The sequence below is a fragment of the Scomber japonicus genome, chromosome 17 (genome assembly GCF_027409825.1).
Source record: "Scomber japonicus isolate fScoJap1 chromosome 17, fScoJap1.pri, whole genome shotgun sequence".
NCBI lineage: Eukaryota > Metazoa > Chordata > Actinopteri > Scombriformes > Scombridae > Scomber > Scomber japonicus.
The window spans coordinates 8,806,528-9,094,885 of record NC_070594.1 but is presented as its reverse complement, the minus strand read 5'-3'; the positions used below and the strand labels follow the sequence as shown (position 1 = coordinate 9,094,885).

At 40.2% G+C, this 288,358-nt stretch overlaps 4 protein-coding genes across 4 annotated transcripts; 3 read left to right on the top strand and 1 right to left on the bottom strand.

Moving 5' to 3' along the window:
• Nucleotides 1–57,297: 57,297 nt before the first annotated feature.
• On the bottom strand, nt 57,298–58,449 carry LOC128376706 (5-hydroxytryptamine receptor 1B-like). The gene has a single exon (XM_053336498.1). The coding sequence runs from the start codon at nt 58,447–58,449 to the stop codon at nt 57,298–57,300; it is 1,152 nt and encodes a 383-aa protein (XP_053192473.1).
• A 20,899-nt stretch (nt 58,450–79,348) lies between these two features.
• Nucleotides 79,349–81,882, top strand: LOC128377528 (E3 SUMO-protein ligase ZBED1-like). The gene is made up of 2 exons (XM_053337481.1): nt 79,349–79,841; nt 80,861–81,882. Exons 1-2 carry the CDS (start codon nt 79,349–79,351, stop codon nt 81,880–81,882), a joined length of 1,515 nt encoding a protein of 504 aa, XP_053193456.1.
• A 2,040-nt stretch (nt 81,883–83,922) lies between these two features.
• Nucleotides 83,923–213,179, top strand: mei4 (meiosis-specific, MEI4 homolog (S. cerevisiae)). The gene is made up of 3 exons (XM_053337480.1): nt 83,923–84,432; nt 179,806–179,937; nt 212,934–213,179. The coding sequence occupies exons 1-3, from the start codon at nt 83,923–83,925 to the stop codon at nt 213,177–213,179; spliced, it is 888 nt and encodes a 295-aa protein (XP_053193455.1).
• A 56,852-nt stretch (nt 213,180–270,031) lies between these two features.
• On the top strand, nt 270,032–287,629 carry nt5e (5'-nucleotidase, ecto (CD73)). Its single transcript, XM_053337202.1, has 9 exons — nt 270,032–270,542; nt 274,221–274,443; nt 275,807–275,995; nt 282,675–282,872; nt 284,165–284,319; nt 285,210–285,318; nt 285,469–285,618; nt 286,770–286,970; nt 287,070–287,629. The coding sequence occupies exons 1-9, from the start codon at nt 270,228–270,230 to the stop codon at nt 287,243–287,245; spliced, it is 1,716 nt and encodes a 571-aa protein (XP_053193177.1). The 5' UTR covers nt 270,032–270,227; the 3' UTR covers nt 287,246–287,629.
• Nucleotides 287,630–288,358: the final 729 nt, after the last annotated feature.

Below are 288,358 nucleotides of genomic sequence, written 5' to 3'. Positions count from 1 at the left end.
ATGTGGAGCATCTACTTTTCTCCATTATTGGATCACGGGTAAAAATTTAATTCTCTTGCTAAATCTTTTACGGCCCAGCAGACACTCTGCTCTCAGTTGAATACAATATTAGAAAGAAATACTATTTTGTAATTTCTTGTATTTTAAATCCATGAACGCTCAGCCGAGCTGCTCAGCAGAGCTGCTGGATGCTTCATTTGTGGGTTCAAACCTCAGAGATTTCACAAACAAAAAAGCCAGATTATCACCCTCCATGATCGTCGTTCAGAGCAACATTTAATTTCTCAGCACAAGAAAAAAGATTAATGGGTGCTAGTTTTTACACATCCTATTTCACCTTATTGCAAGATCATTCACTAACGTTCTGTTCTCAATTTCAGCTTGACACAAGTTTTTAGCTTCTCTGCAGTCACCATCTCATTATTATTAATTACTAATTTGAAAGTAATACAACAGAATACAAATGGTAGTGTTGAGATAATTTAATGAGGCCGGCGCAGGGAAGAACAAAAGTGCAGCAGTGAAACATCAGTACAAAACACTCAAGGTTACAAACACAACAGTCAGTTTGTTTTTCTCCTGCCAGAAGTGTGTGACCTCCTGGTTGAGGATTTCTAAATGATTAGAAGCATATTTCCATCACAAAAATGGAAAATACTGACCATATGAGCAATTTAGAGGGAAAAATCATTATTTGATGGAGCTGTTAACAACTCAGACATTTGAAATGCGACTCAACTACACACTGCATTTTGTAAGACATTAAAAGCCAAAAAGTTTGGAAACCACTGATTTCATCATTGTATTTTAAAAGCTTGTTATATTATCCATTGTGTCGAATCTTCATCTGAAAACCAGTAATAGCCTTCTGTAGGTAAATTTATATAGTACATTTCGGCAGTTCAGCATTTCAGTCTAATTCCAGTAATAGTTACTGAAATTGAAGCATGTCAAAAGTCAGAGGGAAAGATCGCTGCTTGACAGAGCCCTTGAACACTGAACATTAACAGTGTGCATAAATCATGTTTTGTGAAATCAATAAACTTTGATCCAGAGTATTCAGAGTATTCATGGTCAGTCTGACCTCACTGTTGCAACCATCCATTTCAAATTTCCCCACCATCACTTTAGACCGAACATTTTTGTCCATAACAAGAATCACAGAATGTAAAGCCAGATTTACATTAACTTTAATGATCAGATTCCTTCTCCCCTGAGGATGAATCCTTTTAATTTTAATGACTCCACAACCTTTTCTCCAACATCACCCTCAGGACTTTACACTTCAGCTCATCAGTATGTTGTTTGTTCCCTCCAACACTTCTGCAGTGGGCGATGTAATGAACACTGCAACCTCTGCAGACTGTTAATTGTGATTCACATATTATATTTTTTCCTACATTTTACATTACAATAACAGTAACAGTTCCTGCTGCTTACTGGATGTCTACTCTCTGAGTTGGAGAATATATCCAGCTCAGTGAGCGGACTCCTGCAACCACATCTAATCAGCCTTCCCAGCCACCAGGGTAGTCATAATTCAAAGGCCAAAGAATTACTGCGCAGGGGACGATCAATGTCCCAGTTAGACTCTGTTCTGTTCAAAAGGGGGCTGAAATTTAGGTCAATGTATGCCCACAGTAATAACTCAAGCTGTGAGAAGGAAATGTAATAAGACATTATCGGCAAAAAGACGAAGAGCTTTAACAGAAGGCCTGAACAAGTAGAACAAACACCACAGCAGCCAGCCAAGGGTGGACAAGAAGAGGGTTTGTCAGATTAGCTGTTGAGGAAAAGCATCATTATGGTGATTTAGACCAAACAAACAAAACACTTAGAGTCTGAAGTGAAAAGAAATATTTAAACAGATAAATAGCAAATGATAAATGAACACCAGATTTGCAAAAAAGGACTTTTCCATTGTCAGGAGTGACGTGGCAATTTGGCGAAAGTGTGTGTGCTGCCTGCATTAACATTCAGTGTCACATTCATTATCAGTATTGCAGAGTTTCATATTAATTCATGTAGTGCTACTTGAGTTAAAAGGAAACTTATAATAACTTATAATAATTCTGTTTTTTATTTAGAAACAGCAAACGTTTGAATTTTTCCCTACATTCAATTAATTGATTGGATTTATTGAGAATAATACCAAGATATATTAGTATCTTGGTAATGATAGTCAACTCTGAAACTTTTTTAATAAAAGGGATTCCAATTTTTTTGTCCAATTCTGACACTTTTACAGACCGGGGAAAGGGCAAAGATATTTTCCAGAGCTGCGTAGGAGTCCTCTGCACTTAATGTGATGTTATCTTGTGCAGTCGGTCACCCACTTATAAGTGCAGTCAGTATACAAGAAGGACAGATCGGGAGCAATCCTCTATCTTTAGGATGGGAGGAATGGAGTCATCCTTATCACCTTGTCCCCCTTCGAAACTTATTTTCTTTAACCTTTAAAAACCCAGGGAGGGTTGTGTCTGAACATACATGCAGCTATTCGTGGCTTCATTCAAGGGCAACTTACTCTTTCACCATCTGCATGTCAGGTTTTATGTATGTTACTTTTATTCTTTGTTGTGGTGACATCAGGTCGAGAAAAGGTGCTTCGAAGCAGTTTCTTTTTCTTAAATTCCTGGAACCTTAATTAACCATGCAACTCCCATTGAGGTCAGAAATCTCTGCTGCAGCATAAAAAGTTGCAGACATGACAAAACAACATCAGGCATATAAATAAAGCAATACTAAAGAAACAGGTAAAGATAAGAAAGGCCTTAAAAAAGACCTAAAAATAGAGATAATCTATAAAGGAGTCATTTACCATTACCTTAAATCCAAACAAAGTTTCGTCCTGCAGATTATTTCAAGTGTCTGGAACAAATAACACAAAGACCTTCTTTCCTATCTCCGTCCATACATCAGAGACAGACAGCAGATATTTGTCTTGTCATCTGGGATAATGATTAAATGATGTACTACTTAAATAAATGTACAATTTATATGATGGATGTTTTCCTTTAGTGGCTTTAAAAATAAAAATATACCAATCATTCAGTAGATGCATGGATAGAGATTTACCAGTCGGCTCTGAAAGCCAGCATATGAGGACAGGTTGATGCATTCATGTACAATAAGTTATCAAGAACTGGTTAAGATGCATGCCACGTAACCAGTAACCACAATGTCTGCAGTTTGATTCCAGCAGTGGACCACTGTTGCATGTTGCCCCCTTTTATCTCTGCCTCTCTGTTTCCATTCATCTCTCCTCTATTGCTATGATAAAAAGGCATAAAATAAATTTAAAAAGAAGGTGGATGCCAACGGTCTTTTCTCTAACAGCATTGATTTGTGTCTGAAAAAAAACCCTCTGCAATGCACCAATATGATCATTTGAGTGATGTCAGCGCCAATTTTGACCCTATTAAGAGGATAAAGAACTTGCCAGATGTGACTGAACCATGTTTGATACTTTGCATTTCAGCAAGCGCCTCATTATAAAAGCATTTTAATGGTAAGATGATGCCCCCTGTGGTCAGCTAACATGACTGAACACTGCTTTTCTAAAAGTAAGTTTCAACTTTTTCAAGTTATTTTGAAACTTTGTGGACAAAATAGATTTAACTACATGTAGCTCAGTAAAGGACAGCAGCTAAGGAAACAGGGACAGCGACTAACGATGATTACTTTTGATTACTTTTCCAATTAGTTGATCATATGTCTGACTATAAAATATCACAAGGCAGTGAAAAACTTCACCAAAGCCCAAAATAATGTCTTCACATTCACACTAGTTTAGTCAGTCCAACAGTCCAAAACCTCAAGATATTCAATTTGTAATTAAATAAACAAAGAAAAGCAGAAACTCACAATCACAATTAATCAAAAATTAAAATGAATTCGATCAACTAATCAACTCATCATTTCAGCTCTAGTTAAAACTTCATAAAGACAAACATTTAGCAGTTGGACAAGTTTGTTAATCCGCAGGTTGGTTTTGGTGTCTGAGATAAAAAAACAAAATGATGACAAGATGAAGCCATTTATAGATGAAGTGGTTTGGAGAAGCTTGTTAAATGATGCTGTTTGAAGCTTTTTTGTCTCTCTTTACCTGCTGTGTGGACACACACAGAGGACAGAGAGTGCAGCATCGCTGGTCATCATTTATCACAGCGGCTCAGTGCTGTTTATCCAGTCTGTATCCGTACACAACCCCTGTAATCCTGCAGCGCCAACTGTGTGTGTTACACGACAAGGCATTAAACAAGTTGAAAATGATGCATTGTAATGGCCGAATTGCATAAACCTCCTTGAATATAATTAAAATTGGCAAAAGCTTAAAAAAGATGTTGGTATATGAACTAATAGTTAAGAATTGATGGGTAGTTACATCCTCACATTATGTCAAAGATAACTGATGAATATCTCTTAGTTTGAGCATCATATAGATGGAGAAAATGTGCATCTCTCTTTAAATATTGCCTACTACACTTTTTGCATCTAATCCTGAGGGGTGTCATATAAAACTACAATCCATCAAAATATTTTTAATTAATATGTGCATTTGTCCACCTACACCATATGCACATTTTGCTGCAGTTTGAACTTCAATACCAGAGGGATCATACAGAATGGGAAAGTTATAGTCCAACTTTAATGCTGAGAATTAGGACACTAAGCAAATAAATTTAAAGGAGACAAATGTAATTTAGGTAAGGTGCCTTTGACAAATTGGATTTACAAAAGAACAGCCTGCACTGCAACTTTTATTTAATGGTGTTTTAATTTATAATAAAGCAGATAGGCTTGGGCTCATCCTCTGAAGAGCATGAATCAAATCAGTTAACTTTCATGGTTAAATGTTGATGTTTTCTGTGCACAAGTGAACATTTTGGCTTAGTGGTGGCAACAACCGTCATCAAAATCATTAAGATGTTGAAGAAGTATGACAATCCATTTCTAATACAACTGTAAAATATTTATCAGTTATTTTGCATCTTGCAAGTTCATAATTAGTCTGGAGGGTGACAGTAGAAAAAATAAAAGCTGTCATCCTCTGGGGAGCATGAGTGATAATACCTTAGTTAATAATCAAACCTCTATATTTTGATATTACCTTGATAGTGTATGAGAGAAAAGAATGGCCATTAGGATTCAACCTCTGGGCCCAATGAAAGTCTGAAGCTATTATCATTGATATCATGTCAATAGGTTTGCCAAAAATCACAAAGAATCAACCACTGGGGAACATGAATATACCTCATACTAAAGTTCATGAAGATCTGGGCAGCGTTTGTTTTAAACACTAACCAACAGTGCAATCCTAAGGCACCACTGCCAAAGGGCAACAACAGGTTTTTAATTAGAAGTAAATCAAATGGCAAATGAGTGTTAACTGAGTGGGGAAGCCACTAACTTTGCTTGATAGAGTTGGCAAATTAGACTTTGACTGAATGACCTGCAGGTCAAGCTCTCATTAGCAGTCCAACTCAAGCTTTGTTGTCTACTACAGCAATACAGAGGCTCTGTAAATCAACTGTCATGTGTCCAACTTTAAAAACAAAATGAAACCAAAAGGGAAATTTTAATATTTTAGAATGAGGATACGTTGATTATTATATCATTATTTCAATTTCAAATTTTATCTTACCTACAAACATTTACACACATCTTTTCCTGCTCAGCTGCAGCACATAAACAGCATGTAAACATATCTACAAATGTCTCTTTGGACCTGTTAGATGCTGGTTCGGTGCTTGCTCTTCTAAATCCCTGTTAGAGACACACTGGAAGCCTGCCAACTGCGGTCTTTCAAACACACACACCGACACGTCCCTCCAGTCATTTTTTCTTCATTACTTATATAATACAAAAATATTAAAAACACATTTGGCAAACATGGTGACAAAAAGGGATGATTAAATGTGATTTCAGTTGGACTTTAATAAGTTGTCAAATCCACAAATAAAACAGATATTTTTGAACACATACATCTTTATTCTTATTTCTAAGCAGGAATCAGCAGGTAGAGAGCCATTATGTTGTCTTGAATTATGTATTTTTTAGGTTTATCATTTAATTTCATGCAAGATGTCATGTTCTTTCACCCAATGACCAGTATGTTCCAGCCTGTGTAGGAGAGGGAAAGTAATATGGAGATGTAGGTGAGTTTAATGCATCTCGTGGGTCCACTGAATTGATATTAAAACTTTCCTGCTGAAGCGTAGATCCTGTGGAAGCTCCTCCACCAGGGATAAAGGGCTCCAAGTCTGAACCCCAACAGCTCTGGCTTTATTGGATTTTCTCTGGGTGTCTCCAGCAGCCATAACAGCTGCTTAAACTTGCAAAAGAACAATGCTGCATAATTTAGAATATAGATACAAAGACAAGTATGTGACATGATATTGCAAGTGCTGCCTGATACACTGATGGAGCAATTTTGTTGTACTGAAACGCTGTGACCGCTCCAGAGGCGTTTGTTCACAGCCTGTCAGCATTATAAATATGGTCATTTTTATTCAGGTGCAGCCGTGCTGTTATATTATGTATCAGCTCTTATATAACGCAGAGAGGAGCCTGTTAAACGCAGTCTGCAGTGCTGGACTCACAGCGTTCCAGCCAGATAATCATAAGCTGATTCACACCTGGGACAACAGGTGACTGCTGTTAGCTGAAATTAACTGGATAGACTAACAGAAAAACTGGCTGCATCCAGCTTCATTGAAATATTTGTATTTGGATGCTGTCTTTGTGGGCTATTCCCAACATGTCTGGATAAAAAGATGGTTGCCAAACAAAGTGAAATTATGTTCCAATCTATGTGAAGCAAATAGAATAATAGCCCCCGTTTTTCTCCCTTCCAATAAACATTTAAAAAACATGCTTCCAGCATTCCTAATTGTTCATTTGGCTTTATTTGTACTTTATGTTAGCTTCCACACAACAACAGAAACAATAAAACAGGGTGGATACTGTAGTTAGATACTTTTGCATATATTATCAGTATTGTTTATTTCGTAAAATGTCGTCACTGTAGGGTATTTAAAGCATTGTAGAGGTCAACAAAAAGTACAGTACAGTGCTGTTTCTCATCCAGAGTGAATGAATGGACGAAGAAGCATCCATTGTTCTGAAGACCAGCAGTTCAATCCCTGGTTCCTCCAGTCTGAAGGCTGTGCTGTGCCATCAGTTTATGAATGTGTGTCTGAATAGGTGAATGTTGGCATAGTGTGGAGGGCTTTCAGTGGTTGGAAGACTAGAAAGGTACTATAGAAATGCAGCTCATTTAACCTCACTTATGGATTTAATCAACTAAACCACTTTATAGGTGCTGAATTTTTCATTTGTTGTTTAAGTAAGGCTCTCCTAATTATTCCTCCAAAAGTCATATTCAAATGTAAATATGCATTAGACCAGGCAGAGAATGAAAAGAAAACATGGATTTCTAAGCCATTATTATCATTGAATAGTAATGACTTCTTTGACAGCGGGTCTGTTTATTATGAGGATATAGCTAATGAGGGTTGCCATTAGGTCTTTTTTATTGTGTGCCCTTTTTAGAAAGCCTCAAGGCTGGTATGCAGCAGCAGTTTGTGACATCCTCCCTTTCAACAAAACACAACAAAAAAAATCTAAAATACTCCAGAGACCTCTTCATGCTGCATTTGTGAGGTGGTTATGAAGTCAGGCTTTGTAAGGAAAAGAAAGAAAAAGCCATTGAACTGGTGCTGTGAAGTGTAGAACCAGAGTTTCTTGTACATATTATCCCTCCAGAGAGCTGCTCATTGCAGCCTCACCATCCTGCTGCTGGTCACTGATCTGATCCAGGAGTTCACAACTCTGCTCGAGGGCAAATTAGTATGGTTCTCAGAGGAAAGTAAGAGGATTGTGCATTTATTCAGGGCTTTTACTATTTTGCGTTCACGGCTAGCAGCAGGATAAAATAAGGGAAGCAAGATTTTCTGCTCCTGTAACGTAGCTTCTTGAACAATTTACAGACTGATTCAGATTTTTAATGACAAGAAACAATGATTAAATGGTATAAAGTTAAAATAACACACACAGTATACAGTATAATGACACAACAGTGACCTCCAGCAGGAACAAAGCCAACAATTCATTTCTTTAACAAAGGTATAGCATTCACAAGTTCTGCCTTTTCCAGCTGTTCTAATAATATAAACTTTAAGCTGCTACAATCGATATATTTAAATGAACAGTTGAATCAAATGAGAATGTGAAATGTGAAAGGTGTTAAATATCCGTACCAAATCTAATGCCAATCCATCCAACAAGACATTTCACTCAAAAGCATAAATGTCAACTTCATTGTGCTGCTAGAGGAAAAGTCAGAAGATCACCAAAGTCAATAGTATTCAGCCTTTCAGGAACACGAGCGTTTCATAGAAATCTATCCAATAGATTTGAGATATTTCAGTCTGGACCAAAATAGTAGGCCGACAGAGAGATTATCTACTATCCACAGAGCCGTGTCACTACTGTCCTGCTGTCAGATTTATCGAGGAAGCTGTATCAAGATATACATTTTTGGTGATAATGTTCTGCTCGCTTTCCTCGCAGGAATTTGCAGCCAATTTAACGGCAGTGAGCCCACATCAGATTAAACGCAACCAGGGAGCAGTCGGGCAGGATTTGGATTGTTAGGAATTATGTGAAGCAGATATTCATGACTCTCCGCAGGCTCACTGAAGTACAGAGAGAAAAGACATTTCTCACACTTTGTATCGCTCTGCAGTTAATTCCCCCAGTAAATGAGAGAATACTGACATGAAACCTCTCCGAATTATACAGCGGACCCCACAGAAACCTATCAAGGACACCGGGTAGGCCCCCAGACGCCACTTTAGGAATCACTTCTTCTTCTTCAAGCCACTGCCTCCATAAAAAGAGATAAAAAGAAACTTCTGAAGCTTCGTCAATCCTTGGAATAAAGTCTGTTTTTTAAGTCAGTGGAGTTTTGAACTGGGTCGTACTGTCATTGGCAGCTCTGTCTGTGGGTTTGGTCCTCTGTGTGGCTGAAAGCCCTCATCTGTCCACTAATGACCGATGCCATTGAAAACTGGGTTAACCTTCTATATAGTACACTAACTGGATATCTTTAGAGTGTAAGTGACGTTTCCAGAGCTAACAGCTGAGTCCATTCTTTGGAAAGTCTTTTAGGAGTCTTTGCCAGAGCTGTTCTTATCGTGTGTTTCTGTATTTCAGAAGTTTACTCACATGCATTAACTAAGATACAGTTTACAGGTTTTGATATTTTATTTTTATACTTTTTCTCCGCTACATTTATCTGACAGCATATTTTAAAGTCCCCCTCCAGTCAAAAATATTTTTTTCTTCCTGTTACTTCAGTTGGATGTTTGAGCTTCATTGCGCAGAGTTTGACACTTGAAGGCTTTTTTTCACATTCATGTGCTGAGACTGGAAAGTTTCTCTATGCACACATCAAATTTAAGATTAAAGGATAAGTACAATTTTTCAAGCGTGTCTTAAAACAACAGCTAATCACATTATCATTGAAACTGATTTTATTCACTGCAATCAATCCTCCTGTCCATTCTGGCTATTATTAAAAATCCACTTCAAGGCCAAATTTCAGTCATTTGGTGAAAAAATAAATTTAAATGTAGATGTGAAGCTTATATGAGGCTTCATCAGTGTGAGTTAATCATATCAAGTGGATATCTGACACATTTACAGTCTGTTTAGTATCAAATTCCCTCTTTGTGTTTGCCTATTGAGCTGTGGTTGAAGTATAGTAACAAAAAAATGGAATTTGGCTTTAAAGTGACTGTAACTTTGAAATACAGAAGACATTTGGACGACTGAACCTTCATATTAGCTTCATAGTGTGTCTATTTTTTGTGCTTTAAGGTTTTAAATCCATGTTTTAACGTGTCTCCTCCTCCGGATCTTTGGAGATAAGCTGAGCTCTCTGTGATCCATCTCTTACACTTTGGACCTGTCAAAGAGACAAATTGCAGCGCCTCAGGGTGAGAAACAGAAGGTAAATGTAGAGGTAACCTCCAGCCCACTTTCCTATTGCTTTAGTAACTTTGTCCTGTAGCATCAGGGAAGCCGACTGTGTGAACACCTGGAGGAGGGAATCCAGAGAGAGGTTTACCCCCCAGAAACTACCCTCCTCACATCAAGTCGCTGAATGAGCTATTTCAGTGTCCATATGGAGGTGTGACCTGAAGAAAAAAGGGTAATGACTAGAAGTTAGTTCGTCCTAAAGCAGCCAGGAAACTATATTTCCCTCTGTCACCAAAATAAACTTAATAGATCTTTAGAAGCAGAGGAAAAAAACTAATATAATGCATGTCTTCTACTGTTTCTACTGTTCTCCATCTTTTTTGGTGACGAGAGATCCCAAAACTAAATTTGGGCTATCCTAAATAATGATTGGTGCATAATTTGGGCTTTATAGTGAAGCCATGAATCAAATAATACGTATTAAGCTTTTGGTTCAGATCTTGATCCAGGAGCAGATTGAGGACATTGCAGGATACACCGATAGACTGACTGTCTTTGAAGCAGATTTTAAGCATTAGTTTTCTTTAATGGTACACAAAGCTCCTAAAGTTTCAACATAAGAAATATGTCATTTTGTATTTTATTTTTTCTGCTTTGTTTTGTCCACTTTTAAAATATTTCTTCTGTTTGATTTTCTACATTATTGTATGAGACTGTCCTTCTGCCAAAATGGACAAATAAGTTGTAACATTGACCACCTGAAAATTACCTATAGTTACATTTAAGAGACAGATGCCATCTAGCAGCCATAGTACTACTGACCTCCTGCAGCGGTGCAGTTCAGATGATGATGAGTATATTTGTGAACAGATTTTCCCATGCTGAGGTGGTGAATTGGCTAGATGGTGTGACCCTGCAGTGGCCACAGGAGACCCCTAGTTCATTTCCTGTTTCCAGCTGCGAGTCAGAACAGTTCTTTGAAAACCATAAATACAATCTTTCCCTAACCCTTAACCCTGTGGTCATTTTCAAAACCATGACGACGAAGGTGGCCTAACTTTAAGGAAGTAGTAACCTTAATGGTTTCTCTAACAAAGTGATAATTTGAACCCAAATCATAAACAGTCAAATTTATACTGTGACATAGGATCAGATATTATCAGTGAAAATATCTAAATAATAATAAAAACCTTATTGTTTCCAGGAGCCTTACACAGCTATATTTAATGTCTTACCTTCACATGCTGCTCCTGACCTTTGTTTCCTGTCCTCTCCTGTAATTTCCTGTCTCTCTTCACCGCCTGACCTCATATCCAATGAACTGCTATAAAGCTATGAAAGCACATTTGGGAAACATCTCCCAGAGCTTTCGGATAAACCGTCCCTCACCTCCACTCTGTATTTATAATTGAATTATTAAACTGAATAGCGTTTGAGACTCAATAAATGCAGCCCGAACATTTTGCCCCAACAATCACTGGATAATTTGAATAAATCTTGTTACGAGATAACTGAGGTACTTTTTTGTATCTTCATCGCTAAGCAGCAGCTGTAGTGCCCATTATCAGCTCTACTCTGCAGCCAATCAAACACACTTGTTCACCCACACATACTCGTATAAATCCATCCAAAATCCCAGATACTTGTAGACAAACACACACACACACACACAAAACTTCAGTCAGCTGCCAATGACTCACAATCACTCAGAAAACACACATTCTGCCAGACAGCCACACTGCGGTCCAAAATCTCCACAGTGTAACCCGTCCCCCTTCACTAGCCACTAGCTTTACAGAAGCCTGTAAAGATTTAAATTTATTTAACTGTTAAATGCTGCAGAATATTTTTATTATATTGTTTTATAGATTATGGATGTTGACGCTCTTTATTTAATTGATTTAAAATAAAAGAAGAGGGACGTGCAGTGCAAATTGACCCCGTCTGTTTTAACTGTTCCTCCCTTTCTTCCGTCTGTCCTTTCTCCCTCCCTCCTTCCTTCTTCCCTCTGTCCTTCCTTCCTCCTTCCATTCTTTATTTCCTTTCTTCCTTCCTCCTTTACTTCCTTCCTTTCTTCCTTCCTTCCTTCCTCCCTTCCTTCTTTCCTTCCCTCCTTTCCTTCTTTCTTCCTTCCTTCCTCCTTTGTTTAATTCCTTCTTCCTTCCTTCCTTCTTCCTCCCTTCCTTCCTCCTTTCCTTCGTTCCTTCCTCCCTTCCTCCATCCCTTCCTCCCTTCCTTCATCCCTTCCTTCCTTCCTTCTTCCTCCCGTCCTTCATTGACTCGAGGACAACAGGAGGGTTAAAGGTGCAGTGTGTTGGATTTAGTGCCATCTAGCAGTGAGGTTACAGAAGTGTGAGTGGGAGAGAAGCTCAGACCAGGATGCACACATTATTTTTCTGGACTTTGTAGAAATCTGATGGTTTCATATCACATATGATTAAAAAAAAGAATTGAAATATGAGTCGTGACATGAAGGCTGGTAGTTAAGTGTGGGGGCTGCTACTGTAAATGTTAGAGTCAGAGAACGTAAATATAATATTTGTCATAATCTCAAGGTAACTTGTACTGAACATAAAACATCAGTAATAAATTGAGCTATAGTATTGAGCATATGACAAAATAAATACATAACTCATCCTTGCTTGTCACCTTGTTTGTGGCAGTTTATCAATCTCCATTTTTCACAAATGCACTGTAAATTGGATGTGAGCTAGCTATGCAGCAAGATTGTTAGTCCCACCCACAAAGCTCTGATTTGTTTGGTTGTCTAGCAGAAAACTAGCAGAAACCATCAATGAGCATGAAACTGGATTTACAGTACTTTAACGGATGAACCACATAGAAACATAAGTGGAAAAACAGTCTTTTCTGAGTCTGTTAGTACATAACTTTTGCATCTAAAACTCTAAACCTCCAGAACAACTAATCCCACTGCACTGAAAGTGAACAGGAAACAACTTTCCAGAGGACATGACCTCAGTGTCCTCAGTGGCAGCTCCAGCCTTGCACAGTGGTGAAATGTTTGTGTGATAAATTGTAAAAAAAATATGCTGTTTCAAAATGATTGCTTTGTCCCCCTCCCCACCAGTCCTCCTCTCTGTTTTCAAGGTTTTTATACTCTGGGAGAAAAATCTTTCAGTGACAAAGACGCAGCTCAGACATCCATCTGATGAATTCCATCATTTCAGCCTTTATTCTCCCAGTGACAGTGACAGTGTATCTGCTTACAACAGGCTGCAGGATGTGACTTGGAGTCAGAGCGCTGGTTGGCTGCATGGGATGCATAGGTGTTTCATCTGCAAGTGAATAATGCATCAGAGGAAATCATAAGAAGTTGTGCATTACATGGATCACTGCAGTTTGTCGTAGAGCGCGGTGGAGCCTGCAGCGGTCCGGAGGAAACACTTTAAAAATGCACAGAGATCAATTATGTTCATATGAAAAGATGGAAATGTTTTAACGAGTGGATTCTGGCTCACATAGATTGTAAAAGCTGAGATGAAAGGCAGGCCGCGGATGAGGAAAAATAGGCTTTTCTTTGATTTATATATGCAGTATATCCCCTAGGCAACGGGTGGTCAGGAGAGCAACGTGTTGCATGACAATGACGCTTTGGAAATTTGAGAAGGCGAACCAGAGTTCTGTTTGCACGTTTAGTTTTTAATCTAGTTTACACCAAATATTTAATATGATTGAGCTGATTATGTTTTGTGTTGAAGACAGATATCTTTTGATTTTATTACTGGTTATAAGAGAAGATTTTATCACCTTGATTTGAAGAATTGTGCTTTCAATTTAAATTAGTGACTTTGGAGCATAGATATGTTGATATTATCCACCGATGATTCAAATTAAACACTTGGACATGGGTTAGTCTGAACCGTTGAGTGCTTACATGATGAAATGTTTAAGTGTGAAGGCTGGAAATGGCCTCACTTTGATGTGAAGTCTCTTGAATCACACATACAGCAGTCAGTCACTATTGCTCTCAGTCCTCTCTTCATGCCCGTTTCCATTTCAAAGTTATCAATTGGTGCCATTTTACAGTCTGCTGACAAAGGCGACAGGCAATTATGTAAAAGTTAGCGTGACAAACGTCATGACAGACTAATAGGAATGTGAAATAAATGCTTCGGTTTGGTTCGACAAATGTTTAAAAGGCTGCGAAACTGAATCTGTGAATGAGATTCTATAAGCGAAACTGTGTCCTTCCCTCCTTTATTTTGCCTTCGCTCTGCTACTGTGTGGATAAATATGTGCAATAAATATCTTATAGTATTCTCACACCAAGTATGTTCTGAGCTGCTTATCTGAATTTTGCAGCATTTCCTCCTTTGGTTTGAGTTTTTGGGTGCCAAGAAAAAAGAAAAGTTGATGAGGGTCACTATGGCCAGTTAGCACTTCTTTCTGTGCTCATTTTAAAACATGAAATGCTGCAGGTGGTTCAGCAAAATAATCTCAACTCAAGATCCACCAACTTTCCTTTTGATGCTTTTCAACTGCATTTCATGATGTGTGATGTTAACCTTCCTGTTGTCCTCAGAAAGGAGTAAGGAAGGAATAAAGGAAGGAAGGAAGGAAGGATGGAAGGATGGAAGGAGGAGGGAGCAAAGAATGAGGGGAGGAGGGGAAGAAGGAAGGAAAAATTTAAGAAAGAGGGAAGAAGGAAGGAAAGAAAGAACAGTCAAAAGAGACGGGGTCAATTTGGCCCGGGAGGACGACACAAGGAAAAAAGTCAGAAAGATTTAGGATTTGAATATAAAGATGTTCTAACATGAGGCCCATATTTTTGCTGTGTTCATGCAACCTGCACTACCTGCATTACTGAAAACATGGAAAAGATGACTTATAACCACTCAGCAGTGCAGAAACATCTATGAAGAGGTGATGGACTCCATAATCCTGCCAAACAAAATGAGGCTAAACCATTATCATCCATTGACAGACTTTATACTCGTTTTGTTATATAAACTGGAGTGCGTCATGTGATTCATGTGTCCCTCATCATTTCCTGTACTGACGAGCTTCGCAGAGCTGCCGTCCAACAATTAGCACAGACATATTATCGATTTACATATTAATTATTCTTACTGCCGTTTTCACAGTCGATCTTCTAACAGACAGAAGGCTAATGTGCAATTACCGAATGGATAGCTAATGAAGCCATAAAATTCAGTTAAATACTGTAATATGTTTTATCAAGATGCCTGCAGTACATTTCAGTACATATGGGACAATTTATAAGTCACACAATTTAAATAATCTAAAGCAAAGAATTATTTTCATGTCTTGTTTATGTTATTTCTATTTGCCACACATGCAATATTTTTTTCCATTTCATAATAAATGAGTTCTCTGATTTATCGATCTTTTTCATTCTTTATCACCTCACTTTTTATTATTTCATGTCCTACATTTAAGGTGTAATGGACTCCTGATACAACTTGACCTCATGACTAACCATTTTCATGAAACTGATGAGTATCAATTTGTTACCAATGATGAAAAACTGGAAATTTATTCTGGTTCTAAATTATTTGTATCTTCAGCAGATGCTTTTACCCATCCAAACAAAAAAATAGCAGACCAATTACAAAGGTTTGTTATTGCATTTAATAACCACATAGCTACAAGTTCACTTTTTTCATAATTGATGAATCATTTTGAGACATATTTTTAGAATAGTTCTCTGGTTCCAGCCTCTTAAATGTGAATATTTCTGTAATGTGTAGTCCTCTATGAAAGTAAACTGAATATCTTTGGGTTGTGAATTGTCAGTTGGGACAAAACAAAACATTTTATGTCATCACCTTCAACTTTGGGAGACAGTGATCAACATTTTTCACCGTTTTGTGACATTTCATAGACTAAACTACCAATGAAACAGTTGAGAAAATAATCAACATATTAATCAATAATACTAATAATCATGACTTCCAGCACTAATTGAATGTCTGACGATCTTTGTCAATGTTATCAAACCAGTATTATAGTATTTAGTATTTCAAGATTTTATCTATTAGTTTTATGCCAAGTGTCTCTCGATACTTCTTTGTCTTTTTTTTTTAAGGATTTTGTTGGCATAGACGCCTTTATTTAACAGCAGACTGACAGGAAACATGGGAGTGAGAGGGGGGGTGTGACATGCAGCAAAGGACCTCAGATCGGGATTCGAACCAGGGTCGGCTGCGTATATGGCATGCGCTCTAACCACTTGACCACCTGCGTGCCAGTTCTTTGTCTTTTAACTTCTTGCAGTTAAGTGCTTCTACTTTTAATATCCTTTGAATTTTCTTTGGTGTCTCCAATTCATAAATAAATCATATTATTTGATATCTCCAGCTAATCCTAATGTTGATTTCTCAGTGGAAACGTTACGACATTCATATATAAATATTGATTCTACACACACTGCATATCTCCTCTGTAAAGAGGATTTAAAAGACAAAACACCCAGTAGGTTCTGATTGTACCAATAAAAATCTCATTTTAATATCTCTGTGTGATCGCCTTCAGCTTTGTTGTTGTACTTTGGATCATTGTTGACCGAGGTGAGATTGAATGCAGCCTGGTTACAGACAGACAAACAGACAGACGGAGGCACGGACGGACAGACAGACATAAAAGCCACAGCAGAGACAACTCAGGCTACTGCTGATTGAGAAAACCTCAGATTACCTCCTTTCTTAATGCTTGACAGCTCCGCCATAACCATATAATGGCTTTTAAAAGGATTGTATTGTATTTTGCTTTTGTTGGATGGAAACCAGCTACTTATAAAATGCCTTCTACTAGGATGGAAGAATGTGACTATTTCCACCTAGATACTTAAATGCCTTTTCTGTCAGCAGCTGTAAAATGTACTCAGCATTGTGAAACTCCACATGCATTTTTTACAGACCTCACTTTCTTGACTGGATTTGTAGCTTTTAGTCGGAGTTTAAAAAGTGTTTCCTGAATGCAACTTCTCTTTGCCATTTCACAGTAGACTAAGTACTGATGTTATGTGTTTCCGCACTAAACCATCTGTGTTATGTAGTTTTCCAAATGTATCCATGTCGTTACCTTGTGTTTCTGAACATATTCTGGTCACAGAGTATATTATAGCCTCGTAAATGTATCCAATCTGCAAAGGAGAATCAGCAAGTATGAGCTTTTATTGTAGATTGTAGATTTTTCATATTGTTGTTTTTGATAATTATACATACTGTGAATTAATCAATCAATCAGTAAATCTTTATTTATATAGCACCAAATCACAACAAATTCATGTCAAGGCACTTTTCACATAGAGCAGGTCAAGATTACACTTTAATTTAATTTACAGACATCCAACATTCCCACACTTGACGACAGAGGTGTGAAAATCTCCCATCTGCCTTGACCGGTTGGGGTTGAGGGAGAGACAGGGAGAAGAGAAGGAGAAGAGGGAAAGAGGAGGAATAGAGAGGAGAGGGAGAAAGGAAGAAGTACTGTTATTTCATCTTATTTCAATCATTTCTGCTGAATCATTGACAGCTTTTATGCACGTAAAGTTGTGTTCATCCTGCATTATAGAAAGGAAGGCGAGGTTATCTAATGTTAGTTATCTTCATGATTCAAATTGTGGTAGTTGGAAATTACAAGGCTGCTAAAACTCACAGCAACAGTAATAGTCTCTGTGGCCTCAGCACTCTATATATTACACTGCAATCTCTCATAGTATGATTAGGTTTAGGTTTAGGTTTGCTGCTGTCAAACAGAACAGAAACATTGACACTGATGGTGTATTCAGGAGGACTTATGGGCCTCCAAAAAAGAGAAGGCCAAACAACAACCCTGCAAAGTCAAGAGATTAGACCAGAGGTGACTCACAGGAAAATGCTGCACAGAGAGAAAGAGGAGAGACAGAACAGGACCGTTACAATAAAGGATTGAGTGAAAGAATGGGTAAAAAATATGGAAAGAGAGAGAGAGAGCTGGGAAGATGGGGACTAGTCCTGGTCACTGACTACCTGACCTGCATGTCCCTAACATGACAGAATGGGTTCAGTAATCAGTCTGCCCCAGAAATATAGTTTCAATCTTTAAAAAAATAGGCTTAGATTATGAAACCAGAGGAAATAGAGCGTTTGTTGGGGACTCAGTGGTGGATGAATCTACATTTGGTTGCACGTGTTCATAATATTGAAGAAACACGTCATCCAGTGCAGCGATATGGCTCATTGGCATGTTTTTAATAGTTTTTGGACAACAACAGAAGAATAAAACAAACATGGCTTTGGATAAACACGTACAAATATGTGTAAGTAGATGGGCTGCATTCATATAGCACCTTTCTAGTCCATGAATCACTCAAAGCGTTTTACAACACTTGCCAGCATTCACCCAATCATACACACATTCATGCACTGATGGCAGATGCTGCCATGCAAGGTGCCAACCTGCTCATCAAGATCTACTCCAATGCACAATCACCCATACACTCCCACACCGCTGGCATGCGATGTGATGGGAAAATATGAAAATGTGAGTCAGAATCATGAGGAGAATGTAGACCAGAGGAGCCAGGGATATTGGGCATCGTGCTCTACCTCCTGATCCACAGCCGCCCAATGAAGTGTGCATTGTTGGATTTGGTCTCATGGGATTTATTGACAAAAGAGAAAAAACATTTTTAATACACGTACAAAAATCCCCTTGTATCCGTCTCTGTACACTTTTATTCACAGTTTCAAGTCGACATGTCTCCCTCTGTGGAAATCATTCAGTTACGTGATGTGAAGCTCAGATTTTGTTGAAAGTCTGTCACACCCCCCCTCCCCCACCCTCGTTATAAATTCCTGCTGTCTCTGAGAACCTTGAACAGCTGGAAACAACCAAACACATCTGATGGCAAAATAAATACTTGATGCCAGTCAGATTTAGAGATTTGAAGGCTTGTGTTCTTGTTATTCAAACTGTGAGGAGATTCAATCCCTCACTCTCACGCATCGCAAACATCCCAGAGACTTAACAAGACACGCCAAGTATGTCAAACTTTGGATATTCGTAAATCTGGTGTGTATGGGCCAATACTGAGACTTATATTTGGTAACTCAAAGGGTTTGGAGAAAAACAAAAAGCATAAGAGAAAAAGTTACAGCATGTCTCAAATCACATACTCACGTTACACTTTCATGTAGTACACTGTATGTACAACTATAACAAGGTGTAGTGGAGAATGTATGAAAACACTAATATGAAATAATATACAAAACACTGCTAGGTTCAGCTCATCTCAACAAGCAAAGAACAAACCTAATCTATTTCAGTCTCTGAAGGAACAAAGAAATTGTGACCTTACATTAAAATGATAAACTCAACCCTTGTTGCTTCTTTACGTTTACAAAGCAATTATAGTTTTAGTCAGTGAAGTTTTAAACTAATAATCTCAAAGATCTCCGTCTCCTACTCTTTGGCGACACCTATGGCGATAAATTGTAATTGCAGGTGTGTTCTTTGCACCTCACTTACCAGAGATCACAACAGTGTCGCCTGTGTAACTTCAGTAACCATTTACTCGCAATGCTAGCAGAGAGCGGTAAAAATAGTCCAGCTGATTTACACACAGTGTTGAAGAGCAAGTATGTTGCATTTAGGCTTTACACCGATCTGATCGGCTATATCGGCCGATATTTTGCATTTTATGCATTTGTGTGATCGGCTGTAATGTCTTAATTCACAGATCCGATCAATGTCGTCATGTTGAAACTTTTTGCAGATGCTCACGTTGCATAGATTGCAGATGGCACGAGCAGAGTTTTTTGAATCTTGAATCATTAGCTGTCAGATTCAAACAAACATGTGGGTGTTGTGGGCAGACAGATAAAACACAAGCTATTTAACAATCTGTGCAACACTAAAGAACCTCGTGGGGAAGCATCTGCAAAATGTTTCAACACCACAAATGTACCTGGATAGGGAACACGAGGAGGAGCATGCCGAGTTTAAGAAACGGAGTGTGGACAAAGAAGACGTTGTCGGATCGGTGATCGGTTTATTTAAACTCACTGATCGGTGATCGGCCCCAACAATCCTGATCGTGTAAAGCCTAGTTGCATTAGCTCCGGCTGCCCTCTCTACCAATCACTGCCAGGTGATGGAAGACACGTTAATAACTATGTCGCCACCAACACCCAGTGGGTAAAACTCTAATAATACTTAAAGTGCAAGCGCTTCCATCAGTGGTCTTTAGGCTCAATCAACATTATGTTACTTCAGCGATAGATAGTTAATTAACAGATACTTGTTTAAATGACAATCTTCAAGATTATGACTTTAAATTAATCTCTTAATTTCTCTGTAAAACTGAATCGCTTGAGAATACAAGACAGCTGTGGCCGTGAATTCAAATGAGGTGATGGATAATAAAATCATACTGAATAAGAAATGAGCTCCAGGTTTATCAGAGAGTCACTGGAGGATTTTAAATAACCTCGTGTGGTTCTCTCTCTCTCTCTCTCTCTCTCTCTCTCTCTCTCTCTCTCTCTCTCTCTCTCTTTCTCTCTCTCTCTCTCTCTCTCGCTCTCTCTCTCTCTCTCTCTCGCTCTCTGTGCTTCAGGATTCCTTCACTATGTGATAATGAGGTCTCTGAAGTACTAGTACATTTTACAAGAGTAATGTTGTTTAGTAACTCTGATACATTCCCAGTGGTGAAATAAGTACATACAATGTTGAGGTATTATATGAATAAAGTTTGATTGATGGGAAATATTGTACATTTATTTAGTAGTTGCTGTTATTAGTTTGCAAGCATTTGTAAAATTCTTTGTGATGCTTCTGTCCTTCTTTCTTTCTTTCCTTCCTTCCTTTCCTTAATCCCTTCCTTTTGTCCTTCTTTCCTTCCTTCCTTCCTTCCTTCCTTCCTTCCCTTCCTCCCTTCCTTCTGTCCTTCTTTCTTCCCTTCTTCCTTCCTTTCCTTAATCCCTTCCTTCTGTCCTTCTTTCCTCCCTCCCTCTTTCTTCCCTTCCTTCCCTCCTTCTTTCCTTCCTTCCTTCTTTCCGTCCTTTCTTCCTTCCTTCCTCCTTCCATCCTTCCTTCCTTCCTTCAAAATCTTCAACTTAATGCAAAAAATGTTCCCAGTCTTTTGCTGAGTTTAGTGCAAATTTTAACTAAATGATGAGCTTTTTAGTTTTCAGCACTGCTACAGATAATCAATACTTATTTAACTGGAAACAACTATTCCTATCAATTACTTAAATAGTTCTTCCAGATTTAATTAGGGCTCTGCAAAGTGAAGTAATAGCACCAGATCAGACCTGCTGATCCTCAGAGATAAATCACCTTGATAAAAAGCTGCTCTCAGATTAGTAACATCAGGTGATACGTGGATATATCTCGACATCGCAGATACGTAATGTGGATATCGGAAGCCAGTCAGGTGGACAGTTGTCAAACAGGAATGTAAATCGAGTTTCAGTCAAAGAAATGCAAAGACAGGTTCGCTGAGGACACGATGAAGATGCAATTTACAGGAATCATTTCGTTCTGCCATGACTGACAGATGCACAAGAAGAGGATCTCACACTGATAGCAACACAGACTTATACAGACATGTGGACAGACAGATAGGCATTTTATGAATAGCTCTCTTGTGCTATTTGGATGAAATTGCTCGGCACAGAAAATCCCTCCGGGGCACTGCGAGGCGGCGAGCTTTAGAAACGTAATAAGGTGCCAAACTGGTGAAGACCAAACACAACGCGGGCCAATTTAAAAAAATGATTCAAATAATGATTAACATGTGCATCAGAGGAGGCTTATAAAGACCATTAGCCATTGGAGATAAATAGCTGCTACTGTACTGGTGACACATATTGAGCATATCAGTGGCCTAGTGTTGATTCACTGAGCTGCTGGTGGAAGACAAAATATGAGTTTTAACTTCTTATTTTGACAGAAAATTTATATATTTTTATCAGGGAGTTAATAGTGAGGAGAGGGGAGTGTGATTTGGTTGATTTTCAACCTGGTGATTTGGTTTAAACGGATATATTTTAGGATTATTAATAGTAATAAATAATAGTTTTTAAAGCTTAACTAGTTTTTATATGTTCATTGATATCACTGTTTTCACTTATTTCTTGCAAAACAAATCTTGACCTCAGTGAGATTTCCTGAATAAATTCAAAGTGAGCTTAACTAACAGCGGGACAATCAGACCTTCTCCTGCTGCTCTGTCCAAAATATTTTAAGACGGCACAATAAAAAGTCTTTATAAAAAATATAAAAAATATTTGGCTTTTAATGCAGGTGACGGAAAATTGAAAATACATCTAAATTATGCAATGTAATTGAAATTGAAATGAATTGAATTGAAAAATGTGGTTATTAATTTCATTTAACCCTCCTGTTGTCCTCAAGTCAAGGAAGGAAGGGAGGAAGAAGGAAGGAAGGAAGGAAGGAAAGGAGGAGGAAGGAAGGAAAGAAAGAAGGAAGGAAAGGAGGAAGGAAGGGAGGAAGAAGGAATGAAAGGGGGGAGGAAGAAGGAAGGATGGAAGAAAGGGAGGAAGGAAAGAAGAAAGAGAGGAAGAAGGAAGGATGGAAGGGAGGAAGAAGGAAGGAAAGGAGGAAGGAAGGGAGGAAGATGGAATTAAAGGAAGGAAGGATGGAGGAAAGAAGGAAGGAAGAAAGGAAGGAAGGGAGGAAGATGGAATTAAAGGAAGGAAGGATGGAGGAAAGAAGGAAGGAAGAAAGGTAGGAGGGAGGGATGACAGAGATAAGGAGGAAGGGAGGAAAGACACACGGAAAGAAATAAGGAAGGGAGGGGGGGAGGAAAGAAGGAACAGTCAAAACAAACGGGGTCAATTTGACCAGAGAGGACGACACGAAGGTTAATTGCTTGGTAAAGATTTATAAATACTAAAAAAGTTACTGCAATGACTCAAGTCTCCATATGAGTTTAGGAAACCTTCAGACCAGTTTAACTATAGATATAAATGTTGGTGTTGTAACGCATATCGATCAGAGGCCTTTATTAAGCTCCAGAGGAAATTGCATCATATAATACTACTCTCTACACTTGCAGAAGCATTCTATTGAAATGATTTGTTTAGCAGCAATATAAGCTTTTATTAGATGTATGTAATGAACGAGTGAACTAATGGAGGCAGGAGAAAATGCAAAAGATCTGGATGAAACAGCTTCTTTTTTTTCCTTTTTTTTTTACCTCATTACGTGCCAGATGGATTGAGTTAATGAAAGATGTAAGAAAGTGAGAATCCTGAAAGTAATTTGGCAAAACTGAACACTTTTTGATATCATCATCATTTGAGGAAAGTCCAGCAGCCTGGAGTGGCCGCAGTAGCTAATATATTATTTTATGCCTCTCTTCTTAAGATCAGGACCTAATTATCTTGTTACCTCCAGTTAAGAAAGTCTTCTTTTGCTCTTAGGACTTTTTTATGCAATATCCTTAAATTGTAACGGACAAAAAGCCTGAGATTAGATGTTTTTGGGTGATCAGGTAAGAACATAGAGATGAAAAATATATGTGAATGAAATAATATTATAATTAAGTGCTTTGACCAAGATAATGGACTTAAAATGATAAATCAGAGTTAATTAAGAAGTGATCCAAAGATAAGATTTATACATCGAGATGGTGAAATAATTAAAGAAGAGCTTCACTGACAGTACAGAGGTTTTCCTCGCTGTACTTATTCCTCGTGTACATACTGACTATTAAAAGATCTCCTTCAAAGTGATTAAGGCAAAAATCCACAGTGTGCCCACACAGTCATTTAAAAGTTGATGTGAAGCTTATATGAAGTTTCAGCAGTCTGAGTTAGTTGTATGAAGTGATATCTGACACATTTACAGTCTTTCTAGCATTAAATTCCCTCTTTATGTTTCAAAAAGAAGGACTATGGCACTAAAAAGACTGTAATGTTGAAAGATATCTACTTGATTTGACTCATTTGGACAGCTTTTAAATACATTTGGACTGTGGACTTTTGTCCCCATTACTTACATTGTAAGTGCATTAGTGCATTAGGAAGAGATATTCTAATGGTCAGTATGAAACAGGAGGAATGTTACTTTATTTTACTTAATTTGGTCTGTGAAATTTTAATTGAAATACATTAACAACAATTTTGCACCATCTGCCACTTATTGTAATAATGACATATGTACATAGTATAACTTTATGTTCCTTGTATATATAATTTATCCTTTTTTAATTTATTCTCCCTTATTCATTCTTTGTATATATTCTATATATGTATATATATATAAAGAAGTTTAATATTTATGTTTGTTGTGTGAAGGAGGTTATTAATGAAAGAGGAGATTAAACAAAACTGGATGGTGACAATAATCCACATTAGTGTCCTCTTTTTGGACTCTCCAGCTCTTTGTTTCTTCAAAGCAGCACTGTCAAGACAGTTTGTGAATGATCAATGGCGCAGATTTGCACTTCAAAGTTTGCCAAATGGTAACTGTCACTGTGTGTTCGTGTGTGTGTGCGTGTGCATATGTGTGTGTGTATGTTTAATTCATTTTTGTGTTTCTTGTTCTTATTCAACCTGTAAAGTGTGCAGAAGTCCCTTGGGTGATGTACTATTAACATAAGTTGGAGAGCAAATTTCACACACTCAATTAAAAGTTACAATGTCAAAGTATTTTCTGATCTAATGACAGGGTTGGAAGAAGTACTCAGATCTTTTACTTGTAAAAGTGGACAGCTGTGGCCTAAAGGTTAGAGAAGTGAGGTTATAACTGTAAGGTTGTTGGTTCAGGCCTCGGACCGGCAGGATAATAAATCCTGGCCAAGGCCCTTAACCCCCACTGAAACTTCCCTGAATGAATTAATATAGGCTAAAAAAAAATCCTTAACCCTCCTGTTGTCCTCGAGTCAAGGAAGGAAGGGAGGGAGGGAGGGAGGAAGGAGGGAAAGAAGGAAGGGAGGAAGGAAGGAATGAAGGGAGGGAGGAAGACGGAAGGAAAGGAGGGAAGGAAGGAAGGAACAGTCAAGTTGACAGGGTCAATTTGACCCAGGAGGACGACACAAAGGTTAATAAGTAGAAGTCCTACATGAAAAATCCTACCTAAGTTTTTCATAATTGTTTACACTATTTTTCTGAATCATTTTCCAAACACAAAACCACAACCACTGCAATGTTATGTTATGTTAGTTTATGGCTATTGTTTGTGTGTATGGAAATGTGCATCATTATGAGAACCCTTTTCGTTTCCCTCCCTCAGCTCTCATGGTGTGTTAATGAATACGCTACTGTGTGTATTGAGAGTTGGCCATCGCTTTAGCTGGTGACGCTACACTCTCTGCTCGGCTGCACTGAGGATGCCATGTAGTCCGTCCAGGAATGTGATGAGACACGCAATGTTGTAGGGATCGAGGTTGGCATGGCGATGGATGACGCATTGCTGGCTAACAGCTGCACACATGGTGATATTTCCTCCACGCTGTCCAGGGACATTCACAATAGCACAGTGGCCATTAATCCAAGACTCTCAAACAGACAACGAGACAATATGAGAAATAGACCTTGAGCAGTCAATATGGTGAAGCATAATGCACTGAATACACTGCTCTAATCTGGTGTATTGTGTACAGTATTGGCTGAAAAATGTAGTTAAAGTATTGCAGTAAAAGTATTGGTGTGGTCCCTCTTAAGGCCTATTTATGCTCAACATTAAATACGGATACAGATACGGACGGAGCCTTCTGTCCGTGCTCTGCCTTCATTTTGTCTGTATTTCTGCACGTTTCCATAAAGCTTACGGATACGGACCAAACGGAGCAGTACCACTGGAAACCGTGGGGGGGGCAGTGTTGCTGTCACTACCATAGACTGTATAAAAGAAATGGATGTAACATCTCTGACGTCACCCATTGGTGACGTTAGTTTCGAATCTGGGCAGTGCCATCTTGAAAATTTCAGGTTCATGCTGGGAAAGGGTTAGCACGTTAGTTAACACAGATTCTACTTATATGGGCATGAGGCGGGGCCATGGGCGGAGCGGGGAGGTTGCTATGGTTGTGAGGGCTGGATCTCGAGGACATTGGGCAATCAACCTGTCAATCAGGACGTAGCCACGCCCTAATGCATACCCTGCTTTATCGTCAAATATAAAATCAGGGAGGCCAAAATTTCACAAATGAACATCATACTGCATTGAAGAAGGCTTTAAACTAGCGATTGAGACCATAAACACATTTTGAAAACGTTTACTGAGGTTAGAAATCAAGTGAGAAGTTGGTGAATTCTCCATTGACTTGTATTGAGACGGAAGTACTTTTGAGATCAAAGCGGTCGCCCCCTGGAGGTGTTTTACTAGAATGCAGTTCTAAGTTATTTCCGCATTGGCCTCATTTCAGTATTTATATTACCAATATTCACTATTTGGTTTGAGCTGTACTGCTTTTTGTAAGATGTCAAAAGCCAAAAAGGTTGGAAATTTGAGTGTAAATTTACCTGACACAATTTGTGTTAAAATGGCTCACACATTGATTGTGTTCAATTTAAAACAACGTGTAGTCGATGAGCACACTCGTCGCCACGTGTTAAAATTCTACATGTCATTTTTAACACATCTCTTTTTGCAGTGCACACATTAAAGTCTTCCAAGAGAAGAGGAAGAGACTTAAATGAATAGCCAATACATTACAGATGTCACTACCCTTGTGCAATAGAAAGTAGTCAAGGATACAAGTGTGACATTTTCTCGTATTTCTAATTTTACTTTTGCATGCAATGAATTAAAAGGCCATTTTATCAGCTAAGCACGATGCCATATTGTTCCCCTGGCGTTGACTCGTTTTAAAATACACTCCATGAATTCAAAATGGGTTATCTGTAATCCTCAAAAGCTCAATCCTGACAACTCTCTCGCTCCAGGTGGAAATTAATGCTGGAGGGTGTCCAAATTGAAATACTTGAACCTTCTGAAATAATCCTGCTGTTGATGTGGGTAAAATAAGAATAAGGAATATTATTATTTGCCAAATGTCTTTACGGAGATATTTGTTTCTTTTGTGGTGACAGTGGAGACATTATTCACAGCTGATGTCAGAGCTCTGAATGAAGTTGGTGCATGTGAGTTTGGAGGTGGATGATATTACACAAAATTAATCTTTCCTTGTGAGTCATGAGCAGATGGAGCAGCTTAGCACATTATGAGAATCTCTTTCATATTTCACAGTTTGAATGATTTAACCTTTGTGCTGTCCTCCCGGGTCAAACTGACCCCATCTGTTTTGACTGTTCCTTCCTTTCTTCCTTCTTTCTTTCTTTCCTTCCTTCCTTCCTTCCTTCCTTCCTTCTTTCCTTTCCTTCTTCCCTTCCTTCTGTCCTTCTTTCCTTCCCTTCTTCCATCCTTTCTTTCCTCCCTTCCTTCTGTCCTTCTTTCCTCCTTCCTTTCCTTTCCTTCCTCCCTTCCTTCTGTCCTTCTTTCCTTCTGTCATTCTTCCTTCCTTTCCTTCCTACCTTCCTTCTGTCCTTCTTTCCTCCTTCCTTCCTTCCTCCCTCCCTCCTTCTCTCTTTGCTACCTTCCCTCCCTCCGTCCCTCCAACCCTCCTTCTCTCTTTCCTTCCTTCCCTCCCTCCCTCCTTCCTCCCTACCGTCCCTCTATCCTTCCTTCCTTCCTTTCTTGCCTTCTTCCTCCCTTCCTCCCTTCCTTCCTCCTTTCCTTCCTTTTTCCTTCCTTCCTAACTTCCTTTCTTGGCATTATATTTTTGGCAGAACTGTTCAAAATGTTCAACTTAATGCTAAAAAATGTTCCCAGCGTCTTGCTGAGTTTTCATCAAAGTTTAGTGCAAATTTTAACCAAATTTAAAGAATATAAGAGTAGATATTGAACAATGAATATTCTCACACATAGATTCAGTTTAATCCTGCGTTTTACAGAAAAACAAAAGTCAAAGCAGGCACCACATCTAATAATACCAACGCAAAATTTACATTTTCTGTCTCTGTCCTACGGCCACTGTCAAAACCTTTTCTCTTTTCTGTCAGTAACTGCAGCATCTTCATCTTGTCCTCTGGCCCATTTATGAAAAACTGAATATGTCCACCTCAAAGGTATTATGATGTTCAGGCTTTGAGATACAGACATATATTAGGATTTTTTTTTAAAGCTCCATACTCATTTGAAATACACTGTGATATCTGCTGTGAATGAGTTCATTCATTTGTTGCTCTCAGGTTTCCCATTTCATTTTATTTACACGTTGCAACCTCTAGTGATATAAACTGTAAACTGTATTTTTCTACAAAAGTCCTCCAGTGCGTCGTTTTAATTGAACTTCTGACACTGCGGCCCTCACACAGGCCTCTGCAGCACCCAGAAGAATTGTTAATACGTTTTTTTTGTATTGCTCCTTCTTCAAAAAGATGAACCTCTTAAGCTCCGAACCCTCCCCCTCTATCTTCTTTTATAGGAGTTTTATCCGACTAATCTTTGGCTCTTGAGGTCTTTCTTGGACAAAAAAATAAAAAATAAAAAAAATCACTCACTCTTCAACAAGATGTAACACGACCACAATCCCAAAGGAGGTCCTTTAAACTGTCAATCACAAATTCCATCTATTCTCTGAGACTTGTTGATTTGAAGTTGGAGTTTTTTTTCTTTTCAGGATCAAAGATTGAGCAGTTTATGTCATTTATTTCATTCTGCTAACATTTCTGTCTGCAGGTACTACATCCTGATCTCCACCGCATGCCAATAGCATTTAAAGGGGACATATTCTGCACATTTCCAGGTCTATATTTATATAATTGGGCTTTACTGGGGAAACCCCCCAAAAAAGGAAGCATTCAGATGCTGACTTTTGACTTGCATTTCCAGTTAACATCAAGTTTTGGACTTTGTTTGAAATAGCAGAGAGGCAGTTATGAGCAAATATATATATATATATATAAATATTTGCTCATAACTGCCTCTCTGCTATTTCAATTCCCTCATTTGAAATAATCAAAGGATTATTTCAAATGAGGGAAGTTAAATATGATCTCCATATATATCCATATTCAAAAAAACTATTCAAAACTTCATTGTATAACAACAGAAGGAGTTGTGAGCTGTGATCTGTGGAACGACTGGAGTGAAGAAATGAAAACCTGCAGAGCATTAAATAATTTTAAAGAAATCTATAAAAAATAACATATTGGACAGATATAGAAAGGATCAACTAAGAGGTGGGCTGAAATAAACTGTCTTTTTGACTTGTTATTGTTTCTTTGTTGTAGTCATCTTTATTCTCTTGTGTAGTTTTAAATGTTTTTTTGGTTTTGTATTGATTTTTAGAGTAAACAAAAGGAGGGTATACCCTTTTCAAACATTGAATGGTTATTATTTTTGTTGTTTATCTACAGTTTGCTGTCATTTCTATTTTGTTTTATTTCGCTGCCTATATATATATATATATATATTTAACTTTGCTATTTTAACATGTTCGAAGTAAATAAATGAAATAAAGTCCATGTTTGGTGTATGCTGTATTTGAGAAGCTCCTCATGTCTGTGTTAGCACATGAACATACTTACATTAAGCATGTTAACACACTTAACTATTAGCATTAAATATTAAGCATGTCAGTATAACACGCTACCAATTAGCATGTCAGCATGTTAGGTATGTTACGTTAACATGTTTTATACACCAGATACTGAATTAGAGTGCTGGAGTAGCTAAAAGTATAAACATCAATGAGCTAATTAACTAACAATATTAATCCTGTTTTTACTCAGTCAGCACAAGCAAAGTCTTCCCCTCTCATTACCAGAGCTATGTGGAGTGAGTGGAAAGTCACTACTGCCGCTTTAACCGCAGTGATTGACTATTGACTACACAGTGTTACATGGCCCATGAAATTTCTCAGTGGAACAATTACTGCTTGTCTTTTCTCACCTTGACAACACAATTACTTGTTCTGAATATATGTGAAGACAGAATAAGTCAACATTTATTTGCACAAAAAAAAAAAAAAAAAAAGCTGAAAAGTCTGAAGTCATAAAGGCTGTGACAGCACAGTGCTGCGTGTCATCAGTCAAGTCCATAAATGTCTACATAAAGGCATGATAATAATGCTGCTGTCAGTCAGTGTGTTATACAAGCATAAAATACTCTTCCTTTGGCATCAGTACCTGTAACTCTGTGTGTGTTTGGTTCAAGTAACTGAATGTTTTCATTATAACATCATGTTTTTTTAATGAGTTCCTCTCTGTGTGATTGTGATGTGTTCGCCCATGTTAATATATGTGATGTGGGTAAGTGTTTTGAGTTGAATGTATTTTCCCTTTTGGCAGTGGTAAAAATTACATTTACTCAACTTACAATTTCGAGGTCCTTCCATTTGATCCATGAATCTACTTTCTACTTCCACTCCTCTACATTTAAGAGGGAAATATTGTACTTTCTACTCCACTACATTTATTTGACAGCTTTATTTACTTTTCAGATGAATATTTGACACAATGAATAATATGACAAGCTTTTAACCGTCCTGTTGTCCTCCTGAGTGATGAGGGAAGGAGGAAGGAAGTAAGGAGAGAAGGTAGGAAAAAGGAGGAAGGAGGAAGGAAGGGAGAAAGAAGGAAGGAAGGGAGGAAGGATGGAAAGAAGGAAGGAAGAAAGGAAGGAAGGAAGGAAGGAAGGAAGGAAGGAAGGAAGGAAGGAAGGAAGGAAGGATGGATGGATGGAATGATTCTATTCTACTCTATTCTATTTTCACTTATTCTATTCTATTCTATTCTATTCTATTCTATTCTATTCTATCCCATTCCATTCTATTCAATTCTATCTTATTCTATTCTATTCTGTTCTATTCTATCTTATTCTATCCCATTCCATTCTATTCTATTCTATCTTATTCTATTCTATTCCATTCCATTCCATTCCATTCCATTCCATTCCATTCTATTCTATTCTATTCTATTCTATTCTATTCTATCTTATTCTATCCCATTCCATTCTATTCTATTCTATCTTATTCTATTCTATTCTATTCTATTCTATCTTATTCTATTCTATTCTATTCTATTCTATTCTATTCTATTCTATCTTATTCTATCCCATTCCATTCTATTCTATTCTATCTTATTCTATTCTATTCTATTCTATTCTATTCTATTCTATCTTATTCTATTCTATTCTATTCTATTCTATTCTATTCTATTCTATACACATATACTTTTACTTCAGTAGGCTTATGCAGGCCATGTAATAGAGTATTTTTTACATTGCTGTATTAGTACTTTTACTGAATTAAAGGATCTAAATACTTTTTCCATCACTGCCTGGTGGTTATAAAGAGAAGTTAAAATATTTCAGGAGTTTGAGTTTGAAATTGTATGCTCTGTTTTCTCCAAGGTAGATAAACACATAAATAAAGTGAACACTTGAAAAACAACTTGGTGATCTAAGCTAATGAAAAACTCGAGTGTTCACCTTGCTGCCATGTTTTCTTTCTCCCTCATTCCTTTATCTGTTTCTGCTCAGCCACAAACTCAAGCACCCATTTAGCACATCTAATAGCGCCGCTCCCCGCAGATAAAAGTTACTCGATCAAGGCGTGTTCTCAGACGGAGGCACCCTGCAATATCTTGACATTTACTGTGCAGAATCTCAGGCACGCCGCAATCACACGGCAGCCCTGCTCCTGAGTGGAGTCGGACAGATAAGCCGGTGGAGACACATCAGCTGTGCGGGTCTTTATCCCCGGCCCGAGAGCTGTGAAGGACTAGGCTGCTGCCATTGTGGAGCCATGCTGAATCGCCCAGGAGATATCTATACCTCAAACAGCTGAGGAAATTGCTCTCTGAAGCTTTAAAAAAATTCATGATTTCAATAGTGATGGTTGGAAAAAACTCAATATGCAATTGATTTTCTTTTTTTTTTTTCCCCTTCTTTTTTCCCCCCTTCTGCCCTTCCCTCCTTGGTGCGGTGACAGAAATGGAGTTGCAGGGTAGATGTGAGGCTGAAATGCTCAGACACAATCATGGATTTGTGGCACCGCTGAGGACTCATCTGACATGTAATGTTGTTGTGCCGCAAGTCACACAGCCACAGCCAAAGTTATTCTCATCCCAGAAACAGCACTGAGTTAACACTGTCGCTGGATATTACAGTGAGAAACACACAGAGGGTTTGATAAAAACTTCCAATCAGATGCTGAGATTAGAGGTTTTTGCATTCAGACAGTTTAAACTGACTGTTGGTCATGTGATGAAGCTGTTTGAGTACAATTGCTAAAATCATATATCACTGTATATGTAATTCCTCATTCTGATGGAAATCAAATATCTGACAACTCATGGTGCTTCATTATCAAAAATCGTTTAAATTCAATATTATACAACTGTCTGATTTATTGATTTGCAACATATGATGGTTTAATACCAGGCGGACAGAAGGAAAGGAAGGAAAAGAAGGACAGAGGAAAAGAAGGAAGGGAGGAAGGACAGAAGGAAGGAAGGAAAGGGGTGGAGGAAGGAAAGAAGGAAGGGAGGAAAGAGAAGAAGAAAAGAAAAAAAGAGAGGAAGGGAGGAAGAACAGACCAAAGGAAGGAAGGAAGGAAGGAAGGAAGGAAGGAAGGAACAGTCAAAACAGACGGGGTCAATTTGACCTGGGTGGACGACACAGAGGCTAAAAGCTGATGTTGTGTTCTGCTCAAAACTAATGGCCAAAAGGGGAACTTAGCTAACTAAAATACCTTTATTTATTTTTTTACAGTTTCTTCTCATTTGGTGATGCTGGTTTGGTTGGAAGAGGAGAACTGTATTTATATGTGTTTGCACAGTCAATATATTTACATACAGCTTAGATTATGATGTAGAATCTGTGTATATTAGTATACAGGGTGTTATTTTCACTGCTCTCTCTCTCTACATCTCACCTCACTGGACAAATAAAGATTAAAGAGGAGCCCAAACACAGTAATGAACTCTGTAGGAGATGAAAATAAAACAAGCTATGGGACTTGACCATTTATTTTCACTGAGCAAGTGTACCGAAGGCCCGCTGAAGTGAAATGTCAGAACCAATTTAATGATTTTTATCTTAAACACGATCGCAATTTCACTGCCGTAGCTGTAGTTTCATCCCCTTGGCCCACAGCTCGTTTTGTGATGATGGGCCAGTTTCATTGTATAATTTAGCATTCAAGGACAGCAATATTTAAGTTATTTAAGTGGTGTTTTGTGAGGGAAGTTCACTTTAAAGTTTACAGCTGAAGGTTAATGTGCCTGCAGAAGTTCTTCCCACAGTACACGGAGGTGAAGGCAGGCTGGGGAATAACTGTGGACCAGTACATAACTAGATCAATAACAGGGACAATCGGTAAAAAAAAATAAGAGGAGACAGGAAATCAATAGCTCAGCAGAGTGTTAAGTTGCTCATCATTTGCAAATCAGAAGAATTGTGTGGAGGCGTGTTGCTTCATTTTAAGAGGAAATTCAATTATGTAAAAGTAATTGCATTGCAGATTGTAGTTTTGACTTAAAAGAATGAAAACATTTTTGAGGACATTTTGCACAATTTTATTAGGAGACAAAAACACACAAAAACCTCTTGACATAATTAACTCTTACCCTACAGTAACATATTTCATTTGTATTACTATTTTCTTTATTTAATCTTTATTTTGCTTTTTGTAATTTTTTTCTGTTATTTATATACTGTTATAACGCCAGTAATCAGAAATCTCTACCCACTGAAGTCTGGAGATCTCTACATGTACGATAGTTACTTGAATGGCAGTGATTTCTGTCCAATAACAAACCTACACCCTTCACCCTTTTGTCAAGCATACTGTATGCCTCACTGGAAATAATGCTCTGACTAAGATTGTTCCTTAGTCTCTACGAGTGAAGCCTTAAGAGATTGATCTGTGTGGTCGGATGTTAACCATGTTCAAAGTTCCAAAACATGAGTTGAACCTATGTAAAAAATATCTCTGCAAGTCAAAAGCTTGAGCTTCAACCAGGTCTGAATGCTTTGTTTGTGATGTTTTTTTTTAAATATTGCCATTCATTTTTCTTGCTCAGGCTGTTGCTAAGGTTTATCCATGTGTTGTTTGCATTGTCAACTCTCATATTTCGGATCAGACTTTAGCTTGAACAAGTACAGACGGATTTAAGAGGTTGACATGAGAAAATAACTAGAAAAAGTAGTGAAATCGTGCAGCTGTAGTTTGTTTAAGTAGCCTCTAGAGCTGGAGGGACCAATCAGAGCAGAGTGAGCTCATCAGGAGGCGGGCCACAAAGATACAGGAGCTAAAACGGCCTGTTTCTGACAGAGGCTGAACTGAGGTGCTGCACATAAGTTAAATAAGGAGTTTTTAAAATATTCCAGTAGAGCCCCAGAATAAAAATATAGACCTAGAAATGTGCAGAATACGTCTCCTTTAAGAGTTTCTTCACCAAATAGACAGCAACAATAATGAGTACAAATAAAAAGCATATAAAAGCCCACAAAAAAAATCACATCTCTCAAGAATACATCACAACATCAGAGTGAAAACACTGTTTAGTCACATAAAATATTACATCCTTTAAGGAAAATGTAAGAGTCCTTAAAACAACCCAATAACAGTCTAGATAAAACAGTGAAATGAGGTCTGTCTGAAACAATGCACATAAGTTATAAAACAGCCCTGAAAACATCAACAGACAGATGAGAGGGCAGACAGATTATGCAGCAATGATTTAAATGACCAAAGAGGAACCAAATTTCGCCTTTTTATATCAAGTTACAGAAGGCTCCAGGCAGAAGGTGCAGCATACATAAAACGCTCTTTTACATAATTCATTGCAGACTTTGGGAACGGTTGATAAATATGAGTCATGGGAACAAAGAGCAGCTATTTACACACTTTTGTAGTGTGAATTTACATAAATAAGGTGGTTTAAACCCCAGAAAGGCTTTGCAGATAAATATAATCCAGCGCTTCAGTCTGTGGGAGCTTGAAGAGAAGAAGGAGTTTATAAAGAATAACGATGTGATTGAACATGATGAATTTAAAGACCATATAAAAAGCTGTGCATGGTGTGGCAAATATTTGACATAATAGTGGCCACAGTCACAATGCAGGTCACGTGACGCTCTCTGGCCGCCACATACACAATCATTTAAAAGAAATGGCTGTCAAACAACTAATATGTTTCTCAGAGTTATCACAAATTGATCCATTAGGTCTTTTGTCGCTCTGACCAACTCGTTCATTCTCCTAGATGAATATAATCATTTTGTGAGAAGAGGGTCACACTCTGAAATCTGTCTTTTAAGCAATTTAATTGTTCATCTGTCACAGAACATTACAGCCAGCCGGCCCTCATCAGTGTGTGACAGATCAACAATTCAATCAAATGAAAGATGCATCTCTGAGTGTGACCCTCTTTTCAAAAAATGGTTATATTCATTAGAAGTCTTTTCATAAGATTTGTTGACAATATCTCCAGATCCTTGCACACAACTCTAATAACCTTAATATTTCCAGAGTGGATTTAGTTCTTCACCAGACATGATGTGTATTTTGATGCAGATGTGGATCCAGATTCAGGTTAAACATTCATATCAAAACATATTTATATATCAGTAGAAAATAATGGTTGCAAAGATTAGCAATTCAAAAATATCTTTAAATAAAAATATTAAAAGCAGCATCAGGTTTGTTACTTTTTATTTTATTGTCATTTGAAATGACATTGCACCATTATTTTTAACTAAAAGTAAGACTGAATGCTCCTGAAAACGTCAAATGGTGTAACCACAAAAGAATGATAAATATTACATATTTTATCCACCTACAGTGTATTTATTAGTACTTATACAAATAATAATTTCCTTTAAAACAATTGAATTAGTTCCTTATTTAAATGATTCCTCAGATTTTATTTAATATTTTGAACAATTGCATTGATATGGTGTTTTATTGAGAATTTAGCATTTTTAAGTAACTTTAATTAATTGGTACAACGTTTTTATGGTTACACCACTTAGACATTTTTACCATAACCCGGTAATATATTCTCTCAAAATGGATTAAAAGCAGAAATGTTATGCTTGGTCTACAGAAAAAATAATGTGTGCAAGATATTCATACGTTTATTTTCAAATTTTAAGCCCTTTAAATTTGACTAAACCACATGGACACAACCCCCCCCCCCCCCCCCCCCCCTCTCCCTCATCATTGACCCCTATAGGACTGTGGTGTAGTTGTGTGTTTCTCATGTTTCTTTACCCAGTTGACTTCCTGACTCACACCAGTAGGCTAACCTCACTGGCTTTGACTCCACAGTCTGCATATTGATTGAAGCTCAAGGTACAAAAGCAACGCTGCAATCTGAAATCCTTCAACATATTCAAAGACACATTGATTAAAGACAATCTTTTTAATGTCAGAGAGGTTCATTTTTAGACTGCACCTGTTTTCTGCCTCACAAAAGCAAAGCAGCTGCAAACAACAACATCTCACACAGCTGTATAATTATTTTTATCAATAAATTCTTGCTTTTTTTATCGATTTGAAAAAAGCTTTTTTATCTGTGGTGGATTGTTGTATAGACAACAGAGACAACATAAGTGCCCAGTAAATATCTATATTTAAGTATAGATTAGGAACCCTGTCTCACAAACAAAACTCTTCAAAATCAGACTCAGTTTCTTATTTACTGCAGACTGAGCTGTCATTAAGGCTGCAGAGTGTATTAGTAGCTGAAATAATGACGTAATGGGACAATTGTTGAGTCTCCTTTTCTTTCAGGAGATTTAAAACCTGCAGGAATAATATCAGAGGAGGTCCAAACTGTAACTAAAAACTTGAGTACAGTTTTCACTACTTTTTGTTAACTGACAACTTTAGTTCATTTTCAGATTTTTAAAGAAAAGTACATAAAACACACAATCAGAAATTTAAATACTAAAATAAGTAGATAAATAACATGTTTTCGTCTTTAGGGTTATTTAACACCCATAGTTCCTTTGCTTTGGTCTGAATCAGTGGATGAATTTCTGCTTTGGTATTTGGTTTCACAAAATATCAAGCAAACCAAAATGTATCAACACCGGCCATGTCGGAGCTGTCAGTCCATTCATTGGTCAGAAATCTTGTGGAGTTGACAGAAAGAGTCAGGAGAGTTTATTTTTCTGAAGGATAGCTAAAATGGACCATCAGCAGAATTGGCATTTCTTCATAACTGCAGTCATCATTTGAGCCACAAATCAATCCAAAACATGCAAGCAGAATGTCACATTTGAACACCTTTCAAAGCAATGTGTTGGATTTTCCCATTAAAATATTAATCTGTCAGCATCCAGACAGTCGCTCAGTCCTCAGGTGTTCTCTGATGCACCAAATGGACTGTACTTATATATCGCTTTTCTAGTCTTTTTAACTACTCAAAGCGTTTTTACATTACATGTCACATTCACCCATTCACAAACATTCATACACTGACATACTGCCATGCAGGGTGCCAACCTGCTCATCAGGAGGGAACTAACATTCACATACTGTTGGTGCAGCCATTGGGGGCAATTTGGGGTCACTGCGGCAATGCAGGTATGTTGCCACAGACGCCACATTTTAAACACTCCTGTGTACAAAATACAGAGACATTTACCTGGCGGATAGGCTTAATTAGCATTGTGTTACGTCATTTTGCAAATGCTTGAATGTAATAGGTGTTCATCTATATATTAAAGTCCCGCACTCCAGAACATAGATATTATGGAGCTTTTCCTCTACACAGTTCCAGCACTACTCAGCTCAACTCGGCTCGACACAGTTCTAGGAACGACCTTTTCCATTACAAAAAGGTACCTACTCAACGTGGGCGGGGTTGTCATAGCACGGCTCCACGATACTGCCGTGACTTCGTTTTATTGTGTGGGACGGCTCATGACTCTTCCAGCGACAACTCTTCTGACCAATCAGTGGCCGGCAGACTGTTGACTTCACATTTAGTATTGGCTCGGCTCGCTTGGAACCTCAGCAGAGCAGGTACTAAAAAAGTACCAGGTACCAGGTACTATCCCTAGTGGAAACGCAAAAAAAACGAGCCGAGTCTAGTCGAGCCGAGTCGAGTCGTGCTGGAACCGTGTAGTGGAAAAGCGCCATTAGTTTCATGTCCAGGTGTCGACTTGAGAGTTCACCTCAGGCACCAAAACATCCAGGACTTTGTTTTTATAGCATCTGTGGTGCAGCCTCTACTTGTTATAGTTCGTGTCTGCAATGTGATTTTAAAAAAGCAGCAACTCCTGCTGGTTAAAACAGGTAATTGATTGAAAAACATCAGTGGCTTTAAATAATCTAAAACTAGTACAACTGTGAATAAAAAACAAAGTGATCCGTCGGGCAAATGAACAGTAAAAGAAATTGAACCGTCTCCTTTGTAATGGCTTGGTTTTTGTGTTTTCTCGCTCTTTTGTCAATACTGCACTGGCAAACACGTTTGATTAAGTCTTTTACACTTGGGGAAAGTCTCTTCTATGGCTCTGTAGCAGACGTTCACATCAATACAGGGCTTTAACCCAGCAGCGAAGGCTAATTGTGAGGAATGAGGTGAATTTGCACCGATGGGCTGAGTCCATTTAAAATGGCAGCTGATGACTTTTCCTCAACCAGAGACTGAGCACACACAAAGGCCTTGATATTAAGCAGTGTTGACGCTACATACACCAACACAGCATCTCAGTTAAATTGAAAATACATGAGTTGCAACATAATTTTCACCCAAACAAGCCAACAAGCCGTCCTCCTAACTTGACTAAATATCATTGGTCTCTACGTAAAGCCAGCTGTGAGACAAGAATGCAAGGACTGTCTGACAAGTCCAACACTGAAAATGAGATACAATAAAAATAAAAATAGTTATTTCACTTACACATCATACTTATGCTCTGTAGTTTACCCCCAAAACAATCACAGCACACATTAACGGTCTCCTGTTGGTTGAACGACCATTTTGGGAAATTTAAATATTCAATAACTTCACTCTTGCACTGTGATAATAAGGGAATTTCTTTCTTTCTTTGGTTTATTTTAATAACGATGATTACACTTTCAAATACTGGTGTCTTTTAGTTTATATTTTTGTAAAGTTTTGGGACTTTTCTTCTGTTATGTGTCACTAATTGTACAGTTCAGTTGTTCTTATTTGTATCAATTTATATTTATTGATTTTTTTTAACATAAATTGAGAAAACAGCTACAAAGCAGCAGTTCGAGTCCTTTTGAAACATTTTACAGACAAACTGTTTTTCGTCATGTAGGACAAGAATTCCATAATGTGGTAACCCTTAAATCTTCTTCTTCATTTTCCTTCAATTTGATGTATCTTATAAATTAAAACACATATTTGGAAAGTACTACCGTTATGAATAGTAACACGTTTTTGAAATATAACAACAGATGAGATGTGTGACTCTAAACAGCTTGTGGTAGTACAGAAAAAAGGAAGTTTATGTTATGAATGGATTGGGTCTCTATTATTCCCTGTGTTCTCCTTTCCCTTGTGTGTTGGTTTGTTCCCAGTCTGTTCTGTCGGTCCGTGTGACTTCTTAATTTCCGTCCCCAACTGTTGAACCGGTGCACCTGCAGCTGATCATCTAATCAACTAAAGAAGCCATTGCAGCATAAAAACCCAGCTCATCCATCAAGACTTCCACATCGTTCAGTCTACCACACTTTACAAACATCAAGGCCAGTTCCACGTTGTTTTTTCACATCAGTTGCTCTGTTCCACCTGCCACCCTCTGCCCCACTTCGGACCCTGACGATATTAAACCAAGCCAAACATTTTGGGTCCTAAATTGAGCTGATTCAGTTGGAGTGCTTTTGTTTGTTTACTCCTCACACAAACACACATTTAAAAGCGATAATTTGGTGTTTTAGGGTCAGTTACTCGCTGATCCAACATCATCAAATGAGTAAAGCTTGTCAGGAAAACATAAACATGCATTTTTCAAAATTAGGATGATCTATATACCACTTCTAACCAGAGTCCTCCCATTCCTCTGTGTGCCCGGATCTTTCCCCAGCTGGTCCTAAATTTGATCTGGCAATCCCTCCATCAGTCACAGGCTCTCTCCGAGAAGCTCCAGGCTGCTGCTGACAACAACAACTTCAGCTTTGCTTGCCAAGAGGACGTGTTTAGCTGAGATGAGGGTATCATTACACCCACTCAGCAGCCTTGTTACGAAAGAAAGAGCGATCCAGCCGCTGCCCCGCCAGGCCAGCGGTCCGTCTCGCACATTGCCTCCTCTCACTCATCAGTATACCACTCCTCTGCTTCTTACCTCGGTCATGCTGCCACAAAGCAGTACAACAGAGACTGTTACGCAAACAGGTTTGGTGGTTGTTTGTCTGAGTCATCTACATCTGAGGCCCACCAGTCACTATTCTTCCAAAATAAATATGACATTACCTATCACTGATAAATTATAATAAGCTGCAAAAAACAAGAGCAGCAGTTTAAACCTGCACACAACACTTGCATATCATCAGCTTTTAAGTTGATATGTTGAACTTGTTAGCAAATGCACTCACAGAGCAACATTATCATTCACCTGAAGTCATGTTTCTGTCCACCTGCTGAATGTAAGTACAATATTCACTCTCTTGTAGCTCTGTTTTTTGCTTTACCGACTCCTTCAAGCTATAATGTGAAGTTTTGGTGTCACATTATAATATGAAACTCATTCGAATGAGGAAGAATGTGTGCAGCGAACAGATAGGAATATGAGTCATTTACACAGTTTTATTAAGTTCTGCTTCATGCTTGGGTTGAGACATGGTGAGTTTCTGCTGTTATTGAACACAGTGTGCTTACACTAAAAAGGATTTTAAAATGCATGGGGCTGTATACAGAGGGTCTGACACATTCATCCTCTGGAGGTAGCGTCATTCATTGATCTGATGTTGGAGAAGTCACTGGAGTCCACAAGCAGCAACACATGCCAAAGGGTACACAGGTTTTGATCTTTGGACTCCTTTTAAGAAGCACATAACCAAACGGTGTACAAAGACAGATCTCTCTCTGTAGCCTTCATGGTAGGACAAAATAGCCTCAGCTTGTTTAACCATAAATAAAGCCTCACTTTTATCTTATAACAGCTGGAGGGAAGTAAACACATCAGACAAAGGGCATGATGTGTGCCCCACTCCACACACCAGCACTGAAAAGCGGACCATTTTGTAATGCTGTAGTAGATAGTAGATGTAGAAAGTGTAGGAGTGCATCACGAGGAGTCCACCTCTGCCTAAACCATAAACTATGAGTATCACGTCTTAAAGTAATAAGTTATCGCATTTAAACATGGAACTGTTTTTATTTTTCTGGTGTGATCATGAAAATTATTTTCTTCTTTCCTCTCCCATTAATCATCTCACCACCCCTCACATTTATCTGCTGACCCTTTGGAGGGGCCCCACCCCTAGGTTGGGAACCACTGAACTAAATTAGCTAACTGTATATAAAGTAGTGTAAACTAGCTAACTGTGTATAAAGTAGTGTAAACTAGCTAACTGTATATAAAGTAGTGTAAACTAGCTAACTGTATATAAAGTAGTGTAAACTAGCTAACTGTATATAAAGTAATGTAAACTAGCTAACTGTATATAAAGTAGTGTAAACTAGCTAACTGTATATAAAGTAATGTAAACTAGCTAACTGTATATAAAGTAGGGTAAACTAGCTCCACCTCCAGCAGCTACAACAGTAACATGCTGCTCTAACACTGATGCTTCACTATTAATAATCTAATGATGTCATATATAATAATATATCACTACTTCTACTGTAATACTGCATACTACATCACTCATAATACTGCAGTACTTTTACTGTAATACTTTAACTACATGCAACTTTAATTTTCATGCAGGACTTTTACTTGAAATGAAGTATTTTTACATTGACATATTGGTACTTAAACCACAGTACCTCTTCCACCACTGCTCCTGATGGATTAGAAAGATTAAAAAAATGTAAAAAATGAATAAAATAAAATCCCATAGATTAAAAACAGAACATGTTTCTCACTGTAATTTTCCACGTAGTCTGAGATTTCAAACCTTAACGACACAAACACCTTTTACATGCTGTTGTAGCACACTGGTTTGCTTCTACTGACCTTTATTTGGAGCGTTGTTCATCATTATGTTTCAGCCCGGCTGCCGGAACAACAGGTGCAGCTAAACAGTAAAGTATTCATCACCGTAATGCATTTCTCATGTTCTCTCACTTCTGTTCAGGGTTAGGAGACAAAACTCATATTAAATATGGATGTACAGTATTTCCTCTAAGTTATCACAGTCTGCTTTTTCCTCTCTCTGAAGGTTTTAGTTCTTATTCATGCTGCAAACATCTGTCAAATGTCTAAGATGTTTTCCTGAATATTTCATCTTTATAAAAGAACAGGTAAGTGTTGTGGACTATATTCCATTACCTTAATCTTTTTTTGTAGCTTTTTTTGCTCACTTTCATTTATCAAGAAGTGACAGTTTGATGATTTGGTAAAAAAAAAAAAACACACAAAGCACAAATAAAACTGTCAGCTGATCCCAGTAAAGCCCGGACCTCACAGGGACATCCAGTTTCCTGCCTCGTCCTGAATCTGAATTATTATTTTAATCCTTGCTGCATTCGCCTGCTGTCACCTTAAAGTAATGTCCTACAATGAGAGGAACTATTAAAGCCATCTATTATGTTGGCACAGCTGCTCATTTGTTCTTTTTTTTTTCTTTTACTTCTCTTCACATGCGTGACATAGATTAAATTAGATTAGATTACACCTGTGACATATCTGCAATCGTCAGATAAATATTCAAGAACATGAGGAGGAGTGCAGGTTTAAGGTCACTGTGCCCTTTATGGAGGTTTTTATCATTTTTTCTCAAAACGATGTCACCATTTCATGTAGGCTTGTTGGAGATAGAGTTAAATAAATTTATAATCCCTCTAATCTGTATATCTAACCCTTACATACTGTTCAGGGTCAAATTCAACCCATTTGTACATCTGGGAGCCTGAAATTGGAAGACTTCCCCTAATATGAGCCAGAGTCCAACTGAACTGTGCTCGGGAACGGTACAGAGTGATCACCCTAGTCAAAATGAACTGGACTTTAGGGTCAAACGTGCTTGGACAGGGTACAGATTGCTTAGTGTGAGTACACCCTAAGTCTTGGTTTTGATGTTCTCTGTTGAATTCTATATTAAGTCTCATTTCGATTTGTCAGTCTTGTCAGCCTTCATCAGTTTTTTTCAGCTCTGTACTTTTGGTTTTTGTCTTACGTCAGTTCTGGAAATAAAGACATTTTTCCTGCAGCTCTGCTTTCGCTTAAGGTCTCTGGATTTGGGTCACCCTGCTCCGCTTTACGTGACAAGGACATTTGGGATATCTCGATGGGAGTGATACATTAAGGTCAGGGCTAAGATATGAGAAGTTGAAAGGATTGAGTTGTGCAGGAGGCAGAGTCAGGAAGGCTGTACACTCTGCCTCCTACTTCTTTCAAAAAGGGGGAAGAGAAGAGGTGAGAAGGGAGAAAGGACAAAAAAGGTTTTCTACGGATCAGTAACATAGACTGTATAAAAGAACGTAACATCCGTGATGTCACCCATTGGTTTGTGGACTGCTGCTCGGAAGCCAATAGTTTCAAATCTTGAAAATTTCAGGTGCATGCTGGGAAAAATAAAAACACAGATTCTACTTATATGGGCATGAGGCGGGGCCATGGGCGGAGCAAAGGAGGTTGCAATAGATTGAGAGGGCTGGATCTCGAGGACATTGGGCAATCGACCTGTCAATCACGACATAGCCACGCCCTAATGCATACCCTGCTTTATCATCAAATATAAAATCAGGGAGGCCAAGATTTCACAAATGAACATCATACTGCATTGAAGAAGGCTTTAAACTAGCGATTGAGACCATAAACACATTTTGAAAACGTTTACTGAGGTTAGAAATCTAGTGAGAAGTTGGTGAATTCTCCAATGCGACAGAAATCCTTTTGACACCAAAACGGTCGCCCCCTGGTGGCCTTTTGCTGAATTGCAGGTCTAAGTTACTTTCGCATTGGCCTTATTTCAGAGGACCGGAACCCCCGCCTTGTCAGTACTAAATGATAACTGCACTTTATTGTATCAAATCAGCATGACTTACAGAACAAACTCCATAATACAAATTATTTCCTTCCTTTTCTTTCCTTGTCTTAAAGAATGAAAATATAACTTAAACTTGCTTTTACTCAAGTGAAATGTGAACACTTTTAATGGATGATGTTTCCATTCTGGTACCAATGCTTCTTCTCCCCCCCCCCAGTAAAAGATTTAGATCCTCTTCCCCCTCAGCCAGTGTTCATTACTGACACGTTTGAATCTTCAGCCATGCAGAAATGATTTCACACTCGCAGCAGCTCATCAGGATTCTTGTGTAAATAGGAGTAAAGCTCGGCACACTGTCGAAGGAAGATACTGTACATTCAAGGTAAATTATTTATCATGATAGTGTTTTCATCACCAGTGCATCGCATAACAAAACTCATGCAAAATTCAGGAAGGAGGGCATATGTTAGCGGTGATGAGGGAGAGCTGAAGGATGCAGGCGGTTTGGAGGAATTGATGGTTTCTGACTGCACACACCCACTCAGGAGTAGGGCTGAGAAGGTTACCGTGGAAATGTAAAAGGTTACAGATTACTAGTTACTCTATTTAAAATGTAATAAGTAATGTAACTATTTCAATTACTTAATCAAAGTAATATTCAATTACTTTTTGATTACTTTGGGTAAGTGTTTCCATTAAGCACCAAAATCTAAGTTCAGCTGTTTTTCATGGACACTGACATGATTTATGAGGGAGATCATTTCTTATAAAGCAATATTTATCTTTCATTGGAAAATGTATTCATTAGTTCATGTAGATTTTTGAATATAAAATAAAGATATTTTATTTAAAAAAAGGTCAAAAGTCTGACATGGGCTTATTTTGTACTTATTTGACACCATATAAGTCCATGTGTGCTCCAAATAAGTGTGATTTATTTACAAAATATATAAAAAAATATTGATTTCAAAGAATCATCATATCATTATATGTGTTAAGCAACATATTAAATGTTAAAAAATGAGGCAAAAATCCTCCTTAGCAAAATCTTAAAGGTCTGACCTCAGATGCAACCCTCTTTGTAATCATCAGCGTTTTCATAAATATCTGTAATTTAACATTTAACTATATATTTTAACGGATTACATTTATTTTGTAATTAAATTACATAACGCTCTTAAATGTTACTAGTTACTTCCCAACACTGCTCACGAACACACACTCCTCTCCATCCAGGTCGTCTGTGGGTGAAATTCATTTTAATTTCTTTGTTGCTTCTTTGTTGTTTTGTAATTTATACTTCAGCGTCGTGTTGAAAACATTCTGCTCAGATTCTTCGTGTGTGTTTTTGTTTGTTTGGGATGTGGGATGTTTCACAGAGACTTTGGGAGCTTTACCTCGCCTACACATATCATCACATATTTATTTTTCTTCTCTTCTTCCTGTGTTATTGTCATTCAAATTTTATACTATATCCATTAAATATAATCTCTATGACCATTAAATATGTATTTTTAAACTCTGTTGTTGTTTTTATTTACATATTCTGGTTTTCTGTTTTGGAGGGCAGGTGAAGTCGATGAAGTTCAAACATTAGAAACTCAGACTTCCTTCATCATCACTCGAAGTCTCTACTTTTTAGTTTCAGTTTTTTTCCTTATGGCAACAGGATAATGCTATAAAGTTGTATACTTGCTGTGTGAGAGTTTGCTTGACGTACATTTTGGAGACTTTCCACCCAAGAAGAACAACAGGTTCAGTCGCTTCAGCCAGTTCCTCTTTAATGTTGTTTTATCAGTGTAATTAATACATACATACATATAAATGTAACTGTAATCTGTTACAGTTTCTGGCTTTTTCTGTGCAGCTACTACTAAAGCTGTAAACAACATCGGAATATCGCGTGATCACTGAAATACCGCGTGATCTTGCGAGATCCCACACAGCACATCTAGAGATGTGTATGTGTGAATAGTAACATTATAAATAGGCTATCCAGTAATCTGTAACCTATTATACTTCCAAAGTAACCATCCCAACCCTGTGTTTTATGATGTGACGTTACGGTTAAGTTTAGGCACAAAAACACATTTATTCTTCATCAGTGATTCACAACAGTTTCTAAAAGCCCAGAAGTGGAGTTTATGAACAAAAAACATATTGCTCGTGTCCACAAACATCTGTGCGGACAACCTTGTCGGCTTGAAATTACACTGGCAGATGGCAAAGAGTCAAAAAAGGGCAAGTGCTCTAATTAGTGAGTTTTGGCAGATATAGAGCGACCTGCAGGAGGAATGGTGTGGTGGAGCGAGACAGGTGCACGCCTCAATTCATGCAGGCATGCAGGGAGGACGAGAGTTCAGGAGCAACCGGTAGGCCTAAGGCTGTTTTCTGTGTATTATGTTTTATACTGTCAGGTTTGAATGTGTTTGAGACTTTTAATGTTTTTATGTATTTCAGAGCTGCTTCCCTGCTGGGTTGAAGGCAGATGGTAGTCTGCAGGAAAGGAAATTGATGTATTTTAAAGTTTTCATCATGTAATTTTGATATATGTGTGATAGAGATTTTTTTTTAACCCTTACATACTGTTCACTATGTTCACATACTGTTTTTACATTTGAGAGCTGTAAAAAAAAATATCCTATTCACATTTCTGTAAGGTGGACTTTGTCTAATGTGACCCTGAATGTAGAAAAATTGAAATAAAATGCATCATATTTGTATTTTTGTGCAGCTAAAACACATATTTGTAAAGGTCATCACCATTCAAACATGTTATTGTATTCTTCATAATCTATAAAATGTTCTCCTGAACCATGAAATAGTGATTGTAAATGTCTTTTTTTCCATTAATAAATAGAATACACTCTTTATTAAGGACTAATCAACCATTCATGAATTATGAGACTAATTATGAGGGTTAAGATTGTTAATATTTGTCTCTCATCAGTGCATCACTTTATCAACCTCATCAGTTATCAGTCACCAGTGTATGAACTCCATGGGGGTGGGGTTGTCATCATGCCGCTATTCAGGAGTGAAATCCCTTGATTCGAAATCTCCCTGTAGACTCTACATGCCAGATGTTTGACAAGACTCAATCATCAATATCATCTGTGAAAGAAACACTTCCTTTTGCTTCAGCCACTAATCTCTCCTGATTGAAATAACTATTGACCATGCTACTATAGTGAAGACAAATTAAAAACAATTAGGTGACTGTAAACATTTACATTTTTGCAGTGACTAGACTAAATAACTCTCTAACTATAACTCTCAGGAATAAAAAGACAATCATTTCAATTCAAAACGAACAAGCCATCATCCTCCCACACCTGCATTCCCTTGACATTAAATGGTTAGTCCACAATTGCTGTAATTAACACCAAGCTAGTCTAAGAGCTGCTTCATGCAATGAGTTTTTTAAAAAAAAAAGAAAAAAGGCTTTTCATCTTTCCATAGAGAGTGTGAAAGAGAGAGGAGAGACGTGGACTCGCAAATTTATCTGCAATTTGCAAAACGATAATCAATTACAGACATGAAGCTGCCCACATTCCCAATCTGCATGTAAGCGCTGCTCGCAAAATCACTTCTGTAAACAAGCCCCATTGTTGTATGTAATGCAGGCATGGCCTCGTTTCCTCTCTGTTCTCTACTGTCTCGTGGGTAAACAGGCCCCCGAAATACTGAAATATATCCCTTCCACACGTTTTAAGATGTATACAAATAATCTGCTTTCACTAATAATTAGTTTTTGACACCTTATTATTCCCCATAAAAAATGCAATCATCTCATTAAAATCCTGATAATTACATTTTCTCCTTCTCTCGCCTTGAAAAATACAGTATATCTGAAAATTGAAAGAGGTGGGGGGGGGGAGACCCTAAAAATGCTTCAACACCTGCAGCTCCATGAATGCTGAGCCAACTTTAGCGGAAAAAACAGTAAGTTTCATTCAGTGTTTGACTGTTCTGACACTCACTTTCAAAGCTGAAAAATAAAACATGCAATCCCATCGAGGTCAAAATTTGTTGCAGCTTTGCAGACAAAAAGGTAAAGCAGGGAGAGAGAGGAAAGATGTTTTTTGGGGTGGATAAGAAGAGATTTTCTGCTATTTCTGCCTTGAAATGAAGCTGATTTGCATGTAGAAGTTTCTTATTTGTTCTCAACGGAGCAAACATAGGAAGTGGATAGATTTCTGTCTCCTTCCTTTAAAATGAACAGGTTCAGTGAAGTGACGCCACCTCGCTGCCTTCATCTATTTTCCAGTTGATTTCATTTGGCTTCTGCACATCACACTATTGACCGATAGTTAAATTGACACTATTGACTCCAGAAAGACCCACAGGACCGTAATATGCTGCTTTCCAAAACAGTTACTATGCAAATCAGTTAAAAAATAATGATGTTTAATGATGTGACAACACTGTGGTTAAAGTCTGATTAGGGAGAATAGAGAATTAAAAAAAACCTTTGATGTCTTTTTGACCCAGAATATAAAAAAATATACAGAAATGTTTCAACTTTCTAAAAATGTTTTTGTGCAACTGATACACATTTTTGTTGAGTGTTTGACTCTCATCTATTAAAAACACACCATTCAAAAATAGAGTGATTGTAAATATTTTTCTCTCCATCTACAGAAAGCATAAACACTAAAGAATACACTATCTGTGCTCTCTGAAAGCTTCATTAAGGATTAATCATCAATTTATTAATGGCCGATGAGGTATTCATGTCCAAAATTATGTATAGAGACTAAATATAAGGGGATACTCTGAAATGACTGAATAAGTACAGTATGTAAGGGTTAAAGTTATGCAACCTTCGTTGTCATGGCAACGGTAAACACCACCATTTTTATGTTTTTAAAGAAATGTCCCACACTTGCAGTTGGAAACAGAAAGTCTTAAGAAGGTAAAATAATTTTATCAAGTCACCTTATATTGATATAAGAACTGCGTCACTTCCCTGGGTCAGAATTACTACGGACGTTTAAGCCCCTAAGAAGAGTGCCAGGAATGCCAATTCGACATAGTGGCCAAACCATGCAATTACATCATCTGATGCTATTTGCCCCAATAGCATCACAGTCCCGTAGACTTACACTGTTAAAGAGACATCTGTAAATACATTTTTTGAGTGCCACAAGTCCTGCAAAATGACAGAATGACAGAATTGAATCCATTACATCTGATCACACTTCAGAAGTCTAAAAATCATTTTATCCCCGTTCAAGTTAGCCGGAGGTCTAAACCAGAAGTTAGTTATCTCGGTCAGTGGAAGTCTCTACTGAGCATGCTCCATGGACACATTGGATCGATGGGGCATCCTCAGTATTTCATCCAGGTAATTTCTTTATAGCAAGAAGTGACTTTTCTGGCTTCTTGTGCCACTGAGTAACTTCCATAGAAAAACAAGGTCACGACTTCAGCTCTCTTTATAAATCCTTGCAGCCACTAGATGGCATAAATGTAAGTATAGGTCGTCTTTTCAAAGCCTGAATTTGAGACTGATACCGTTCTTTTTTTTCTTGTGAGGACAGACCGCTTCTGTAGCATTACACATTACTTGCAGAGTCCTGCGTTGCCATGGTTTAGCAGAGCATCAAACCATGGAAACAGTAATCAGGGCGCCACAGCTTGATCGATTTCAAAGAGAGACAACAACATTATTTTTTATGAAAAAAGGGGAAGAATGACACCGCAGCAGCATTTCCTGTTGAGTGTCTTAAGAGGAGGGTTTTTCAGTATGATCCTTTTAATCCTTCGCAACCAAGAAGACAGTCAGTTTAGAGTTTAGACGGACTTTGGGTGCATATTAAGATATCCACTGTTTGTAAAAAATGAACAGCAGCATGATGTTTTGGTCCAAGAAATGTGCTTCCGTGTCACATTCTTGATTGCCTCGGCCTTGACATGTTTAGTTATTTAATTAGTTCAGACACCTTATTGCTGTTCAGGACATAATTGGTTACTTTACCTCTAAACCCTTCTTTGTATTGAAAGGATGTGTTATGCAATCCTGATTATGGTCTGTGAATGAAGTGAGATTAATTAACTTCCTTTCAACCCTTTGAGCTTGCCTGATCTGATCAATATTGCCAGGCTTTAACTCCAGCTGTCTATCTGCTACCTTTCTTGTATCTAAACCTGAGAGGAGTTTGGAGCCTCTTTCCCCTTCCTGCATATCCTAATTATCACTAATAAAAGATATGTTTGTTTAATCAGGTGGTAAAGTACTGTAGCTGTGTCTCACCAGTTATTAATTAACAACAAAGAAAACAACATAATGAAGCATTTTTCATGAACGTATTTGCAAACAGCTGGAGCAACTACAGCAAGATTTATTACTGTTATGGTTCAGTTTTGGCCCTCACGGTGTTTTAAGTCTAACTAATCTGATTTAAAGTGTTAATTTGGCTGAATTATACATCTACTTTGTTAGGATGGAATAAAAGATTGTCTGAGAAGATTTTACAGATGCTGACACAGTAAGTCAACTTTTACATCCCAGCCTGACAAATTCACAGATATTATTCAGTATTTTTTCTTAACTCATACCGCTGTATACACATTTTATTTTGCCATGTAACATGTTTCGGAGGGGGGCGGGGGTTGTTCCTTTTTTTGTGCTTCTGTCTTATTTTATTTCCTGTTCTGTTTTGTTTCCTGTTCTGTTTTATAATGGCTTAAATTCTGAATTGAAGATTGATATCCTTCTTGATATTGTATTCTAGTAATTATCTGTTATTTGTTTTCAAACTCTATAAAGTGTTTTTTCCCCCCAATATGAATACACGACACACTTAAAGGGGATAATATTCTGAGGCTCTACTGGAATATATTTGCATGATTTACAGTTAAAAACACCTTATTTATCTTACACCGGTCAAGCCCTTCAGTTCAGCCTCTGTCTGAAACAGGCTGTTTTAGCTCCTGTCTCTTTAAGACACCCCCCCCCCCCCCCCCACCTCCCCCGAGCCCACTCTATGCTTTGTGTTTGTTCCTCCAGCTCCATGGCCTCTGTAAGCAAGCCATAGTAGTAAGATTTCTTTGTCACTGTCAGACTCTGTATTTTATGTTGTGTTGTACACTTCCTGTTTTATTTTGAAAGTCTAGTCTTCCCCTGTGCTATCAGTTTTACTCCCCCTCTTCTCTTTCGTTCTTTTTCCCGCCTTAGTTGATTACCTATTTGTTTCACCTGTGTCTTGCCTCCCTTTGTGTATATAACCCCGCCCCACCATGTCTTCCTTGCCAGATTGTCTTTGTTACCCTGTGTACTTGCTTTCGTGTGTTATTCCTGGTTGTTTCTTTGTGTAATACTGGTTTGTTTTTTGACCACAGATTTTCTGCCTGCTCCTTGCCTGTTTTGATTGCCTGATTCCTGCTAGCCTTTTTGTGTATGACCACCTGCCTCCTCTTGGATTAAAGAATTTGTCTTACTGGACTTTGTACCTCTGCCTCGCTTCCCCTTCTTGCGACTGGGTCCACACTCACTAGCCGTTACAGTCTCATTCTTTACTTAACACGGAAACTTTTCAGACATATCTGTACATGTTGGAGCTGAATCATATCTGAAATATAACCGTGGGAAATGTCATCAACCTAAGTGGCAAAAGTTACAAAACGGACGGCTGTTTCCGACAATCTGATGCAATCAAGAGGAGGAAGTAGAGGTAAGTTTGCAAACAAAGCTTTTAAAGGAAGTTGAAGCCTTGGCCTTCGACTTGCAGGAAGCATTTCTACATTCTACACTGACCATGTTTCATAACATAAAGCAGAATATGTCTCCTGTTAAAGCTGGTTTGATTATTTTTAACATTCATATTTAGTACTGTATTTGTGTTCAATTTTAACACACTCCTCAACAAATAGTGTCATTAAGAGGAGGATGTATAGGTAACTTTACAAATGAAGCTTTTAGGCCTGGTTAGTGCTGGACTTTGACTTGCAGTGAGCATTTCTACAAAAGTTCACCTCACATTTTGGATCATTGACCATGTTTGGCATAACAGTCTAAAAATAACAGAAAATCACAAGAAGCAAGATATGTCTCCTTTTAAAACCAGCTTAGAATTAGTTTGGGATTGGGACACAGGATAATTTGATCAGATATGGTCCTAAAGGCAAAAAACCAACCCTGTGCAACACAATTGTCAATCACTGCAGAATGAATACACTCATTATGCTGTACGTATGCTGATCTTTGCACATTAATATATAATATAATCCCCCTGATGGAGAGAGATACACAGCTTCACGCATGTCTTTCATTAGGAATTCATAACTGACATTTTCGTCACCCTTTTTGGATTTCTTTTCTTCTTTTGTTATCCCCCAGCTGATTTAATTAAGTTACAAAGCGTTAATGGCGTCACACCGAATATCCATCAGCTTACATCTGTGAAAATGTTTTATCATGGCGAGGCAGACCAAATACCAAGGCAGATTCTGACAAGGATAAAAGAAATGTCAACTCTCCCTTGTGTTATGAATCTTTACAGTACAGCACTTGTACCTCTCTCTGAATCACATTAACGCAGATGTTCAATTAGAAGAATGAGAACATGTGGGGAAACTATCATAACCTCATGATGCCATAGACCTTTTTTATTGATATCATTTTTTTTTTTCAGTTTTCACAACAGCAGCAGTGTTTTTTTTTTTTATGTGCTCCAAATGTTTGTTTGGATTTCATCCTCCAGAGCAGAGCAATTACAGTGCATCGCCTTTATGTGTGCAGAAGCGTTGTACAGCAGAAGCTAAACCCAGATGAAATGCAACTTCCATTGGACTGACAGAGCGACCGGATGAGTTTCACACTGAGCTGATCAATACTGTACACAAAGAGGCTTTTCATCACAGAGCTGGAGCGGAGCGTGATGGTTACGTCCACACCGTAATCTCAAGCTCAAGCGTCCAAGACGGCTGCCGAAAAAAGACATTTACATGACATTTACGCTTCCGGCAGTAATCTTTGATGCAGTGAGAGAAATTACCATCAAACACCAGGGATTTCCTGTCATGTATGACTCTGTTTTCTTTCTTTTTATCTTTTTTTTTTTTTTTTTTTAAACAAAGACTCCGGTGCCACAAACCATCTGCAGCCAATCTGTGGCAGCTTGATGCATTTTAAGAGAATTTGCTGACTCACGGCCATTTTTCCCATTAAATGTTGTGAACAGATGAATGTTTTCAATTATTCTTTTACAGAGATCTCTCTTGAAGATATACTTTTTGGAAAGTAAGCTCTTTTGTGTTCTTGCTGTGAGGTTTTAAGAAGATCAATACCACTGAATCCTTTACCTCTAGGTTCTGAGCTTAAAAAAATTGTAGATACTTTCCTGTTTCTTCTTTATTTCATTCAGATAAAGTGCAGCGTTTTGAGCAGATTTAGCTCTTTGTCAAGGAACAGATCAATAAATGCAATCTTGGCTCAAAACATTGCACTTTTTCCTAATGTAATAAAGAAGAATATGTGATCTTACAGTGTTGCAAGTCTTTGAGAAACAGCAAAATCAATAACATTGTCATGCATGCATGCTTAATATGAAGCTAGAGTCAGGAGGCGATTAGCTTAGCTTAGCATAAAGACTGGTAACAAGTGGAAACAGCTAGCTTGGCTCTGTCGAAAGATTTTTAAAAAAGTACACCAACCAACACCTCTAAAGCTAATTTATTAACTGGTTGTATCTTGTTTGTTTGATTTATACACAAACAGAAATGTAAAAATTTGATGTTTTTGGTGTAAATATTAGCAGCACATATAAGGTTGGGCTCAAAAATTAGTAGTTATCAGATTTGCTGCTTGGGTCAATATCACTCAAGACAAGGTTAGCATTATTTTTATTGGACTATTGGGTTATTTACCCAAACTAAAGCTTGTTATAATCTACTCTACTCCCTTTAAACTTGCATGTCACAGTTTGTTAATAATTGTTTATGACTCGTGTATCTTTTGAAGGTCGTATTCACATTGTTTTAGGCAAGGAATAACACATTTTGTGACAGTTTTTAGCTAAAGCTTGTTGTGTGTAACACTGGGTCAAAAGAATAGATAAAGAGCGAACAGGTAAAGTCAATCAAATTATATGTTGGTGCTATATTGAATGATTTTTTAAATTGTCTAGCATGTTCCTGCAGAGGGTAAACCTAAAATTGGGACTGAATTGCAGGAGGCTGTGGAGCCGGCGACTACAGAATGAGTAGTTTATCACATCTAAAGGCGATAAAATATAGAGAGATAAGAAAGGTGCTACTGAAAGATTTATAATGACAGCTTTTTTTTAAACAATTCAGTGAATTTATGGGTCCCTCTTTGTAACTTCTTTTCAGTTGTTCATGGATTAAATATGTTTTTAAAAAGAGTTGTCTTTGCACTCCTCAAGATAAACAGATGCATAAAGGATAAAATGACTGCTCCCATGTTTCAAGGTAAAGACAGAAAAGGAGTGCTGGTAGTGTGCTTTGTGTCCAGATTAAAACATCAGGATTTAACATGTTAATTAGGTCAGTTTAGAAGATCTGGGTGGTGTATTTAGAGCTGTTTTTCCAACAGAGCCAGGCTTTTCTTAATCTTAATGCTAAACTAAGCTAATTGCTTCACCTCTGTACTTGATCAATGATATTGATAGCCATCTTCTCACTCCCAGCAAGAAAGCAAAAATTCCTCCAAAGTTTACCTCTGAATTCACAGGACAGGGTTCCTACACACGTTTGAGATCACATTATTGAGATTTCCTAAATTATTGCATAACATGTTACATGCTGCAGTCAGAGTTGTATTCCTTCAAAACATCCTCGTCCTCCCCAAGAAACCTTTATTAGCTACCAATGAAAGTCTGTCTCCTATTTTATACTTTAAAAAATGAATGTATATTTCTGTAAATGCTTTCTCTTTTTTTTGATGGTCAGTGTGTAGAAATGAGTGGCCTCTAGCTGAACAGACTTATCAGAAATATAATATAATATTGATAATTGTGTTTTTATTAGTGTATAATCACCTGAAAATAAGCACTGAGTTTTCTTTAGCTTAGAATGAGCCCTTTATATCTACATAAGTCTTCCATGGAGGCCACCACGTTGCACTTCCATGTTTCTACAGTAGCCCAGAACAGACAAAACAAACACTGGCTTTAGATAGGACCTTTCACAAGTGTTGCGGCCACATTAGGTTAACTTTAACACTTAAGAGGGGAGGTTTATTCAGTTTGTTGTAATCAGCAACATCACCACTAGATGTCACTAAATCCTACACACTGGTCCTTTAATTAAAGAGCTGATAATTGAATATTGTTTTGAGTTCTTTTGTTCCAGCTTCTTAAATGTGAATATTTACTGGTTTCTTTTGTCTTCTATGATAATTAACCAAATTTGTGTGGATAGTGGACACACAAATGCCAGGAATATTGGGAGAAAGCAAGATATTTTAGGTTGCATCTTTTGTTTTAGGAAACACTGATTGACCCAATGACCAATCAATTAATCAAGACATTGGACAGATTAACTGATAATGGAAAATAAAGGTTAGGTGCAGCCCTAGTTTTAATTTTTCACTATCATTTTTCAATATCAAGAGTATAATTCTGATAGAAAAGCCACATTTAAGAGTTTGACTCTTAAAAAAGCTGAATATACCTTAAAGAGTCACCATGTATAGTTTGTCCACTGTAACTATAAATGTAAAACTCTCATCAGATTGTAAAACATAGAAATTCCTCAGAAGCAAAACTGAAGACGTGTCCTCAGATGATCTTAATGGTAGCTATGACTCTGCACATTTATAACACAATCTGCATCAGTAATACTTTGTTTTTCCATCTTTTTTTCTCAGTCAAGCTGCAAGCAAACAGATTAGGTTTTTTAGTTGGATCTTTTTTTTCTCCAGGTGTTTTCTTTTAAGGGATCAGCAGCAGTGCAGCTTGACATTTAACATATTAAGTTTGTTGAGGGGGGAAAAGGATGATTTTGATCAGAATACCGTGACATTTTCCAGCATTTAAAAAAAAAAAGTATCATCTTCCACAACTTTTTGCAGGTGTGGCAGACATAAATGCCAAATAACACCAGTTTTCAAGTTTATAGAGACTGTAGGAACCCTTGAATATCAACCCTGTGTGACTAGATTGGGTGTAGATCTTTAGCCTGATATGAAATGGTACATCAAAGCTAATATTAACAATTAAAGAATGCATCATCAACAAGAGGTCTGGTAGATAGAATTGGTTTTACAATACTGGCTCTTCATTCTGTCGCTTATTTTACAGTACGATACTCATTCAGCTGAGCAAAAAATAAATAAAATCCCTTTTTTTTGCAAATGAAGGTAAAAATCACATTGATGCATACAGATTCATACATTTACACTCAGTTTTGGAGCCTTGTTTAAAGTGAAGATCAGTCACAGCAAGAAAAGAAAACAAAAAAAACAAACACTGGCCACAAGAATGAACCAAATTTGTATCTTTTTCTGCAAAATTAAAATCATGCTTTTATCTCTATCTGGGCCAGGCACATCTGAGAAATGAAACGAAACTTGTAGGCACCAGTATTTCCCCTTATTGAGTCAGGAAAATGAAACACAAATGTAATTTTTTGCCCTTGGGGCTCATGGTAGCTTAGTCCTAAGCTGTTTGTGCTTTCAAGCCAACCAAACGTTGACTGTCAAACTCATATGGCAAAGTGAGTCTGTAGGCTACAGTCCAGTGCAGCACATACAGGCGGGGCCCCTGCATCTGGGGCTATGGGCTTTCTCCAAGTCATTATTATAAGACTATTGACTGAAACCCAGGCACAACACCCTTCATTTTATCACCATCATCATCATAACCATCATCATCAACCTCTGAGATTACTCTTCGGCACAGACACCAGCAGGCGATTTTTTTTTTCTAGAAAAAATTCCAGCAGTTCAGAAATGGCTGCCATTCATTACGCAGAGCCAGGAGATAACACAATGCAGCCTAGAGTGGCAGGTCAATACATTGCCACAGTCCACTGCATCATCTATCAGGTAAAAAGCTCATTCTGAACGCCACATCATCATACACAATCTAGATATTGGCGTTGTAGCCCTCAGGGGTGGTAAACATGGGGAGTGAAATTTTTGTGGTGGATTTGATTTAATTCTGGCATTATACAGACGATTAGAGATGGGATTTTGAAGAGTGAGGGGGGAGAGAGGGGGGATAATTATGGCTGGTAATACTCGTTCATGCCCTGCAACATTTAAACCTTATCAGTTTGTGGAAAGCCTGTTTGAAGTCCTCATTGGACATGGTGTAAATGATGGGGTTGATTAAGGAGTTGAGGTAACCCAGCCAGGTGAAAATGTCAAATAACTCCGGGTAGAAGCAGGACTCGCAGAGAGGCACTAGAAGAGTGTAAATGAAAAACGGGAGCCAGCATATGATGTAAGCTCCGAGGATTATTCCTAAAGTTTTGGTCGCCTTCCTCTCCCTGGCTGCGGAGATCCTCTTCTTCTCCAGCAGCGCGTCGGACACAGTGACTTTGACTTGGCTCAAGTTCGGGGACGAGGTAGTGTCACAAGAGGAAGTATCGTTCGTCCCGTAGTTCAGGGAGGTTGTGGATGCCACCGATCCAGGGGAATTGGTGACCAGGTGAGCCGAGGTGAGTCTTTTCCCCGTCTTGTTGTGAGACTGCTTCAGGATGCGCTTTCTGGCTTCCACGTAAATCCTCCCGTACAGTGCGATGAGCAGCAGCGTGGGGATGTAGAAAGCGCCGAAGGTGGAGTAGATGGTGTAGAAAATGTGATCCGTGTTCACATTACAAGCCGTCACCTCCTCTGCCTTCACCTGGCGCCAGAAGAAAGGCGGCAGGGAGATGGAGATGGCGATGACCCAAGCGGTGGCGACCATCCCAGCTGCGCGCCCCGGCGTGCGCTTTTTGGAGTACTCTACTGCGTCCGTGATTGCCCAGTACCGGTCCAGCGCAATTACGCACAGGTGGAGGATGGAAGCAGTGCAACACGTTATATCCGAGCTCAGCCAGATATCACACACCACCTGCCCTAATGTCCATGTTTGGCTCACCGTGTACAGCGCGCTGATGGGCATCACCAAAATGGACACCAGCAGGTCCGTGACAGCCAAGGAGGCGATCAGAAAGTTTGCAGGGGTGTGTAATTTTCTGGACTGGTAAATAGTGGCGATGACAAACGCGTTTGAAAGCGTCGTGGCGAAAGTTATGAGGGATAAGGTCACAGCTAGACCCGCCCGGAAAGCCAAGTTAGTGTCATTCGCCTCCGCTTTCGACGTGAAATTGACATGGGTGTCGTTGGTGGAGATGTTCAACAGCTCTCCGTAGATGACAGGCGTTGGTTTGAGCTGACTGGCATTCTCCATCCCTCCACCTTCCCTCGTTAGATCCCCCTGTCATTGAGCTCAAAGGAAAAGCTTGGAGATCACCCTGAAATCACTCAAATAATCATCCACGATGCGCTTTTCTCTTCTTCTCCTTCTTTTTCTTCTTCTTCTTCTTCTTTTTTTAAACCCAAAATAAACGCAGCTCCATCTCCAACAGCAGTTATCCAACAATCAGACGACAGGTGTTTCCATGAAGACACATTTTTTGCCTCCTCTTCTTCATGTTATTTGACTTCATCCGTGGCATTAAAAGAACTATTTAATCAACTTAAATATCCATTCATGAGAAATAAAAAGGGCGCACAAAACGGCCTCTCCATTATCCAACAAAGATTTGCTGTGACACGCTCATCATGTTCCAAATCATTTCATAATCCAGTTTTACAGTAAAAGGTTTAATGCGTAAATTGTCAGTTTTTAATCCGCTCTCAGTATGTGTGTGTGTGCGCGTGTCCTCTCACAAGTTCAGAGCTGCTGAAGTCTGGCTCCTGGTTTTATACTGCTCTCTCTCTCTCTCTCTCTCTCTCTCTCTCTCTCTCTCTCTCTCTCTCTCTCTCTCCTCCCTCCCATACTCTCTCTCTCTCTATCTCACTCTCTCTCCTCCCTCCCATACTCTCTCTCTCTCTATCTCACTCTCTCTCCTCCCTCCCATACTCTCCCTCTCTCTATCTCACTCTCTCTCCTCCCTCCCATACTCTCTCTCTCTCTCTCTCTCTCTCTCTCTCTCTCTCTCTCTCTCTCTCTCTCTCTCTCTCTCTCTCTCTCTCTCTCTCACTCTCTCTCCTCCCTCCCATACTCTCCCTCTCTCTCTCTCACTCTCTCCTCCCTCCCATACTCTTCTCTCTCTCTCTCTCTCTCTCTCTCTCTCTCTCTCTCTCTCTCTCTCTCTCTCTCTCTCTCTCTCTCTCTCTGTCACAGATGGTAAAGGGACTCTTTTTTATAAATTTAAAAGCAATTTTCCACCTGCTCCATGCTGCTCTCTCTGGTAAAGCCCAACAAATAGGCTACTGGATTTCTCTTATACATTTTATAAAGCTTTAAATCCAAGATATAAAACAGCTTTTAGGATCCTTTAAATTATTATTTTTATTTATTTTTGATGAATTTTGGGCCACATATATGTTGATGTTTTACAGTGTAATAAACGTGTCAGTGCTCTCTGGTGGACAAACTGTGGGGGGAAAAAAAATAAGCTTTTAAAATCATTCTTGGACCATAAGTTGGGAAACCAGCTCACTATTAGGTCTGTTTCAGTAGCTATTCCCGAGCTTTCAATCAGATATCATGATCTTCATAGCAAATGGAGTTTGTACAAATGTTATGGAAGTGATTCATGTTCTTTCTAAGCACTTAAAGCACTTTGCATCCTTGTTGATTTGCAGCTCAAAGTCCAATCCTGATAACTAAGCATGCATGCTGATGAAAATCATGTGATAGGATTGAAAGCTACAGAATGAACCTTTTAGTAGGACTGTTATCTGAAGTGTCATATCTAAAGCATCTAAATCTATTTTTTTATTTCCATCAAAATGCATATAGCTATACTTGTATGATTTAAGAAAGAGAGAGAGAGAATTTGCTGGTTGGATCTTGTCGGTTGTAAAGATTTGATGATTTATTGTCATACATGATGGATTTGGTCAGATAAAACAATGTCAATTTGGTCTTTGAGAAAATCTAACGAGAAAATAATCTGCATACTAATCAATAAAGACATTAATTAGTTACAATTTCTTTCCATTCCTGTCCCAACACTGACATTTCTACTCTACTAAATCCTGCTTCCACTTTACCAGCAATTCAATTCCAATGGAGAAATACAGAATCCTTAATCAATTGATTTTTTGACAGTAATCTGAGCTTTCAAATGCATCTCATACAGTAGTCAGTAGTCTCCTTCAGTAAATAGACTTTTGCTCAGCTGTCAGCTCAACCCAAAACAGAGAGAATATGACACAGATATATTTGACACCTTTAGACAGTTCAAGGTTTCAGGTTTTAGAGTTTGGTTTGTTGCATAAAGCTGCAGGCTCACATCCGATTTGATTTTGTTCAAATGAAATTAGACAAAACAACAGTCTCTCCGTCTGCGTCTGTACATTTCATATGTTACAGTTAGAGACAAAATGTCCAGTGAAACGAGCCAGAGAGACAGTGATGAGCTAATGTGATGTAATAAAGCAAAAAGTGTAGCTTCAGGTCTTGGGTCAGGTACCAGTCGGGTTCATACGGTTCAGGTTTTTAAAGCTGTGGACATGACTCAGGTCCTGGTCTCAGTTAAAGACTCATTCATAACTCTATTGACCATGTATTAGCTGGGTTTTACTGTAGATGCTGTTCTTTCTGGGCGGTCCAGTAAAGCTTCTTTAAAATGAAATCACTTTTTCCCTCTGTTGTCCTAATAAAAAGCTCCTTTTCTTTCACTGTCAACAACTCTACAGCAGCGATTAATGATTATTTTTTATCATTTGCCAACTCTAAAACAATTTCATTTCTTGTTTTGCCCGATCAGCAATTCAAAAACTAAAAATGTCATTATCTTTGACAACTTCTTCTAGGACGTGAAAAGCTAGAATCAGAGATTTTTGGGAATCTGTGCTTTTGTTTTGGTATGCATTTTTAATTTCTCCTAGATATTTTTGATTAGCAGGGGCTGGGTTTATTTTACTGTATAACACAATTATTTTATCAGTGTGTAAGATTATTTATTTCCTTACATTTACATCTTCTCTTTGCACGATTGATAATAAGGTCCTAACATCCTCAAACGAGTAGCAGTGTCGTAGCTTCTTGTTGTTGCTAAAATTAGTCAAATTTGTATCAAACTACAAACATTATTAAACATAAATTAACAAGTTTCAACCTTATAGTTTGATAAGGTTTTGAACCTGGTCCATTTTTGTCTGGAGATCGACTGTTGATTGACTTGGCCAAGATGCCTGCCATCTGGTTATTACACTTTGCGACCACTAGGAGGAACAAAAAAGTGTGTACGAACGAGGACAGATCAAAGTTTAGCAGAATGAAGTATGAGGTCCAGTAAACCCAAAATGTAATGTTATGTCCACATATGAGGACGCAGGGTTGCAGAAGCATAAACAAAAATTGATACTGTTATCAAAATAGTTCTGTCCAGCGATATTCATTTAATAATAAGAGTTTATTGAAACAACTTACTATGTCTATATACAGGTGGAACAGTTTTTGGAAATTGTAAACTGGATACAAAAAGTAGAAAAGGTGTGTAAGAGTGAAAAGAGTGCTTAAATAAAGAATGATAAAATAATATGTTACTTTACTATTATGTTACTTTTTATAAATACAGTAGGTGATTATACACAATACATAAAACCTGCTGGATATTTTAATTTTAAGTGTCATTTTCTATTTCTGTATCATACCAAACATTTAGCCTCACTGGGGATTACAAAACATCTTCCATATGTAAAGCATGTGGATAAAGGAAAAGAAAAGAAACATGAACACAATGAAAACTAAACAAAAGCTAAATGAACCGTTTCCATAATGAGCTCTTATACAGTATATCTACAGATTGACACAATACAGAGGTTTTTCTTCTTCTCCCAGGCTTTCCACAGATAACTGGCTAATTTATGTTACATGTGTGAACAGCCGACTCAGCCGTCTTTGTGCATCACTGACATTTACACAACCAATATCTATTTTTATCTTATTAAACAAAGAACTGCGTATGCACTATGAAAAGGACAGTAGAACAACAGAAAGGAGCTCTTTTTTTTATATCATCATTCAGACAGCTCACTACACAGATCCGCTTTTCTTCTTCTAAATTAACATTTCTTCCAGTTTCAACAGTCAGAGCTAAAATGCCAGATCTCAGCTGGGCACTTAGAGATCTTTTGCTTTTTAGACAAATTATATACAGTACAGCATACTTCTCAGTCACAGTATTCAGTTTTTATCATTGTAAAGATACACAGTTTTGAATTTGGTCTATATATCTATATATCAGCATCAAACGTCTCCACCCAGGTAAAGAAAGCTGAGAAACAAGTGTTCATTTTGAGTTCTTGTTAACTTCTAGAGAGGAGCAATAGAAAGCATCCTGACTGGTAAACATCACAAATTAAGATGGGATTGTGCACGGCCCGAAGACAGGAAGGCTCTTCAGCAGATCATTAAAACCACCCAGAAGAACATCATTGGTATCCATCTATCAGTGTTGTGAGGAGCCTGCACTCAGCCCAAAGGATACTTAAAAACATCCACCGACGGCAGCCACAGCCTGCTCACACTGCTGCCGTCTGGCTAGAGATACAGAAGTATCAGCTGCCGTGCCACCAGACTACAAAGCAGCTTCTTTCCTCCGGCTGTGAGACGCCTCAGTTCATCTTGTGCACTCCAATATTAAAAAAAGAGGCTTATTTTTATGACTTATTACTTATTAATCCATTTATATAATTTCTGGGGTTTTTTTGTGAGTAGCATAAAGGGAGTACAAACTACATTTTTTTTATATGACCTTGTCTTTTAAAAACTTTAATAATAAATGAATCTAGAGTATCATCAGCTCACTGACCTTCACTCTGAGCAAACACAGATTCTCTAAACAAACAAATGTTGAGCTTTTCTTTATTAAATAAAACAAAAAGCTTCACCAAAAGCTGAGTTGAAGAACAATGTGCTCACATCTTTAGGTAACCAATTCCATTTATTTTATAACTGAGGTGTAAATATCTTCCACATAGCCTCACTTGTGCCCAACTTTGGTGAATATTTGCAGCCATTAAGAACATATGTTTTGCACTGATTCACAAATATATATATTTTGAAGGCTCCTAACCCAAACAGTACAATCAAGCTCAAGACATGATTGTACTGTATATATGATTTAAAGTATATTTGAATACTTATATCCTTTAATTATTTACTTTAGACAATAATTCCTCCTGAATCTTAACACCGTCTATGAGATTCATATGTTCATCAATATAAAAAACTGATATATTTATATGAGTCTGCATAATTCAGCTTATGTATACCAGCTTTAATCTAATAAATACTGCAGAATTAATTTGGTTTTAATTCAGTCAATAAATAGTCTCCATATATCATTCATCCTTAGATGGCGTTAATAAAACTATGTCGTCTGCATAGAGACGAATACTTATCATTTTCTTTCCACACATTGACCACAATTTAAAGATTTAATTTCTCTGACCAAATAATTTATTTGAGCACTATGGCCTCACTCTAGATAGCTGTTAAAGTCCTGTAAAATTTTCCATTCACCTCATACACAATAAACCTATAAGACAAAAAGATCACTATTAATCATATCAAAAGCCTTCTGAAAGTGCATAAAGCATGCATACTGTATGATGACTGGTTTTCAATAATTCAATATGTTATAATTGTAAACACAAAGATACGATCAAGACATGACTTTGACTCAAGAAACCCATTTTGCTCTTTTCTCAAGGAGCCGTTATATACAACATACAACAGCCTCTCATTAAGTATAGTGGCATATACTGTAGATTGCATACTGTGCTCATTAGGCGGATCCCTGTGGAACTTCATGGCAGCTTCTGGTCCTCAATAAGGGATTTTGGTATTGGATTTATAATAGATTTATTGCACAACATATCAAATTACTTTATTGATAGCCATTTGATTATTTCATTATGTGTAAGATCCTTATGAAGGTCCTCCTCATTTACACAATGTTCCTCTTTTCATATTTGGCTCTCTCTTACATTTCTCCTCATCTTCATAATGCTGGTCATCAAAATCTAAATTTAGAAAGTCCCACTGGAGAAGTGACCTTTAAAGTATCTCTCCCACCTATTAATTATCTAACAGTCAGGATTGCCCTCATGTCCCAGCAGCTCCATGAGTATTTTACACACCTGCCTTGGACTCAATTTATTAATGGTGGACCAAAATCTGTTGGGATTTGATTGAACCCTAACCCTAACCTTTCAAATGTAAGACCTGTCCTATTTGAAAACATTTTTTATAGAATCTATAGCTTTTATCAAACTTGCGCTGACTTTTCTTGAAGACTTCCAAGAATTTAACCACAGAAAAAAAAACAATAAAAAATTATCTGGGAGGTGGTGTTTAGCTCAGTGGGTAGAGCACCCACCCCATGTGTTGAGGCTACAGTCCTCACTGCAGGCGACCCCGGTTCAAATCCCGTGCCGAGCAGTCCTATCCTGCATGTCATTCCCCCGTCTCTGCCTCCCATTTCCTGTCTCTCTCTCTACTATCTACATTAAAGGCAAAAAAGCCCCAAAAAATATATACTTAAAAAAAAAGATCTGGAATTCTGAAAAGTAAAGACATTTTGCAGATTGAATCAATTGATTTGGGGTTTTTATTTCAAAGGAGTCACAAGTTTGTAAGCAGTGATTTGGTAGTATAAAGTATAAAGTATAAAGTATAACGTCGACCACAGCTTTACTTTGCTCAAATACAGATTTATAATTATCATTCAAAAAGCATACCCTTCACATAACTTTGATTCTTTTGAAAAAATTCAATCATGGATTCCTCACACTTGTTTACAGAATCATCTAAAGAGGCTCCGTGGTGCGTCTCATCCACTTCTTTTAAACAGTCATCAAAAGCACCAGACCTGCTGTTGAAACCTCCAAAGACAAAAGTTACCTCACATAAATACATTTGACTCAAAACATGATTAAAGAAAAAAGGAAGTATCTTATGTTTCAGGTAGCAAGTGAACAAGACTTCAAACATGGAATACCATCAACCTGTTTGTTTCTAACATCAGCTCTTTATCTTTATAGTCACAAAAGATCCTTCAATAAACAAACATGTATAACTTTAAAGGTCAATTACTATCACCTGGCAGATGTGTCTCATTATCATCTGTTTCAAAGTTAACATCTCAGTGTGCTATAGAGTAACAGACTCCTGAACGTGACGCTGGGCCAGAGGAACAGTTCATCTCCTGTAATCTGAAGCTCGGCACAGATGACAGATGATTCCCTGTTATTTTCAAAATAAGATCGACTTTAAGATGGTGCCAAAAGTTAAAAAGAAATAGTCTCTCAGTGTGAGATTTTGCAGAGAGAATACACACCTTGTTGTATTGATCATTGTCCTTTAGTCTCTGCTTCCTTCTCAATAATGCAACTTAATGTCGGATTGAAGCCAGCTGGATCCTGACTGGGTCCGGTCTCCGGTCAAGGGCATGTGTGTGTGTGTGTGTGTGTGTGTCTGTGTGTGTGTGTGTGTGAGGAAGCAAATGATTGCCATAATAATTGGAAATATATCAGTAATTGAAAAGCAAAATCTGACATTTAATCACTGCTGAATACTTCATGTTGAAATCTAAATACCACAGAATTTATTTCACTGAAATGTCTGAATTTTAAGTTTTTGCAATACCAAAAAACTTTTGGAATTGCAAAAACTTTATTTCCATTACATATTTATTTTAGGCTTCTCCAATTCAGACACTTCAACAAGGATGTTTGAGCGACCAGTTTCAGGGTTTTTGACTTAATTTGAATTTTTCAATCTGATTTTAAGAAAACCTAAAATATATACTGAAAATAAAGTATATTCATAAATTCAGAAAGGTGGTTTTCAATGTCAAACTTTTCTGTGAATAAATTAAGTGTTTTTTAACAACAATAAGGCGTTCAATAGTGATACAATTTCAAAATATAGTCTTCCATTGCTGATCTCATTCAAATTATTATTTCAAACATGTTCTTCCATAGTTGTGCATTAGCAGCACTTGATAAGATGATGTTGGGGTAATAATTGAAATAGCCTGTGGTGGTATCAATGGGTGGTATATCAACATTTGTACATGCAGACTGTGAAGCTCTCAGAGTTCCCACACTGCCTGCTTTCTCATGAAATGACTGTGACAGTATGATTTATTCTTGATAGATAAAGTGTATATATTCTCAAAATTGTATTGCTCAATCTCTTTGCGCCTGGTCAAAGGTGATTAGTGATGTGTGTAAATAGAAAATAAGAAGAGGAATGTGTCTGAAAACAAAATTATTCCAACTTTATGGGCAACAGTGTATATCTACTGATTGCTTAATCAATCAGAGGTATACACATAATATATTGGACTGGTATTCATCATCTATTTCAGTTTTGTAATTAAGATGAGTATCATATACAGAGAATGAAAAGAATCAGTTCAAATTAACAGATAGCATGCCTATAACTGGAAGGATATTATGTCCCTTATTGCTAAAGCTCTGTGAAACTGAAATCATCCTAAACAATGCTGACAGTTTGTGGAGCTCACTTTTCTTTTAGGCTGTTTCATAAAGAAAAGCTTCATATCTGCCCCTTCCTTTTCCCAGAAGACTCACTCATAGTTGCTGAGTTGTTCTGACTGCAAGGCAAACCAATATAGAGGAGCCAATTGTTTATGTAGTGACAAACAAGAACCACACATTACACTGTTAGGGATAAAAACAGTTGACTAATACATAAATACACACACATATATATTTATATATTATAAACACTGGAGCACTGAGAGTAGAAGACCTCAGGATAACAGTTGGTATCATGGAGGTCAGCTGCTAGTAAAGTTTTACAAACTTGTGTGTCTCGACAGACTCTGACATAATTAACTTTAATCAACAGGCGATATGCTGCCAATAATGTTGTTGTGTGAGCGTTGTTTGAGTCGTACTGGTCAATCGATGCTGCCTCCACCCGACCGAGTGTAATTAAACACAGTAAAGTAACTGACAGTAGTGTTTCATGACTTTGAAGCTGTATCGATGGATGACTTGAAGGGGATAGATGGGTCAGATTTCAAAATTTGGCACATTATAAGAAGGGAGGTAGGGAGTTGGGCTTGGGTCCCCTGTGGTAGCCCCTGTACCTGTACTAAGGACAGGCTGGGTATGGTCTCATTGCTCCCCTTCCTCAAAAGAGGATTGTTATGCTGGTTTCTGGATTGACATCTGCTGTAGCCAAGGCTGGATTAGCACCCACAGGAGCCCCTAGGCAATGAAGCCCCCCCCCCCCCCCCCCCCATAATGAACTTATGTTCCATTTATGGGATTTTGGTCACTGCCTGCCTGTGCTGTCCATTTTCTACTAGATGATCATTTTTCCCACACACTCCTTGATACAGGCTACCCACAGTGCATTGTGGCTTGCTAACCAATCATCACTCACCCAGCCTTCATACTGACAAAACAGTCAATCTTAAGATTTAACTTTCTTGGAAACAACATTTATTTTATTCTGATTGGATAATGCTGCTGTCGGGTGGAAACCTTAACATCATATTTTGTTTTGGACATACTAGGTTTCAGAAAGTGACTATAATTATCAACATCCACAAAAAAAGCACATGCATTTTTTTTTCACTCATCACTGAGGCGCCATTTCTGCCTGAAGGCCCCTGGGTGTTTGCCCAGATCGGCCATATGGTAGATCCAGCCTTGGCTGTAGCTGTAATCCTGATGTTTTGTTCCATCTTCTCAATATTTCCATTTCAATGTTCAAACTTTACTGCATTTCCTTGTTTTTTTTTTTTCTCAGTTTCCCTACTAAGAGCATCTTGATTCTCTTCTGCACAGAAATGTCAAATTTACGAAGTTCTTGTCCAAGGATGAATGTAAACTTTTTGCTTTTCATCAAGCATCTTCTCCTGATTATCGTTCATTAGTTTCATACTCTTCATTCTTCTCAGTCATTTTTGAGTTGTAGTTGCAGATTCTTCAACAAATGAATCATGCAAAGTAAAATTGTCCCTCTTGAATATAACACATCTCAATGTTAATTCTTTATCAGGCATTTTATGTGTCTAAACACACAACTCCACGTGTGACATGTGACCTAACTGTGAGTCTGTGTATATAGAGTATTTAAAAGTAATGAGTATACATGTACATTTCAAACTAACAAAAATATTGTAGATTTTGTCGAATTTGTAGGTACAGTGGGTATTATAGCATTACAGGGTTATTGCCTATTATCAATCATAATGAATCAATATCAATATAACTATAATATGTCCATATATCTACTCATTAACAATATATCAACAGCTCTAAAAATGTCTAAATATCTACTTAAACTAACTAGAAATATCTCAATCCCTCTGTCTCTCACCCTTAAACTTTCCTTCCTCCATCTTTCATTTTATCTTTCTCTTTTCTATCAGAAAGCTTCTTAATCTCTCTCTCTCTCTCTCTTTCTCTTGTCTGAAGTACTTTCATAAAGGCCCACTGCAGGGTCATAACGCTGAGGGATTTGTCCACAGAGAGGCTAACTGGCTAAATGGATCCATTATTTTGGACAGAGATTAATGAATGAAGTGCGGTGAGTGGAGCTGCTTCAGCACCACGGACAGCTCCCTGAGCTGCAGAGCGGAGGAGCCTGCAGCTCTGAAACTCCAGCTTTTAATGTTTTTAATATCTGACCACAGAGAGATAAAGTGGAACCAGAACTCCTGAGTTATGTTCAAAGTCACACCAACATGTGCAAGAATGGAAAACTATGAAAAATCCAGCCCTTACTGAACAATATGTCTATTATGTCAATATTTCTTAATATTTCCTGAAGTCCAAGACCTTAACCCACTCAGTAGACTTCCCTTTTAGGGTCACAGGGGCTGGAAACCTTTCCCAGCATCCCTTTTGTTTCTCAAACAATGCAAATTAACAGTCTACACAGTCAATATTTGTCACTTTGGATGCTGTGATGCGTGAAGCAGATGAGTCTGTTTTGAAGCAATTGAACCAGAAAGCTGCAGAGCATTGTGTTGTGTTAGTGAACTCAATAAATACCTTTGCTGCTTTAAGTCATGGTGTATTTAATTGACGTAAATTAAGATATACAAAATCTCCTCAAGTCATTCGAGCGTGCTAACATCAGAGCAGAGTAAAGAGATGCATTTTATTACCTACAATGTGAGCTGCTATGATTGGCGCAGTGAATGATGTGTAGGTTGCTCCAGGCATCCCTGTTTTCTCACCAGGTGAAATGAAGTCAAGTCACATTTATATAACCCAAATCACAAAAATTGGCTTAAGGGGCTTTACAAATCAGTACAGCATACAATATCCTCTGCTCTCTATTTCTATATAGAAATATACCAAGATAGCAAAATTACAGTATGGAAAAACTGGATGACAAACTAATAGGTAATGTAATGTAAAGTGGAGAGAGGGTAAACCCAAATGCAGAGACCTTAGGCGAAAGCAGGGCTACAGGGAAAATGTCTTCATTTCCAGAACTGATGAATAGAAAAACCAAAAGCACAGCGCTGACAAAACTGACGAGAACTAGACAAGACTTAACACAGGATCCAATAAAGACTGAACAGAAAACCAAGATTTAAATAAACAAGGGGTAATTCAAACTGGGACACAGGTGAAACACATGAGGAAGTCAACTAAGGTGTGAAGCCACAGGAAGTAATAAAAGATAAGTGACATTGGCTGTGTTCGAAAATGCATACTACATACAGCATATTTCTATACTACATACTTCCATCCTACACACTACACATTAAATGACCATATAGTAAGCAGACTGTTTACACTGTAGTAAACTACACGATAACCCACAATGCATTTCGTCCCTACCCGAGCTGAAATCATCAGGCTGAAGCGGATTTCATTTTAGCTCTAACTCTGTAAATATACCACTTTATCCACATTTCTAACCTTTTTAGGAAGAAAGTAAAGTAGCCCTTTAGACCCACAATGTGACGCTAATTTGTCCAAATAACACCTGTTTAAAGTTTTGTTCCTGCGAATTCTGAGCTAGCCGTAGCGAGTAACGCACTTCCTGTCATTTTCATAAAATAAAACACTTTACCTTTTATTATTAAGAAAAGCATAACGATAGAATTGGTGCTTTTATTTTGAAAAAAGGAAGCAAACATACCCTCGCTGTAGCTAAGTTGAAACCACCGAGGTGGTGATCTGTGACGTTTGTATTTTAGGTTTTTTTCTGAAGTTACATTGCATCTTGGGTAATTTGAGTGTGAGTAGTCAGCTCTTGATGCATACTCTGCATTTCTGGAGAATCTAGTAAGCCATCCAGGAACTTCTCACATACTCTAAATCACATACTACGCAGTTGAAACACACTACATACTTCAAATGACGTCAGAGTTAGTACGAGTAGTAGGAAAGCATGCGGTTTCTAACAGACCCAGGAACCAAAACACAAACAGGAAGTTCAGGCAGGATGTGACAGATAAACTGATAACATATATATGAAGAATAACTTGTGATTAACCGATGTATTGAGATAAGGAACAGAAGGGAATGGGAAATAGCACTTTGCATGAGATTGGTGTTATCTGAATTCAAACTACAAATTGCTTTTGACACAAAGCTACGAAGCAAAACCATTTTAATTCCAGAGTCTGTACTCTCTTCAAGAACATTCACACGTCATACATAAATCATTTGTCACCTTCACACTTTCCCACATTGCACATTACGTCCATGCTGTGCAGCTCAAGCGGACACTGTATCGATCATAATGCTGAGCGCAGATCCGAGTCACAAAGTTCCTGTTTTTTTTCCAGCTGAGTTTGTGTTGACCTTCAGCTGTTTGCCTGCAGGCTCTGAAGTGACTGAGGGAATCACATCATGGACACTCTGCGGAAATGAGGTCCTGCGTGAGAGGGTCGGTGATCCAGCAGGACCTCTGTGCCCCCCCCGCTGCTCCTCCTCCAAATGAAGAGGAGCTGCTCATTCGGCTTGTTCAGACACCTTGAGATGTGTTTTTTCTTGGAAGATATTTCTCCTAGCAGAAGCTATGTCAAGGTTATGATGTTTTTGAGGTCTCACTCTCACAGTACTTGGGATGTATATAGAACTACAAAATCAGATGTGTAGGTGTGTTTAAAAACATATGATTAATGTCAGTCTTTAAAGTGGCTCCCTCTAATACCAGCAGCAGAGTATTCAGACCATTAGAAGTAAAAGTATACAGGTTATAAATATATTCCTTTACAAGTAGAAGCCCTGCATTCAATATTTTATTTTTATTCTATTTTATATCTTCTTGATTTTTAACTTATTTTCAAAAAGTAGGTTTTAAGTAGAGCTGCAAAGATTAAATGGATTGTACTTATATAGCCCCTTTCTAGTCATTACATGTCATTCACCCATTCACACACATTCATACACTGATGGCAAGAGCTACCACGCAGGGTGCCAACCTGCTCATCAGGAGGAATTTAACCATTCATTCTCATTCATACATCGTTGGCACAGCAACAGGAGCAATTTGGGGTTAAGTGTCTTGCCCAAGGACACATCGGCATGAGGACTGGAGGAGCCGGGAATCAAACCGCTAATCTTCCAATTGGAGGACGACCTCTACCTCCTGAGCCACAGCTGCCCATTAATAGCTTAACTGACAATTTAATTAACTATTTTGACAATTGATAAAAATATATATTTTAAATCATCTTTAAATAAATAATGTCTAAATTCTCTGATTCCAGCTTCTTAGATGTGAATTTATTCTAGTGTTTTAGTCTTTTATGAGGGTAAACTGAATGTATTTAAGGATGTTATCTTCAGCTTTTGGTAACAGTGATCTACATTTTTCTGACATAAAGACAAATGACAAAGCCAGGTTCTTTCATAATGATAATATTCTTTTTTTTTGTATGAAAAATAAATGTGGTGGAGTATAAGGAATAATAAGACTGAAGAGAAGTAAAAAAAAGTATAGCATAAAGTGGAAATACAAATACCTCTATGATGTGCTTATATATAAAACTTGAGTGAGTGTTTTCACCACAGTCTGAAAGCACAGTAACTGACATTTGAAGTACCTCCAAACACACAATGGGGCCAACTTGGATTTACATTTGAGATTTTAATTCAGGAAAATAACATGACACTTTGGCCTGCAGTTCTAATAAGCAATAAATAACCAAAAATAAATAAAACATAAGCGAGTTGAGATCCAGAGCAGGGCAGCCTGTTGCTGCAGATAATGAGCCGGTGATTTTGACAGGCTTGTTGAAACAGTCTGACGTGTTTTAACAACAACACTCTTTAAATATTGAGGACACTTGAAAATGTCATTCAGGAAACTTTGGAAAAGGTTAACAATCGCTGTATGTAAATAACATTTTCCAGTGAATTACACTACCATTAACTTAACTCAGAGGGGTAAATAAACAGACTTTTTTCTCCTAACCAAAAATGTCTAATATTCTGATGATGTTTTGTGGTAATGTGTTTATTTTCTCTGATATCATGCTGATTAAAATCTGTTTTCTGTTAATTGTGAGCTGCTGTTTATTCTTCCCAGTCACATACAGCTTGTGTATCTCTTGATACTTTCATTGTGTATAATATATGAGAGTTTTACACTAATTATATTCAAATCACAGCTCTGTTTTTCAATAGAAATGTATGGATGTAACCATTAGGATTCAAAAGTGTCAAAGGTTTTATTTTCACATACACAAAGAAAACGTGTACAAATAAAGACCTGCATGAAAAATCCTACTTAAGTAAAAGTACTGCAGTATTATGAGTGATGTAGTAGCCTATGCAGTATTACAGTAAAAGTACTGCAGTATTATGAGTGATGTAGTATGCAGTATTACAGTAAAAGTAGTGCAGTATTATGAGTGATGTAGTATGCAGTATTACAGTAAAAGTACTGCAGTATTATGAGTGATGTAGTATGCAGTATTACAGTAAAAGTACTGCAGTATTATGAGTGATGTAGTGTGGTGTAATTTAAATTTTAATTAAATAAAACGTCTAACCTGTATATTTTAAAGGTTTTAATACAAAAGAGAACAGTGTCAAAACATCCAAATCTTGACTTAACGCACGCTGTTCCGTCTACGGGACGGGACGGATGTTAGGAGCTAGCCACAAGTTCTTCTGAATGTTTTAAACACCAACCCTTAAACATATATATTCATGCCGTACATCGTTGGAAAGCTTAGATTGTCCTGATTCATTCAAGACCACTCACGACTTATATGGTTGCTCACAGCCGTAATAGTATTAGCGATTAGCTCGGCTAGCCCCTGAGCTAAGTAAGAAAAGCTATAATGCTACATACCTTCAAAGTCTTCCCTTTATCCACAACGATCATCTTATGACTCAGGATTTTCTGTACAGCTCGCCAAATATCCATTCTTGTGAAATATGAAATCCGTTTCCATAAAACCGGAATATTTTCCTCAATATGTCCATGTATTTAGTCCAACACGTAACCTAATAACACAAATAACAAACCATATACGGTCTGTTTACGTCATTTCCTGACCTGCACGTCCATCTCAGAGTACACGTGACTAGATGTTTACGACCGTGAGCCTCTTCTGTTTCTGACGACACCACACACAAGCCAATCGGTGTTTAGGATTAGGCAGTACATGTCTCCAAAGCCAATGAGGACATGTGACCGACAACAATGACGACATGGCTTTGATTGACTGCTGTTCTAGCCTATGGAAATATTCGGTGAAATGAAGTTGATAACCTTTTAGCCAATAGTCAGAGGTTTCCAACGGTGTATGACACTAAGCTATTAGTTTGGCTGTCCATAAACAAACTCCAAGCGTAACCGGCGTGCGCCCTGTGCGTAAAAGAGTTGAACCATATATCATTACGCACTCGGCATTTTGGTACACGGTTGGTTCTTCTTCGACTTAACATATGACTTATACCAAAATAAACAGATAGATAGATATGGCCAAACAAAAAAATATGGTTATATGTAATAATAATAATAATAATAATATGGCGTCAGCTTTCATTAGAGACCAAGATTTTGATTGTAGGCAAAGGGGATGTGAAGTTATAGGTGTTTGATTGCGGTTATACAGCTTTGGTAACCAAGTGTCCATTTGGAGTCTCCAAAAAGGACCTGAGGAAAACGCATGGACATACCTGTTGAGTGTTAAGTGGCTAAACTAAATATATATAGTTCCCTGTCTCTAAAAGCTCCACCTTCTGAACAAATGGTCAGTAAAGAAACACAGCCCTGACCTTCCATTTATGACTAGGTTTTAACAAATGGTCAGTCTTTAATTAACTTTAATCTTTAACCTAAGTAAACAACCTCTGTTCCATGACCCATGACTTTTAACCTTTAACCTTTAACCTAAGTAAACATCTGCTTTTGGAAGATATACAAGACAAAGACAGGACGTCTCATGTTATCACAGGATAAGGGCAATCCAGACACTACAGTAGTGTGCAGTATTACAGTAAAAGTAGTGCTTTAGTCCCTCTGACTGATATATTATGACATCATTATTATTAATAGTAATCAGTGTTAGAGCAGCATGTTACTGTTGTAGCTGCTGGAGGTGGAGCTAGAGTACACACTATTATATTTACAGTTAGCTAGTTTAGTCCAGTGGTTACCAAAGCATGTATGTATGTAAGTTATAAATAGACTCAACACTTGGCGATACGCTAAAGCTGAATCAGCATCATTGACTGATAGCATAAACCGGAAGCTGAGCAGGTGTGGAGCAATGGAGAGCGATGAAAACCAATTAAAAGGTAATTAAATGAGCTCAGAGATAATATTAACAGTGTCAAACTGGCAGTATGATGTTACCTTTTAGATTAACAGTCAATGAATGTACGGTAAGTGTCAAATATGGTGCAGTTTGGTAAAGTTTTAAGCTAAATTACTCACGTAGCAGTGTATCTTTAGCTAGCTGCAGTTTGCTATTGTTTGATAATTGAAGCAGGATATTATTGTTTTTACTTAAGTACTGTTTATAAAACTATTGTTTTTGGACAGACATTGATTCAGACTGCCATATTATACTGGTTATACAAAACGAAACAAAACAAAACCTCAAGTTAACTTTAGCTAGCTAACTTTAGTGCTAGTTTAGCTATTCGCACCTGTATTGGGTCAATTCGCACCTGCATTGGGTCAATTTGCACCCGTTTTAGGCAATCAAAGAACAAAACATGAATTAAATATGTGTATAAATACAGAATTAAGCATCACAGCTAATTAAAACGATAAACATTTTCACAATTTTCTACATTTTATGGACCAAAAACGAATCAGTTAATCCAGAGAATAATTGACAGATTAATAGTTAATGAAAATGATAATTAGTTGCAGCCCTAGATATCAATGTGCTTAGTCACTTAGCTCTGTGTTAATCTACTAATGGTTAAATCAGATTTAATCTCCATTTGTGAGACTTTACATAGTGATTCATATTAATTAGCTTCAGATTAATAAAGTGTTTAAAATTAATAAAAAATAATATATGAACCTTCCACAAACTGCATATAACTTGAAAAAAGATCAAAGTGAAAGTTAAAAGAACAGATTGGTTATTATACAGTTCACAGACGCCCACACACTCATATAAAATAATGAATAATAATATAATTAGTTACTAATGGTTAAATCAGATTTCTTCCCCACTTGTGAGGGTTTATGGTAAACTGAGTAATTCATGCTAATTATCTTTAGATTAATTAAATGTAATAAAGAAAATGTAATAAAAAAGATAAATTGCAAAATTGCTAATAATTTACCAAAATGGGACTCATGAATCATTAAATGATGGGAGTACAAGTTAGAATAACAGATTGGTTAATATACAACTCTCTCTCTCTCTCACACACACACACACACACACACACACACACACACACACACACACACACACACACACTCATACATGTGCTTCTTCACTGACACTGCAAAATTATTGTTGGTTAACTTCTTAAAATGCGCCCTCCTCCTCCTCTCCCTCTTCTCTCTGCTTTTAGGAGCGGGACCATCAGAGTGGTTTTTTATGAAAGCCAAATTTGCTCTGGCGGTGGCCGTAATAAAGAGCAAGCCCCCGGGTATGAGCGGCAGAGAGTACGCCGAGGCTTTAGCTCGCAAGCTGCAGAGCCAGAATGAAGGATGGAAGAATAAAGCCGAGGGGCTGCAGCAGGAGGTGTTGAAGCTGCGACAGGAAATGCTGATCACCAGGGTGAAGTCGAGCACAAAGAGCACCACGGAGGCAGCAGGTAGGCCTTTCTGCATTTAGGTAGTAGCAAGTGGAGTGGCAGTTTTATTAAGTACACATGTACAATCAAGTGCAATCTAAAAGAGCAACTCTGCCTCTAAATTCAGACAAATTGTTAGAAACACCTTGGCTCAACTCAACAGACCTCACAAATAAACATATGTGATAAAATATTGTGAACTCAAGGTTAACTTACTCTTTTGAGAGCTTTTGGAATTTCTTCTGGATGAAAAAACTTGTATTTCAACCTTGAATTTACAATATTTTATCACACATATACTCTCAAACTTAAAACTGAATATCCAGCCCAGTGCCTCCCAGTCTAACCACAGTATTTCTCTAACTTTAACCAAGTGTTTGTCTAGTGCTAGTTTATTTTCCATAACCACAACCTTTCTCTAACCTTCGCCAGACTGTAATTTAAGGCTGCAACTAAAGATTACTTTAATTCTTGATTTATCTGTTTGATTAGTCTGTCTGTTATTTTACTGATTATTTAATTAGTGGTTTGATCTGTGAAATGTCTGTCACTGATTCCCAGAACTCAATTTGATGTTATCTAGTGTCTTGTTTTGTCCACAGACTGAATAAATTCAGTTTACCGTTATAAAGGATTAAAGAAACCAGAAGGTATTTATATTGAAGAGGCTGGAGTCAGAAAATGTTGACATTTTCTTTTCCATAAAGTGACTCAAAACTATTTATTATCAATTACTTGATTAATTGAATAGTTGGTTATTACTTCAGCTCCATAAAAGACTGAAGAAACCAGAAAATATTCACATTTAAGAAGCTGGATGAAAAGAAGTTCTGACTCAAAATTATGGATTAATTATCAAAATGGTTAGTGATTAATTTCAATGTCAATTAGCTAATTGATGTAGCTCTGCTGTAACTATCATGTGGAGATGTTGGAGAAAGCAAGACACAACTAGACACCTATGATCAACATTTCATGCAATGAGATACACTGAATAAGATCAAAATCAAGTTATGATATTCTACTGGGATATTTGTGTATTTAAACTCACTCATTGAACATTTAATATCAACCCTCTTGTCTACTGTTAAGTTTGAATGAAGCTGAATGAACTCCTCTGTGACAGTTTAAACAACAACTGAGCATTTTGGTGGTGTTTAGCTCAGTGGGTAGAGCACCCGCCCCATGTGTTGAGGCTACAGTCTTCACTGCAGGCGACCCCGGTTCAAATCCCGCACCGAGTGGTCCTATCCTGCGTTTCATTGCCCCCCTCTCTGCCTCCCATTTCCTCTCTCTCTCTACTAACCTGTACAATAAAGGCAACAAACTGAACATTAAAATCTTAGTAAAGGTGCAGATTAAGGTGGAGCTGTTGAACTTGTTTGCATTTAATTGTACAGGTGTTTACAGTTAAATGGTCACTGAGTGTAGAGTCTTGTTTAGTGACGTGTTAGTACTGTGTTTTTAAAAAAAGTTTAACTCTTGAAAAGTCAAAGTTTGAGAATAATTCATTCAGTGAGCTGCAGAGGAGCAGACGGGAGCATCCTCTAAAAACTGAGCTTGTGTCAAGAAAATGTTCAGACACAGAGAGTCTTTCGCTGTGAAGCCTTCAGTCTGAAGAGAGAGGATATCTCAAGGACATTTTGACACGAGTCCTCGGCAGGAGCTCAGAGACGTAACATATGGTTCCTGAGGTTATCACACACGGCTGCTAGTGATACATTTATAATGCTCATGAATGTTGATTTGTCATTTTTTTTATAGCTGAATACGCTTGCCTCTTCCTTTTTTACCTGATTGAGGTGAGATGGGGGAGCATGGAGGGAGAAATATAGGTATGTGGGTGCGGGGGTATAGAGGTGCAACATATTATTAAAGTCATAGTTCAGATCGTATCATGATTTGAGTCACGGATTGGATGCAAAACTGGTGGATTTACATTTTTTTCTGTAAAACACTTAAAGCAGGGAACGTGCGCCGATGGTCTTAAATGAACACACCATTCAAGATGCCTCATGATTAAATATAACTTGTAATTAGAAGACTTAAAGTACTGTAAAAGTGCTTAATTACCATAATTTGTGTCAAAATTATTATCTCTAATGTCCCTCATGAATAAACATCCATAATACTGCTTAGAAATTGGAGGAAAAAAGATGGATTTGACAACGTTTTTTTTAGTATCAAAGTAATTTAATGATAGTTAGATGTACGTCTACAGCTACACCGCAAACAGGAAGTGCTGATAGATCATTCAGCAGACATTTAATGGAGACAATTTGACAAAAATATGAACAAATGAAGGCTAAAAACCTTCAAAGTAGGGCTGGGCGATAAACCGATTTTATCGATTAACTCGAGTGTGTAGTTCACGTCGACTTGTTTGAATGAAAATCGTTTTTTCTCTTTAACATCCGCTAACGCTTCCCTTTGGCCTCCCGTAGAATGAGCTCGCCCCTCCCTCCCCCCGCACGGAGCGCGCATTTACCAAATAGTGAGTGATAGAGATAGTAGTGAGTGACAACATGGCAGCAAGCAGGGAAGAACTCGTTCCGAAGAAAGGCACTGTGTCATCCGTTATTTGGAATTGGTTCGCGTTCGCGAGGTCAGATTTAGACCAGACAACACCCCGCTGCAAAGTATGTATGAAGTCTGTTGCTAGCAAAGGCAGCAGTACGACAAATTTACTGCAGCACCTCAAACAAAGGCATCCTGTCGAATGGGTGAAATGTTGCGCGCAGCGAAATGAAAAAGACAGCAGCACCCCAAGCACCACACGCACAGCCGCCAAAATACAGTCCACCGTACCACAAACATTTTCAAACTGCATCCCATATGACAAGAGTTCGGCCCGCTGGAAAGCCATAACAGATGCAGTCGCTATGTATATAGCAAAGGATATGGTGCCAATATATACGGTGGAAAAGCCGGGGTTCATTAACATGATCAAAGTTTTGGACCCCAGGTATGTGCTACCTAGCCGAAAGTTCTTCTCCGACGTTGCCTTGCCCAATTTATACAATAGCACAAGACAACGGGTCGCAAAAGAGTTACAAGAAGAAGTGTCCTTTTACTCCGCCACCACCGATTTGTGGTCAAGTCGGACGATGCAACCCTATATGAGTCTCACAGTGCACTTTGTCAACAACGACTGGACTCTGCGGAGCGTCTGCCTTCAAACAGCATACTTCCCAGAGGATCACACGGGTGAAATTGTAGCCCAGGGGCTAAGAGATGCCCTCAACTCATGGAACCTTGCCGAAGACCGACTCATTTGTATGACTACTGACAGCGGCAGCAACATGATTAAAGCTCTGAAGGACAATGCGTGGCCTAACCTGCAGTGCTTTGGACACAGATTGCACAATGCTATCGGTAAGTCTAATGGCTATCCATCAAGTGACATTTTTTTACATTAGCAACACAATCTAAGTAATGCATCATGTAATTAATGCATCAAGACAATATTATGACAAAATGTATGAATTAATACATTTTGAAATGTCCCCAGAATCTATATCTAATCATAATGGTATACAATGTGTGTGTGTGTGTGTGTGTGTGTGTGTCCCTCCCCCCGCGTCTTTGTTGTCACTTTGTAGCCGCTCCACAGAGGGCACATGGCTAATTAATATGCACGTGCTGACCATATATGGTTGTGTCCCGGTGTTCCGGGGCGCAGTATGAGGTGTGTTTGGCACCTGGCTAAGTAAACTCGTGAGAAGGGGTAAATTCACTAATAGATGAACCCTTTGGCTTTGTTAAGCTAATATATTGAAGCCATGGGGGTCTTCTATTATCAGATTTACCTCTCCCTCTAGGTTAACTAACCCAAGTTTGTCACTTAACCACTTTTATGTAATACCTCTCTGGACTATTGTTTTTGTTGTTGTTTGTGACAACCAGTCTTAAAATAACACCTCCAGGAGGTTACAGTTCCATCTCTCTACCACTAGGTACTTATACTATATTGACAGGGTTAGATAGAATAACATTACTGAAAAGAGATTAATACAGTTTTCTTTGACTAAAACTAGACTAAGATAGTCAGGGACAATTCTGACTAAAACTAGACTAAAATAGTCAGGGACAATTCTGACTAAAACTAAAATGCTCAGACTTTTCGTCGACTAAAACTTGACTAGACTAAAAGGAGTATGAACATGACTAAAACTAATAAAAACTAAAACGACCGCTTGACACAAAGACTAGACTAAAACTAAAAGTAAAATAGGCCGCCAAAAAACAACACTGTGTGTGTGAATGAGTGTGTGCCCTTTGTGCATGTGCATTCATATTGTACAGAAATTGAAGCAAGACAAGTTTGTGAATGTAGTGGTATGTTCCCCTAAAATGTGTTTTGATTAGGCCTATGTATTTTTCATTTACTACAGAGAATGGTGTGAAGGAGGACCCACGGATCAATCGTGCTATTGGGGTATGTAAAAAGGCTGTGTCTGCCTTTTCTTACAGCTGGAAAAGAAGAAAAGACATGAGCGAAGTACAGGCAGAGCTTGGTCTACCCACTCATCAGCTGATAACCGAGTCCCCGACCAGATGGGGTTCACGCCAAAGAATGATAGAGAGATTTCTCGAACAGGAGAAGGCTCTAGTCCGTGTCCTGGGTTCGGACAAGAGAAGTCGCCATCTTGTGCCCACTTGGCAAGATTTGGATGTGTTGGAGTCGATAAATAAAGCTGTGAAACCACTCCAAGAATTCACTGATGCACTCTCTGGGGAGTCCTATGTCAGTGTTTCATACATTAAACCAGTGCTCCATCTTTTCAAAACCAGTCTCCTAGAGCCAGGGGAGGAAGACACAGAGCTCACCAAAACAATAAAAGGGAACATAATGCGGTACCTTGACGACAAATACAGTGACCCTGTAAAAGATGAGCTCTTGGACATGGCCTCACTGGTTGACCCAAGATTCCGCACAACCTACATTGACCCAGACAAGGTGGAAGAAGTCAAAAAAAGAGTTGTTGCTGAGCTGATGGCTCTACCTGCTCCTGCCAACAACAGTACACCACAGCAGCCTGGCACAGCTGTGCAGGTGCGCCAAGAAGATGCACAGCCTCCACCCAAGAAAAAGATGACTTTAGCGGCCTTCTTCAAACAGAATGCAGTGTCATCTCCCAACCAGTCAGAGGCAGAAAAGATAGAGACTGAGCTGAAATCTTACCTATTGACCCCTGAAGTGGACCCAGACACCAATCCTCTTGAGTGGTGGAAGCGCCACCAACCAAATTTTCCTAGGCTAAGTGTCCTGGCAAAAAGATACCTCTCAATCCCAGCAACAAGTGCACCCTCAGAGAGGGTTTTCAGTGTGGGGGGGGGCATTGTTACATGCCACCGGGCATGTCTAAAGCCAGAGGTGGTAGATAGGCTTGTCTTCCTGGCTAAGAATGTTTAGAAATGTTTAGAAAAAAGCACCCTATGCTGTCATGTACAGATAACTGATGCTGTTGAATGTTATGTACGGTTACATATCATGTTACATTTTCACAGTTTACAATGGCAGGGCCTGCCATATTGCCTTTTTGGCTAGTTGTTGTTGATTGCACTTTAACTCCAAGGGAGAAATAAAAATAAACAAGTATTTTTTGGAACTATTTCTTTGTCATCTGCATCTGAATTTGGGGGCTGTTGAGAAAATCGATTTAAATCGTAAATCGGATTTTTTGTGAAAAAATCGGGGATTTTTTTTTTAGGCCATATCGCCCAGCCCTACTTCAAAGTTCAAATTTAAAGCTCACACATAAATCAACATTGTCTCAGTTTTGTCTGAGGGGGAGCAGGCACAGTGTCAGACCTGAAACCTGTTACCCAGACTGATAAAGAATAATGTAGAAGATATTTAATGGATTTTTAATTACACAAAACACAACAATATTAGCAATATAAATCAAAGTAATAGATTGGTGTGTTCATCTTTCTCAATATCAGTGAGTTACTTCCTGGTTCTTGCCAAGTGCTATAACTAACTTTAATCATGTTTTCAGTTATCAGTGAGGAATAGGTGGCAATATTTATCATTTTGACAAAATACTCTGTATAAAAACACACACACACTCATAGAGTTGTAAATATTGTTGCCTTTATGACAGCGTTTTGTTCCCAAGAAAACACTCGTCATTAAATCTAGAAGCTCATGGCTGCGGAGCGACATTTGGGAGTACAGACGGTGTAAATGATAAACCGAGGTCTGCCTGTTCTTAGAGTTATGAGTTGGTACTCCTATAATTTCTATTTTAGAAGAAAGAAAATACATCTTTACCCACACGTGCTCGCCTGAAAAGCTTTGGTTCTGTCTTTTGCGTCTTTTGTGTGAAAATACAGGAAGTAGGTATTTGTCTTATAAACCTTATTGGTGCAACTGTACTCTGGATCTGACCTTATTGTTTTTTAGGGCTGCAACTAATTATTATTGTATATGTTTATTGTTATGTACATTTTGTTTTAGCTTCAAATATGTGAATATTTATCTGTTTCTTTGGTTGTTTATAATGACAAACTGAGTATTTTTGGGTTGTTGACAAAAAACAAGACATTTGAGCAAACCGTGATCGACATTTTTTACTGTTTTCTGAAACAAGTAAAGCAAGAAAATAATCAACATATTAATGAATAATGAAAAAAAAATGTTAGTTTAAAGCCATGTGGTCCAAATGTTGGCATGTTAAGGATTTTGTGTGTAAAGAAAAACATAATTTTTAATTGTAAAACCAGACATGGCATCTCACAAAGGTTGGTTGTTAATTGGTTTCATCACCGTGTGGAAATAATGAACTGTAATGATGTACTTTTAATAGTCACAGTAACATATATGGAGCTTTTCCACTACACAGTTCCAGCACGACTCGACTTGTTTTTTTTGCTTCTCCACTAGGGATAGTAGCTGGTACCTGCTACTTTTTTAGTACCTGCTCTGCTGAGGTTCCAAGCGAGCCGAGCCGATACTAAATGTGATGTCAACAGACTGCCAGCCGCTGATTGGTCAGAAGAGTTGTCGCTGGAAGAGTCATGAGCCGTCCCACACAAGAATCAAACCCGCCATTTTTAAATACTTGCAACAGTGTTACAGCCATACGGCTCAATTTTCTTGCTTTGTGTGTGACGGAAAGCCACATACAGCAGCAAGTATACCATCGCCTCCATGTCCTCCATTGTTTATGTGTTTGTGTCGCTTATAAAACGAAGTCACGGCAGTATCGCGGAGCCGTGCTATGACGACCCCGCCCACGTTGAGTAGGTACCGTTTTGTAATGGGAAAAGGTCGTTCCTGGAACCATGTCGAGTCGAGCCGAGTAGTGCTGGAACTGTGTAGTGGAAAAGCGCCAAATGTGATTATGACAAGTTATTTTTATGATAATCTGATTCAGTGTGTAAATAATATGACTTCTTTTTTTTCTCCACTGTTTCTGGGTAAAATCTTCCAGGTCATGAAGACCCGATGGAGGACGTTTCACAGGATCTGTTTGGTCCACTAACTGAGACGTACAGTGCAGACCTTCAACAAGGCTCAGAAACTCCAGATCTCATGCAGCAGGACTTCCAGCCTGACATCAGTTTACCTCCGCCGATGCTCCCCTCCTGTCACCACGCAGACCCTCAGGGAAGCACCATGCTTCCTCACATGCAGTTCCTCCAGTCGCTGTGCGCCCTGCACCGCGTGGGAGGAAGTGACAAAAGCCTTCAGTCGCTGTGGCTCGGCCCCGACGGGGACGCAGGGTCGGTGTTGGCGGACACCGTGTGCCAGCTTCTCGACTCAGTGGTGGCGGCGAGCAGGGATCCCCCCCCGCTGGGACCTTGCGACCTCGTCCTGAAGGCCTGCCAAGTCGCGGCTCGAGCAATGGACCTCTTCTGCTCTCAGAGGCTGCCATCTGCGGAGTTCAGGACACATGTGGAGGAGTCACTGAGGGAGCTGACTGGGATGCTGCTGCACAGTAATCAGCCCAGCAGGGTGAGTAATGGGATCCGTGGGGAGGCGGTGTCTGCATGCACACAGTGTTTACTTATTAATTTGGCAGTGGTGAACACCCACAGCTGGAAATATAGACAAACAAAAACAGCTGCATCATTATCAAGCTTGTTTTTGACACGTCCACAAAACTAGAGAAATTAGATTTTACATCACGTCAGATAGCTGGCACATGTTATTTTTCCCATCTTCCATCATTCAGGTGAGAATAGATTAAACAAAACCCCAACAGATCCCAGCACTGCTACTGTTTACTGTTTGGATTGTAATACCTGCTCCTTTGAAGAATAAAGATTTTACGCATCATACGCACTCGATAGGGAATCAGCCGTAACAGCACGATTCTGTCTGTTGAGGTGAAATCTTGCAACAACAAAAACGCATCAAACACTCGATGCTGTTGTAGCATCCGTGACAGGAACACTGAAAGGCCGTGGTCTGATAATATGTATTTTTTTAAACAAACCCAAAAAACAACTCATTATCATTTTCAACAGCATATTTTCTGCCTTCATAATACATCAGCTTAATACTAGAGTTTCAACCAATGGTTACTTTCATTATCGATTAATCTGCTGATTATATTCTTGATGAATTGGTCAAGTTAATTTTTATTTGTATAGCTCTATATCACAAATCACAAATATCCCTCAGGGAACTTTATAAAAGGTACAGCCATGTAATACCCTCTGTCCTTACACCCTCCATTTGAAAAAAGTGAAAAAAACTCCCAGAAAATGGAAAAAGCCTCAAGCAGAGCAACAGAGAAGGGATCGATCTTCCAGGACAGTTAACTAACTAGCTAGCTAACTAACTAGCTAGCTAACTAACTAACTAACTAACTAGCTAACTAGCTAACTAGCTAACTAACTAACTAGCTAAGTAACCTTCAGATATTCAATTACGCAATTTTCACAACAGTTAATTCATTTTCTGATGAACAATTAATCATTGCAGCTCTGTTTAATACCTAAACACCCTTGAAATGACATTGAGAATACTTCCAGTACAGTAAAGACAGGTTGCAGTAATCCTGTATCAGGTTGAACCTTTTATTCAAAGCTCAGCAATTTCATAAAGGCTAAAAATGCCCTCACAGCTGCTGATAAAAGTCACTGCCTCGCACACATGTTACTGTCATGACAGGGGCTCAGCAGCTGGGAAATGGAGATGAAAGTGAGCCTGAGCTGAGAAGGATGAAGTTATCCCATCTGGCTCTATGACTAAATTGTTCAGAGAATGGCTCACCCAAACTCAGATGTCTGCAGGCAATTTCCCCCCTTTACAGCAAACTTCCTGTCTCTGTTCGTCACCAGTAATAGTGACAAAATTGGGAGTATGCTTCCTTAACAGCACCGCAATGTTTAGCATATGTCAGTAAAAATGATGGTAGTGGTTAACAGGGTGTAAAATAATTTAACTTTAATGAGTACATCCATTAACGCAGCATCAATCTGTCTATGAGGAGCTGTAATGCCCCAACAGAGGCAGCTTGTCTTTTAATGCCTTTTATAGAAGGGGTTACCTAGACAACCAGTCACAATAATATGGAGTGAATAAAAAAAAAAACAGGAAATGCCATTAGTTAGACTCAGTATGTCAGTATTGTGGAAGGACAGTGCTTAATTATGATGATGGAATCAGCTCTGTATCATTTTAAAGGGATTTAATAAACATTTGACTTTAATGTTTCACAGCTAAACCTTTTTTGTCAGTCAAGGGTTTCTTCAGAGATTTTGTGAGCTGCTGAAATATTTGGTTATGTTTGAGTATAAAAGTGGAAAAAATATATATTTAGAGAAGAGTTAAGATATTCAAACATTAATTTTTGCCCATCGAGGTGGAAAATTGTCTTTACCCAGTCAGGAAATTGGCAGGAAAGTGTACAACTCGTAAAAGAAGAGATAATATTTATAGAGCACTATCAGACAAAATGGGCACCATAAAATAACTAATAATGGCTTAAAGGAAAAGACAAAACTTAAGACATAAAATCCAATACCGGTGTACTCTTTCTCAGACTTAAAGATCCCCTGTGGACATTATCTACTGAAATAATATTCATGCATAATTATAATAATAATGGCTCAGGAGAGAGAGCCATTATTATTCCACCAATTGGAAGATTGGCAGTTTGATTCCTGGCTCGTTCAGTCCAGATGTTGAAATGTCTTTTGGCAAAGATACTGAAGCCTAAAGTCCTCCTGATTGTTGTGCCGGCACGTACAAGGTAACGTGCAGCTGTGTGTGTGTGCGTGTGTGCGTGTGTGCGTGTGTGCGTGTGTGCGTGTGTGCGTGTGTGCGTGTGTGCGTGTGTGCGTGTGTGCGTGTGTGCGTGTGTGTGTGAGTGAGAATGGGGCGGCTTATAGTGTAAACGCACTTTGAGTGGCAGACTAGAAATGTGCTATATAAGTACAGTAATAATGTTTTTTTTTCTCCACAAAAAATACTTCCTCTTTCCCCTTATTGAAAAATCCATCCTCTATGAAAATACAAATATTTTTCTTTGTAAAGAAAATTTGAAAATGTGTTAATTGATAAATGTTTTTTAAAAGAAAAAGAAGGAATGAAAGAAAAAAAAAACCCTCTGTTTCCAGCTTCTCAGGTGTAAATGTTTTCTGTTTTTTTTGTCTTCTTTGATAATAAACTGAACATTTTTTGGGGTGTGGATGAAAGAAGACATTTGAAGACATCATCTTTGGCTTTGGGAAACTGTGGTCCGACATTTTCACCATTTTCCGTCATTTTAGAGAAAATAATCAACAGATGAATCAACAGATATACTGATAATGAAAATCATCGTCATCTGCTGAACATAAGATATCTCCTTTGTCACTGAAACATTTATCATGAGACTGCCGTGAAATACAAACCCAACTTAACGGTTCTTTCTGGATTTTGACTTTGAAAATACTGTCAACATCCAAGTTGTAATTGTAACTATGAAGCTCCTATCTTTTTGAAAATCAATATATTTGGCTTGGCACTAAATATTATCGAGGTGCCTGAACATGCTTCACATCAGCTGAAGCTTTCTTGCATTTCCACAGTTGATTTTTTTTTTTTTTTTTAAAAATCCCCACCAGTCATCTTGGCTTGGAAGACTTTTTAAATTTGAAAAGCTTTTTTAAAAATCCTCAAAATAACATTCCCCTCCCCTCATTAAAAATCCTGAATCCTGAATGTATACAGTTTATTCTCAGTGCCTGTTGCTTACTGAAGCTCTGTTGGCTCCAAACTGGCTGTGGCTACATGTGTTAAACTGAGATTTAAGGTGAGGAGAGAAACTTTCATTCTGTACACAGAAGCTCAAACATCCAACTGAAGGAAGAAGAAGAAGAAGAAGAAGAAGAAGAAGAAAAGCCTTTAAGAAAGAATAAAAGAACACCTGGACCTCCGTGACTAATCGAGCCAACTACATCTGCAGAAGAAAACTGTGTGATACAGTCAAAGGTGGACCTTGTGTTGAGAAAATAGTGCTTTAGGCTTCAATAGTAGACAGAAATGTTTTTTAGACTTTGGAGCATGCACTGAAAAACAGAATAGAGCTGTTTTTAACATTCCCTACACTTCAGTTCAGTTCAGTGTGGGACTTTTCCTTCACAGTTGTTCTCAAGGCCAAAACACCAGAGAGCAAAAAGAAAAGTTCAAATCTGTTGCAGCTGTGGAGACAGTGGGAGGTGAAAAAGGTAAAGCAGAGAGAGTGGGTGAAGGTGTTTGAGGCATAGGAAGACATTTTCTCTGCTTCAGGGTTGATATTTCTGCTGTGAGATGAAGCTGATTTACAGCATTAAATTAGCATGAAATTAGCATTCAAATCAGTTCCTTACTCGTTCTGCAGAGCACACTTGAAAAGCCATCATGCTTTTTAAATATAATCTTTTTTCTGGTTTCTTTAGTCTTAAAGGCGTGGTCAGGACAACATGAAACATACTAAGTTGCATGGTGATTGATATCTTTCACCCTTTTCTGACATTTCATTGATGAAACGACTAGTCTATTAGTCTACTCGAGGAAATAATCAACATATTAAACAAATAATGAGAAATAAAACTTAACAATTTGTGTGTGTATGCAACTGACAATACACGTAATGACCGAAAAAGGCTTATTTTACCTGTACCATATAATCTATAAGAGAGCCCAGAATATCAGTAGTACAAAAAGAAAAGAAAGAAAGAAAAATTGACTGTAAATTATAATCCTAATTGTTTTAAATTTTAATCATTTTACGTCATAATCCTTAATTATTTTTACATTTTAAGGCTTTTTCTGAGACTCAGCAGAGAATTACTCCATTTCAACTTCCATAGTTTGACCCCTAAAACTAATACACATCTATATTTTACATAAATATCATTAATAACATTATTGCACGTCCAGGCTTCCTGATTTATATGATTTATATGTTGTTGTTTTCTTTAAATGCTATTCAATAACAGATAAGTTACATTTTAAGGCTTTTTTTGAAACTCAACAGAGAATTACTCCATTTCAACTTCCATAGTTTGACCCCTAAAATGAATACACATCTATATTTTACATGAATATCATTTTAATGCTATTCAGTAATAGATAAGTTGCACCTCTGATCATCTCATAATGGTTTGGAGGTTTATGAGACAAATTAAATTTATGCAGACTCTCTCCCCTTTTCATCATAGCACCTTATAGACTGAGCTCTGTGTTTGGAGAGAGAGATAACACTGTTTAAAGTAAAACTCGTCCCTTTGATACCGCTCCTGTTTTGATATCCCCAATCTGTGATTCTCAATGCATGCGTAATTAATGTTTCTGATGTGCTGACTCTCCTTCAGCCTGCCTCCAGTTTTTATTTTATTTTTTCCAGATTGTGATTTGACGAGGTGTTTTGGTGATGAGTCAAATGAGTGTGTGTGTATACGAGCAGAGAAACAGCTTTTTAAAATGTGATCATTCAGCTGTGGGTGATATGGGTCGCTGATCTCCGCTTTGCCCCGTTGCTCAAAATACAACACCTTGTAGCTGCATTGCATTGTGGTGTATTGATGGTATCGCTCCTGGAGAAATTGGTTTTCTTTGCCTTTTCTATTATAGATGGCTCCTTGTGTGTGTGATGGGTGAGTTATTGTCCAAAATAGCAGCTTTGGAAAGAAGCACTTTTGATTTTGAGGTGAAACTTCCAAAACTGATATGTTTTAAACATCTAAGACATTTTTGAACCCAAATGATGTCACTTTCTCTGTGTTTGACATCAGTTATCTGAAAAGTACTGTGCAAAAGTTTGAGGCACTTAAGGTGTTTAGATACTTATCCATAATGCAATAACATCTTTGAGGTGTCTTCAAATTTATTCTGCAGCCTGACAGTGACCCCAAACTTCCAACCCAGAGTAATATTCAGCAACAAGAAGGACAAGGAGTCCTCCAACAGATGTTATGGCGCCCACAGAGCCCTGATCTCAACATCATGGAGTCGGTGTGTAATTATGTAAAGAGACAGAAGCAGCGGAGATGCTGAAATCCACTTAAAATGTTCCAATTTCTCCAAGATGCAGGAACAACCAACCTCCCAAATGCCTGAAAAACACTGTAGGTGTACTGAGAAGAACTGCTGCTGTTTGTAGGGCAAAGCTGCTCTTAGCTAATATTGAGGCTTTTTCGGTTAATGTCAAGAGCCTAAACCTTTTGCATGGTACTTTACATCGACCAAACAATACCATAGGCCAAATAACTTGAAGGGCAGGTCCACAATTTTTCCAGTGTGTCTTTCCAAGTCTGTCCAAATGAATAGTGAAAGTGATTTTTCTGGTAATCATTACCTCTGCTCATACTGGCTTCAAAATGCAGTTGTTTGGTCCAGAAAATGGAGAAAAATGCCGATCACTGTTTCCCAAAACCTAAGATGACGTCTGGGTTTGTCCCGCCAAACAGTCCAAAACCCAAAGACATCAGTTTACTGTCATATAGGACTAAAGAAAGATGAAAATATTCACAACTGAGAAGCTGGAATCTCTTTTTTCCTCAAAAATGACTCAAAACATTTACCAAAATACGTGGTGATTAATTTAATAATCTAATAATCTACTAATTGTTGCAGCTCCACTGAAATTACCTCTAAATTAGATTAAAGCCCTTCTTAACCTCATCTAAATGTCATGTAATATTCAGTAATATGATGTATTTTCAGTGTAATATTTGACCTTACACGTGTATTTAAAAGCCTGCATGGTCACTCAGTGCATTGACTTTGACCGCAGACCTTTTACAGTATGTTCCCCGCCTCATGACGCATTAGATAACCTTATTACCATTTCTCTCACAAATTAACATTCTGTTTAACTTTCTCAATAAGGACGCTGCAAACGACATTGAAGACACCCATAAATGAACTATTTAACATTTCTGACGTCCAGCGAGCGCTCCATCGCTCTGCCAGTCAAACTGATTGTTGCAGACAGTTCAGATATGGAGGGGAGGTCAGAGATGAAGGGCGGGGGTAATTGTAATACTGGAAAGGAGCCTGACAAGATCAAGAAGCACCAGAGGGAGAAAAAAAAGGCTCATGAGACACTATTCTAAAACATTTTGACACCAGACTAATCTATTAAACACGCTGCTCAAAAACAATTTTATATTTTTAGCAGGAGAAGATGGTTGAGAATACGCTGTCTTCATAAAGCTCTGGATAGATTTCCAGTTTAATTCCAGTAACTGACAATATGAAGGGATGAGTAAGCACATTTATAATGTATAATTATGAAAATGTATGAGATGGATGGACTAAAAACTGAGAAGGAGACTGCTCACTGATCTGAGCTCAGAGGAGTTCAGCGACCATTGCGTTTATGGCTGATTATTTTTATTATCAATTAATCAGCAGATTATTGTCTTGATTAATCTATGAAGTTGTAAAAAAATGCCAGTTTTGATTTTATAGAAATCACAGTGTCATATTTGAATGACTTGTTTTATTGGATCAATGTCCAAAATCCAAAAATAACAAAAGTAGGGAGGAAGGAAGGATGGAGGAAAGACGGAAGGATGGAGGGAGAGAGAAAGGAAAAGAGGAAGGAAGGGAGGCAGGTAGGGGGAAGAAAGAGGGAAGGAAAGAAGGAGGGAGGTTGGAAGGAAGGACATAAGGAAGGAAGAAAGAGGGATGGAGGAAGGAAAGAAGGAAGGGAGGAAAGAGAGAGGAAGGAAAGAAAGCGAGAAAGAGGGAGGGAGGAAGGACAGACGGAAGGAAAGAAGGAACAGTCAAAACAGATGGGGTCAATTTGACCCGTGAGGACGACACAAAGGTTAATCAAGTAATTGACTAATCATTTGAGCTCTAATTGTGTGATTTCAGTTTTGTACAGTATATCTCTCTCTAGCCTCTCCACCATCTCTCTCTCTCTCTCTCTCTCTCTCTCTCTCTCTCTCTCTCTCTCTCTCTCTCTCTCTCTCTCTCTCTCTCTCTCTCTCTCTCTCTCTCGGGGTAGCTAATACGAGCTAGCCTGGTGGTTCCCTGCTGGACCCCCTGCATACTCCCCCTGTCCCAAAAAATATAGATATGACAGACGACTTGTGTCTGGTGCTGGATGCCGCTGTAGGTTGGCATGTTTCATTCTGTGGTCTGACAGTATCTCTCCACACAGGAAACGGAGATGTTAGTTGTGGTGGATCAGCATTAGTTGTAAAGTAAATCTGAACATGATGTAATCCTCTTTTTCTTTTTTTTCCGTCTTGGTTTCCTTCTCCTGTGGACCAGAGTCTGTTGGACCAGTGTCTGAAACTAATACTTTTAGCCATTTCTCCGTATTGCTAAATACTCCGGTGCTATACTATCCGACACTAACCTTATCTAAACCGAGTGGCTTCTTGTGTTTTTATCCTCCTTGTCTTGGGTGTCAGTCAGAGGTGTAACTCAGCTACATTTAGAGTGAAATGTTGTGTTATAGAAACCATGACTGTGCTGATCAGAAGGTAGTGTGTTCACATAATGACACTGTAACTCTCTTTTTTACGTGACATGCCATTTTTTCCCTGTAAAGGAAAAGAAAAGCCACTCAGTCTTTGATGGCCTGTGTACGAGTCACAACGACAGCACATTAAGTTGTGGAGACAGAAGGGCGACTTGTCCACAGTTTATGATCCCATATATGGCGTTTTAAGCTCATGGTCTTTTATTAGCTTTTAGTTTGTGATTTAATATTGTTTTCTCTTTCTTTCATATCAACCTTGGGTGTCTGGTTGATTCCAGTCCTGCATTCATTTACCAGCACAGAGATAAAGTTATATTAAATTGAATTGAATCTGCAAAATACCTGGATTGGTTAGACTTTAGTGCTAATGAATTGCCTTTTGTCTGACCCTCTCCTCATCCTTTTTTTATTGTCAAAGAGCAATAGAAAAGGCATTCTGTAGGTAGCAGCTTGTTAAAATGTAACGGAAAGAAGATTTGATACAGGATTGGAAAAGGATTCAATTAGTGGATTCAACACTGGGTTCAAATTCAATAAAATCCATCCATAGTCTGTCCCAGGTGCTCATCATCTTCTCACACCTCGTCCACTGAAACGTGTCCTCTGTGAGCTATTATAGCCCAGCCCAATAACGTACCACTCATAAACACGGCTGTTTACAATACCTGTCCAGTTTTATACAATAATGTGCAGTGTGAAGGAGTAGAGGAATAGAGCTCAGAGAGACACAACACTTTCTTCATGACTTTCTTCTTTTAGAGTCAAATATTGAGAGGCACTAAGTAGATCATTTCTAGGATCAGCTTATCATTTTACTTTTATAGTAATCACAGTGACAGGTCACAACATATTGGTATTTGTATTTTCATAATTTATGTGTTTATAACAATATTATATCATAATTTGGATGTGGCTGTTGAAAATGTGCTCCAAAAGTCAGTGGAGATCAGATTTTTAATCCAATATCTTTGGTGGATGTCGTTTTGTGGGGGCATTTGAACCCCTCAAATATGTGGACATGTGTTCCCAACTTTTTGATCAGGACCACGACTTCTTTTTTTTTTTAAAGATTTTTTCGGCGTACACGCCATTATTCAACAGTAGACAGACAGGAAACATGGGAGAGAGAGGGGAGTGTGACATGCAGCAAAGGACCTCTGGCTGGGATTCGAACCGGGGTCGGCTGTGTATATGGCATGCGCTCTAACCACTCGACCACCTGCGCACCAGGACCACGACTTTTTACTGGTATTTACTAAAGTCCGCATTAGCAACCAGAAGAGACAAACCCAGAAATGGAAGGAATGAAAAAATGAACAGGATATAAGAAGTCAGTTGCAGAAAACATTACTCATAGTATGCATGGTGGGAAACTACCTTTCAAAGGCCTAGATGGGAAGTTTATCTGCTAGTCTGCTCTACTACACATTTTGGTTTGAGGAAGGGACTATCATGTTTCAGCCCTTTTCCAAAACTCCAGCGAGGTATTCAAACAATGAAAATGGCGGAATAAGAGTCCACCGGGAGTGTCCACCAAGTGCTTACAGTCTAAGTGCGTTTCATCTCGAGGAGTAATGCCTGGAGCAGCTGCAATTTTCCCAATGGCAGATCCTGCCTGCAGAGCTGCTGCACTTTCCGGGAGGAGAGCTCTCATATTTCTAGCTCCCGTTTTTCAGACACACCTGGAGGCGTTGTTACGGTCTAGGTAGAAGGACATTGGACAAGATGAAGAGCCCAGACGGTGAAATTGCACATCCTGAATCCCAAGTGGCGTCATTCAAATGTCATTCTCCCACTGTGTTCAACTGCAGACATATTTCATGTAATAACCTTTCAAAGAGGAGAACAGTTTAGTGTCTGACTGGCCTCATACAGATTCACCCCCGCCTCATCTTACCATGTCATCCTTTTGTCTACTGGAAGAACTTTTATTACCTTCTTGTATATTGGATCCTGCTCGCCTTATGACTTTCAACTCCAAAACAGTATACCTTTTATCGCTCTATTAATTCTTCTTACTGCAGCCTGTCAATTTGTTATTGAAACTACATGTGCCATACACATCATGGAGAATGAGACTGTAAGGTATTTAAACTAGAGCAGATTCCTTTTTTTAATTTTTATTTTATGACATTATAGCACTAAAGAAGGGAAGATATAGGGCTGGGCAATTAATCGAAAAATAATCGAAACCAACATTTAGAAACTCTAATCGACTTAATCTTGCTCATGTCAATTAATCGTGGTGTTCACTGTTGCCATGACAGCAAAGGTTGCATATCTTTAAGGAATTTTTAAAACTTGTCTCCAGTGATCATTTTAACCCAAATCTTTACATACTTATAATCAAGTAAACTAGACATTAACCACAGCGTCACAAGTCTCGAGTCAAGGGAGGAAGGGAGGAAGGGAGGGAGGAAGGAAGGAAGGAAGGAAGGAAGGAAGGAAGGAAGGAAGGAAGGAAGGGAGGGAGGAACAGTCAAAACACATGAGGTCATTCATTAATCGTAATCGAGGATAAAAGTTTAATTAATCGTGATTTAGATTTTTGCCATAATCGCCCAGCTCTAGCAGGATACCTATCAGTTTTGCCTACACTGCCCCAGATGTTACACCTAGAGTACCCCGACTAAAAAATGAACTATCGAAGTCAACTAGTAGTCAGTAGTTCAAGCCATTAGTTGACTAGTTGTGGCACGTTTTATAATATTGATTTAATTATTTAAGTATATATTTTTTGGGACTCCAGCAGCTGCTCTCATGTCTTCTCAGGTCTCGGCGCTCGATAGCCGCAGAAACCCTCCGTTCTCTGATAGCCTGCTCTCGTTGCGTCTCTTTGCGGCAGCAGGCGATACTCCGGTTCTCGTTTGAAGTGGCAGTCATCCTCTGGGCTCGACCCTGCGTCTGTTTACGCTGCAGCCAGGCTTAACTAACTAACAGACTCTAACAACATAGTGCTAATGAGCATAAGATCCACTTTCCTGAATAATTAGGTATAGCCTATACTGTGGCTATGCTCTTGCTGCATGGATTTTACATTAATTCAATTAATTCAAACATTTCTCTCTGAGTCTGAATACAAGTAATCACAGAAACTAGCTGTGTGGAACGGATATTGTTGCTGTTACTGTATTGCCTGGCAACTTTTTATGGCATGTCTTATATCCAAAACGAGGATGTTGGTTTGTTGATCAAGAAGTAAACTTAAGTAAAGTTCGATCCAACAGTTGTGGGAGGAACCAATCAACTATTGCAATCTCCTGCTAGGGGTGTGCAATACACTAAAACATGCAATATATTTATTTATTATTATTCATTTGTCTGTTTATTTATTCATTTATTCTACATTCTAGTCATAAGATAGGATATTCCTTTATTAGTCCCAGAGTGGGGATATTTACATTATTGCAGCAGCTAGTGGATAGTAAAAATAGAAGAGCATCAACCAGTCATTTTATATGCCACTAAAAAGAGAAGCGCTGAAATGTAATTGTACTGTTGCTGTTCAGTGACAATAAAAATATCCTATTCTATCTGTCAGGGCTCGTACAGCTCTCTTCGCAGGGCAGAACTGGAGTGACATGGTGCTGATTCAATTCCCGGCTTCTCCAGTCTGCATGTCGATGTGTCCTTGGGCAAGATACTTAACCAACGAATTGCTTCCAATGGTGTATGAATGTGTGTGTGGATGCTAGTTTCCCTCTAATGAGCAGGTTGGCACCCTGCGTGGTAGCCCCTGCAATCAGTGTATGAACGTGTGTGAGGATGGGTGAATGTGACGTGTAGTGTAGAAGCACTTTAAGTGGCCAAAAGACGAGAAAAGTGCTGTATAAGTAGAGTCCATTTACCATTTCCATCAGTTATTATAACACAGCAATATAAAGGTAACAGCACAGTTGATTTATCATTAAACAATAGTCAAGGACTGTTCAACTAATATGTAGAGCAGGACAAAGAAAACGCTGCTACATGGATTATAAAGAAAGTGTTGAGATGAGCCAACACTCTAAAGACGTGCTTTTTTTCTTCTTCTTTTCCACCCTTTCTATCTGTCTCCAAGTAAACAACCAAACCTGCAGGTCTGATCAGGCTTGTTCATCAATCTGAAGGCAACAGGTCAGAGTGGAGAAGCTGGAAGGTTTTCGTCAATCTGCAGCCTGAGAAAAAAAAAAAACGTGGTTAACTGAAAACTGAAAAAACAATCTGCTCCCTTCAATAGTTTCCAATTATAAATTAATCTCTTGATAGGATAATCATTCCACACAAATTCACATGATGTCCTTGTATCGTTCTGCACTCGGGGGGGGGGTGGAATCAGCGGCGGAGGCGACACAAAGCAAATTGAATTTCTTTTTTTCATCGCTAACAGCTCGTCTGAAGAACACAACCAAACACCAATACGCCTATCTGATCAGCTTTGAGCATCAAGAAGTCGTAACGCTGCGGTTTTAAAGAGCTGCGTGTGTGTGCAAGGTTACTAGTTAAACTTCCCTGACCAGATTGAAAAGCAACAATAGTCATGACACCCTTGAGCCAAACAATTTTATCCCCAGCTGTTGCCGTGGAGCTGGCACAACAACAAAGGACAGTTTGGATGCGTCGGGCCGCTCCAGTTTTTAACAGTATGAAAAATGGAGTGAATATGAATTAGGCTGTTGTTGAATATGAGCCTGCATGCAGAGCCAAATCCCCCTCCAGGATCTGGAAAATTAAAACCTGTAGCAGCAGCTGTACTGTTGGCTACGTGCGTTTGGCACAGGGATTCACATGAAGGATACGACGGGAGATGTATATATTTATTTTTTTTATACTATGAGCAAATCTGATGAAAAGACCAAAACCAACAATAAATTGGTTCTCTAACAAATATTGTGTGTGTAAAGAAAGACTCATGAATCTTATAAATCTGTGCTGTACATCTCCGTTGTTGTCCAAAAATTATCAAAAATGCATCAATGAGCCGCAACGCAAAAATACACACTCTACACACTCTACACACTCTACACACTCTACACACTAGTCTATTTGGACTCAATCCCACACACACATCCTACTGCCAGAAATATTCACTAAAGCACCAAATGTAGATTAACCTTTGTGTCGTCCTCCCGGGTCAAATTGATACCGTCTGTTTTGACTGTGCCTTCTTTCCTTCTTTCCTCCCTTCCTTCCTTCCCTCCTCTCTCCTTCTCTCTTTCCTCCCTTCCTTCTGTCCTCCCTTCCTCCCTCCCTCCTTCCTTCCTTCCTTCCTTCCTTCCTTCCTCTGTCCTTCTTTCCTCCCTTCCTCTTTTTCTTTCTGCCTTCCTCCTTCCTTGTTTCCTCCCTCCCTCTGTCCTTCTTTCCTTCCTTCCTCCCTTCCTCTTTTCCTTTCTCCTTCCCTCCTCCCTTGTTTCCTGCCTCCCTCCTACCTTCCTTCTTCCTTCCTCATTTCCTTCTTTCTTCCTCCCTTCCTTCCTCCTTTCCTTCCTTCCTTCTTTCTTCCTCCCTCCCTTCCTCCTTTCCTTCTTTCTTCCTCCCTTCCTTCCTCATTTCCTTCCTTCTTCACCCCTTCCTTCTTCCTTTTCTTCCTTCTTCCTCCCTCCTACCTTCCTTCTTCCTCCCTTCCATCCTCCCTTCCTTCCTTGACTTGAGGACAACAGGAGGGTTAATGTGAAAGAAAAACAAAAGTATTTATTTAAATACTTTTGTTTTTCAAAGCAGAGCAGTAATGACTTTCTTTACAGAGCACTTTTTAAAACAGCTTAACAAAATGATTTCCATAAAATAAAATAAAACATAGAAACAGAGAGTAACGGTTACAATAAAATCCCGACAAAGAAAACACCCACCATATCCTTTAATTGCTTGGACAATCCACCTCCGCATGTTTTGTCGGCTTTGTTGGGTCACTTTTAGTTTAACATTTCACTTTACTTTAATACATTCAGCTTGACATCATCCTCATGTTAGCTGTATTTCATTTAGGATGGGGTTTATTTTCTTCCCTTGTTTTGTGTGGCCCTAACTATTCAGTCAGTAACAAGTGACTTTTCTGCCAAAGTCATTTTCAGTCAACAATGAAACTGCAATTATTATTTCAGGGAGTGGAAGAAATCTGCTGATTCAAGAGTTGTAATTTCTCAAAGTCGACTTGCACCGAGAGTTTATATCGCCATTTTTGGTGGCTGTTGAATTTAATTTCCCTGTTATGAGGCTATTGCTACAAGCCATCCAGTTTGTTTGTAAAACCAGAGTTTGTGGGGATTCAGACTGAAAGCAGCCTTGTTGTGCATGAGGCTGCATTTATGGGGGAGTGTTGCAAGACATGAGATCTTATTGCATTTTGAGTACCAGATCTATGAATTTTAAAGCTTTTTAGATGCCAAAATGACGACCGTGACTTGAACAGTATAAAATACTCCATTCACGTAACAAAATAATCCTCCAGTAATGTGCACCTCCTTATAATGATTGGCCAACATACTCTGATGTCACGTTGTGTTGCCGTCGACCCCGCTGTTGCTAACCTGCTTTATCGACTGACTTTAATGAACCTACAGAGCTGTTGTTGGTCTGAAAGCGGCCTAAGAGTTGTCTTTACATTCTTGGAAGTAAGTTGAGTGAATTCTTGACGGATGATGGACTCCGTCAAGGCTGTCCCTTTGTTGTCTCCTCTGTTTGTGACGTCTTTCAGAAAACCTTTATTTCACACAACACTGCACGATTGTTGTTGTTTGTTGTTGCACTAGATACGAACATTTCCACAGTGTCAGTTATTTTAACCCTTGTATATACTGGTCAGGTTCAGATTTTCCCATTTGTACATTTGAGAGCTGTAAACACTCCATACATTTCTTTTAGACAGGGGTGTCAAACATGTGGCCTGTGGGCCAGAACCGGCCCGGCGAGGGGTGCAATTTCCTTCCTGTGTTCTTTTCCTTCCTTCCATCTGTCCTTCCTACCTTCCTATTTTCCTTTCTTCATTCCTTCCTTCCTTCCAACTGTCCTTCCTCCCTTTCTTCCTTCTGTCCTTCCTCCCTTCCTTCCTTCCATCTGTCCTTCCTCCCTTTCTTCCTTCTGTCCTTCCTTCCTTCCTTCCTTCCATCTGTCCTTCCTCCCTTCCTTCCTTCCTTCCTTCCTTCCTTCCTTCCATCTGTCCTTCCTACCTTTCTTCCCTCCTTCCTTTTGCCTGTCTTTCCTTCCTTCTCTTCTTATTTCCTTCTTTTCTTCCTTCTTTCCCTCCACCTTTTTAATAATCCGGCCCACATGAGATGAATGAAAATGAGTTTGACACCTCTGTTTTAGACGATATAAAAAAAACGGAAATAGCATAATTTGCTATACAGCTGATTTTTGAATATGCAAATGTACGAATTTGACTGGTGATTTTTTTTTGTATAAACACCAATCAAACATGTTTTATTCTTCAGATTCTATAAAATGTGGAAAATGGAGCATAAAAATACTGAATGTGGATCTAATTTTTTTCCATTAATAAATAAAACACACTCTGTTCATTCTCTGACAGCTTCATTTAGGATTAATCAAACATTTATTAATAACTGGTGGGGAATTTATGAATGTGAAATGATGTAGAGACTAATTATGAGTCAGAATATGAACAGTATGTAAAGGGTTAAGAAGCCAGAACCAGGAGGCAAGAATCCATTAAATCAACTAAGTGCTGCAGCTTGGTACCTTTTTTAAATGATGGTTGTTACTATTATTGCTTGTGTCCCTTTTTTGTGTTAGTTGTAGTGATGTACATATTATTACAACTGAAAAATCAATTTCAGAGGCTCCTAATTATGAGCTTCTCTCTACTTGTGGTGAACAGAGAGAGGGTTTGTTTGTGTGTGGAGGAGTTTCTTTGTGGCTGAAATTAGAATAGCAGCAAACATGGAAAAGTCTTGTGTATGTTGGCATGTCTTGCACTGTTTCATTGATTGAATGTTTCAAATAGAAAACACACACAAAAAAAATCAATGATCATTAAGGTGAATCCCAGCCTCCGAGGTTGAAGAACAGATTTTCACTAACATTCAAAATGCATTGTTAAAATCAATTGTGAGAGAATCGAGAGTATATTTTCATTTTAAACCCAACATGACCAACATGGCTTAATGAATTTAAAATGTCTTCGTAAATAAAACAGCAGTTGAAAATCTGCCACTGCTTCATCTGATTCTGATTTTTCCACTAACAGCAATCATTGATTAATTACCTGCATCACAAGTCTGCTTTTTAAAGTGGAAGAAATGAAATGCAACTGCCCTTTAAATGTACTTGAGTATGTTGTCTCAAAAAAACAACTTTATGATAACCAATACTTTATGGATTCAAAGATTTAAGAACCTTTTACTGCAGTCACATTCATACTTTTTGGTTTGAAATGCTACATAGTGGAAAGTAGTGGAAATGCACTAGGTAATTTATACTTTAGAATACTTTAAAATGAAGGTATAAACAATATAAAGAATATAGTGTGCGAGGTTATAGTACGAAATATTAGCATTTATCAGAATCAAGAATCAAATAAAATATCATTGAAATGAACCTATTATAGATTCGATCAAAATCAGCTGATCAGTGCTAATCCAGAGAAAAAAATGACAGGGCCGGTAGTGTCGAAAAAGTCAAAAATGGGAAGGGTGGGGGATTGTCCCAAAACTTGCTACAAGGGGCCAGAGGGGCGGGCTGAATGAAAAATGTGTAAAATGAAGCACCGTGAAGGCATTGTGTGAAAATTGTGAAGGATTTTCCAAAGTGGGCAAAAATTGAAAAAAATGACAGGGTCGATAGTGTCGAAAAAGTCAAAAAATAGGGAAGGGTGGGGGATTGTCCCTAAACTTGCTCCAAGGGGCCAGAGGGGCGGGCTGAATGAAAAATGTGTAAAATCAAGCACCGTGAAGGCATTGTGTGAAAATTGTGAAGGATTTTCCAAAGCGGGCAAAAATTGAAAAAAATGACAGGGCCGGTAGTGTCGAAAAAGTCAAAAATGGGAAGGGTGGGGGATTGTCCCCAGACTTGCTACAAGGGGCCAGAGGGGCGGGCTGAATGAAAAATGTGTAAAATCAAGCACCGTGAAGGCATTGTGTGAAAATTGTGAAGGATTTTCCAAAGCGGGCAAAAATTTAAAAAAATGACAGGGTCGGTAGTGTCGAAAAAGTCAAAAATGGGAAGGGTGGGGGATTGTCCCAAAACTTGCTACAAGGGGCCAGAGGGGCGGGCTGAATGAAAAATGTGTAAAATCAAGCACCGTGAAGGCATTGTGTGAAAATTGTGAAGGATTTTCCAAAGTGGGCAAAAATTGAAAAAAATGACAGGGTCGATAGTGTCGAAAAAGTCAAAAATAGGGAAGGGTGGGGGATTGTCCCTAAACGTGCTCCAAGGGGCCAGAGGGGCGGGCTGAATGAAAAATGTGTAAAATCAAGCACCGTGAAGGCATTGTGTGAAAATTGTGAAGGATTTTCCAAAGCGGGCAAAAATTGAAAAAAATGACAGGGTCGATAGTGTCGAAAAAGTCAAAAATAGGGAAGGGTGGGGGATTGTCCCTAAACTTGCTCCAAGGGGCCAGAGGGGCGGGCTGAATGAAAAATGTGTAAAATCAAGCACCGTGAAGGCATTGTGTGAAAATTGTGAAGGATTTTCCAAAGCGGGTAAAAACTTTAAAAAAATGACAGGGCCGGTAGTGTCGAAAAAGTCAAAAATAGGGAAGGGTGGGGGATTGTCCCAAAACTTGCTACAAGGGGCCAGAGGGGCGGGCTGAATGAAAAATGTGTAAAATCAAGCACCGTGAAGGCATTGTGTGAAAATTGTGAAGGATTTTCCAAAGCGGGCAAAAATTGAAAAAAAAAGACAGGGTCGATAGTGTCGAAAAAGTCAAAAAATAGGGAAGGGTGGGGGATTGTCCCTAAACTTGCTCCAAGGGGCCAGAGGGGCGGGCTGAATGAAAAATGTGTAAAATCAAGCACCGTGAAGGCATTGTGTGAAAATTGTGAAGGATTTTCCAAAGCGGGCAAAAATTGAAAAAAAGACAGGGCCGGTAGTGTCGAAAAAGTCAAAAATGGGAAGGGTGAGGGATTGTCCCAAAACTTGCTACAAGGGGCCAGAGGGGCGGGCTGAATGAAAAATGTGTAAAATCAAGCACCGTGAAGGCATTGTGTGAAAATTGTGAAGGATTTTCCAAAGCGGGCAAAAATTGAAAAAAATGACAGGGCCGGTAGTGTCGAAAAAGTCAAAAATAGGGAAGGGTTGGGGATTGTCCCCAGACTTGCTACAAGGGGCCAGAGGGGCGGGCTGAATGAAAAATGTGTAAAATGAAGCACCGTGAAGGCATTGTGTGAAAATTGTGAAGGATTTTCCAAAGCGGGCAAAAATTTAAAAAAATGACAGGGTCGGTAGTGTCGAAAAAGTCAAAAATGGGAAGGGTGGGGGATTGTCCCAAAACTTGCTACAAGGGGCCAGAGGGGCGGGCTGAATGAAAAATGTGTAAAATCAAGCACCGTTAAGGCATTGTGTGAAAATTGTGAAGGATTTTCCAAAGAGGGCAAAAATTGAAAAAAATGACAGGGCCGGTAGTGTCGAAAAAGTCAAAAATGGGAAGGGTGAGGGATTGTCCCAAAACTTGCTACAAGGGGCCAGAGGGGCGGGCTGAATGAAAAATGTGTAAAATCAAGCACCGTGAAGGCATTGTGTGAAAATTGTGAAGGATTTTCCAAAGCGGGCAAAAATTGAAAAAAATGACAGGGCCGGTAGTGTCGAAAAAGTCAAAAATGGGAAGGGTGAGTGATTGTCCCTAAACTTGCTACAAGGGGCCAGAGGGGCGGGCTGAATGAAAAATGTGTAAAATCAAGCACCGTGAAGGCATTGTGTGAAAATTGTGAAGGATTTTCCAAAGCGGGCAAAAATTGAAAAAAATGACAGGGCCGGTAGTGTCGAAAAAGTCAAAAATGGGAAGGGTGGGGGATTGTCCCTAAACTTGCTACAAGGGGCCAGAGGGGCGGGCTGAATGAAAAATGTGTAAAATCAAGCACCGTGAAGGCATTGTGTGAAAATTGTGAAGGATTTTCCAAAGCGGGCAAAAATTGAAAAAAATGACAGGGCCGGTAGTGTCGAAAAAGTCAAAAATGGGAAGGGTGGGGGATTGTCCCAAAACTTGCTACAAGGGGCCAGAGGGGCGGGCTGAATGAAAAATGTGTAAAATGAAGCACCGTGAAGGCATTGTGTGAAAATTGTGAAGGATTTTCCAAAGTGGGCAAAAATTGAAAAAAATGACAGGGTCGATAGTGTCGAAAAAGTCAAAAAATAGGGAAGGGTGGGGGATTGTCCCTAAACTTGCTCCAAGGGGCCAGAGGGGCGGGCTGAATGAAAAATGTGTAAAATCAAGCACCGTGAAGGCATTGTGTGAAAATTGTGAAGGATTTTCCAAAGCGGGCAAAAATTGAAAAAAATGACAGGGCCGGTAGTGTCGAAAAAGTCAAAAATGGGAAGGGTGGGGGATTGTCCCAAAACTTGCTACAAGGGGCCAGAGGGGCGGGCTGAATGAAAAATGTGTAAAATCAAGCACCGTGAAGGCATTGTGTGAAAATTGTGAAGGATTTTCCAAAGCGGGTAAAAACTTTAAAAAATGACAGGGCCGGTAGTGTCGAAAAAGTCAAAAATAGGGAAGGGTTGGGGATTGTCCCCAGACTTGCTACAAGGGGCCAGAGGGGCGGGCTGAATGAAAAATGTGTAAAATCAAGCACCGTGAAGGCATTGTGTGAAAATTGTGAAGGATTTTCCAAAGCGGGCAAAAATTGAAAAAAATGACGGTCGGTAGTGTCGAAAAAGTCAAAAATGGGAAGGGTGGGGGATTGTCCCCAGACTTGCTACAAGGGGCCAGAGGGGCGGGCTGAATGAAAAATGTGTAAAATCAAGCACCGTTAAGGCATTGTGTGAAAATTGTGAAGGATTTTCCAAAGAGGGCAAAAATTGAAAAAAATGACAGGGCCGGTAGTGTCGAAAAAGTCAAAAATGGGAAGGGTGAGTGATTGTCCCTAAACTTGCTACAAGGGGCCAGAGGGGCGGGCTGAATGAAAAATGTGTAAAATCAAGCACCGTGAAGGCATTGTGTGAAAATTGTGAAGGATTTTCCAAAGCGGGCAAAAATTGAAAAAAATGACAGGGCCGGTAGTGTCGAAAAAGTCAAAAATGGGAAGGGTGGGGGATTGTCCCAAAACTTGCTACAAGGGGCCAGAGGGGCGGGCTGAATGAAAAATGTGTAAAATCAAGCACCGTGAAGGCATTGTGTGAAAATTGTGAAGGATTTTCCAAAGCGGGTAAAAACTTTAAAAAAATGACAGGGCCGGTAGTGTCGAAAAAGTCAAAAATAGGGAAGGGTTGGGGATTGTCCCCAGACTTGCTACAAGGGGCCAGAGGGGCGGGCTGAATGAAAAATGTGTAAAATCAAGCACCGTGAAGGCATTGTGTGAAAATTGTGAAGGATTTTCCAAAGCGGGCAAAAATTGAAAAAAATGACAGGGTCGGTAGTGTCGAAAAAGTTAAAAATGGGAAGGGTGGGGGATTGTCCCCAGACTTGCTACAAGGGGCCAGAGGGGCGGGCTGAATGAAAAATGTGTAAAATCAAGCACCGTTAAGGCATTGTGTGAAAATTGTGAAGGATTTTCCAAAGAGGGCAAAAATTGAAAAAAATGACAGGGCCGGTAGTGTCGAAAAAGTCAAAAATGGGAAGGGTGAGGGATTGTCCCAAAACTTGCTACAAGGGACCAGAGGGGCGGGCTGAATGAAAAATGTGTAAAATCAAGCACCGTGAAGGCATTGTGTGAAAATTGTGAAGGATTTTCCAAAGCGGGCAAAAATTGAAAAAAATGACAGGGTCGATAGTGTCGAAAAAGTCAAAAATAGGGAAGGGTGGGGGATTGTCCCTAAACTTGCTCCAAGGGGCCAGAGGGGCGGGCTGAATGAAAAATGTGTAAAATCAAGCACCGTGAAGGCATTGTGTGAAAATTGTGAAGGATTTTCCAAAGCGGGCAAAAATTGAAAAAAATGACAGGGCCGGTAGTGTCGAAAAAGTCAAAAATGGGAAGGGTGGGGGATTGTCCCAAAACTTGCTACAAGGGGCCAGAGGGGCGGGCTGAATGAAAAATGTGTAAAATCAAGCACCGTGAAGGCATTGTGTGAAAATTGTGAAGGATTTTCCAAAGCGGGCAAAAATTGAAAAAAATGACAGGGCCGGTAGTGTCGAAAAAGTCAAAAATGGGAAGGGTGGGGGATTGTCCCAAAACTTGCTACAAGGGGCCAGAGGGGCGGGCTGAATGAAAAATGTGTAAAATGAAGCACCGTGAAGGCATTGTGTGAAAATTGTGAAGGATTTTCCAAAGTGGGCAAAAATTGAAAAAAATGACAGGGTCGATAGTGTCGAAAAAGTCAAAAAATAGGGAAGGGTGGGGGATTGTCCCTAAACTTGCTCCAAGGGGCCAGAGGGGCGGGCTGAATGAAAAATGTGTAAAATCAAGCACCGTGAAGGCATTGTGTGAAAATTGTGAAGGATTTTCCAAAGCGGGCAAAAATTGAAAAAAATGACAGGGCCGGTAGTGTCGAAAAAGTCAAAAATGGGAAGGGTGGGGGATTGTCCCCAGACTTGCTACAAGGGGCCAGAGGGGCGGGCTGAATGAAAAATGTGTAAAATCAAGCACCGAGAAGGCATTGTGTGAAAATTGTGAAGGATTTTCCAAAGCGGGCAAAAATTTAAAAAAATGACAGGGTCGGTAGTGTCGAAAAAGTCAAAAATGGGAAGGGTGGGGGATTGTCCCAAAACTTGCTACAAGGGGCCAGAGGGGCGGGCTGAATGAAAAATGTGTAAAATCAAGCACCGTGAAGGCATTGTGTGAAAATTGTGAAGGATTTTCCAAAGTGGGCAAAAATTGAAAAAAATGACAGGGTCGATAGTGTCGAAAAAGTCAAAAATAGGGAAGGGTGGGGGATTGTCCCTAAACGTGCTCCAAGGGGCCAGAGGGGCGGGCTGAATGAAAAATGTGTAAAATCAAGCACCGTGAAGGCATTGTGTGAAAATTGTGAAGGATTTTCCAAAGCGGGCAAAAATTGAAAAAAATGACAGGGTCGATAGTGTCGAAAAAGTCAAAAATAGGGAAGGGTGGGGGATTGTCCCTAAACTTGCTCCAAGGGGCCAGAGGGGCGGGCTGAATGAAAAATGTGTAAAATCAAGCACCGTGAAGGCATTGTGTGAAAATTGTGAAGGATTTTCCAAAGCGGGTAAAAACTTTAAAAAAATGACAGGGCCGGTAGTGTCGAAAAAGTCAAAAATAGGGAAGGGTGGGGGATTGTCCCAAAACTTGCTACAAGGGGCCAGAGGGGCGGGCTGAATGAAAAATGTGTAAAATCAAGCACCGTGAAGGCATTGTGTGAAAATTGTGAAGGATTTTCCAAAGCGGGCAAAAATTGAAAAAAAAAGACAGGGTCGATAGTGTCGAAAAAGTCAAAAAATAGGGAAGGGTGGGGGATTGTCCCTAAACTTGCTCCAAGGGGCCAGAGGGGCGGGCTGAATGAAAAATGTGTAAAATCAAGCACCGTGAAGGCATTGTGTGAAAATTGTGAAGGATTTTCCAAAGCGGGCAAAAATTGAAAAAAAGACAGGGCCGGTAGTGTCGAAAAAGTCAAAAATGGGAAGGGTGAGGGATTGTCCCAAAACTTGCTACAAGGGGCCAGAGGGGCGGGCTGAATGAAAAATGTGTAAAATCAAGCACCGTGAAGGCATTGTGTGAAAATTGTGAAGGATTTTCCAAAGCGGGCAAAAATTGAAAAAAATGACAGGGCCGGTAGTGTCGAAAAAGTCAAAAATAGGGAAGGGTTGGGGATTGTCCCCAGACTTGCTACAAGGGGCCAGAGGGGCGGGCTGAATGAAAAATGTGTAAAATGAAGCACCGTGAAGGCATTGTGTGAAAATTGTGAAGGATTTTCCAAAGCGGGCAAAAATTTAAAAAAATGACAGGGTCGGTAGTGTCGAAAAAGTCAAAAATGGGAAGGGTGGGGGATTGTCCCAAAACTTGCTACAAGGGGCCAGAGGGGCGGGCTGAATGAAAAATGTGTAAAATCAAGCACCGTTAAGGCATTGTGTGAAAATTGTGAAGGATTTTCCAAAGAGGGCAAAAATTGAAAAAAATGACAGGGCCGGTAGTGTCGAAAAAGTCAAAAATGGGAAGGGTGAGGGATTGTCCCAAAACTTGCTACAAGGGGCCAGAGGGGCGGGCTGAATGAAAAATGTGTAAAATCAAGCACCGTGAAGGCATTGTGTGAAAATTGTGAAGGATTTTCCAAAGCGGGCAAAAATTGAAAAAAATGACAGGGCCGGTAGTGTCGAAAAAGTCAAAAATGGGAAGGGTGAGTGATTGTCCCTAAACTTGCTACAAGGGGCCAGAGGGGCGGGCTGAATGAAAAATGTGTAAAATCAAGCACCGTGAAGGCATTGTGTGAAAATTGTGAAGGATTTTCCAAAGCGGGCAAAAATTGAAAAAAATGACAGGGCCGGTAGTGTCGAAAAAGTCAAAAATGGGAAGGGTGGGGGATTGTCCCAAAACTTGCTACAAGGGGCCAGAGGGGCGGGCTGAATGAAAAATGTGTAAAATGAAGCACCGTGAAGGCATTGTGTGAAAATTGTGAAGGATTTTCCAAAGTGGGCAAAAATTGAAAAAAATGACAGGGTCGATAGTGTCGAAAAAGTCAAAAAATAGGGAAGGGTGGGGGATTGTCCCTAAACTTGCTCCAAGGGGCCAGAGGGGCGGGCTGAATGAAAAATGTGTAAAATCAAGCACCGTGAAGGCATTGTGTGAAAATTGTGAAGGATTTTCCAAAGAGGGCAAAAATTGAAAAAAATGACAGGGCCGGTAGTGTCGAAAAAGTCAAAAATGGGAAGGGTGGGGGATTGTCCCAAAACTTGCTACAAGGGGCCAGAGGGGCGGGCTGAATGAAAAATGTGTAAAATCAAGCACCGTGAAGGCATTGTGTGAAAATTGTGAAGGATTTTCCAAAGCGGGTAAAAACTTTAAAAAATGACAGGGCCGGTAGTGTCGAAAAAGTCAAAAATAGGGAAGGGTTGGGGATTGTCCCCAGACTTGCTACAAGGGGCCAGAGGGGCGGGCTGAATGAAAAATGTGTAAAATCAAGCACCGTGAAGGCATTGTGTGAAAATTGTGAAGGATTTTCCAAAGCGGGCAAAAATTGAAAAAAATGACGGTCGGTAGTGTCGAAAAAGTCAAAAATGGGAAGGGTGGGGGATTGTCCCCAGACTTGCTACAAGGGGCCAGAGGGGCGGGCTGAATGAAAAATGTGTAAAATCAAGCACCGTTAAGGCATTGTGTGAAAATTGTGAAGGATTTTCCAAAGAGGGCAAAAATTGAAAAAAATGACAGGGCCGGTAGTGTCGAAAAAGTCAAAAATGGGAAGGGTGAGTGATTGTCCCTAAACTTGCTACAAGGGGCCAGAGGGGCGGGCTGAATGAAAAATGTGTAAAATCAAGCACCGTGAAGGCATTGTGTGAAAATTGTGAAGGATTTTCCAAAGCGGGCAAAAATTGAAAAAAATGACAGGGCCGGTAGTGTCGAAAAAGTCAAAAATGGGAAGGGTGGGGGATTGTCCCAAAACTTGCTACAAGGGGCCAGAGGGGCGGGCTGAATGAAAAATGTGTAAAATCAAGCACCGTGAAGGCATTGTGTGAAAATTGTGAAGGATTTTCCAAAGCGGGTAAAAACTTTAAAAAAATGACAGGGCCGGTAGTGTCGAAAAAGTCAAAAATAGGGAAGGGTTGGGGATTGTCCCCAGACTTGCTACAAGGGGCCAGAGGGGCGGGCTGAATGAAAAATGTGTAAAATCAAGCACCGTGAAGGCATTGTGTGAAAATTGTGAAGGATTTTCCAAAGCGGGCAAAAATTGAAAAAAATGACAGGGTCGGTAGTGTCGAAAAAGTTAAAAATGGGAAGGGTGGGGGATTGTCCCCAGACTTGCTACAAGGGGCCAGAGGGGCGGGCTGAATGAAAAATGTGTAAAATCAAGCACCGTTAAGGCATTGTGTGAAAATTGTGAAGGATTTTCCAAAGAGGGCAAAAATTGAAAAAAATGACAGGGCCGGTAGTGTCGAAAAAGTCAAAAATGGGAAGGGTGAGGGATTGTCCCAAAACTTGCTACAAGGGACCAGAGGGGCGGGCTGAATGAAAAATGTGTAAAATCAAGCACCGTGAAGGCATTGTGTGAAAATTGTGAAGGATTTTCCAAAGCGGGCAAAAATTGAAAAAAATGACAGGGTCGATAGTGTCGAAAAAGTCAAAAATAGGGAAGGGTGGGGGATTGTCCCTAAACTTGCTCCAAGGGGCCAGAGGGGCGGGCTGAATGAAAAATGTGTAAAATCAAGCACCGTGAAGGCATTGTGTGAAAATTGTGAAGGATTTTCCAAAGCGGGTAAAAACTTTAAAAAAATGACAGGGCCGGTAGTGTCGAAAAAGTCAAAAATAGGGAAGGGTGGGGGATTGTCCCAAAACTTGCTACAAGGGGCCAGAGGGGCGGGCTGAATGAAAAATGTGTAAAATCAAGCACCGTGAAGGCATTGTGTGAAAATTGTGAAGGATTTTCCAAAGCGGGCAAAAATTGAAAAAAAAAGACAGGGTCGATAGTGTCGAAAAAGTCAAAAAATAGGGAAGGGTGGGGGATTGTCCCTAAACTTGCTCCAAGGGGCCAGAGGGGCGGGCTGAATGAAAAATGTGTAAAATCAAGCACCGTGAAGGCATTGTGTGAAAATTGTGAAGGATTTTCCAAAGCGGGCAAAAATTGAAAAAAATGACAGGGCCGGTAGTGTCGAAAAAGTCAAAAATGGGAAGGGTGAGGGATTGTCCCAAAACTTGCTACAAGGGGCCAGAGGGGCGGGCTGAATGAAAAATGTGTAAAATGAAGCACCGTGAAGGCATTGTGTGAAAATTGTGAAGGATTTTCCAAAGCGGGCAAAAATTGAAAAAAATGACGGTCGGTAGTGTCGAAAAAGTCAAAAATGGGAAGGGTGGGGGATTGTCCCCAGACTTGCTACAAGGGGCCAGAGGGGCGGGCTGAATGAAAAATGTGTAAAATCAAGCACCGTTAAGGCATTGTGTGAAAATTGTGAAGGATTTTCCAAAGAGGGCAAAAATTGAAAAAAATGACAGGGCCGGTAGTGTCGAAAAAGTCAAAAATGGGAAGGGTGAGTGATTGTCCCTAAACTTGCTACAAGGGGCCAGAGGGGCGGGCTGAATGAAAAATGTGTAAAATCAAGCACCGTGAAGGCATTGTGTGAAAATTGTGAAGGATTTTCCAAAGCGGGCAAAAATTGAAAAAAATGACGGTCGGTAGTGTCGAAAAAGTCAAAAATGGGAAGGGTGGGGGATTGTCCCCAGACTTGCTACAAGGGGCCAGAGGGGCGGGCTGAATGAAAAATGTGTAAAATCAAGCACCGTTAAGGCATTGTGTGAAAATTGTGAAGGATTTTCCAAAGAGGGCAAAAATTGAAAAAAATGACAGGGCCGGTAGTGTCGAAAAAGTCAAAAATGGGAAGGGTGAGTGATTGTCCCTAAACTTGCTACAAGGGGCCAGAGGGGCGGGCTGAATGAAAAATGTGTAAAATCAAGCACCGTGAAGGCATTGTGTGAAAATTGTGAAGGATTTTCCAAAGCGGGCAAAAATTGAAAAAAATGACAGGGCCGGTAGTGTCGAAAAAGTCAAAAATGGGAAGGGTGGGGGATTGTCCCAAAACTTGCTACAAGGGGCCAGAGGGGCGGGCTGAATGAAAAATGTGTAAAATCAAGCACCGTGAAGGCATTGTGTGAAAATTGTGAAGGATTTTCCAAAGCGGGTAAAAACTTTAAAAAAATGACAGGGCCGGTAGTGTCGAAAAAGTCAAAAATAGGGAAGGGTTGGGGATTGTCCCCAGACTTGCTACAAGGGGCCAGAGGGGCGGGCTGAATGAAAAATGTGTAAAATCAAGCACCGTGAAGGCATTGTGTGAAAATTGTGAAGGATTTTCCAAAGCGGGCAAAAATTGAAAAAAATGACAGGGTCGGTAGTGTCGAAAAAGTTAAAAATGGGAAGGGTGGGGGATTGTCCCCAGACTTGCTACAAGGGGCCAGAGGGGCGGGCTGAATGAAAAATGTGTAAAATCAAGCACCGTTAAGGCATTGTGTGAAAATTGTGAAGGATTTTCCAAAGAGGGCAAAAATTGAAAAAAATGACAGGGCCGGTAGTGTCGAAAAAGTCAAAAATGGGAAGGGTGAGGGATTGTCCCAAAACTTGCTACAAGGGACCAGAGGGGCGGGCTGAATGAAAAATGTGTAAAATCAAGCACCGTGAAGGCATTGTGTGAAAATTGTGAAGGATTTTCCAAAGCGGGCAAAAATTGAAAAAAATGACAGGGTCGATAGTGTCGAAAAAGTCAAAAATAGGGAAGGGTGGGGGATTGTCCCTAAACTTGCTCCAAGGGGCCAGAGGGGCGGGCTGAATGAAAAATGTGTAAAATCAAGCACCGTGAAGGCATTGTGTGAAAATTGTGAAGGATTTTCCAAAGCGGGTAAAAACTTTAAAAAAATGACAGGGCCGGTAGTGTCGAAAAAGTCAAAAATAGGGAAGGGTGGGGGATTGTCCCAAAACTTGCTACAAGGGGCCAGAGGGGCGGGCTGAATGAAAAATGTGTAAAATCAAGCACCGTGAAGGCATTGTGTGAAAATTGTGAAGGATTTTCCAAAGCGGGCAAAAATTGAAAAAAAAAGACAGGGTCGATAGTGTCGAAAAAGTCAAAAAATAGGGAAGGGTGGGGGATTGTCCCTAAACTTGCTCCAAGGGGCCAGAGGGGCGGGCTGAATGAAAAATGTGTAAAATCAAGCACCGTGAAGGCATTGTGTGAAAATTGTGAAGGATTTTCCAAAGCGGGCAAAAATTGAAAAAAATGACAGGGCCGGTAGTGTCGAAAAAGTCAAAAATGGGAAGGGTGAGGGATTGTCCCAAAACTTGCTACAAGGGGCCAGAGGGGCGGGCTGAATGAAAAATGTGTAAAATCAAGCACCGTGAAGGCATTGTGTGAAAATTGTGAAGGATTTTCCAAAGCGGGCAAAAATTGAAAAAAATGACAGGGCCGGTAGTGTCGAAAAAGTCAAAAATAGGGAAGGGTTGGGGATTGTCCCCAGACTTGCTACAAGGGGCCAGAGGGGCGGGCTGAATGAAAAATGTGTAAAATCAAGCACCGTGAAGGCATTGTGTGAAAATTGTGAAGGATTTTCCAAAGCGGGCAAAAATTGAAAAAAATGACAGGGTCGGTAGTGTCGAAAAAGTCAAAAATGGGAAGGGTGGGGGATTGTCCCAAAACTTGCTACAAGGGGCCAGAGGGGCGGGCTGAATGAAAAATGTGTAAAATCAAGCACCGTGAAGGCATTGTGTGAAAATTGTGAAGGATTTTCCAAAGCGGGCAAAAATTGAAAAAAATGACAGGGCCGGTAGTGTCGAAAAAGTCAAAAATGGGAAGGGTGGGGGATTGTCCCTAAACTTGCTACAAGGGGCCAGAGGGGCGGGCTGAATGAAAAATGTGTAAAATCAAGCACCGTGAAGGCATTGTGTGAAAATTGTGAAGGATTTTCCAAAGCGGGCAAAAATTGAAAAAAATGACAGGGCCGGTAGTGTCGAAAAAGTCAAAAATGGGAAGGGTGGGGGATTGTCCCAAAACTTGCTACAAGGGGCCAGAGGGGCGGGCTGAATGAAAAATGTGTAAAATGAAGCACCGTGAAGGCATTGTGTGAAAATTGTGAAGGATTTTCCAAAGTGGGCAAAAATTGAAAAAAATGACAGGGTCGATAGTGTCGAAAAAGTCAAAAAATAGGGAAGGGTGGGGGATTGTCCCTAAACTTGCTCCAAGGGGCCAGAGGGGCGGGCTGAATGAAAAATGTGTAAAATCAAGCACCGTGAAGGCATTGTGTGAAAATTGTGAAGGATTTTCCAAAGCGGGCAAAAATTGAAAAAAATGACAGGGCCGGTAGTGTCGAAAAAGTCAAAAATGGGAAGGGTGGGGGATTGTCCCAAAACTTGCTACAAGGGGCCAGAGGGGCGGGCTGAATGAAAAATGTGTAAAATCAAGCACCGTGAAGGCATTGTGTGAAAATTGTGAAGGATTTTCCAAAGCGGGTAAAAACTTTAAAAAATGACAGGGCCGGTAGTGTCGAAAAAGTCAAAAATAGGGAAGGGTTGGGGATTGTCCCCAGACTTGCTACAAGGGGCCAGAGGGGCGGGCTGAATGAAAAATGTGTAAAATCAAGCACCGTGAAGGCATTGTGTGAAAATTGTGAAGGATTTTCCAAAGCGGGCAAAAATTGAAAAAAATGACGGTCGGTAGTGTCGAAAAAGTCAAAAATGGGAAGGGTGGGGGATTGTCCCCAGACTTGCTACAAGGGGCCAGAGGGGCGGGCTGAATGAAAAATGTGTAAAATCAAGCACCGTTAAGGCATTGTGTGAAAATTGTGAAGGATTTTCCAAAGAGGGCAAAAATTGAAAAAAATGACAGGGCCGGTAGTGTCGAAAAAGTCAAAAATGGGAAGGGTGAGTGATTGTCCCTAAACTTGCTACAAGGGGCCAGAGGGGCGGGCTGAATGAAAAATGTGTAAAATCAAGCACCGTGAAGGCATTGTGTGAAAATTGTGAAGGATTTTCCAAAGCGGGCAAAAATTGAAAAAAATGACAGGGCCGGTAGTGTCGAAAAAGTCAAAAATGGGAAGGGTGGGGGATTGTCCCAAAACTTGCTACAAGGGGCCAGAGGGGCGGGCTGAATGAAAAATGTGTAAAATCAAGCACCGTGAAGGCATTGTGTGAAAATTGTGAAGGATTTTCCAAAGCGGGTAAAAACTTTAAAAAAATGACAGGGCCGGTAGTGTCGAAAAAGTCAAAAATAGGGAAGGGTTGGGGATTGTCCCCAGACTTGCTACAAGGGGCCAGAGGGGCGGGCTGAATGAAAAATGTGTAAAATCAAGCACCGTGAAGGCATTGTGTGAAAATTGTGAAGGATTTTCCAAAGCGGGCAAAAATTGAAAAAAATGACAGGGTCGGTAGTGTCGAAAAAGTTAAAAATGGGAAGGGTGGGGGATTGTCCCCAGACTTGCTACAAGGGGCCAGAGGGGCGGGCTGAATGAAAAATGTGTAAAATCAAGCACCGTTAAGGCATTGTGTGAAAATTGTGAAGGATTTTCCAAAGAGGGCAAAAATTGAAAAAAATGACAGGGCCGGTAGTGTCGAAAAAGTCAAAAATGGGAAGGGTGAGGGATTGTCCCAAAACTTGCTACAAGGGACCAGAGGGGCGGGCTGAATGAAAAATGTGTAAAATCAAGCACCGTGAAGGCATTGTGTGAAAATTGTGAAGGATTTTCCAAAGCGGGCAAAAATTGAAAAAAATGACAGGGTCGATAGTGTCGAAAAAGTCAAAAATAGGGAAGGGTGGGGGATTGTCCCTAAACTTGCTCCAAGGGGCCAGAGGGGCGGGCTGAATGAAAAATGTGTAAAATCAAGCACCGTGAAGGCATTGTGTGAAAATTGTGAAGGATTTTCCAAAGCGGGTAAAAACTTTAAAAAAATGACAGGGCCGGTAGTGTCGAAAAAGTCAAAAATAGGGAAGGGTGGGGGATTGTCCCAAAACTTGCTACAAGGGGCCAGAGGGGCGGGCTGAATGAAAAATGTGTAAAATCAAGCACCGTGAAGGCATTGTGTGAAAATTGTGAAGGATTTTCCAAAGCGGGCAAAAATTGAAAAAAAAAGACAGGGTCGATAGTGTCGAAAAAGTCAAAAAATAGGGAAGGGTGGGGGATTGTCCCTAAACTTGCTCCAAGGGGCCAGAGGGGCGGGCTGAATGAAAAATGTGTAAAATCAAGCACCGTGAAGGCATTGTGTGAAAATTGTGAAGGATTTTCCAAAGCGGGCAAAAATTGAAAAAAATGACAGGGTCGGTAGTGTCGAAAAAGTCAAAAATGGGAAGGGTGGGGGATTGTCCCAAAACTTGCTACAAGGGGCCAGAGGGGCGGGCTGAATGAAAAATGTGTAAAATCAAGCACCGTGAAGGCATTGTGTGAAAATTGTGAAGGATTTTCCAAAGCGGGCAAAAATTGAAAAAAATGACAGGGCCGGTAGTGTCGAAAAAGTCAAAAATGGGAAGGGTGGGGGATTGTCCCAAAACTTGCTACAAGGGGCCAGAGGGGCGGGCTGAATGAAAAATGTGTAAAATCAAGCACCGTGAAGGCATTGTGTGAAAATTGTGAAGGATTTTCCAAAGCGGGTAAAAACTTTAAAAAAATGACAGGGCCGGTAGTGTCGAAAAAGTCAAAAATAGGGAAGGGTTGGGGATTGTCCCCAGACTTGCTACAAGGGGCCAGAGGGGCGGGCTGAATGAAAAATGTGTAAAATCAAGCACCGTGAAGGCATTGTGTGAAAATTGTGAAGGATTTTCCAAAGCGGGCAAAAATTGAAAAAAATGACAGGGTCGGTAGTGTCGAAAAAGTTAAAAATGGGAAGGGTGGGGGATTGTCCCCAGACTTGCTACAAGGGGCCAGAGGGGCGGGCTGAATGAAAAATGTGTAAAATCAAGCACCGTTAAGGCATTGTGTGAAAATTGTGAAGGATTTTCCAAAGAGGGCAAAAATTGAAAAAAATGACAGGGCCGGTAGTGTCGAAAAAGTCAAAAATGGGAAGGGTGAGGGATTGTCCCAAAACTTGCTACAAGGGACCAGAGGGGCGGGCTGAATGAAAAATGTGTAAAATCAAGCACCGTGAAGGCATTGTGTGAAAATTGTGAAGGATTTTCCAAAGCGGGCAAAAATTGAAAAAAATGACAGGGTCGATAGTGTCGAAAAAGTCAAAAATAGGGAAGGGTGGGGGATTGTCCCTAAACTTGCTCCAAGGGGCCAGAGGGGCGGGCTGAATGAAAAATGTGTAAAATCAAGCACCGTGAAGGCATTGTGTGAAAATTGTGAAGGATTTTCCAAAGCGGGTAAAAACTTTAAAAAAATGACAGGGCCGGTAGTGTCGAAAAAGTCAAAAATAGGGAAGGGTGGGGGATTGTCCCAAAACTTGCTACAAGGGGCCAGAGGGGCGGGCTGAATGAAAAATGTGTAAAATCAAGCACCGTGAAGGCATTGTGTGAAAATTGTGAAGGATTTTCCAAAGCGGGCAAAAATTGAAAAAAAAAGACAGGGTCGATAGTGTCGAAAAAGTCAAAAAATAGGGAAGGGTGGGGGATTGTCCCTAAACTTGCTCCAAGGGGCCAGAGGGGCGGGCTGAATGAAAAATGTGTAAAATCAAGCACCGTGAAGGCATTGTGTGAAAATTGTGAAGGATTTTCCAAAGCGGGCAAAAATTGAAAAAAATGACAGGGCCGGTAGTGTCGAAAAAGTCAAAAATGGGAAGGGTGAGGGATTGTCCCAAAACTTGCTACAAGGGGCCAGAGGGGCGGGCTGAATGAAAAATGTGTAAAATCAAGCACCGTGAAGGCATTGTGTGAAAATTGTGAAGGATTTTCCAAAGCGGGCAAAAATTGAAAAAAATGACAGGGCCGGTAGTGTCGAAAAAGTCAAAAATAGGGAAGGGTTGGGGATTGTCCCCAGACTTGCTACAAGGGGCCAGAGGGGCGGGCTGAATGAAAAATGTGTAAAATCAAGCACCGTGAAGGCATTGTGTGAAAATTGTGAAGGATTTTCCAAAGCGGGCAAAAATTGAAAAAAATGACAGGGTCGGTAGTGTCGAAAAAGTCAAAAATGGGAAGGGTGGGGGATTGTCCCAAAACTTGCTACAAGGGGCCAGAGGGGCGGGCTGAATGAAAAATGTGTAAAATCAAGCACCGTTAAGGCATTGTGTGAAAATTGTGAAGGATTTTCCAAAGAGGGCAAAAATTGAAAAAAATGACAGGGCCGGTAGTGTCGAAAAAGTCAAAAATGGGAAGGGTGAGGGATTGTCCCAAAACTTGCTACAAGGGGCCAGAGGGGCGGGCTGAATGAAAAATGTGTAAAATCAAGCACCGTGAAGGCATTGTGTGAAAATTGTGAAGGATTTTCCAAAGCGGGCAAAAATTGAAAAAAATGACAGGGCCGGTAGTGTCGAAAAAGTCAAAAATGGGAAGGGTGAGTGATTGTCCCTAAACTTGCTACAAGGGGCCAGAGGGGCGGGCTGAATGAAAAATGTGTAAAATCAAGCACCGTGAAGGCATTGTGTGAAAATTGTGAAGGATTTTCCAAAGCGGGCAAAAATTGAAAAAAATGACAGGGCCGGTAGTGTCGAAAAAGTCAAAAATGGGAAGGGTGGGGGATTGTCCCTAAACTTGCTACAAGGGGCCAGAGGGGCGGGCTGAATGAAAAATGTGTAAAATCAAGCACCGTGAAGGCATTGTGTGAAAATTGTGAAGGATTTTCCAAAGCGGGCAAAAATTGAAAAAAATGACAGGGCCGGTAGTGTCGAAAAAGTCAAAAATGGGAAGGGTGGGGGATTGTCCCAAAACTTGCTACAAGGGGCCAGAGGGGCGGGCTGAATGAAAAATGTGTAAAATGAAGCACCGTGAAGGCATTGTGTGAAAATTGTGAAGGATTTTCCAAAGTGGGCAAAAATTGAAAAAAATGACAGGGTCGATAGTGTCGAAAAAGTCAAAAAATAGGGAAGGGTGGGGGATTGTCCCTAAACTTGCTCCAAGGGGCCAGAGGGGCGGGCTGAATGAAAAATGTGTAAAATCAAGCACCGTGAAGGCATTGTGTGAAAATTGTGAAGGATTTTCCAAAGCGGGCAAAAATTGAAAAAAATGACAGGGCCGGTAGTGTCGAAAAAGTCAAAAATGGGAAGGGTGGGGGATTGTCCCAAAACTTGCTACAAGGGGCCAGAGGGGCGGGCTGAATGAAAAATGTGTAAAATCAAGCACCGTGAAGGCATTGTGTGAAAATTGTGAAGGATTTTCCAAAGCGGGTAAAAACTTTAAAAAATGACAGGGCCGGTAGTGTCGAAAAAGTCAAAAATAGGGAAGGGTTGGGGATTGTCCCCAGACTTGCTACAAGGGGCCAGAGGGGCGGGCTGAATGAAAAATGTGTAAAATCAAGCACCGTGAAGGCATTGTGTGAAAATTGTGAAGGATTTTCCAAAGCGGGCAAAAATTGAAAAAAATGACGGTCGGTAGTGTCGAAAAAGTCAAAAATGGGAAGGGTGGGGGATTGTCCCCAGACTTGCTACAAGGGGCCAGAGGGGCGGGCTGAATGAAAAATGTGTAAAATCAAGCACCGTTAAGGCATTGTGTGAAAATTGTGAAGGATTTTCCAAAGAGGGCAAAAATTGAAAAAAATGACAGGGCCGGTAGTGTCGAAAAAGTCAAAAATGGGAAGGGTGAGGGATTGTCCCAAAACTTGCTACAAGGGGCCAGAGGGGCGGGCTGAATGAAAAATGTGTAAAATCAAGCACCGTGAAGGCATTGTGTGAAAATTGTGAAGGATTTTCCAAAGCGGGCAAAAATTGAAAAAAATGACAGGGCCGGTAGTGTCGAAAAAGTCAAAAATGGGAAGGGTGAGTGATTGTCCCTAAACTTGCTACAAGGGGCCAGAGGGGCGGGCTGAATGAAAAATGTGTAAAATCAAGCACCGTGAAGGCATTGTGTGAAAATTGTGAAGGATTTTCCAAAGCGGGCAAAAATTGAAAAAAATGACAGGGCCGGTAGTGTCGAAAAAGTCAAAAATGGGAAGGGTGGGGGATTGTCCCAAAACTTGCTACAAGGGGCCAGAGGGGCGGGCTGAATGAAAAATGTGTAAAATCAAGCACCGTGAAGGCATTGTGTGAAAATTGTGAAGGATTTTCCAAAGCGGGTAAAAACTTTAAAAAAATGACAGGGCCGGTAGTGTCGAAAAAGTCAAAAATAGGGAAGGGTTGGGGATTGTCCCCAGACTTGCTACAAGGGGCCAGAGGGGCGGGCTGAATGAAAAATGTGTAAAATCAAGCACCGTGAAGGCATTGTGTGAAAATTGTGAAGGATTTTCCAAAGCGGGCAAAAATTGAAAAAAATGACAGGGTCGGTAGTGTCGAAAAAGTTAAAAATGGGAAGGGTGGGGGATTGTCCCCAGACTTGCTACAAGGGGCCAGAGGGGCGGGCTGAATGAAAAATGTGTAAAATCAAGCACCGTTAAGGCATTGTGTGAAAATTGTGAAGGATTTTCCAAAGAGGGCAAAAATTGAAAAAAATGACAGGGCCGGTAGTGTCGAAAAAGTCAAAAATGGGAAGGGTGCGGGATTGTCCCAAAACTTGCTACAAGGGGCCAGAGGGGCGGGCTGAATGAAAAATGTGTAAAATCAAGCACCGTGAAGGCATTGTGTGAAAATTGTGAAGGATTTTCCAAAGCGGGCAAAAATTGAAAAAAATGACAGGGCCGGTAGTGTCGAAAAAGTCAAAAATGGGAAGGGTGAGTGATTGTCCCTAAACTTGCTACAAGGGGCCAGAGGGGCGGGCTGAATGAAAAATGTGTAAAATCAAGCACCGTGAAGGCATTGTGTGAAAATTGTGAAGGATTTTCCAAAGCGGGCAAAAATTGAAAAAAATGACAGGGCCGGTAGTGTCGAAAAAGTCAAAAATGGGAAGGGTGGGGGATTGTCCCAAAACTTGCTACAAGGGGCCAGAGGGGCGGGCTGAATGAAAAATGTGTAAAATCAAGCACTGTGAAGGCATTGTGTGAAAATTGTGAAGGATTTTCCAAAGCGGGTAAAAACTTAAAAAAAATGACAGGGTCGGTAGTGTCGAAAAAGTCAAAAATGGGAAGGGTGCGGGATTGTCCCAAAACTTGCTACAAGGGGCCAGAGGGGCGGGCTGAATGAAAAATGTGTAAAATCAAGCACCGTGAAGGCATTGTGTGAAAATTGTGAAGGATTTTCCAAAGCGGGCAAAAATTGAAAAAAAAAGACAGGGTCGATAGTGTCGAAAAAGTCAAAAAATAGGGAAGGGTGAGTGATTGTCCCTAAACTTGCTCCAAGGGGCCAGAGGGGCGGGCTGAATGAAAAATGTGTAAAATCAAGCACCGTGAAGGCATTGTGTGAAAATTGTGAAGGATTTTCCAAAGCGGGCAAAAATTGAAAAAAATGACAGGGTCGGTAGTGTCGAAAAAGTCAAAAATGGGAAGGGTGGGGGATTGTCCCAAAACTTGCTACAAGGGGCCAGAGGGGCGGGCTGAATGAAAAATGTGTAAAATCAAGCACCGTGAAGGCATTGTGTGAAAATTGTGAAGGATTTTCCAAAGCGGGCAAAAATTGAAAAAAATGACAGGGCCGGTAGTGTCGAAAAAGTCAAAAATGGGAAGGGTGGGGGATTGTCCCAAAACTTGCTACAAGGGGCCAGAGGGGCGGGCTGAATGAAAAATGTGTAAAATGAAGCACCGTGAAGGCATTGTGTGAAAATTGTGAAGGATTTTCCAAAGTGGGCAAAAATTGAAAAAAATGACAGGGTCGATAGTGTCGAAAAAGTCAAAAAATAGGGAAGGGTGGGGGATTGTCCCTAAACTTGCTCCAAGGGGCCAGAGGGGCGGGCTGAATGAAAAATGTGTAAAATCAAGCACCGTGAAGGCATTGTGTGAAAATTGTGAAGGATTTTCCAAAGCGGGCAAAAATTGAAAAAAATGACAGGGCCGGTAGTGTCGAAAAAGTCAAAAATGGGAAGGGTGGGGGATTGTCCCAAAACTTGCTACAAGGGGCCAGAGGGGCGGGCTGAATGAAAAATGTGTAAAATCAAGCACCGTGAAGGCATTGTGTGAAAATTGTGAAGGATTTTCCAAAGCGGGCAAAAATTGAAAAAAAAAGACAGGGTCGATAGTGTCGAAAAAGTCAAAAAATAGGGAAGGGTGAGTGATTGTCCCTAAACTTGCTCCAAGGGGCCAGAGGGGCGGGCTGAATGAAAAATGTGTAAAATCAAGCACCGTGAAGGCATTGTGTGAAAATTGTGAAGGATTTTCCAAAGCGGGCAAAAATTGAAAAAAATGACAGGGTCGGTAGTGTCGAAAAAGTCAAAAATGGGAAGGGTGGGGGATTGTCCCAAAACTTGCTACAAGGGGCCAGAGGGGCGGGCTGAATGAAAAATATGTAAAATCAAGCACCGTGAAGGCATTGTGTGAAAATTGTGAAGGATTTTCCAAAGCGGGCAAAAATTGAAAAAAATGACAGGGCCGGTAGTGTCGAAAAAGTCAAAAATGGGAAGGGTGGGGGATTGTCCCAAAACTTGCTACAAGGGGCCAGAGGGGCGGGCTGAATGAAAAATGTGTAAAATGAAGCACCGTGAAGGCATTGTGTGAAAATTGTGAAGGATTTTCCAAAGTGGGCAAAAATTGAAAAAAATGACAGGGTCGATAGTGTCGAAAAAGTCAAAAAATAGGGAAGGGTGGGGGATTGTCCCTAAACTTGCTCCAAGGGGCCAGAGGGGCGGGCTGAATGAAAAATGTGTAAAATCAAGCACCGTGAAGGCATTGTGTGAAAATTGTGAAGGATTTTCCAAAGCGGGCAAAAATTGAAAAAAATGACAGGGCCGGTAGTGTCGAAAAAGTCAAAAATGGGAAGGGTGGGGGATTGTCCCAAAACTTGCTACAAGGGGCCAGAGGGGCGGGCTGAATGAAAAATGTGTAAAATCAAGCACCGTGAAGGCATTGTGTGAAAATTGTGAAGGATTTTCCAAAGCGGGTAAAAACTTTAAAAAAATGACAGGGCCGGTAGTGTCGAAAAAGTCAAAAATAGGGAAGGGTTGGGGATTGTCCCCAGACTTGCTACAAGGGGCCAGAGGGGCGGGCTGAATGAAAAATGTGTAAAATCAAGCACCGTGAAGGCATTGTGTGAAAATTGTGAAGGATTTTCCAAAGCGGGCAAAAATTGAAAAAAATGACAGGGTCGGTAGTGTCGAAAAAGTCAAAAATGGGAAGGGTGGGGGATTGTCCCCAGACTTGCTACAAGGGGCCAGAGGGGCGGGCTGAATGAAAAATGTGTAAAATCAAGCACCGTTAAGGCATTGTGTGAAAATTGTGAAGGATTTTCCAAAGAGGGCAAAAATTGAAAAAAATGACAGGGCCGGTAGTGTCGAAAAAGTCAAAAATGGGAAGGGTGAGGGATTGTCCCAAAACTTGCTACAAGGGGCCAGAGGGGCGGGCTGAATGAAAAATGTGTAAAATCAAGCACCGTGAAGGCATTGTGTGAAAATTGTGAAGGATTTTCCAAAGCGGGCAAAAATTGAAAAAAATGACAGGGCCGGTAGTGTCGAAAAAGTCAAAAATGGGAAGGGTGAGTGATTGTCCCTAAACTTGCTACAAGGGGCCAGAGGGGCGGGCTGAATGAAAAATGTGTAAAATCAAGCACCGTGAAGGCATTGTGTGAAAATTGTGAAGGATTTTCCAAAGCGGGCAAAAATTGAAAAAAATGACAGGGCCGGTAGTGTCGAAAAAGTCAAAAATGGGAAGGGTGGGGGATTGTCCCCAGACTTGCTACAAGGGGCCAGAGGGGCGGGCTGAATGAAAAATGTGTAAAATCAAGCACCGTTAAGGCATTGTGTGAAAATTGTGAAGGATTTTCCAAAGAGGGCAAAAATTGAAAAAAATGACAGGGCCGGTAGTGTCGAAAAAGTCAAAAATGGGAAGGGTGGGGGATTGTCCCAAAACTTGCTACAAGGGGCCAGAGGGGCGGGCTGAATGAAAAATGTGTAAAATCAAGCACTGTGAAGGCATTGTGTGAAAATTGTGAAGGATTTTCCAAAGCGGGTAAAAACTTAAAAAAAATGACAGGGTCGGTAGTGTCGAAAAAGTCAAAAATGGGAAGGGTGCGGGATTGTCCCAAAACTTGCTACAAGGGGCCAGAGGGGCGGGCTGAATGAAAAATGTGTAAAATCAAGCACCGTGAAGGCATTGTGTGAAAATTGTGAAGGATTTTCACAAAGCGGGCAAAAATTGAAAAAAATGACAGGGCCGGTAGTGTCGAAAAAGTCAAAAATGGGAAGGGTGGGGGATTGTCCCAAAACTTGCTACAAGGGGCCAGAGGGGCGGGCTGAATGAAAAATGTGTAAAATCAAGCACCGTGAAGGCATTGTGTGAAAATTGTGAAGGATTTTCCAAAGCGGGCAAAAATTGAAAAAAAAAGACAGGGTCGATAGTGTCGAAAAAGTCAAAAAATAGGGAAGGGTGGGGGATTGTCCCTAAACTTGCTCCAAGGGGCCAGAGGGGCGGGCTGAATGAAAAATGTGTAAAATCAAGCACCGTGAAGGCATTGTGTGAAAATTGTGAAGGATTTTCCAAAGCGGGCAAAAATTGAAAAAAATGACAGGGCCGGTAGTGTCGAAAAAGTCAAAAATGGGAAGGGTGAGGGATTGTCCCAAAACTTGCTACAAGGGGCCAGAGGGGCGGGCTGAATGAAAAATGTGTAAAATCAAGCACCGTGAAGGCATTGTGTGAAAATTGTGAAGGATTTTCCAAAGCGGGCAAAAATTGAAAAAAATGACAGGGCCGGTAGTGTCGAAAAAGTCAAAAATAGGGAAGGGTTGGGGATTGTCCCCAGACTTGCTACAAGGGGCCAGAGGGGCGGGCTGAATGAAAAATGTGTAAAATGAAGCACCGTGAAGGCATTGTGTGAAAATTGTGAAGGATTTTCCAAAGCGGGCAAAAATTGAAAAAAATGACAGGGTCGGTAGTGTCGAAAAAGTCAAAAATGGGAAGGGTGGGGGATTGTCCCAAAACTTGCTACAAGGGGCCAGAGGGGCGGGCTGAATGAAAAATGTGTAAAATCAAGCACCGTTAAGGCATTGTGTGAAAATTGTGAAGGATTTTCCAAAGAGGGCAAAAATTGAAAAAAATGACAGGGCCGGTAGTGTCGAAAACGTCAAAAATGGGAAGGGTGAGGGATTGTCCCAAAACTTGCTACAAGGGGCCAGAGGGGCGGGCTGAATGAAAAATGTGTAAAATCAAGCACCGTGAAGGCATTGTGTGAAAATTGTGAAGGATTTTCCAAAGCGGGCAAAAATTGAAAAAAATGACAGGGCCGGTAGTGTCGAAAAAGTCAAAAATGGGAAGGGTGAGTGATTGTCCCTAAACTTGCTACAAGGGGCCAGAGGGGCGGGCTGAATGAAAAATGTGTAAAATCAAGCACCGTGAAGGCATTGTGTGAAAATTGTGAAGGATTTTCCAAAGCGGGCAAAAATTGAAAAAAATGACAGGGCCGGTAGTGTCGAAAAAGTCAAAAATGGGAAGGGTGGGGGATTGTCCCTAAACTTGCTACAAGGGGCCAGAGGGGCGGGCTGAATGAAAAATGTGTAAAATCAAGCACCGTGAAGGCATTGTGTGAAAATTGTGAAGGATTTTCCAAAGCGGGCAAAAATTGAAAAAAATGACAGGGCCGGTAGTGTCGAAAAAGTCAAAAATGGGAAGGGTGGGGGATTGTCCCAAAACTTGCTACAAGGGGCCAGAGGGGCGGGCTGAATGAAAAATGTGTAAAATCAAGCACCGTGAAGGCATTGTGTGAAAATTGTGAAGGATTTTCCAAAGCGGGTAAAAACTTTAAAAAAATGACAGGGCCGGTAGTGTCGAAAAAGTCAAAAATAGGGAAGGGTTGGGGATTGTCCCCAGACTTGCTACAAGGGGCCAGAGGGGCGGGCTGAATGAAAAATGTGTAAAATCAAGCACCGTGAAGGCATTGTGTGAAAATTGTGAAGGATTTTCCAAAGCGGGCAAAAATTGAAAAAAATGACAGGGTCGGTAGTGTCGAAAAAGTTAAAAATGGGAAGGGTGGGGGATTGTCCCCAGACTTGCTACAAGGGGCCAGAGGGGCGGGCTGAATGAAAAATGTGTAAAATCAAGCACCGTTAAGGCATTGTGTGAAAATTGTGAAGGATTTTCCAAAGAGGGCAAAAATTGAAAAAAATGACAGGGCCGGTAGTGTCGAAAAAGTCAAAAATGGGAAGGGTGAGGGATTGTCCCAAAACTTGCTACAAGGGACCAGAGGGGCGGGCTGAATGAAAAATGTGTAAAATCAAGCACCGTGAAGGCATTGTGTGAAAATTGTGAAGGATTTTCCAAAGCGGGCAAAAATTGAAAAAAATGACAGGGTCGATAGTGTCGAAAAAGTCAAAAATAGGGAAGGGTGGGGGATTGTCCCTAAACTTGCTCCAAGGGGCCAGAGGGGCGGGCTGAATGAAAAATGTGTAAAATCAAGCACCGTGAAGGCATTGTGTGAAAATTGTGAAGGATTTTCCAAAGCGGGTAAAAACTTTAAAAAAATGACAGGGCCGGTAGTGTCGAAAAAGTCAAAAATAGGGAAGGGTGGGGGATTGTCCCAAAACTTGCTACAAGGGGCCAGAGGGGCGGGCTGAATGAAAAATGTGTAAAATCAAGCACCGTGAAGGCATTGTGTGAAAATTGTGAAGGATTTTCCAAAGCGGGCAAAAATTGAAAAAAAAAGACAGGGTCGATAGTGTCGAAAAAGTCAAAAAATAGGGAAGGGTGGGGGATTGTCCCTAAACTTGCTCCAAGGGGCCAGAGGGGCGGGCTGAATGAAAAATGTGTAAAATCAAGCACCGTGAAGGCATTGTGTGAAAATTGTGAAGGATTTTCCAAAGCGGGCAAAAATTGAAAAAAATGACAGGGCCGGTAGTGTCGAAAAAGTCAAAAATGGGAAGGGTGAGGGATTGTCCCAAAACTTGCTACAAGGGGCCAGAGGGGCGGGCTGAATGAAAAATGTGTAAAATCAAGCACCGTGAAGGCATTGTGTGAAAATTGTGAAGGATTTTCCAAAGCGGGCAAAAATTGAAAAAAATGACAGGGCCGGTAGTGTCGAAAAAGTCAAAAATAGGGAAGGGTTGGGGATTGTCCCCAGACTTGCTACAAGGGGCCAGAGGGGCGGGCTGAATGAAAAATGTGTAAAATCAAGCACCGTGAAGGCATTGTGTGAAAATTGTGAAGGATTTTCCAAAGCGGGCAAAAATTGAAAAAAATGACAGGGTCGGTAGTGTCGAAAAAGTCAAAAATGGGAAGGGTGGGGGATTGTCCCAAAACTTGCTACAAGGGGCCAGAGGGGCGGGCTGAATGAAAAATGTGTAAAATCAAGCACCGTGAAGGCATTGTGTGAAAATTGTGAAGGATTTTCCAAAGCGGGCAAAAATTGAAAAAAATGACAGGGCCGGTAGTGTCGAAAAAGTCAAAAATGGGAAGGGTGGGGGATTGTCCCAAAACTTGCTACAAGGGGCCAGAGGGGCGGGCTGAATGAAAAATGTGTAAAATCAAGCACCGTGAAGGCATTGTGTGAAAATTGTGAAGGATTTTCCAAAGCGGGTAAAAACTTTAAAAAAATGACAGGGCCGGTAGTGTCGAAAAAGTCAAAAATAGGGAAGGGTTGGGGATTGTCCCCAGACTTGCTACAAGGGGCCAGAGGGGCGGGCTGAATGAAAAATGTGTAAAATCAAGCACCGTGAAGGCATTGTGTGAAAATTGTGAAGGATTTTCCAAAGCGGGCAAAAATTGAAAAAAATGACAGGGTCGGTAGTGTCGAAAAAGTTAAAAATGGGAAGGGTGGGGGATTGTCCCCAGACTTGCTACAAGGGGCCAGAGGGGCGGGCTGAATGAAAAATGTGTAAAATCAAGCACCGTTAAGGCATTGTGTGAAAATTGTGAAGGATTTTCCAAAGAGGGCAAAAATTGAAAAAAATGACAGGGCCGGTAGTGTCGAAAAAGTCAAAAATGGGAAGGGTGAGGGATTGTCCCAAAACTTGCTACAAGGGACCAGAGGGGCGGGCTGAATGAAAAATGTGTAAAATCAAGCACCGTGAAGGCATTGTGTGAAAATTGTGAAGGATTTTCCAAAGCGGGCAAAAATTGAAAAAAATGACAGGGTCGATAGTGTCGAAAAAGTCAAAAATAGGGAAGGGTGGGGGATTGTCCCTAAACTTGCTCCAAGGGGCCAGAGGGGCGGGCTGAATGAAAAATGTGTAAAATCAAGCACCGTGAAGGCATTGTGTGAAAATTGTGAAGGATTTTCCAAAGCGGGTAAAAACTTTAAAAAAATGACAGGGCCGGTAGTGTCGAAAAAGTCAAAAATAGGGAAGGGTGGGGGATTGTCCCAAAACTTGCTACAAGGGGCCAGAGGGGCGGGCTGAATGAAAAATGTGTAAAATCAAGCACCGTGAAGGCATTGTGTGAAAATTGTGAAGGATTTTCCAAAGCGGGCAAAAATTGAAAAAAAAAGACAGGGTCGATAGTGTCGAAAAAGTCAAAAAATAGGGAAGGGTGGGGGATTGTCCCTAAACTTGCTCCAAGGGGCCAGAGGGGCGGGCTGAATGAAAAATGTGTAAAATCAAGCACCGTGAAGGCATTGTGTGAAAATTGTGAAGGATTTTCCAAAGCGGGCAAAAATTGAAAAAAATGACAGGGCCGGTAGTGTCGAAAAAGTCAAAAATGGGAAGGGTGAGGGATTGTCCCAAAACTTGCTACAAGGGGCCAGAGGGGCGGGCTGAATGAAAAATGTGTAAAATCAAGCACCGTGAAGGCATTGTGTGAAAATTGTGAAGGATTTTCCAAAGCGGGCAAAAATTGAAAAAAATGACAGGGCCGGTAGTGTCGAAAAAGTCAAAAATAGGGAAGGGTTGGGGATTGTCCCCAGACTTGCTACAAGGGGCCAGAGGGGCGGGCTGAATGAAAAATGTGTAAAATCAAGCACCGTGAAGGCATTGTGTGAAAATTGTGAAGGATTTTCCAAAGCGGGCAAAAATTGAAAAAAATGACAGGGTCGGTAGTGTCGAAAAAGTCAAAAATGGGAAGGGTGGGGGATTGTCCCAAAACTTGCTACAAGGGGCCAGAGGGGCGGGCTGAATGAAAAATGTGTAAAATCAAGCACCGTTAAGGCATTGTGTGAAAATTGTGAAGGATTTTCCAAAGAGGGCAAAAATTGAAAAAAATGACAGGGCCGGTAGTGTCGAAAAAGTCAAAAATGGGAAGGGTGAGGGATTGTCCCAAAACTTGCTACAAGGGGCCAGAGGGGCGGGCTGAATGAAAAATGTGTAAAATCAAGCACCGTGAAGGCATTGTGTGAAAATTGTGAAGGATTTTCCAAAGCGGGCAAAAATTGAAAAAAATGACAGGGCCGGTAGTGTCGAAAAAGTCAAAAATGGGAAGGGTGAGTGATTGTCCCTAAACTTGCTACAAGGGGCCAGAGGGGCGGGCTGAATGAAAAATGTGTAAAATCAAGCACCGTGAAGGCATTGTGTGAAAATTGTGAAGGATTTTCCAAAGCGGGCAAAAATTGAAAAAAATGACAGGGCCGGTAGTGTCGAAAAAGTCAAAAATGGGAAGGGTGGGGGATTGTCCCTAAACTTGCTACAAGGGGCCAGAGGGGCGGGCTGAATGAAAAATGTGTAAAATCAAGCACCGTGAAGGCATTGTGTGAAAATTGTGAAGGATTTTCCAAAGCGGGCAAAAATTGAAAAAAATGACAGGGCCGGTAGTGTCGAAAAAGTCAAAAATGGGAAGGGTGGGGGATTGTCCCAAAACTTGCTACAAGGGGCCAGAGGGGCGGGCTGAATGAAAAATGTGTAAAATGAAGCACCGTGAAGGCATTGTGTGAAAATTGTGAAGGATTTTCCAAAGTGGGCAAAAATTGAAAAAAATGACAGGGTCGATAGTGTCGAAAAAGTCAAAAAATAGGGAAGGGTGGGGGATTGTCCCTAAACTTGCTCCAAGGGGCCAGAGGGGCGGGCTGAATGAAAAATGTGTAAAATCAAGCACCGTGAAGGCATTGTGTGAAAATTGTGAAGGATTTTCCAAAGCGGGCAAAAATTGAAAAAAATGACAGGGCCGGTAGTGTCGAAAAAGTCAAAAATGGGAAGGGTGGGGGATTGTCCCAAAACTTGCTACAAGGGGCCAGAGGGGCGGGCTGAATGAAAAATGTGTAAAATCAAGCACCGTGAAGGCATTGTGTGAAAATTGTGAAGGATTTTCCAAAGCGGGTAAAAACTTTAAAAAATGACAGGGCCGGTAGTGTCGAAAAAGTCAAAAATAGGGAAGGGTTGGGGATTGTCCCCAGACTTGCTACAAGGGGCCAGAGGGGCGGGCTGAATGAAAAATGTGTAAAATCAAGCACCGTGAAGGCATTGTGTGAAAATTGTGAAGGATTTTCCAAAGCGGGCAAAAATTGAAAAAAATGACGGTCGGTAGTGTCGAAAAAGTCAAAAATGGGAAGGGTGGGGGATTGTCCCCAGACTTGCTACAAGGGGCCAGAGGGGCGGGCTGAATGAAAAATGTGTAAAATCAAGCACCGTTAAGGCATTGTGTGAAAATTGTGAAGGATTTTCCAAAGAGGGCAAAAATTGAAAAAAATGACAGGGCCGGTAGTGTCGAAAAAGTCAAAAATGGGAAGGGTGAGGGATTGTCCCAAAACTTGCTACAAGGGGCCAGAGGGGCGGGCTGAATGAAAAATGTGTAAAATCAAGCACCGTGAAGGCATTGTGTGAAAATTGTGAAGGATTTTCCAAAGCGGGCAAAAATTGAAAAAAATGACAGGGCCGGTAGTGTCGAAAAAGTCAAAAATGGGAAGGGTGAGTGATTGTCCCTAAACTTGCTACAAGGGGCCAGAGGGGCGGGCTGAATGAAAAATGTGTAAAATCAAGCACCGTGAAGGCATTGTGTGAAAATTGTGAAGGATTTTCCAAAGCGGGCAAAAATTGAAAAAAATGACAGGGCCGGTAGTGTCGAAAAAGTCAAAAATGGGAAGGGTGGGGGATTGTCCCAAAACTTGCTACAAGGGGCCAGAGGGGCGGGCTGAATGAAAAATGTGTAAAATCAAGCACCGTGAAGGCATTGTGTGAAAATTGTGAAGGATTTTCCAAAGCGGGTAAAAACTTTAAAAAAATGACAGGGCCGGTAGTGTCGAAAAAGTCAAAAATAGGGAAGGGTTGGGGATTGTCCCCAGACTTGCTACAAGGGGCCAGAGGGGCGGGCTGAATGAAAAATGTGTAAAATCAAGCACCGTGAAGGCATTGTGTGAAAATTGTGAAGGATTTTCCAAAGCGGGCAAAAATTGAAAAAAATGACAGGGTCGGTAGTGTCGAAAAAGTTAAAAATGGGAAGGGTGGGGGATTGTCCCCAGACTTGCTACAAGGGGCCAGAGGGGCGGGCTGAATGAAAAATGTGTAAAATCAAGCACCGTTAAGGCATTGTGTGAAAATTGTGAAGGATTTTCCAAAGAGGGCAAAAATTGAAAAAAATGACAGGGCCGGTAGTGTCGAAAAAGTCAAAAATGGGAAGGGTGCGGGATTGTCCCAAAACTTGCTACAAGGGGCCAGAGGGGCGGGCTGAATGAAAAATGTGTAAAATCAAGCACCGTGAAGGCATTGTGTGAAAATTGTGAAGGATTTTCCAAAGCGGGCAAAAATTGAAAAAAATGACAGGGCCGGTAGTGTCGAAAAAGTCAAAAATGGGAAGGGTGAGTGATTGTCCCTAAACTTGCTACAAGGGGCCAGAGGGGCGGGCTGAATGAAAAATGTGTAAAATCAAGCACCGTGAAGGCATTGTGTGAAAATTGTGAAGGATTTTCCAAAGCGGGCAAAAATTGAAAAAAATGACAGGGCCGGTAGTGTCGAAAAAGTCAAAAATGGGAAGGGTGGGGGATTGTCCCAAAACTTGCTACAAGGGGCCAGAGGGGCGGGCTGAATGAAAAATGTGTAAAATCAAGCACTGTGAAGGCATTGTGTGAAAATTGTGAAGGATTTTCCAAAGCGGGTAAAAACTTAAAAAAAATGACAGGGTCGGTAGTGTCGAAAAAGTCAAAAATGGGAAGGGTGCGGGATTGTCCCAAAACTTGCTACAAGGGGCCAGAGGGGCGGGCTGAATGAAAAATGTGTAAAATCAAGCACCGTGAAGGCATTGTGTGAAAATTGTGAAGGATTTTCACAAAGCGGGCAAAAATTGAAAAAAATGACAGGGCCGGTAGTGTCGAAAAAGTCAAAAATGGGAAGGGTGGGGGATTGTCCCAAAACTTGCTACAAGGGGCCAGAGGGGCGGGCTGAATGAAAAATGTGTAAAATCAAGCACCGTGAAGGCATTGTGTGAAAATTGTGAAGGATTTTCCAAAGCGGGCAAAAATTGAAAAAAAAAGACAGGGTCGATAGTGTCGAAAAAGTCAAAAAATAGGGAAGGGTGAGTGATTGTCCCTAAACTTGCTCCAAGGGGCCAGAGGGGCGGGCTGAATGAAAAATGTGTAAAATCAAGCACCGTGAAGGCATTGTGTGAAAATTGTGAAGGATTTTCCAAAGCGGGCAAAAATTGAAAAAAATGACAGGGTCGGTAGTGTCGAAAAAGTCAAAAATGGGAAGGGTGGGGGATTGTCCCAAAACTTGCTACAAGGGGCCAGAGGGGCGGGCTGAATGAAAAATGTGTAAAATCAAGCACCGTGAAGGCATTGTGTGAAAATTGTGAAGGATTTTCCAAAGCGGGCAAAAATTGAAAAAAATGACAGGGCCGGTAGTGTCGAAAAAGTCAAAAATGGGAAGGGTGGGGGATTGTCCCAAAACTTGCTACAAGGGGCCAGAGGGGCGGGCTGAATGAAAAATGTGTAAAATGAAGCACCGTGAAGGCATTGTGTGAAAATTGTGAAGGATTTTCCAAAGTGGGCAAAAATTGAAAAAAATGACAGGGTCGATAGTGTCGAAAAAGTCAAAAAATAGGGAAGGGTGGGGGATTGTCCCTAAACTTGCTCCAAGGGGCCAGAGGGGCGGGCTGAATGAAAAATGTGTAAAATCAAGCACCGTGAAGGCATTGTGTGAAAATTGTGAAGGATTTTCCAAAGCGGGCAAAAATTGAAAAAAATGACAGGGCCGGTAGTGTCGAAAAAGTCAAAAATGGGAAGGGTGGGGGATTGTCCCAAAACTTGCTACAAGGGGCCAGAGGGGCGGGCTGAATGAAAAATGTGTAAAATCAAGCACCGTGAAGGCATTGTGTGAAAATTGTGAAGGATTTTCCAAAGCGGGCAAAAATTGAAAAAAAAAGACAGGGTCGATAGTGTCGAAAAAGTCAAAAAATAGGGAAGGGTGAGTGATTGTCCCTAAACTTGCTCCAAGGGGCCAGAGGGGCGGGCTGAATGAAAAATGTGTAAAATCAAGCACCGTGAAGGCATTGTGTGAAAATTGTGAAGGATTTTCCAAAGCGGGCAAAAATTGAAAAAAATGACAGGGTCGGTAGTGTCGAAAAAGTCAAAAATGGGAAGGGTGGGGGATTGTCCCAAAACTTGCTACAAGGGGCCAGAGGGGCGGGCTGAATGAAAAATATGTAAAATCAAGCACCGTGAAGGCATTGTGTGAAAATTGTGAAGGATTTTCCAAAGCGGGCAAAAATTGAAAAAAATGACAGGGCCGGTAGTGTCGAAAAAGTCAAAAATGGGAAGGGTGGGGGATTGTCCCAAAACTTGCTACAAGGGGCCAGAGGGGCGGGCTGAATGAAAAATGTGTAAAATGAAGCACCGTGAAGGCATTGTGTGAAAATTGTGAAGGATTTTCCAAAGTGGGCAAAAATTGAAAAAAATGACAGGGTCGATAGTGTCGAAAAAGTCAAAAAATAGGGAAGGGTGGGGGATTGTCCCTAAACTTGCTCCAAGGGGCCAGAGGGGCGGGCTGAATGAAAAATGTGTAAAATCAAGCACCGTGAAGGCATTGTGTGAAAATTGTGAAGGATTTTCCAAAGCGGGCAAAAATTGAAAAAAATGACAGGGCCGGTAGTGTCGAAAAAGTCAAAAATGGGAAGGGTGGGGGATTGTCCCAAAACTTGCTACAAGGGGCCAGAGGGGCGGGCTGAATGAAAAATGTGTAAAATCAAGCACCGTGAAGGCATTGTGTGAAAATTGTGAAGGATTTTCCAAAGCGGGTAAAAACTTTAAAAAAATGACAGGGCCGGTAGTGTCGAAAAAGTCAAAAATAGGGAAGGGTTGGGGATTGTCCCCAGACTTGCTACAAGGGGCCAGAGGGGCGGGCTGAATGAAAAATGTGTAAAATCAAGCACCGTGAAGGCATTGTGTGAAAATTGTGAAGGATTTTCCAAAGCGGGCAAAAATTGAAAAAAATGACAGGGTCGGTAGTGTCGAAAAAGTCAAAAATGGGAAGGGTGGGGGATTGTCCCCAGACTTGCTACAAGGGGCCAGAGGGGCGGGCTGAATGAAAAATGTGTAAAATCAAGCACCGTTAAGGCATTGTGTGAAAATTGTGAAGGATTTTCCAAAGAGGGCAAAAATTGAAAAAAATGACAGGGCCGGTAGTGTCGAAAAAGTCAAAAATGGGAAGGGTGAGGGATTGTCCCAAAACTTGCTACAAGGGGCCAGAGGGGCGGGCTGAATGAAAAATGTGTAAAATCAAGCACCGTGAAGGCATTGTGTGAAAATTGTGAAGGATTTTCCAAAGCGGGCAAAAATTGAAAAAAATGACAGGGCCGGTAGTGTCGAAAAAGTCAAAAATGGGAAGGGTGAGTGATTGTCCCTAAACTTGCTACAAGGGGCCAGAGGGGCGGGCTGAATGAAAAATGTGTAAAATCAAGCACCGTGAAGGCATTGTGTGAAAATTGTGAAGGATTTTCCAAAGCGGGCAAAAATTGAAAAAAATGACAGGGCCGGTAGTGTCGAAAAAGTCAAAAATGGGAAGGGTGGGGGATTGTCCCCAGACTTGCTACAAGGGGCCAGAGGGGCGGGCTGAATGAAAAATGTGTAAAATCAAGCACCGTTAAGGCATTGTGTGAAAATTGTGAAGGATTTTCCAAAGAGGGCAAAAATTGAAAAAAATGACAGGGCCGGTAGTGTCGAAAAAGTCAAAAATGGGAAGGGTGGGGGATTGTCCCAAAACTTGCTACAAGGGGCCAGAGGGGCGGGCTGAATGAAAAATGTGTAAAATCAAGCACTGTGAAGGCATTGTGTGAAAATTGTGAAGGATTTTCCAAAGCGGGTAAAAACTTAAAAAAAATGACAGGGTCGGTAGTGTCGAAAAAGTCAAAAATGGGAAGGGTGCGGGATTGTCCCAAAACTTGCTACAAGGGGCCAGAGGGGCGGGCTGAATGAAAAATGTGTAAAATCAAGCACCGTGAAGGCATTGTGTGAAAATTGTGAAGGATTTTCACAAAGCGGGCAAAAATTGAAAAAAATGACAGGGCCGGTAGTGTCGAAAAAGTCAAAAATGGGAAGGGTGGGGGATTGTCCCAAAACTTGCTACAAGGGGCCAGAGGGGCGGGCTGAATGAAAAATGTGTAAAATCAAGCACCGTGAAGGCATTGTGTGAAAATTGTGAAGGATTTTCCAAAGCGGGCAAAAATTGAAAAAAAAAGACAGGGTCGATAGTGTCGAAAAAGTCAAAAAATAGGGAAGGGTGGGGGATTGTCCCTAAACTTGCTCCAAGGGGCCAGAGGGGCGGGCTGAATGAAAAATGTGTAAAATCAAGCACCGTGAAGGCATTGTGTGAAAATTGTGAAGGATTTTCCAAAGCGGGCAAAAATTGAAAAAAATGACAGGGCCGGTAGTGTCGAAAAAGTCAAAAATGGGAAGGGTGAGGGATTGTCCCAAAACTTGCTACAAGGGGCCAGAGGGGCGGGCTGAATGAAAAATGTGTAAAATCAAGCACCGTGAAGGCATTGTGTGAAAATTGTGAAGGATTTTCCAAAGCGGGCAAAAATTGAAAAAAATGACAGGGCCGGTAGTGTCGAAAAAGTCAAAAATAGGGAAGGGTTGGGGATTGTCCCCAGACTTGCTACAAGGGGCCAGAGGGGCGGGCTGAATGAAAAATGTGTAAAATGAAGCACCGTGAAGGCATTGTGTGAAAATTGTGAAGGATTTTCCAAAGCGGGCAAAAATTGAAAAAAATGACAGGGTCGGTAGTGTCGAAAAAGTCAAAAATGGGAAGGGTGGGGGATTGTCCCAAAACTTGCTACAAGGGGCCAGAGGGGCGGGCTGAATGAAAAATGTGTAAAATCAAGCACCGTTAAGGCATTGTGTGAAAATTGTGAAGGATTTTCCAAAGAGGGCAAAAATTGAAAAAAATGACAGGGCCGGTAGTGTCGAAAAAGTCAAAAATGGGAAGGGTGAGGGATTGTCCCAAAACTTGCTACAAGGGGCCAGAGGGGCGGGCTGAATGAAAAATGTGTAAAATCAAGCACCGTGAAGGCATTGTGTGAAAATTGTGAAGGATTTTCCAAAGCGGGCAAAAATTGAAAAAAATGACAGGGCCGGTAGTGTCGAAAAAGTCAAAAATGGGAAGGGTGAGTGATTGTCCCTAAACTTGCTACAAGGGGCCAGAGGGGCGGGCTGAATGAAAAATGTGTAAAATCAAGCACCGTGAAGGCATTGTGTGAAAATTGTGAAGGATTTTCCAAAGCGGGCAAAAATTGAAAAAAATGACAGGGCCGGTAGTGTCGAAAAAGTCAAAAATGGGAAGGGTGGGGGATTGTCCCTAAACTTGCTACAAGGGGCCAGAGGGGCGGGCTGAATGAAAAATGTGTAAAATCAAGCACCGTGAAGGCATTGTGTGAAAATTGTGAAGGATTTTCCAAAGCGGGCAAAAATTGAAAAAAATGACAGGGCCGGTAGTGTCGAAAAAGTCAAAAATGGGAAGGGTGGGGGATTGTCCCAAAACTTGCTACAAGGGGCCAGAGGGGCGGGCTGAATGAAAAATGTGTAAAATGAAGCACCGTTAAGGCATTGTGTGAAAATTGTGAAGGATTTTCCAAAGAGGGCAAAAATTGAAAAAAATGACAGGGCCGGTAGTGTCGAAAAAGTCAAAAATGGGAAGGGTGAGGGATTGTCCCAAAACTTGCTACAAGGGGCCAGAGGGGCGGGCTGAATGAAAAATGTGTAAAATCAAGCACCGTGAAGGCATTGTGTGAAAATTGTGAAGGATTTTCCAAAGCGGGCAAAAATTGAAAAAAATGACAGGGCCGGTAGTGTCGAAAAAGTCAAAAATGGGAAGGGTGAGTGATTGTCCCTAAACTTGCTACAAGGGGCCAGAGGGGCGGGCTGAATGAAAAATGTGTAAAATCAAGCACCGTGAAGGCATTGTGTGAAAATTGTGAAGGATTTTCCAAAGCGGGCAAAAATTGAAAAAAATGACAGGGCCGGTAGTGTCGAAAAAGTCAAAAATGGGAAGGGTGGGGGATTGTCCCCAGACTTGCTACAAGGGGCCAGAGGGGCGGGCTGAATGAAAAATGTGTAAAATCAAGCACCGTTAAGGCATTGTGTGAAAATTGTGAAGGATTTTCCAAAGCGGGCAAAAATTGAAAAAAAAAGACAGGGTCGATAGTGTCGAAAAAGTCAAAAAATAGGGAAGGGTGGGGGATTGTCCCTAAACTTGCTCCAAGGGGCCAGAGGGGCGGGCTGAATGAAAAATGTGTAAAATCAAGCACCGTGAAGGCATTGTGTGAAAATTGTGAAGGATTTTCCAAAGCGGGCAAAAATTGAAAAAAATGACAGGGCCGGTAGTGTCGAAAAAGTCAAAAATGGGAAGGGTGAGGGATTGTCCCAAAACTTGCTACAAGGGGCCAGAGGGGCGGGCTGAATGAAAAATGTGTAAAATCAAGCACCGTGAAGGCATTGTGTGAAAATTGTGAAGGATTTTCCAAAGCGGGCAAAAATTGAAAAAAATGACAGGGCCGGTAGTGTCGAAAAAGTCAAAAATAGGGAAGGGTTGGGGATTGTCCCCAGACTTGCTACAAGGGGCCAGAGGGGCGGGCTGAATGAAAAATGTGTAAAATGAAGCACCGTGAAGGCATTGTGTGAAAATTGTGAAGGATTTTCCAAAGCGGGCAAAAATTGAAAAAAATGACAGGGCCGGTAGTGTCGAAAAAGTCAAAAATGGGAAGGGTGGGGGATTGTCCCAAAACTTGCTACAAGGGGCCAGAGGGGCGGGCTGAATGAAAAATGTGTAAAATCAAGCACCGTGAAGGCATTGTGTGAAAATTGTGAAGGATTTTCCAAAGCGGGTAAAAACTTTAAAAAAATGACAGGGCCGGTAGTGTCGAAAAAGTCAAAAATAGGGAAGGGTTGGGGATTGTCCCCAGACTTGCTACAAGGGGCCAGAGGGGCGGGCTGAATGAAAAATGTGTAAAATCAAGCACCGTTAAGGCATTGTGTGAAAATTGTGAAGGATTTTCCAAAGAGGGCAAAAATTGAAAAAAATGACAGGGCCGGTAGTGTCGAAAAAGTCAAAAATGGGAAGGGTGAGGGATTGTCCCAAAACTTGCTACAAGGGACCAGAGGGGCGGGCTGAATGAAAAATGTGTAAAATCAAGCACCGTGAAGGCATTGTGTGAAAATTGTGAAGGATTTTCCAAAGCGGGCAAAAATTGAAAAAAATGACAGGGCCGGTAGTGTCGAAAAAGTCAAAAATGGGAAGGGTGGGGGATTGTCCCAAAACTTGCTACAAGGGGCCAGAGGGGCGGGCTGAATGAAAAATGTGTAAAATCAAGCACTGTGAAGGCATTGTGTGAAAATTGTGAAGGATTTTCCAAAGCGGGTAAAAACTTTAAAAAAATGACAGGGTCGGTAGTGTCGAAAAAGTCAAAAATGGGAAGGGTGCGGGATTGTCCCAAAACTTGCTACAAGGGGCCAGAGGGGCGGGCTGAATGAAAAATGTGTAAAATCAAGCACCGTGAAGGCATTGTGTGAAAATTGTGAAGGATTTTCACAAAGCGGGCAAAAATTGAAAAAAATGACAGGGCCGGTAGTGTCGAAAAAGTCAAAAATGGGAAGGGTGGGGGACTGTCCCAAAACTTGCTACAAGGGGCCAGAGGGGCGGGCTGAATGAAAAATGTGTAAAATCAAGCACCGTGAAGGCATTGTGTGAAAATTGTGAAGGATTTTCCAAAGCGGGCAAAAATTGAAAAAAAAAGACAGGGTCGATAGTGTCGAAAAAGTCAAAAAATAGGGAAGGGTGGGGGATTGTCCCTAAACTTGCTCCAAGGGGCCAGAGGGGCGGGCTGAATGAAAAATGTGTAAAATCAAGCACCGTGAAGGCATTGTGTGAAAATTGTGAAGGATTTTCCAAAGCGGGCAAAAATTGAAAAAAATGACAGGGCCGGTAGTGTCGAAAAAGTCAAAAATGGGAAGGGTGAGGGATTGTCCCAAAACTTGCTACAAGGGGCCAGAGGGGCGGGCTGAATGAAAAATGTGTAAAATCAAGCACCGTGAAGGCATTGTGTGAAAATTGTGAAGGATTTTCCAAAGCGGGCAAAAATTGAAAAAAATGACAGGGCCGGTAGTGTCGAAAAAGTCAAAAATAGGGAAGGGTTGGGGATTGTCCCCAGACTTGCTACAAGGGGCCAGAGGGGCGGGCTGAATGAAAAATGTGTAAAATGAAGCACCGTGAAGGCATTGTGTGAAAATTGTGAAGGATTTTCCAAAGCGGGCAAAAATTGAAAAAAATGACAGGGTCGGTAGTGTCGAAAAAGTCAAAAATGGGAAGGGTGGGGGATTGTCCCAAAACTTGCTACAAGGGGCCAGAGGGGCGGGCTGAATGAAAAATGTGTAAAATCAAGCACCGTTAAGGCATTGTGTGAAAATTGTGAAGGATTTTCCAAAGAGGGCAAAAATTGAAAAAAATGACAGGGCCGGTAGTGTCGAAAACGTCAAAAATGGGAAGGGTGAGGGATTGTCCCAAAACTTGCTACAAGGGGCCAGAGGGGCGGGCTGAATGAAAAATGTGTAAAATCAAGCACCGTGAAGGCATTGTGTGAAAATTGTGAAGGATTTTCCAAAGCGGGCAAAAATTGAAAAAAATGACAGGGCCGGTAGTGTCGAAAAAGTCAAAAATGGGAAGGGTGAGTGATTGTCCCTAAACTTGCTACAAGGGGCCAGAGGGGCGGGCTGAATGAAAAATGTGTAAAATCAAGCACCGTGAAGGCATTGTGTGAAAATTGTGAAGGATTTTCCAAAGCGGGCAAAAATTGAAAAAAATGACAGGGCCGGTAGTGTCGAAAAAGTCAAAAATGGGAAGGGTGGGGGATTGTCCCTAAACTTGCTACAAGGGGCCAGAGGGGCGGGCTGAATGAAAAATGTGTAAAATCAAGCACCGTGAAGGCATTGTGTGAAAATTGTGAAGGATTTTCCAAAGCGGGCAAAAATTGAAAAAAATGACAGGGCCGGTAGTGTCGAAAAAGTCAAAAATGGGAAGGGTGGGGGATTGTCCCAAAACTTGCTACAAGGGGCCAGAGGGGCGGGCTGAATGAAAAATGTGTAAAATGAAGCACCGTGAAGGCATTGTGTGAAAATTGTGAAGGATTTTCCAAAGTGGGCAAAAATTGAAAAAAATGACAGGGTCGATAGTGTCGAAAAAGTCAAAAAATAGGGAAGGGTGGGGGATTGTCCCTAAACTTGCTCCAAGGGGCCAGAGGGGCGGGCTGAATGAAAAATGTGTAAAATCAAGCACCGTGAAGGCATTGTGTGAAAATTGTGAAGGATTTTCCAAAGCGGGCAAAAATTGAAAAAAATGACAGGGCCGGTAGTGTCGAAAAAGTCAAAAATGGGAAGGGTGGGGGATTGTCCCAAAACTTGCTACAAGGGGCCAGAGGGGCGGGCTGAATGAAAAATGTGTAAAATCAAGCACCGTGAAGGCATTGTGTGAAAATTGTGAAGGATTTTCCAAAGCGGGTAAAAACTTTAAAAAAATGACAGGGCCGGTAGTGTCGAAAAAGTCAAAAATAGGGAAGGGTTGGGGATTGTCCCCAGACTTGCTACAAGGGGCCAGAGGGGCGGGCTGAATGAAAAATGTGTAAAATCAAGCACCGTGAAGGCATTGTGTGAAAATTGTGAAGGATTTTCCAAAGCGGGCAAAAATTGAAAAAAATGACAGGGTCGGTAGTGTCGAAAAAGTCAAAAATGGGAAGGGTGGGGGATTGTCCCCAGACTTGCTACAAGGGGCCAGAGGGGCGGGCTGAATGAAAAATGTGTAAAATCAAGCACCGTTAAGGCATTGTGTGAAAATTGTGAAGGATTTTCCAAAGAGGGCAAAAATTGAAAAAAATGACAGGGCCGGTAGTGTCGAAAAAGTCAAAAATGGGAAGGGTGAGGGATTGTCCCAAAACTTGCTACAAGGGGCCAGAGGGGCGGGCTGAATGAAAAATGTGTAAAATCAAGCACCGTGAAGGCATTGTGTGAAAATTGTGAAGGATTTTCCAAAGCGGGCAAAAATTGAAAAAAATGACAGGGCCGGTAGTGTCGAAAAAGTCAAAAATGGGAAGGGTGAGTGATTGTCCCTAAACTTGCTACAAGGGGCCAGAGGGGCGGGCTGAATGAAAAATGTGTAAAATCAAGCACCGTGAAGGCATTGTGTGAAAATTGTGAAGGATTTTCCAAAGCGGGCAAAAATTGAAAAAAATGACAGGGCCGGTAGTGTCGAAAAAGTCAAAAATGGGAAGGGTGGGGGATTGTCCCAAAACTTGCTACAAGGGGCCAGAGGGGCGGGCTGAATGAAAAATGTGTAAAATCAAGCACCGTGAAGGCATTGTGTGAAAATTGTGAAGGATTTTCCAAAGCGGGTAAAAACTTTAAAAAAATGACAGGGCCGGTAGTGTCGAAAAAGTCAAAAATAGGGAAGGGTTGGGGATTGTCCCCAGACTTGCTACAAGGGGCCAGAGGGGCGGGCTGAATGAAAAATGTGTAAAATCAAGCACCGTGAAGGCATTGTGTGAAAATTGTGAAGGATTTTCCAAAGCGGGCAAAAATTGAAAAAAATGACAGGGTCGGTAGTGTCGAAAAAGTTAAAAATGGGAAGGGTGGGGGATTGTCCCCAGACTTGCTACAAGGGGCCAGAGGGGCGGGCTGAATGAAAAATGTGTAAAATCAAGCACCGTTAAGGCATTGTGTGAAAATTGTGAAGGATTTTCCAAAGAGGGCAAAAATTGAAAAAAATGACAGGGCCGGTAGTGTCGAAAAAGTCAAAAATGGGAAGGGTGAGGGATTGTCCCAAAACTTGCTACAAGGGACCAGAGGGGCGGGCTGAATGAAAAATGTGTAAAATCAAGCACCGTGAAGGCATTGTGTGAAAATTGTGAAGGATTTTCCAAAGCGGGCAAAAATTGAAAAAAATGACAGGGCCGGTAGTGTCGAAAAAGTCAAAAATGGGAAGGGTGAGTGATTGTCCCTAAACTTGCTACAAGGGGCCAGAGGGGCGGGCTGAATGAAAAATGTGTAAAATCAAGCACCGTGAAGGCATTGTGTGAAAATTGTGAAGGATTTTCCAAAGCGGGCAAAAATTGAAAAAAATGACAGGGCCGGTAGTGTCGAAAAAGTCAAAAATGGGAAGGGTGGGGGATTGTCCCAAAACTTGCTACAAGGGGCCAGAGGGGCGGGCTGAATGAAAAATGTGTAAAATGAAGCACTGTGAAGGCATTGTGTGAAAATTGTGAAGGATTTTCCAAAGCGGGTAAAAACTTTAAAAAAATGACAGGGTCGGTAGTGTCGAAAAAGTCAAAAATGGGAAGGGTGGGGGATTGTCCCAAAACTTGCTACAAGGGGCCAGAGGGGCGGGCTGAATGAAAAATGTGTAAAATCAAGCACCGTGAAGGCATTGTGTGAAAATTGTGAAGGATTTTCACAAAGCGGGCAAAAATTGAAAAAAATGACAGGGCCGGTAGTGTCGAAAAAGTCAAAAATGGGAAGGGTGGGGGATTGTCCCAAAACTTGCTACAAGGGGCCAGAGGGGCGGGCTGAATGAAAAATGTGTAAAATCAAGCACCGTGAAGGCATTGTGTGAAAATTGTGAAGGATTTTCCAAAGCGGGCAAAAATTGAAAAAAATGACAGGGCCGGTAGTGTCGAAAAAGTCAAAAATAGGGAAGGGTGGGGGATTGTCCCTAAACTTGCTACAAGGGGCCAGAGGGGCGGGCTGAATGAAAAATGTGTAAAATCAAGCACCGTGAAGGCATTGTGTGAAAATTGTGAAGGATTTTCCAAAGCGGGCAAAAATTGAAAAAAATGACAGGGCCGGTAGTGTCGAAAAAGTCAAAAATGGGAAGGGTGGGGGATTGTCCCAAAACTTGCTACAAGGGGCCAGAGGGGCGGGCTGAATGAAAAATGTGTAAAATCAAGCACCGTGAAGGCATTGTGTGAAAATTGTGAAGGATTTTCCAAAGCGGGTAAAAACTTTAAAAAATGACAGGGTCGGTAGTGTCGAAAAAGTCAAAAATAGGGAAGGGTGGGGGATTGTCCCTAAACTTGCTACAAGGGGCCAGAGGGGCGGGCTGAATGAAAAATGTGTAAAATCAAGCACCGTGAAGGCATTGTGTGAAAATTGTGAAGGATTTTCCAAAGCGGGCAAAAATTGAAAAAAATGACAGGGCCGGTAGTGTCGAAAAAGTCAAAAATAGGGAAGGGTGGGGGATTGTCCCTAAACTTGCTCCAAGGGGCCAGAGGGGCGGGCTGAATGAAAAATGTGTAAAATCAAGCACCGTGAAGGCATTGTGTGAAAATTGTGAAGGATTTTCCAAAGCGGGTAAAAACTTTAAAAAAATGACAGGGCCGGTAGTGTCGAAAAAGTCAAAAATAGGGAAGGGTGGGGGATTGTCCCAAAACTTGCTACAAGGGGCCAGAGGGGCGGGCTGAATGAAAAATGTGTAAAATCAAGCACCGTGAAGGCATTGTGTGAAAATTGTGAAGGATTTTCCAAAGCGGGCAAAAATTGAAAAAAAAAGACAGGGTCGATAGTGTCGAAAAAGTCAAAAAATAGGGAAGGGTGGGGGATTGTCCCTAAACTTGCTCCAAGGGGCCAGAGGGGCGGGCTGAATGAAAAATGTGTAAAATCAAGCACCGTGAAGGCATTGTGTGAAAATTGTGAAGGATTTTCCAAAGCGGGCAAAAATTGAAAAAAATGACAGGGCCGGTAGTGTCGAAAAAGTCAAAAATGGGAAGGGTGAGGGATTGTCCCAAAACTTGCTACAAGGGGCCAGAGGGGCGGGCTGAATGAAAAATGTGTAAAATCAAGCACCGTGAAGGCATTGTGTGAAAATTGTGAAGGATTTTCCAAAGCGGGCAAAAATTGAAAAAAATGACAGGGCCGGTAGTGTCGAAAAAGTCAAAAATAGGGAAGGGTTGGGGATTGTCCCCAGACTTGCTACAAGGGGCCAGAGGGGCGGGCTGAATGAAAAATGTGTAAAATGAAGCACCGTGAAGGCATTGTGTGAAAATTGTGAAGGATTTTCCAAAGCGGGCAAAAATTGAAAAAAATGACAGGGTCGGTAGTGTCGAAAAAGTCAAAAATGGGAAGGGTGGGGGATTGTCCCAAAACTTGCTACAAGGGGCCAGAGGGGCGGGCTGAATGAAAAATGTGTAAAATCAAGCACCGTTAAGGCATTGTGTGAAAATTGTGAAGGATTTTCCAAAGAGGGCAAAAATTGAAAAAAATGACAGGGCCGGTAGTGTCGAAAAAGTCAAAAATGGGAAGGGTGAGGGATTGTCCCAAAACTTGCTACAAGGGGCCAGAGGGGCGGGCTGAATGAAAAATGTGTAAAATCAAGCACCGTGAAGGCATTGTGTGAAAATTGTGAAGGATTTTCCAAAGCGGGCAAAAATTGAAAAAAATGACAGGGCCGGTAGTGTCGAAAAAGTCAAAAATGGGAAGGGTGGGGGATTGTCCCAAAACTTGCTACAAGGGGCCAGAGGGGCGGGCTGAATGAAAAATGTGTAAAATCAAGCACCGTGAAGGCATTGTGTGAAAATTGTGAAGGATTTTCCAAAGCGGGTAAAAACTTTAAAAAAATGACAGGGCCGGTAGTGTCGAAAAAGTCAAAAATAGGGAAGGGTTGGGGATTGTCCCCAGACTTGCTACAAGGGGCCAGAGGGGCGGGCTGAATGAAAAATGTGTAAAATCAAGCACCGTGAAGGCATTGTGTGAAAATTGTGAAGGATTTTCCAAAGCGGGCAAAAATTGAAAAAAATGACAGGGTCGGTAGTGTCGAAAAAGTTAAAAATGGGAAGGGTGGGGGATTGTCCCCAGACTTGCTACAAGGGGCCAGAGGGGCGGGCTGAATGAAAAATGTGTAAAATCAAGCACCGTTAAGGCATTGTGTGAAAATTGTGAAGGATTTTCCAAAGCGGGCAAAAATTGAAAAAAATGACAGGGTCGATAGTGTCGAAAAAGTCAAAAATAGGGAAGGGTGGGGGATTGTCCCTAAACTTGCTCCAAGGGGCCAGAGGGGCGGGCTGAATGAAAAATGTGTAAAATCAAGCACCGTGAAGGCATTGTGTGAAAATTGTGAAGGATTTTCCAAAGCGGGTAAAAACTTTAAAAAAATGACAGGGCCGGTAGTGTCGAAAAAGTCAAAAATAGGGAAGGGTGGGGGATTGTCCCAAAACTTGCTACAAGGGGCCAGAGGGGCGGGCTGAATGAAAAATGTGTAAAATCAAGCACCGTGAAGGCATTGTGTGAAAATTGTGAAGGATTTTCCAAAGCGGGCAAAAATTGAAAAAAAAAGACAGGGTCGATAGTGTCGAAAAAGTCAAAAAATAGGGAAGGGTGGGGGATTGTCCCTAAACTTGCTCCAAGGGGCCAGAGGGGCGGGCTGAATGAAAAATGTGTAAAATCAAGCACCGTGAAGGCATTGTGTGAAAATTGTGAAGGATTTTCCAAAGCGGGCAAAAATTGAAAAAAATGACAGGGCCGGTAGTGTCGAAAAAGTCAAAAATGGGAAGGGTGAGGGATTGTCCCAAAACTTGCTACAAGGGGCCAGAGGGGCGGGCTGAATGAAAAATGTGTAAAATCAAGCACCGTGAAGGCATTGTGTGAAAATTGTGAAGGATTTTCCAAAGCGGGCAAAAATTTAAAAAAATGACAGGGCCGGTAGTGTCGAAAAAGTCAAAAATAGGGAAGGGTTGGGGATTGTCCCCAGACTTGCTACAAGGGGCCAGAGGGGCGGGCTGAATGAAAAATGTGTAAAATGAAGCACCGTGAAGGCATTGTGTGAAAATTGTGAAGGATTTTCCAAAGCGGGCAAAAATTGAAAAAAATGACAGGGTCGGTAGTGTCGAAAAAGTCAAAAATGGGAAGGGTGGGGGATTGTCCCAAAACTTGCTACAAGGGGCCAGAGGGGCGGGCTGAATGAAAAATGTGTAAAATCAAGCACCGTTAAGGCATTGTGTGAAAATTGTGAAGGATTTTCCAAAGAGGGCAAAAATTGAAAAAAATGATAGGGCCGGTAGTGTCGAAAAAGTCAAAAATGGGAAGGGTGAGGGATTGTCCCAAAACTTGCTACAAGGGGCCAGAGGGGCGGGCTGAATGAAAAATGTGTAAAATCAAGCACCGTGAAGGCATTGTGTGAAAATTGTGAAGGATTTTCCAAAGCGGGCAAAAATTGAAAAAAATGACAGGGCCGGTAGTGTCGAAAAAGTCAAAAATGGGAAGGGTGAGTGATTGTCCCTAAACTTGCTACAAGGGGCCAGAGGGGCGGGCTGAATGAAAAATGTGTAAAATCAAGCACCGTGAAGGCATTGTGTGAAAATTGTGAAGGATTTTCCAAAGCGGGCAAAAATTGAAAAAAATGACAGGGCCGGTAGTGTCGAAAAAGTCAAAAATGGGAAGGGTGGGGGATTGTCCCTAAACTTGCTACAAGGGGCCAGAGGGGCGGGCTGAATGAAAAATGTGTAAAATCAAGCACCGTGAAGGCATTGTGTGAAAATTGTGAAGGATTTTCCAAAGCGGGCAAAAATTGAAAAAAATGACAGGGCCGGTAGTGTCGAAAAAGTCAAAAATGGGAAGGGTGGGGGATTGTCCCAAAACTTGCTACAAGGGGCCAGAGGGGCGGGCTGAATGAAAAATGTGTAAAATGAAGCACCGTGAAGGCATTGTGTGAAAATTGTGAAGGATTTTCCAAAGTGGGCAAAAATTGAAAAAAATGACAGGGTCGATAGTGTCGAAAAAGTCAAAAAATAGGGAAGGGTGGGGGATTGTCCCTAAACTTGCTCCAAGGGGCCAGAGGGGCGGGCTGAATGAAAAATGTGTAAAATCAAGCACCGTGAAGGCATTGTGTGAAAATTGTGAAGGATTTTCCAAAGCGGGCAAAAATTGAAAAAAATGACAGGGCCGGTAGTGTCGAAAAAGTCAAAAATGGGAAGGGTGGGGGATTGTCCCAAAACTTGCTACAAGGGGCCAGAGGGGCGGGCTGAATGAAAAATGTGTAAAATCAAGCACCGTGAAGGCATTGTGTGAAAATTGTGAAGGATTTTCCAAAGCGGGTAAAAACTTTAAAAAAATGACAGGGCCGGTAGTGTCGAAAAAGTCAAAAATAGGGAAGGGTTGGGGATTGTCCCCAGACTTGCTACAAGGGGCCAGAGGGGCGGGCTGAATGAAAAATGTGTAAAATCAAGCACCGTGAAGGCATTGTGTGAAAATTGTGAAGGATTTTCCAAAGCGGGCAAAAATTGAAAAAAATGACAGGGTCGGTAGTGTCGAAAAAGTCAAAAATGGGAAGGGTGGGGGATTGTCCCCAGACTTGCTACAAGGGGCCAGAGGGGCGGGCTGAATGAAAAATGTGTAAAATCAAGCACCGTTAAGGCATTGTGTGAAAATTGTGAAGGATTTTCCAAAGAGGGCAAAAATTGAAAAAAATGACAGGGCCGGTAGTGTCGAAAAAGTCAAAAATGGGAAGGGTGAGGGATTGTCCCAAAACTTGCTACAAGGGGCCAGAGGGGCGGGCTGAATGAAAAATGTGTAAAATCAAGCACCGTGAAGGCATTGTGTGAAAATTGTGAAGGATTTTCCAAAGCGGGCAAAAATTGAAAAAAATGACAGGGCCGGTAGTGTCGAAAAAGTCAAAAATGGGAAGGGTGAGTGATTGTCCCTAAACTTGCTACAAGGGGCCAGAGGGGCGGGCTGAATGAAAAATGTGTAAAATCAAGCACCGTGAAGGCATTGTGTGAAAATTGTGAAGGATTTTCCAAAGCGGGCAAAAATTGAAAAAAATGACAGGGCCGGTAGTGTCGAAAAAGTCAAAAATGGGAAGGGTGGGGGATTGTCCCAAAACTTGCTACAAGGGGCCAGAGGGGCGGGCTGAATGAAAAATGTGTAAAATCAAGCACCGTGAAGGCATTGTGTGAAAATTGTGAAGGATTTTCCAAAGCGGGTAAAAACTTTAAAAAAATGACAGGGCCGGTAGTGTCGAAAAAGTCAAAAATAGGGAAGGGTTGGGGATTGTCCCCAGACTTGCTACAAGGGGCCAGAGGGGCGGGCTGAATGAAAAATGTGTAAAATCAAGCACCGTGAAGGCATTGTGTGAAAATTGTGAAGGATTTTCCAAAGCGGGCAAAAATTGAAAAAAATGACAGGGTCGGTAGTGTCGAAAAAGTTAAAAATGGGAAGGGTGGGGGATTGTCCCCAGACTTGCTACAAGGGGCCAGAGGGGCGGGCTGAATGAAAAATGTGTAAAATCAAGCACCGTTAAGGCATTGTGTGAAAATTGTGAAGGATTTTCCAAAGAGGGCAAAAATTGAAAAAAATGACAGGGCCGGTAGTGTCGAAAAAGTCAAAAATGGGAAGGGTGAGGGATTGTCCCAAAACTTGCTACAAGGGACCAGAGGGGCGGGCTGAATGAAAAATGTGTAAAATCAAGCACCGTGAAGGCATTGTGTGAAAATTGTGAAGGATTTTCCAAAGCGGGCAAAAATTGAAAAAAATGACAGGGCCGGTAGTGTCGAAAAAGTCAAAAATGGGAAGGGTGAGTGATTGTCCCTAAACTTGCTACAAGGGGCCAGAGGGGCGGGCTGAATGAAAAATGTGTAAAATCAAGCACCGTGAAGGCATTGTGTGAAAATTGTGAAGGATTTTCCAAAGCGGGCAAAAATTGAAAAAAATGACAGGGCCGGTAGTGTCGAAAAAGTCAAAAATGGGAAGGGTGGGGGATTGTCCCAAAACTTGCTACAAGGGGCCAGAGGGGCGGGCTGAATGAAAAATGTGTAAAATCAAGCACTGTGAAGGCATTGTGTGAAAATTGTGAAGGATTTTCCAAAGCGGGTAAAAACTTAAAAAAAATGACAGGGTCGGTAGTGTCGAAAAAGTCAAAAATGGGAAGGGTGGGGGATTGTCCCAAAACTTGCTACAAGGGGCCAGAGGGGCGGGCTGAATGAAAAATGTGTAAAATCAAGCACCGTGAAGGCATTGTGTGAAAATTGTGAAGGATTTTCACAAAGCGGGCAAAAATTGAAAAAAATGACAGGGCCGGTAGTGTCGAAAAAGTCAAAAATGGGAAGGGTGGGGGATTGTCCCAAAACTTGCTACAAGGGGCCAGAGGGGCGGGCTGAATGAAAAATGTGTAAAATCAAGCACCGTGAAGGCATTGTGTGAAAATTGTGAAGGATTTTCCAAAGCGGGTAAAAACTTTAAAAAAATGACAGGGCCGGTAGTGTCGAAAAAGTCAAAAATAGGGAAGGGTTGGGGATTGTCCCCAGACTTGCTACAAGGGGCCAGAGGGGCGGGCTGAATGAAAAATGTGTAAAATCAAGCACCGTGAAGGCATTGTGTGAAAATTGTGAAGGATTTTCCAAAGCGGGCAAAAATTGAAAAAAATGACAGGGTCGGTAGTGTCGAAAAAGTTAAAAATGGGAAGGGTGGGGGATTGTCCCCAGACTTGCTACAAGGGGCCAGAGGGGCGGGCTGAATGAAAAATGTGTAAAATCAAGCACCGTTAAGGCATTGTGTGAAAATTGTGAAGGATTTTCCAAAGAGGGCAAAAATTGAAAAAAATGACAGGGCCGGTAGTGTCGAAAAAGTCAAAAATGGGAAGGGTGAGGGATTGTCCCAAAACTTGCTACAAGGGACCAGAGGGGCGGGCTGAATGAAAAATGTGTAAAATCAAGCACCGTGAAGGCATTGTGTGAAAATTGTGAAGGATTTTCCAAAGCGGGCAAAAATTGAAAAAAATGACAGGGCCGGTAGTGTCGAAAAAGTCAAAAATGGGAAGGGTGAGTGATTGTCCCTAAACTTGCTACAAGGGGCCAGAGGGGCGGGCTGAATGAAAAATGTGTAAAATCAAGCACCGTGAAGGCATTGTGTGAAAATTGTGAAGGATTTTCCAAAGCGGGCAAAAATTGAAAAAAATGACAGGGCCGGTAGTGTCGAAAAAGTCAAAAATGGGAAGGGTGGGGGATTGTCCCAAAACTTGCTACAAGGGGCCAGAGGGGCGGGCTGAATGAAAAATGTGTAAAATCAAGCACTGTGAAGGCATTGTGTGAAAATTGTGAAGGATTTTCCAAAGCGGGTAAAAACTTAAAAAAAATGACAGGGTCGGTAGTGTCGAAAAAGTCAAAAATGGGAAGGGTGGGGGATTGTCCCAAAACTTGCTACAAGGGGCCAGAGGGGCGGGCTGAATGAAAAATGTGTAAAATCAAGCACCGTGAAGGCATTGTGTGAAAATTGTGAAGGATTTTCACAAAGCGGGCAAAAATTGAAAAAAATGACAGGGCCGGTAGTGTCGAAAAAGTCAAAAATGGGAAGGGTGGGGGATTGTCCCAAAACTTGCTACAAGGGGCCAGAGGGGCGGGCTGAATGAAAAATGTGTAAAATCAAGCACCGTGAAGGCATTGTGTGAAAATTGTGAAGGATTTTCCAAAGCGGGCAAAAATTGAAAAAAATGACAGGGCCGGTAGTGTCGAAAAAGTCAAAAATAGGGAAGGGTGGGGGATTGTCCCTAAACTTGCTACAAGGGGCCAGAGGGGCGGGCTGAATGAAAAATGTGTAAAATCAAGCACCGTGAAGGCATTGTGTGAAAATTGTGAAGGATTTTCCAAAGCGGGCAAAAATTGAAAAAAATGACAGGGCCGGTAGTGTCGAAAAAGTCAAAAATGGGAAGGGTGGGGGATTGTCCCAAAACTTGCTACAAGGGGCCAGAGGGGCGGGCTGAATGAAAAATGTGTAAAATGAAGCACCGTGAAGGCATTGTGTGAAAATTGTGAAGGATTTTCCAAAGCGGGTAAAAACTTAAAAAAATGACAGGGTCGGTAGTGTCGAAAAAGTCAAAAATAGGGAAGGGTTGGGGATTGTCCCCAAACTTGCTACAAGGGGCCAGAGGGGCGGGCTGAATGAAAAATGTGTAAAATCAAGCACCGTGAAGGCATTGTGTGAAAATTGTGAAGGATTTTCCAAAGCGGGCAAAAATTTAAAAAAATGACAGGGTCGGTAGTGTCGAAAAAGTCAAAAATGGGAAGGGTGGGGGATTGTCCCAAAACTTGCTACAAGGGGCCAGAGGGGCGGGCTGAATGAAAAATGTGTAAAATCAAGCACCGTGAAGGCATTGTGTGAAAATTGTGAAGGATTTTCCAAAGTGGGCAAAAATTGAAAAAAATGACAGGGTCGATAGTGTCGAAAAAGTCAAAAATAGGGAAGGGTGGGGGATTGTCCCTAAACGTGCTCCAAGGGGCCAGAGGGGCGGGCTGAATGAAAAATGTGTAAAATCAAGCACCGTGAAGGCATTGTGTGAAAATTGTGAAGGATTTTCCAAAGCGGGCAAAAATTGAAAAAAATGACAGAGTGTCGAAAAAGTCAAAAATGGGAAGGGTGGGGGATTGTCCCAAAACTTGCTACAAGGGGCCAGAGGGGCGGGCTGAATGAAAAATGTGTAAAATCAAGCACCGTGAAGGCATTGTGTGAAAATTGTGAAGGATTTTCCAAAGCGGGCAAAAATTGAAAAAAATGACAGGGCCGGTAGTGTCGAAAAAGTCAAAAATGGGAAGGGTGGGGGATTGTCCCCAGACTTGCTACAAGGGGCCAGAGGGGCGGGCTGAATGAAAAATGTGTAAAATCAAGCACCGTTAAGGCATTGTGTGAAAATTGTGAAGGATTTTCCAAAGCGGGCAAAAATTGAAAAAAATGACAGGGTCGGTAGTGTCGAAAAAGTCAAAAATGGGAAGGGTGGGGGATTGTCCCCAGACTTGCTACAAGGGGCCAGAGGGGCGGGCTGAATGAAAAATGTGTAAAATCAAGCACCGTTAAGGCATTGTGTGAAAATTGTGAAGGATTTTCCAAAGAGGGCAAAAATTGAAAAAAATGACAGGGCCGGTAGTGTCGAAAAAGTCAAAAATGGGAAGGGTGAGGGATTGTCCCAAAACTTGCTACAAGGGGCCAGAGGGGCGGGCTGAATGAAAAATGTGTAAAATCAAGCACCGTGAAGGCATTGTGTGAAAATTGTGAAGGATTTTCCAAAGCGGGCAAAAATTGAAAAAAATGACAGGGCCGGTAGTGTCGAAAAAGTCAAAAATGGGAAGGGTGAGTGATTGTCCCTAAACTTGCTACAAGGGGCCAGAGGGGCGGGCTGAATGAAAAATTTGTAAAATCAAGCACCGTGAAGGCATTGTGTGAAAATTGTGAACGATTTTCCAAAGTGGGCAAAAATTGAAAAAAATGACAGGGCCGGTAGTGTCGAAAAAGTCAAAAATAGGGAAGGGTGGGGGATTGTCCCTAAACTTGCTACAAGGGGCCAGAGGGGCGGGCTGAATGAAAAATGTGTAAAATCAAGCACCGTGAAGGCATTGTGTGAAAATTGTGAAGGATTTTCCAAAGCGGGCAAAAATTGAAAAAAATGACAGGGTCGGTAGTGTCGAAAAAGTCAAAAATGGGAAGGGTGGGGGATTGTCCCAAAACTTGCTACAAGGGGCCAGAGGGGCGGGCTGAATGAAAAATGTGTAAAATCAAGCACCGTGAAGGCATTGTGTGAAAATTGTGAAGGATTTTCCAAAGCGGGCAAAAATTGAAAAAAATGACAGGGCCGGTAGTGTCGAAAAAGTCAAAAATGGGAAGGGTGGGGGATTGTCCCAAAACTTGCTACAAGGGGCCAGAGGGGCGGGCTGAATGAAAAATGTGTAAAATCAAGCACCGTGAAGGCATTGTGTGAAAATTGTGAAGGATTTTCCAAAGCGGGTAAAAACTTAAAAAAAATGACAGGGTCGGTAGTGTCGAAAAAGTCAAAAATAGGGAAGGGTTGGGGATTGTCCCCAGACTTGCTACAAGGGGCCAGAGGGGCGGGCTGAATGAAAAATGTGTAAAATCAAGCACCGTGAAGGCATTGTGTGAAAATTGTGAAGGATTTTCCAAAGTGGGCAAAAATTGAAAAAAATGACAGGGTCGATAGTGTCGAAAAAGTCAAAAATAGGGAAGGGTGGGGGATTGTCCCTAAACGTGCTCCAAGGGGCCAGAGGGGCGGGCTGAATGAAAAATGTGTAAAATCAAGCACCGTGAAGGCATTGTGTGAAAATTGTGAAGGATTTTCCAAAGCGGGCAAAAATTGAAAAAAATGACAGAGTGTCGAAAAAGTCAAAAATGGGAAGGGTGGGGGATTGTCCCAAAACTTGCTACAAGGGGCCAGAGGGGCGGGCTGAATGAAAAATGTGTAAAATCAAGCACCGTGAAGGCATTGTGTGAAAATTGTGAAGGATTTTCCAAAGTGGGCAAAAATTGAAAAAAATGACAGGGTCGATAGTGTCGAAAAAGTCAAAAATAGGGAAGGGTGGGGGATTGTCCCTAAACTTGCTCCAAGGGGCCAGAGGGGCGGGCTGAATGAAAAATGTGTAAAATCAAGCACCGTGAAGGCATTGTGTGAAAATTGTGAAGGATTTTCCAAAGTGGGCAAAAATTGAAAAAAATGACAGGGCCGGTAGTGTCGAAAAAGTCAAAAATAGGGAAGGGTGGGGGATTGTCCCTAAACTTGCTACAAGGGGCCAGAGGGGCGGGCTGAATGAAAAATGTGTAAAATCAAGCACCGTGAAGGCATTGTGTGAAAATTGTGAAGGATTTTCCAAAGCGGGCAAAAATTGAAAAAAATGACAGGGTCGGTAGTGTCGAAAAAGTCAAAAATGGGAAGGGTGAGTGATTGTCCCTAAACTTGCTACAAGGGGCCAGAGGGGCGGGCTGAATGAAAAATGTGTAAAATCAAGCACCGTGAAGGCATTGTGTGAAAATTGTGAAGGATTTTCCAAAGCGGGCAAAAATTGAAAAAAATGACAGGGCCGGTAGTGTCGAAAAAGTCAAAAATGGGAAGGGTGGGGGATTGTCCCAAAACTTGCTACAAGGGGCCAGAGGGGCGGGCTGAATGAAAAATGTGTAAAATCAAGCACCGTGAAGGCATTGTGTGAAAATTGTGAAGGATTTTCCAAAGCGGGTAAAAACTTTAAAAAAATGACAGGGCCGGTAGTGTCGAAAAAGTCAAAAATAGGGAAGGGTTGGGGATTGTCCCCAGACTTGCTACAAGGGGCCAGAGGGGCGGGCTGAATGAAAAATGTGTAAAATCAAGCACCGTGAAGGCATTGTGTGAAAATTGTGAAGGATTTTCCAAAGCGGGCAAAAATTGAAAAAAATGACAGGGTCGGTAGTGTCGAAAAAGTTAAAAATGGGAAGGGTGGGGGATTGTCCCCAGACTTGCTACAAGGGGCCAGAGGGGCGGGCTGAATGAAAAATGTGTAAAATCAAGCACCGTTAAGGCATTGTGTGAAAATTGTGAAGGATTTTCCAAAGAGGGCAAAAATTGAAAAAAATGACAGGGCCGGTAGTGTCGAAAAAGTCAAAAATGGGAAGGGTGAGGGATTGTCCCAAAACTTGCTACAAGGGGCCAGAGGGGCGGGCTGAATGAAAAATGTGTAAAATCAAGCACCGTGAAGGCATTGTGTGAAAATTGTGAAGGATTTTCCAAAGCGGGCAAAAATTGAAAAAAATGACAGGGCCGGTAGTGTCGAAAAAGTCAAAAATGGGAAGGGTGAGTGATTGTCCCTAAACTTGCTACAAGGGGCCAGAGGGGCGGGCTGAATGAAAAATGTGTAAAATCAAGCACCGTGAAGGCATTGTGTGAAAATTGTGAAGGATTTTCCAAAGCGGGCAAAAATTGAAAAAAATGACAGGGTCGGTAGTGTCGAAAAAGTCAAAAATGGGAAGGGTGGGGGATTGTCCCAAAACTTGCTACAAGGGGCCAGAGGGGCGGGCTGAATGAAAAATGTGTAAAATCAAGCACCGTGAAGGCATTGTGTGAAAATTGTGAAGGATTTTCCAAAGCGGGCAAAAATTGAAAAAAATGACAGGGCCGGTAGTGTCGAAAAAGTCAAAAATGGGAAGGGTGGGGGATTGTCCCAAAACTTGCTACAAGGGGCCAGAGGGGGCGGGCTGAATGAAAAATGTGTAAAATCAAGCACCGTGAAGGCATTGTGTGAAAATTGTGAAGGATTTTCCAAAGCGGGTAAAAACTTAAAAAAAATGACAGGGTCGGTAGTGTCGAAAAAGTCAAAAATAGGGAAGGGTTGGGGATTGTCCCCAGACTTGCTACAAGGGGCCAGAGGGGCGGGCTGAATGAAAAATGTGTAAAATCAAGCACCGTGAAGGCATTGTGTGAAAATTGTGAAGGATTTTCCAAAGTGGGCAAAAATTGAAAAAAATGACAGGGTCGATAGTGTCGAAAAAGTCAAAAATAGGGAAGGGTGGGGGATTGTCCCTAAACGTGCTCCAAGGGGCCAGAGGGGCGGGCTGAATGAAAAATGTGTAAAATCAAGCACCGTGAAGGCATTGTGTGAAAATTGTGAAGGATTTTCCAAAGCGGGCAAAAATTGAAAAAAATGACAGAGTGTCGAAAAAGTCAAAAATGGGAAGGGTGGGGGATTGTCCCAAAACTTGCTACAAGGGGCCAGAGGGGCGGGCTGAATGAAAAATGTGTAAAATCAAGCACCGTGAAGGCATTGTGTGAAAATTGTGAAGGATTTTCCAAAGTGGGCAAAAATTGAAAAAAATGACAGGGTCGATAGTGTCGAAAAAGTCAAAAATAGGGAAGGGTGGGGGATTGTCCCTAAACTTGCTCCAAGGGGCCAGAGGGGCGGGCTGAATGAAAAATGTGTAAAATCAAGCACCGTGAAGGCATTGTGTGAAAATTGTGAAGGATTTTCCAAAGTGGGCAAAAATTGAAAAAAATGACAGGGCCGGTAGTGTCGAAAAAGTCAAAAATAGGGAAGGGTGGGGGATTGTCCCTAAACTTGCTACAAGGGGCCAGAGGGGCGGGCTGAATGAAAAATGTGTAAAATCAAGCACCGTGAAGGCATTGTGTGAAAATTGTGAAGGATTTTCCAAAGCGGGCAAAAATTGAAAAAAATGACAGGGTCGGTAGTGTCGAAAAAGTCAAAAATGGGAAGGGTGAGTGATTGTCCCTAAACTTGCTACAAGGGGCCAGAGGGGCGGGCTGAATGAAAAATGTGTAAAATCAAGCACCGTGAAGGCATTGTGTGAAAATTGTGAAGGATTTTCCAAAGCGGGCAAAAATTGAAAAAAATGACAGGGCCGGTAGTGTCGAAAAAGTCAAAAATGGGAAGGGTGGGGGATTGTCCCAAAACTTGCTACAAGGGGCCAGAGGGGCGGGCTGAATGAAAAATGTGTAAAATCAAGCACCGTGAAGGCATTGTGTGAAAATTGTGAAGGATTTTCCAAAGCGGGTAAAAACTTTAAAAAAATGACAGGGCCGGTAGTGTCGAAAAAGTCAAAAATAGGGAAGGGTTGGGGATTGTCCCCAGACTTGCTACAAGGGGCCAGAGGGGCGGGCTGAATGAAAAATGTGTAAAATCAAGCACCGTGAAGGCATTGTGTGAAAATTGTGAAGGATTTTCCAAAGCGGGCAAAAATTGAAAAAAATGACAGGGTCGGTAGTGTCGAAAAAGTTAAAAATGGGAAGGGTGGGGGATTGTCCCCAGACTTGCTACAAGGGGCCAGAGGGGCGGGCTGAATGAAAAATGTGTAAAATCAAGCACCGTTAAGGCATTGTGTGAAAATTGTGAAGGATTTTCCAAAGAGGGCAAAAATTGAAAAAAATGACAGGGCCGGTAGTGTCGAAAAAGTCAAAAATGGGAAGGGTGAGGGATTGTCCCAAAACTTGCTACAAGGGACCAGAGGGGCGGGCTGAATGAAAAATGTGTAAAATCAAGCACCGTGAAGGCATTGTGTGAAAATTGTGAAGGATTTTCCAAAGCGGGCAAAAATTGAAAAAAATGACAGGGCCGGTAGTGTCGAAAAAGTCAAAAATGGGAAGGGTGAGTGATTGTCCCTAAACTTGCTACAAGGGGCCAGAGGGGCGGGCTGAATGAAAAATGTGTAAAATCAAGCACCGTGAAGGCATTGTGTGAAAATTGTGAAGGATTTTCCAAAGCGGGCAAAAATTGAAAAAAATGACAGGGCCGGTAGTGTCGAAAAAGTCAAAAATGGGAAGGGTGGGGGATTGTCCCAAAACTTGCTACAAGGGGCCAGAGGGGCGGGCTGAATGAAAAATGTGTAAAATCAAGCACTGTGAAGGCATTGTGTGAAAATTGTGAAGGATTTTCCAAAGCGGGTAAAAACTTAAAAAAAATGACAGGGTCGGTAGTGTCGAAAAAGTCAAAAATGGGAAGGGTGGGGGATTGTCCCAAAACTTGCTACAAGGGGCCAGAGGGGCGGGCTGAATGAAAAATGTGTAAAATCAAGCACCGTGAAGGCATTGTGTGAAAATTGTGAAGGATTTTCACAAAGCGGGCAAAAATTGAAAAAAATGACAGGGCCGGTAGTGTCGAAAAAGTCAAAAATGGGAAGGGTGGGGGATTGTCCCAAAACTTGCTACAAGGGGCCAGAGGGGCGGGCTGAATGAAAAATGTGTAAAATCAAGCACCGTGAAGGCATTGTGTGAAAATTGTGAAGGATTTTCCAAAGCGGGCAAAAATTGAAAAAAATGACAGGGCCGGTAGTGTCGAAAAAGTCAAAAATAGGGAAGGGTGGGGGATTGTCCCTAAACTTGCTACAAGGGGCCAGAGGGGCGGGCTGAATGAAAAATGTGTAAAATCAAGCACCGTGAAGGCATTGTGTGAAAATTGTGAAGGATTTTCCAAAGCGGGCAAAAATTGAAAAAAATGACAGGGCCGGTAGTGTCGAAAAAGTCAAAAATGGGAAGGGTGGGGGATTGTCCCAAAACTTGCTACAAGGGGCCAGAGGGGCGGGCTGAATGAAAAATGTGTAAAATGAAGCACCGTGAAGGCATTGTGTGAAAATTGTGAAGGATTTTCCAAAGCGGGTAAAAACTTAAAAAAATGACAGGGTCGGTAGTGTCGAAAAAGTCAAAAATAGGGAAGGGTTGGGGATTGTCCCCAAACTTGCTACAAGGGGCCAGAGGGGCGGGCTGAATGAAAAATGTGTAAAATCAAGCACCGTGAAGGCATTGTGTGAAAATTGTGAAGGATTTTCCAAAGCGGGCAAAAATTTAAAAAAATGACAGGGTCGGTAGTGTCGAAAAAGTCAAAAATGGGAAGGGTGGGGGATTGTCCCAAAACTTGCTACAAGGGGCCAGAGGGGCGGGCTGAATGAAAAATGTGTAAAATCAAGCACCGTGAAGGCATTGTGTGAAAATTGTGAAGGATTTTCCAAAGTGGGCAAAAATTGAAAAAAATGACAGGGTCGATAGTGTCGAAAAAGTCAAAAATAGGGAAGGGTGGGGGATTGTCCCTAAACGTGCTCCAAGGGGCCAGAGGGGCGGGCTGAATGAAAAATGTGTAAAATCAAGCACCGTGAAGGCATTGTGTGAAAATTGTGAAGGATTTTCCAAAGCGGGCAAAAATTGAAAAAAATGACAGAGTGTCGAAAAAGTCAAAAATGGGAAGGGTGGGGGATTGTCCCAAAACTTGCTACAAGGGGCCAGAGGGGCGGGCTGAATGAAAAATGTGTAAAATCAAGCACCGTGAAGGCATTGTGTGAAAATTGTGAAGGATTTTCCAAAGCGGGCAAAAATTGAAAAAAATGACAGGGCCGGTAGTGTCGAAAAAGTCAAAAATGGGAAGGGTGGGGGATTGTCCCCAGACTTGCTACAAGGGGCCAGAGGGGCGGGCTGAATGAAAAATGTGTAAAATCAAGCACCGTTAAGGCATTGTGTGAAAATTGTGAAGGATTTTCCAAAGCGGGCAAAAATTGAAAAAAATGACAGGGTCGGTAGTGTCGAAAAAGTCAAAAATGGGAAGGGTGGGGGATTGTCCCCAGACTTGCTACAAGGGGCCAGAGGGGCGGGCTGAATGAAAAATGTGTAAAATCAAGCACCGTTAAGGCATTGTGTGAAAATTGTGAAGGATTTTCCAAAGAGGGCAAAAATTGAAAAAAATGACAGGGCCGGTAGTGTCGAAAAAGTCAAAAATGGGAAGGGTGAGTGATTGTCCCTAAACTTGCTACAAGGGGCCAGAGGGGCGGGCTGAATGAAAAATTTGTAAAATCAAGCACCGTGAAGGCATTGTGTGAAAATTGTGAACGATTTTCCAAAGTGGGCAAAAATTGAAAAAAATGACAGGGTCGATAGTGTCGAAAAAGTCAAAAATAGGGAAGGGTGGGGGATTGTCCCTAAACTTGCTACAAGGGGCCAGAGGGGCGGGCTGAATGAAAAATGTGTAAAATCAAGCACCGTGAAGGCATTGTGTGAAAATTGTGAAGGATTTTCCAAAGCGGGCAAAAATTGAAAAAAATGACAGGGTCGGTAGTGTCGAAAAAGTCAAAAATGGGAAGGGTGGGGGATTGTCCCAAAACTTGCTACAAGGGGCCAGAGGGGCGGGCTGAATGAAAAATGTGTAAAATCAAGCACCGTGAAGGCATTGTGTGAAAATTGTGAAGGATTTTCCAAAGCGGGCAAAAATTGAAAAAAATGACAGGGCCGGTAGTGTCGAAAAAGTCAAAAATGGGAAGGGTGGGGGATTGTCCCAAAACTTGCTACAAGGGGCCAGAGGGGCGGGCTGAATGAAAAATGTGTAAAATCAAGCACCGTGAAGGCATTGTGTGAAAATTGTGAAGGATTTTCCAAAGCGGGTAAAAACTTAAAAAAAATGACAGGGTCGGTAGTGTCGAAAAAGTCAAAAATAGGGAAGGGTTGGGGATTGTCCCCAGACTTGCTACAAGGGGCCAGAGGGGCGGGCTGAATGAAAAATGTGTAAAATCAAGCACCGTGAAGGCATTGTGTGAAAATTGTGAAGGATTTTCCAAAGTGGGCAAAAATTGAAAAAAATGACAGGGTCGATAGTGTCGAAAAAGTCAAAAATAGGGAAGGGTGGGGGATTGTCCCTAAACGTGCTCCAAGGGGCCAGAGGGGCGGGCTGAATGAAAAATGTGTAAAATCAAGCACCGTGAAGGCATTGTGTGAAAATTGTGAAGGATTTTCCAAAGCGGGCAAAAATTGAAAAAAATGACAGAGTGTCGAAAAAGTCAAAAATGGGAAGGGTGGGGGATTGTCCCAAAACTTGCTACAAGGGGCCAGAGGGGCGGGCTGAATGAAAAATGTGTAAAATCAAGCACCGTGAAGGCATTGTGTGAAAATTGTGAAGGATTTTCCAAAGTGGGCAAAAATTGAAAAAAATGACAGGGTCGATAGTGTCGAAAAAGTCAAAAATAGGGAAGGGTGGGGGATTGTCCCTAAACTTGCTCCAAGGGGCCAGAGGGGCGGGCTGAATGAAAAATGTGTAAAATCAAGCACCGTGAAGGCATTGTGTGAAAATTGTGAAGGATTTTCCAAAGTGGGCAAAAATTGAAAAAAATGACAGGGCCGGTAGTGTCGAAAAAGTCAAAAATAGGGAAGGGTGGGGGATTGTCCCTAAACTTGCTACAAGGGGCCAGAGGGGCGGGCTGAATGAAAAATGTGTAAAATCAAGCACCGTGAAGGCATTGTGTGAAAATTGTGAAGGATTTTCCAAAGCGGGCAAAAATTGAAAAAAATGACAGGGTCGGTAGTGTCGAAAAAGTCAAAAATGGGAAGGGTGGGGGATTGTCCCAAAACTTGCTACAAGGGGCCAGAGGGGCGTGCTGAATGAAAAATGTGTAAAATCAAGCACCGTGAAGGCATTGTGTGAAAATTGTGAAGGATTTTCCAAAGCGGGCAAAAATTGAAAAAAATGACAGGGCCGGTAGTGTCGAAAAAGTCAAAAATGGGAAGGGTGGGGGATTGTCCCAAAACTTGCTACAAGGGGCCAGAGGGGCGGGCTGAATGAAAAATGTGTAAAATCAAGCACCGTGAAGGCATTGTGTGAAAATTGTGAAGGATTTTCCAAAGCGGGTAAAAACTTAAAAAAAATGACAGGGTCGGTAGTGTCGAAAAAGTCAAAAATAGGGAAGGGTTGGGGATTGTCCCCAGACTTGCTACAAGGGGCCAGAGGGGCGGGCTGAATGAAAAATGTGTAAAATCAAGCACCGTGAAGGCATTGTGTGAAAATTGTGAAGGATTTTCCAAAGTGGGCAAAAATTGAAAAAAATGACAGGGTCGATAGTGTCGAAAAAGTCAAAAATAGGGAAGGGTGGGGGATTGTCCCTAAACGTGCTCCAAGGGGCCAGAGGGGCGGGCTGAATGAAAAATGTGTAAAATCAAGCACCGTGAAGGCATTGTGTGAAAATTGTGAAGGATTTTCCAAAGCGGGCAAAAATTGAAAAAAATGACAGGGCCGGTAGTGTCGAAAAAGTCAAAAATGGGAAGGGTGGGGGATTGTCCCAAAACTTGCTACAAGGGGCCAGAGGGGCGGGCTGAATGAAAAATGTGTAAAATCAAGCACCGTGAAGGCATTGTGTGAAAATTGTGAAGGATTTTCCAAAGCGGGTAAAAACTTAAAAAAAATGACAGGGTCGGTAGTGTCGAAAAAGTCAAAAATGGGAAGGGTGGGGGATTGTCCCAAAACTTGCTACAAGGGGCCAGAGGGGCGGGCTGAATGAAAAATGTGTAAAATCAAGCACCGTGAAGGCATTGTGTGAAAATTGTGAAGGATTTTCACAAAGCGGGCAAAAATTGAAAAAAATGACAGGGCCGGTAGTGTCGAAAAAGTCAAAAATGGGAAGGGTGGGGGATTGTCCCAAAACTTGCTACAAGGGGCCAGAGGGGCGGGCTGAATGAAAAATGTGTAAAATCAAGCACCGTGAAGGCATTGTGTGAAAATTGTGAAGGATTTTCCAAAGCGGGCAAAAATTGAAAAAAATGACAGGGCCGGTAGTGTCGAAAAAGTCAAAAATAGGGAAGGGTGGGGGATTGTCCCTAAACTTGCTACAAGGGGCCAGAGGGGCGGGCTGAATGAAAACTGTGTAAAATCAAGCACCGTGAAGGCATTGTGTGAAAATTGTGAAGGATTTTCCAAAGCGGGCAAAAATTGAAAAAAATGACAGGGCCGGTAGTGTCGAAAAAGTCAAAAATGGGAAGGGTGGGGGATTGTCCCAAAACTTGCTACAAGGGGCCAGAGGGGCGGGCTGAATGAAAAATGTGTAAAATGAAGCACCGTGAAGGCATTGTGTGAAAATTGTGAAGGATTTTCCAAAGCGGGTAAAAACTTAAAAAAATGACAGGGTCGGTAGTGTCGAAAAAGTCAAAAATAGGGAAGGGTTGGGGATTGTCCCAAAACTTGCTACAAGGGGCCAGAGGGGCGGGCTGAATGAAAAATGTGTAAAATCAAGCACCTTGAAGGCATTGTGTGAAAATTGTGAAGGATTTTCCAAAGCGGGCAAAAATTGAAAAAAATGACAGGGTCGATAGTGTCGAAAAAGTCAAAAATAGGGAAGGGTGGGGGATTGTCCCTAAACGTGCTCCAAGGGGCCAGAGGGGCGGGCTGAATGAAAAATGTGTAAAATCAAGCACCGTGAAGGCATTGTGTGAAAATTGTGAAGGATTTTCCAAAGCGGGCAAAAATTGAAAAAAATGACAGGGCCGGTAGTGTCGAAAAAGTCAAAAATGGGAAGGGTGGGGGATTGTCCCAAAACTTGCTACAAGGGGCCAGAGGGGCGGGCTGAATGAAAAATGTGTAAAATCAAGCACCGTGAAGGCATTGTGTGAAAATTGTGAAGGATTTTCCAAAGCGGGCAAAAATTGAAAAAAATGACAGGGCCGGTAGTGTCGAAAAAGTCAAAAATGGGAAGGGTGGGGGATTGTCCCAAAACTTGCTACAAGGGGCCAGAGGGGCGGGCTGAATGAAAAATGTGTAAAATGAAGCACCGTGAAGGCATTGTGTGAAAATTGTGAAGGATTTTCCAAAGCGGGTAAAAACTTAAAAAAATGACAGGGTCGGTAGTGTCGAAAAAGTCAAAAATAGGGAAGGGTTGGGGATTGTCCCAAAACTTGCTACAAGGGGCCAGAGGGGCGGGCTGAATGAAAAATGTGTAAAATCAAGCACCGTGAAGGCATTGTGTGAAAATTGTGAAGGATTTTCCAAAGTGGGCAAAAATTGAAAAAAATGACAGGGTCGATAGTGTCGAAAAAGTCAAAAATAGGGAAGGGTGGGGGATTGTCCCTAAACTTGCTCCAAGGGGCCAGAGGGGCGGGCTGAATGAAAAATGTGTAAAATCAAGCACCGTGAAGGCATTGTGTGAAAATTGTGAAGGATTTTCCAAAGCGGGCAAAAATTGAAAAAAATGACAGGGCCGGTAGTGTCGAAAAAGTCAAAAATAGGGAAGGGTTGGGGATTATCCCCAAACTTGCTACAAGGGGCCAGAGGGGCGGGCTGAATGAAAAATGTGTAAAATCAAGCACCGTGAAGGCATTGTGTGAAAATTGTGAAGGATTTTCCAAAGTGGGCAAAAATTGAAAAAAATGACAGGGCCGGTAGTGTCGAAAAAGTCAAAAATGGAAAAAGTGGGAGATTGTCCCAAAACTTGCTACAAGGGGCCAGAGGGGCGGGCTGAATGAAAAATGTGTAAAATGAAGCACCGTGAAGGCATTGTGTGAAAATTGTGAAGGATTTTCCAAAGCGGGCAAAAATTGAAAAAAATGACAGGGCCGGTAGTGTCGAAAAAGTCAAAAATAGGGAAGGGTGGGGGATTGTCCCAAAACTTGCTCCAAGGGGCCAGAGGGGCGGGCTGAATGAAAAATGTGTAAAATCAAGCACCGTGAAGGCATTGTGTGAAAATTGTGAAGGATTTTCCAAAGCGGGCAAAAATTGAAAAAAATGACAGGGCCGGTAGTGTCGAAAAAGTCAAAAATGGGAAGGGTTGGGGATTGTCCCTAAACTTGCTACAAGGGGCCAGAGGGGCGGGCCGAATGAAAAATGTGTAAAATCAAGCACCGTGAAGGCATTGTGTGAAAATTGTGAAGGATTTTCCAAAGTGGGCAAAAATTGAAAAAAATGACAGGGCCGGTAGTGTCGAAAAAGTCAAAAATGGGAAGGGTGAGGGATTGTCCCAAAACTTGCTACAAGGGGCCAGAGGGGCGGGCTGAATGAAAAATGTGTAAAATCAAGCACCGTGAAGGCATTGTGTGAAAATTGTGAAGGATTTTCCAAAGCGGGCAAAAATTGAAAAAAATGACAGGGCCGGTAGTGTCGAAAAAGTCAAAAATAGGGAAGGGTGGGGGATTGTCCCAAAACTTGCTCCAAGGGGCTAGAGGGGCGGGCTGAATGAAAAATGTGTCAAATCAAGCACCGTGAAGGCATTGTGTGAAAATTGTGAAGGATTTTCCAAAGCGGGCAAAAATTGAAAAAAATGACAGGGCCGGTAGTGTCGAAAAAGTCAAAAATGGGAAGGGTGGGGGATTGTCCCAAAACTTGCTACAAGGGGCCAGAGGGGCGGGCTGAATGAAAAATGTGTAAAATCAAGCACCGTGAAGGCATTGTGTGAAAATTGTGAAGGATTTTCCAAAGCGGGTAAAAACTTTAAAAAATGACAGGGTCGGTAGTGTCGAAAAAGTCAAAAATAGGGAAGGGTTGGGGATTGTCCCCAGACTTGCTACAAGGGGCCAGAGGGGCGGGCTGAATGAAAAATGTGTAAAATCAAGCACCGTGAAGGCATTGTGTGAAAATTGTGAAGGATTTTCCAAAGCGGGTAAAAACTTAAAAAAAATGACAGGGTCGGTAGTGTCGAAAAAGTCAAAAATAGGGAAGGGTTGGGGATTGTCCCCAGACTTGCTACAAGGGGCCAGAGGGGCGGGCTGAATGAAAAATGTGTAAAATCAAGCACCGTGAAGGCATTGTGTGAAAATTGTGAAGGATTTTCCAAAGCGGGCAAAAATTGAAAAAAATGACAGGGTCGGTAGTGTCGAAAAAGTCAAAAATAGGGAAGGGTGGGGGATTGTCCCTAAACTTGCTACAAGGGGCCAGAGGGGCGGGCTGAATGAAAAATGTGTAAAATCAAGCACCGTGAAGGCATTGTGTGAAAATTGTGAAGGATTTTCCAAAGCGGGTAAAAACTTTAAAAAATGACAGGGTCGGTAGTGTCGAAAAAGTCAAAAATAGGGAAGGGTTGGGGATTGTCCCCAGACTTGCTACAAGGGGCCAGAGGGGCGGGCTGAATGAAAAATGTGTAAAATCAAGCACCGTGAAGGCATTGTGTGAAAATTGTGAAGGATTTTCCAAAGCGGGCAAAAATTGAAAAAAATGACAGGGCCGGTAGTGTCGAAAAAGTCAAAAATGGGAAGGGTGAGGGATTGTCCCAAAACTTGCTACAAGGGGCCAGAGGGGCGGGCTGAATGAAAAATGTGTAAAATCAAGCACCGTGAAGGCATTGTGTGAAAATTGTGAAGGATTTTCCAAAGCGGGCAAAAATTGAAAAAAAATGACAGGGCCGGTACTGTCGAAAAAGTCAAAAATGGGAAGGGTGGGGGATTGTCCCAAAACTTGCTACAAGGGGCCAGAGGGGCGGGCTGAATGAAAAATGTGTAAAATCAAGCACCGTGAAGGCATTGTGTGAAAATTGTGAAGGATTTTCCAAAGCGGGCAAAAATTGAAAAAAATGACAGGGTCGATAGTGTCGAAAAAGTCAAAAATAGGGAAGGGTGGGGGATTGTCCCTAAACGTGCTCCAAGGGGCCAGAGGGGCGGGCTGAATGAAAAATGTGTAAAATCAAGCACCGTGAAGGCATTGTGTGAAAATTGTGAAGGATTTTCCAAAGCGGGCAAAAATTGAAAAAAATGACAGGGCCGGTAGTGTCGAAAAAGTCAAAAATGGGAAGGGTGGGGGATTGTCCCAAAACTTGCTACAAGGGGCCAGAGGGGCGGGCTGAATGAAAAATGTGTAAAATCAAGCACCGTGAAGGCATTGTGTGAAAATTGTGAAGGATTTTCCAAAGCGGGCAAAAATTGAAAAAAAAAGACAGGGTCGATAGTGTCGAAAAAGTCAAAAAATAGGGAAGGGTGGGGGATTGTCCCTAAACTTGCTCCAAGGGGCCAGAGGGGCGGGCTGAATGAAAAATGTGTAAAATCAAGCACCGTGAAGGCATTGTGTGAAAATTGTGAAGGATTTTCCAAAGCGGGCAAAAATTGAAAAAAATGACAGGGCCGGTAGTGTCGAAAAAGTCAAAAATGGGAAGGGTGGGGGATTGTCCCAAAACTTGCTACAAGGGGCCAGAGGGGCGGGCTGAATGAAAAATGTGTAAAATGAAGCACCGTGAAGGCATTGTGTGAAAATTGTGAAGGATTTTCCAAAGCGGGTAAAAACTTAAAAAAATGACAGGGTCGGTAGTGTCGAAAAAGTCAAAAATAGGGAAGGGTTGGGGATTGTCCCAAAACTTGCTACAAGGGGCCAGAGGGGCGGGCTGAATGAAAAATGTGTAAAATCAAGCACCGTGAAGGCATTGTGTGAAAATTGTGAAGGATTTTCCAAAGTGGGCAAAAATTGAAAAAAATGACAGGGTCGATAGTGTCGAAAAAGTCAAAAATAGGGAAGGGTGGGGGATTGTCCCTAAACGTGCTCCAAGGGGCCAGAGGGGCGGGCTGAATGAAAAATGTGTAAAATCAAGCACCGTGAAGGCATTGTGTGAAAATTGTGAAGGATTTTCCAAAGCGGGCAAAAATTGAAAAAAATGACAGGGCCGGTAGTGTCGAAAAAGTCAAAAATGGGAAGGGTGGGGGATTGTCCCAAAACTTGCTACAAGGGGCCAGAGGGGCGGGCTGAATGAAAAATGTGTAAAATCAAGCACCGTGAAGGCATTGTGTGAAAATTGTGAAGGATTTTCCAAAGCGGGCAAAAATTGAAAAAAAAAGACAGGGTCGATAGTGTCGAAAAAGTCAAAAAATAGGGAAGGGTGGGGGATTGTCCCTAAACTTGCTCCAAGGGGCCAGAGGGGCGGGCTGAATGAAAAATGTGTAAAATCAAGCACCGTGAAGGCATTGTGTGAAAATTGTGAAGGATTTTCCAAAGCGGGCAAAAATTGAAAAAAATGACAGGGCCGGTAGTGTCGAAAAAGTCAAAAATGGGAAGGGTGGGGGATTGTCCCAAAACTTGCTACAAGGGGCCAGAGGGGCGGGCTGAATGAAAAATGTGTAAAATGAAGCACCGTGAAGGCATTGTGTGAAAATTGTGAAGGATTTTCCAAAGCGGGTAAAAACTTAAAAAAATGACAGGGTCGGTAGTGTCGAAAAAGTCAAAAATAGGGAAGGGTTGGGGATTGTCCCAAAACTTGCTACAAGGGGCCAGAGGGGCGGGCTGAATGAAAAATGTGTAAAATCAAGCACCGTGAAGGCATTGTGTGAAAATTGTGAAGGATTTTCCAAAGTGGGCAAAAATTGAAAAAAATGACAGGGTCGATAGTGTCGAAAAAGTCAAAAATAGGGAAGGGTGGGGGATTGTCCCTAAACTTGCTCCAAGGGGCCAGAGGGGCGGGCTGAATGAAAAATGTGTAAAATCAAGCACCGTGAAGGCATTGTGTGAAAATTGTGAAGGATTTTCCAAAGCGGGCAAAAATTGAAAAAAATGACAGGGCCGGTAGTGTCGAAAAAGTCAAAAATAGGGAAGGGTTGGGGATTATCCCCAAACTTGCTACAAGGGGCCAGAGGGGCGGGCTGAATGAAAAATGTGTAAAATCAAGCACCGTGAAGGCATTGTGTGAAAATTGTGAAGGATTTTCCAAAGTGGGCAAAAATTGAAAAAAATGACAGGGCCGGTAGTGTCGAAAAAGTCAAAAATGGAAAAAGTGGGAGATTGTCCCAAAACTTGCTACAAGGGGCCAGAGGGGCGGGCTGAATGAAAAATGTGTAAAATGAAGCACCGTGAAGGCATTGTGTGAAAATTGTGAAGGATTTTCCAAAGCGGGCAAAAATTGAAAAAAATGACAGGGCCGGTAGTGTCGAAAAAGTCAAAAATAGGGAAGGGTGGGGGATTGTCCCAAAACTTGCTCCAAGGGGCCAGAGGGGCGGGCTGAATGAAAAATGTGTAAAATCAAGCACCGTGAAGGCATTGTGTGAAAATTGTGAAGGATTTTCCAAAGCGGGCAAAAATTGAAAAAAATGACAGGGCCGGTAGTGTCGAAAAAGTCAAAAATGGGAAGGGTTGGGGATTGTCCCTAAACTTGCTACAAGGGGCCAGAGGGGCGGGCCGAATGAAAAATGTGTAAAATCAAGCACCGTGAAGGCATTGTGTGAAAATTGTGAAGGATTTTCCAAAGTGGGCAAAAATTGAAAAAAATGACAGGGCCGGTAGTGTCGAAAAAGTCAAAAATGGGAAGGGTGAGGGATTGTCCCAAAACTTGCTACAAGGGGCCAGAGGGGCGGGCTGAATGAAAAATGTGTAAAATCAAGCACCGTGAAGGCATTGTGTGAAAATTGTGAAGGATTTTCCAAAGCGGGCAAAAATTGAAAAAAATGACAGGGCCGGTAGTGTCGAAAAAGTCAAAAATAGGGAAGGGTGGGGGATTGTCCCAAAACTTGCTCCAAGGGGCTAGAGGGGCGGGCTGAATGAAAAATGTGTCAAATCAAGCACCGTGAAGGCATTGTGTGAAAATTGTGAAGGATTTTCCAAAGCGGGCAAAAATTGAAAAAAATGACAGGGCCGGTAGTGTCGAAAAAGTCAAAAATGGGAAGGGTGGGGGATTGTCCCAAAACTTGCTACAAGGGGCCAGAGGGGCGGGCTGAATGAAAAATGTGTAAAATCAAGCACCGTGAAGGCATTGTGTGAAAATTGTGAAGGATTTTCCAAAGCGGGTAAAAACTTTAAAAAATGACAGGGTCGGTAGTGTCGAAAAAGTCAAAAATAGGGAAGGGTTGGGGATTGTCCCCAGACTTGCTACAAGGGGCCAGAGGGGCGGGCTGAATGAAAAATGTGTAAAATCAAGCACCGTGAAGGCATTGTGTGAAAATTGTGAAGGATTTTCCAAAGCGGGTAAAAACTTAAAAAAAATGACAGGGTCGGTAGTGTCGAAAAAGTCAAAAATAGGGAAGGGTTGGGGATTGTCCCCAGACTTGCTACAAGGGGCCAGAGGGGCGGGCTGAATGAAAAATGTGTAAAATCAAGCACCGTGAAGGCATTGTGTGAAAATTGTGAAGGATTTTCCAAAGCGGGCAAAAATTGAAAAAAATGACAGGGTCGGTAGTGTCGAAAAAGTCAAAAATAGGGAAGGGTGGGGGATTGTCCCTAAACTTGCTACAAGGGGCCAGAGGGGCGGGCTGAATGAAAAATGTGTAAAATCAAGCACCGTGAAGGCATTGTGTGAAAATTGTGAAGGATTTTCCAAAGCGGGTAAAAACTTTAAAAAATGACAGGGTCGGTAGTGTCGAAAAAGTCAAAAATAGGGAAGGGTTGGGGATTGTCCCCAGACTTGCTACAAGGGGCCAGAGGGGCGGGCTGAATGAAAAATGTGTAAAATCAAGCACCGTGAAGGCATTGTGTGAAAATTGTGAAGGATTTTCCAAAGCGGGCAAAAATTGAAAAAAATGACAGGGCCGGTAGTGTCGAAAAAGTCAAAAATGGGAAGGGTGAGGGATTGTCCCAAAACTTGCTACAAGGGGCCAGAGGGGCGGGCTGAATGAAAAATGTGTAAAATCAAGCACCGTGAAGGCATTGTGTGAAAATTGTGAAGGATTTTCCAAAGCGGGCAAAAATTGAAAAAAAATGACAGGGCCGGTACTGTCGAAAAAGTCAAAAATGGGAAGGGTGGGGGATTGTCCCAAAACTTGCTACAAGGGGCCAGAGGGGCGGGCTGAATGAAAAATGTGTAAAATCAAGCACCGTGAAGCCATTGTGTGAAAATTGTGAAGGATTTTCCAAAGTGGGCAAAAATTGAAAAAAATGACAGGGCCGGTAGTGTCGAAAAAGTCAAAAATGGGAAGGGTGAGGGATTGTCCCAAAACTTGCTACAAGGGGCCAGAGGGGCGGGCTGAATGAAAAATGTGTAAAATCAAGCACCGTGAAGGCATTGTGTGAAAATTGTGAAGGATTTTCCAAAGCGGGCAAAAATTGAAAAAAATGACAGGGCCGGTAGTGTCGAAAAAGTCAAAAATAGGGAAGGGTGGGGGATTGTCCCAAAACTTGCTCCAAGGGGCTAGAGGGGCGGGCTGAATGAAAAATGTGTCAAATCAAGCACCGTGAAGGCATTGTGTGAAAATTGTGAAGGATTTTCCAAAGCGGGCAAAAATTGAAAAAAATGACAGGGCCGGTAGTGTCGAAAAAGTCAAAAATGGGAAGGGTGGGGGATTGTCCCAAAACTTGCTACAAGGGGCCAGAGGGGCGGGCTGAATGAAAAATGTGTAAAATCAAGCACCGTGAAGGCATTGTGTGAAAATTGTGAAGGATTTTCCAAAGCGGGTAAAAACTTTAAAAAATGACAGGGTCGGTAGTGTCGAAAAAGTCAAAAATAGGGAAGGGTTGGGGATTGTCCCCAGACTTGCTACAAGGGGCCAGAGGGGCGGGCTGAATGAAAAATGTGTAAAATCAAGCACCGTGAAGGCATTGTGTGAAAATTGTGAAGGATTTTCCAAAGCGGGTAAAAACTTAAAAAAAATGACAGGGTCGGTAGTGTCGAAAAAGTCAAAAATAGGGAAGGGTTGGGGATTGTCCCCAGACTTGCTACAAGGGGCCAGAGGGGCGGGCTGAATGAAAAATGTGTAAAATCAAGCACCGTGAAGGCATTGTGTGAAAATTGTGAAGGATTTTCCAAAGTGGGCAAAAATTGAAAAAAATGACAGGGCCGGTAGTGTCGAAAAAGTCAAAAATGGGAAGGGTGAGGGATTGTCCCTAAACTTGCTACAAGGGGCCAGAGGGGCGGGCTGAATGAAAAATGTGTAAAATGAAGCACTGTGAAGGCATTGTGTGAAAATTGTGAAGGATTTTCCAAAGTGGGCAAAAATTGAAAAAAATGACAGGGTCGGTAGTGTCGAAAAAGTCAAAAATGGGAAGGGTGGGGGATTGTCCCAAAACTTGCTACAAGGGGCCAGAGGGGCGGGCTGAATGAAAAATGTGTAAAATCAAGCACCGTGAAGGCATTGTGTGAAAATTGTGAAGGATTTTCCAAAGCGGGCAAAAATTGAAAAAAATGACAGGGTCGGTAGTGTCGAAAAAGTCAAAAATAGGGAAGGGTGGGGGATTGTCCCTAAACTTGCTACAAGGGGCCAGAGGGGTGGGCTGAATGAAAAATGTGTAAAATCAAGCACCGTGAAGGCATTGTGTGAAAATTGTGAAGGATTTTCCAAAGCGGGTAAAAACTTTAAAAAATGACAGGGTCGGTAGTGTCGAAAAAGTCAAAAATAGGGAAGTTGTGGGGATTGTCCCCAGACTTGCTACAAGGGGCCAGAGGGGCGGGCTGAATGAAAAATGTGTAAAATCAAGCACCGTGAAGGCATTGTGTGAAAATTGTGAAGGATTTTCCAAAGCGGGCAAAAATTGAAAAAAATGACAGGGCCGGTAGTGTCGAAAAAGTCAAAAATGGGAAGGGTGAGGGATTGTCCCAAAACTTGCTACAAGGGGCCAGAGGGGCGGGCTGAATGAAAAATGTGTAAAATCAAGCACCGTGAAGGCATTGTGTGAAAATTGTGAAGGATTTTCCAAAGCGGGCAAAAATTGAAAAAAAATGACAGGGCCGGTAGTGTCGAAAAAGTCAAAAATAGGGAAGGGTGGGGGATTGTCCCAAAACTTGCTCCAAGGGGCTAGAGGGGCGGGCTGAATGAAAAATGTGTCAAATCAAGCACCGTGAAGGCATTGTGTGAAAATTGTGAAGGATTTTCCAAAGCGGGCAAAAATTGAAAAAAATGACAGGGCCGGTAGTGTCGAAAAAGTCAAAAATGGGAAGGGTGGGGGATTGTCCCAAAACTTGCTACAAGGGGCCAGAGGGGCGGGCTGAATGAAAAATGTGTAAAATCAAGCACCGTGAAGGCATTGTGTGAAAATTGTGAAGGATTTTCACAAAGCGGGTAAAAACTTTAAAAAATGACAGGGTCGGTAGTGTCGAAAAAGTCAAAAATAGGGAAGGGTTGGGGATTGTCCCCAGACTTGCTACAAGGGGCCAGAGGGGCGGGCTGAATGAAAAATGTGTAAAATGAAGCACCGGGAAGGCACTGTGTGAAAATTGTGAAGGATTTTCCAAAGCGGGCAAAAATTGAAAAAAACGACAGGGCCGGTAGTGTCGAAAAAGTCAAAAATGGGAAAAGTGGGAGATTGTCCCAAAACTTGCTACAAGGGGCCAGAGGGGCGGGCTGAATGAAAAATGTGTAAAATGAAGCACCGTGAAGGCATTGTGTGAAAATTGTGAAGGATTTTCCAAAGCGGGCAAAAATTGAAAAAAATGACAGGGCCGGTAGTGTCGAAAAAGTCAAAAATGGGAAGGGTGGGGGATTGTCCCAAAACTTGCTACAAGGGGCCAGAGGGGTGGGCTGAATGAAAAATGTGTAAAATCAAGCACCGTGAAGGCATTGTGTGAAAATTGTGAAGGATTTTCCAAAGTGGGCAAAAATTGAAAAAAATGACAGGGCCGGTAGTGTCGAAAAAGTCAAAAATAGGGAAGGGTGGGTGATTGTCCCAAAACTTGCTCCAAGGGGCCAGAGGGGCGGGCTGAATGAAAAATGTGTAAAATCAAGCACCGTGAAGGCATTGTGTGAAAATTGTGAAGGATTTTCCAAAGTGGGCAAAAATTGAAAAAAATGACAGGGCCGGTAGTGTCGAAAAAGTCAAAAATGGGAAGGGTGAGGGATTGTCCCAAAACTTGCTACAAGGGGCCAGAGGGGCGGGCTGAATGAAAAATGTGTAAAATCAAGCACCGTGAAGGCATTGTGTGAAAATTGTGAAGGATTTTCCAAAGCGGGCAAAAATTGAAAAAAATGACAGGGCCGGTAGTGTCGAAAAAGTCAAAAATAGGGAAGGGTGGGGGATTGTCCCAAAACTTGCTCCAAGGGGCTAGAGGGGCGGGCTGAATGAAAAATGTGTCAAATCAAGCACCGTGAAGGCATTGTGTGAAAATTGTGAAGGATTTTCCAAAGCGGGCAAAAATTGAAAAAAATGACAGGGCCGGTAGTGTCGAAAAAGTCAAAAATGGGAAGGGTGGGGGATTGTCCCAAAACTTGCTACAAGGGGCCAGAGGGGCGGGCTGAATGAAAAATGTGTAAAATCAAGCACCGTGAAGGCATTGTGTGAAAATTGTGAAGGATTTTCCAAAGCGGGCAAAAATTGAAAAAAAATGACAGGGCCGGTAGTGTCGAAAATGTCAAAAATAGGGAAGGGTTGGGGATTGTCCCCAAACTTGCTACAAGGGGCCAGAGGGGCGGGCTGAATGAAAAATGTGTAAAATCAAGCACTGTGAAGGCACTGTGTGAAAATTGTGAAGGATTTTCCAAAGCGGGCAAAAATTGAAAAAAACGACAGGGCCGGTAGTGTCGAAAAAGTCAAAAATGGGAAAAGTGGGAGATTGTCCCAAAACTTGCTACAAGGGGCCAGAGGGGCGGGCTGAATGAAAAATGTGTAAAATGAAGCACCGTGAAGGCATTGTGTGAAAATTGTGAAGGATTTTCCATAGCGGGCAAAAATTGAAAAAAATGACAGGGCCGGTAGTGTCGAAAAAGTCAAAAATGGGAAGGGTGGGGGATTGTCCCAAAACTTGCTCCAAGGGGCCAGAGGGGCGGGCTGAATGAAAAATGTGTAAAATCAAGCACCGTGAAGGCATTGTGTGAAAATTGTGAAGGATTTTCCAAAGTGGGCAAAAATTGAAAAAAATGACAGGGCCGGTAGTGTCGAAAAAGTCAAAAATGGGAAGGGTGGGGGATTGTCCCTAAACTTGCTACAAGGGGCCAGAGGGGCGGGCTGAATGAAAAATGTGTAAAATCAAGCACCGTGAAGGCATTGTGTGAAAATTGTGAAGGATTTTCTAAAGTGGGCAAAAATTGAAAAAAATGACAGGGCCGGTAGTGTCTAAAAAGGCAAAAATGGGAAGGGTGGGGGATTGTCCCTAAACTTGCTACAAGGGGCCAGAGGGGCGGGCTGAATGAAAAATGTGTAAAATCAAGCACCGTGAAGGCATTGTGTGAAAATTGTGAAGGATTTTCCAAAGCGGGCAAAAATTGAAAAAAATGACAGGGCCGGTAGTGTCGAAAAAGTCAAAAATAGGGAAGGGTGGGGGATTGTCCCTAAACTTGCTACAAGGGGCCAGAGGGGCGGGCTGAATGAAAAATGTGTAAAATCAAGCACCGTGAAGGCATTGTGTGAAAATTGTGAAGGATTTTCTAAAGTGGGCAAAAATTGAAAAAAATGACAGGGCCGGTAGTGTCTAAAAAGGCAAAAATGGGAAGGGTGGGGGATTGTCCCTAAACTTGCTACAAGGGGCCAGAGGGGCGGGCTGAATGAAAAATGTGTAAAATCAAGCACCGTGAAGGCATTGTGTGAAAATTGTGAAGGATTTTCCAAAGCGGGCAAAAATTGAAAAAAATGACAGGGCCGGTAGTGTCGAAAAAGTCAAAAATAGGGAAGGGTGGGGGATTGTCCCTAAACTTGCTACAAGGGGCCAGAGGGGCGGGCTGAATGAAAAATGTGTAAAATCAAGCACCGTGAAGGCATTGTGTGAAAATTGTGAAGGATTTTCCAAAGCGGGTAAAAACTTTAAAAAATGACAGGGTCGGTAGTGTCGAAAAAGTCAAAAATAGGGAAGGGTGGGGGATTGTCCCAAAACTTGCTCCAAGGGGCTAGAGGGGCGGGCTGAATGAAAAATGTGTAAAATCAAGCACCGTGAAGGCATTGTGTGAAAATTGTGAAGGATTTTCCAAAGCGGGTAAAAACTTTAAAAAATGACAGGGTCGGTAGTGTCGAAAAAGTCAAAAATAGGGAAGGGTTGGGGATTGTCCCCAGACTTGCTACAAGGGGCCAGAGGGGCGGGCTGAATGAAAAATGTGTAAAATCAAGCACCGTGAAGGCATTGTGTGAAAATTGTGAAGGATTTTCCAAAGCGGGCAAAAATTGAAAAAAATGACAGGGCCGGTAGTGTCGAAAAAGTCAAAAATAGGGAAGGGTTGGGGATTGTCCCCAGACTTGCTACAAGGGGCCAGAGGGGCGGGCTGAATGAAAAATGTGTAAAATCAAGCACCGTGAAGGCACTGTGTGAAAATTGTGAAGGATTTTCCAAAGCGGGCAAAAATTGAAAAAAAATGACAGGGCCGGTAGTGTCGAAAATGTCAAAAATAGGGAAGGGTTGGGGATTGTCCCCAAACTTGCTACAAGGGGCCAGAGGGGCGGGCTGAATGAAAAATGTGTAAAATCAAGCACCGTGAAGGCACTGTGTGAAAATTGTGAAGGATTTTCCAAAGTGGGCAAAAATTGAAAAAAATGACAGGGTCGGTAGTGTCGAAAAAGTCAAAAATGGGAAAAGTGAGGGATTGTTCCTAAACTTGCTACAAGGGGCCAGAGGGGCGGGCTGAATGAAAAATGTGTAAAATCAAACACCGTGAAGGCATTGTGTGAAAATTGTGAAGGATTTCACAAAGCGGGCAAAAATTGAAAAAAATGACAGGGTCGGTAGTGTCGAAAAAGTCAAAAATGGGAAGGGTGGGGGATTGTCCCAAAACTTGCTACAAGGGGCCAGAGGGGCGGGCTGAATGAAAAATGTGTAAAATCAAGCACCGTGAAGGCATTGTGTGAAAATTGTGAAGGATTTCACAAAGCGGGCAAAAATTGAAAAAAATGACAGGGTCGGTAGTGTCGAAAAAGTCAAAAATGGGAAGGGTTGGGGATTGTCCCCAAACTTGCTACAAGGGGCCAGAGGGGCGGGCTGAATGAAAAATGTGTAAAATCAAACACCGTGAAGGCATTGTGTGAAAATTGTGAAGGATTTTCCAAAGTGGGCAAAAATTGAAAAAAATGACAGGGTCGGTAGTGTCGAAAAAGTCAAAAATGGGAAGGGTGGGGGATTGTCCCAAAACTTACTACAAGGGGCCAGAGGGGCGGGCTGAATGAAAAATGTGTAAAATCAAGCACCGTGAAGCCATTGTGTGAAAATTGTGAAGGATTTTCCAAAGTGGGCAAAAATTGAAAAAAATGACAGGGCCGGTAGTGTCGAAAATGTCAAAAATAGGGAAGGGTTGGGGATTGTCCCCAAACTTGCTACAAGGGGCCAGAGGGGCAGGCTGAATGAAAAATGTGTAAAATCAAGCACCGTGAAGGCACTGTGTGAAAATTGTGAAGGATTTTCCAAAGTGGGCAAAAATTGAAAAAATGACAGGGTCGGTAGTGTCGAAAAAGTCAAAAATGGGAAAGGTGAGGGATTGTTCCTAAACTTGCTACAAGGGGCCAGAGGGGCGGGCTGAATGAAAAATGTGTAAAATCAAACACCGTGAAGGCATTGTGTGAAAATTGTGAAGGATTTCACAAAGCGGGCAAAAATTGAAAAAAATGACAGGGTCGGTAGTGTCGAAAAAGTCAAAAATGGGAAGGGTGGGGGATTGTCCCAAAACTTGCTACAAGGGGCCAGAGGGGCGGGCTGAATGAAAAATGTGTAAAATCAAGCACCGTGAAGGCATTGTGTGAAAATTGTGAAGGATTTCACAAAGCGGGCAAAAATTGAAAAAAATGACAGGGTCGGTAGTGTCGAAAAAGTCAAAAATGGGAAGGGTTGGGGATTGTCCCCAAACTTGCTACAAGGGGCCAGAGGGGCGGGCTGAATGAAAAATGTGTAAAATCAAACACCGTGAAGGCATTGTGTGAAAATTGTGAAGGATTTTCCAAAGTGGGCAAAAATTGAAAAAAATGACAGGGTCGGTAGTGTCGAAAAAGTCAAAAATGGGAAGGGTGGGGGATTGTCCCAAAACTTACTACAAGGGGCCAGAGGGGCGGGCTGAATGAAAAATGTGTAAAATCAAGCACCGTGAAGCCATTGTGTGAAAATTGTGAAGGATTTTCCAAAGTGGGCAAAAATTGAAAAAAATGACAGGGCCGGTAGTGTCGAAAAAGTCAAAAATGGGAAGGGTGAGGGATTGTCCCTAAACTTGCTACAAGGGGCCAGAGGGGCGGGCTGAATGAAAAATGTGTAAAATCAAGCACCGTGAAGGCATTGTGTGAAAATTGTGAAGGATTTTCCAAAGTGGACAAAAAATGGAAAAAAATGACAGGGCCGGTAGTGTCGAAAAAGTCAAAAATGGGAAAGGTGAGGGATTGTTCCTAAACTTGCTACAAGGGGCCAGAGGGGCGGGCTGAATGAAAAATGTGTAAAATCAAGCACCGTGAAGGCATTGTGTGAAAATTGTGAAGGATTTTCCAAAGCGGGCAAAAATTGAAAAAAATGACAGGGCCGGTAATGTCGAAAAAGTCAAAAATAGGGAAGGGTGGGGGATTGTCCCCAAACTTGCTACAGGGGGCCAGAGGGGCGGGCTGAATGAAAAATGTGTAAAATCAAGCACCGTGAAGGCATTGTGTGAAAATTGTGAAGGATTTTCCAAAGCGGGCAAAAATTGAAAAAAATGACAGGGCCGGTAGTGTCGAAAAAGTCAAAAATGGGAAAAGTGGGGGATTGTCCCAAAACGTGCTACAAGGGGCCAGAGGGGCGGGCTGAATGAAAAATGTGTAAAATCAAACACCGTGAAGGCATTGTGTGAAAATTGTGAAGGATTTCACAAAGCGGGCAAAAATTGAAAAAAATGACAGGGTCGGTAGTGTCGAAAAAGTCAAAAATAGGGAAGGGTTGGGGATTGTCCCCAGACTTGCTACAAAGGGCCAGAGGGGTGGGCTGAATGAAAAATGTGTAAAATCAAGCACCGTGAAGGCATTGTGTGAAAATTGTGAAGGATTTTCCAAAGCAGGCAAAAATTGAAAAAAATGACAGGGCCCGTAGTGTCGAAAAAGTCAAAAATGGGAAAAGTGGGGGATTGTCCCAAAACGTGCTACAAGGGGCCAGAGGGGCGGGCTGAATGAAAAATGTGTAAAATCAAGCACCGTGAAGCCATTGTGTGAAAATTGTGAAGGATTTTCCAAAGTGGGCAAAAATTGAAAAAATTGACAGGGCCGGTAGTGTCGAAAAAGTCAAAAATGGGAAGGGTGAGGGATTGTCCCTAAATTTGCTACAAGGGGCCAGAGGGGCGGGCTGAATGAAAAATGTGTAAAATCAAGCACCGTGAAGGCATTGTGTGAAAATTGTGAAGGATTTTCCAAAGTGGGCAAAAATTGAAAAAAATGACAGGGCCAGTAGTGTCGAAAAAGTCAAAAATAGGAAGGGTTAGGGATTGTCCCTAAACTTGCTACAAGGGGCCAGAGGGGCGGGCTGAATGAAAAATGTGTAAAATCAAGCACCGTGAAGGCATTGTGTGAAAATTGTGAAGGATTTTCCAAAGTGGGCAAAAATCGAAAAAAATGACAGGGCCGGTAGTGTCGAAAAAGTCAAAAATGGGAAAGGTGAGGGATTGTTCCTAAACTTGCTTCAAGGGGCCAGAGGGGCGGGCTGAATGAAAAATGTGTAAAATCAAACACCGTGAAGGCATTGTGTGAAAATTGTGAAGGATTTCACAAAGCGGGCAAAAATTGAAAAAAATGACAGGGTCGGTAGTGTCGAAAAAGTCAAAAATGGGAAGGGTGGGGGATTGTCCCAAAACTTGCTACAAGGGGCCAGAGGGGCGGGCTGAATGAAAAATGTGTAAAATCAAGCACCGTGAAGGCATTGTGTGAAAATTGTGAAGGATTTTCCAAAGCAGGCAAAAATTGAAAAAAATGACAGGGCCCGTAGTGTTGAAAAAGTCAAAAATGGGAAAAGTGGGGGATTGTCCCAAAACTTGCTACAAGGGGCCAGAGGGGCGGGCTGAATGAAAAATGTGTAAAATCAAACACCGTGAAGGCATTGTGTGAAAATTGTGAAGGATTTTCCAAAGCGGGCAAAAATTGAAAAAAATGACAGGGTCGAAAGTGTCGAAAAAGTCAAAAATAGGGAAGGGTTGGGGATTGTCCCCAGACTTGCTACAAGGGGCCAGAGGGGCGGGCTGAATGAAAAATGTGTAAAATCAAGCACCGTGAAGGCATTGTGTGAAAATTGTGAAGGATTTCACAAAGCGGGCAAAAATTGAAAAAAATGACAGGGTCGGTAGTGTCGAAAAAGTCAAAAATGGGAAGGGTTGGGGATTGTCCCCAAACTTGCTACAAGGGGCCAGAGGGGCGGGCTGAATGAAAAATGTGTAAAATCAAGCACCGTGAAGGCATTGTGTGAAAATTGTGAAGGATTTTCCAAAGTGGGCAAAAATTGAAAAAAATGACAGGGCCGGTAGTGTCGAAAAAGTCAAAAATGGGAAGGGTGGGGGATTGTCCCAAAACTTGCTACAAGGGGCCAGAGGGGCGGGCTGAATGAAAAATGTGTAAAATCAAACACCGTGAAGGCATTGTGTGAAAATTGTGAAGGATTTCACAAAGCGGGCAAAAATTGAAAAAAATGACAGGGTCGGTAGTGTCGAAAAAGTCAAAAATGGGAAGGGTGGGGGATTGTCCCCAGACTTGCTCCAAGGGGCCAGAGGGGCGGGCTGAATGAAAAATGTGTAAAATCAAGCACCGTGAAGCCATTGTGTGAAAATAGTGAAGGATTTTCCAAAGCGGGCAAAAATTGAACAAAATGACAGGGCCGGTAGTGTCGAAAAAGTCAAAAATGGGAAAAGTGGGGGATTGTCCCAAAACGTGCTACAAGGGGCCAGAGGGGCGGGCTGAAAGAAAAATGTGTAAAATCAAACACCGTGAAGGCATTGTGTGAAAATTGTGAAGGATTTTCCAAAGTGGGCAAAAATTGAAAAAAATGACAGGGCCGGTAGTGTCGAAAAAGTCAAAAATGGGAAGGGTGAGGGATTGTTCCTAAACTTGTTACAAGGGGCCAGAGGGGCGGGCTGAATGAAAAATGTGTAAAATCAAGCACCGTGAAGGCATTGTGTGAAAATTGTGAAGGATTTTCAAAGCAGGCAAAAACTGAAAAAAATGACAGGGCCGGTAGTGTCGAAAAAGTCAAAAATAGGGAAGGGTGGGGGATTGTCCCCAAACTTGCTACAAGGGGCCAGAGTTTTTTGGATTGTTGGTTGCAGAAATAAGATGTATGTAGACATCACTTTAGGCTCTGATACATGACTGGTGCATATATTCACATTTCATAGAAAAGTTCTTGTAGTAATTTATATACAGTATATAGTTGTTAGGTGACATTCAGCAGTCTATATTGGAACCAGTTTTTATTAGGTACAATTAGACTCAATACCATTTATAGATTTAGTTATAAAGTTTAGTAAATAGAAAGTTTTTTAAGGATTCAGCTTCAGCACAATCTTCTTCTTCTTCACACCTCAGCTCCAGGCCACAGAGATGCTGACAGAGTGTCTGATCACGCTGGGGAGCAGCAGCATGTCAAAGTCCCTTCTCATTCGTCACATCCTGTCTCAGATCAGCGCTCTGGCCGATCAGCTCTGGCAGGCCTTCCAGGTAAACACCCCGCTGCTTCTCCACACCTGCTCCTCCATTCCCACCGATCTCTTTTTCTTCTTCTTCCTCTTCTGCTGCTTCTTTCACCTCTGACTCAGTGACAGCAGTGAGCCAGAAATGCTCTCTCTCTCTCTCTCTCTCTCTCGTCTCGTCCGTATCTTTTCCCACTGACTCATATAACATTAGGAGCAGTGTTGTCAAAGCAGTATTCAAATTTTATGATTTTAATAAGCTGCGGTTTTACGCATTTAAACCTTAGTGAGATCGTGACTCTCTTGTACTTTGCCTCTCTCCAGCTTCTCCTCCACACTCCTCCTCTTTCTCTGCCTCATACTTTTTAAATGCCACACATTTGTTCAAAGCATCAGGTGCATTGACTTTTCCCTATTGACTCACAGCTATGGTCACTTCTTTACTAACATAATCAATACCAGGTTCCTCTGCCATGTATTCAAACATCGTTCAGTAGCTGTGGTTGGCCGCCTGAGTCACAGGCCAGGCGAGAGTTGTATTTTGCCCGTCCAGCTTCCTTTGAAAAGCAGATCTGAGTGTTGAGCCACGGGGGTCCTTCCAAATGGAAATGTGTTTAAAAAGAAGACGGACGCTGGTGATTTTTCCCCCTTCACCCCTCCTGCTGAGCTTCCCTCCCACTCAGCAGGGTCTGTCATGCTCACTTGCGCCTGTTTTTCCGCATTTCTCCTTTTATGAGAGCCTCTCGAGCTGGGCGATGCCAAAAAGAGAATTTTGATCAACGCTGCATTTTTCAGAGTTCAAGTTCAAGAAAAAACAGGAAAAAAGAAAAAGAAAAACCCGCTCAAACCTCTGTTGAGTTGAGATATTGATGATGTAAAATATCCTCATGCTGCCATGGAGCCGCAGTCTCCCAACAAAGCAGAGGTAATAAGTGTTTGTTGAACAAGAATCTCAAGTGCCGTATCTTCATAAACTGTCAGACACAAGTGGAGCATCATCAGCTGCCTCAGTGCATTCATGAGACCTGTAATTGCAAACTTAAATTAACCAGCGCATTAACGTGGATCTCTGTTAATGTAGTGGTTTGACATTTCAAAGCACACAATCAGCCATCAGCGTGCTTATGGAAATGTCTCAGTCCACCCACCTACCTCCCCCACCACTCGTCTTTATTCTTTCAAGGCTGAAGAAGGGACAACAAGATTGCTTTTGAAGACTCCGTGTGTTTGAAGATTGAGCTACCGGACTGTCTTATTTGCTTGTAGCTCCATGTCTGCAGCTCTCTGCCGTTCAGTCTCTCAGGGGAAGAGGTCTCAGGGGAAGGAGAGGCAAGCCAAGACAAGTTTATTTATATAGCACATTTCAGCAACAAGGTAATTGAGTGTTTTACGTAAAGCATTGAAAGCATTGTGACAAAGTGCAAAAGCAATTAAGTCTAAAATAGAATGGGTCACGTATAAAATACAAAGAAAAACAGCAGCATTCATTTTATTCTCAAAAACATGAATTCACTTTTCTTTGAAATGTAAAATCACCTGGTTTCAGATAAATTGTGTTTAAACAGCTGAACATGTACCAACATATAATCTCTGTGTATCGGCCATTTTCTGTCCCATCGTAAGCCAGTGTTCAGGCTGCCATCCGAACTCTGCTTGTCTGTAGTCATGATGACAGTGTACACTGAAAAAGTGTAATGTTACCAGTCGAGTGTGTGTGTGTGTGTGTGTGTGTGTGTGTGTGTGTGTGTGTGTGTGTGTGTGTGTGTGTGTGTGTGTGTGTGTGTGTGTGTGTGTGTGTGTGTGTGTGTGTGTGTGTGTGTGGCTGTGACTTTATTGCTGTGATATGCATGATAGGAACTAAAGTGCTGCTACTTGTGTGGACATTTAACCAGCAAAAAAAGTCAGATATATGAGACGGATCGGCATCGGTCACTGGTCATTGACATTCAGCTTAAAACTGATTGATTGATGCTTCTCTGAATTTAAATAGACACAGGGCCAACATATATAGTATACTTGATATGGAGGGCATCAACAGCTTGTACAATTCTCTGAATTTTGTCAGTAAAGAAGGAGGCAAATTCATTTCAGGCCCTGGTGGATAGAGGTTCGGAGGTTATTGAGACAGGAGGGTTTGTTGGCCGTACATTTCTCAATTTCAATTCCATTCAATTATAAATGCAAAGTCTCTCTTTATAGATGTTGTAATGAACTTGGAAATTAGTTTTTTGCCTCCTGCACTCAGCTTTTCAACACTATTTTTCTATTCTGACCAGTGTGGCCTTTCTCCGTGGTGATTTTAACTTACCAGAGACCACCATCACCTTTTGTAAGTGCAATGGCATCAATAACATTTCTTCCAACTAAAATTATCTACAATCTTATTGACTAAGACCCAAGAGAGGAAGCTGTTGAAGAGTAAAAGCCTGAATAGATATCTCACTGATGTCTTCAGCGATATACTGTTTTGTCATTATCTCAGTTTGAACATTTGTGGATTGTTCATAGAGAGCAACATCAGTCACCACAACCTTGGAAATGTTCAGACCCTGAGAGATAATAGAGTCCAGAGTGTACATCTTGTTGTTGTGTGTGTGTGGGCTCAGTCACATGCTGAGTCACTTCATTGTTAACAGGAACACAACACAGTTTTTTAGTAACTCTGTCTTGGAGGTTGTCAACAATAACTACACAGTCAAACAGCTGGAACAGTCAGGTAGATTACCAAGTAACGCCATAAAACCTATCCCATATGGACATAGCACACAGTTAGCCATTTCAAAGGTCAAATTCACTGCATGATACACTTAAGAGATAATTTATACTGAGATTAAACTATGAGGCATTTTCCTAAGGACCCGATGAGACTCTTCAAAGACCCTCTGGCAGTTTTTTGTCCCCTGTTTAAAAGCCACTGAGCTCTGCAGCCGCCACACCCCACGTATAAAACTCTGAATTTAATACACTCCCAGGCTGCATCAAAACCACGACTAGACCTCTGCCTCAGCTCTTTGTTTGGCAGCAGCAGTCACCTTTCTCCCCTCCCCTCCAGTCTTTTGATTTTTATTAACACAATGTCAATGTTAGCAGGACCTTCAGAGAAAGGTTCGCCGATGGTGATAAAATTGTCACCATTGCAGAATATAATACCAATACTTTTGTCCAGCAGAGTGTCAACTTTATGTTTTGTTTTGGCTAAAGTAGGTGCAACCTTTTATCAATTAAAACAAATGGCCAACATATCCTCCAGCTGCCTCACAGCATAACATCTGACTTCCTAAACTATTGAATATACATTATAACTTCATTCTGAATGGAAAAATCTATTTTCTTTTCTCCGTGTTTAATAGAGTTCTTGGATCTGATTTGATGATGTAGAAAATGGAAAATGTGAGCTGTGTGTTTCATCAAGTATCCATCAAACCCCCGAGTTGCTGTGCACTCCATTTATTCCTGGTGAAGAAACATTGATTACTGGTATCAATATAGAGCGTCAGTCACACTAACTGCAAATTGAAAAGCCACATGAATCCCGCTGGAGTTGTGATGAGAAGCCTCGCTTAGAAATTTGTCTGGGTTGATTTCACAAAGAGGAGCGGTCACTCAGGACTATTCAATATGTCTCTTATTAAATCAAGAAAATGAACCTTGCTATTAATTCTGGTGCTTTTTTTGTGCTTGCCTGATTGACAGTGACTGAATTAGGTGTTATCATTTAGAAATCTATTCAGATGTTGTCACCCAGCAGGTGAGATGATATTTAACTATTTTTATCCTTCGTTTTACATCATAGATGTGTCATACATGGGGTCTTTTATTCACAGCTTCATATTTATACAGTAAATTAAACTCTAGCCCATATTTGTGGTCTACACAGTATTGAATCAGATAAAATTGTACCAGGCATAATCATGTATTTATCCTAGTTTCCACAAGAATCAAGTAAAATGTAGCGATCACCTTTGGTCTTGGTAAAAGTAGACCTGTTAAGTAAAGTATGTAATGTGTCTTATAGTACGAACGCCAAATCCAAATATATATTTCACGTAGTTTAGAAACACTGACGTCATGATGTAGTTTATTCACCACAGAGAACTGACAAGTCTGTTTTTCATTTGTAAATGTCAAGTTCAGTACTCGTCGCAGTTCTTAAATCCTCCATTATTTTAATTTTTGGTCACTTGGGGCAAGCACAAGTAGTAGAAAACACCAGCTAGTCTCCAACTTTGTCTCATTAGTGGTTTAGTGCCGTTTTAGAGCTTCAATTACTCTCGATTGATCAATCAGTTGATTGCCAGGAAATTAATCTGCAACTAACAGATCAATGATTCTTTTTCCTATCATTCTGCGGTAGTAAACAGAATATCTTTGGTGTTTAGACCTGTTGGTTTGACTAAACAACATTTAAAGATGTCATTGCAGGCTCTGGTAACTTATATTATTATATTTGCTTATATTCTGCCAGACTTTAAACACTGTTTGCACTTAAAGAAGATGACAGTCTTAAGCCAGTCTTCAAGACAGACATCAAAGAAATGTAGTGAATTTATCAAGTGGCTTATTACTTATTCAAAGAGGTATTTTGATTGTTCGCTGCATTACGGCAGAAATAAGAGTTCATTTGGAGGTGAAGACAAAGGAATATGTTTTTGCCAACAAATGTCCATGTTTTGCTTCACACAACGACAGAAAGGATTTAGCATGTCGTTCACAATGTCTGGAGAGTCTCGCACTAGGGCTTTAATGTCTTTATCCCGGGTGGAAAGTTCATTTCATCCTTGTGTAGTTAGGTTTCTTCGAGAGAGAGAGACATGTATTTGGGAGGATCTCAGTTATTTACATTCCTGTGGATCCCAATTTATGATGTGTCAGTCTCATCAGATAAAGGGCTTTCTGTCCCTTTTTGAATCAGAGCCAGATGTTCTGCTACAACCCAATGCAAACCTCTGTATGTTTGAGTTTGTATTTTCATGCTATTTCTGCTATTGCCTGTAAAGACATCAGATCCTCCAGCCAGGTGCTGTGCAGTATATTTTTAGTTTCTGACTGTCAGTGATTTATGTGGGTGTTTAGATTCAGTTAACCCTTCCTTCCTGCTGATAACTGAACCAGATGGTATACTGGTTCGACTCTTGAGCCTCAAGTTCATCCATCACTGTAGAGATTGCCCCTCAGGTTAAAGAGTGGCAGACTACTTCATTACCAGTGAAACTCCCCGACAGCACATTGAAGATATTAGAAAGTAGAGAGCAGTCTGACTTCTTCTTAACTGACACTTTTCTATGTTTTAAGTTAAAAAAAAATTGTGAACCATGAACGCTGTATCGTTACAGTTGAATTATCAAGTAATAGCTAAAAGAATATTTAATTATCAGGTCATCAGCACACCACCTGCCACCGTAGTGACTGCCAGATAAGCCTTCACCTTCAGATCAGCCTTTCCCAGCTGGTGGGTTAGAGAGCAGATTGGTCCTATCTGTCATGGCACCTTTCGCTGACGTAGGCCTTTATGATACAGAGGTTGAGAGGACAGGCGATAATGGTTAAAGGGCTTTGTGTCATCTCCACACATCATCAACCTTATTTCCTTGTCATCATTTGCATCACAGCTGGGGTACGTGGGTGGGGACTTTAACAGTCCTGGCGAGCATTTATCTAGAAACGTACCATAAAGGAAATGAGTTTGAATGTTTTCCTTTTAATTAACGTCCAGAAATTTGAAGTCACATGTAAGGAATAAGAAGACTATTATTTTTGGGTTATTTAAATAATGAGCATTTTTCAGTGTGTTTTTTAAGCCTTCTCAAGACCATGTAGACATTTTTATAGGACCAATAATTAATGGTTACAATAATTGTCAGATTACTAGATAATGAAAGTAATTGTTTGTTAATTGATTTTCTCATTGGTATTTAATATTGAAGGTCTTAAAATGTTTATATCAACAAGCTATAGTATGATCAACAATAGATGAATAGTGGATGTTTGAGGCTGATACTGATATTTGAGAATTTGAAAATCTTGTTTTGTTTAGTTTTTTCCTGGTTGACTAATGGTGTGTTTTAAACAACCTAATGTATATGTTACTTACTTGTTATTTGAAGCTGGAATCAGAAAAGTGTTAAAATGATAGTTGATCAGTTTCCTGTTGATTGAGTAGTCGATTATTCAAGCGCTTGTTTCAACTCTTTGCTGTCCTTTAAGTGCTGTAATTGTAAAGCAGACAGCGCAGTCATGATATAATGTATACATTTCTATATAATGTTACACTGTATGCTACACAATGTTAGGTGAGCTCTCGGATTTCAAAGCTTGTCATAGGAATCATCTTAAGAACGAGTGTTTTGGCTGCACTATTTCAAGGACACACTCTGTAGTAAGAGTTGGGAGAGGATGCATTACAGTCGTGAGTATGTTATCAGGAGTAGCTGAGGCCAGTGTTCCTGTCTGGTGTTACACCCTCAGAGATGCTGTAGCCCGGTGCGACTGTCCTTGGAGCAGCGCGGCATACAGATAAGCCCTGCCATCTGGGTGCTGCGTTGTTCTGTCAGAGGGCGTGACAGTCAGTGGCATACACCAAACTGCCACAGCCCCTCAGGACAAAGCCACCATGAAATTCAACAATAACACGAAACCACAGGGCAGCATAAATGCCACTGTGACTCTGAGCGCGCATAGTAATATCAGACCTGTCTCAGTGTGTGCATTTCATGCAAACTGTAGGAGGTCTATGGTTAGATGTCACATCTTCACCCCTGTATTTAGATAGATAGAAACTGTTTTGATCCTGGGGGAAATGCAGGCAATCCAGTAGCTTACACGATGCATACAAAACACCAATACAAACAAGAATAAAAGAATAACACAGCAGTGAAGCGAGGGATAGCCACCAAAACAACTACAGAGAGCTGTCATTGTGATATGATGTGCAAATGCAAGGTCCTTAACAGTGCAAGAATAATAATAATGACTGTAAATAATATACCGATTGGAGATAAATATATATAGATAGAAATTGTTACACAGCTGCCAAATGCCAGCATGCAGGTGAGCATGGGTAGCAACGGAGAGGCAGCATCAGGCCTAATAGTCAATTTCTCTTCGCCACTGCTTGAAGTAGTTGAATAGCTGTATGGCCTGAGGGACAAAATACTTCCTCAGTCTGTCTGTTGAGGTGGGACTGAGGCCACAGTCTGCCACTGAACGTACTCAGCCAAGTGAATGTGCCGTGCAGAGGGTGGTTGAACAGTTTATTTAGGGCCCTTCTCTCTGCCACTGACAGAAGGGACTCCAGCTCTGTGCCAACCACAGCGCCAGCTCTCCTCATCAGCCTGTCCAGTGGCATTGTGTCCCTCTTCTTATTGCTGCCTCCACCGCACAACCACAGCATAGAGGAGATATTGGCAACATCCCAGCAGTAGAACAGCAGCAGTCTTCTACAGATGTTAAAGGACCCAAGCATTCTCGGGAAAAATACTGTGTAGGGTTTACTGGAGGATTGATAGCAGAGAGCTCATTTGTAGAAAAAGCTTTAAAATCTTGTTAAAATCTTGCTAAACAAGGAGAGAACAGGAGAAAGCACATTAATCATTTAGTGTAATCCTGCTAATGGCTCAAATAATAAAAGTGCTTAAGGCTGAGTTTAATGATTGTTTTCACTATTGATAAATCTGTTGATTATCATTGTTTTTTAAGAGCCTGTTTTGCTTATGAAATATCAGAAAGTACCTTAAAATATCCATATTTACTCCAAGCCCAAGGTCAAATGAATAATTTTGTCTGACACAGCCCAAAATGCAAATTCATTCAGCTACAGTGACTTTACTTTGTTGAAACTCCGGTTTGGACAAAACATTGAATTAGAAGAATACCATTTAGGGCCCTTAAAACTTGTTATTGGCATTTATTCTTTATTGATTTCATTGTATTGATTAAACAATGAATAGAATTCAGTAATCATCGTTAACATTAATCGTAATTTTGGATTGAATTGCCCTTTGGATCGAAACGTGAGGCTAATCTGTAGAGAGTTGCGTGAGGTGGCCTCGGTTGTTAACCTTCCCTCTGTAGATTCAGTTGGCATGAGATACCATGAACGTTCTCTGTGTCATTGTCTCATTATGATGATATGATGAGTTTGGTAGCCAGGCGGTGATGATTGCCCTTAATGATATTAAGTTTGGCTCAGGGATATTAAATCTGGATTTTGGGTGATGAATGAGTTTTCAGACATGCAGGGTTCAGCCAGAGGAAATGACCGTCATAGCTGAGGCCTCTAAAGGCCAGTGCAAGCTCAATTTGCCCTCTTTGGCTGTGCAGCCCTCAATAAATGCTCAGGGAATATTTTTGCTTCACAAATTCTCCGAACATCACTTTTCATCTTTTTAAATATCTGGAGGCGGCAGCTGATTCCCAAGTTTCAAACACTCCCAGTCTTACATTTTCCTCGAGAGCCTGGTCGTCTGGTTCCTGATGGCAATCTCTCTCCTGGAAAAGATGAATGGACTTTAATAGAACTTCTTTGTCCCTGTGAGTGACAGCGGTATTTTCTGTGAGACGAGCTGCTCTCCACATGACATTTTCTAGAAACTGGCTTTGTGTGCCTTTTTAAAGCTCATATGTTCTTGTTCTCACATGTGGTGCAGGAGTTCAGCCACTGTAGGTCTGTAGACTGTCAGTCTTAGTGGTGAAACTGAGAGAAATTAAAAACCTTCAGTGGTGGCAATGATCATGGTGCTGGCACGTAATTTTAACACTTAACGTGCCAACACCTTGTAATGCGGTGTTAAGAAGTCGTGGTCATTTCACATATTTCTGTGAGATCAGGTTGACACCCTTTTGGACACCCTGCAGCCATGACAGCAAACAAACAAACTGGATTAACTGAGATTGATTCTACCTGACCTACAAAAACCTGCATGAGCTTTGAGTCTGGGGGCCACAACTGCAGTCCCCATTTTAAACGGTTGCTGTCAATGTTATATATTTCTCATTTAAACTTAACCAACTGCTTTGAGTTGCCTAAACATAACCTCACCTCACATGGTCAATAAGTTGAATCACGCTTTAGTTTCTACAAAAGTGGTCAGTCTACGTTTTACTGTATAGTGTACAGTATACAAATCAGAAAAGTAACAGATGTGATGGGTTATATAATATATAAAAGTCCAGGTGAGCAATCTTTCTACAACTGTCAACAACACCAGGGAAAAGTAGCAAGTTTCCATTTAATTGGATAAAAAAAAACCTGTCAAGAATGTGAACCACTCGTTCCTCTTCATGCTTGTTTCTCATTAGCAAGAGACGCGTCTTCATAGTTGTGTTTTGACTAAGGTGTTTTTTCTTTATGAGCATCACTAGTTTTTTCTTTTTCTCCCTTCTCCCTGTCAAAACATTTCATCACCACCTTATTTAGGTGTCAATTGTTTTTGTCTGAATAAATCTTAAACTTTGAATCTCGATAGTCTTTTTTAGCATCGGAGCATTCTTGCTTCTTTGTTATATCCAAATGGGGGAGAAAAAAAGGTTAGTAAAGCTTTTATCACAGTAGACATTTTAAATAATCATTGCAGTAAAAAGCAAAGGTGGAACTAATGACTTTAATGATTCCTCTGTTCCAGCAATTTTAAAGTAATTAACAACAATTATTTATTGCTTTAGTTAAAAGGTCTACGAGTCATAAAAATAAGTGCTCTGATGGATGGATGATTAATATATTTGGCACTTTAACTAGTAAACTTTTAACTGTCTGTACCGCAACTTTTTAGTAACAACTAACACCGACAGAGTATGTCTACAAGCTGATTTATAAGTCTAGCTCTGTTTTAAAATATACTTTTGTATGTGCTTTTGCAACCAGACTACATTATGAAATCTGGCAATGCAAAGCAAAATAAATATTCATAGACATTTACTGCCAACAAGATTTGTTAGTCATTGTCAGGTCCTAGTTCACTCAGGAGAGCTTTATAATGTTCACACACATCCACTATGAGAATTACAAGCAGCCCTCGCCTCTGCTCGAATTGCTACAAAGAGCTTCGTCAGTATGTCTGCGCCTCGTTTTATCCCTACGCGCCAGCTGTACTCCCATTCCTCAGGGAGGGAGGAAAGGAAAACCAATACGACACCTTTGCCGGAAAAACAAATGACAGCAGTATTGTGATGGTTTTCTTTCCAACTGTGTAGCTTTGTATGAACCATGGGGCAGACAGCAGGTGGGGAGGAGGAGGAGGAGGAGGATGTATGTTGAGCCGAGTCAGCAGTAAATTGAGAAATAGAGATAGTCTGTCCTGATACGGAAGAGCAGTAAGAAGAAGAGGAAGAAGAAAAATCCATTGTATTGTAACAATCAGTGCAACATCCAGGTGCTGATACAGCTGCAGACACACAAGAAGCAAGTCTGTGGAATTGCTGAACAAATGATCAGGATGAGAAACTTTCACGTCAGCTGCAGCAACAAAAGTCGCCATAGTTACAATATTAAACATTTTATCACTTCATAATCAGTCAATCCAAACGATCAAGGCAGATGGATGTCCGCCTAGAGTCCGGTTCTGTTCATAGACTGTATAAAAGAAATGGACGTAACATCCGTGACATCACCCATTGGTTTGTGGACTGCTGCTCGGAAGCCAATAGTTTTGAATCTAGGCAGCGCCATCTTGAAAATTTCAGGTGCATGCTGGGAAAAATAAAAACATGGATTCTACTTATATGGGCGTGGGCGAGCCATGGGTGGAGCAGGAAGGTTGCTATGGTTGCGAGGGCTGGATCTCGAGGACATTGGGCAATCAACCTGTCAATCACGACGTAGCCACGCCCTAATGCATACCCTGCATTATTGTCAAATATAAAATCAGGGAGGCCAAAATTTCACAAATGAACATCATACTGCATTGAAGAAGGCTTTAAACTAGCGATTGAGACCATAACACGTTTACTGAGGTTAGAAATCAAGTGAGAAGTTGGTGAATTCTCCATTGACTTGTATAGAGATGGAAGTCCTTTTGACACCAAAACGGTCGCCCCCTGGTGGCCTTTTGATAGAATGCAGTTCTAAGTTACTTCCGCATGGGCTTCATTTCAGAGGACCAGAACTCCTCGCCTAGGTCTGTTAAAGGTTTCTTCCCATTTTCCTTGCTGCTGTCAACAAGTGCTTGCTCATCGGGGAATGTTGGGTTAATATGTTAACGTTAATTATATATTGAGATTTGTTGGTTCATAATAGGGGTGGGTGAAAAATCAATTTACACAAAAATTGCAGTTTTTATCTTATCTGATTCGGAATGAATTGAGAAATGCCAAAAGTCAATTTTCTAAATATTAATTAATAAGGAGATTGTTATGGAACAAAAAAAGGCCGAACCCAAATGTGAGGGCATGTTGAAGATTTATTTTGTAGTTCATCTTCAATAAAAAAAAAGACAAGCGGCCAGGCAGGTTTTAATTTTAACAGATAAGACGAGCTGATAAACGCATGCTGCATCATTTAAACAATTTAAACCAACTTTGGTGCGAAAAAACCAACAACTCGGTGCTGTGCTCAGTCTGTTTTAGCATCTTGGATAATAATGGCTTTCCCCAAAGCTAATGGTACATTTTTATTTGCTACCTTTATTAAAATGAATCTCTCTCCATATTTATGGGTCTAAAATTGATACCTGAACTTTGCTTCTTTTAAGACCCAAACCAGACCAGACAGTTTTATTTCATTAATTAATTACTGTTGTTTCGCCAACCTAACACAAGTTAACACATGAACTGTCTTCTTTAGCTTTTCCCATTAAGCATTGTGTATCTACACAAATGAACACAGACAAGTGGAACAGTTTTATGAGAGAAATGTATTAACTTGAACCCATACTGAGCCAAAAGCTTTATGCAACAAAACACACCGAGTTGTATAGCAGAACTGGTTTGGTTCTGTTTGAGTTGATACATAAATTGTAGGGCTGCCACTTTTTATACCAAAGCAAGCAAGCGAAGTGAATTTAAATGAATGTGAGGAAAAACTTTTAAAATGTTTGATACTTTTTGTGCATTCATCTATTGAAAGAGGAAAATTCTTTCTGAGTCCACCTGAAATCTCAGTTTAACACCTCCAGTACCTCAAAGCAGGATTGTACACAGAGTGAACTTTAAGGTGAAATAGGAGACATCTTTAAAGCAGTTGAACTTTTCGTAATGAAAACTCAAAAGTTCACTTGCCTGTACAGATATGCTAGTGGCGGTTAATTTAGCCTGGAGTTGCTAGTCTGGAGAGATGAAGATTTCTTCTCAAACTTGAAATCTTGAAGCCCCAACTGACAAATTTATCTTAATTAATCAGATTTCACACAACTCTCTCTGGAGCCACAAAACACAACGTCAAACTCCAAACTTTCATGCAGTTGTACTCCCAAACAAAATTGAGTTTCCCTTTATTATTGTGCATGTATGGTCTATATGTCATTTTCTGTAGTAGTGGTGGCATTTTACTGGACTTCTGCTGAATAATATGAAAGATGAGCTTCCGTTATAATCAGTCATGGTTGAAACTTACAGTACAGTCAAGATGCCCTTTAAAATGATGACTGATGTTACCTGTCTCAACATCAGCAGTAAGCAGCAGATGCAGTATTTATGTCCCAAAACTATGTCAAAGTGAAAGTTGAGTTTTTAGGCACTTTTTTGTAATTTAAGAAAAAAACTAAAAACCAAAAACATCTTTAATTTAATTTATAAGCTTCTGTGACGATGGCTTAATTAATTATCATTCTTTGACTCTCCAGATGCCTGTTGTCTTCATCTCTATCTGTCATCTTCCTCAAACTCCCGCTGTGCTCGCCTGTCTCTGCCATCACTAAAATACTTCACTGCATCTACTTAGTCCTTACTGTGTAGCTTTAAAAGCAAGATACAAGAGCACTGAATGTATTGAATTACAGAGCAGAAATGGATGGAAACCTATGCTTTTATGATCACTACGATGTGTCTGCAGACTTCAGGCAGTGACAGTATATTCTCCTTTTATTTCTCTTTAAGGTGACTTATTAATAGACAGAAACATTATTTAATGTCAGCTTCTATTGGTTAAATACGCTCGGCATAAATACAAGCTATTGCATTCATAGACATTTTGAATAATGACTATCAGCACTTTACAGTCGTAGTCATTATGGGTTTTGGCGCGTTACATTGAGCCATTATCTGACTGGCCTACAAACCCGTTAAGAGCTAACTTATATCATGTTGAGCACTTTAAGTACTCACTGTGGGTTTTTAGCTGCATCTACTCTGCAAAGCAGCTAAACTCTGGCTGACATTGCTGGAGAAAATGTAAAGTTAATTGAGCCAATATTTAAACCAATCTCCTTCCTTGCCAAGTACATTTAAAAGAGAGCAGAAATTTGGCCCAGATTCATTTTGGCAGGTTTACGACGACTTGAACTAGAATGAAAATGATGACTATACAGACAGAGACAGTGTGTGTGTATTATAAAAAACTATGTCTGGAGGATGAAGTATGTTTGGACCAGGCTGTGCTTAAAGAGAAGTCGCTGCAGGATGATTCAGACACGCAGGAAGGCCAGTGTTTCTGGGTTGGGGTTGTTTTTTACCCTGACCTGCAGTGGCATGTTAGGATCTCTCTTGTAACGAGGGTTATGTGTGTGTTGGAGTTATTATTGTCTCAATTCCTCTGTTATGTATAGATAGCCACGTAAGCTATGTTGAACTGCCTAAAAAAAACAATCTGATCTATGACGATGTAAAAAATGTGAAAAACCTCGCTGATAATTTTCAGCTCTGCCCTCAGGAGTTTGTAGAGAGCAAAAACAGCAAACATAGAGTTAACCCTTGTGTCGTCCTCCCGGGTCAAATTGACCCCACCTCTTTTTACTGTTCCTTCCTTCCTTCCTTCCTTCCTTCCTTCCTTCCTTCTTCCCTCTTTAATTTTTCCTTCCTTCTTCTCCTCCTCCCCTCTTTCTTTGCTCCCTCCTCCTTCCATCCTTCCTTGCTTCCTTCCTTCCACCCTTCCTTCCTTCCTTCCTTCATTCCTTCCTTCCTCCCTCCTTTCCTTCCTTCCTTCCTTCCTTCCCTCCCTCCTTACTCCTTTCTTTCCTTCCTTCCTCCCTTCCTTCTCTCCTAAATTCCTTCCTCTTTTCGTTCTTACTCCTTTCCTTCCTTCCTTCCTTCCTTCCTTCCTTCCTTCCTTCCTTCCTCCCTCCTAAGTCCTTTCCTTCCCTCCTTCCTTCCTCTTTTCCTCCTTCCTTCTGTCCTTCCTTGACATGAGGACAACAGGAGGGTTAAAAGAGAGTGAATATTTGACTTATTTTCACCAGGTGAACAGAAAACACGACTCCAAATTGATAATAATGTTTCTCCTAGCTGCTGGATGTAGAATTAAGCAACTGTTTCCCAACATATTCAACATAAAAACTGATGATATGTCAGTGTTATGTTCATTACTAGCTTCTGCTGAAAATAAGTGGACAAACAAAATCAATAAATTCATGCTTTAAGCTTTAAAAAACGTTCACTTTCTATATTTTTCTTCACATAATTAAATACCTTAAAAACTAGCAGGCAAAAAAAATGAGTAATGGTGAAACCTCCAGAGTAAAAGTTTGTAGGTGTGCAGTCAGTTTCCCTCTTTAACGAATTCCTGATGACGGACGTGTTTCTCTGTAAGTTGACCTGCTCTCGGTGCGTCTCTGACAGGTTTTAAGAAGGATCAGATTAAAGGGAAAGGCAGAGAAAATTGATGGACAATTAGCTAAAGATCAAAGCCGTCCTCTATCCTCAAAGCGCAGCGTTCTCATTAGAGGTCTAACTAGGAAGGAAAATGAGACTGGTGGATCAAAGTCATTTTATGAAACTAAACCTGGGAGCCTCTGGAGTCATTCTCTAACCTGCATGCTTCAGAGTCATGCATCAATGCACAAACGCATACATACAAAACAGCATTTTAACACCTTAACACTCTATATCTGTTCAGTTGAATGAAAAATCACTATTTAAATCTGTATTTTAGCATTTTTAGAGCGATATTTTGTACAACTTGCAGAGGAAAAGCTGCACATGTAGAGATGTAAAGATGTAAAAATGATGTAGAGAGACTTTGATCTTACCTTTTTTTTCTACTCCACCACTCTGTGATTTCATATGATTTGTTTTTCTTTTAAAGGTCTTTTTCTTTGCAGGTAACAACAGCACTGATGAGAGATGATTGCATATAGTGTTCAGTCTGAATTGAAAAGAAAATCATTCAGTACATGTTGTTTAGATTTATATAATATAAAGCAGAACACTGCAGAAAAGACAAGCTCAGGGCAAAAAAAGGTGAAACTTTTCAGAATAGAAAAATACATTTAATAACATGTAATTAGACATAAAATGCTCCGCAACTGTGAGAGATTGCAGGAAATACTTCAAGAATTCAAATGGCTTCATTGTGGTTATTATTACTGCAGCAAACTGTTACTTTTAATGCATGTAATTATTTTATATAGTGTTTTAAATAGTAGTCCACTCATCTATTATCATCACTGTTGGACTCATGATGGACGATTTCGAAATCCTTCCAAAAGATGATAAAAATAAATACAGAAGATCAGATATATCATGTTATTTTATTCCAAATGTTTTTCTCTCTCAAAACCTGAAAATACAACTTAATTAGATTCAGTCACCTGTACAGACTTTGATGTGTTATGCTAATAGAGGCTAATGTAGCCTGGAGCTGCTAACCTCCAACAGAGATGAGAATCAGGCTACAGAGGTGTGGAAACATAACATCAGGACTTTTGTGCTGAATTAAGTTAAGTCATTTTCAGTGTCTTGTGACGCTCGGCTAATGATAGCTGTGGACTCGCTATATTAGTGGCAATTCACCAGTTCCTAAACCACTGCTGTTTTAATATCAAACCAAAGGTAATATCATCCTCTTTGATAATTTAAGATAACTTTGTCTTGTCTTACCTGCAGGTTACAGGTTTTGGTCCAACCTGATGAAGCAGCTGTAGATGCTGAGCTGTTAACTCGGCAAACTTAGCATTAATTATAAATAATATACAACACAAAACAACTGCGATAAAACCATTTATAATCATGTTAACTTGCTGTATAGAGACACTCAACAAACTTGTAGCTAACCAACACTAACACTGGCTAGTTTTACTGGTTAGTGAGTTTGAATATCATTACAATCAGAGCATGTGACTTCATAGATAAAACAATGCTAAGATTAGCTTGATGGTTGCAACACATTGGAAGTAAATCTTGTAAAATAGGTTTATATTTCTTATGTTATGAGACATGAAAAATAGATTCGTACTTTAATGTAAATTTAATTTTGTTAAAATGGATTTTATAAAATTGGTATCAAAAGTAATCATTTAGGGCCCTCTGCTTTCCTGTAGGGAGACTTTTTATGAGACTTTTTTTGTATGGGACCTTGTTCAATCTTTTGGGTGAACCGTGAAAGTATGTTGTCAGTTTTAGGGCTGATAAGTGTAAGTGACAGTGCTTATAGCTACAGTGAATATGGGAGAAGTGATAAGTAAGCAGAGGTGAGCTACAGTAAAGTACTGCTTGGTAAGAGGAAAAGAACTTTGAGTCTTCAGGTCAAACTTAAAAACTCTTTTGTCAGCTCAACTCAACTCTCCAAGTGGGTCTTTTGGGGGATCTTTGCTGTCATATCAATTATCTTCAGCCGACAGACGTTGCAGAACTCACCCCCCGACTGTTACTGTCATGGCCTCATGAGACTATTTATTAAAAAAAAAGAAAATAATCATCTAACCCAGGAGAATTTTTGGGGGGTTGCTAGTGCTGGGATAAACAAAAACAAGGACGTAGAGTACTTTTTTGGATTATGCGTGTGTGTGTGTGTGTGTGTGTGTGTGTGTGTGTGTGTGTGTGTGTGTGTGTGTGTGTGTGTGTGTGTGTGTGTGTGTGTGTGTGTGTGTGTGTGTGTGTGTGTGTGTGTGTGTGTGTGTGTGTGTGAGTGAGTGAAACAGACAAACCTGTGCCACTCCACCTCCTCGGGCAGTAAAGATGTCAGCATATGAACTCAGAGAATGCCGGCTTGGATGAGATTGGATTGATTTTCTGTCTGTTGGATCAGTGGATTGTCAGCAGACCGCCTTGAAAGAGATGGTCAGGGTAGAAGAGAAAAAAACAAAACACTTGCAAAAGGACACGTCAAGATAGAGCCAAAAAAAAGGAAAAAATAAAAAAAAAGGGAAAATCAATTCCTGGGAGCTGTTGTCTGCTCTGGGCTAACTGGTGGGGAAGGTTGTGTGCGGTCATATTCCATGTAAGCCTGAAGCTTGACTCACTTCAGTAGAAGACCACCAAGATTGATTTATTTATATGCTGCACTTCAAAGGAGTGTCGCAGCGTGAGTGTCACAAGACGGCCGAGTGCAACGAGCCTGTGTGAGCGGCTAAGGCTACAGGGCTAAAAACATTTTCTCCTCCATACAAGCACCAGGAAACAAGCTTTTTTTTTTTTTTTCATATTTGCCGCCTCTTTTTTATGTTTTTGTGTTGCTATCAATACATTTTTTAATTGCCTTTTTCCTGAAAACATTGATTAAATTGCTCAATTTTCTTCACTGTTGTTTGTAGAGATGCAACAATGAGTTAATTGGTGGAAAATTAATTAAGAATTAAAACGTCTCTAAGTAATGATTATTTTTAATTGTTGCTTAATGTGTTGGTTGATTTCTAGATTAATCAAGTAATTATTTCATCTATTAAATGTAAGAAAATGGTGAAAAATCTAATTTTCTCCAAAAACCCAGGTGATATTTTCATTTGTCTTGTTTTTTCTACAACCTGAAGATGTTCAGTTTCAGTCTTAGAGGACTAAAGAAACCAGAAAATATCACTTCTAAGAAGCTGGAAGCAGACCATTTTAACGGTTCCTTCTTTAAAACTGACCCAAGACCATTAAGCAGTTAAAATAGTGTGCTTTTAAATTTTTATTGACGAACTCATTAATTAATCAGCCTTTTGCAACTCAACTAATTAAATTGCTAAAATGGGCACCTGGTCATTGTCTCAGCTGTTGTTTTATAGAGCTGCAATAATTGGAAGATCGACAGAAAATGTATTAATTTCAATAATCAACTAATCGTTTAAGCAGAGTAGAGTTACAGCTATGTCTTATTTTCAATATCAATCGATCACTGTCTTCCAATGCATAAGACGGCGTCCTTAGATGACCAACCGTTAACAATCTAAAGATATTCGGTTTACTGTCGCAGAAGACTGAAAAACAAGACACTATTTAAATTTGAGGAGGTGGAACCTACTATTTGACCTACATGTTGCAGCTCTAAAGCAGTTTTTTAATGTTATTGTGGTTTTGGATGTGACAATGTTAATCTCTTGATGATGTTAATGATTCATTGATAACTCATTAGTTCAATATAACATCAGAAAATGGTGAAAAACATCCATCACAACATCCTGGAATCTAAGGCGAGGTCTCCAAATGTCTAATTTTGTCAAAAACCCCAAAAAATAATAATATAATATTAAATTTGAGATTAATCACAGACTTTCCATAGTTAATCACGATTAATCGCGTTTTGAATTGCATGTTTAAAATCCTGTTATTTTACATTTCAAGGCAGTTTTAAGCCCTCTGGTTTGACATTAAAAAAAAATGAATGCGTTATGGATTACATTAATCTAAGCGTTAACGCTGACAGCCCTATTGTAACTGATATAACTCTATATTATTATTATTATTCTTGTGTCATCATTATCTTTGTCTTCAACAAATCCATTTTTTTCCCCTATTTTTTGTTGTGGACAAGGTCATGACAGATATAAGAAATGTCAGGAGTTCAATGCATTCCTAACAAAGTGTGCGAAATCCAATCTCATTCAGAGTCAGAGCAGCTGTGTAAATAAATCCCTGTGTGTGTGTTTGCTGCTGCTGCTGCTGACTCGGAAGTCCAAGTCTTGTCAAAACTGGTTCTGCTTTGGCCTCAGACTGGACTGGATGCGTGTGGAGCGGACCTTGGTGGTGGTTTTGTGATGTGAGTCTAAAAGGTCTGTGTTTTTAGATGGCGACGCTGTACCAGCTTGCTTGCCAGTATTGTTGTGAGGAGTAGGCTGAAGCTTCTGACTCGCTCGCTGTGGGCTTTTTTTTTTTTTTCTTTTCCACTCCGGTGACAAATCAATCTCTGTCCTTGATCAGTAAATTACTGCCCTTCACTCCGCCAGCCGAGCACAGCTTCATTATGTTCCCTTTGTCAGCTTCTCCCTCGCTCTCTGCTTTCCACTGCCTCTCTCTTTCTCTCTCTCTCTCTCTCTCTCTCTCTTTTCTTTTTTTTAATATATCAGTCTCTTCCTGTCTTACTTTTTTCTGCCTTGTGCATTTTGTCTTTTAACTTTTTTTTTTCTTCCCATTATCACTTTCCTTGAGTTTACCTCAATGTCTCCTTTTTCTCTAAATGGTCTCTTCAGCTATTTTACCACTTCTTTTTTTTTTCTTCCACTGTATGTGTCTGTCTTTTTAAATAGCTGCACAGGTAGACGGTCAAGGCGAAGTAAAGAGCGACAACTGGAAAAAAGGTGTTGACCTAAACTCTGTAACTTTTATCAGCGGTAGAGTGGTGAGTCATAGCCGGTCGAAAGCTAATTAACGGTATTTATCAGCTTAAAAAGAGTTATGGCAATTAGCGTTTTGATATGTGGGCTTAAGAGGTCAAATCATCTGTGCCCAAACTGCCCCCCAAATAAATATTTATGGCGCTATAAAAAACTTGGGAACACCATGTACGTACTGAAGGTGTAAAGAGCATCAAATTGGTAATTCATTAATTTCCTAAAACATATGTTGAAAAAAAATCAGTTTATGAATGACTGTATGTTTTTAGTGCTGCAACTAATGTTTACTTTCATTATCAATTAATATATTAGTTATTTTATTGATTGATCACTTGGTTGTTTGGTCTATAAAATGTAAAAAAATGTCGATAATTGTTTCCCAAAGTCCAACATGAGACTTAAAATGCCAGTTTTTATCCCAACCAGTCTAAGGATAGTTTACTGTCACAGAAGAAACCGGAAATACTAACATTTGAGAAGCTGGAATTTTAGTATTTAATAGATTATCAAAATAGTGATTCATTTTAATTGTTGGAAAATTAATTGATTGTTACAGCTCTAAATGTTTTAGTTCTTTCGCATTAGAGATTGCTGTTTCTGTGGTTGGGGGGGCTCAATTCAAAGGTCACTTAATTTTTTTCTACAAGTCAGACTTTAGCATTTGAATTAAATCACACCCACACTGTCCTGATGAGGCAAAGTAATTGAGTTTTTGAGTTGAGTTGAAGTTGGAAAAAATGCCCCTGTTAATTGTTCCTCATTCAGTTATGAAGATTGAATGTATTTAACATTAACAGTGATGTATTGTGAAGTTCAATTTGTCCTGACGTACCGAACTCTGCAATGCTTCTCAACTCTGAGGAGTATTTTAGCTTCTTTCAGCTCTTTAAAGCACATTTATAGATTTAGTTCACCTCTCCATTCACCCTGATTCCAAGTAGCATTAGCAGCCATAATCAGAGAAAAAGCTCTAAAAAGCCACCGTACACTACCTGCTCAGCACAAAACAACAAACAGACACGGCTAGCTGTAGACTAGCTGATGAGCATAGTGGAGCATTTAGCAGCTAAAGAGCCAGATGTTTCCCTCAGGAGGTTGGTAGAGAGCAAAAATAAAGCTAAAAGAGAGTGAATATTGGACTTATATTAACCAGGTGGACAGACACACGACTCCAATGCACTGCTGGATGTGGAAATATGCAACAGTTTCCCAACATGCTGATATATCCCCCATAACAACCCTACAAAAGAATAGTTGGACATTTTGGAAAATGACTCAGCAGGAATGTGAATATGCATACTTGAATACAAAATGTGAAGCAGTTCCTTTTAACGCTCTGGTTCCTGCTTCTGACTGTGAATATCTTTGAGTTTTGATCTGTCGGTTGGACATTTGTCACTATTTTTCTAACATTTTATTGACTAAATGATTAATCAGTTTATTATTAATTCATATCATCAATAGTGAAAGCAATCATTAGTTGCAGCTGTTTTCAATCATGATGATTTTCTGACTTTGAAGTTAAAATTCTTCTCATGAAGTGTTTTTTTTTCAGTACCTTATATCTCTCTTCTCATCAGCCGTCATTTCTTGTATTTTCTTCCACTTGAGAAACTTTCAATCACACTACTCGTTCTGACTCTTCCTCCATCAGTTGCTGGCTGTCTCCTCGCCCGCTGCTCAGTATGAACAGTAACGAGCTCCCAGTCTAATCAAATCGACGATTAAATCCCATTCAGGGCACAGCTTTATAATCTCAGGGCTGCTGATGCTATCTGGGTCATGGTGCTTCAGGCTGCCTCGCTGCATACAGATCCAGCGACAGTTGAGGTCCTCATCCAACTCAGTGGAAAAGGGACTTTCATATTACCAAATCCCACCAGTGGTAATTAACGGGGATGGCTGGATAAAGATACCAGCAGGGGAATTAAGTGCCATCTTCTTCTTTTTTCAGGTGTCTCTACAAGGAGAAAAAAAATCAAAACTGTCAAATATTGACATGTTTTAGTTTTATTATTAGAAAATAAAAGATGATTAAAAATACATGATTTATTTCCATTTGACTAATCATTGCAGCTTTCATAAAAATACTCACAATACTCAAAATCCTAATTAAGTAAAAGTAGAAAAACTATTATCAGGTAAATTTACTCAAAGAAGAACAGTAGTAAGTTCTGTTGTAGAAAAACATCATTAGATGATTAATAGTGAAGCATCAGTGTTATAGCAGCATGTTACTGTAGCTGCTGGAGGTGGAGCTAGTTTATACTACTTTATATACAGTTAGCTAGTTTAGTCCAGTGGTTCCCAACCTAGGGGTCGGGCCCCTCAAGGGGTCAGCAGATAAGTGTGAGAGCTCAGGAAATGAGTAGTAATGGTTTTAGCCTCAAACAGTTACTTAAGAGGACATATTCTTTACATTTACAGGTCCATACTTTTTATTCTGGGACTCTACTGAAATGCACTGGCATGATTTACCGGTTTCCAGTTCAACCTCTATCTGAAGCAGGTTTATATCTGATTTATATGATTTGATATATGACGTTTTTCATTTTTTTTTCATTTTATTGTGCTGTGTTTTATCTTGACTTTCCCATGTAAAGAACTTATTATGATTAGGATTTGGATCGAAGCACAAGATGGGTTACAACTTTTGCAATCAAAGAAATGTTTTAAAAAAAAAATCAGAAAAGGCTACTGTTGGAAGCTCTAAATTGCAGCTGGGACCTTGTTGCACCATGTAAACACAGCTGATTGTGTTCATTTATGATGAAGTGTTTCTCGGCGTAGCTAATTATCACCTTGTTAGGGGACAGATGTCGGGCAAGAGCCTCTTTATTCCAGGTGTAACCCCCTCACCATAGTATCCTGTTGCCAAGCTTTAAAAACCCCAACTCATCAATTTTCCCTGGAGGGTCGATTTATAAAATGACCTTCTACTTAATCACAGCCTCTCCTGAACTCTCACATTCAACCCCTAAGCTTAGTTCACGCTTTAGATGTTCAAGGTAAAGTTAATTTTGACTTTGTGGTTTGGCATTATAGTGAAAAGCTGTCCTGTAACTGGTACGGTGGGAGAGGGTAGTTTATCAAGATTATTAAAAGGCAAATCCGGCCGCTGTCAGCCTGTAGCCAGCTGGATCCCTGAGGAGCGTTAACGAGCCAAAAGGCAATGAGTCCGTCCTGCTGCTTTCATTAGAAAAGGACTTTGGTCAGGTCTACATGCCTTATGTTTTCATTTCCAAATATTTCTGTTCCATTTTACTGTATTTTATTTGTATTATGGTCTTGAGTCTGATCTAGTTCTCTTGTTGCATTGCCACCAATATTATATATATATTATATATATTAATCCGTTGACTCGTGTCCTTCACTACAATATGAAACATAACTGACAGTGAAGTTAACTCGAGGGGTCACTTTCCAATCAACAGGAAAAAAACAGTGACAGCAGCTTCTTGGGGTAAAAAAAAGTGAGCTGCATCCATTTAAAAGCATCTTCTAATCTTCTCCCTGTGTGAGAAGAATGAGTATCAGTCTTCTGTGATTAAATAAACTAAATATCTTTGGTTTGTTAAAGGTTGGACGTCATCTTAGGCATTGAGAGACAGAGATTGATTTGTCTATTGACAATTAAAATAATCATTAGTTGCAGCTCTAAACTGCTCAAACGATTATTTGATTATTGAAATTGATGCATTATCCGCCAGTCAATTAAATGCTGCAGCTTTACAAACAACAGTTAAGAAAACTAACTGTAACTTGAGCTGCAATTGATCGATTAATTGATTATTAAACATAATTGCGTCAGAGAGAGAGTCAAAAGAAGCGAAGTGCCCTACTGTGTCTAACATTATTACTAACATTATGTGTCGAGCCACTAACCCATTCCCATTGTAATCCAAAGTGCTTCAGGGCTTTAGAAATTCAACAGACTATTGACTGAGTTTTCATCACCAGGCGAGAGTTGGTTTAAGTTTTGTGTTGTAGTGTGCGTTGGTCAGCCACTCTTATATGTTTGTGCTGGAGTTTGGTGCTTTGCTAATGTTCACCACATACTTCACTGTCATCCTACAAAACAAATTATTAAGCCATTTAATTCAAAATGCATCCAAACAGTCACAGTTTAGTTCTGCCTTCTCCAAATGTTACTAGCTTACGTCATTACAAAAAAATCATGTACCGTTAATAAAGTGAGTACAAGTGTTCTAGTTGTCAATCCCTCATCAGGCAAAGATTCAATAGTGTGCCGTCGTCCCATTTATAAGCATGATACATGATGTGTGGAACTGAAAAAGAGAAGATAAGGGAGAATTTCTTTGACTTACATCATGTTATTGCAGAAGTATGAATTCAAATTGGAGGTCAAAAAAGAGAAACTTCATTTTTCCAAACTATTTCCCCTCTACATGCATCCGTAGTAAGTATTATTTTATGTCATTTGTTAAAAGTGGTAAATTAACTGCTGCTTTTCAATTCTCATTTTACTTTTGCTGGCATACTATGAAAGTCATGATTTATTTAAATAGGATGCTTTGCTTATTAAATAGCACCGTGGGTAGAACAAGTGCAATATTGCCTCAGGGGATTTTTTTTATCACAATCACCCACTGATGGAGGAGTCACACTTTATTGAATTGTCTCTCTAAAAATCTCTGTTCTCAAAAAGCAGTTGGAGATGTGGTGATTTTTTTTCTCCTCATGTTTGACGAGTCTGTCAATCTGTATTGTATTTTTTTTCCTTCTTCTTTCATGCCAGGAGCAGTGATTTTCAATGACAGGGAAATGGGACAGAATAGAAAGAAAGAAAATAAGAATGCTGTCGATATTATACTGTCAAGGCTCTTCTGAACCCCATTTTGGAGCGGCATTGTAACAGCTGATTTCATGTTGTCTTCATACAGGCTGACATATTACATTGTGTGTGCGCCCTCTTTTTTCAACTGAAATTACAAAATATTGGTTTTGTAAATCACTTCTTCTATGTTCCTGACAAAATAATCTGAAACTAAAAGGGAGAAATGTTTATGTTAAATTCCTTGATTGTATGATGGTGTCCCCTTGTTTGACATTTTAAATTAACTGCCTGTCAGTCAAACCCCATTTTGATACAGCATATCAAATCTTGCATAAAGTGATAACGTGTCGTTCTATCATAGGCAAAGCAGACGGTCACACTGAGCCTGACAGCAGCCTGTTACACAACACAAGAGCCTCAGACTCTGAACAACAACTCACATTAATCATGACCCTAACTTACAAACATGAATACATCATTTTCTTGACTTGTTGAACGAGCCAATAAACAGTCAGCAGGAAAATATGCAACATTCATATGGTATAACACAGCTGCTGTCAATCAAACACAGACAGTGTAATGCTCCTACAGCTACTGTCAATCAAACATAGACACGCCCCTACAGCTGCTGTCAATTAAACACAGACACCAACACGCCCCTACAGCTGCTGTAAATTAAACATAGACACGCCCCTACAGCTGCTGTCAATCAAACACAGACACCGACACGCCCCTGCAGCTGCTGTCAATCAAACACAGACAGTGTAACGCTCCTACAGCTGCTGTCTATCAAACACAGAGACCGACACGCCCCTACAGCTGCTGTCAATCAAACACAGACACGCCCCTACAGCTGCTGTCTATCAAACACAGACACCAACACACCCCTACAGCTGCTGTCAATCAAACACAGAGACCGACACGCCCCTACAGCTGCTGTCAATCAAACACAGACACGCCCCTACAGCTGCTGTCTATCAAACACAGACACCAACACACCCCTACAGCTGCTGTCAATCAAACACAGACACCGACACACCCCTACAGCTGCTGTCAATCAAACACAGACACCGACACGCCCCTACAGCTGCTGTCAATCAAACACAGACACCGACACGCCCCTACAGCTGCTGTCAATCAAACAGACACCGACACGCCCCTACAGCTGCTGTCAATCAAACACAGACACCGACACGCCCCTACAGCTGCTGTCAATCAAACAGACACCGACACGCCCCTACAGCTGCTGTCAATCAAACACAGACACCGACACGCCCCTACAGCTGCTGTCAATCAAACAGACACCGACACGCCCCTACAGCTGCTGTCAATCAAACACAGACACCAACACGCCCCTACAGCTGCTGTCAATCAAACAGACACCGACACGCCCCTACATCTGCTGTCAATCAAACACAGACACCAACACGACCCTACAGCTGTCTATCAAACACAGACACCGACACACCCCTACAGCTGCTGTCAATCAAACACAGACACCGACACGCCCCTACAGCTGCTGTCAATCAAACACAGACACCGACACGCCCCTACAGCTGCTGTCAATCAAACACAGACACCGACACGCCCCTACAGCTGCTGTCAATCAAACACAGACACCGACACGCCCCTACAGCTGCTGTCAATCAAACACAGACACCGACACGCCCCTACAGCTGCTGTCAATCAAACACAGACAGTGTAACGCCCCTACAGCTGGTTAAGACAAAAAAAAGCACTTTCTACCTTTTTTACTTCATTCTAGTATTATTAAACTATTAACAATACATTTAAAAGATATCCTGACATTAGTTTTCACAGCAAATAGCAAAGAGAAATGATTTAAGTGTGATCTCAGTTCTAACTAATACACTAACTAATAACAAAGACAACTAATCTAACTCCATCAACAAACACTGATGATGAAACAAGAACTGCTGCAGCTGAGGAACTCTGACAGAAAACTAATTCAATGTTCTCAGGATAAGATGTGATCACCGCAGTGGTAAACTCACACTGCGGTTAATTCTCCACAGGAGCGTGGACTGCAGGTCCTCTGTGATTTTCAGATTGTTATCTTAAGTGGCCATTTCTGTTTGTGTTCTTCAGAGATGCTCTATTACAGCTCCTAGTACATTTTTGTTCCTGTTATCAATTTTTTTTTTTTTTTTTTTTGCCCTCCATTGAATCCTGCTAGACCGCTTCATGAATTCCCCTCGGCCATGTGACTGCTCGACCGGTTGGAGATTAAAGTATAATATGTCTGGCTTCCTCTCACCAGCCTAACTGACATATTACCACCTCTTCCTCCTGAATTCGGTTATATGTTGTCGTCAAATGAAACTGATGGTATAGCGTTTTTAAGAGAGGTGAGATCTATAGAAAATCACACATTAAACATTATATAATCACCCACACACACACACTTTAAAGCAGGTGTGCAGATTTCTGCCTCATTGCACCAAATGTTTTCACTGGCTATATACCAAACAAATTAAGAATTCAAAAGTATAATGCCTGAATACTTCTGCAGAATAGTGTGTCAGAACAGAGCAGTGTTTGATCCACAGTCTTCAACTGTAGTAAATGGCGTTGAAAACCTTTTCCAGGACAGCTTCATTTCCTGTGGCTGTCTGTATTTTTGAAGCACGATGTTCGCTGGCAGCTCTGGCACTCCGCCTCTTCATATGTCTTTAGATGCACCTTGTTCTACTTTGAATCACAGTGTTTATCCAGCTCAGTGCTTCTAACTGATTTGTCTCTTTGAATGAGCAGACTTGTTTTTGCTTGATGAAAGTTGTTTTCATAAAATCTCATCTTTTGGATGTTCTGGTTGCGTGTGGTCCAACAAACCCACCGTTACACTGCGAGAGTGTCGAGTCCCATAATGCAGATGTTCTGTTGCTCTGCAAAACAGCCTTATGAATAAGTTGATGGGACTTCTACACAGCCGCCAGAGTGGATCGAGTCCGTACACAACAACAAAAACAGGTTGCTGATAGGCGATGGTAATAATATATTTGACTTCAACGCCAACGTCCTCTCCGCTCTTTCGTTGGGTAGACTGTCAGCCAGAGTTCGCACAATCTGCACCAAAAAACCCACAATAAAATATCCATAAAAAATTTCCAAACAGGCTGTTGGCAAGCAAAGATAATAGTATAGTTGACGTTTTATACTATTGCAACTAATGATTAGCCTATATGTGTTATCTATACATTTGTAATTTGTGCATAAAAAAACAAAAATGATGAAAAATCTTGGTCAATGTTTCCCAAGATGCAACCTAATGTTTCATTTTATCTCAACCAACAGTCCACAATCCAAAGATATTCAGTGTATTATCATAGAAGACAAAAGAAATCAGAGATTTTACACCTAAGGAGCTAGAATCAAATCATTTAGAGTTGGAAAAATTGTGTATTGGTCAATAAATGTATCCAATATATCAATATTTGTCCGATTTATCAAAAACAAAATCAGGCTTTATTTAACTAAAGTATTTTGCTTATCTCGTTTGGATTTTGTCGTCTCTGTATCAGTACTGCTATCCTCTGGATTATTCTATATTGTGGATGGGTTATCATTTACTTCAATTTTTACTTAGATTTCTGCAACCTTATCTGCTGAAAAAAGTCAATCAATTGGGGAAAAAAGTACAAAGTTTTCATTATCAGTTAATTCAAGTAAATTATGAATTATTTTCTCTAACTGTAAAATGTCATCATTCTCACATTTGAGAAGCTGCAAATAGCAAATATTTGGCTTTTTTGCTTAAAACATGAATAAAACAATTATATTCGATTATCAAAAAAGTCGTTTTGACTTATTGATTAAGCAGCTGATCATTGCAGCTCGAAAATCTAATAAAAATTAATCATCTTCAGGTCTTTTAACAGCACTGACCTTTTTGCTGCTTTTAACCCTTTTGGTCTGTTTGTGATTTGAAGATTATTATTTAGGATGTAACAAAAGTGTGAGGGCCATTGGTTAATTATTTTCTCTGTAGACAAAACAAGCAGTTGATTAATTAAAATAATAATTGATAGAGTCATGATTAATGAACACAATCAGTAGCTGCAGCCTTGGATCTTGTATAAGTGAGCTGTTTGCCATCAACAGCAACCAGACTATAGGACATATTTTGAAGTCTCGTTACTGTTTGTGCCCTTTAAGATGAAAACCTTTCAATATGTTGAGAACTTAGATTGTTTTTCTGGTGTAAAACAAGAAAATCTGCATATTAATTAATAGTGAAGCCTGCGAATACCGTATGACACGCTCTGTTTAGTCAATTAAGCCGAAACAATGTTTAAAATGAATCATCCTCCATGATGTAGTTGCAGTGTTCTTTCATCCACACACTTACAGCCTCATTTCATTTCATGTTTTCCTCGGTTGCTTTCAAAGCGACACTGGTCAACACTGATTTCTAAGTGGACACTGTGTCCGGGTGTGTGCATGGATAGAGCTCAGATAATCATCTTTTGTAATGCTGATTTGCCGCCTCACGCTGCCGACTCCCAGATGAAATATGTTCCTTCTATCTTGTTGACAGTTGCTGCAGCAGACAGCGTGAATATCTGAGGTCTCTCTGTCAGGCTGCCTGGAGCCTGGAGCTCCTTCTTAATGGCAACATTTTACCAAACATGAATAAATATATATACAACCCTTAAATTCACAGTCCAAACACAAGATTAGAGTCGGTTATCACACTCAGATTGTTTGACAGCTTGTTTAATAAATGGGCTAACACTAGACAACAACATTAATCTGGGTAATGCATGTTACTGATGTGCTACTGATTTTATCGCATTAGTAATGATAAATCATAAACACACAGAAGTGAAATATGTTTTCAATCACATCAAAGTGAGAAATCCAAAAAATGCTAATTTGCTCATGTATGTAATCTTTCACAGATTGGCTGCTTTGAATCAATATATTGTCATGTAGAGATTTCATCTTGTACTCCCTGGTTTACAGACCGGTACTACTTGGTGATAAAGTTAATGTTTCTATTTGTCAGCTTTGAGTACCTAGTTCTGACAACTGGTAATTTCAGCTTCCCAAGGACTTGTAACTGTTTCGAGTTTTTTTGGGTCCTTTGGAAGCAGAAATTACCTTACACATTTTTTGGACTCAGCACCTGGACTAGAAACATTTATGTGTGTTTTCTACCCTTAAAGTTCTGAATAAAACATAATTATTGGTGGAGTCGTGTTGCGTTTATTGCCACAGAAGACAAATAAATCTCTCATTCATGTACAACATTGTCTCTCCACCATTGCTTATGAAGGATTGCTAATGCCACCAGCACCTCTCTGTGCACAAACTGAGGCTACAGTTAACACTCTAATATTTATGCTGGGCACAGTAGCTGATATATAAAAAAATATATCTCTTGTCTTGCTATTACGTCATGAGTAGAGAGGGGCAGACAATCTGGCTCAACTGAATTTTCAAACCCAATCTGACAGAAATCAGTTCATTTCGAGTAAAACCTACCAGCCTGTTTATATTCACAATGTGTGTAGTGTTGGAAAATACTGGAAACTGGAACATTTCCGCTGCACTGTACTTTATTATATTGTATAAAATCATTGTTATAACATTTGAGACTTAAGTCCTCTATGACAAAGAACTGTATATCTTTGTGTTGTGGACTGTTGGTTGGGACACAAGAAGACATTTACAGTTACTGTACTTGGGCTGTGGGAAGCCATAATTAAAATTCTCCATCATTTTCTGATATTTTATAGATTAATTAATAATGAAAATAATAGTTAGTTGCAGCCTTAATCTTATGTTACAAATAACAACTTGCATGATATTTATTGGAACTGTCCGCTTTTTAAGAAATATTAAGCTGGCTCTCATTTAAATGCTCCACCAACCTTTTAGCACCGATGCACTCTGGTCTTATTGAAGCTAAACCAAATGCATTACACATGGTGGTCAGTAGTTCAGGGAGCTCGGAGAATTGGAGCATTTGTAAAAACTTTAAAATTTCAGCAGCTATTGAGGCATGATATGAATAATACACCTACAATATTTTGTCCAAAGAGCCAGTAGAATAAAAACAATACTTCTGATTTCTTGATCCTGAGGGCAGCCGATCCTCAGTAGACTACATCTCAAAGTGGTCTTGGGTGAGATACTGAACCCCAAATTGCTCCTGAAGGCTGTGTGTGTGTGTGTGTGTGTGTGTGTGTGTGTGTGTGTGTGTGTGTGTGTGTGTGTGTCTGTGTGTGTGTGTGTGTGTGTCTGTGTGTGTGTGAATGATTAGATCTTCCTGATGAGCAGGTTGATACCTTTTATGGCATCATCTGCCCTCAGTGTATAAATGTGTGTTAATGGTTCATTATTGGCATGTAGTGTAAAGAGCCTTGAGTGGTTGGAGGACGTTGGAGGTTGTAAAGTCGGTCCATTTACTATTCACTCTTACAGTCATTAATTACCCTTATATCAGCAGTGGAAATCTGTCTTTAAAGAGTTTTCAAGTAGACAGAAGTGAATTGTGAGATATAAATATCTCCAGAGCAAAGTGCTAAATGACCCGATGCTGTGGTGTGCGTGTGTGTGTGTCTGTGTGTGTGTGTGTGTGTGTGTGTGTGTGTGTGTGTGTGTGTGTGTGTGTGTATGTGTGTGTGTGTCTTACGGGTTAAAGGGTGGTGTTGTCACATTCTGTCAGCTCTCTGAAGGTTTTAGCCTGGAGGAATACCTGACAGCCATCTGGTGGTTGTTTTTCTCTGTGACATTTCACAGTTACACACATACACATATTCAGGTACACACACTGAAACACTCACCCACAAGATTCAGACACACACACACACACACACACACACACACACACACACATACACATTTAAAAAAAAGGCACGCTGAGACAAGGCCTGGAAGAAATCCAGCAGCTTCTGTTTGTTTGAATAATTAACATTTGGTTTGGAGTGTTTTGTGTTTTTTTATACCTTGCTGCTCCTGCCGCTGCCGGTTGTGATGTTGAATCATTCACACTTGTGCCTCACTCGGTGGCGAGAGTGGTTTGTCTCACTTGAATGTTTTCTGCTCGTCTCATAATGGGACAAGGTAAGATTTTAGCAAAACGTCCTGTGCTGTCATCTGCTTTTTAAATAACCAGCCAGTTAGTATTTGATTGCAGCATGTTGCAACATCATCTGTGAATCCATTTTTTACTATGAGGGTTAACTCCAGTGTTGAATTATGAGTAATCATCACTGCTTCTTCTCTGTTGGCTCTGCAGCAGCTCGGCAGTCGTGAAGTTTAAAGGACGTCTGTAATCATTAACATCTTAGCTTCAGTATTTCTCAAAAGTATAGAGAGGAGGTGTTTGTGCTGGATGATCTCTAGTTTGATGGTGGAACATTGACATATCCAACATGTGAAAACCTGATTTATGAAGGCTTTTGCACCTGTTCAGCATTTCACCCTAAACACAGGTGCTGTTTTTATATAATAGCCTAAACAGGTGGGAGCTGCAGTTAACGTGTCATTTGTGTGATTTCTTGCATTCAAGAGATAATCACACTAAACACAGGAGGCATGTTAACAGAGGTTGATAATGTATCCAGCATCACGCATCAGAATTAAGACTCTCCACCTATGAAGATATTTATTTGATGTATGCTAAATATATCATCATTTTGAACAATATCATATCTGAGTAGTAGCTGTTTTTGAACACAGCTGAATTAAATCTCTTGTAATCATGATCTCTGTGTTATCATTTCTTCTCTTGGTTGATTGATCTCTCTGTCTTAGATCTGGCACTAAACATGCACATGTTGCGGCTGCAAACTAATTGAAAACCACATTGCATATCTGCATGACACCATTATCGTAGTAATTAAGATCTTTAGATCCTGTAGAGCTGCCTTTGCAGAGGTTGCTGCTTTAACCCTCCTGTTGTCCTCCGGTCAGTTTTGACCCAGGAGGACAACAGGGTGTAAAATGGGGTATAATTTCATTTAAATCAGGCCTAATAAGGCATGAGTTGGACCGTCAACAGAAAGACAACAGGAGGGATGAGACCAGAAGGTTGCAATTGTAGTATGCCAAGACGTTACTAGTCGACAGCAGAGATGAAGAAAGCTGTCAGGTTGAAGAATGAGGATATCTCTTTGGTTTGGTTGGCTATGGGGAGCTCAGGGGAGGTGTTGAAGGGAGTTTAATCTTTAAAACAAAGTGCAGTCAGTTCAAAAGATTTACTATCTTTAAGAGGTATATAGATGAGGAGGAGCTGTGTTAATAGGTTTGTTTTCTTTATTTTTTGAAACCCAAGTGAATATTTGGGTTGTAAATGTATGTGTGAATTATATTTGAGTTAAGGGAGGAATAGTGAGAAAGAGATATACTTCTTCCTACTCTTTTTTGGGCACTATATTCTTCTTCTTATGTTCGTTTTCTTTATCTGTTTTTATGGTCATGTTCGAAATGAATAATTTGTACAAAGGCCAGAAGAACTGAAGTACCTGTTTCCAGAGCTAGGAGGAGTTTGGGAGACAGTGCACAAGGACTTTAGAGCCTCAAAACTGATTTACGAGATGTAGTTCTGAGGCTCTAAAGTTGATTTTTTTCCGTCTTTTCTAGGATCAGAAGAGCTCAGGACTGGACAAGTTTCCTCTGGACCAGTATCAGAACTCGTGCCACCTGTTCTGGATCGTGGAGGAGGTGCTGCAGAAATCAAAGGTACCGTGCAGGGTGGAGGTTGGGTCGGAGCAGACGGGCTTCTTGAGACACTTGGAACGGCACGTCTACCTATTGTCAGATGAGTTTCCCTTGTTTTCCATCTACATGTGGAGGATAGGAAGTCTCCTCACGACCTCGGAGAGATAAGATCCTTCCCCAAATTAAAACAATAAAGTATATATAACAATTCAGATACTGAACTCTTACACCAAGTGGACAGTACATCAGACTTAATATCCATTTAAAGGAAGCGGGCAAAAGCTGAACATCAAGGCTTCCTCCACGGGTTAGTGAAAAAAGGACTCGACTTCTACATAAGTAGTGAAAAGAAGATTTATATAAGAAAGCAGTATTTAAGTAAATAACAGCACAGATGTATTTTTAATGAAGAATTCAATCCTTATTAAAGGCTTAGTGGTTTCCAGGATGCCGTGTCATCAAGAAATGTGTGAAATGTTTGTACTTTGGTCTCATTTTCTTCATCCTGCTAAGTGGTATGAATTGCATAACAGCACAAGTGCGTGGGGAAAAAAATAAACCCTAATATTTTATAGAGTTGCTTTCTTATTCATCGCAACATTACACCCGTAATTGAGTAATAAGATGTTGTTTTTTTTATTGCTAGTAAAGCAAAAAACATCATAAAAGTTTTATCCCTCATATCGTTGTAGGGATTTAACATCGCAGCGCTGTTTGTAATTGAGTCATGATACAGATGCGATCTTTTAAAGCTACCAAATTATTAATAGTTCCTGTTAAACACTAATAGTTTCGACTCCTTTTCGAAGGAATTGCTTTCTGTAATGGAACATCGAAGGGTTCCTATTTTATTTTATTCATCCGAGTGATCTCCGAGGCTCGTAACATCAGAGGCCCTGATGTAAAGTAAATGTCTCCTTTATATTTTCTACAGACTTTTAATGCAAGTCTTTGAAATGCTGCAGACCTAAAAGGATCTTGATCTTTTCCAGCTTTTTAACAGTTGGGGAAAAAAGTGTTGAAACTCTACAGAATGATGTTATAAAACAGCTCGTCTCATAATAGACGAGATAAGACTTCAGCGAAATCTTTAATGAACTTAGATGAATTAATCATTTTTAATTGGTGAATCCATCTGTCCATTTTCTGCTGCTTATCCGAGTCCAGATCATATTAATTATATTGTGGAATTATAGCAGGGAAGTACAAAAAAGCATTTACGGTAATGATAAACAATCTTAGGCCATATTTTCCCTATTGGATCTCCATTATACTTTCATATTTGAGACATTAAAATGCATTCTACTCCATATTAAAAAGTTCTTCAAAACTCTTAAAAGTCATAAAGTCATTAGATTTCTTGAATTTAAAACATGCAAAACAACACTACTTGATTTGTTTTTGACATTATCTATTAATGACTATTTTTGGTTGCAAATTGAGGGAAGGAAGGTCAAGCCCTGAACAAGCACTGAATATTAAAATGAAACATTTTTTTTTTTTTTTTTAGCTATTAATGGATTCTGTGTCTGCATCTGTTTACTAATGATCAGAGCTAGTTAGTCACACTTCCTTGTCAACAAACTGAGTGCCACCGCCGTCTGCACTGATCTCCTTCCCCGCTGGTTATTTGGTGTGTGTGTAATAACGGGCCCCATGCTAGAGCACAGCTAAATAAGTTTCCTGAAACGTCATGAATTACCAAAGGCTCCCGGGTCCCGGCTGTGCCGATAGTCATCGCTCCTATTGTGTCTGCTTTGGGTTTCTGCTCTTCTCCGTCTGTGATCTCCTCATCTTTCATATCCTGTTGAGAGCAAAGCAGGGATAGGCCACGCTTTTAAGAAATAAAAATGGACTGCTCATACGTGCGCTGATGCTTAATGTGCCTCGGTGGAGAAGTGAATCCGTCTCGCCATGCGTGGGATTGACAGGGGCAGACATGGCTGGTTGCATCATCAGTAGAGATGAGCCCCCAGTTAGAGTTTCAGCATATGTGTTTCATCAGTAGAGGAGATTAACATTTTGATAATGAAGAAAAGCTGCAGGTTTAAAGAAAAAAGAAAAAAAAAACTTGTACAGTGATACTCAGATGTCTAGATGCTTGAAGGCGGGGATATTAAGTGTGGTGCGTCTGTACAAAGCTTGATATATCTTATTCCTCTGTGCCGTAGAGCTCTGCTGCTGCTATTAAAAACACATCAATGGACCACTGCTGCACTGGGTGACATGCAGCTTCATCCATCATAAACATACACCGCTGTTTATTTTGACTCAGTCCCACACACAGCGTCCTGTTGACAGAAATATTCACTACAGCATCAAATGTGGATTCATCCACCACTGAAATTAGTCCCCCCAAAAAATATAGAAAAAAATAGAAATCCTCTCTGTGGGTATTGCTATCCTGTTCCTCTCCTCCCAGTTGTACAGTTTGCTTGCCGTACTTGGCACCAAAATACACAAACAAAGCAAATTTAGGAAATGGTTATTATAATGGGTAATTAAAGACTTCTCTCTCTCTGTCTCCCTCTTTCTCTCGCTCTCTCTCTCCCTCTCCCTCTCTCTCTATCTCTATCTATCTATCTATCTATCTCTCTCTCTCTCTCTCTCTCTCTGTCTTTCTCTCTCTCTCTTTCTCTCTATCTCTCTCTCTTTCTCTCTCTGTCTCTTTCTCTCTCTCTATCTTTCTCTCTCTCTGTCTTTCTCTTTCTCTCTCTATCTTTCTCTCTCTCACTCTCTCTCTGTCTCTCTCTCTCTCTATCTTTCTCTCTCTGTCTTTCTCTCTCTGTTTTTCTCTCTCTGTCTTCTCTCTCTCTCTCTCTCTCTCTCTCTCTCTCTCTCTCTCTCTCTCTCTCTCTCTCACTCTCTCTCTCTCTCTCTCTCTCTCTCTAATAATTCACCACATAATATTTCCATGATCATTTTAGGGAGGTAGGGAGGGATGTCACATTTGTGTAGCTTGTGTATCAGTCACACACTCACACTCTCTCTCTCTCTCCTGTCAAGGTTGTTGGAAGCTGTTGAAATTATTTTCTCAGGCAGATATCTTGGATTTTGAGTTTCTCATCTATGACAACAGTAATTTTTGGCTGTCTGACAGATGATTCAGTCCTCGCTGTGTTTCTGCAGTAAAGTAAACGTAATTTCTACTCATCATGAATGTATTTCCTCTGCAGCAGAGAAACACGTCACACCAGCTTTCAGAAACTCCTGCAGGTTAAATCGAACTAACCAAAATCATTTAGTGTTTACTGTAATCTCAACAATTTAGCAACATTAATGCTACAAACAACCCATAATGCAGCACTCTCTGTAGGAGCCACTGTTACAGCTGTACTCTCCATCCTGCATCATCCATGTAGTACCCATCTCTCTCTCTCCTCTTATTTCCTGTCTACCACTTCACTTACAATTGTTAAATAAAGGTAAAAATGCCAATTAAAGAAACCTTATTTAAAAAAGGACTTCTGATTTCAACTTTTTCAAATGCAGTTTTACAAATTCTTGGATTAGCTCATTCATATATCACCAGCCTTATTAACTTCAACTTTCAACTTCAACTTCAACTTTATTCATATAGCAACTTAAACACAACATGATTCATCCAAAGTTACACAGAGGAAGAAAGAAAACACAATAAATAAAAATCCAGTTAGACACAATATGGAGTAAATTATTCCTCCATACTCTCCATCATGTCATTTAGACTTTTGACTTTATTGTCCCAAAGTGGAAATTCCTCTCCATAGCACTGTACATATTAGACAACACACTAACAGCAGTACACACTCAGGCCTGCTGTTTAAGGCAGCTATGACTGTGAGAATCAGTCCTTCCCCAAAACGAGCCTTTCTGCACCTTTACGTTCTCTTGATGTTGTTCCCTTAACTATTCCTCGACTTAACAAACAGACTTTAGGTGGTAAAGTCTTTGCCCATCGAGCTCCCCGTCCTTGGAATGAACCACCACTGCGCAGTAGGGAGGCGAGCTATGTTGAGACTTTCAAATCTAGGCTAAAAAACAAGTCTTTTCTCTGTGAGCACTCTTCTCCCGACTTCACCGACTGGGAACTCAAACGCCTGAACTGTTTTCCTCTTTGAACTCAAACTTGTTGCTGTATTAACATGTTTATCTGGTTTTTGTGTGTGTGGGTGTACTTTTACATGTGAAGTCATGTTTTTGTTTTTATAACTTGTAAAGTGGGCAGAGAGGAGACTCTTTGGGCGATGTGCACTTAAAACTTCAAAGTTCAGAGTAAAACATCATGATCTCATTGTTTGGTCTAAATCTATAATATATTTGTTAGCTTTTAAATGATTTATGTCTTCATTAGGAGCAAATGGACTTGGGCCCAAAGACAGAGTTAGGGGAGTCAACTAAACACAGTGTTTATTTTGGTCTTTTCATGGGATTGTTTGACTGTAAGAAAAATATAAAAAAGCACCAGCCTTCATTTAACATATTGGGCATTTAACAATATAAAGAAAAATCTGAAAAAATAATATATACTGTATTTAAATTTCAGTAAATTCAAGTTAAATGTATTTGTGTAGCACCATCTCATAAAAACAGTTAGAAGTGCTTTACATAAAAACAAGAAATAAGATAAAACAGCAAAAAATATCAAAATAAACTGAAACATCCATGCATACATACATATAAAACACATAAACAAACCATACATACTATATAAATACAGTATTTAAAATAAAAGCAACAGTGGAAAGGACGATCTTTAGTTTGGTTTCTAACTCCAGGCGTATAAATACTGAATGCCATCTCAGCAGAGTTTGAAAGTGCTCTTGGCACATGGAGGAGATTTCCACCTTTTATGACTGACGATATCTGCTGGGGGTTTATAAACTGACAGCAGGTCTGATATGTGCTGTGGAGCCAGACCAGCGAGTACTTTATAAACCAAAAGGAGGATATTGGATTATACTCTGAAAACATCAGGTAGTCAGAGGACTGGAGTTATATGGTCTGATCTTTTTGTCATACTGTAGTTAGAAGTCAAGCATGAAATACTCAGATAACATGAGTTCATCTTTTTTTTTTTTCAATCCTCTGTTTATTTTATTTTTTACGTTGAAAACAAACACAACATTTAACATCCCCTCCATAGAAATCTAAGCAATAAGGGGGGAAAAAATAGTGTATTCATATAAATAACCATATAAGTACTAATGTATATATAAGAAATACACATGTACACCCATACCTACACTTACATACACACATTTATATCTTAATCATATTTATATGATGATTATGATAGGAAGAATAAATAAAAAAGAAAAAAAGAAAAGAAAGAAAGAAAAATAAACAACTATTATTATTATTATTGTACTAATAAAATATTAATGATCAATTCAATTAAAAAAATAATAAAATAAAAAGATTGGGTCTTCCTATTCTCTAATCCCAATTAAAGAAATTTACTCTACCTGTAATAACCGAATAAGGAAGAATATAATAATATAATAGAGTGTATCTAAGTCAAATTAGAAAATAAAGCCTCTAATAGTGACATTTTTTAGAGTTAAAAAAGGCAATTTTTTTTTTTTGTGACTATTTTTAGACCTGCAGCACATTGGACCACTGTACCATGAAATACTGTATAGCAGTGACAAAAAAGCATGAAGAAATAAGGTAAGAGATAAATCACTGAGGCTATAAAGTGCTTTAGTGTGCAAAGCCTGCAGAAACCACACGGGCAGATTGTGTAAATAATGTTCCACTAAGACATATCCTCAGTCTCCCCATCAGCAGTAGATGATTTATGAGCTTTCTGACTCCTTAAATCCACACAACCTTGATTGATATAAATATTGATTTTCCATATGTCCACGTCCCCGCTGTTTAGTGATGAAAGATTTGTTTTGACGGCTGATCCTGAAAGTTTTCAAAATCCATTAAAAATATGAAATGTGATCCACATTTGATCATTTTGCGGTCGCACAGGCTTTTTTGGAAAAAGGATTAGAAAAATATATTGATAAAATCAGCATGCCCTTCATCTTCTCCCTCTCTGTCTGTTATTGGATGACAAAAAGAAGAGGTTTAGGAGTCAAATCAGCTCAAAAAAAGAGAGATTTTACTGCTTTGCTAGAAAATTTCTATGCTAGATTTATCAGCGATGTCTAAAAGTAAGACAGCAAAGTAGACCGACAAGGAGAAAAGAGAAATATATTTGCTTGAAGTTGGTTGTGTGAGACAATTGATTTAAAGAAAGATGTGTCACAAGCCTTTCAGCAAAGAGCAGAGGATTAAACCTCTCTGTCTTCAATCACTTTGAATTCAAGAGGGTAAAGAGAGTTGAAAAGGCAGCATGAAGAGTTCACTCTTTATCTATCCACGACCGGCTGGTTTCTCAGACATTTGAGCTGATAGAGATAAATTCAAACTGCTCTAGTGTCACTCAGCTTGAATTGTGTCCTTGTATCAGCGAGAGCAGCCAGTGTATATGTTTTAAAATTATGTGAAGATTTGTTGGGTTGGGGTGTTACGATTGGATTCAGATGACAGGTCCCTTTTTATGGTTCTAGGATGGTAAAATACTTGGATTTGAGGAGCTCACAAACAAAACAAAAACAAAGTAGACAGAGATCCTTCAAAAAATGGAAAAATAAAAGGTTTACATTCTTCAAAACTGACTTTCTTTTCTGCCAGTAGCATTTCTAGTATATCTACTCCATCTTTGTTCCTCTGTCTACAACAAGTAAGAGATAAACTGATTAAACAGATATGTTTAACCCTCCTGTTGTCCTCGTGTCAAGGAAGGAAGGGAGGAAGGAATGAAGGAAGGAAGGAAAGGAGGAAGGAAGGAATGAGTAAAAGGAAGGAAGGAAAGGAGTAATGAGGGATGGAGGAAAAGAGGAAGGGAGGAAGTAAGGAGAGAAGGAAGGGTGGAAGGAAAGGAGGAAGGAAGTAAGGAGAGAAGGAAGGGTGGAAGGAAAGAAGGAAGGAAGGAATTAATAAATGAAGGAAGTAAGGAGGAGGGAGCAAAGAAAGAAGGGAGATGGGGAAGAACGAAGGAAAAATTAAAGAAAGAGGGAGGAAAGAAGGAACAATCAAAAGAGATGGGGTCATTTTGACCCGTGAGGACAACAGGAGGGTTAATATGACTATTTGTTTATAATTAAATTTACTGACTGTTGGTTATATTAAACTACATTTCTTTAGATTTGATTGACTTGAACTGATGAATTCTTCTATAAAGTTGATAGGCTCATGAGAGACAGATTATTAAAAAGACCATTCAAATTGATGGAAGCAAAGGTTGAGATGTGATGACTTTCTTTTTTCTGCCATTGATAGAAAAACAAAAAGGTTCTGCTCGACTCTGTTTTCTGCTCTTATGTTGAAGAAGTGATGTTCTAGCTGTGTGCGCTCAGGAGTGGGCGGCTTGTCATTGTTTTGTTGTGAAATGTGTGTTTGTTGACTGAGCAAGCTCATTAGCTAGAGAGCTAATATCTGCAGGGCGTTTTTATACTCGGATGGCACTTTTATTGTCGTGTTAAATGTTGGTCTTTAGTTCACATTAGTGGGGAAAGTGTGCAAAAGCGTCACCATCTGTGGGATTTTTGTGGAAAGTCTGGCCCTGGTTAGAAATGAATCCACAGGCTGAGGTACTCACACAGCAAAGGTCTCATTTTATTAGTTCCTTTACAACCCATTTACTCATTTGCTATAAAAAAAAAAGATTAATTAATGTAAATGGCTTCATGATTCTTACATATATGACTTCTAAGGTGTATTTATACTTTAGTGCTGCAAAGAGATGTTGATTTATCGATTCATTGGTGGACTGAAAATTAATTAGCAATTATTTTCTTAATCAATTGTAGCAGCTGATAACGTAATAATAACTGATAACCTAATAACAAAAACTATAAAATAAAAGGACAATCGTTTACAAGTGTAATAACAAACGTTTTGGAGAGTGTACAGACATGTTCGGCTCACTATGAAACTGTGGTGGGCCGCTACATTCTGTATAATTAATGGGAAACAATAAGTTTATAATATCTTTGGGTTGTGGAGAGTTGTTTAACCCTCCTGTTGTCCTCAGGTTGAGGAAGGAAGGAAAGGAGTAAGGAGGGAGGAAAGGAGGATGGAAGGAAAGCAGTAAGGAGGGAGGAAAGGAGGATGGAAGGAAAGGAGTAAGGAGGGAGGAAAGGAGGATGGAAGGAAAGGAGTAAAGAGGGGGGAAGGAAGGAAGGAAGGAAGGAAGGAAGGAAAGGAATAAGGAGGGAGGAAGGAAGGAAGGAAGGCAGGAAGGAAAAGAGTAAGGAAAAGATGGAGGAAGGGAGGGAGGAAGGAAGGAAAGAAAGGAGTAATGAGGGAGGAAGGAAGGAAGGAAAGGAGGAAGGAGGGAGGGAGGACGGAAGGACAGAAGGAAGGAAGGAAAGGAGTAAGGAGGGAGGGAGGAAGGAAGTATGGAAGGAGGAGGGAGCAAAGAAAGAGGGGAGATGGGGAAGAACGAAGGAAAAATTGAAGAAAGAGGAAGGAAAGAAGGAACAGTCACAAGAGACGGGGTCAATTTGACCCGGGAGGACGACAGGAGGGTTAAGAATAAAACATGTTAGGTTGCATCATGTTCTTTAGGAAACTGTGATCAAAATTTTTCACCACTTTCTGACGTCCTATAGATCAAATGACTGATCGAGAAAATAAGCGAAAATGAAAATAATCATTAGTTGCAGTTCTAGTTTTCTTATTGATGTTCCGTCTGTTGCAAAAAGTGTTTAGTGCCCCCCCCCCCCCCCTCTGATGATTTTTACCCCTCTGATGGTTTTTACCCCAAATAACCTGCTGTCATAGTCTGACAAACAGCCCCCGCATCGCCCCCGCAACGCCCCGTCTCATCCACTCAGTTTCTCTGTGAGTATGCAGTCAGGCTGATAAATATAATCTGGTTTAGCAAACTGTAAATTAAGGATGACTTCTGTTTATTCATCTTAATTTTACTGCTGGGGGGGGGGGTTGCATCACTGGGAGATGATGGTGTTATTTTATCTTCATTGCACCCTCAGCATATCGGTAGAAAATACACAGAGCAGGAAGTGAAATCCATCCATCAATCTCAATACATACGAAAACCTTTCTCAGCAAATACACGCTCTACTGAGCAATACTGTACCTGGTGGTATTCCTGCCTGTGAAGCTGCACACGTTTCTAGCTCAGTATGTGACCTGGCTGTGATAAAAAAAAAATGTTTTAAAAATCTCACTGACTTTACGAAGAAAAGTTTATTCTTATCAACCCATAACAGTTTTTTCCTGTCAAAATAGGAGAAAAAGTAACACAAATGACTCCAGCTTTGTGCCACTGACTCTGATTTGCATGTGTGAATATTTCCAGCCTGGTTGGACGGTGCAGGAACTGGATAATTTTATATATTTAATTCAGACTAATTTGGCAGCCACAGTGTCTGTCCTTCAGAGCTTCCCGCTGGCTGCTTTTCGGTTTCGGAGCTATCCAGCCAGCGGTTGGTTGTGACCGCCAGTACCAGGTGTTCTCGACTCATCATTAATGACCTTCATTTGTCGAGTACACAAGCGGTAATGGATGCATGTTGTCTGTAATGCAGCCAGCAGGGAATGGTGCTCCATGTTTGTTAAAAAGCTTCCCCCGTCCACTGAACTCTTTATCTATCCGGACATTTTCAAGTGAAATCTGTGAGCTAATGATTGACTCAAAGAGCCAACTGACTATATTTCCAAATGAAACAGACCGAGCTGTTTGCTAATGTGTCGACTCCACTGTGCACCTGAGCCTCATTTAGACCTGAATTAGGGCTCATGAACACACCTGAACTTTAGTTTTTTGTACTACTTCCATGTCATTTTGGAATAAATCGAGGAATGAGTTGATGTTGAGCTATGGGGTGTGACTACTGTCTGTAGCTACATATACGCTTAATTAATCTACTACTTCATTGTTCATTTAGCTATTGTATAAAATGTACGAATGTCTGCTCAATTTCTCCAAAACATCAAAAATATTTCAACAATGATACAAAATAGAGACACAGATTGTTGGTGTCGGTGCAACAGTTTGTGATTATTCGGACAGCGAGCGAACTGCATGTGGTGACTTGTGGTGTTCCTCAGGGCTCGATCTTGGGTCCTTTTAAAATTGCTGATATATACTGATGCTTCTTGACCATCACTTCCTTCCCCTTAACTTGACTCAAATACTGGATATTTCCGTTTTTTGTTGTTGTTTTTTTTTGGGGGGGGGGGGGGGGTTGGTGTGTATTTTTGCCTTTATTAGTAAGTTAGTGGCAGAGAGGCTGACAGGAGGGAGAGAGAGAGAAGTGGGTACGACATGCAACATAACTTCCTTGCCAGATTTGAACCAGGGATGTTACATATATATGGCTACTGGATATTTCTAACCCAGCTATGAAAAATGCATGTAACTAGATTTCTTTGCTTTATAATAAACTACATATATAACTACATAAACTAGAAATAGTATCCCAAACACATTTGTGGCAAAGTAACGTTGTTTTTTATTTATTGGTAATTAAATTAATATTCCAAGTTGATATAGTTTACTCCAATTTGTTTTACTTGAGTGTACTTTAATGCTCTGTTATTCATTTTTTCTAACTTGAGTAAACCACAGTACAGCTGGCTGCTGTTGTGCCTGTTTAATTGCTGTATTTTCTTTATATTAAAACATTAATAAAACTAATTTTGGTAATGCAATGTAGATCTTTAAATGTTGCTCTACTTTCAGAGCTGCTTTTACTTTCTTTATATGCAAAATGATTTTCACTCACTCTACATGTCCCAATAATTTACATCGACCCAGAATGGTAATTAGGTTATTTTTTTCTCCCAATTTAGCCAGGCGTGCCAGGTAATGCTAAAGTTCAGTTTCAATCTATCTAGGCCAATTTTGGCCTTTGCTTTGCGTGTCGACCCCTGTAGGGATTTCTTATTAAACCGTCTGAGCAAGGTGAACAGTGAGGATTCTCATTTTCTTGTGTTACTGGTCGGTTTGATCTAACTTCTGTCAGGCTCTTCTTAATTCACTCGAGAGCGAAATTTTCATTACCTTCCTCTTGCCATGCAGCCCTCTAAAATATTAAACTAAATAGTAAGCTACACCCGAGCAGTAATAGATTGTGTGTGATTGTCTTTGTCCAGGGTGCAGCTGCCTCCTTACAATCACTGTGAATGTGACCCACTTTATATCTTTTGTCGACCTTTATTGATCACTTATCGCCTGACAGGAAGGGCAGCCGAACAGGAGCAGCACTTTGCAAATCTGTGAATTCATTGACCTGCTCGAGGGAACTGCTACAAGCTGAGGTTCACTAGTTTTAAAAAGAAAAGGAGCCAGATGATTAAAATGTTGAACATCACAATAAAGGACGTGTCAAGCAATATCTTAGTATCGTTAAAATCAGCTGCTACCTTCATACATCACCCCCAGTAAGATAATCGACTAAATGGATTAAATTTAAAAGTATAAAATGGTCTTTAAAAGTTTGTTGTTACTTCAGAACGAATGCAGCAGATATCCAACCTGCTATACCAACAAATTGGCTCTACTACAGCACGTTGTGATTTTAAAGTGGCTATTATTGATATCCGAACAACAAATGAGCTGTCAGTGTGTAATGTGTTGGTTGTGGTTCATAGTGATGAACCTAGAGAGAATTATCAGTGACTCTGCAGCTCTGCTCTGCTTTACAGAGCTTCATAGTGAAGTTTGTAGTAAGGAGCCAGATATTTCCCTCAGGAGTTGGAAGAGAGAAAAAAGAGAGTGAATATTGGACTTCAGCAGGTGGACAGAAACATAACCCCAAAAAATTATGATAATGTTGCTCCCTAACTGCTGGATGTGGAAATAAGCTGTTTGCTAACAAGTTCAAGATATCAACTTCCAGAGTAGCAGTGCATCATAATTAGTTTAATTCATATCCATAAAACTCATCAACTACACACCACAACAACAATCAACCAGTCGAGGCAGATGGACGCCCTCTTAGAGTCTGGTTCTGCCTGAGGTTACTTCTTGCCACTGTCGCCAAGTGCTTGCTTATGTGGAAATGTTGGGTCTCTTTAAAATTAAAACCTCTATGTATAAAGTGCCTTGAGATGACTTTGTTGTGATTTGGCACTATACAAATAAAGATTGATTGAATGACCAACTCTTTCCCTTGGCGCAATTTCTTCCTTAACTTTTTTAGCCGTCAAAACTTCCACAGCACCAAATCTTCTCTGTCCTGCTGTTTTTAATTAAAACTAATTGCAACCACTCAACTGGTCCATGGTTTCATATTGATGTCCAGCAGTGATATTTAACCTGAGGTGGAAAACCCAAAAAACCCAAAAGTCATAAATGTAGTAAACTGTCCAAACTTTTGACAGATACTGTATATTAGATTTTTGTTTTTTTAAAGCATGAGTCAAGGAAGGAAGGAAGGGAGGGAGGAAGGCAGGAAAGGAGGAAGGGAGGAAGGGAGGGACGAAGGCAGGAGGGAGGGAGGGAGAAACGAAAAGAGGAAGGAAGGAAAGAAGGACAGATGAAAGAAGGAAGGAAAGGATGGAAGGAATGAAGGAAAGAAGGAGGGAGGGAATAAGGAAGGACAGAAAGAAGGAAGAAAGGGGGATGGAGGAAGGAAAGAAGGAAGGGAGGAAAGAGAGAGGAAGGAAAGAGAGAAGAAAGAAAGAAGGGGGAGGGAGGAAGGACAGATGGAAGGAAGGAAGTAAGGAAGGGAGGAAAGAAGGAACAGTCAAAACAGAGGGGGGGTCAATTTGACCCGGGAGGACGACACGAAGGTTAATGTATTTTTTAATGCATGTTAATGTCAGTGGGGGTTTTAAAGAGCAAATATGTTTCAATCACTTCTTTTATTCTTTATTTGGATCCCTATTAACTTCCACAAAGTGGTCATTAGTCTTTCTGGGATCAACACCATAGCAACAATAAAATAAACAACACTTTAAAGTCACACTGATGAATAAAACAAACAAAAGGAGGGGGGGGGGGCAGATGTGAAGATCAGATGATAATTCGATTGAAATCACTAAAAGTAGACTATGCTAATGTCATGGCAACCCTCACGGCAGCAGAAAGAAGAAAAGCTCCCTTGTTTGTTGTATTTGGCTAAACAACAAGTTTGCCTCAGGGCATGATTTGAATAAACATGTTTATTTATTAAATATTCTTGTGTTTGAATGTCTAAATTCCTCAGACTCAGTAATTTCCCCACACGGCTCATGAGAGAAGAAAAGAGGAGAGCAGAATTTAGTTAAAAGTAGTTTATTATGAGGCATTTTTGTACTGGAGGACATTTTTCATCGTGCATTTTTTATTTGTGTATTATCTCTTATAGGTGAGGATTTAAGATAAGCTCACCTGCACATGTTTCATTTGTATCTCTGAAGCACGTTGAATGGCACTATTCAATATGAAAGGTGCTAGGTGCTGGATAATCTGTGATTGATTGACATGAAATGTGTAAAAACTAAACAGCTTAGAAATAGGGCTGGGCAATATGGGCAGAATCACATATCACCATATCGATATTTTGACAATATTATAAGGATGACTATCAGTGCTTTCACAAAATATTTACACAATGAGATTTTTGCTAAATAATCATCAGTACTGTGGATGTAATGACTAAGTGGATAAAGACAGATAATAGAATAGTCTGTTAAGATCAGAAAGTTACATTTTTACTGTAATGAAGCCTTTAACCTCCTCGGGTCAAGGAAGGACAGGAGAAAGGAAGGAAGTAAGGAGAGAAGGAAGGAAGGAGGGAAGGGACAAAGGAGTAAGGAGGGAGGGAAGGAGGAAGGGAGGGAGGGAGGGAGGAAGGAGGAAAGGAAAGGAGGGAGGGAGGGAAAGGAAGGAAGTAAGGAGAGAAGGAAGGATGGAAGGATGGAAGGAAGTGAGGAAAGAAGTATGGGAGGAGGAGGGAGCAAAGAAAGAGGGAAGGAGGGGAAGAATTAAGGAACAATTAAAGAAAGAGGGAGGAAGGAAGGAAAGAAGAGATGGGGTCAATTTGACCCGCAGGATGACAGGAGGGTTAAAAGCAGGAAAATACATTTATTCCATATCACAATACAACGATACTCAAAATCTGAGACGATATCTATAAAATAGCCCAACTTAGAGTTCAAGAGTTTAATCTGATGGTATCTGGAGGAAATTAAAACCACTCATCTGAAAAGTGAAACAATGTGAATGTGGAGGAGGAACTTTGTGTAAATCTCCGTTAATCGGCTTGTTTGGATTAATCATGTATTAATAAATTCCCGCCAGACTGAATCAGTCTCACACACCTGAAATAACTTGAAGCTTCTTAGGAAAAACTGAGGACACAAATGGCAACACTAGAAGCTTGTTTGCTTTCCCTTGTAAACATTGTTGGTTAATATGTGTGAGTGATGTTTTCTGCTCCGTAAGCATCAAGAGAAAGATTAATGTGCTTAGTTACAGCTCAAACATGCTGGTTGGATACTGTTGCTATGGTTGCTCTGTCAATAGCAATATTATTAGCATGCAGATGATTAGTGTTTTATAGCTTTCAGCCACTGCCATTCACTTGTTGAAGATGAAATAGATGAGTCAGGGCTGCAGCAAATGGCTTTTTTATTATAGAGTAATCTGATTACTTTTTCATTAATTTAGTTTATATCATATAAATGTCTACATTACAGTTGTCCCAGAGCTCCAAGGTGACATCTTTAAATGTCCAATACCCCAAAAATACTCAGTTTATGATATAAACCAGACAAAATTAGCAAATCCTCACAATTAAGGGCCAGAAACCAGAAAGTATTTGACATTTAATGTTTCAAAATTGTTGATAAATAAAACAAGTTTGGTTTCAACAGAAGTGTGATTATGTGTTCGTATTTTTCCATATTCGTTTGTAGACAAAAGCCATTGAGACAAGATGCAAACGCCATTGAGACAAGATGCATAAGAAACACAGAAAAGGGGACATCAATAGGATTTAAAAGATTTAAATAAAATGAAAGATTAAAAAATAAACTAAAATAGAATAAAACAGATTAAACAGGAGACTAGAAATTACAATGCAGTGTAAACAGCCTCTTCTTTAATTTAATTTAATGTAATTAAACATGGCACAAGGTGTGTTTGTTCAGTATTTATAATATTTTAGTATGCAAACACACAAGTACATGCATGATAAAAATCCTGGGATCCTTTTAGGCCGCTTTCTGCAAATCTGTCCAGATTGTAGCTAGATTTTCTATAAATTACTGGTATGTCAAATCCTGATATTCATCCATAAACGGCACATTTAGGCTCAAAGTTAACAGGTATTTCCCAGTTTTTGTCTAACTTTGATTTGAGTATCATACAGTTGAGCTGCAGCTGTAGGAAGTAAGATACTAAAAGACCTTAACATCTGTCAGAAGTGCATGACAGTAGATATTGAGTGGGAGTATTGGCAACTTAATCTCATCTCTTCAGGTGAGATCTGCAAAGTGGCCGTTCTCCAGCGGTGACCAAGGTCAGCAGTAACAGTAGTCTGAGTCAGCAGAGGGTGTATGCTTTGTCTCTGGATGCTTGTTTAACCTTTATTTTCACTGAGAAAATTTGCTAAGCAGGCATGTTATTCCTCAGAGTCTCATACGTACAAATACTGTCACGTTCCTTCATTAGACGCTGAGCAGTTATTTGGTTTGCTTAGAAGATGGGTTCACAGTTATTTAAATCTGTCTTAAATCAACAGTAAGGTGCCAAAATGAACATTAAAGCATGTTTTTTCCTACTGTAATCATTCCTCCTGTCCAAAACCCACAGTCGTCCCTCTGTGCAAAACTATATTTAAAAGTTAATCTGAAGCTAATATAAAGCTTCAGTCCAAATGAGTCAAATAAAGTAGATATCTTTCAACGTTTCAGTCTTTTTAATGCCATAGTCCTTCTTTTTGTTACTATACTTCCACCACAGCTCAACAGGGGAACCACAAAGAGGGAATTTGATGCTAAAAAAGACTGTAAATGTGTCAGATATCCACACATATGACTAACTGAAGCCTCATATAAGCTTCACATCAACTTTTAAAATGCTTTCTTTGACCAAATGTGGATTTTGGCTCCATCACTTCCATATAAACAGCATTTGAAGGGGATCTTTTAATAGCCAGCATGGACAGGAGGAATGATTACAGCAAGAAATACCTAATTCAGTGTTCATTTGGTCACCTGATTGTTGTTTTAAACAGACTTGAAAAACTGTGAACTTGTCCTTTTAAGTGCATGAAGACACTTTATTGTCACTGACAGCGGTGCGAGGAGAGGTTTGATGTGAAGTCTTTATTTAAGTTCAAGTTTATTGTCATTAAAACTGCACATTCCCTCCAAAATCTGCTAATTAAAGCATTGTTCTGATCCCTTCTCCCGTTGGATGATCCACCAAAAATTAATTAACAACTATTATAATCTAGTAATTGTTATAGTAATTATTTTTAAGCTAATATGACAAAACTTCTCAAATGTGATGATTTAATGGTGTTCTTGGCCGCTAATGAATAGACATTTAATTCATTTAAGCCCATCTAAAGTGGAATAGACAAGTTTTTACTAGCATGAAATTTATGGTGAATAGGGTTGCAAAGGGGTGGAACATTTCCGGTAAATTTCCATGGCAAGGTAAGCTGGGGAATTTTGGAAATATTCCAAATTGGAAACTTTCCATGGGAATTATGGGAATTATGGGAATTAAATGGGAGTTTAATGGGAATGTATGGGAATTTATGGCAATTGAGGGTAATTTAGTGGAAAGGAATCATAGCTAAGCAAGAATAATTGTTTAGTTCTAAGTAATTGTTATAGTAATTTTTAGTTTTCATTCATTTATGTCCATCTAAAGTGGAATAGACACGTTTTTACAAGCATGAAATTTATGGTGAATAATTCATTGAGTTTTCATAAATATCCCAACAGTTACACTATTTGAGTATTACTTGTAAGTTATTATTAAAGTTAAACAATAAATGACTGAAATTTACTGATTGACTTTTTTTTTAACCATTACATCTTTGTTGTGTAAATCACCTGCAGCACTGAACACAATGTCACGAAAAACCGTGTTTGGATTCAGTAGCAGTAGTCCACTCTGGCCCGATCTATGCTTCACCGTACCTCTCACGCTGCTCTTTGCAATTAAACTATAGCTTGAGGGAAAGAGGAATAAACAATGTATAATTAAATTGATTTGCATTCTATTAGTATTCCCTGACATTGTCTGCAGTGACCCTGAAGGCTGACGGAGACACAACATTTGCAGATACATAAATTAAAAGACTTCGAGAGCAAAAAACAGCTGCTTGGGCGAGCAGCACAAGAGTACGTGTGAGAGCACTTCCTCCTGGAGGGGGGGCGGAGATCATGAAATCCTTAAATGAGGTTGGCAATAGCACCAAAGCGAGTGTTTTTGCTTAGTTTGAAAATACAGAACTGGTGAAAAGAGTTTGTAGCGGTTGCTCAGATGTAAGAGATAAAGAATGAAAAGGAAAATGTTATATAATTATGTTGTAATGAGAACAGTTTGGTTTCTGTTAAATGCTTTGAATGAATCGAGGCAGAGGCACAGTATATGTGACCGTTGAAGTCATGACGTCCTTTTTAGGTGCTGTAATCGCACCTGTTAGCCCCCTGTGTCAAAATTGACCTGGTCTGGTTTGATGGTTTATAATAAAGCATAAAGTATAAATTATCACCCAATTCAATGAAAGTAGAGATGATTATACTACCATGGAACCATCCTTATGATTTCCATTCAGTTAGATTAAATAAAAAAGCATACTGCTCATATTCAGACTCTTCACAGTATCTACCTCATAATTAGTCTCTACCAAATTTCTGCACAACAAATCATTCATGAATATGTCATCAGTCACAGATAATAAGCCAGATTAATCCTTAATGAAGCTTTCAGAGAGCTGAGAGTTTATTATTCAGTTTTTACACTATGAATATGAATCAGCTGCACTCAAATGTTTTAAGGAGAAGTGATCAAATTTCAAGCTGGAAGTAAGAAGTGTTTAAAGTGTGCTTACAACTTTCAAATGTAAAAATGGGTCAGATATTGTTGCCATTGAATCTGCTGTGAACACTGATAAAAATGAAGCTATTGTTGACTTTAAGGGACCTGAAATAGATCATAACTAGGAAGCCCCGCCCCCTACCAAGTGTCACCTGTCAATCAAAGTCACCAGCTCTACCAGAAACATGGACGCTACTTCTGAGAGCTTTCTGCTGCTAACTCAGCGGCTAGCTCAGCGGTTAGCTCGGCGGCTAACTCTGCGGTTAGCTCAGCAGCTGATGTCTTTTCAAATGATATAAAACCAACAAAAATACAAAATGTACATTTTAACAAACATTATGCTGCTTTTAAGACAATTTTAAAGATGTTTTTGAATTTCTCATATTGCCAAAACTTATTTGTCACTGATCCATAAAACAGAGAAAAGGAGAAAATTATCCAGATGATGTCAAATCATTATCTGTCATTTGATTCTTTGATTAATGAAGTGATTATTATAGCACTTGAACACAAAATCATTTGAGTGACACTCTATTTCCCCTTAATTTATCTCCTCCACCTGCTTCAGTCCAGCCAGCAGTAAACAACGTTTCCTTTTACAGCCTGCAGGTGTGAAGCTGTCTGCCAGCTCAGTAACAGCCTCAGTACATTAAGGTAATAAAACCATTATTACAGCGTGAATAAAAATCATCACAGCGTTAAAGACGACTAAGGTGAGAACACACTCGGTGGCTTGTCAGCTAACATTCAGGCTTTAATCACTTCTTTGACATGTGCCATGAAAGTCAGTGCAGTCGTCACACATTGTCATTCACTCATCATTTCTCTGACATTTTTGGCACCGATGGAAATCAGAAGTCTCACCGGTTGAGTGACTCAGATAATTCATGCAGCTCGTCTGGATTGACATATGAAAGATTTAAAAAATGACATGTATCAGCTCCGATCATGTGGTCACAATCACTGTGGGAGAAGACAGCATGTTTAAAGGTGAGAGAAGAATATAATCAAACAAAAGAGAAAAATCAAGGTGTTCTTTGTCAATGTGAGTAACATACTATTCTTTAATCTGGACTTCTCCCTAAATTTACCAGCAGAAGTGAAATCAGCCCCAACAGTGAATATTTTCTCATCTTTCTCTTCTTCTCCTGTGCTTATGATTGAGCTCTTTTAAAGCACTTTACATTTTAATCTTTCATTTGTACTCTATGTCCTTTTAATGATTTTAAAGCAAATCATTATTTTATGCTGCAATCTCTCTTTCTATTTTTCTGCACTTTGTTTTTATTATTAGGGTGTGGGGGGGGGGGGGGGTGTTTATTGTATGTTTTAATGTTTCTCAAATTACATGTTTTTCTGTTTTATGTAAAGCACATTGAGTTGCCATTGTGTATGAAATGCGCTATATAAATGAAACTGCCTTGCCTTGCCTTGCCTAAATTTGACCCACAGTTTACTAAAATTGATATAAAATGCATCTTTTTTTTAATTGTGTGCAGCTGATACACATTTTAATATTCAAATATACACATTTAACTTGTGTTTATTTTTAAACCTTTCATGCATGAATTATGATAACCTCAGTCAGGATTTTTCTCCTAATTTCTCTTTAGGCATTCATTTTCATTTTCATTTTTTCTTTCACCAAAATGACTACTACTATTACATTAAAATAACATAAATCAACTGATCTACAACCATAAACATTACTGCAGGTTTAGTGTTGATGTATGTGATGACGCTCTATGCATCAAAATCCTTTCATACATAACAAAACTGCTTTTGAATAGCTGTCCACTGCAGTGACCACTATCCATGAAAGGGTTAAAAAATCAGCATTTAACCCTCCTGTTGTCCTCGAGTCAAGGAAGGAAGGAAAGGAGGGAGGAAGGAAAGGAGGGAGGAAGGAAGGAAGGAATGAAAGGAAAGGAAAGAAGGAAGGACAGAGGAAAGAAGGAAGGGAGGAAGGTAAGGGAGGAAAGAAAGAGAGAAGGAGGGAGGAAAGGAAAGAAGGAAGGGGGGAAAGAAGGAAGGAGGGAGAAAGGAAGGAATGGAGGAAGGTAGGGGGAGGAAAGAAAGGAAGGAGGGAAGGAAAGAAGGACAGAAGGAAGGAAGAAAGGGGGATGGAGGGAGGAAAGAAGGAAGGGAGGAAAGAAAGAGAGAAGGAGGAAGGAAGGGAGGGAGGAAGAAAGGAAAATAGGAAGGAAAGAAGGAAGGGAGGGATGAAAGAAGGAAAGGAAGGAAGGAAGGAGGGAAGGAAAGAGGGAGGGAGGAAGGAAAGAAAGAAGGAACAGTCAAAACAGATGACATGTTGTCTTCATCATATTCTATAAAATGTTCTCCTAGACCATAAAATAATGATTGTGATAATGATTTTCTTTTTTCTCCATTAATAAATAGATCACACTTAGTTTGCTCTCTGACAGCTTCATTAAGGATTAATCAAACATTTATTAATGGCTGATGGGGAAGTTGTGAGTGTGAATTGGTTTAGAGACTAATTATGAGTCAGAATATAAACAGTATGTAAAGGGTTAAAGGAAAAGTAACCAACGGAGACCTCAGTTGTTTGCTTTTTTTTTATGCAAACAGCCGACAAAGGTGGAAAAATACAAGTTCTGACTGGAGAGCTTATATTAGGAAAATCAGTCGTCTACAAGATGTATGCTGTTAAAATGAATCTTGGATTTTTGGTATTTGATTTACAAATATTAAAGCTTTAAAAGGTTTTATCTTTGGTACAGAAGGTTAAATTTACATGAACTTTTCTCTGGAGCCTGGAAACAAATTATATTCATTTCTATGACTATAAATTAATTCTCAAGGCATCATTATTATAATTATTAGTATTATTATTACCATTATTGTATTGCTGTTCTTTCTCACCATAACATGCACTTTGTTGCATATTTATACTGCTTCTATTGACTCATTTATATTCATAAATCTGAAGTGTAGTGTTACAGTTTCAGGGCCACAGAGCTGGAAATGTGCAGTGTGCTATAAAGGCTTTCTCTTCTATGCTTGTTAATTAATTGGATTAATTGATAGTGCGTCACACTGCTGCCTGCCGGTGTTTGTTCTCTCTCTCTCTGTTCGGGTCTTTTTGTGTCGACTGGCTTTTGGATGAAGTCTCATAAGGATATGGTCTCTCCTTTTTTTTCTTTTTTTTTTCTTTTTGAAAGTTAACCCTCCTGTCGTCGTCCTCCCGGGTCAAATTGACCCCGTCTGCTTTGACTGTTCCGTCTTTCCTCCCTTCCCTTCTTCCGTCTGTCCTTCCACCCTCTCTCTTTCTTTCCTTCCTCTCTTTCCTCCCTCCCTACTTCTTCCCTTCCCTCCTTGCTTCCTCCCTTCCTCCCTACTTCTTTCTTTCTTCCCCTTCCTTTCCTCCCTTCCTTTCCTCCCTTCCTTCCTTCTTCCTTCCTCCCTTCTTTCCTTCCTTCCTTCTTCCCCCCTTCCTTCCTCCCTTCCTTTTTTCCTTTCCTTCCTTCTTCCTCCCTTCCTTCCTTGACTCGAGGACGACAGGAGGGTTAATGTATGCCTGTCGGGTTCAGGTAGGTTTTACACAGGTCAGTTTCTCATGAAGATCTCTTGTTTAAATTACATTTTTCCTAGTCTGGTCATATAATTCTTTCTTTAACCCTTTATATACTGTTCATATTCTGACTCATAATTAGTCTCTAAACTAATTCACATTCATACATTCCCCATCAGTCAGTAATAAATGTTAAATTTATTATGAGGGAAAAAAGACATTCACAATCACTATTTTATGGTCCAGGAGAACATTTAGTAGAATATGAACAACATGACAACATGTTTGAATGGTGTTTTTTGAATTTTGTACATTTGCAAATATAAAAATGTGTATTAGCTGCTAGAGCTGGGCCATTATGGCAAAAATCAAAATCAGGATTAATTGAACGTTTAACCTCGATTACGATTAATGAGCGATTATCTCCACCCTTGATGAACAATTATGTATTTTCACAGTTTCTTTAGTTTTGTATTTTCCACTGCTGCCCTCACACATGAGTATCTTTAGGGAGTGAAAATAATCATGTTTTAACCTTCGTGTCGTCCTCCCGGGTCAAATTGACCTCATGTATTTTGACTGTTCCTTCCTTCCTTCCTTCCTTCCTTCCTTCCTTCCTTCCTCTTTCCTCTGTCCTTCTTTCCTTCCTTCCTCCCTTCCACTTTTCCTTTCTTCCTTCCCTCCCTCCCTCCTTCCTTTCCTTCCTTCCCCCTTCCTTCCTTCCTTTCATCTTCCTCCCTTCCTTCTTTCCTTTCCTTTCCTTTCCTCCCTTCCTTATTTCCTTTCCTCCCTTCCTTCCTCCCTCCCTCCCTCCCTTCCTCCCTCCTGTCCTTCCTTCCTCCCTTCCTTCCTTCCCCACCACTTTCTACACAAACCATCTTTTTCCTACATTCAACATTTTAGAAATCGACTCCTCCTCACTTGTGATTAATCTGTCCTCTCTCTTCAGGTCTTTCGGCTTCACCAGCTCATTACAGAATCCATCATACTTTGACATTTCGCTGCGTACTGGCTGTCAGCTAATTGAGACTTTTGCACGACGAGGCTTCTCGAGAATCGGGCAACACCTCCTTCAGTGAAGACCCATTAGCATTGTCTGTCAGTGTTTGTCTGTCAGCGTACAAATGGCATTTTACAGCACCGCTCAACCCAGTTTCTTCCCGTGTGTGTGTGTAAACATGAATTACACAATGAGTAAGACATCTGTCAAACCCCATTGTTGTTGAGGAGAAAGTACAATATCAGAACGTTTCCTTTGAGTCGGAGGTGATAATTATGATCAATTTGTGCTGTCAGATTGTAAAAATCTGACTCAACAGGCAGAAGAAAGAGCAGTTCGTTCACCTTTTGTCACTTTTTAAAAGGTTCTCAGTTATTTAGCTGCACAGGAAAAAAGCTCTTCTTGGCTTTAGTAAAAACACTCGTGGGGACCAGTTCGGTGATTCAGTTATATCTGGATTTAGAAAACATAAAAACCTTAGAGTCTGGCTACGTGTCTGTTTACATTTTAAAAATTGAGTGTGTAATGGAGCGATACTTGATTTTTGAGGCTGATGCAAATACCAGATAATTTTGTCAGGCTGCAACTATTATTTTTTTAAATTTTATTATCAATTCACCTGTTGATTATTTATTTAATTAAGTGGAAAGCCATAGAACAACTTTATTGTTAGACCGACCCGTTTCAGCTCGCGGGCTTTATCTTTATCATCATAAAACACCTCGGAGCATTTCCCAGCTGGTCTCTATTTACATCGACATGCTTTCCAATTACAAACCCACTTCACCAACCTCCAGGTCAGAACGACTTCAATCTGTTTGATGCATGTGTCAAGCAGTGATAGCAGAAGGGGTGTGTGTGTGTGTGTGTGTGTGTGTGTATTTAACATCCAGCATCATTTCTAAAACCATAGCAACATGGCAGTCATTTTAAAAACCTCAGTGTGTCTGTGTTTTTCATCGCAGCAGATCGTCAGGTTGTCACATTGAAGATACAGAGATAACTAATTGATCACGAGCCATTTTTTGGTTCAAGCATTTATCCGAAACAGCATGAGAACACAGCTGCTCTGTGTAACCAAGGGGAACTAATTACTCTCTCCTTTGGGCAATTACTCGACCTTTGAAATTGTTGGAGAATTATCACAAGAAATGTTTCACTCCTTCTCGAGTCCTTCAGTATTTAGTACGTCGAAAATCTGAGGTTGCAGGCGGATACAGATTGTCTTTTGGATGGAAGTGTTTGCTTAAAAACAGAATATGTTAAAAAAGATTCATCTTTAGCACAGTGGGTCACAACTTTTAATCCCTTTACGAGTTAAGGTGCAGGATTTGTTTCATTAAAATGACTTTTAGAGGTCAATAGAAGTGAAAGTAACCAGTAAAAAAGAAAGAAAAAAGAAAAGGTGAGGGAACAATAATATATGATCAGGGAAGGAGGGAGGGAGGGAAGGAGGGAGGGAGGAAGGAAGGTAGGTAGGAATGAAGGAAGGAAGGAGGGAAGAGAGGAGGGAAGAGAGGAAGGAAGGAGGAAAGAGAGGAAGGAAGGAGGAAAGAGAGGAAGGAAGGAGCGAAGAGAGGAAGGAAGGAGGAAAGAAAAGAGGAAGGGAGGAAGGTAGGGAGGGAGGGAGAAAGGAAAAGAGGAAGGTAGGGAGAGAAAAGAAAGAGAGAATGAGGGAGGAAGGAGGGAAGGAAAGAAGGAGGGAGGGAGGGAGGGAGGAAGGAATAGAAGAAAGAGAGAGGACAGAAAGAAAGAGAGAAGGAAGGAGGAAGAACAGACGGAAGGGAGGAAAGAAGGAACAGTCAAAACAGACGGGGTCAACTTGACCTTGCTAAAAACCAGTCGACACAACAAGATATGCTTTAGATGTAACACTATGTTACTGAACATAAAGGTAAGCATACTAGGTCCCCTTTAATGTGTGGTCGCCAATGTTGGGAACCACTGCCCAACTGAGCAGTGGTTCATTGATCACTTTAGTACTTCATCCTCTAAGTGTGATAAATTAATCGAATTATAATGCCAATAAGTCCTCTAAATTAAACAAGAAAAATATGTGTTGTTTCATAAACTCCATACACAAATGTTTTCTGATGTTACACTTCCATATTATAATTCATTAAAGGAGTTTCAGAGCATGTATAGTAGCACGCACATGCTAAATGGTGATATCTATGAGTAGCCTAACTGATCCTGAAAATAATATATGACAGCTTACTCTCAGTGTAGAGAGCAAAGTGAAGTATATCTGCCCTCCTCTCCCACCAAGAGAAATATAAGAGTCAATTATTAGCTGTAGAAGAAGAACCATGACAGATCGTTGCAGTTCTCACACATTTTCTCTGCCGGTATCTCGATTTGAATTATTATGTCTGGTCCCTTGGCTGCAATGTGGTGGTCTTCATGCATGCAGTTCCTCATTACGGCAGCGCTGTTTCATGTGTATAACATGACTAATGAGGGATAGAAAGTTCCTCTCTCTGATTCCCAAGAAGAAAAAAAAACGCTTTCTACACTCCTGCAAAGCAACAAGAGATGAAGAGAAGAGAAGCAGAGACTCATACACAGCTCAAAATAAGTCAAGTATATTTGTCAGTACAAGAATAGCGCTTATTTCCCCTTTTTTTTAACATGGATATTTAGGGTGCAGTTTGGGTTGAAGTGTTGAAGCCTCAGTGGTCACATGCTTCATTCCACAGGTGGAGGACTTTCAGGAAAGTTGAAGAAAATGTAAAAGTAGAACAACACTGAAGACATCAAAACTATAAGATAACATCATGTAGTAAACAAAAAAGTGTTAAACAAACCTAGTAACTTTGGTCGCTATGGGCAACCAGCTTCATGAGGTCATCACCTTGAATGTTTCTCCAACAGTATTAAAGGAGTTCAGTTCACTTTTAACAAGGCACACTGGTTAAAAGAAAACAATCACATTTAATTCAAGTAAATCATCCAAATTAAATTCACCCAATTTACAGGAGAGGAAGGAAAATGATGATGCAACAGAATTAGCACAAAATGAGTGACATCATTCTGGTTGTTTTTGTTTTATCTGCTACGGGGAGCAGCAGGTGGGAATTCAGTGATTCTTCTCAAGGACTCTCGAGCAGTCTGGATGCTTGCCGACATAATAACTTGAACTGAAGATTCAAGGATTTTCTTCCGAGCCATAAGTTGTCCTCTTAGCTTGTTGGTGTCTCCATTTGTCATTAACTGGTGAAGCAGCTGGATTTGGAAGATCAAAACATCACAAGATCACACAAGAACTCATCATGTCAGGCTTTAAGTTTACGTGCTTGTGTCTGAACCACCGTCGGTTCGGATCAATCGGCGTCCTGCGAGGATTCTCATCTGATCTCTCGAATCCAGCTGCCTCACAAGGTAAGACAGTTATAGCCAGATGGTTCATCCAATCACCTGCCAAGTTTTTTTTTAAGTACCTGCCATTTTTCCATTTTTCAAGGATGAAGCTTCTGTGGAACAAAACTAAACATCTGGCACATCAGGCTTCATTTTTCATCTATTCAGCAGTTTTGTTTTCTGGTGTGAAGCAGCACAGCCTCATTTGGCAGCTTATAGTGTAATCGTAGACTTTTAGTGTCTTTGGTATTCAGGTTATGTCTTTCCTGTTTACTACTTCCTCCATTACAACTTAACGAACACACTTCAACCTGAACTTGTCATTTTTAAGGACAATAGGTGAGGTTTGCACACATCCTGTCGAACAGATGCTAATGCTGCTGATTTTTGGGGAGGTTTTTTTGTACACCAAGAAATGTTGCATCTAATCTCTGCTTAACCCTCGTGTCGTCCTCCTGGGTCAAATTGACCCCGTCTCTTTTGACTGTTCCTTCTTTCTTTCCTTCCTCCCTCTTTCTTTAATTTTTCCTTTGTTCTTCCCCTCCTTCCCTCTTTCTCTGCTCCCTACTCCTTCCATACTTCCTTTCTTCCATCTATCCTTCTTTTCTTTCCTTCCTTCTGTCCTTCTTTTCCTTTTTTCCTTCTCTCCTTACTTCCTTCCCCTTTTCCTCCTTCCCACCTTCCTTCTTTCCTTCCTTCTGTCCTTCTTTTCCTTCCGTCCTTCTCTACTTCCTTCCGTCCTTCTCTCCTTCCTTCCTTCCCCTTTTCCTCCCTCCCCCCTTCCTTCCTTCCTTCCTCCCTTCCTCCCGTCCTCCTCTCCTTACTGCCTTCCTCTTTTCCTCCCCCCTTCCTTACTCCTTTACTTCCTCATTCCTTCCTTCCTTCCTTCCTTCCTTCCTTCCTCAGTCCTTCCTTGATTTGAGGACAACAGGAGGGTTAAATGAAAAAAACTGGACATTTTTTAAAGGAATTCAAATCTGACATTTTTTTTAATTATTCAATCAAAAATCAGGGCTTTCATTGACGAACACCAGAAAGAACTGAAAAGAGTGAAACTTCAAAATAAAGTACTTTGAAATTCAATTTAAATTAAAAAAATGACTACTACTAAAAGTACAGTAAAGATTCATTCATGTAGCACCTTTCAAAAGAAAACTTACAAAGAGCTTCAAAAGTTTAACAATTTAACATTTAACAAAAGAGAAAAAGTGACTGAATTTAGTCCAGTCCAGTTTTTTTTTTGTGTGAAATTAATTGGATGATTTAGTAAGGTCAAAAGATGAAAGCCAGTTATAGGTGCTCGTCCAGCTTGATTATTATTATACTGGAACTGTGACCTTAACATAATGATAAAAACCACATCTGAACATAGTGAATGAAAAATCTAATAAACCAATGGTTGTCTGCCCCCTTTTTGGTACAGTTAACAGTGTTTCCCACAGGACAGGCATCTATTTGTGGTGGTGTGGTCCTCAGCTCATTTTTGATTCTCCCCAAATGAGAAAATGATCGCTCCCCCCCCCCCCCCCACAGTTTGTCACCGGCAACGTAAGGAACATCCTCAAAGCCACATAAACATTAGGGAAGACTAACTGCAGGCCAAACTTCAACATGGTTTTCAGCATATTTGAGGGTGACTTGTCTGTTTCAGCCAACATGAAGGATCGGAACTGCAGACACCTAAAACACGCTGTTCCGCCTACGGGACGGACCGGAAGTTGGGAGGTAGCGACAAGTTATTCTGAATGTTTTAAACACCAACCCTTAAACATATATATTCATGCCGTACATTGTTAGAAAGCTTAGATTCCCCTGATTCATTCAAGACCACTCATGAATTATATGGTTGCTCACAGCTATAATAGTATTAGCGGTTAGCTCGGCTAGCCACTAAAGTAAGCTAACAGCTATAATGCTACATACCTTCAAAGTCTTCTCTTTATCCACGACGATCATCTTATGACTCAGGACTTTCTGTACAGCTCGCCAAGTATCCATTCTGGTGAAATATGAAATCCGTTTCAATAAAACCGAAATATTTTCCTCAATATGTCCATGTATTTAGTCCAACACGTAATGAAACAGACACGGAACAAACCATATACGGTCCCTTTCACGTCACTTCCTGGCCTACACGTGCATCTGTGGGACACGTGACTGTTTTGTTTACGTCCGTGAACTCCTCCTGTTTCATACACACCACACACCAGCAGATAGCCTCTAGCAAAGACATATGTTTATCTTCTTCTTCTTCTTCTGGCCGACCAGGTGAATTAAGTGCGTCTTCTTTGGTTTTATTGCCGCCACCTACTGCCCCGGAATTGTTACGACAAGCTACATTCACAGACAGAGTCCCATTATTATGCTTTTATGAGCGAGGTCGAGCGAGCCAAAAGACGAAAAATCTATTCGTGGCGGACGTAATTCTTTCGTGGCGGGCCGCCACGAAAGACTGAATGTGTGGGAAACACTGGTTAAATTTGATAATGTTCTCAAGGGATTTGGAGGTTTGGTGGTATTTAGTCCATAAAATGTCAGGAAATGGTTCAAATTCCTTGTTTTAGCCACACAAAAAAGTCCAAAACCAAAAGATGATCAATTAACAATGATATAAAACAGAGAAAAGCAGCACATACTTTGCCTTTTTTTAACAGATGATTAGTATCCATGTATTAATTTTCAAAAATAATCGTCTATTAGTTTTATGTCGATGAACTATTTTGAAAATCAATTAATCGTTTGTCACTTTTCAAGCAAAAATACAAATAATTTACATTATCAGCTTCTTTGAGGATTTCCTGCTTTTCTCTCTTGTCAATTGAATATCTTTTGGTTTTTAAATATAGTTCAGATGTCACTTTGAGCTCTGGAAAATTATGATTTTCTGACATCACATAGACGAAACTGCTTATTGAGAACTTAATGCACAGATTAATTGATAAAAAATAATAATCTGTAGTCGAAGCTATGAGAATATTTGCTCTGTTCTGACTTTAAGGTGTTAAAACAGTTGTAATGTGAGTCTAAATGCAAGTGTAGCATCTGCATATGTTTAAGCCTGCAGAGACCATCAGTAACATCAGCAGTATCTTCTTGATTTATGGACATTATTGACCGCATTTTGTTTACCTGTAGTGCATCCATCTGGACCAGCGTGTGCCGTGAACCCTTATCCAGACGGTTACAGCCTACCAGTCTGGACAGTCTTTCATTGCTGAGGCAGGAAAACTCTCAGCGGGGACTGATTGACACAAATACCCACTGAGCCTCTGCAGAGAGAGGACCAGCGTTACAGTCAGCCGCCAGGAAATTGCAGTCAATCAGAGCGTGGCTTCGATGTCCGTCCTAATGAGTGTAGGGCTGTCACGTCGGTGGCTTCTCCTGGCGGACTTCCACTGCTGTCAGCACCCAGTAAAGCAGACAGGAAGTTAGTCTCAGAGGTGATGGTTGACGAGTATTTGAAATGAGTACGAAATGAGTTCCTCAGACAGGGTTTTATTGTCTGATGTCTCATTGATTTAAAGCTTGATTGTCTTGATTAAAGGACAGGTTCACAGGTTTTCAAGTCAGTCCTGCTATAATCATTCCTCCTGTTCTTACTGAACATTAGAAGATCCCTTTATAATGCACTTACAATGTAAATGATGAGAGATACAATCCACAGTCCTCCTTCTGTGCAAAAATGTATTTAACCCTCCTGTTGTCCTAGAGTCAAGGAAGGAAGGGAGGAAGAAGGAAGGATATGGAGTTTATTCCCTATCTTAATTCAAGAGCATATTAAATGGATTTGAGAGCAGTATTTATTGATTTCATGCTCAGATTTTGTGATATTTTCTCTCAAAACTCTGCTCTCGCACTCAAATGTGCTCTGCGCATGCTCGCACTGTGTCCTCGCACTCGGTTACAACGCTGCTCGCACAGATTTCCTGCGCTCACACTCGAGTTCTTCCTCTCGCACTCAAGTAGTTTGTGCTCGCGGATCTCTGCTCTGCTCTCGGATTTTTTGTGGCTCAAAGCTGTCAACCAATAGAAGGCCGGCTAGTATTGACCAATCAGACTGTCCCTGTTTGTTTATGGGTGCGTTCGCTGTTTTTCGAGGAGCGTCGCATACGGGCGGGCACTCTTTCAACCGGGTTTATACACTCATGACCTCCGCTGCTGTAATAAATGTGGTTTCTTTCATTTTTTTGACCACTGTTGGTCAGTGTTTTGGTTTATGGTTTTGGTTCACTGTCAGTGCTCAGCTGTTTTAAGAGAGAAAGCTCTAAAAATCCACTCTACAAAACCCCAAAATATTGAGCTGTTAATTATGTTTGAGGATTTAACAGCTAAAGAGCTGAATATTTCCCTCAGAAGTTGTTAGAGAACAAAAACAAAGAGAAAAGAGAGTGAATATTGGAGGTACAGTCACCGGTGTCATGACTCCAAATGAATGATAATGTTGATCATTTACTGCTGATGTGAAAATAAACAAGTGTTTTATATGACACAGATGATTATTTGCGTTTGAACAGGTTAGAAGCATAGACATATATATGTCTATGGTTAGAAGGGTCCAAGAACAGTGAACAAACAGGGACAGTCTGATTGGTCAATACTAGCCGGCCTTCTATTGGTTGACAGCTTTGAGCCACAAAAAATCCGAGAGCAGAGCAGAGATCCACGAGCATAGGCTACTTGAGTGCGAGAGGAAGAACTCGAGTGTGAGCGCAGGAAATCTGTGCGAGCAGCGTTGTAACCGAGTGCGAGGGAGCACATTTGAGTGCGAGAGCAGAGTTTTGAGAGAAAATATCACAAAATCTGAGCATGAAATCAATAAATACTGCTCTCAAATCCATTTAATATGCTCTTGAATTAAGATAGGGAATAAACTCCATAGAAGGAAAGGAGGAGGGAATGAAGGGAGGAAGAAGGAAGGAAAGGAGGGAGGAAGGAAGGAAAGAAAGGGGGAAGGAAGGAAAGGAGGAAGGAAAGGAGGAAGAAGGAAGGAAATAAGGAAGGAGGGAGGGAGGGAAAGAAGGAAGGAAAGGAGGGAGGAAGGAAGGAGGGAAGGAAAGAAGGAGTGAGGGGGAAGGAAGGACAGAAGGAAGGAAGAAAGGGTCAATTTGACCTGAGAGGACGATACAAGGGTTAAAAGTTTATCTGAAGCTAATTTGAAGCTTCAGTCGTCCAAATGAGTCAAATCAAGTCTTCTATATTTCAACATTACAGTCTTTTTAGTGCTAAAGTCCTTCTTTTTGTTACTATACTTCCACCACAGCTCAACAGGGGAAACACAAAGAGGGAATTTAATGCTAAAAAAACACTTGAATCCAAATCTAAGAATGAGTGAAAAAAGCCATCCCATTAATTTTAATACGACAAAAAAGTCGATACCTGGCATGCAACAAGGAATCACATAAGTGGATGATTAGACCAAAAGAAAAAGAAAAACATTGTGTAGCATTGTAGCATTGCACTGTGAGAACTGTGAAGATGGAAGAGAGACTTAATGTGGCTGTGATGACCTTTACAGAGTTGTACAATCCTGCTCCGAGGGAGTACAAGAACATGAATCATTGTGCACTTACTTGGTATTGTATAAGCCAGAAAGTCCAAATTATTGGTTAGTATTTCCACTTGTGCTACGGTTCGGTTCGTCGTCATACAAATGGGCCATTTTCACATCACCTAAAGATCTTTTTAAGTGTTTGCATTGTGATACTTACATTGCAGATATTTCTTACAGCACATTCTTACAGTAGATGCTCAGAAATGTTGAATTGAAGGTTGAATCTGGAAATAACTCACAATAACACAATAAATAGTAAAATAGGCACCGATCAAACTTTTTCTTTCTCAGTACCTGAACTTGAGGAATCTGCTGAAGGTGAAGGATTGTTGTGGCTTTAAAAACAGATTTGGAGGCTTGCTGTGACTGAATGAACGACTTAAACTGATATATATGGCTTTCACAAAGAAACTCTATTTACTCTGGTTGTTATAGAGGAGGAGTGGGGTTGGTGGTTTGATCCCCTGCTCGTCCTGTCTACAAAAATGGAGCTAAACAAAGCTAAAGAATTATTTAAAAAGAGTAAATATTGGACTTATATTCACCAGGTCGACTGCTTAGATCTGTGGAGGCGGCAAAAGGAAAATAAGAGCGTACAGTACGGGTCAGCACAATTGAGCAGTCAGTCTGCGTACTCACAAAGATGGTGTGAAGCTGAAAGCACTGTTAAATACTTTAGATGGCCTTTGTTTAATTCAGTCAAAGAGTAAAACATTTACAGCCACTTTCAGCCTCTTTGACTCCATTGAAGAAGCCTCTCGGTATTCCGCCGGCGTCCGCAGTCAGTCGGCAGGGCAACGTCGGCTCTTCTGATGAGCGTCTGAACTGTGAAATCTGGGTTTAAATCTCCGACCGCCTCCACAGGTCATCCCCCCCGGACCGCAAGCTGTGAGAGAGAGAATAAAAAACACACTTTTGAAGTTCACATTGGACATTTTCTTAACCTAATCTTTACCTCTGACCCTGAGAGTGTTTGTGGGCGTTTTGAGCAGCGGGGGGGGGGGGGCACAGTCGATCGGGTTTTTAACCTCAAAATCACTCAGCAGAGGAAGAAATCTCACACATGTACTGTATTTATGCTCATATTCTCAGTTGAGTAGTCCATTTAAGTGATTTATGAAGTTGGATTTGGTTATTATGTCTCATCTGGGGGGCAATGTAGGACTAAAGCCCCCCCCCCCCCCTCCCTCCCCCCTCCCACTGGATCAAACAGGATTAACAGTACTTCTCTAGAGGAGACATTGTGTTTAAGTTTTTACCCTTCCACTACAAGACTAGATCGAGGATGGAAGGTTTATATTTGTTCTAGATTAGTTTTTAGTTACAGTTTAACCTTCCTGTTGTCCTCGAAGGAAGGAAGGAAGGAAGGAAGGAAGGAGGAAAGGAAGGGAGGAAGGAAGGAAAGAAGGACAGAGGAAAAGAAGGAAGGACAGAAGGAAGGAAGGAAGGAAGGAACAGTCAAAACAGACGGGGTCAATTTGACCCGGGAGAACGACACGAAGGTTAAGGGTCTTCTTTTGGTTATATTTGTTTTTTTTTTATTTGCATCCACAGACCCTTTTTCATTTGGTACTTGTCCTTTTTGGTTACATTTTAATACACCTGACAAACTATTTGCTAATAACTAACTTTATTAGCATTGTTGTTTTTTTCTGATCGTCAGTCCAAAATGGAAATATATTGAATTTACAACAATATGAAAGCTCTATAGAGACAAGACAGTGACTTCTCTTCTGAGTATGCAGATAATATGGAAATCAAGCTCTGTGTAAATTTTATTAAATAAACTTAATTCATTATAAGTGTTTAAAAAATTCAAATATATCCAAATTAATTTGTATGTTGCAGTCATTCTTTATTGGCTGCTTTAATTTTTTTATTTTAATGCCTGTTTTTTTTATTTTTCAGTAAACTTTTTTCAGTGCCAATTTTTTTATTTTCATTGCCAAAATCTAAACTCTGTCCTGGCTTCATTAAAATCCTCACACGCAGCAAGCAGAGAATATTTGACTTTTTTTTGCTTAGTAAATGCTTGATAATCAAGATTTCTGCTGGTCATCTAAAAGATTAATGTACTAATTAACTCGCAGCACTAAATGAAACTGTGTGTGTGTGTGTGTGTGTGTGTGTGTGTGTGTGTGTGTGTGTGTCTAACCGCCTGTGACATATGTGTGACTGTGCAGCCGTCTGTGTCTAATTGACTGAGTTTATGTTGCACTGCATGTTAATTTTTTTTTTGCATGAATATGTATGAAACTGACATTCATTACAGTCACTGTATAGTTTATGTTCACAACACAGCTCATAACTTTGACTTCCTATCAAAGAACCAGTTATTTTCTCTACACACATCTTTTGTACTAACGATTCAACCAGGAGAGTTTCATGCCCATGTAAGATTAAAAGTGCTCCAACTGTGCTGTGGAGGTGAAAGTATTTGCATATTTTAATAAGTAAAAGTGTAGAAATCTGTTCTAAGTACATGTCCTGCATTTGAAATGTTACTTTAAAGTATCAGTATGGTGGTATTAGCATAAAATTTTACTTCAAGCACTCAAATTAAAGCTATCATCATAGAGAATGGCCCATTTCAAAATAATATATATTATTATCATGGATTATAATTATGTATGTACTACTGTGTGAGCATCACTAATGTCACAGCTGGTAAAAACGGAGCTAATTTCAACTACTTCATATACTACTTTTCAGTTTAATTTACATTTTTAGTTGATCATATTTTATATTATATATGTATTTTATATAATGAGAATCTATAAGTAACTACAGCTGCCAGATAATTGTAGTAGAGTCAAAAGTGAAACATTTGCCTCCAAATTATACTGTAGTGGAGTAGAGGGTTTAAGTAGCTTTAAATAATGGAGTTTAGCACAGTATATAAGTAAATGTACTTATTTATATTCCACCACTGTCTTCTGCCAGGTTTCCATCCAAAGGTAGCATACATTTTGAATTAATGTGAATTCCTATCCACAACTGTTACGTGAATATTTGGAGCTCAAACGATGGAAAACATGATGGAAAGACGACATTTCATTAACTTGAGGAACATTACAGTCTCCTCATCGCTCCTCACAGATCTGATGTTTTCATCTTTTCACTGACATTTAAATCACATGCTTAATGCACATCATCATTTATGTCACACACACATTGTCACATGTCACATTTATCGATACACCGATTTTTCCGCTTCAGCCATGCGCGAAAATATTCCATATTAAAATATTAAAATATAACACATACATTCTCAAAGTATTGGCTGTTTACAGCTTGTGACACTAAAGTGACTTTCTGTTTAGAGCGCTGGTTTCTTCTTTTTTGACAGCTCTATGGTTTCATACCAATCGATTTTCACATTACTGAAGTGTTTACAAGCTAGGACTTTTCCTAAATTTGAATGATGCAACTGGATTTGACAAATTACTAGTTTCCAAGAAGTTAGTAGTATTTAAGAACTTAAAGGATAATTACCGTTTTTTACAACCTGGACTTTATTTCAACATCCGGGGTCTGTAGGTTGTCCTAGTAACCTCTGATCTGGATGAAGTCATTTCCGAACGTCTCTACCACAGCCCGGTTTATCATTGAGCGGAAATCCTCCAGTGTTGTGATACAGACGTTTATTGACACATCCAGACGCGTATCTCCTGGCCTCACATGCCACCACAGGCTCGGAGGGGAATAGCACTAACATATCATAACTAAATATTGGTGAAAGAACTAGTTTCGGGGCAGATAATGTGTTATATAGAGGCTGCGCTTCGGTGCCCCGTGTACTCGCATTATACGTATATACGTGGCGCTCCACTGGAGCTAATTTCATCCGAATGACTCCAAATGACACCAAAGTTGTCTGGGTGAGTAAATGATCGTATTTTATGCTAGAAATAAGGTCCAGGTTGTAAAAAAACGGCAATTATCCTTTAAGAACAACTTAACAGTCAAACTTCAAAATTGATTTACAATCAGCTGGAAAGATGATAAAATCTTCTGTAAGGGACGGATCTCAATTTTGGCATCACATTCGGTTCCTTCAGACTTTTTGACAATGATCATCATTTATTTCTTGTCACACTGTGTGAGACAGCTCTAATAAAATGTTGTGTCAGACTGCACAATATCAATTTTGGAGGCTTTCAAATTGGGCAATGAATGTGTGATGAATCATAGCACCACAATGAAAATAGAAATAAGTACTTCAGAGCAGACACAACACTTACTATAAACACAGACGATCCAGCACTAGAAATTCTGGAAAGTTTGCATGGAAATTTGGCTAGAGACGTCATGCTGACTTTCTTCCAGCCTGAACACATATTCAGACGACATTTACCACAAACAAGCTGGTTTCATGCATAGCTCGGCCTTTACAAACTATAAATATAGAAGAGAGAAAGTGACAGACTGGAAATGATGAGGGAGAGAGATGACATGCAGGAATCAAACTAGGGATGTTTATGTTGTAGAACTATGCAAAAAATTTTAGGCAGTAAAAGTTAAGTGAGGATGTTTTCAATAGTTTGTATTTATGAGTTGATACAAACTTCAGTAAAAAGGAGAAAACTACAAATGAAATCATTATATTGGTTATGTGCAGCAGTTCTCCTCGGCTCACCTGCACACACTGTTTCAGGTACTCGCTCCAGGTCGGTTATTGCTCCTGCATGTTGGAGAAGTTCCCACAGTTTTTCTTCTTCTGTGTATTTAGGCGTCTCATTTGCTTCTGTCTCTTCATGTAATCCCAGACAGACACTGACTGAAGAGGATTATAATTATTGTTAATTGCGTCAAGTGCCCACAAGCATCAGCTCTCTGTAGTAGCTGTCCACTCCAATATGAGACAGGCTCATTATAACAGGCTGTTACTGAATAAATACTGGACCAGTTTCCTTCTCACATGGCAGAGATGTTCAGAGCGCTCTGACATTGCAAAGAGATGTTTTTTTTTGTTTCTAGCTTGTCAATGGGTGCCCCCACCCTGCAGAGATGTCACTAGGCAACCACATAAACACAGACTCACTCAGGAGATGATGTGTGATGGTTACAACTCCGCAGCATCAAATAAAGTGTCCCCGTCCACAGAGGTTAAAGATGATGTGTGTTTTTCTACTTTTTTATCTGATCTGGGAGCTGCTGGTTGAATATTAGTGTAATATGGTAAGATATAGTCACGTCCTGTTCACACTGGATTGAAATCACTTGCTGAACACTTTTCTACAACTTTCGTCAAAAGTGACCCGGTTTGGTATGACTGTTTATAAAGCATAAATTATCACCCAATTCCGTGGTGGACCTTTTTATCCAACTTCATCTCAACTTATTACCTCAGGTTTTACACATTTCTTTTGGAAATCATGGTCAATAGGCCTCCTTTAAATGAACGTATACCTTATTTTGGGGCTTTTTTTGCCTTTATTGTGTTAGTAGGTGGCATAGAGGCCGACAGGAAACAGTGAGAGTGAGAGAGGAATGACTTGCAGCATAAGTCCCCTGCTGGAATCGAACCAGGGCGCCAGAATACCTCATGTTTGAGTTAACGCCTGTTGTCCTTCAGGGTCAAAATTGACCTGAGGACAACTTTGCAGCACTTTCACCTGAGATAAAGTTTCTTACTGAACAAATATAAAATGTAACTCCAGATACAGCAGCAATGTGATTAACTTTCAGAGTGCTGTTTTCACCAACGACCACCAACAATGAATCAATAGACGAGCTATTGTGCCCAAAATGCCATTTAATTTGCACTCAGAATGCAATTTAAGCTTTCATCCATAGTCTCCACTGCAGCCTCAATAATTTTCTACTCAGAAAAAGAAATGGGAAAAAAAATCCTAGCAGGGAGTAAAAAACAAAAAAAAAAACAAACAATACAATTATTGAGATGCTGATTCACTTGAGTTTAATATAATCAGGTCACATTTGAGGGAATGTTTAGTTCACAAATTACAGACATGACAGAGTCAAATGAATAATATATAGGAGCACAGACGACCTCCACGGTTATAATAAATCACAGGAGAACTACAGGAATACTCGTCCAGTATAAATCAAACTCAGTAGAGCTGTGGTACTTATTCTCATGACTTCCCAAACTTCTTTGCTCATATTTGTTCTTATTTTTGACTCTATTTACCGTCTGTATTGCCTCCCCGATGGTAGCAGAGTCAACAGTCCCTGGTTGGAGTGTGAGGTGTCTTTGATGAAGCCAATCGCCCTCCGCAAACATTGTTTCTGATGGAAATCCTCAGTGAAGGGCAGCTAGGTGCCGGTGATGTGTATCGGACAGTTTTTACCCTCCACTGAAGGGCTTTTCTATCGGCAACAGAGCTGCTCCCACCGCACTGGGGTGCTTTGTGTTAGTGTGTCAGTACGATACAAGTTCACCAAAATCTGTGGAGACAGCTGAGCTTTCTTAAATGTTCCCAAAAGGTCCAGTCACTGCTATGCTTTCTTGATGAGTCTGGATGAGCTAATGGACCAACAGAGATCTGCCAAAATGTGGACTCCTAAAAAGTTGAAGCTGGAAACACATTTCACCTCTGACACATAGATATGAACAAGGGCAGGGTTAGGGTGTGCATGCCTGATTCCTTCTGTAGCTTACTATCAGTCCTTTTATAATGTTTATTGATTATTATATATGGATTTAACAAAAAAAGAGCAAAAATTTAAGTGATAATATGTTGAAGTGAAACACTTATTTCTAACTTGGTCTGAAGATGTTAAATGCAAAAATACGAGCAGAAGATATTCAACATAAAAATGCAAAGTAATGCAATCATGAAATCCAAAAACACATCACCTCAGTTTAAGAAATGAAAACTAACGACCACATCATAAAAACAAAGACAGATGAAATAATGATGTAATTGCAGATTTTTATTTCATTTTCCAAGTGGAAGCTACAACACAAAGCAACCAGACAGCACACTTTGTTACAAAGAGCATAAATAATATAGTCAGTGAAGTATTGAAGTACATTAATATTTGCCTAGAACCACAAAAACAACCCCTACTCCCATCCCATAGGTCCTCACCAATGTACAGTAAACCTTCACCTCTCCAAAAACAAATACTACATATAAAAAAAGAAAAATAAGTTATTGAAAAACTCCTAACATGACTTCTATGAGCCCCTCTTATGTTTAAAAACTGGACGTGTAGCTGTAGACTGCTCCACAACATGGCATCAGTGTTAAAAAAGAAGTTTTAGTTTCATGGTTCACTCCAGGCTCTTTAGATGAGTGCACACTGGCCCTGATAGATATTGCATTGCTATCTGAAAACATAAGCCTGAAATGAAGTTGCCTTCTAACAGCAGCAGCAGCAGATAGATAGAAATCTGTGAAGGCAGTTTTGCTTTCCTAAGTGTTCCCTGGAGGTTTGATTCCTTCTGGATGAGTTGATGGACCAACAGAGCTCTGCCAAGATCTGGACTCCCAGCAAGTTGAAGTTTTATTAACAGATTAAGAGACACAAAAAGCAAAAAATCCAAGGGATAATAAAGTGAAAACACTACAGTACTTCCAACATGGTCTGAACCACAGACTGTATAAAAGACACAAATCTAGGCAGCGCCATCTTGAAAATTTCTTGGGCAATCAACCTGTCAATCACGACGTAGCCACGCCCTAATGCATACCCTGCTTTATCGTCAAATATAAAATCAGGGAGGCCAAAATTTCACAAATGAACATCATACTGCATTGAAGAAGGCTTTAAACTAGCGATTGAGACCATAAACACATTTTGAAAACGTTTACTGAGGTTAGAAATCAAGTGAGAAATTGGTGAATTCACCATTGACTTGTATAGAGACGGTCGCCCCCTGGTGGCCTTTTGATAGAATGCAGCTCTAAGTTACTTCCGCGTTGGCCTCATTTCAGAGGATCGGAACTCCCCGCCTGGTCTGGACACAAAAATGCAAAGAAACATGAAGAAGTACAAGATATTCAACATTATAAAAAACAAGTAATACAATTATGAAATCCAAAAACACATCACTTCAATTTAAGAAATAAAAATAAACACCAACATAAAAAAGACCCCAAAAAACGAAACCAAGGACAACTAAAGCAATGATGTCATTGTAAATTTAATTATAAATCTTTGACCCTGTTGGCTACATTAATCACTAGATGCTCTTTACATGAGCTTACATTGACCCTGGTATTTTAGTTATGCTGAGTGTGGATCATTGCTATCTGAGCACATGAGGACTGAGGAGCATAACCTTTGATAATATTGAACATATGATGCCGCTTATTTTACTCTGAGCTTCACAGGCATGAGTTTGAGAGGCAGCATTTAATAAATACTGAATAATATTACTTTGCATCACCTGCTGTGTGCTCCTAAATGTAGCTGTCGAACCCCTGTACTGAGCAGAACATGCAAAATTGAACTGACACTAATTCAATGAGGACATGAGAAGTTTTTGCTCTCTGTGCCTGAACCTAAAGTTTTGCTTTCTAACAGCAGTGGCATGAATTGAAATGGTGGGAACTGATTTTTTTCTTCTTCTTCTTCTTTGACATCATCATTTGTATCGTTCAGTCGTCTCACTCTGAAACTTTTCCCTCTAGTGAGTCCTCGCAGTATCAGAGCCCGACTCCCCGCTGTAGTTTCCCTTTTTTATTGTTGCTTTGTCTCTTCGCCGATCCCCACCAACACAAATCCCTCCACGTTCCTTGTACTCTGTAATTAAAGTGATTCTGATTCAGAAGCTGCTCTCCTCCTCCTTCTTACCCCTCTCATCCATCTCCTGTAATTATTTTTGATGCCTATTTTAAGTGCAGGGTTATTAATCATGTCAGGGTTGAAGTACCCCTGGGTCTCCCGCATGCTGTGAGACATTTCCTTTCATAAGCAGAAGGCTGCTGTTCATATCGTGTCATCTCAAAACCACTTCGCACAAAGTTAACCATCTGGCTTTTGTTGTGTCGACTGGAAGGAAGATCAAAATCTATTGTGACGCTTTTGCTTGAAAATTTATGCCGCAAATCTTTTTTTTATTATTTAAAATTTGCAAATCAAAAAGGATCAGGTGTTCAGGGAATGTTTTACTTTTTCATCTGTGGCATCATTCTGTCATCTCTACAATCCTTCTTCTGTTGCTCCTGTTCTTGGAGAGAAATTATATCTTATCCTCCTCTTCTTCTTCTTCTTCTTCTTCCGCCTACTCTAAATTTCTGCTGTCATTTGCAGCCCACCCTCATAGTTAGAAAAGCAAAAAATCACTTGTTCAAACTTGCAGATTATATGGGACAAAAATTGGGAGGGGAAATGAGTGAGTAATGTTCTCTCCTCCTCCTCCTCCTCCTCCACCTCATTAAATTGCTCATCCAGGACGTTTTCTTGATGTCTGCTTTGACTCCTTATCTCTTCCAAAAACAGCTTCTCATTTTAGCCACACTAAATTCTTATTGAAACTTGGAGAATATGACTCTGAAGGCCACAGTGTGCTTGCAGTGAACTTTATAGTTTAGTTTTGAAAGGATGATTTCTCTGCAACTGAGGAGGTGAAGGATTGAAGACAGTCAGACCTTAAGTCAGTTCTCAATTTCATGTATTAAGGACAAAACACTGACCAGATTGTCAGGCTTTCTCTCTGAACAGAGCAGAGCAGAGTCATCTTTATACAGTACTGAGTGTGTACATATGTAATCGGTGATGGTTGACGTGGTGGGTACGTTGTTTAGGGTTAGGGTTAGGGTTGACCTACATTTATTCTGATAACAGAAACAATCGACAAAACCCTCTGGTCAATTATCCCTAAACACACGAGCCCCTACACAAATCAAATTACACAAAATACATATTAACATACTATACAAAAAGTTTAAGTTAACAAACAAACAAACAGAGAGAAAAGACGTAGGTAGAAAAGGTAGGTAGAAAAGGTAGGCGTCTACCTTTCCCATGGAGTACAGTGACAAAAGGGGGGGACCCACAGAAATGAGTGTCGGGGTTCCACTTGACTAGAGGAGTTATGTAAATATTTTGTTAGGGTTATTAATTAACATTCAACTCACATATATATACTTTATATATAGGTGGAATGACAATAAACAAACTTGTACAAACTTGACATTGTGTCTTCTTCTCTGTAGGTGTCTATGTGTTTTTCTCAATGTAAACATATAGTAACTTTTCCCATCTCGTTTGACCTCTGCCAGACGTGAGGTTCCTCCAAAGTTAACAATCCTTGGCTGGCATCACAAGACCTTTGACCTCAACCTACAGTACATGCCGGTGACCCTCACAATAATAGTTAGGGGTCAATAGATGTGCTTTTTGCCTTCATACTATTGAAAGGATAGTGAGCAGTAGCTGGAACACCCTAAAAAGAGCAAACAGCCAAACATAAGGAAACATTCACTAACTAACTTTACCTAACTTTTAAAAGAAAATTGATTTATTGGCACGAATAACAAGACAGAAAAATAACACAATGCTGCACCCCTTTCACTACATCAAGCTCATAATACTTTGACTTGTAATGGGCTATTTTTACATTAATGTATTGGTTCTTTTACTAAAGTAAAGGATCTGTACTTCTTCCATCACAGCTTTTGAACTGTATTGATTTGTACACCTGTAGCAGAAAAGAGCATCAACTTGTGAAGAGAACCACCTGCACTCTTTATCATTTCTGACATCTTCTTGGTGTCTCCTGTCATCTCTCAGTTTGATTTTCCTTCGACGAGCCCTCTCAACGACATCATCAGGGTTTTAGATGTGGATGTAATGACAGAATTAACTGAAGCTGAGTTTTTGTGACTCGGCAGCTCTGCCCCTTCAGACAGATTGTGCCTCATCATCAGACCTCTTCCACTGCATGTTCATTGTGGGAGGCTCATCGCTGGCAGCCGACATGCACTGATGGCAGAGAGAGGATCATGACGCAGATCCTAATGCGTAGGCGATGGTGTGGCGTCGGGGTAGAGAGGTTGCTCTATCCTGAAGTTACCATGTATTGACCACAACTAGGTTTTCTCAGATTGTGGAGTTTGTGGATGTCATTAGATCTTAAAATAACAATGTTGCCTGTCACTCATAGCAAAGACTTTTTTTTCTACCAAATGCTGTTTCTGGTGTTTCACTCCTATTTCTAACAGAGCAGACTGAGATCATTAACATGACAGCAACATTTCAGAGAGAAACAGAAACAGTAGCTGCTCAACCAGACACAAAATCACTACCAGTGATACATGAAAATGAATAAAAACCTCTGAACTGGCTGCTAAATATGTTTATAGACTCACCAAGCCAGGACTCCAATATCTGAAACATAAGATTTTTAAGATCAAAATAATTTGATGATTGAAGTAGGTGATTAATTTTCTGTTGATCGACTATTCGTTGCAGCTCTGATCTCAGTGCTATCATCAGCCTCGTTTAAAGCAGCGGCAGGCAGCTGTTTCCATCAAACAAGATCTGATCAGGGTATCTGCTGGTCTTAAAAAGATTTCTCGAAAAATATTAATTCACAAAAGTCTCCAATATTCTCTTCCGCCTGTGTAGCGATTATCACTACTCCTGAAATGTCTCATTGTTTCTACAGTGGATTGTGCTGCAGGAAGCTGATTAAGCCTTTTTTGTGGAGTGTCAGTCAACTCCTCAAAACTTCAGAAAACCAACAGTAGAATAATGGGAAGGAAGAACTTTTTACATAATGTCGACATGCTCCAGTTTACTTATGGAAAGTCACATTAAAGTCAAGATATCACAGCCACTGTGGGAATCAGCTCCTGTTCCCACCCTGCTGAGGTGTCCTTCAGGAAGATGCTGATTTCCTCAGCAGCTCCTGGGAATGCTTCTGTTTGGACAACCACGACCTATGAACTTCCATCCCCAGCAGGAAGGTGAGTGTCGCCCTTGGAGAGATCAGAGGAGCTGTACAGACATAAATCGAGTGGACACTGGGTCGTTATCAGCAGGGTTCAGCGTAACAGGTCATGTCAGCTGCTTTCAGCCAACGCCTGATCGCCTCATTAATATCATGATCGATTGAAGGTCAAGGTGCTGAAGAGGAGTATTCATTGATTAATGAAGAGCAGAATGGACACACTGAGCCCAGACAGACAGGCTTTTCATTGAACTGTTCAAAGAGGAAGGATTTGAATCACAAAGTCAGCTCTAGTAGTCGTCACCATTTCTTTAGCAAGGCAGTGACCTTTGATTAGTTAATGAAAAACTAATCAGACAGTTTTGATAATTAACTTTGAAGTCAGCCAGGTTTTCTGCCTTTCCACAGCCAGCATGAAGTAATCACTCTTCATGATTAATGCCTGCAAGGCTGCTCGTCTGAACAGCATACCTGGTCGTGTGCTGAAAGATTGTGCAAGAAGCGCTCAAGAATTTCCTCACCTCCTCCTTGAGTCAGGTTGTTGTCCCCACATGCTTCAAAGCTAACTCCTCACGTTCAAGATCCTTCACAACCTGGCACCATCATATCTCTCTGAACTTATTCACATCTACACACCTTCTCGAACTCTCCGATCCTCCTCAGCCAAACAGCTCTTTGCCCCATCTGCCAACTTAACCACCATGGGGTCAAGAGCCTTCAGCCGATCTGCCCCCGGCCTATGGAGCCCTCTCCCACCAGACATTTGCACTTCGGACTCTGTCTCCACCTTTAAATCCCACCTGAAATTGCACCTATTCAGAGTGGCATACTCTGTCTCAAACTAACTATGCAATCTTTGTTCTTGTTTATTTATTGTACTAATGCACTTTGTAGTCACATTCATATTTATTCTTTAACTTTGCACTACATGTTACCTGATTTATATTGTTTGATGTACTGTTGTTGTGTTATATGTGCCTTGTAAGGTGTCCATGAGTGCTTTGAAAGGTGCCTTTAAATAAAATGCATTATTATTATTAAGACCACTACACCTGAGACGAAGTGGTCACCTCCATCCTGCTTCAATGACGACCGCCCTGACGCACTGACCTCCAACATTATGAAGGACTTGGAGAGGCTACTCATCCATCACATAAAAATCCATCCTTCCTTTCACCCTGGACCCCTTTAAGTTTGCATATTGTGCCAACCAGTCCACTGATGCCTCACCTACCTGTACATGAAAGGCTCTTATGTGAGAGAATTGTTACATAGATTTCAGTATCATCATCCCTTAGCAGCTGAGGGGGGAACTGGACCTGCTGGGCTTCAACACGTCACTCTAACTGGATACTAGACTTTCTTACTGAGACACTTCAATCAGTCAGGATCTGCAGTGACCCACCAAACACCAAGGATGTGTGCTCAGTCCCCTGATCTTACAAGTCCAATCACTTTGTCAAATTTGCCCATGACACAACCACAATGGGTCTCATTAGAAGCTATTACGAATCCAACTACAGAAATAAGATTAATGAAAAGGCCACATGGTACAAAGGTAATAATCTTTCCCTAAGTTTAAGGAAAGTAAAATAGATTGTAATTGACTTCAAGAAAGTCCAATCCCCACTGACCATTAGCGGTGTGTGGAACCAGTGAGCAGCACCACATTTCTGGGAGTGTATATGTAGTGGAATTACGACTCAGGACTTCTCAGCTGGATAAAAAGCAACATTTGACCTTTTGTGTTGTGCTTTAAAACTGGACAAACTTTCTCTCCTGAATAAAAAAACAAAAGACATTCCACAAAGAAGCCAGACAGACCCCTGGGCGTTATCGGATCTTCATCGGACATAGAAATTATTGCAGACTGAACTGGCCACATGGTGCAAAGATAATAATCTTTCCCTTAATTTAAGGAAAGCAAAGTAGTTTGTTATTGACTTCCAGAGAGCACACACCCAACACCCCCTGCTGGCCACCAATGGTACTGCTGTGGACCAGGTGAGAAGCATCAAATTCCTGGGTGTATATATCACAGAGGACCTCTCCTGGACAAATAACAAATAACAGCAGTGTCTCTACTTCCTCCAGGAGCTAAAGAGAGCAACTCCCGACACCCACCATGTGCTGCTTCTACCGAGAGCTTTCTGATCAACTGCATCACTGTGTGGTTTGGGAGCTGCACCGCCTCCAACCTCGCAGCGCATAGTGAATACAGCTTGGAAGATCACCGGTGCCTCACTTCTCATTCTTCTCCCTCCTGGATATTTACAAACACCCACTTAGCCCACAAAGCCGCCAGCGTTGCGAGCGACCCCACCCGTGCACCACGCAGCCTCCTCAGTCTCCCGCCATCTGGAAGGAGATACCGGAGCCTCCAAGCCTGCTCCACCAGACTGTGTAACAGCCTTTTTTTCCCAGCAGGCTGTCAGGATGCTGAACTCTCTCCCCTCTCTGCCTCCAAAAAGTCTGGACTGTAACTTACCCATCCTAACCTTTACACGTCCAACAGCACCAACCATACACACACACACACACACACCAACACCCAGCACTGCCAACATCTGAAAGGAACAGCATTTCCATCTTCTATATGTCTGCTACATTCGGCAGAATTGACAATAAAGTTGACTGTGCCAACTTTACTGCCATTTGAAAATATGTTACATTATAGATAAAGATCATTTTTATTATCAATTAATCTCAAGTTAATTTTTTTGTTGTAAAATAATGAAAAAATACCTTTTAATTTTCCCACAGGGCGTTTTCAAATTTCTTTTTTTTGTCTAAAAACTGGTCTGGATATTTCCACAAGGTAAAAAACTCTTTTAACTTCATAACTAACAAAATTGAAAAAACATGAAAAAATATCACCTGTTTAATATATGTATTGTGTTCTGGGACATGCTCAGTGACCTTACACAGAACAACTCTACTGTGACTGACAATTTGATCGCTGTTATTAGTCTTTGGAGCCATTTGGAAACAAAGTAATGTGACCAACCTCTTTTATAATGAAGGAACATGTCATCCAGTGCACCGGTGTGATTCATTGGCGTGTCTTAAATAGTTTTTGGGTTTTTTTAAAAAGCAAAGAGGAATAAGATATCAGGGTTTGGATGCATACATCAGTTCATTGTTGGTTTGGATTCAAATCATATAGAAAGTCCTCTGCCTCATTCTTTAGTTCGTCCTCTGTCTTTATGTCACCATTTTTCACTCCATACCAACAAAAATGCCAAACACGTTCACAAATATGCTCCGTCACCTTCGCTGTGAGGCTCATGTTACAGATTTCAGTTTCAGCAGAAAGCAGATGAAGAGTGAATCCATCAGGGAGCTTTGTCATTGGATGGAGTATTAATGCAGGACAAACAGGATGGATGCATGACGGAGGGGGCGGGAGGAGGGAGGGGGGTTATTATATATGCTGATACACTGTCACTCTCTAGATACACTAACCCACTCTCCATCAGCAGGGATAAGAAAAGCTGCCTCATTCTGCTGTTCATCCATTTCTTTTTATTCCCCCCTGAGCATCTGTCAGAATAACAAAACATTGCTCGTGACAACACTCCAGCTCTGCCATTTCATTTTTCACATATAACATAAAGTGAAATTTAACATACAGAGTAGAGAGAGAGAGAGGGTAGAGTAGAGTAGAGTAGAGAAAAATGTGGCTTGTGTTGTGTAGTGAGAGAGATGCTGACACAGAGCAGGATAAGCATGAATCCTCTACTTAGTCATGTTGTGCACTCTACTGCCCTCTACTGTCACAGAGACTCCTGTTTTAATAGAATCTGGAGGGAAATGAACAGAAACTAACAGCAAACTCCTGCTGAATCCTCCCCGAGGCTGATGAATCGTTTCTGCCGCCAGCTGCTGTGGCAGGTGTAGTGAGAGGAGAGCTGTTGGTTAAATAAGATAAATGTGCTGCTTGACCTGTTGAGACTGTTTCAATGTTTTTTTCAAGTGCTTTGGCTATACTTTCACAAAATGCTGTAATATTCATTTTGGCTTTAAATATCAAAGTTAAAGCAGAGTCCAAATGTAATTATTAAACTAGCTTTTTTGTCTGCTACAGCAACACAACTGACCTTTTTTCTCCTTTGAGGAAACCAAAAGGGAGGAATTTATGTTTTAAAGTATTTGGTTTCATGATGTCACCCAACAATTTTACAGTAAATCATTGCAATATCAGTACACTAGTATCAGTTAGCAGCTAGATTACTAATTATCTGTTCATCTGCTGCACGTTAAACAGCACATAAACACTGTCACAACATTTCAGACCCATTGAACACTGGTTTGGTCGTTACGTTTAAAATTATTTGATTGCAAAGACAGATGATTAAATGTGATTTCAGTTAGACCAGTTTAATATCAAACAATTAATAAAGTTTTATAAGCTGATCATTTGTTTTATATGTAAAATTGTAATATTAAAAGAAGAGCTGTTGGATAAATATAAAGGAGACATTTCGTGGAGTTGGTAAGTACTTTAATTTTCTACTTGAGTACATATTCTCAGTTACATTATTAAGATTTCAGAAATGTCTGGTGAAAAATGTATAACAGACATTTCCCTACCCTAATAAGCAATCTATGACCCTTTTAGGGGCCCTGACCCCCAGGTTGGGAACCACTGCTGTAAAAGGATCAGCAGTGGGTCATTTATTAGAATACATGTTGATGGGGTTCAATGTGCTTTAATGCCCCTAAAAGAGTAAATAAGTATTCATACTTGTAACTCATGAAGTAGAGGCTGGCGGCTCATGAAGAGTTTAACTTCATACATAATAAACACAAATGAAAAGTGTTATATGTGATTATATTTCTTAGAGTCAACCTCAATGATTTTTATTATGATCTTGCTTCTTGCTGTTTGTTGGTAAGATTAACTGGAACATGTAAATATACTGACATTATACTTATACTTATAAACATATACTCTACCTATGTTTCTTTGATGGTGTTGTCATTTTTTAATATTAGTTATTTTTCATGTTGTGATATTTACATATTTAGAATATATCTTTACTTGATTTGACCTTTGATATTCAATTATTTTACAGATTTAGTTTTATATTATGGATTAATTCTCCTATTTGAATCATAATGTGCATTAGTCTTAAATTAATTGGACTGTTAACATCTGTACTGTCGTATTATGAACTTGTCACTCATCTGTGAAGCTTTTTTCATGGCACTAACCCTCCTCATGTGTTGACTGATTTCTTGCAGTCTGCTGCCCTCTAGTGAGACGAGACTCTCTCCAAAACTGCCTCCCATGATTCATATTTTAATATGAAGGAGCAGTGGGATTGGGGAGGTGGTTACCACAAGCCAGCAGCTAAATGCAGCTAAATCCTCCCTGAGGCTGATGAATGTATCTGATCTACAGACGCTGTGGAAAGTAGGAGGAGTGCTGGAAGATTACAGAATAAGAGCTGCTGTATGTGAGTTTGTTTTTTCCTCACTTGGAGATCAATTCTTTTTCATACCTTTATAAATTAACATCACTTAAGTTTTAATGCAGTTTAACATATACTGTATGCGCGGTAAATATGTCATCAGTGTATTACTCAAAGACTTTTCACATTAGATTAAAAGTGACTAACAGAAAATTAAATGTTTGGCAGCAAAGCAATAAAAAACCAAATAGGTAAAATGCATAAATTATAAAACATCAAAACTAAAGAGCTGATTGGGCACAATTACAGCACATAGATTAGGTTAGTAGGACTGGGTGTTACAGTCCCTATACTTTACTTCAGCACTTTAGTTGAGTGAAGTTGTTCCTCTTCCTAATGTTGGACCACTTGAGGATTTTATCTTAATTGGGACAAAAACCAGATTTTAAAATATACTTTTTTCATATTTTTAAAAACAAAAAGCAAGTTCAGTTGTTCTAAGATAAAGAGAGTTTGACTATTTCAATTTAACGACATAAAAAAGAAAGTAGCCCAATTCCGTAAAGTCTTCAAAATACTTTTCTTTATAATCACTGAACACTAATCCATCTAAAAACTTTTCATTTATTACTCTAAAAGCTGCCTAGAATCACTTTCCTACATATTGAAAATGCAAAAATTACTTGGCCTAAGCTTTTAATTAGGCATTCATGAAGTTAATTATAAGGGCACCACCTCCACTGAATAATTCATTAATAATTAATTTATTAGGAGTACAAGTAAATGAATTAGAAAGTGATGAATTCTTATAATATAGTGACCTCCATCTCTGACATAAAGGAACAGACAACTAAATGACTCTCAGACAGAAACATGGTAGATACATTTCTTACTGCTTCCATGGTGATGAAAAGCTGATGATGAGGAACTCCCTGGAAAGCGCTGAGCAAGGCGTGAAGCAGACTGAGTTATCATCGGGTCGCCAGAGTAATAGACGGATGAGGATTATTTCAGCAGGTTCAGTGAAACAGCTTCGGTTCACTGCTTCCCAGGAGAGTGAATCCAGACTTAGCTGAGGTCATGTAGTGGACACACTCAGCGGGGAAGTGTCCCAGTCTCAGTCGCACACTGCAAGGAGCTCTAAACTAATCAGGAGATTCCTTAGAAAAGTTTCACTTTAAGATAAAAATAGATTATCCAGATGGCAGCAGGCATGGCTCAACTTACTCTTACTACTACTCTTACTCACTTAGTAGTAAGAGTAGTAGTAGTAGTAGTAGTAGTAGTAGTAGTAGTAGTAGTAGTAGTAGTAGTACAACTACTATTGCTGCTACTCTTACTACTACTACTGTTACTCTTACTCTTACTACTACTACTACTACTACTCTTACTACTAAGTGAGTAAGAGTAGTAGTAGTAGTAGTAGCAGTAGTAGGAGTAGTACTACTACTACCACTATTGCTGCTACTCTTACTACTCTTCCTACTACTACTACTACTACTCTTACTACTCTTCCTACTACTACTACTAGTACTACTACTACTACTACTCTTCCTACTCTTCCTACTACTACTACTAGTACTAGTACTACTACTACTCTTACTACTATTGCTGCTACTCTTACTACTCTTACTACTAGTACTACTACAACTACAACTACTACTACTACTATTGCTGCTACTATTACTCTTACTACTACTACTACTACTCTTACTACTTCTAATACTACTACTGCTACTACTACTATTGCTGCTACTCTTACTACTACTACTCTTACTCTTACTCTTACTCTTACTTACTACTACTCCTAATAAGAGTAGTAGTAGAGTAGTAGTAGTAGGGTGGCTGTGGCTCAGGAAGTAGAGCAGTCATGGTTCGATTCTCTAGTCCACATGTCCTTGAGCAAGACACATAACCCCTAATTGAATGAGAATGAATAGTTAGTCTCCTCCTGATGAGCAGGTTGGTACCCTGCGTGGTAACACTGTCGTCCGGTCATAATGACTAGAAAAGTGCTATGTAAGTACAGTCCATTTACTGCTACTACTACTCCTACTACCTACTACTACTACTACCTCTTCTTCTTCATTATTCATTTTTAATTTTAGTGACATTTCTGATCAATTCAGACACTTGTTGTGTATTAAGAAAAGAGAGGAGGAGAAGTATGAGAAGGAATGTGGCATGTCCTAAAATTTATGACAAGAAGGGAGTAAGTGAAAAGGGAGTAAGTGGTGAAGAGTTCATCCTGGATGTCTGGGAGAGAGAGAAAACTCCTGTTTTCTGTCGTTATCTGACAAGAAAACCCAACTCATTAATTCTCAACGTCAATTTTTCCTCCCAAATTCTGGTGGAGGAAACACAAGTTTGTAGTTCTGGTCTCCTTGACATGTTTAGGTCACAGGTAATTGTGTGTGTGTGTGTGTGTGTGTGTGTGTGTGTGTGTGCATACTCCTGCATCTACACATACAGACTATTATCCAAAAGGAATCATCATGTCTTTTCTTCTTATATTCCTGGTGTCATTTTTCCTATCTGGGATTTTAAAAAAGGACGATGTAGTCATGAGCAGATAGTCAAGTCAATGCATTTATTATTCGAGCATATTTCAAATCAAAACGTATGTAGCTCCTCCCAAAGGTAAATTGGGAAGCTGAGATTTTATATTTTGTTTTTGCATTCTCTTGTAATATACTGCTCCTCTGAGCCTAATGTCTGTTTCAGCTCAGCTGCTCCGAGCACAATACGCCAGTATGGATCAGCTCATTAAATTTTACTTTGACCCGACCATTAAATATGCTGATATCGTACTATTGCTCAATAGGCATTGTTATTTAATTTGTGTTTCTCCAAAAAATGCATGAAAGAAAACATTTTAGATACTTTCCTAATCTTGTTTTTTTAATGTTCTCCTGTTTTCCTCAGGCTTCCTCTGATTGTGTCTACAAACACACCGATTCATACTATCAGCCAGCTTTTACATCCACTTCATCAGTGTCTTAAAAAAGAGGCAACTAATCCATCTCCGGTGTTTGTTGCATCAGCTGGGATCTGTTGAACTCTGACAGCAGAGTGCCCACCCTGCACCCGAGGAGGGTCGAGATCAAAGCAGCCACGAGTGTCAGACTGTGCTACTGTACAACATCTGTATCCTGCCGGTAAGTAGGACACAGCTTCACTACCAGATAAGTCGAGTGTGACTCTGTGAACAAGAGGCTCTGAAGGTGTGCGGCGTCCATAGAGAGGTGTGGCGTCACCTGTTGGTTTCATTGGAGTCAGTTTGAAGCACACACTGTAAAGCAACTAGGATAAGAACACTATAAAGATGCAGCTATTTATTTGTTTAAATTGTTAATTTTCATGTTTTATTTTTATTTTTTGTGTCCTAGAAAAACAATTAGTGTGCTTATCCTCAAATTAACCCCTTTTTGGTTGACAGCCTTGCTTTTGGTTCCTCTCAAAAGCTTTTCAAAGCCAGTTTGAAAAGCCCAGTGTTGCAGCCTATGGTGGGAGCCTTTTTTTTTTTTTACGTTTGGAGCCAGGACCTTATACTCGGAAGTTGGAATTTCTGAGTTGCTTTCGGAAATTTCAACTGGAACTCCCCCTTAAGTTGAATTTTTGACTCCAAAGGGGCGGACAAACCCCACTAGCCCAAACCTCAAAATCCAAGATAGTAGCCTTGTGCATCAACAGCGTGAAAGTTGTAGTAACATCCTGTTTATTAGCAATTCAGTCGAAATCAGTCGAACACATAAGACTGTCCAACTTCTATCTGCAGACATGTTGCTGCAATGATTGTATTGCAAAATGTGTTGTGATCAACTGGCGTTGCTATCAATGGCTAACCTAGTTTTATGACCTCTAAACTGGAAAGATTCAAACTCACGTCACATCACTCCCAGCTTTGACTTCCAACTTCTGAAGTAAATTGAACGCAATATTACATGCTCGAAACCTGCCCCCCCCCCCCCCCCTCCTATATACTCGAACTGGAGGGAATGCTAGCTCACTGCACAATTGGGCTAAACAATGCACAAGAGCAGCAGATCAATCAACAAATACACTGTTGCAGCCTTAGTTTCCTACTTTGAGTTCATTAAACTGAGATGGACTGTCAGAAGTTGTATTGCTCTAATATATCTGTCACTCTTCTGTCAATACAGCTGTTATCTAGAACATCTCCATTTCTTTGATTTTAAGCAAAGAAATATAGTCCATCAAATATAGTCTACAAAGAAAGATTATAAAACTAATGTGGAGTTTAAATGTCTCTTTCTGTTCTGGTCTGCAGTAAGGAGGACTCAGGTGGAGGCAGCAGTTATTGTGCTTCCGCCTCAGTTTCACTTTCAATTTCTCATGCTAGAGTCTTACTGTAACTTTTCTGACCCACATTGAGGCTCTACAGTCAGTTTTGCTAGTCGCTGTGTCGTTCTGCACACACTGTAAAAGCTCTCTGCGGCAAATTTGTTATTTCAGGCTACATAAATAAACTTTAAACCTTATTGCACCACCAGACAGTACGGGCGTAATCACTGTGGCTCTGATCTGAACCATGTGTTTTCAGGGCGGGAAACACCAGACAGCCTGAAGTCAGTTTCCATGACTTGCAGTGGGTTTTGGTTTTGACTCTGTGTGTGTGTGTGTGTGTGTGTGTGTGTGTGTGTGTGTGTGTGTGTGTGTGTGTGTGCATGTGTGGGGGTTTATGCATGTGTGTGTGTGTGTGCATGTGTGGGGGTTTATGCGTGTGTGTGTATGTGTGTGTGTACTATATGCATGCATGTGTGGGGGTTTATGCATGTGTGTGTGATATCTGACATTCAGTGAAGTGTGTGGCAGTGTGTAATCTGACCGAGAAGTCCTGGGCGATGTGGGTCATTTAAATGTCAGACACAGGCTGTAAGAGAGCAAGAAGAAAGGAGGAGAGATTAACTTTGAGCTCCAGCTCAGTTGACGCTCACACAGAATCCCTGATTTCATGAATCTTATATCACATGAAATGCTGTATAGAAAATAGAAAATAAGACGCTTTGTTGGTATATATTATTTCTTCAGGTTAATATCAATCAAATGTAGATAATTGGTCTTCTGGTGCTGACCCACTCCTGAAACATCACCAACTCAAATCTAATGTAACACCTTTGGTTAAAAAGAAGTGACATATCAGTTTTTTAGTTGATATATTGAACTTCAGTCATGTTTCTGCTCACCAGGTGAATGTAAGTCAAATATTCACTCTCTTTTAGCTCTGTTTTTACTTTCCTGTGGCTCTTTAGCTGCTAAAGTCTACAGCTAAGTGTGTCTGTTTGCTGTTTGGTACTGAGCAGGTAGTGTTCAGTGACTCTTTTAGAGCCTGTTCTCTGAAACCAGCTGCCAAATTGAGGCAATTAGCTGTGTTATTAATTGATTTCCTCACCTGGGTGATTGCAGGACAGCAGGCTTTAATGTGTTTTTTAGTATTATCTCCTTATTTACTGCCTGTTTCAGTGCTTTGGGCAAAGTGGGACCTGCATGGAACGGCACTATATAACGGATACATTGGTACACTCAAGTAAAAATGGGGGAGGGTGGATATTGAGCACTTCATCAGATAGGGATTGGTTTTTGGCACAGTCAGTGTGATTGTGTTACAGATCATTTTAGGCGTTGGAAAGCTGGGGTTGCACACCTTAAAGGCAGGTGAAAAACACGTTGATATGTGTGGGAAGTGTGATAAAAGGTGTGAAAGTGATATCATATTATTGTCTATCTTTTATTATCTTTCCACAATACTTCATGTTTACTTCACGAGACGTTGCTCAGACTTGTTGAATCCTGTTTTTGGTTTTACAGTTAGGAGTGAAAGATACTGGAAAGTGTCTTTTTCTTGGAAGTAAAAAAAAACATCCGGACTCAATGCTCTCATCCATTGTGGATTGAAAGGCTTCAGTCACTTCACTGACGCTCTCTTTCATTATCAGGTGTCTCAAGTGTATTGTGAAACACACGTACTATAAATAAACATAGCTTGGTATGAAAACACGTGTCAGATAGCAGAGCTGAGGCGTCATAAAGGCCACAGAATTAAATAGAGATCACACTGGTGGGGTTTTTTTGTTTGTTTTTGGTCCACTGGTACGTGTTTAATAGAGCATGTCAAGTCTAGGTTCCCTTTCATTTTCAAGTTGAAACTAGTCAGTTTCGTAACAGCACGCTCGCTCTGGTAAACTGTAGATACAGGGTTATAAATAGGGCAAAGCAGTAATAAGGTTTTTAATTTCTATGCAGTAGGTAGTTTATGTGTGTCTATTGATGCACATAGAATATAGTCTACTTATACTTTTGTGTGTGGATATGATTTGCATGTTTTTTTCACAATGTGTATATTTAACTGTAATATAAGGGTGCAACTGATGTCTGTGATGTCTGTACATAATCAATCAATCAATCAATCAATCAATCTTCATTTGTATAGCCCCAAATCACAACAAAGTCATCTCAAGGCACACTTGGCAACATTGGCAAGAAAAGACTCCCTTTTAACAGGAAGAAACCTCAGGCAGAACCAGACTCAGAGTGGGCGGCCATCTGCCTCGACCGGTTGGGGTTGAGAGGAGAGAGAGGAAGGATAGAGGAGAGAAAGGAAGGATAGAAGAGAGAAACACAATGAAAATCAACAATGAAGCTAGAAGGTCCGGGACTGGAATCTGTCATCCGGACGTCTACAGGCCCAGATTACCTGTGAGACCAGAAAGCACAGACAACTCCGGGGAAGAAGTTTAGGTTATTGAATGCATTAATAGAACATGAATGTTAATAGATATAGATGGATGGATAGAGAGAGAGAGGAAGGAGGAGAGAGGAGCTCAGTGCATCATGGGAGTCCCCCGGCAGTCTAAGCCTATAGCAGCATAAGCTAAGAGCTCTAGGAGCCCTAACGATAAGCTTTATCAAAAAGGAAAGTTTTTAGCCTACTCTTAAATGTAGGGAGGGTGTCTGCCCCCCGGACCAAATCTGGAAGATGGTTCCACAGGAGAGGAGCCTGATAGCTGAAGGCTCTGCCTCCCATTCTACTTTTAGAAATACTAGGAATCACAAGTAGACCTGCATGCTGGGAAAGCAGTGTTCTGGTAGGTACAGAAGGTCAAAGAACAAGTAAATAAAGCTGCAAATGTTTGACTAATCATTCCAGTTCTTTTGGGATTGGGTTATAAAACATTTAATCAAATTTCTTATTGAATCTTCTAATGTTACCTCAATCCCTCTTTCACTTTTTTGTCCACTATCTTTCTTTCTCTTTCAGCTCCAGTGAAAGTAAGAAAGTAAAATAGATGCATAAACAGTGGTGGTGCTCATGCTTTTCTGGTCTGAATCTGGTTGTTTTTTTAGAGCAGTGCTGTAAGGAATTTAAATAATGCATGTCTGCATGCACACTAATTAACAACAGGACAATTACATCTTTATGTGGACAAAAATATAAAAATAGAGCATTGTAAACACATTTTGAGCTTAAAGTGTTTTGGAGTTAGGTTTTTTTTTACTGTGTTGCCTTGTTAGTCCTTTTTGTTAAATATAGGCTACATGGTTTTGTTACAGAACAGCTCTTTGATGCTTAGTGATTAAAAAACATGAATAAATGCATGATGTGGTAGCAGCTGGGCTTACAGTAAAAATAACACTGAGGAAGAAAAGCAATTAACATCTTCAAACTCACGCATCTTTTATTCTCCTCTCTCTTTAATTGCTTCTTCCCTGCAGACTCAGCTGTAGATTCTCTAAATTTTAATAAAGATAATTTAGTTTTAAAGGGGTATAAACAAAATGTCAAAGCTTTGGATCAGGAAACAAGTGTCCTCATTCTCCAGATTTTCAGATTTGTGGTGTAAGGACTCTTTTGTGTTGTTTTTATATGTATTTTATTATTCTTTTCTTGTCTTGTTGTCTCTTCATGTCCTGAATAAAGCACTTGGAATTTCTTTTTCCTGATGAAAAGCGCTTTAGGGACACAAATTAACTCGCCTCGCTGATGCGTAAAATGCGTAAAATCCATCCAGATACGCACAGCCTCCATCGAGCGAGAGACTGGTTGACTAATGTGTGAAAAAGTCAAAGGTAGGGGGAGACATCATAGAAGAAAAGGCATATAACAGTTAAAATCCTCCCTGATGCCTTCCTACTCCTCCTCCTCCTCCTCCTCCTCTCCTTTTTTCCCCGAGCAGTGCCTCCTGACACTCTGTCTCAGTCAGTCTGTCCAGCATGTAGTGTCAGCCGGCGTCTAATATCATTCTTAAGAAGACTGAGAGGGAGCAAAAGGAAGCAGAGAGGAGGACAATAAGAAAGATTCAAGTTTGTCATGTAAGAAAATCAATCACCTCCACTCCACCAGCCACCGTCCTCCCCTGTGTTCCTCCTCCAGAGCTTTTTTTGCGTGCAGCGGAGAGATGAGAGCCTGCGTGGTGCTGGTGCTGCTGGGCTTCTCCGTGTCCACCTCGGCTAGCTTGGACCTGGTCCTCCTCCACACCAACGACGTGCACGCCCGGGTGGAGGAGACCAGCGTGACCTCTGGAGCATGTGGCAATGGTCCGTGTTTCGCCGGAGTTGCCCGGAGAGCCACGATGGTTAAAAAGATCCGCGAAGCCGAAAAAAACGTGCTGCTGCTGGATGCCGGAGACCAGTTCCAAGGGACAGTCTGGTTCAACTTCTACAAAGGCGCCGAGGCTGCACATTTTATGAATAAACTGCGTTACGATGCCATGGTAAGACCTCATTTATGATGTCATCTGTCAGTCTAAATGATCTGAATCTACTCCAATTGAAGAAATATGTCAGGAAACTCCTCATTCAATGGTGTGCAATACTGAGTTTAAAGTGATGGTATGCGTAATGTGGGCAAGAGTAACTAAGTAAAGTGCTGAAACTAACGATTATATCCATTATCGAGAATTTTCTCTCTTATTTGATTGATTGTTTGGTCCACTAGAAAAATGATGAAAAATGTCAATCACTCTTTTCCAAAGCCCAGCTGACTTTTGATGATTTAATTGGGTAAATAATGGACAATCAGTAATGGAAGAAAAGTTAATTGCAGCACTATATGTAGACGAGTGGACGTATAAAGTACCAGAAAATAGAAATACTCAAGATTAAGAACTAGATTCAAGTACACTATTTTCATATAAATGTACTTTATTTCTCTTTATTTCTAGTATAGTGTCTGTATAATAACTACAATATTATAATATAACTGAAATAGACTGATAATAGTCAGTAGCATGTGGGTTATAATGATAATCGTGATCCTGGTATTACTGTATATCTCAAGGGATTACTGTAGTTTCCTGCTCATGGACAATCAGGAGTCATGTGGTCGTCATTTAAGTCTTTGGTGCTTGGGTGGTTCACTTATCCAACCTTTTTTAGTCTGATAATTAGACACACAGCACCACAGCAAATCTTTCACTCCTTTTTTTTTGGTGTTTATTCAAATATTGCAGTGATGCCACAACAGATTTAAAACATCATTATCTCTGTAAACACACTTTAAACCATCTAAAATCACCGTTTACATCTTCACAGAAACAGCAAAGGAGCCATCGATCACTTTGATTAATTTAACTTTTCTGGTTTTCACTTAACAACCACTAATACAGACTTAGAAGATGAATTGGAAAGGTTTCTGTTGAAGGTCGAGGAATCAGGCTCTAACTCAGAGGAAGGAAAAGGAAAGTTGATTTATTGGTTTTGGTCTAAAGGCCTCAATTGGTTTTAATTAGCTTAATAGCTGCGACTCAAAGAGAGAAACGTTTTAATGGATCAGCTGTCTTGCTCCGTCTGCCTTTTAATCTCTGCAACAGAATTAGAGAAATTAGTTGAGTCACATTTTGCATCCTGATGGAGAACGAACAGTGTTTAACTCTGAAATGACACATTTTAAAACAGGACTTCTGTATGGTGACTGAGAGCACTTGATGCATTGCAACTTAAACGCTTTGATGATTCATAGTATTAAAGTATGTTTCAAATACAGATGCATATAGCAAGTTTTAAAGAAAACAAAATGAAGTTATCAGGAAGTCAATATGATAAAAATATAACATTGTGGTCTACACAGAGCTACAGTCTAAACGTCTGTAAGTGTTAAAAATGATTTACTTTTAGCTGTTGTCTCAGCTGAAGGAAGCCTGTGGTTGTTAAATGATAGGTTGGAGTCAAATATAATCCCCAGATTGCAAGAAAACTCCCTCACAGCCGGTGACACACTTCTGAGTCGTGTTTCCATCCACCTGGTGACTGCAAGTGCGATAATCTCTGTCATTTTAGTTCTCTTTTTAATCTCTACCAACTCCTGAAGGGAAATATCTGGCTCTTTAGATTCTAAATCCTCCACTATGTTCACCAGTTAGTCTACAGCTAAATGGTTTTTAGAGCTTTTTCTCTAAAAAAACACCACCACAAGAGTGCTGAGAGTGAATCGAAACAGTAAAGTTGCAGCCGAACAGCTAAACAATGAACTGAAACTCACTATAAAGTTCTATAAAGCCAAGACGAGCTTCAGAGTGGCTGATAATTCTCTATAGGTTCATCACTACGAACCTTAACCCAACACATTACACATTGACAGCTCAGATGTTGTTAATATATACATTAAAGCTACTTTAAAGTGTGAAAGATAGCATCAGGTTTAACCCCATGTCGTCCTCCCGGGTCAAATTGACCCCGTCTCTTTTGACTGTTCCTTCTTTCCTCTTTCTTTAATTTTTCTATCCTTCTTCCCCTCCTAACCTCTTTCTTTGCTCCCTCCTCCTTCCATACTTCTTTCCTCATTTCCTTCCTTCCTTCCTTCATCCTTTCCTTCCTCCCTCCCTCCATACTCCTTTCCTTCCTTCCTTCCTTCCTTCCTTCTCTCCTTACGTCCTTCCTTCTTTGCTCCCTCCCTCCTTGCTCCTGTCCTTCTTACTTCCTTCCTTCCTTCCTTCTTTCCTCCCTTTCTCCTGTCCTTCCTTGACCTGAGGACAACAGGAGGTTTAAGGGGAATATAAAGTTGTGCATCATCAGCATAAATGCGAGTATTTCTAGTACATATCTAAAAATAATTCTGTTAGTACCTAAAAACATCATTGACACATGATCATTTTAAGAAATGTACACATCTGGGCATGTTCATCAGCTGTTAGTGCCCCCTAGAAACATCTGCTCTGTTGTCTCTGAAATTTTCTTGTGTTTTCTGTGTATTAAACTTATTTCTATGGTGCATCAGAGTATCTTTATTAGGATTAGATCTACTGACTGAAAGCGTTGTTTCTGTCACGGTCAGACACAAAGACTTTCTCTGTTGTTTTGTTTCTGTTTGACTTTCACACTGTCAGCAGTTGACAGATGTTTGGATCACATCAACAAACTTTTTGTTCTCTTTTGCTGCACTTGAAGAACTGCTGGTGATTGAAGCTTAGCGTGCACCTTGTTTTGTTCCAGAGACATTTTTGCTTTTATTTTGAAATATCTGATTGAATAACAATTTTTGTTCTTTAATGAGCTGCAGCACAGTTCTGTGGAAGAAGGCAGAAGTTTCTGTGTGCAGATTAGATGAACAAACAACCTGACTAAGAGAAGAAATATTTAAAGTTTCAAGTAAAGTATGACGACCATGCTTAGTGTTTGGGTCAGTGACTAACAAGTGTCACTGACCAGTTCGCACTTTGAAATCATCTCCTACGTCAAGACTACACTGTCATCATAGCATTTCCTTTCTGTGTGGCAAGCTGATGATTTGAAATAAATCTAAAAGTCAAGCTCATGAATTAACTTTCTTTGCATTCATTTAATTCCCAACCAAGATACACTGGTAAGAATTGCTTTATAATGTTAATATGAACTTAAAAAGTGTTGTGAAATGCAAAATAATAAAATTTTAAACGTGATAAAAATGCGATTAATCACGTTTAACTATTGAAATTCAGCGATTCATTGTGATTCATCGCTGATTCTGTAATTCTTATTTTAAAATAAAGTGTTTAAAAAGTGCTAACAGCCTATAGTGAAACCATCTTGCTCTTGACTGTCACGATGAATAAGTCAAAAGTGATGTTTCGAGGACACCGCTCAAAACGTTACTCTTGATATCACATTAAATTACATTGGGAGCTACAGTGTGCGGACTTGTGACATTTAAAGATCCCTCCCTAATGCTCTTTCTGTGTAAGCGATCAGGGACCAAGTCTACATCCCTCATTCCTTGCAAAAATGTATTAAATCTTTATTTGAAGGTTTTAAGAGGCTTCAGCTATCTTTTGAGTTAGTCAAGAAAAGACTGTGGAGGAAAACAGTTGATGAACTTACTTTCCATGTTGCCAAATTAATATCCTCTTTCTCATTTAATCTGCAGCTATCAGAATAATCTAGAGGAACTTCTTTTGACTTCTGTCTGTCTTTTCCAGGCTTTTGGGAATCATGAGTTTGACAACGGAGTGGATGGACTCATGAAACCGTTCCTGGAGGACATCAAATGTCCTATTGTCAGTGCTAACCTTAAAGCAGACAGGACTCTGGCCCCGACGTTTGGCACCACCTATACATCATATAGGATACTTAATGTTAGCAACGAGCGGGTGGGAATTGTAGGATACACATCGCGGGAAACGCCTGCTCTGTCCGAATCAGGTGAGGGAGATTGGTTTGTTCTCTGTCTCACATCGTTTACATAGTCATCTTCACTGTTAACATTACATAAGATATGAAATTATACAATCTGTGTCTTCCACTGGTTTATATCAGTATAACATACGACTGTTTCTTATCCAATTGTCAGGATGGGGTAAAGGGTATTTGTGGTATGTTGCACACACCAAAAAAAGTCTTCCATAAGAAAGTGTAGAAGCTTCTTGTCATTTTAACAAAGTGGCCTGTATAGTAGTCAGGTCAAACTTACTTTTACTTACTGGTTGTCAGTAGTGGAAAATAACTAAGCACATTTAATCAAGTGCTGTACCTGAATACAATTTTGAGATACTTTGAGGTAAATTAAGTATTCCCAATTATTGTACTTTCTACTCCACTACATTTATTTAACAGCTTTAGTTACTTTTCAGATGAAGATATGACCCAATGGATAATATAACAAGCATTTAAACTATATTGTTAAAGATGCATCCAGTGGTTTCCAACTTTTTTTGCTTTTGACTTCTTACAAAAAGCTGTGTGTAAAGATTAGAGAAAAAGTCCAAAAACTGAAAACACATTTGTGTATCAGAACTTTGTTTTTTCTTCTTTCCTCTCCCATTAATCATCTCACCACCTCACATATTTATCTGCTGATCCTTTGGAGGGGCCCCACCCCTAGGGTGGGAACCACTGGACTAAACTATCTAACTGTGTATAAAGTGGTGTAAACTAGCTAACCGTATATAAAGTAGTGTAAACTAGCTAACTGTGTATAAAGTAGTATAAACTATCTAACTGTGTATAAAGTGGTGTAAACTGGCTAACTGTATATAAAGTAGTGTAAACTGGCTAACTGTATATAAAGTAGTGTAAACTGGCTAACTGTATATAAAGTAGTGTAAACTAGCTAACTGTAGCCTATATAAAGTAGTATAAACTAGCTAACTGTATATAAAGTAGTGTAAACTAGCTAACTGTATATAAAGTAGTGTAAACTAGCTAACTGTATATAAAGTAGTGTAAACTGGCTAACTGTATATAAAGTAGTGTAAACTAGCTAACTGTAGCCTATATAAAGTAGTATAAACTAGCTAACTGTATATAAAGTAGTGTAAACTGGCTAACTGTATATAAAGTAGTATAAACTAGCTAACTGTATATAAAGTAGTGTAAACTAGCTAACTGTATATAAAGTAGTCTAAACTAGCTCCACCTCCAGCAGCATGCTTCACTATTAATCATCTAATGATTTCATATATAATAATATATTACTACTTTTACTGTAATACTGCATCACTCATAATACTACAGTACTTTACTTATAATGGAGTATTTTTACATCACTGTCCCTGTCACTCTGCAGGACCACACCTGCTGTTTGAAGACGAGGTGAAAACGCTGCAGGTGGAGGTGGACAAACTAAAGACGCTGGGGATCAATAAGATCATCGCTCTGGGTCACTCTGGCTTCACCGTCGACCAGGAGATCGCCAAGAAGGTCCGCGGCGTTGACGTTGTGATCGGCGGACACAGCAACACTTTCCTCTATACAGGTGAGTACAGCTGTTTATGCCACATCTGTCATATCCTGATGTCTAGCTCTGCTGCTTAGTCACAAACAAGTAAACCTTTTAAGTGATTGTTTTCTCTTTACTCTCTTTTACTGTTTATTGCAGCTCAAAACAAATTAAGTGGCAGTACTGTAGCTTCTCTGAAACATTGTGCCCATGTTCGCTTTAAACATTTTCAGCTATAAAAATAGTTGCAAGATCTAATCAGTTTCCAGGATGGTTAAAGTGAGTTTAGGATTTCTGTAGTGACATGTTAATGGCTCTCCTGTGCAGTGAGCTATCCAGGAAGTTATATAACCTTGACGCTTTCCAACCTGCCGTGTAGCACTGCCAGCGACCTCACAAGAAGGTTTATCTTAGGTATGAGAAAAGAAATGCTTTTATTTTGGTAAATTTAGAGAAGATCAATTAAAGAGGCTCAATTAGAGCCATGAGATACTGCCTGCCAAATTCATATATTCTTCTTCTCTCTTTTTTGGCCTTTCAAACAGACTAAAACAGTGTTTTTCATCCCAAAAAAAAGGCCTCCGAAGTGCATAATAACAGCAGCTTGGCGTTGTTAAGTGTACGAGAGGAAACAGAGCCTTTTAGAGCCACCTTCATATCGCTGACATAACAGATAGGGTCAGTTGTGCAGCTTTTATTCTTTTTAATTTGAAAGAAAGAAGATAAAAACACAATAATAGTAGCAACAATGGCGAACAGCTTTGTGCGAGTGTCATTATCTTTATCGTCTGACTTTTTCCAGCTCATTTAGAGTTCAATGTTGCTATCTACCATCTTCCTCTGCTGAAACTGTAATCTGCTCGCAATAAACTAAATGTCAGGAAGCTGCAGCAGAAATGGAAAGAGCATAGTGTATTTAATGTGCGATGGTTTTATGTGGCTGGTTTGCTCATCTGTCCTCCACACAGGCTCATAAAGAATGAAGAATGACCTGTTTTTGGCCTTTTAATGTAGATGTAGAGGTATTTGGAGTAATGAGCTGAAACTTCGCTTTCCTGTTGTCTGAGTCACTTCTGTGAAGGAAACTGAGATGTGATGTTAAAATAAGATAGCATAATATATACTGCATTATGGGTCAATTATGTTTTTTGTGTCTAAGTGGTTTAGTCAAATTCAAAGGGGTTAACATTAGAAAACAACCGTATGAATAACTTGCACACATACTTTTTTTGTGGACCCAACATAAAATCTCTGCTATTAATCCATTTTGAGAGAATATATTAGAGGATTATGGCAAAAATGTCTAAGTGGTGTAACCATAAAAACACTAAATTCTCAATAAAACACCAGATCAACTAGTTTGGCATGATCTTACATTTTCACTTCGTAAATTTAGGAAACATTTACTTTTTAGTAAGTAAGTCCACTTAAATACTGTAGGTGGATACAATATTTAATATGTATCATTCTTTTGTGGTTACACCATTTGACAACTTATTGATGTCTTAAAGGTTTCTAAATAATCTTCAATCTGCTGCACAAAAAGAAAGTTTCCTAATACAAACAAAGATAGTTGCTGTTTACCATCATGTATTAGCTGCTTGGCTCCATTGGCAGTTTTTTTATTATTATTGACATGAAAAACAAATATAGTGGTTTGGAAAATTTCTCTTCCAGATTACTCATTAGGGTGTAATGCTTTCCCATTGTCATGCTTCGAGCGTCTGTGGTTGGGAAACTCATAAATTAATGTACTTCCTCCCTACAGTACATCAGACATGAGTTTGTGTTTCTTTTGTCTTTACTTGCTTGTCACTTTAAGGATCATTTTGCTGAGACTTCTCTGTTCACTTTGTGACTGTATTTTGTCTCTGTTTTAAATACAAAAAGCTAGGGCTGCTCGATTATGGAAAAAATCATAATCACGATTATTTGGGTCAAAATTGAAATCACGATTATTAAAATGATTTTTGTTTTAACTTTGGAAACATGCTGCATTTCTTGTTCATTTGGCTTAATTAATTTTCTCTCCCAGCAGCAGCCTTTTATCTGCCGCTTAACGCAACACACAGCAAAAAATGTGCAGAGATATTAGTGCTGAGCGAGTTACCATGACGATAGTTCACACATTTAATAATCAGACAGTAAACTCATTATTGTCTACGAAAGCGTATTGCATTCACTTGAATTAAAAAAAAAAAAAATCCGAAAAATTAGCCCGAAAAACAGAAAAGAAAGAAATTACTCAGAAAATCAGAAAAAAATTCCCCCGCAAAACCAATAAAAATAAATTACTCTGGAAAACAGAAAAAAAACTCTGAAAAAGCAGAAATAATTACCTCGAAAAACAGACCAAAAAATAAATTACTCAGAAAAAACAGATTTTTTTTTTTAATTCAAGTGAATGCAATACGCTTCCGTAATTGTCTGACGCAGATATTAGAGCTGAGCGAGTTACCATGACGACAGTTCACACATCACTTCCTGTTTTTTAATAATTAGTCAGTAAACTCAGCATCGTCTGACGCAGGCTGGAAATCGTGCACTTTTATTTACAGTTAAAACATTTCGCAGTGTGTTTCAGCTTCTTTCAAACTAACAGAGCTGCGGCGGCTTCCTTTCTAAGCTTTTCAAAATAAAACCTTTGTTATTGAGCGCTATCTCATTATTATTAAAAATCGTTTCCCCTCGATCTTATTAGTTTTGAGATCGTTTGGCCCCTAAATCGTAATCACGATCAAATTTCAATTAATTGAGCAGCCTTACAAAAAGATGGTAGTCAGTAATTTACTTGGGTATGTTTGCCTACATTGATGTTACTTTCTATTATTCTATATTTTCATACTTAATACTGTGTAAATATTTGATCCTGTGAGGACATACTGTAAGTCACTCTGGCTACCTGGTTTATAAACTATCATCTCAACTTAGTGAGTGAGCTGACTGCGATCGTCTTCTCCTGAGCTGAAGTGATTATATGAATGTTAATATTGGGTTTTACTTTATAGCAGATTCACAACCGTTTTGCCAGCAGTTTGGTAGACTTGTGTCAGCCAAGCAGGTCATACTATAGCTGTCAGAAAGTCTTCACACCGCCAACTCAGAATTACAACTAGGAAACTGATGGGAACGTTGTTGCTTTTTTTCTGATTTGACCTCTTTCACAGTCTGAACAATGTGACGCTTGAAAAGTGGAGCTTGAGCTTAAAGACTGATTAATATTAAGTCACATCCGACAGGTTAGGGGTGAGGTTGATTGGTTGAGTCAGAGATGTCCTAATATGGTTACCACAGAGAGGATAAACTCTTTGTCTGGTTTTCTATTTGTAAATACTTAAAATTTGATAGATGTAGATGAGTCAGTGACAGATTAGGGTTGGCAAGATGAGCAATTCAAAAATATCTTTAAAAAATGTCTTAAAAGCAGCATCAGGTTTGTTAAAATGTACATTTTGTATTTTATGTCATTTGAAATGACAATTGCACCATTTTTAAGACTGGAAGCTCCTGAATATGTCAAATGATGTAACCACAGAAGAATGATAAATATTCATTCTTAATCATTTGTGAGTTTCACAGCTACAGACGAACTTGAACTTCAAAAAAAGGAAGCATGACAATTACCCCACTTCTTGAGAAAGCATTACAGCCTAATGAGTTTTCATGACAATACTAAAAAACTGCTAATGCAGCCAAACAGCTAATAACTCATCATGATACATGTTGATGGTCTTCCTGCTGGGCGTTGCTGCCTGACGCACCTCCTCCAGTAATAAATGATGGGAAACAGCAACTCCCTTTGTTTGGATTAGGAAACCTTTTTTTTGTGCAGCAGATTGAAGATTTAGAAACCTTTAGGACATCATTAAGTGTTGTTAAATGGTTGGAAAGATGAGCAATTCAAAAATATCTTTAAAAATGGTCTTAAAAGCAGCATCAGGTTTGTTAAAATGTATATTTTGTATTTTTTGTTGGTTTTATGTCATTTGAAATGACATTTGTACCATTTTTTTAACCAAAAACTAAAATGTCAAATGGTGTAACCACAAAATAATGATAAATATTGTGTTCCATTACCTTTATTTAATATAAAAAGTTATAATGTAAGATCACGCCAAACTAGTTGATCTGGTGCTTTATTGAAAATTTAGCGGGGGGGGGGGGGTTTAAGCAATGGCTGCAGACTTGTTAGCTGTCTTGCAGCTCGACTACATCTTCAAGTGTTACTTCTACACTTCTGCTCCAAGTTTCATTTTATCCTCCTGGAGCAGCAGTCCGTCTCCGTCAGCTGTGTTTTTGCTGCTGGGTGGGAGGAAACTTTGAGTCTTCATTCTGGTGGTTTACCAAAGAGTAAACACGCTGTCCACACGAGTCTGGCAGCTCGGTACTGTTATATAAAAGCAGCAGTGCACAGTCACTGAGCAGGCAGAGGAAGTGGGCTGTTGGTCTGAACCCCAAGGCTCAGAAACTCCTGGATAAAAAATGTTTTTTCACAACAAAGATGAGGTAGTGCGTAATAAACCACACTTAGTCATTGTCTGGAGTTAAGTGAGTAAGAGTCACTTTGAAGCTCAGAGTGATGCAAAGCTGTGAAGTCAAAACATGGGTTGTGTAACTCAGTAAACCCCTCCGACCGAAGAACAAAATAAGTGATGTGACTGTTTTTGCGGAGACGTTTTACAGCTGGAATCTAAGTTTACTACTCACAGCCGTCATTTCCAGTTAGTAGGGCCAGAAAAGCCAAATTAAACTGAAAGTGTGTTTAAAGGGCATCTGGTGGAGCACATATGTTTCTATTTTAATTCATATGCAGGTGCAAAACCACAATATATATAAATATTTTTTCCATGTTATTTACACAACTACAATAAAACTTTATTTATATAGCACCTTTCACAGGTTAATATAGTTCAACGTGCTTTATAGTTGATTGACAAAAAATAAAGAAAGGGATAAAAAACATGGGAGAACAAAAAGAAAGAACAAATTAAAAGACACAAATTGAGACTTTAAATAAAATGAGTTTAAAAAGGTTGGAGTAAAAAGGTTCAAATAGATTAAAAAGACAAAAGAAAAAAAGTTAAATTAAATAAAAGAGATTTAAGTTTAATGAAAGCGAGACTAAAACAAAGCTAAGAAGAGATTAAAAGACAAAAGAAACTGACAAATAAAATTGATAAGTAGATGATAATAATGATGAAATAAAGTAAAAATTAAAACATTGAAACAAATACAATGAACATTTCAACACTTCCAGCCGTTCTCAGATTGTGTGGGCAGCATATTACATCCCTTAACCTTTGTGTCGTCCTCCCGGGTCAAATTGACCCCGTCTGTTTTGACCGTTCCTTCCTTCCTTCCTTCCTTCCTTCCTCCCTTTCTTCCTTTCCTCCCTCACTCCTTCTCTCTTTCCTTCCTTCCCTCCCTCCCTCCCTCCTTCCTCCCTTCCTCCCTTCCTTCCTTTCTTCCTTCCTCCCTTCCTTCCTTCCTTCCTTCCTTCCTTCCTTCCTTCCTTCCTTCCTCCCTCCTTCCTTCCTTCCGTCCTTCCTTCCTCCTTCCTTCATTCCTTCCTTTCTTGCCTTCTTCCTCCCTTCCTAACTTCCTTTCTTGACTCGAGGACAACAGGAGGGTTAAATACAGTATTGTACAACCGTTTTAGGCACTTGGGCTGTTTAGATTATGATCCATAATCCAAGACCATCATGGTGGTCTGGCTTGCCCCAAATTGACTCTGCAGCATGACGATGAGACCATGAGCCCAAACATCCAGACAGATTCATAAACAAACTATCTGCATCAAAGAGGAGAACAAGGAGTTTCTGGTTTGGTCTTCTCAGAGCTCTGATCTCACCATCATGGAGTCTGACTGGGTTTACATGAAGAAACAGAAACAGCTGAGAGGCTAAAATCCACAAAAGAAGAAGAAGAAGTGTGGTGTATCGAGGAGAACTGCTGCTGCTGCTTTTAACCCCGTCCTATCGTCCTCCCGGGTCAAATTGACCCCATCTCTCTTTTGACTGTTCCTTCTTTCTTTCCTTCCTCCCTCTTTCTTTAATTTTTCCTTCGTTCTTCCCTCTTTCTTTGCTCCCTCCTCCTTTCCTTCCTTCCTCCCTCCCTCCTTACTCTCTTCCTTTCTTCCTTCCTCCTTTCCTTCCCTCCTTCCTTTCTCCCTCCTTACTCCTTTCCTTCCTTCCTCCTTTCCTTCTCTCCTTCCTTCCTTCCTCCTTCTTTTCCTCCTTTCCTTCCTTCCCTCCTTCCTTCCTTCCTCCCTCCCTCCTTACTCCTTTCCTTCCTTCCTTTCTTCCTCCCTCCTTTCCTCCCTCCCTCCTTTCCTTCCTTCCTCCTTTCTTTCCTTCCTCCTTTCCTTCCTTCTTTCCTTCTTTCCTCCCTTCCTTCCTTCTTCCTCCTTTCCCTCCTTCCTCCCTCCTTTCCTTCCTTCTTCCTCCCTTCCATCCTTCCTTCCTCCCTCCCTTCCTTCCTTCTTCCTCCTTTCCCTCCTTCCTCCCTCCTTTCCTTCCTTCTACCTCCCTTCCATCCTTCCTTCCTCACTCCATCCCTTCCTTCCTTCTTCCTCCCTCCTTTCCTTCCTTCTTCCCTTCCTCCCTTCTTCCTCCCTTCCTTCCTGGACTCAAGGACAACAGGAGGGTTAAAGACGTCACCCTACAATCCTTTACTTCCTAATGTCTCTTTCTGTCCACTCTTTTTTCTCTTCCAGGAAAGGCTCCATCCAAGGAAGTCCCTGCAGGTCCTTATCCGTACATGGTGACCTCAGACGATGGACGAAAGGTTCCTGTTGTGCAGGCCTTCGCATTCGGAAAATACCTGGGTCGCCTGGATGTGAGATTTAATGATGCGGGGGATGTAGTGAAAGCTGAAGGCAACCCAATCCTGCTGGACAGTAGCATCAAACAGGGTAAATACCTCCATGTCTCAGAGTATTATATTAGGTTTTCTGACCTGTTTATCAGTTTTTTTCCTCTTATGTTGTAAGGAGGAAAGATTATCTTAAAGTCTGTGACAATCAGAGCACATCTGATTACACTTAGACACAGGCATAAACATTTCAAGAGCTTCAGAGTCAAGAGGGTGTGATGTACAGCACGACAAGGAGGAGAAGCTTTAAACAAAACCACGTTCCTGCACATGCTCAGTGTCGTCTGCCTTACACAGAACTGCTCTCCAGAGACTGAAAATGTGACCGCTGTTAATCTTTGGAGGCGTTTCTAAACAAACTGACAGACCAGACTCTTTATAATCCAGCAGCATGTCACCCAGTGCAGCACTGTGGCTAACTGATGTGTTTTTAATAGTTAAGAACAGAGGAATAAGATACGTAAGGCTTTGGATATACACACACGCATTAGTTGTTGTTGACGATGAGAAAATTACAGAAAGTTGTCCGGCCCTTTTTAAGAGTGAATGTTAAGTCCAGTAAAAGCAGCATGTTAGCAGAGAGTAAAAAGTACACTTCAAATGTAACTACCACAACAGGATATATATATATAAAAGGAGGTAACACTGATGACCACAATATATCCTTAGGCTCCTCAGAATACAACTGACTATAAAGTACCAGTCTGTGAAACTGGAAATTTACCCAAAGCCCTCTGAAAGTAGAATATTTTATTATATCAATTCAATTATTTGTCAAAGGAGAGCTTCATAAAGGACCCAGGTGTAGTTAGCTGAAGTTAACTGATTACTACCAGTGATTACTTGCTTTCCTCTTCTTTCAAACCAAGAGACTGTCAGCCAAAAACACACCAGTCTCTACAGCAACAATTGTTAGTGAATTTTCCATATTTGGGGTCAAGCATGGACCTTGACATCACCGTAGAGGCAGCACTCTCATCTTGGCAGATAAATACTGTCTTCTGTCCTTGAGAAGGTGAAGGCAACTGTCTGTGGTGTTTTAAGGAATGCAGGAGTTACTAAAGCCGAAGATGGGTATCTGTGTTTCCTTGTTAGTAGAATAACAAATGACCTTTACCTGGAGTAATCACTTCAGCTGGAGATGTGAGACAGTATCCTGATCCTGAATAAAGGGGAAGTACCGGCTGCTGTTTTCTTTAATTTTACAACCACATAAAACATTGACAGGAAGGGTTTTATAGCAGGCAAACAGAAGGCAGAGAGATTATAGCAGGCTGAGTAAATTATTACCTCAACCTTACCTGTCTTAAAGCTGAATAATGTCCCGATCAGATCCAGAATTTCTTGCCGATGTGGAGGAGTGGAAAAAGAATCTGGCAAACTACTCAGCTAAGGTGGTGGGAAAGACTCTGGTGTTTCTGAATGGGACGACTGAGGAGTGTCGCTTTCGTGAATGCAATCTGGGAAACCTCATCTGTGATGCCATGGTAAGTCTTTAAAAGAGTACTCAATCATACACTGTTCGATGTATGATTGACAAAACCAATCAATGCAAACATGGAAAACCTTAGCAACAACCTTAGCAACCAAGGCTATGGGGCAGATGGCCATTTGTGAGCCAACATCAGCTTGTCAGCAAGGTAGAAGAAAGAAAAATCATTCAGGAGTTTTGATTTGCAGCGGACATTTTTACATGGGTCTTTTGTGTCCATGTGGTTTTGTCAAATTTAAAGGAGTTAAAATTTGAAAATAAACACATGAATAACTTGCACACATCCTTTTTTTGTGAATCCAACATAAAATTTCTGCTTTTATTCAATTTTGAGAGAATATATTAGAGGATTATGGCAAAAATGTCTAAGTGGTGTAACCATAAAAACTTTGTATGCTCATCTTGCCAGCACTTATTTGTCACTGACCTGCCTACATTACATAGAATTTATCTTAGCCACTGAGTTATTATCTGTTGATCAAATAGTCATTGCTGCTCTAATTAATCCACACACAATACAGCAGAAAGCGATTTACTCACCTGTTTCATAGTGAGTATTTGTTTGTATAGTATGCCTGTAAATTACTAAAGATATTCACAATAATTTAAAATGTTCTTTCAAAAGATTAACGTATAATTGTGTGGAATTGACACATCAGCACTTTCAGCTGGTTTTCTCAGCTTCTCTTCACATGAAATAATAATAAAGTTATATTACTATAAATTAGAAAATACACACCGATGAATAGACACCATCAAACTCACCCAAAGTGGTATCTTGAAGCAAATAAAGATTCAAATAGCGTACAATGAACGCTCCATCAGTAGTAGGTAGTACATTGAATATTAACGTAGAATAAAACATTTATGTCTCGATTTTTTCAGCTTGACAACAACGTTGGATTCTCAGATGGACTCCAGTGGAACCACGTCAGCGCCTGCCTCCTCAACGGAGGAGGCGTCCGAACATCTATTGATGAGCAAACCAGGAATGGTACGTCCCTGGTTTCCATGGAAGTTAATTAAAACCAGAGCTGTACTCTCAGAGCCAGAACATGGAAGAAAGGGGATTGCATAATTTCTAAAACTCCACCAAGCACAAAAACAACCTGCTTTGAATTTAAGAAAACTTTGTCATCCACAGGTTCGATCACCATGGAGGATCTGATCTCCGTTCTACCCTTCGGAGGAACCATCGACCTGGTCATGCTGAACGGCTCCACACTGAGGAAAGCCTTCGAACACTCAGTTGAACAATACGGCCAGAGCAGAGGAGAGTTCCTACAAGTGGCCGGTACCTGTGGTTTTACATTTTCATCTTTAGTATATTTAGGACGCTTAAATGAGTACAGATTGTAGACACGCTTTCTGTATCGATTACATCTCTTCATCCATCCATGGATGATATAAAAATACTTGTTAGATAAGTTTAAATGGTTAATTGAAAGTATTAATAAAGTGTATCTAAATGTCAGATTCATCAAGAAATCAGTTTTTGCCACATTAGTTTTGATTTGTCTGCTTAATTGGGGAATAATAAGAGAAATAGAAATCTCTGTCATATTTCTGCAGAAACAGCGCCCCCTACAGACTGGTACACTAATATGATTAATACTATAGCAGGATGGGCATGTATGGAAGATTTAAAATGCCTAAATAAAAAAATAGATCAAAAAATGAAATAAAGTCAAACACTAAATAATTTTGTTAAAAGTGAAAAATGTGTCAAATTACAATTATTTAGCTTCTTTTTTTTGGTGGTAATTTTCATGCTATGTTAAAATTAAATCATATTACAGAAAACACAGTGGAAAGGTTTATTGCAATGTATTAGGAGCTTTTTCTTTTTCCAGATTGGCGATGTATTGTCGATGCCAAAATGAAAAACAAATCATTCAGTTGTAAAAGACAAAAAGCTAAATTGCAAATAGGTTTTTTCATTTAATTATGACACATAAATACAAGTCATCAAAACTAATAACCTTAACACCAGTTCACAGAGTAGATTGGTTTTAAAGGTAATTCATTAATTGTTCAGTGTAGTGTCTCAAAATATTGTATCATTGTGATCCTTATTATTTGTCTTTATTCATTGAAGCTCAAGTTAACAAAGTCAGATGACTTGTTTTGTCGGCCCAACAGTCAAAAACTCAAAAATGGACGATGGAAAACTGGGAAAAAATAGGAATTGTTCACATTTGAGAAGCTCCTATGAGAACATTTCAGGCACTTTTGAATTTAAAAATTACTTAAAAAATTAATCCGTGTCATAATTTTTGCAGATTCATTTTCAGTCAATTAAACGTCTAATCGTTTCAACTCTTACACAAAATTGTCAAAATCTTGTTCGAAACCTTTGATTTAATCTGATCAAAGAATTGGTGCCAGTTTTTGGTAACTAACCGTTACGGTCAGACTGACAGATCTTTTAATGTCCTCCATCAGGGTTTCAGGTAGAGTTTGACCTTTCCAAACCTCCCAATCATCGTGTGAAGAGTCTCAACATCCTCTGCACAAAATGCCGTGTCCCTCACTACGAGCCTGTTGAGGATTCGGTGGTGTATAAAGTGGTGCTGCCGAACTACATGGTGGGCGGCGGAGACGGATTCAAGATGATTAAAGAAGAGATGATCAAACACAACAGCGGTAAGTTGAGGCTTCCAGATGTTTTTAGTTGTAAACCTGATTGTTGTATTTCAGTAAAGTAAAGATATAAAAATTCACTTCTTTTATATTTCTTTTCAGGGGATTTGGACATTTCAGTTGTGGCAAAATACATCACGCAAAGACAAACAGTTTATCCGTATGTTGAAGGACGAATTAAGTTCTACAACTCTTCTTCTGGACTTCGAGCACAAGCCACTCCACTGGTTTTATTGGTTTCACTGGTGCTGCTCTGGACTTTGTGTGGCAGCATTTAAAGTCGAAATCAGCCAGAAAGACAAGAGGGAGGACTGAAAAAGACTGTTTTTTATAAACTGCATGTGAACTTTGGGAATGAAATGATCCTACAATGCTGAAAATCTTGACTTGAGTTATTTTTTTTTTTTTTTTTTTGCAGCTCTATTTTAACACAATTTTAAACCATAAAATTCCCTGATTTCCCTGAAACAATGTGGTTGGGAGCGTCTTGAAACTCCATTTGGACCAAAACTACAGCTGATCGTTTAACCTAAAGGGTGCAGTTCCTCTAATGACCACTAGATCGCAGCTACAAGAACACTCGGACTGTTTTGAGTTTAGCAGGAAATCCTCAAATTTCTATCTAGAAAAACACAAAATAAAAATCTTTACACAACAAAAAATTAAGGTGTGGTGGTTTTATGATTTCAGGCGACATTGATCGGTAAGTATTGTGACATTTGTGCTCTATTACCATTTTTGGATTTTCTGACTCCAAATGAGCTGCGACTGACAATTATTTTCATTATTGATTAATCTGCCAATTATTTTCCCAATTAATCAATTAATTGTTTTGTCTATAAAATGACAGACACGAGTGTTTATGTTAAGAGTCTATGTATCATGTAAGTTGGGGTGTAAGTACTTGGTCCCTCCCAGGTTCCTCCCTCCTTTCCTTCCTTCTTCCTCCTTTCCCTCCTTCCTCCCTCCTTTCCTTCCTTCTTCCTCCCTTCCATCCTTCCTTCCTCCCTCCCTCCTTTCCTTCCTTCCTTCCTTCGTTCTTCCTTCCTCCCTCCTTTCCTTCCTTCCTTCTTCCTCCCTTCCTTCCTTGACTCTAGGACAACAGAAGGGTTGACAGTATAAATACATATAAAGCAGAAGAAGCAATCCCTAATAAATGGTCTTTAAATACACATTATTACTGTCTGTATAAAACATCCACCTCCACTTTATCTTCCTTTAATTGTGGCTCAATCTATACTGAAACTGCTACCAGCGGTTCAGCCGACTCTCTGCTGTCTTGACATCAGTTGTGTTCGACCGTTTTAAATCTGCAGCTCCTCCTGCAGCACTCTCGGAGCCAAGGGAAACAAGGCCCCCTCTGTGTGAGGGATCTCCCAAACAACGCCCGC

Coding starts and splice junctions, on each gene's coding strand:
- LOC128376706 (XM_053336498.1), bottom strand. CDS start 58,449: ATGGAGAATGCCAGTCAGCTCAAACCAACGCCTGTCATCTACGGAGAG.
- LOC128377528 (XM_053337481.1), top strand. CDS start 79,349: ATGTATATAGCAAAGGATATGGTGCCAATATATACGGTGGAAAAGCCG. Junction 79,842..80,860: donor CAGATTGCACAATGCTATCG/GTAAGTCTAATG, acceptor CATTTACTACAG/AGAATGGTGTGAAGGAGGAC.
- mei4 (XM_053337480.1), top strand. CDS start 83,923: ATGGAGGACGTTTCACAGGATCTGTTTGGTCCACTAACTGAGACGTAC. Junction 84,433..179,805: donor ACAGTAATCAGCCCAGCAGG/GTGAGTAATGGG, acceptor TTCACACCTCAG/CTCCAGGCCACAGAGATGCT. Junction 179,938..212,933: donor AGCTCTGGCAGGCCTTCCAG/GTAAACACCCCG, acceptor CGTCTTTTCTAG/GATCAGAAGAGCTCAGGACT.
- nt5e (XM_053337202.1), top strand. CDS start 270,228: ATGAGAGCCTGCGTGGTGCTGGTGCTGCTGGGCTTCTCCGTGTCCACC. Junction 282,873..284,164: donor GGACAGTAGCATCAAACAGG/GTAAATACCTCC, acceptor TGTCCCGATCAG/ATCCAGAATTTCTTGCCGAT. Junction 284,320..285,209: donor ACCTCATCTGTGATGCCATG/GTAAGTCTTTAA, acceptor CGATTTTTTCAG/CTTGACAACAACGTTGGATT.